Here is a 273127-nt window from a genome sequence, read left to right as displayed (position 1 = left end):
CATAAATAATAAATAGTAATAGAACCATAAATAGTTAAATAGTAAAACAGTAAAATAGTAAAATTCTGTGCTGTAAATGCAATGAGATGCTCGAAGTTGAAAATTAAAAAGTTCAAAGTAGGTTTATTATCAAACTACATGTATGTCACCATACAATAGACAATAGACAATAGGTGCAGGAGTAGGCCATTCGGCCCTTCGAACCAGCACCGCCATTCACCGTGATCATGGCTGATCATCCACAATCGGTATCCAGTTCCTGCCTTATCCCCATAACCTTTGATTCCACTATCTTTAAGAGCTCTATCCATCTCTTTCTTGAAAGCATCCAGAGACTTGGCCTCCACAGCCTTCTGGGGCAGAGCATTCCATATATCCACCACTCTCTGGGTGAAAAAGTTTTTCCTCAACTCCGTTCTAAATGGCTTACCCCTTATTCTTAAACTGTGGCCTCTGGTTCTGGACTCACCCATCAGCGGGAACATGCTTCCTGCCTCCAGCGTGTCCAATCCCTTAATAATCTTATATGTTTCAATACGATCCCCTCTCAGCCTTCAAAATTCCAGAGTCTACAAGCCCAGTCGCTCCAATCTTTCGACATATGACAGTCCCGCCATCCCGGGAATTAACCTCGTGAACCTACGCTGCACTCCCTCAATAGCAAGAATGTCCTTCCTCAAATTTGGAGACCAAAACTGCACACAGTACTCCAGGTGTGGTCTCACCAGGGCCCTGTACAGCTGCAGAAGGACCTCTTTGCTCTTATACTCAATTCCCCTTGTTATGAAGGCCAGCATGCCATTAGCTTTCTTCACTGCCTGCTGTACTTGCATGCTTGCTTTCAGTGACTGATATACAGGAACACCTAGATCTCGTTGTGCTTCCCCTTTTCCTAAGTTAGATAATAATCTGCCTTCCCGTTCTTACCACCAAAGTGGATAACCTCACATTTATCCACATTAAACTGCATCTGCCATGCATCTGCCCACTCACCCAGCCTGTCCAAGTCACCCTGCATTCTCATAACATCCTCCTCACATTTCACACTGCCACACAGCTTTGTGTCAACGGCAAATTTGCTAATGTTACTTTTAATTCCCTCATCTAAATCATTAATATATATTGTAAACAGCTGCGGTCCCAGCACTGAACCCTGCGGTACCCCACTGGTCACCGCCTGCCATTCCGAAAGGGACCCGTTAATCCCTACTCTTTGTTTTCTGTCAGCCAGCCAATTTTTAATCCATGTCAGTACTCTGCCCCCAATACCATGTACCCTGAGATTCATTTTCATGCCGGCTTTTACAATAAATACAAAAAACAGAATAGAATCAATGAAAGACCACATCCAATACTACAGACACACAACCCATGTGCAAAAGACAACAAACTGTGAAAATACAAAAAGAAAGAAAAAAGTAAGTAGTAATAATAATTAATAAATAAATAAGAAATATATATCAAGAACATGAAACTAAGTCCATAGGTTGTGGAAACAGTAGGGAAAGTGAAGTTAGCCCCTCTGGTTCAAGAGCCTGATTGTTGAGGAGTAATAACTGTTCCTGAACCTGGGAGTGTGATTCCTGCAACATCTTTGGAAAGATGGCAGCCCTTGTGTTCCAGTACCATTAGCAAAATGAGTAGCTCATTAAACTATTTCCAAGAGTGAATTCTTCTGTTAAGCTTTTATAGGTTACTTCTTAATGATATTAGTATACAATTAGTATACAAATCTTTGATTTAAAGTTTAAAAAGTCATTTATCCAATAGATAAATCAATCTTTCTTTGAATTATTATTTTGTAAACTGATAATTGAAATAATTCATATGGATTATGTTGAAGAATTCTGTATATTTTGATTTCAATACATCCAAGTATATGTGAATAAATGGAAAGTTCTATTTAAATATTTATCTAGAAGTTTTAATAGGGAGAGAACATAGATTGAATATACCTGGATTTCCAAGGACATTTAATAATTACTACACTAAGAAAAAAATGTATACATACACACATACAGATACATAAATATATACTCTATGTGTGTGTGTGTGTATATGTGTTTATATATACGGTATATATAAAATGTACAGTTAATTGTGATGCATTGGACCCAGTACTTTTTGGCCCAATTAGGTGGCTACCCCAATTAGTTGAATTTTCATGGAATTAGTTAAAAGTATATTAAAAAAAAGAAAAACTACCATTTCACTGAGTAACAAATTATGTATCTAAATGAAATACAGAACAAATGAGTGTCCAGCGGGGACCAAAGGTGATTGAGCCAATACTACTACAGTACTGTAATACTAATAGTTATCGACAGAGTGATTCATCCAGTGTACACTGCTGCATTCTTTTGATTGATTGTAAATGGACAAAATCAGCACAGACACCTAGTGCAAATAATGGACAGTCTTCATACAATGCTTTCAATGATTGCATCCTCCAAATCTTCATTTTCTTGTATCACATTCAAAATGATTGTCACTACTTTCAAATTCTACTTGTTGAAGTAGTGAAATCCTTCATTTTCACTGCTGGCCATTTCCAGCATCACCAAGCCTGAATGCACACCGTATATGAGGCCTCCATCGGTTAGGGACGACCACGAATGTTGCGTCCTAGCTGTCTAGATAGGAAAGTCAGGGCAGTACAATATGGAGAGCAATCTGTTGCCCACGTAGCAAGCTCCCCCTCTCCAGGCATCATGATAAACCCAAAGGAATGGCAGAGACCAATACAGTTTAGCACCAGCAACGTCACAGGAGTTTCTGGTCAGCATTGATCTCAATGTAAGACTGCCTTAGGGACTCCTGCTCTGGATTTTTCGCTCAGGGTTTACTCCGGAAGCTTTCCCTATGAATGTGTGTGTGTATATAAATACACGGAGATACATTCTCCCTGTAACTGAGTGAATTTCCTCCGATTTCCTCTCGCAATCCAAAAATGTACTGGTTAGTAAATTAATTGGTCACATAGGTGAAATCAGGCCGCAAATTTTCATTTGGTTGGTGTACACCTTGGTGTATCTCCAAATAAACAGTTAATTAAAATAAAAAAACTGATGGCCAGGAAGAAAAAGTATCAAGGAGTGCTGATTAAAAGATTGAAAACAAAGAATAGGAATAAATGGGATGTTTCAATAGCACAGACACTTGTGTGATATCACTGTGTCCTTAGTTTATAGTCAAAGTAAATTAATTTTCAAAGTGTGTATATAATATACTACCTACCTTGCGATTCATTTTCTTCCAGGCACTAACAGCAAAATGAAGAAATATGATAGGATTTATGAAAAACCATACATAAGCAAAGAATGACAAACAGCCAATGTTCAAGAAAAAAAGATCAATTGTGCAAATAAAATAAATATTACTGAGAACACGAGTTGTATTGTCCTTGAAAGTGAGTCTGTAGGTTGTGGGATCAGTTCCAAGTGAGGTTCTCCCCACTGGTTCAGGGGGCTGATGGCTGTAGGATAACATCTGTTCCTGAACCTGGTAGCGTGAGACCTAAGGCTTCTGTATCTCCTGCCCGATGATAGTGGCAAAAAGGGAGCCTGGCCTGGATGGTACGGGTCCTTGATGATGGATGCTGCTTCCTTGTGGCAGTGCTCAATGTAAATGATTGGGGAGGCTTCTCCTGTGATGGACTAGCCTGTATCCACCACATTCTGTAGACTTTTCCAATCCTGGGCATTGGTGTTTCCATACCGGGCCATGATGCAACTAGTTAGGACTTGACAAAGTTTTAGGTGATAAGCCAAATCTATGCAAACTTCTTAGAAACTGTTGTGTCATCTTTATAATGGCACTTACATGCTGATCTCAAGAAAGAACCTCTGATATGATAATGCCAAGAAATTTAAAGTTACTGATCCTCTCTACCTCCGATCCTCTAATGAAGGCTGGCTCATTTGAGATTGGCCTTATACTGGCTCATAGGAGATTGCCGATGGAGATCGTAGAGACCTTGTTGCCAATCTGGACTGACTGGGGTCTGCAAGTGAGGAAATCGAGGATCCAATTGCACTAAGAGGTATTGAGACCAAGGTCTTGAAGCTTATTGATTAGTTTTGAGAAGATGATGGTATTGAATGCTGAGCTGTGTCAATAAAGGACATCCTAATATATGTGTCTTTGCTGTCCAGTTGTTCTAGGGCTGAGTGAAGAGGCAGTGAGATGGCATCTGCTGTAAAACTATTGCTCCAGTAGGCAAATTGGAGTGGACCCAAGTCACTTCTCAAGCAGGAGTTGATATGTTTCATCACCAACCTCTCAGAGCACTTCATCATTGTGGATGTAGGTGCTACTGGACAGCAGGCATTGAGGTAGTTTTCCACGTTCTTCTCGGGGATCGGTACAATTGAAGTCTGCTTGAAGCAGGTACGTCAGACTGCCAAACTAAGAGGTTAAAGTTCTCTGTGAACACTCCAGCCAGTTGATCAGCGCAGGTCTTTTGTATTTGGCTGTCTGGGCCAGATGCATTTCGTGGGTTCACCCTCCTGAGACTGATCACACATCGCCCTCAGAGAATGAAATCATAGAATCATCAAGAGCTGAGGAAGTTCATGATGGTTCCTCCTTGTTTTGATGGTCAATGAGCATAAAGGGCCTTGAGCTTATCTGGATGAAAACCCCTGGTGCCGCTTATTTCATCTGATTTTACTTTATAAGAGGTAATAGCATTCAAGCCCTGCCACAACCGTCGACCATACTTCGTTGATTCAAGTTTAGTCCAGGAAAGTCCACCATCAACACTGCCCTCAACTGCATCTCTTCCATTTCACACACGTCTGCCCTCGTCCCATTCTCTGGCCACCCATCAGGGTTAGGGTTCCTCTTGTCCTCACCCACCACCCCACCAGCTTCCGTGTCCAGCACATAATTCTCCATAACTTCCGCCATCTCCAACGGGATCCCTCCGTCCACCCCACTTTCTGCTTTCCGCAGGGATCGCTCCCTACGTGACTTCCTTGTCCATCATCCCTCCCCACTGACCTCCCTCCTGACACTTATCCTTGCAAGTGGAACAAGTGCTACACCTGCCCCTACACCTCCTCCCTCACTACCATTCAGGGCCCCAAACAGTCCTTCTAGGTGAGGCAACACTTCATCTGTGAGTCTGTGGGGGGTCACCTACTGTATCCAGTGCTCCTGGTGTGGCGTCCTGTATATCAGTGAAACCCAGCATAGACTGGGAGACCACTTCGCCAAGCACCTATGCTCTGTCCACCAGAAAAAGTGATGTATCCCAGTGTCCACCCATTTTAATTCCACTTCCCATACCCATTTCAACATGTCAGTCCTAGGCTCCCCTACTGTCGCAATGAGGCCACACTCAGGTTGGAGGAACAACACCTTATATTCCATCTGGGTAGCCTCCAACCTGATGGCATGAACATCAATTTCTTGAACTTCCAGTAATGAACCCCCACCACTTCACTATTCCCCATTCCAATTTCCCTCTCTCACTTTATCTCTTTACCTGCCTAACACATAGCTATGGTGCTCCTCCCCCTTCCCTTTCTTCCACGGCCTTCTGTCCTCTCCTATCAGATTCCCCCTTCTCCAGCCCTTTATCTCTTTCACCAATTGACTTCCCAGGTCTTTACTTCACCCCTCACCCCCCAACCCCCACCTACTACTTTGTATTTCTTCCTCCCCTCCCCCCACCTTCTTACTCTAGCTTCTCATCTTTCTTCTCCAGTCCTGGTGAACAGTCTCAGCCCAAAATCTCGACTGTTCGCTGTTTTCCATAGATGCTGCCTGGCCTGCTGAGCTCCTCCAGCATTTTGTGTGCGTTGCTTGGATTTCCAGCATCTGCAGATTTTCTCTTGTTTGTGTCTAAAATTACCACTTCACCCGTGAGATAACTTTCCAGAGATCATACCTGGACCTCTTGTAATTTTCTTGGCCATCAGATTTGAACGACTCTGATCTGGCCCTCGGCAAATTGCAGATCTCATGGCTCATCCAGAGCTTCTGGTTGGAGAAGACTCCGAATGATTTTGTGGAGACACACTTGTCTGCAACTGTTAATAAAGTCCATGATAATCATGGTGTATTCATTCAGATCCACAGATGAGCCCCTGAACACAGTCCAGTCCACCAACTCCTCAGCCTCCCACTACCACCTCTTCGTTCTCATCTCTGGAGCTTTGCTCTTTCGCCGTTGCCTGTATGCAGGTAGGAGGAGGACGGACAAGTGATCAGATTTACTGAAATATGGTCTGGGCTTGGAACAGTAAGCATTCCTTATCTTAGTTTAACAGTGCAGTTATGAAAGCAATAGAAGTGAGTGCAAAGTATTTGCAAAAAGATGCAGGAAAGTTAAACAAGTGGGCAATAGGATGGAAGAAGAAGTATAATTGATTGATTTTAGGAGGAAGGGGACTGTGATGAGTCCTGTAAACAGTCTGGGAGAAGAAGTTGCGGTGGTGGAGGAGTACAAATACTTGTGTGTTCACCTCAACAACAGACCTGACTGGAAAACCAACACCAGGGCTGTTTACAATAAGGGAAGAGCAGACTCTATTTTCTAAGGAAGCTGAGATCCTTCAATGTGTGCAGCAGGACGTTGGAGATCCTTTACCAGTCTGTTGTAGCGAGTGCTGTCTTCTTTGTGGCTTTATGTTGGGGGAAGAGCATCGGTGCTGGAGATGCTAAAAGACTAAATAAACTCATCAAGAAGGCTGGATCCGTCCTTGGCTACAACCCAGACTCTTGAGTTAGTGATGGAGAGGAGGTCACTGAACAAACTGTTACCCATTATGGACAATCTGGCACATCCTCTCCATGACCTACTGAATAATCAGTGAAGCACCTTTTTGAACAGGTTCATTCAGCTCTGCTGTCACAAAGATTGTTACAGAAAATCTTTCCCACCAAATGCAATAAGCATATATAATAGTTCTTCTTGGTGCAACAGGAGAACACACATCATAGTACAATAGTCTCTGTTTTACTATTTTGTACATTATTATTGCACAGTATTGCACATTGGTAAATTATTATTGTGTATATTATTATTCTGTACTTTATTATTAGTTCGGTCTGCACACTGCTAAGTGTGTTTTTAAAAGTTGCTGCTATAACAAAAGAATTTCCCACTCGGGATCAATAAAGTATTATTATTATATATGTGGAAAAATTGAGGTTATGCACTTTATTAGGAAGAGCAACAAGAGAAGACAGATTGTACATGTTGCAGCTTTTGTTGGAATGGAATAAAAAATCTGCATGTTTCAGAAAATGTATAAAAAGAGAGGAAAATATAAAGAAAATTTAACTCGTACTCATTTGAACTGCTTTACAATGTTAATAATAAAAACAACAATTTTAATCATCATTATATCATCTTTGGAGCCTGGTAATAGTTATAATTTGTAAACACTCTAATTAAGGAAAGTCTGGTTGTGTGGTGCCAGAACAATCTCTCACTCAAAGTTAGCAAAACCAGAGACAAGGTAGCCTCAGTCAGAAAGTCAGGAATGTTTGGATCCACGGAAAAGTGGTTCCTTGTCCTCAGAATTGGCTTGCCCACAGAAGGCAGAGGCTGGTAGTAGATGGACTGTATTCTGCCTGGAGGTTGGTGACCAGTGGTTTTTCATAGAGATCTGTTCTTTGACAGTCATAGAGTCTATTCTCACGTACGGATGCAAGACGTGGACACTCAACAAGACTATGCGCAAGTCTCTAGATGGCTGCTATACACGAATGCTCCGGATGGCTCTTGACATGAGTTGGCAACAGCACATGACGAACCTCGAGCTCTATGACGACCTACCGATGCTCACCACTAAAATCGAGGCGAGAAGACTGCAACCAGCGCCACCCCGAGCTACCTGCCAGCCTAGTCATCATATGGGAGCCCAAGCACGGGAGGATGAACCCTGGGCACCCTCCCAAGACTATGGTCAGCACGCTCCTAGAAGACAGCGGCACGGCTAATGTAGATGAACTGACCACACTGATGAGGGAGAGGGAGAAGTGGAGAGTCCGTCATCGCGCCCGACGCTGGCCCCCTAGGCCTGAGTCAACGTAGTAGTAATGTTCTTGGACTCCCTGCTCTTTGTGATTTTTATAAATGATTTGGATGGGGAAGTAGAAGGCTGAGTTAATAAGTTTTATTAGATGATATGGAGGTTGGCTGATACAAGAGGATATACTTTTAAGGGAATTGAAATAAAGTATGATGGGATGTCAAAGATAGTTTTTTTTTACTCCCCAGTCTCCATTCTAATAACTTTCTACTGGAGCACCATCAAGCGTGTCCTGTCTGGCTGCATTACTGTGTGGTATGAAAGCTACAAGGAATTGGACTGCAAGAGCCTACCAAAGATAGCTAAAAAACAATGAGAAATCACCAGCCTCTTCCTCCCTCCTGTTTGTGACATTGTAGGTAAAGGTTCAGAACCACCCATGCCACAATCTCTTTGACCCGCTACCATCAGGAAGGAGGTACAGAAGGATCAGGACTGGGGCTCAGCAACAGCTCATTCCCTCAGGCTGTGTGACTAATGAATACCCTGTCACAACTGAGAATCTTGTCACTGCAGCAATGAGTGTTTACTGTTTACCTGTGCTGCACACTACATGCATTTTGAATTATAATTTATTAAACTTATTTATGGTAATATTTTGTTTTATGTGCTGTGTGTGACATATGTTTTGTGGGTGCGCCATGGTCCCGAGGAACATTGTGTCGTTGGGTTGTATAGACGCAGTCAGATGACAATAAACTTGAACTTGAACTTTCCATAGAGAGCGGGAAGTGATTAGAGCACATTGTTGGTGTTGATACATTAGCAACATGTAAGAGATCACCGCACACATGAAAGAAAAACGGAGGCTAAGTGAGAGGGTAGGTTAGATTGATCTTGGAGTAGGTTAAAGGGTTAGCACTACTTCATGGGCCAAATGGCCTGTACTGTTCTATATTGCAGTGGCTTCCATGATTATAATGGTGTTATGGAAAAGTGATGTATTCCAACCATGAATTAAAAGGCAGGATAGATGTATTTATAGGAACTTTATTAGTGTGAAGTTCACTATAAGAATAATATTGAGGCAGTTTGCCCTTGTTATTATAATGAAGGAAATCTGATCACAGCTTCTGAGGTGCATATACAGTATAAAACTGAACAGGAAAATATAAAAGTTGTTGCCAAGTATTCCCTGCTCTCCCACAGAATGTTTGTTGCAGCTTTTTCCAATATAAGTAGAAACTTTGTGATTGAGCATTAAGAATAAAAGCACACATTGACATAGCCCCTTACATATGGACTTACTGATGTCTCAAAGCACCTTATAGTCAATAATATCCTTTCAAAGTGTAGTCAAAGTTGGAATGAAGGAAACACAAATAGCTATGCTTTGAATTTCCAGCATCTGCAGAATCTTTTGTGTTTATGATTTGCTATGAGATATGGATTTGATGATAGCCCTATCATATCTCCTGGTAACGTAGATTGGAGAGCAATACCAAATATAGCCTGCCATGCCGTTCTGTAAAACTACATAACCTTTTCTGTCTTCCTGGGATGTTGAGAGATCCTTAGTTTATTTTCTTACTTGAAAGAAGGCATCTTTGACTGTACAGCACTTCTTCAGGACAGCGTAATGTGTCAATCTAGATTTCAGGCCTCTGAAGTGGGACTTCAACATGTAATTGTCCAACTGAGAGAGAAAGGTGCTACAAATCTCTTCAGAAGTGGCAGGTGTGAACTATTCCCTGATAAACGTATCTCTCCCTTCCACTGCGTTTACTCTCTTCTCTATCCCAATTCACTGATTTTCTCTTATTCCCATTACCAATTAAATTCAGTACATGATAAAACACACTAGACAATACCTTTCCCAATCAACTGTATGTTTTTTAATTGTAAGTAGTTCAAAATCACAAAGTTTAATTTTGATTTTTAAAATTTTTTTATTCATAAATTTACAATTTTTAACATATTTGTAATATTTATAAACATGCTAAAATTGTAAGTTAAGAATACTAAAAAAATAACATTTTAATATGTGGAATTGAGTTTAAGAGCCGAGAGGTAATGTTACAGCTATATAGGACCCTGGTCAGGCCCAGTTGGAGTACTGTGCTCAGTTCTGGTCACCTCACGACAGGAATGATGTGGAAACTATAGAAAGGGTGCAGAGGAGATTTACAAGGATGTTGCCTGGATTGGGGAGCATGCCTTATGAGAATAGGTTGAGTGAACTTGGCCATTTCTCCTTGGAGCAACGGAGGATGAGAGACGACCTGATAGAGGTGTATAAAATGATGAGATGAGAGGCATTGATCGTGTGGATAGTCAGATGCTTTTTCCCAGGGCTGAAATGGCTAGCATGAGAGGGCACAGTTTTAAGGTTCTTGGAAGTAGGTACAGAGGAGATGTCAGGGGTAAGTTTTTTTACGCAGAGAGTGATGAGTAAGTGGAATGGGCTGCCAGTGACAGTGGTGGATGCGGACACAACAGGGTCTTTTAAGAGACTCCTGGATAGGTAAATGGAGCTTAGAAAAATAAAGGGCTATGGGTAACCCTGGATAATTTGCAAAGTAAGGACATGTTCGGCATAGTTTTGTGGGCCGAAGGGCCTGTATTGTGCTGTAGGTTTTCTGTGTTCTGTGTTTCTAAAAATTAAACTTTGAGCTTTTGAACTACTTACAATTAAAAAAGGTATAGTCACATGAGAAAGGTAATTTCATTTTATTATTTATTTAAAACAAAAATAATGAGAATATGTAATTTAAATAATTTTATAAAATAAAATGTAACAATAAAATTTATTATTATTTACAAAAAATCACTTAACTCTTTAGTTAAACAACTCATTAATTTACTTACTTTACCTTATTGTCACCAAACAATTGATACTAGCACGTACAATCATCGCAGCGATATTCGATTCTGTGCTTCCCGCTCCCTGGATTGCAAATCGATAGTAAACATTAAAAATTTAAATTATAAATCATAAATACAAAATAGAAAATGGAAAGTAAGGCAGTGCAAAAAAAATCGAGAGGCAGGTCCAGATATTTGGAGGGTACGGCCCAGATCCGGGTCAGGATCCGTTCAGCAGTCTTATCATAGTTGGAAAGAAGCTGTTCCCAAATCTGGCCGTATGAGTCTTCAAGCTCCTGAGCCTTCCCCCCGAGGGAAGAGGGACGAGAAGTGTGTTGGCTGGGTGGGTCGTGTCCTTGATTATCCTGGCAGCACTGCTTCGACAGTGTGCAGTGTAAAGTGAGTCCAAGGACAGAAGATTGGTTTGTGTGATGTGCTAGGCTGTGTTCACGATCTTCTGCAGTTTCCTCCGGTCTTGGACAGGACAACTTCCATACCAGGTTGTGATGCACCCTAGAAGAATGCTTTCTATGGTGCATCTATAAAAATTAGTGAGAGCTTTAGGGGACAGGCCAAATTTCTTTAGTTTTCTCAGGAAGTGAAGGTGCTGGTGGGCCTTCTTGGCAGTGGACTCTGTTTGGTTGGACCAAGTCAGGTCATTTGTGATATTGACCCCGAGGAACTTAAAGCTTTTAACCTGTTCCACTTGTGCACCACCGATGTAAATGGGGTCGTGTAGTCCGCTACTCCTTCTGAAGTCAACAACCAATTCCTTCGTCTTGCTGACATTGAGGGATAGGTCATTGTCTTCGCACCATGCCACCAGGTTCTTAATTTCCTCTCTGTACTCAAACTCATCATTACCCGAGATACAGCCTACAATTGTGGTGTCATCAGCAAACTTATATGTTGAGTTCGATGGAAACTTGGCTACACAATCATGGGTGTACGGTGAGTACAGCAGGGGGCTGAGTACACAGCCTTGTGGGGCACCGGTGTTCAGAGTGATTGTGGAGGAGAGCTTGTCCCCTATTTTTACAGCCTGGGTCCTGTCTGTGAGGAAGTTGAAGATCCAGCTGCAGATCTGAGTGCTAAGGCCCAGGTTCCGGAGCTTAGGAATCAGTTTATTTGGAATGATGGTATTAAAGGCAGAGCTGTAGTCAATGAAAAGGAGCCTTACATATGCGTCTTTGTTCTCCAGGTGTTCTAAGGAGGAATGTAGGGCCAGAGAGATGGCATCTGCTGTTGACCTGTTGCTCCGGTAGGCGAATTGCAAAGCGTCGAGGTTGACCGGTAGGCTGTGGTTGATGTGTGCCATAACCAATCTCTCGAAGCACTTCATAGCAATTGATGTCAGAGCCACAGGTCGATAGTCAATCAGGACTGCCACCTTGCTCTTCTTTGGCACTGGGATTATTGTTGCCTTCTTAAAACACGAGGGTACCTTAGACTGAAGCAAGGAGCAGTTGAAGATGTCAGCAAACACCCCAGCTAGCTTTTACAACTTCCAAAACCTACTACTTGTCTTCAGATATTACACAGCAAGCAGGGGATCAACTTGATGAGTTATTACCTGAGTCCTTGTCTCTGGGTTTTTGTCTGTAGTGTTTGGATTCAGTGCTGCTGGTATTCTCACAAGGTGCCCTTGTGTATATTCCTTCGCATTCCTTATAGACATTGCTAGGTTCTTAGTTGTCAAGTACATGGCCATATCCAACACTGTTCCTTCTAAGCGGCCTGGGAGTGTGACCACGCAATAACTGAAATGGTCCCGTGCACATAGCCTTTGTTGCCGCACAGCTGGAACTTTCTTAATATTTAAACATTTAAAGTACCTGGCAGTTTTCAGGCCATGTAAAAATTTCCTGTTCAAAGCAGTGGTTGGTCCGCGCAGCTACATAAAAATTATTAGAGGGAATGTTGATATTCAGTCCTCATCCAAATTAGCCCCATCAAATTCCTGCTAGTGCCGGTCTGTTGTTACCAAAACTATTGTTCCTTAATTATCAGAGGTTCCGTTTGTGCGTTTGCAACTTATCAGATTGTCCCTTCATAAGATGTCATTTACCCAAGCATCCCCATTTTCTTGTTCTGTTCTGTAGTTGGGCCATACTGGGATAGTTACATTGGGATGTAAAGCTATCTCATCTATGTACTCAATTTAATATTGACTTGGTGTTGGTTACATTATCTTCCTACACTCTGCTTCCCATTCTTGATTCTGAATATCTCTCTTCCTAGTCAGCAGATTGTAATCCGGTGTCCGATGGATACCTGCCATCTCTCTTTAGCCGCTATATTCCCAGCTCTCTCCTTACTACTGCTCCTATGCAGTTTCTCCATCCTCCTCCCCTTTATTTTCCTGTGACCTTTCCCACAGATGCCCTGTCCACTAACTTCCCCTTTCCTTCTTAAGCTTCCATTCCATCATACTTTCTCCCTCATCCTTCGCGTTTCCTGAATCCTGAATCTTTTTCCTAATCTCCATTCCTGACAAGTTTACCATAAAATATGAGTAACTCCGGCCTAGCTACTTGCCCGTTGGTGGTTAGTGGCATCTGCACCAGACTTCAAGGAGAATGGTCCTGGGTTCGAATCCAGCCAGATCTTTTCATGCTTTCCATCCGTGCTGGATTGAGCTTCCAGCTAGCAACTCGGCGTCATTAAAAAAAAGACAAAAGCTAAAGAAACGGTAAGGTTGCCACCCAATGTGCCAAAGGCATGGAGAAGAACAACAAAGCCTTGCTACACTTTGCTTTAAATTCAATTCCTCTCTGTACTAGTTGTGACACTCACAATACATGACCTACCTCCCAACCAGCAGAGTGGATTTTCACTGCCATATTGTATTTCTTAGCACTGCTCTATTTTGCAACTTAATCAGCCTCTAATCATAGTCTACCTTTCTCTTCATTTCCAGCCTCTGGCTTGCTTAATTTTCTCCCCACCACCTAACTACTTTCTTCTTTCTCTACTTTCTAATGTTGCTTTAACTTGCCTCCTTAACTTCAAATCATTTGAAGGCCACTTGTTTTTTTAAATCTCTTTAAACATGTCGTGGAAAATATCTATAGAAAAACGAACAAGATCATGGAACTTAATTACCAAAGAATTAGCATGAGCTAATTTAGCATGGCCTGGCAATGAAGCCTCGATCATTTGTGCTTCTTGTGCCTCAGATAGTGCATGAATTCTCTAACCAATTGCAGAGGTTTGTTATAGGAAAGTATTTTATTTAAATAAGCTTTAATAGGAAATATCTGAAAGAAGAAAACACTTCGAAAGATTTTTCTAATTTCTTTGGGATGTGGATATCACTGGCAAGGCCCATTTTTCTGATACATTTAATTGCACATGAAAGAGTGGTAGTGAGCCAAGTTCCCAAACCACTCCAGAAGCTTTTTCCTGAGTTCCAATCTTTTAATAACAATATGCATAAATAGAAAGGAAATTATTTAAATTCCTTGCTAATAGCCATACTGAATTAAAATATTTACATAATAAAATTTAATATAAGAAAGTTAAATTACTTGTAATTAGGTTTCTTTCCCTACAACAGATCTACCTTGTCACATTTGCACTTACTCTCATAAGTTCCAGCAAAATTTATTTTCTATTTCATAAAGACAGAAAAAGTGTGTAGATGTTGCTGTTAAAATTCTTCAACTTGCTTATTGGCCTGTGTTGAACTATCATCATTGCCTAACTGTTAAAGGTTCAAACGCTTCTCAGCTGATTCAGAAAGCTGGATACATTTCCTTCCTGGTAACCCTCAAAATCAACTGTCATTTAATGCACCATTTTTTTCTCAGAATTCCTCAAAAAGGGATTCCAATTTCCATCTTCTCTTGTAATTTCTTATTGCACATCGTAGGGTATTATCATTAAATTATTAAATCTTTCTTGCGCATCATTTACTAATCCCATCATGAACAATCCCCTTTATTTCGTTCACTGCCACCCCTTTCCCTTCTTTTCCATGTGATCAAAATCTAGTATATTTGCAACTTCCAGCATCGGCAATATTTTGCTTTCAGTTCTGATGGTAGTCCATCAAATGACATTTTAATTCTGTTTCTCTCAACACAGTGCACCCTGTCTTTTGAGTTATTTTACAGCATTAGTGTGTCCCTGCAAAAAACTTGTATTTATCGCCCATTTCCTTGTGTTCATGAGATGAGTGTGACCCATTTTCTTGAACGTCCTTCCATGGGTGGGGAGTCCCAGGATTTAGACGCAGCAGTGATTACAAGATGGTGATACATTCCTACAATGGATGGTATTTTACTTGAAGGGAAACTACATGTGGTGATATTTCCTTGTGCCTGCTCCCTTGTCCTTTGAGATGGTAGATGCAGGTTTGGAAAGGTTTTCAACTCTCCGTTTTATACATTGGATTCTCATTACCATGCACCAGTGAGGGTAAGAAGAGAAAGACTTAGCAGGTGAATGGATGGCTGAAGAATTTGTGCAGGAGGCAAGGTTTCAGATTTTTAGAACATTGGTGAAGAATTGACCTGTTCAAAAAGGATGGGTTACTCCTGAACCCAAGGGGAACTAAATATCCTTGTGCATAACTTTGCCAGGGCTTTTGGGAAGAGGATTAGTTAAGCTAACTTGGCAGGGGATGAGAACCGGAATCATCGGGCTGAAGATGGGGCAGTTGGTATACAAGTAGATGTAGTGTGTAGTGAGAATGTGAGGAAGGACAAGCAGCAGATAGGGCAAAATTGTAGTCAGTGGGATGAGTTGAAGTATAACATGGGGGCAAAATCAAATGGGTGACAATTACTTTGGTAGAAGGAATAAAGGGGTAGACTATTTTCTAAATGGGAGAAAATTCAAAAATCAGAGGGGCAAAGGGATTTGGGAGTCCTTGTGCAAGATCTCCTAAAGGTTATTTTGCAGGTTGAGTCGGTGGTGAGGAAGGCAAATGCAATATTTTTATTCATTTCAAGAGGACTAGAATATGAGAACAAGGATGAAATGCTGAAGTTTTATAAGGTATTGGTCAGGCTGAGTGGAGTATTGTTAGCAGTTTTGGGCCCCTTATCTAAGAAAAGATGTGTTGTCTTTGGAGAGGGTCCAGAGGAGGTTCACAAGAATGATTCCAGGAATGAAAGGGTTAATGTATGAAATTAGAAGAATGTGGGGTATCTCGTTGAAACCTATTGAATACAGAAAGGCCCAGACAGAGTGGCTGTGGAGAGGATGCTTCCTATAATGAGGAAGTCTAGGACCAGAGGGCACAGCCTCGGAATAGAGGGACATCCATTTAGAACAGAGATGAGGAGGAATTTCTTTAGCCGGAAAATAGTGAATTTGTGGAATTCATTGCCACAGACAGCTGTGGGGCCAAGTTATTGAGCATATTTAAGGCTGAGGTTTATATGTCCTTGATTAGTCAGAACGTCATGGATTATGGGGAGAAGGCAGAAGCATGGGGTTGAGAGGGGTAATAAATCAACCATAATGGAATAGCAGAGCAGACCCGATGGGCCGAATGGCCTATTTGTGCTTCTGTGTCTTATGGTCTTATTATATCACATAATAGGATGCAAAATCCTGTCCTTGATAGTTAAGTCTGTTCTAAGTCTTGGCAGATGGAAAGTACATTTACGACTCATTTTAACTGTAAAATCAGATTACCTGTCACTTTCCATGAAAGGCTTATGCATAAGACTCAATTTCTCAATGCTTTGTCCTTCAGGTAAATGTAACTATTTGTGGTTTGCTTATGTGCAAGTATAATTTATGTCCTGGCTAGCAAAAGAAAAATATTTAAATGCAATTCCTCATTGAAACAGCTAATTTGTGTCCAAGGGATCTGAGAAGGAAATCACTGTGCTCCGCTCCTTGCTGTTTGTTTTCCGCTGCCAGTCCTGACTCCAAAGGGAATTTCTGGCCATAAATCTGAAAATTCCTGCTCGCCGTATGGAGCCTGATTCGAGAATAGCAGTGGCAAACAGCCATGTCAAGTATGTAGAAACATACTTCTAGAAGTAATAGGCAAAAGGCAACTCTTTGCTGAGAGCAAAGATAAATTTAGAAAGGACAAACTGTGTAAAGCGATAGTCTGAACACCGGAGTGCATTTTAAGATAATTATTGGCTGTAAAAGTAAAGTAGAGCTCATGCAGTCTGAGCATGCAGCCAAAAGGTAGAGGTAAATCCCTAAAATAATACTTTTCATCTGTAGTCACAAAGGCAACAGACTTTAATAAAAGGGGTAAACTGAAATTCTGGCGAAGGTTTTCATTAATAAAGAGGATACATAGGTGACCCTCCCACCGCCCCACAGGGTGAAGGAGTGGTTGTTGCATTCCTAGAAAATAGTCGGTGTTGCAATTTTCTGTAACACCAAGCCATGTCATCTGTGCATGTGTCAAGAAATGCAAGTTGGGGAAAAAATTATTCATTTATTTATTTTTCCCCACACTAATGCCATGAGAGAGAATTTTATTCCATTTCTCAAATTTTTGGGTCGTGATTTTTGAATTCTCTAATGGTGAATACTTAAGATAATTGCTGTAAGAATAAAGTAGAGTTTATGCAGTATGAGCATGCAGCCAAAAGCTATAGGCAATAACATGGGAGTTACCTGTATTTGATGTCTAGGCAGGCTTAAAGTGGATAAATTCCCTAAGGTGGGTGAGATTTATTGCAGGTTGCTGGAGAACTTAATGGAAGAGATTGCTGTGGCTCTGGCAGAGACTTTTATATCACTAGACACTGGTGAGGTGACTGAAGGGCTACATATGTGGCTCATTTTAGAGAAAGGCAATAGAGAAACACTTGTTAACTATAAATCTGTGAGCCCAATGTCAATGTTAGGGGAGGTACTACAACAAATTCAGAGAGATAGGATTCATGATCATTCGGAAAGGCAAAGACTTCATTAGGGAAAGCCTGCTTTGTCAGGAGAGAATTTGTCTGACCAATTTGATTCAATTCTTTGAAGAGGTGACAAAATATTTCATTGAGAGTAGGGCAGAAGATGTGAGTTATATCAGTTTTAATAATGTCTTTGACATGAACCCAAATGGGAGATTGTTATGGAGAAATGTCATTTGTAGTGACTTGGATGTGGATGCAGAATCATTAAATTCAGGGAGGCCATGAAGTTGTTGATAGTGTTGACAATAGCCTTAGCTGCAAAGAGAAGTCAATGTTTGGTGAAGTAGGCATAAAAATGGCAGATGTTGTTTAATCCGACATGATAGCATAGCACCAGTGACCTGGGTTCAATTCATATGTTCTCACCATGACTATGTGGCTTTCCTCCAGATTCTCTGCTTCCGTCTCCGGAGATAGAGACGAAGGGATCGAGAAAGTCCTTGCTGGGGCCATACAGGGAGGCCTGGAAATGGAGCTGGAAGCCATGTGGCACAAGATGACAACAGAGGCAAGTTCCCAGGAAGGATACATGGCTATGGCAGCAAGTCTGGATAAGTATGTGGTTCAAGAGCTAAAAAGAAGCAGAGAACACAAAGATGGAGCAATGAAACGAGGGGCTCACTGAACGCTCGTCGAAGAGAGGATTTAAACTTCTTCAGGGTAGGCATACCTCAGAGAGACATCTCAATGGGATGGGAAATCATAGACATGAGGTTCTGCAGATGCTTGAAATCCTGAGCAACCTACAGAAAATGCTGCAGAAACTCAGCGAGTCAGACAGCAGCTATGAAGAGGAATTGCTGCTCTCCATAGCTGCTTTCAGGACATTTCAAGACCCTTCACAAATATATAACTTTGTCCATCGTTTAGAACCATTCCTCTGCCATACACTGTGATTATCTGGAACTCTGTCCCTCGTACAATGAGATTTATAGGGAAAACTAACAAAATGAAACACAATTTACTGAACCAGTGTTATTGATAGTATTGCCCAACAATACAACAAACTTGTACAGAGACAATGAAGAACTTGGTGTCCTCGGCTTGTTCATCCCTAAAGATAACGAAGATCTAATGACCAAACTTGCTCAAGTCTCATTCGGCTTTTCCCTTCCATGGGCAGTCCAGATTTGGAGAGCAGCCTGCTGCTCAGCAATGAATCATTGGAAGACCTTCACTTGGTCATATACATACATACTGTATGCGCAGAAATCCCCCTTGAAAGGCTTTTCCCCTTGGAAGTGCAAGAAGAATGCGGACAGCATTTGGATAGCACTAGCTGTCCTTGCAGAACACCAGCTGCAGTAACATCAAAAGGTAATCTTATTTTCAGAATAATTTTTGCTGCAAGGCACATCACTTTGACTTTCCGAGAAATGGAATCAAAGTCCAACTCAATGACATTTAGTACCTCACGTTAGTTGTTAGATTTGGGGCTGAGAGCTAAGTAGCAATAATTATTAGCTGGTGCTTGTTGTAAGAAACTTCAATAGGCACCATTTTTCACATTCTTCATAGTGCAAGCATTGCCAAAAGGGAACAGGATATATTTATAACATTAATCTTCTGTACATCTTGTAACATTTATTGTCAGATGTGAAAAAACAAAATCTCTTACTCTGTTGTCATATTTTAAAAATAACGCAACTTAAAATTTGAAGTCTTTTTTCCAGTCCCAATGAAGGATCTTGGCCCGAAAAGTCAACTGTTTATTCTTTTCCATAGACGCTGCCGGGCCTGCTGAGTTCCTCCAGCATTTTACGTGTGTTACAGTCTCAGACTTAGTTTCCAAAACAACGATTAGTGTTTTAAAAAAATGTGCTCTAATCTAATAACAAAATATTGCATTTTGGATAGATATGGAAAACAAATAAAATTGCAGATGTTGGGATATGAAACAAAAATAGAAACAATGGAAGAACAGCCAAGCAGCATCTGGGAAATGAGAAAAACAGTTTATGTTTCAGGTCAACGTTCTCAGGAATGAGAAAGAGACACCGAAGAAGATGTTAGTGAGCGGCCACCTTGAAACTTTGTAGTCTTTGTAATGAAGAAGCTCCCCTGATAGCTTTAAATTTAAAGCAAAGATAATGCATTTCCAAATCAGGATGCTACGTCACTCAGAGAGAAAGTTTTAAAAGAGCGGTATTCCAAAGCTACAGGTTTGACAGTTGTAGAAGTGAAAGACCATGAGGGGATTTAAGTGAGAACATTTGAAATTTAAATCTGAGGCATTAAACATTTGGGAGCCAATGTGGCATGGTAAGGGTAAAATGGCAGGTCAATGAAATTTGGCACAATTTATGTACAACACCAGAAGTTAATGGAGCATGAAGGGTGGTTGGTCAGGTTGAAACTTGAAGCGGCAAAATCTGTCCTGTTCGTGGCTGTGCATGAGGTAAGGCAGGGGTGGGAGGTGGAGGAAAGCAATATTTCAGAATTGAATGTTGAAAGTTGTTTTGATGGTGAAAATATGGATTTGGATGTTGAACTTGAGGTGAAAACCTGAGCTTAGAATTGAACAGGTCTCTGGGGTGATTCATTTTGTAATATTGGTGTAAAGAAACTGAAGTCCTGGATAAGAAGACAGAGTTTGTGCCAAAAGAAAGAGATGTTGGTCCAAGCACCAGAGTATCCCTTAAAAAATTAAATTGAAAGTTATAGATAATAATAGCTTAAAAGAGGAAACATTAGAAAAGAATGGAAAGATGGACATCAAAATGATAGGAGAAGACAGGAGGAGGAGGGATGGAGCCAAGAGCTGGACAGGTGATTGGCAAAGGGGATATGAGAGCATCATGGGACAGGAGGTCCGGGGAGAAAGACTGGGGGGGGACCCAGAGGATGGGCAAGGGGTATAGTCAGAGGGACAGAGGGAGAAAAGGGAGAGTGAGAGAAAGAATGTGTGTATAAAAATAAATAACGGATGGGGTACGAGGGGGAGGTGGGGCATTAGCGGAAGTTTGAGAAGTCAATGTTCATGCCATCAGGTTGGAGGCTACCCAGACGGAATATAAGGTGTTGTTCCTCCAACCTGAGTGTGGCTTCATCTTTACAGTAGAGGAGGCCGTGGATAGACACGTCAGAATGGGAATGGGACGTGGAATTAAAATGTGTGACCACTGGGAGATCCTGCTTTCTCTGGCGGACAGAGCGTAGGTGTTCAGCAAAACGGTCTCCCAGTCTGCGTCGGGTCTCGCCAATATATAAAAGGCCACATCGGGAGCACCGGACGCAGTATATCACCCCAGCCGACTCACAGGTGAAGTGTCACCTCACCTGGAAGGACTGTCTGGGGCCCTGAATGGTGGTGAGGGAGGAAGTGTAAGGGCATTTGTAGCACTTGTTCTGCTTACAGTGCCAGGAGGGAGATCGGTGGGGAGTTCATTTGTCTTCTCAGTAATCACACGTTAGGGCTTCCTGTCCAATTTCAAAGCTCCTTGCTGCTTCACTTGGCAACTGGTTAAATTGTTTATTCTGCACTTCCTTCTGTAGATCTGGTTTCAGGAGGTCAATGTGAGATCTCTGATTCCTGTTCATGAACAGCATTGCAGGTATTTGATTTGTCATCACATGAACAGAGTTCTGATACACAGAAAAGAAGTTGCCCACCTTGTGCTGTGGAGAAAAGTCCCCCTTGTCCATCGCTTTAATGGACTTTGAAGGTTTGGATAAGCCTTTCAGCTTAGCTATTCATTGCTGGGTGGTGAGGAGCTGACTTGAAATGTCTGATACCACCTTTCTTCGTGAACAGTCGGAATTCTGATGTGTATTATGGTCTGTTTTCACTCACTGTTGTGCTGGTGAGCTGTTTTTGTTGACGATAGACTTCAGGGCAGAGACAGTCTTTGCTGAGGTAGCCGACTTCATTGGTACAAACTTCGGTCACTTTGAATGAGCACCCATAGCAATCAGAAGCATTGGGTTCATGAATGGCCCAGCAAAGTCAATATGAACACTTTGCCATAGTGACGACAGCCACTCCCACAGGTGTAACGGTGCCTGTGCGGGTGCATCTTGAACTTATTGGCATCCTGGCAAAGCTTTTGGCCAAGTCTTCAATCTGTTTATCTATTCCCTTCTCAAACACCTTCTGACTAGCATTTAAGCAGCTGTGCCCGTCTCTGGTTAGTGCTACCATTGAGGTTGCAGTTGCCTGTTGATGCTACACTGTGAGCTTTGATTGAGTGCCAGTCTAGTTGCATTTTTCTCAACTATTCACATTCAAAAAGTACTAGCCCCCCACTTTTCAACACATAAAGCTCTAACTGCTGTGTTTGGCCTCCATATGTTACGTTTACTTCCAGTTTGCCTTTGGGAGACACTTTTTCGTCCGAGTAGGTATTTAGCATCACTGAGGTCTTCTCTAATGGTATCTTAGAAAACAGTCTGCATCTGAAATTATGGACAAAGCTGGCCCTGTGTCCAGCTCCATTTTCAGTTTTACACCAGCCACGTCCATTGTGATCCATATGATGTTGTGATCTGCTTCAGTAATACTATGCAGTTCTAGGCATGACAGCTCACCTTTGTCGGACTCCATGTTGTCTGAATCTGTTTCATATTCAGTCACTTTATGCATTTGCTTGGTTTTGTGTCAGACAAAAAGCACAACTGAGTGAAAAGTTTGTCTGACTTGCACGCTTGCTCTATGTGACCTCATCTGTGACACTCTCTGCAGACTTTTTCTTTGAACCAACAGTCATTTGCATCATAGGCAGATTTGCCAGATCGACAACATTTTTGGCTTTTTGCACCATTCAAGGACATTTTGTGTATCTCACATTCTAGCCTCTTTTTTTGTAGTTCTGCTGCTTCCTTTGCTGCAGTCTCAAACAATATTGCAATGGTCAATGCCCATTCTAAAGCTAGGCATCTTCTGAGTGGTTTGACTACGCATGCCACATACAAGCCCGTCCCTAATGCATCAGAAATTCCACCTCTAAGGTCACAGTACTGGGAAAGTCTGCACAGTTCTGCTTTGTATTCAGAAATTCTTTCATCCTTTGACTGTTTCCTTTTGTAAGATCTAAATCTCTCAACTATTACCAGCAGATTAGGGCTCAAGTGATTTTGTAAAATTATAACAATTTCATTAAACACCTTGTTTGCTGTCTTTGTAGAGGTTACTAAGTCGCGTAAGAGACGCAACCCTATTAAGCTAAGAAGTGTGGGAGTTTTCTTTTGCTCATCCATGTCATTCACCTTACAAAACATTCAAACCCCTCAATATATGACTCTCAGCCTTCATTAGCACGATCAAATTTGTCAACTTTCCTGACTGAAGCCATCGCCATGCTATTTCCACTTTAAATTTGCTCGTTGCACATCTTTCACTGTGTACTATGCTGTACTCACACATCCCTTTGTTAGCGTCCGTGACAGCTTCAGTACTGTTTCACTCTTTCCTCTCGCTGTTTCATGCCGTTAACTGTTGGTGATATTTTCTGACATTCAGGTTCATACTTGTCACCTATTTGTTGTGTCTGTACAACTACATATCAATTAAATAAAAGCATGCACATGGGAGATAGCTTTAACTGGTATATTCATATTGCAACGAGAGAGAGAGAAATCAAAGCACACGCACATACAACTGATCAATACGCATGTGTAGACAACAGATCAATGCGTAGTGCTATGGGGAGTCATCGCTCTAAAAGAAACAGATCCATACATTCCAATCTCCATGTGTATAAGTGCAGCATATGCTATTAGCCTTCAACTTTAATTCAATAGAAGTCTTTGAACTAATGGATTGTGCTTTCAATGAGCCACAGCGCCTGAAGGAGGTTGAAGTTGTTTGCAATCTACATGTATGTGTGTTTGGCTCACATCTATGATGCAGCAAGGAACATGTAAATGAGGAAGAAGCCAAGGGTAAGTATTAGGGAGACCGTGCAGGTAATGTTGCAGAAGGAAAAATAAGCCACTATTGGATTTACTGAGAAGTGTATGTTACCTTCAACTCAAATATCAGGGTTAATGAATAAATAGCTTAAGTTAATTCGTCTATGTGTAGGTTATTGTGTTGACCGGAGACTTTTATTAAAATACATGATATAGGTAAGCAATGGCTATCTTTTAGAAAAAATGCAGGGGCTATAAGAGTTATACATTCCTTCCTGTTGTAAAATTACTAAAGGAAAGTCAATTGATCCAGAGCAAAGTAATATAAAATTACAAACCTGGCAATTGAGAGTGGTTCAGATATAAGTGAAAGAAAGCAAAAAAAAAAGTTTATAAGAACAAGAAAAAGATTTAAGAGTAAACTTGCAAGGAATTTAAAAGAAAGCTATAAATGCTTCTACGCTTCCACTTGTATGTAAAATGAGGAAGTTAAGTGAGGTCATGTATATTTAGAAATGGGAGATTTCACAATGGGAAACAGGGAAATTACGAAACATTTAAACAAATACTTTGATTCACTGAAGAAGATAGAAGTAACTTTCCAGAAATGACAGGGAACCAAGAGTCAATAAAGTTGAGGAAATTACTGTCCCTAAAGAAATACTGCTGGAGGTTATAATGCTTTTGAAAGTCACTAAATCCCCAGAGCCTGATAATTTGCTTCCCAGAGTACTAAGGAATTAACTGCAGAAATACTGAATGTATAGGATAAAAATTTTCAAAATTCTGTAGATTATGAAATATTTTCCACAGATATGTTATGGTAGTAATATTTTGGCAGGAATTGAGAATAGTTTGACAGACAGGAAGAAGATAGTAGGAATATGTATAAATGTGAAGTTATCCACTTTGGCAGGAAAAACAGAAGACCAACATATGTTCGCAAACAACAGGAATTCTGCAGATGCTGGAAATTCAAGCAACACACATCAAAGTTGCTGTTGAACGCAGCAGGCCAGGCAGCATCTGTAGGAAGAGGTACAGTCGACGTTTCAGGCTGCCCTGACGAAGGGTCTCGGCCTGAAACATCGACTGCACCTCTTCCTACAGATGCTGCCTGGCCTGCTGCGTTCACCAGCAACTTTGATGTGTGTTACCAACATATGTTCAGTGGCCACTTTATGAGGTACACCTGTTCATTAGTGCAAATATCTAATCAGCCAATCATGTGGCGACAACTTAGTGATAAAAGCATGCAGCATGGTCAAGAGGTTCAGCTGTTGTTCAGACCAAACATCAGAATGGGGAAGAAATGACTAAGTGACTTTGACTGTGGAATAATTGTTGGTGCCAGATGGAGTGGTGTGAGTATCTCAGAAACTGCTGATCTCCTGGGAGTTTCACACACAACAGTCTCTAGAGTTTATAGAGAATAGTGCGAAAAATTAAAAAACATCCAGTAAGCTGCAGTTCTGGTTGTAAAAACACCTTGTCAATGAGAGAGGTCAAAGGAGAATGGCCAGACTGGTTCAGAAGGCGACAGCAATTTAAAGAACTGCATGTTACAACAGTGGTGTGTAGAAGAGCATCTCTGAATGCACAACACATCAAAGCTTGAAGTGGATGGACTACGGCGGTAGAAGACTATGAACCTACACTTAGAGGCCATTTTATTAGATACAGGAGGTTCCTAATAGAGTAGCTACTGTGGGTACTATGTAAAGATTCAGAGTTGTCCATATGCAAAGACACGTGGGTATTCTTGTACACCAATTACTGGAAGCAAACATGGAGATGCAACAAGCAGTTAAGAAGACAAATAGTATTTCAACTGTAATAGCAAGAAAACCTACGTACGGGTGCAAGGATATCTTGCTATATGTTATACAGGGTATCGAGAGACCACACCCTTTGCCAATTAAAGTGTATACTTGCTATGGAAGTAATCCAATGAAGGTTCATCAGACTAAATTCTGCCATATGTCTAGAGATTAACTCAACTGGGTTTACTTTCACACTTGCAGAAGATTGAGAGAGGATCTGATTCAAAAGTTCAAACCCATGACAGACTGCTTATAGGGTGCCTGAAACAAGGGGTGCAGAGAGCACCAAGCAGATGGGGGGAGCACAGGACTTCGATATCGAGATTGATGAGCAGGCATGATGATAATGAAAAGTGGGATAGTTCAAAGAGCTGAATGGCTTACTCCTGCTCCATTATCTATGTTTCTTCATACATATTTAGAACATGTTGTCCAGGTAGCTCGTGGTTTATAATGTCCCTTTATATCCTCCTCACAATTCACAATTCCATTCAACTAGGTGTTGCTGACGAAGCTGAAAAAAATTACATCCTGTTCTCTCATCCAAATCCAATTTATTATCAATAGCTGAGACCCAAGCACTGATCTCTGGTATTTTACTAGTTACTGCATGTCATCCCAAAAAAATCAATTGGAGTCTACAATTAATTTTAATAGTTTATTTTGAATCATAATCAAAAATATGAATATGTGAAAATGAATGGATGGACGTCTCTATGATTGCTCTAATTATGACAGCTTGCTGCCTGCCTTCTACTTTGGTCTTTAGAGATTACCGTGTCACTGAAACAAATGGAAGCTGACGGAGCTGAAAGTGCTCTCTTAAGCCTGATTTGTACTTCTGCGTCAACGCGTCACCGTAAGTACCGTGTCGCCGCAAACCCTACGCAAAGCCGACGCAGAAACCTACGCCAGAGCCTGCGTTGCCGCGACGTGCACCTCTCCCAAAATGTAACCGCGCGTCACGGCAACGCAGAATACAACAGCTGTGATTGGTCCGCTTGGTAGCATCACATTTCCTCCTACACTGCAATAGCTTCCCATTGGGCGACTGAAGGGCAGGGAAGGAACTCTGGCTGGAATGCTTTCCATAAAGCTTAATAGACCTCCGAAATTATGGAGGACACATTTCGCTTTTACGAAAAAAGACACTCGCGTCTTGTTTACCCCGCGAAAGACTACCATGACCATGAAGCCTTGCACAGGCAGTTGTGTGCGCATGCGTGATGAGCGCGAATTGCAGAGCGACGCACACCCACCAACGCACAAGTATAAATGCTCACAACGCACGTAGGCTACTTGCGTAGGTTACAGCGTCCAGTTAACGCAGAAGTATAAATCAGGTTTTAGTCTTCACCATATTAACCAGCCTTTGGTTGGTTCCCTACATTCGATCACTTGAGCCTCTCTACGGAGAACGTGCTGACCTCAGGACAAGGCCCCATGCAGCAGAAGCAGCACCTTCCACACTCAAATCTCCCATCACCTGTGGGGAGGAATGGCCATGATATCAGAACTAAACTCACTCACAGGAACAGCTGAATACATCCAGGCATTCCTCCTGTCTTAGCTAACTTACCCAAACACTCAATATTTCAGAGATTTAGAAGCTACTAAGTATAGCCATAATATAAAAAGTGATTTAAAAATGTAAACAAGGAACCCTCAGCCTGAAATATCAACTGTTTATTCATTTCCATAGGTGCTACCTGACCTGCTGAGTTCCTCCAGCATTTTGTTTGTGGAGCATTCAAATAGGTTTTTTTTAATCTAAGCCTACCAACAATTACTTTAGCCCAAGAAAGAAGTTGTTAACCAGGTTTGGAGGTTATTCGGGGGATTTTCCAGCAAAAAGACAAGGAATTGCTGCAGCTCCACATTCCTACACTGAACTCTATCATGGCCAAATCATAACTGAGCAATCACAATAAAAGTTGTTGAATGGCTGTCTGGTTGCTCAAAAATTTAACGTTTGTTGAAGAATGATAATTCCAAACTTGTTGGTATTCAAGGAGAGCATTGCAGCAATTTCATGCAAAGCTGCTGGCTTCACCTTGTAGAAATTTGACCAATAATCGGTGGAACATAAAAAAAAGATAAAAGATCAATTCCTGCCACCCACTTATACAATTTGATCTATTATTGATTCTACCTACTGAGAGGTTTGTAAACTTCTTCTTGGATACTCTGATTGAAAATGCATCAAACACTCTTTCATGTATTTCATCCAATTAGTTCCAATATCATTTAATAAGTCACAGAGGATTAGGAAGGGGATATTGCACACACATTCTTATTCACAGTTCCAAGTCTAAGGACACATTGACCTGGCACTAAATGAGTGAAAACCATATTTTCAAAGGGCAGTCTGGAAAGTAAGCCAGGTACAAATGGGACAGGCCTACAAATGCAGAATAATTACCTTCCCACTTATATACTTCACTAGATCTGTTTAACAAAACGTTGCTTGTTGACACAGTACTAACTATTCCAATTTAACAAAAAAAAACTTTCTTCAAACAAAACTCTATAAAGTTGCAGTGCCATTCATATATCAGGAATGTGACAACTTCTGGTACATCAAATTGCAGTTCCATTATTATAGTTCCGTTACTACAATTGTATAAAATAAAGTGCAACAGAAATCATTCCAGTGTAAGTAGATTCTAACTGATATATTACCAACTCCAACAAACCTGTGGAACTGGGGAATAACAGAAGATCCAAGGTGCCATCTGTGCCAGAAAGCAGCCAACCTAGAGCATATTCTTTCCTCGTGCCAGGTTGCCCTTTCCCAGGGTCGGTACAGATGGAGACACGACCAGGTTTTGAGAGCACTCGCCCACACTTTGGAGACAGAGAGGAAAAAGGACCACAAAAAGGACAGCCAACCAAACTTCATCAACTTCATCAGGACCGGGGAACAAGCTGCACAACAAACAAGCGTAGAAACGGTATCCTGAGCGTGGCAAAGGATTGGGAGATGAAGGTCGATCTTGTAAAGAAGCTGGTGTTCCCACCAATAGTAGAGACCACACTTCGACCAGACGTTCTACTATTGTCAGTGAGTGCAAAGAAGCTCGTGGTGATAGAGCTAACAGTACCATGGGAGACCCGATGCCGAGAGGCTCATGAGAGGAAGCTTGCGAGGTACGAAGACCTGGTGGCGGACTGCAGGTGGCAAGGCTGGCAGACGTGGAACTTCCCAGTCGAAGTGGGGGCAAGAGGATTTCCCGGCCATGTCATGCTGGAAGATGATGGCAGCTTTAGGGATACAAGGGAGAACCAGGACAAGAGCCGTTAACACCATGGCCCAGGCAGCAGAGAGAGCCTCCAGTTGGCTTTGGCTGCGAAGGGACAACAGTAGCTGGATGTCTGACCGTCGGGGGTAGAAGACCGATCACCTTCTGCTGTCCCACCATCCCGAGGATGTCCCGGGTTAGGGGATGAAACGTCTGAAGACGGATGGACCCGGCTGATGACTCGACAATCCAGCAGCAGAAACATCACAGCTGTTTAAGGTAATAAAATTTTTTTTTTAATTGTTCATGGTATTTCCATTTCCATCAGTTTAAGAAAAGTGAAGTAATTACAAATATAGAAAATAATATGACAATTATTTTGTCATAGACAGAGTGTAACAGTTATACAGCATGAAAATAGGCCCTGGAGCCAAACTGATTCTTGCTAACTAAGTTTCTATCTTAAACTCGCCTCCTTTGCCTGCCTTTGGCCCATTTCCATCCAAACCTATCCTATCCGTGTATCTATCCTATCCGGATGTCTTTTGACCATTGTAATGTACCCATGTTCACCACTTCCTTTGGCAGCTCATTCCACATTCCTGCTAACCTAGATGGGTATGGCCAGTATGTTCAAGAACATAGCAGACATGCCCAAGCCTAGCTGTGGATGAACCAGGAGATTTGTAATCTCCTGAGGGCTAGATCTGTGGCATTCAAGACCTGTGATCCAGAACCACACAAGCACCACCTACGGCAGGCTATTTTAAGAGCAAAAAACTATTCCAGTTGAGGTTAGAGACTCTGGCAGGGGTTGATGGCCATTACTTCCTACAAAGCAAAACTTAACATCATGAATGGCTGTGATTTTCATTCCCAGATGAGCTCAACGCCTTCTATACAAGGGAGAGTAAACATCTGTGCAAAACCCTGCAGCATCTGGTGACCCTATGATCTCTGTCTCAGAGCCAACATCAGAACACCTTTAAAGTGGTTGAACACTCACAAGGCATCAGGCCCTGATGGTGTAACTTGTAGGGCTCTGAAAACCTGTGCCAACCAGCTGGCGGGAGAGTTCAAAGACATCTTCAATATCTCACTGCTGCAGACGTAGGTTCCCAACTGTTTCAAAAACGAGACAATCACACAAATCCCCGAGAAGAGCAAGGTGAGCTGCCTCAATTACTATCGTCCAGTGACACTCACATCTGCTGTGATGAACTGCTTTGAGAGGTTGGTCATGGCTAGAATCAACTCTGCCCAACTTTGCTTATCACCACAATAGGTCTAGAGCAGATCCAATTTCACTGGCTTGGGTCATCCTGACAATAGCAATGCCTACTTCATGCTGCTGTTTTTTGAGGGAACACACAACGAGAGATCAGCAGTGGAAAGGGTGAGCAGTTTCAAGTTCCTGTGTGTCAACATCTATGAAGATCTATCCTGGGCCCAACATATTGATGAAATTACAAAGAAGCCATCTGTAAATCTTTCCCCTTAAATCAATGCTCTCTGATTTCAGGCTATCCCACTCTAGGAAAAGAGACTGTGGCCATTAACTTTAACTATAGCCTCATAATTTAATATACCTCCATAAAGTCACCCCCCAGCTCCCTACACTGCAGAGAAAAAAGCCACAACCCATTTAATCTCTTCTTATATCTCCTCAGCTCTCTAACATCCTAGTGAATCTCTTCTACAGTCTTTCCAGCTTAATTACATCTTTCCTATAACTGGGGATCAAGAACAGATATTCCAAGTGTGGTCTCGCCAATGTCTTATACAGTTATATGATGACATCCCAACTCTTCTACTCAGTGCCCTGACCAATAAAGGCAAGTGAGTGAAATGACTTCTTAAGCAACCTGTATACCTGTGTTACACGCACAAAATGCAGGAGGAACTCAGCAGGCCAGGCAGCATCCATGGAAAACAGTACAGTTGACATTTCGGCCCGAGACCCTTCGCCAGTCCCGAATGGCCTGCTGAGTTCCTCCAGCATTTTGTGTGTTGTTGCTTGGATTTCCAGCATCTGCAGATTTTCTCTTGTTTGTATACCTGTGTTGCCACTTTCAAGGAAATGCATAGATGTCCTCCTAGGTCTCTCTGTTCTATAGCACTTTCCAGGACTACTACTACTACTACTACTACATCGACTCAGGCCTAGGGGGCCGGCATCGGGCACGATGACGGACTCTCCACTTCTCCCTCTCCCTCATCAGTGTGTTCAGTTCATCTACATTAGCCGTGCCGCTGTCTTCCAGGAGCATGTTGACCATAGTCTTGGGAGGGTGTCCAGGGTTCATCCTCCCGTGCTTGGGCTCCCATATGATGACTAGGCTGGCAGGTCGCTCGGGGTGGCGTAGACAGTGCCCCGCTAGTTGCAGTCTTCTCACCTCGATTTTAGTGGTGAGCATCATAGAGCTCGACGTTCGTCATGTGCTGTTGCCAACTCACGTCAAGAGCCATCCGGAGCATTCATGTATAGCAACCACCTAGAGACTTTCACATAGTCTTGGTGAGTGTCCACGTCTCACATCCGTACGTGAGAATACATAAGGCATTATGATGACAGACAACTCAACTTTGCAGGACCCTGCCACTTATTGTGTAAATCCTGATCTGATTTAGCTTCTTGGAATACAATACTTCACAATTGTTCAAGTTAAATTTTATCTGCTATTTATTGAACAACTTTCTCGGCTGATCTAAACCCTGTTGCAACTTTAGACAACCTTCATCCCTGTGTTCTATCACAAACTTTGTAACCATGACAACTACACCTCATCCAAATTTTTAATATAGATGACAAACAACAGTGGTCCCAGCAGCAATCCCTGCAGCACACAAAGGAAATGACTTAGATTTTGTGGTCACCTGCTCATTGCTGACTTGAAAGCTGCCTCCAGTAACTAAATTAATTCTGCCCATTGATATCCATCATTTCAACATATTCTCAGGGGCCACTTTATTAGGTACACCTGTACACCTGCTCCTTATTGCAAATATCTAATCAGCCAATCATGTAGCAGCAACTCAATGTGTAAAAGCATGCAGACACGGTCAAGAGGTTCAGCTGTTGTTCGGACCTAACATCAGAATGGATAAGAAATGTGATTTAAGGGACTTTGACTGGCAATGAATGTTGGTGCCAGACAGGGTGGTTTGAGTATCTCAGAAACTACTGGTCTCCTGGAATTTTCATGCACAACTGTCTCTAGAGTTTACAGAGAATGATGTGAGAAACAAAAACATTCAGTGAGCAGCAGTTCTGTAGGCAAAAATGCCTTATTAATGCGAGAGGTCAGAGAAAAATGGCCAAGCTGGTTCAAGCTGACAGGTACCTCCTGTACCTGATAAAGTGGCCGCTGAGGGTAGATTTCAAACTGGTGCCATTTATAGGAGAGTGTGCTGTACGTGACCAATATGGCTGAGTTGCCAGTCAGCTTGAGGAATCTAAATGGCAGCAAACAAGGAATGAAATACTTTTTATAGATTAATCTTTGTTACTTTAAGACCTATTAGACTCCTATCATGGACATTAGGGAAAATAATCAACAATTATGAAAGAAGTTGGTCAGCGATAATAAATGATTTAGTTTGCTGTTAAACTTCTTTCAATAATGCTTAATAATTTCAATGACTTTTTTCAGGAGGAAAATTGAAGTTAAAGTTGGAACAATAATTCTGTGCCAATTATACTTGCAAAGCTGGCCAAGGCAGCAATATATCACTGTTACAACTTTTTCACATTTAATGACCCAAAATTCCTGTCTGTCTTATGTATGAATACCGAAAAATTTCAGATCATTGTCCAAGTAGCCAGACATCAATTTATCTTTTAATGCAACACTGGAAATGAAAGGAACAACTATTAAAGTGTCACTATACTTGGAATAACAATTTATTTTGCTTTATACGTTTTTGTTAGTTAAAATAAATACTTGGCCATCAAATCAATGAACCATGGTTTTAAAGATGATTATAGGAAATAGGTCATTTTGTTGAATAAGTTGCTTCTACCATTTATTTAGCAATCTGTAACTCACTATTAAGACCCAATGTTTCCCCTTTTTCCATATCCTTGATGTCACTTCTCAAGAAAGCATTTTTTTTGTCTTTTAAGAAAACCCTCCATTGATTTTGCATCTTTGATCCCAAATGATAACTGAGGAAAACTATACTGGAAAATTTACACTCTAACCACATCTACTTTGAAGCGAAAGACCATGTGGACAGCAAAATATGCTGATTAAGATTAGTATGCTTTGTTCTGCTACTATTCTGGAAAGTCCAAAGATTTTCAGGACCATAACACATATTAAGCTGATGAATCTTAAATTATGAAATATAATTTTAAATTATTAAAATTATATGTTATTAAATTATATAGCTGAATTGAGACAGTTGGATATTTTATGCTTTATGGAATAAAGCTGTCAGAATGAATTTTCCTTGTGCATTATAAACAATAAATATTTAAACACAATCTTTTTTTTCATTTTTGGGATTTGGGCATTGCTGCTTATTGATCATCACTAATTGCTCTCAAGAATGTATTGGTAAAGGTTAGCAGAGAGTTCCATAACCCAGACACAGCCATGATGAAGGAAACTGATGTATTTATAAGTCAGAGTGATGAGTTACTTGGGGAGAACCCTGCAGGTGAAGATGTTCCCATGCACTTACTGCCCTCCTCCTTATTGGTTTGTGGTGAAAAGCCTGAGTGAAAAGCTGTAGTGTATTTTATAGATGAGACACTTTGCAGCAACTGTGTCACCAGTATTATGGGTGGATTTCTTTCTGTAGATAGAATCATAGAAGGAATCTATTCTGCTCATTACATTGTCCAGTTTCTTATATTACAATATTAACGATACATGAAGAGTATTTCACCAATTTCTAATTATCGCATTAATGGATTATTTATGTCTGTTCCTTACTCACAGCAAGTGCTATACAATTATCACCCAGGTGTTTGTTGACCTACATTGTCCCTTGCTAAGTAATTCTTCAATTTTAAATTACTTGATCTTGAAGCACCTATTACCGTTGTCAGTCAGTTTGCCAGACCTATGACACCACAAAATTTTGAAAACTGTCTCCGACACCATAACTGATCTCATCAGCTCTGGAGAACTCCCATCCACTGCCACCCAACTCATAGTTTCCTCACCCCACACTGCTCACTTCTACCTCCTACCCAAGATCCACAAGTCTGACTTTCCAGTGAGGCCTATTCTCTCTGCCTGCTCCTGCCCCACTGAACTTACGTTCTCATACCTCAATTCCATTCTATCGCCCCTGGTTCAGTCCCTTCCCACCTACATCTGCGACACTTCTCATGCTCTCTATCTCCTCAGTAACTTTCAGTTCCCTGGCTCTGACTGCTTCATCTTCACCATGCATATTCAGCGTTTATACATTTCTATCCCCCATCAAGAAGGCCTCAAAGCTCTCCACTTTTTTCTTAACAAAAGAACCAATCCATTCCCCCTTCCACCACCCTCCTCCATCTGGCGGAACTGGTCCTCACCCTCAACGATGTTTCCTTTGGCTCCTTCCACTTTCTCCAGACTTGAAGCATAGCCACAGACACCAACGTGGGCCCCAGCTATGTTAGCTAAGAAAAGCAATCCATGTTTGAAGCCTTCCCTGGTAGTACTCTTCAACTCTTCCTCCACTACATTAACAACTACATTGGTGCTGCTTCATGCACCCGTGTTGAGCTCTTCAATTTCATCAAATTTGCTTCTAACTTCCACCCTGCACTTAAATTCACTTGATTCGTTTCTGACAGCTCCCTCCCCTTCTTGATCTCTTTGTCTCCATCTCTGGAGACAAACCGTCAACTGACATCTTTTCTAAACCTACCGATCCCACAGTTATCTTCACTATACCTCTTCCCATCTGATCTCCTGCAAAACTGCCATTCCCTTTTCTCAGTTCCTTTGCCTCTGCCCTATCTGTTCCCAGGAAACAGCTTTCTTTTCCAGGACATCAGAAATATTCTCCTTCTTCAAAGAACAGGGTTCCCCTTCCTCCACTGTTGATACAGCCCTCACTCGCATCTCCTCCATTTCCTGGACGTCTGTGCTCACCCCATCTTCCCACTGCCTTAGCAGTGATAGAGTTCCTCTTGTCCTTACTGACCACCAGCATCCAACACATCATCTTCCACAACTTCCACCATCTCCAAAGGGATCCTACCACTAAGCATATATTCACTCCCCCCACCCGCTTTCCACAGAAACCCCTCCGTGATTCCCTTGTCCATTCATTCACCCCTCCACGCTAATCTCTCTCACAGCACTCTTCCCTGCAAATGTTTTGAGTGTTACATCTGCCCATTCCCATCCTCCCTCACCTCCATTCAAGGTCCCAAACACTTCAGCTGTGAATCTGCCAGGGTCATCTTTTGAGTCCAGTGCTCTCGATGGGCCTCCTCTATGCTGGTGAGACCCATTGTATATTGGGGGACCAGTTCATTGTGCAGCTCTGCTTCATCTGTTAAAAGTGGAACTTCCCAGTGGCCAAACATTTTAATTCCCATTCCCGTTCCTTTTCTGACATGTTGGTCCATAGACTCCTCTTGCACCAAGATGAGGCCACGCTGGGTGGTGGAGCAACATCATCTGGGAAGCCTCCAACCTGATGACATATTTCAGGATTTCTTCTTCAGGTTAATTTTTTTTGTTTTTTCTTCCTCTTCTTCTATTCCCCACTCTGGCTGTTTACCTCTTTTTACCTGCTTGTCACTTCTGCTTTGGTCCCCTCCTCCTCCCCTTTCTCCTATAGTCCACTCTCCTCACCTTTCAGATTCTTTCTTTCTCCAGCTCTTTGCCTTTCCTACCCACCTAACTTCACCTTCCAGCTAGCTTCCCTCCCCTCCTCCCATTTTTTTATTTATTTCCTGTCCTGAAGCAGGGCCTCAGCCTGAAATGTCTTATTTACTTCCATGGATGCTGCCTGGCCTGCTGAGTTCCTCCAGCATTCTGTGTGTGTTACCCCAAAATATTGGTTGTCTATCATCGTCATACTTACTTAATCCATCGCAGGTACCTTTAGTAACAATTATTTTGTTCTCCTTACACTTATATACAGCACACGATATTAAACAATCTTGAATCTTTGATATTAGTTGTCAAATTATTACATACCAAAACTGCCTCCAAAATTTCTCCATCTCTCCTTTCCCCTTTCAGATATTCCTCAAAACTTACCTTAGTTATACCAAGTGTTTGACCATCTCCGATTCTCTTCTTGGGTTTCCTAGTTATTTTCTTTGATCATATACCTATAAATGCTGTAAAGAGTTCTTTTGCATTAAAAAGCATTAATACAAGTTGCTAGTGGTGCTATTACTTTAGGAAATCTAGAGGCCATGAGGGTTGCCATATAAATGTAAATATTTATCTTTTTTTTCTGACTCTGCGTGAAGTCTAGGAGTGATACTCCACCTGCAGGAGATTCCCTAGTCTTGTGCTGGGTGATCATCTCTTAAAATCAGGACCAACTGCCCCATCAATATCACTGGGGATTCTGATACTGCAAGTAATAAAACTGGGGAATCCTCCCTCTTATTATATCTGTTTGTCATTTAAATGTTCATAATTTTAATAGGATTCATTACTTACACATGTACTAATGGTTTTAAATGCCTTTGATGTAGTCATAAAGAAGGCAAGACAGCGGCTATACTTTATTAGGAGTTTGAAGAGATTTGGCATGTCAACAAATACATTAGAAAGAGGCGATATAGGATCGGAAGGTGCAGAATCTTTATGGGTTGAGCTAAGGAATAGCAGGGGTAAAAGGACCCTGATGGCAGTTATTTATAGGCCTCCAAACAGCTGCAGGGATGTGGACTACAAATTACAACTGGAAATAGAAAAGGCTTGTCAGAAGGGCAGTGTTATGATAATTGTGGGGGATTTTAACATGCGAGTAGATTGGAAAAATCAGGTCAGCACTGGGTCTCAAGAGAGAGAATTTGTAGAATGTCTGCGAGATGGCTTTTTAGAACAGCTTATTGTTGAGCCCACTAGAGGATCAGCTGAACTGGATTGGGTATTGTGTAATGAACCGGAGGTGATTGGAGAGATTGAGGTGAAGGAACCCTTAGGAGGCAGTGATCATAACATGATTGAGTTCACTGTGAAATTAGAAAAAGAGAAGCCGAAATCTGATGTGTCGGTGTTTCAGTGGAGTAAAGGAAACTACAGTGGCATGAGAGAGGAACTGGCCAAAGTTGACTGGAAAGAGACACTGGCGGGAAAGACGGCAGAGCGGCAGTGGCTGGAGCTTATGCAAGAAATGAGGAATGTGCAAGACAGGTATATTCCAAAAAAGAAGAAATTTTCGAGTGGAAAAAGGATGCAACCGTGGTTGACAAGAGAAGTCAAAGCCAAAGTTTAAGCTAAGGAGAGGGCATACAAGGAAGCAAAAATTAGTGGGAAGACAGAGGATTGGGAAGTCTTTAAAACCTTACAAAAGGAAACCAAGGAGGTCATTAAGAGAGAAAAGATTAACTATGAAAGGAAACTAGCAAATAATATCAAAGAGGATACTAAAAGCTTTTTCAAGTATATAAAGAGTAAAAGACAGGTGAGAGTAGATATAGGACCGATAGAAAATGATACTGGAGAAATTGTAATGGGAGATGAGGAGATGGCAGAGGAACTGAACAAGTATTTTGCATCAGTCTTCATTGAGGAAGACAGCAGGATACCGGACACTCAAGGGTGGCAGGGAAGAGAAGTGTGCGCAGTCACAATTATGACAGAGAAAGTAACTCAGGAAGCTGAATAGGCTAAAGGTCGATAAATCTCCTGGACCAGATGGAATGCACCCTCGTGTTCTGAAGGAAGTAGCTGTGGAGATTGCAGAGGCATTAGCGATGATCTTTCAAAAGTCGATAGATTCTGGCATGGTTCCGGAAGACTGGAAGATTGCAAATGTCACTCCGCTATTTAAGAAGAGGGCAAGGAAGCAAAAAGGAAATTATAGACCTGTTAGCTTGACGTCGGTGGTTGGGAAGTTGTTGGAGTGGATTGTCAAGGATAAGGTTACAGAGTACCTGGAGGCATATGACAAGATAGGCAGAACTCAGCATGGATTCCTTAAAGGAAAATCCTGCCTGACAAACCTATTACAATTTTTTGAGGAAATTACCAGTAGGCTAGACAAGGGAGATGCAGTGGATGTTGTATATTTGGATTTTCAGAAGGCCTTTGACAAGGTGCCACACATGAGGCTGCTAACAAAATAAGAACCCATGGAATTAAAGGAAAGTTACATACGTGGATAGAGCATTGACTGATTGGCAGGAAACAGAGAGTGGGAATAAAGGGATCCTATTCTGGTTGGCTGCCGGTTACCAGTGGTGTTCCACAGGGATCAGTGTTGGGGCCGCTTCTTTTTACATTGTACATCAACGATTTGGATTATGGAATAGATGGCTTTGTGGCTAAGTTTGCTGACGATACGAAGATAGGTGGAGGGGCCGGTAGTGCTGAGGAAACGGAGAGTCTGCAGAGAGACTTGGATAGATTGGAAGAATGGGCAGAGAAGTGGCAAATGAAGTACAATGTTGGAAAGTGTATAGTTATGCACTTTGGCAGAAAAAATAAACGGGCAGACTATTCTTTAAATGGGAAAAGAATTCAAAGTTCTGAGATACAACGGGATTTGGGAGTCCTCGTACAGGATTCCCTTAAAGTTAACCTCCAGGTTGAGTCGGTAGTGAAGAAGGTGAATGCAATGTTGGCATTCATTTCTAGAGGAATAGAGTATAGGAGCAGGGATGTGATGTTGAGGCTCTATAAGGCGCTGGTGAGACCTCACTTGGAGTACTGTGGGCAGTTTTGGTCTCCTTATTTAAGAAAGGATGTGCTGACGTTGGAGAGGGTACAGAGAAGACTCACTAGAATGATTCCGGGAATGAGAGGATTAACATATGAGAGACGTTTGTCCGCTCTTGGACTGTATTCCTTGGAGTTTAGAAGAATGAGGGGAGACCTCATAGAAACATTTCAAAAGGCATGGACAGAGTGGATGTGGCAAAGTTGTTTCCCATGATGGGGGAGTCTAGTACGAGAGGGCATGACTTAAGGATTGAAGGGCGCCCTTTCAGAACAGAAATGCGAAAAAAATTTTTTAGTCAGAGGGTGGTGAATCTATGGAATTTGTTGCCACGGGCAGCAGTGGAGGCCAAGTCATTGGGTGTAGTTAAGGCAGAGGTTGATAGGTATCTGAGTATCCAGGGCATCAAAGGTTATGGTGAGAAGGTGGGGCAGTGGGACTAAATAGGATAAAATGGATCAGCTCATGATAAAATGGCGGAGCAGACTCGATGGGCTGAATGGACTACTTCTGCTCCTTTGTCTTATGGTCTTATGGTCTAAATACACTCAAAAACTTCTATAGTTGTACCGTAGAGAGCATTCTGACAGGCTGCATCACTGTCTGGTATGGAGGGGCTACTGCTCAGGACAGAAGCTGCAAAAGACTGTAAATCTAGTCAGCTCCATCTTGGGCACTAGCCTACAAAGTACCCAGGACACCTTTAGGGAGCGGTGTCTCAGAAAGGCAGCATCCATTAGTAAGGACCTCCAACACCCAGGGCATGCCCTTTTCTCACTGTTACCATCAGGTAGGAGGTACAGAAGCCTGAAGGCACACACTCAGCAATTCAGGAACAGCTTCTTCCCCTATGCCGTCCAATTCCTAAATGGACATTGAATCTTTGGACACTACCTCACTTTTTTTTAATATACAGTATTTCTGTTTTTGCACATTTTTAAAAAATCTATTCAATATATGTAATTGATTTACTTGTTTATTTATTATGTTTTATTTTATTTATTATTTTTTTTTTCTCTCTGCTAGATTGTGTATTGCATTGAACTGCTGCTGCTAAGTTAACAAATTTCACGTCACATGCCGGTGATAATAAACCTGATTCTGATTCTGATTCTGAATATCAGAGATACTTAGTGACCCTTAAAGCTCTCAAGGCTTTTACATTTTACTAACTAACATGGTGTTTTGGGAACAAGGCTTCAATGCACTACGGGAGGCCATGACATCACTCAGTTCCTGCTTAGGACCAGAAAGATAGGTTTTCCACATCTAGACCTCCTACTGCAGGTGTAGGTTAACTATAGACAACATTTGAAGGTAGTGGGTCTACACAAGTAATTTCTGACTCAATAAGTAGTGCAGAATGTTTTCATAGTCATAGTCATACTTTATTGATCCCGAGGGAAATTGGTTTTCGTTACAGTTGCACCATAAATAATAAACAGTAATAAACTATAAATAGTTGAATAGTAAAAAGTAAATTTATGCCAGGAAATAAGTCCAGGACCAGCCTATTGGCTCAGGGTGTCTGACCCTCCAAGGGAGGAGTTGTAAGGTTTGATGGCCACAGGCAGGAATGACTTCCTGTGACGCTCTGTGTTGCATCTCGGTGAAATGAGTCTCTGGCTGAATGTACTCCTGTGTCCACCCAGTGCATTATGTAGTGGATGGGAGACATTGTCCAAGATGGCATGCAACTTGGACAGCATCCTCTTTTCAGACACCGCCGTGAGAGAGTCCAGTTCCATCCCCACAACATCACTGGCCTTACGAATGAGTTTGTTGATTCTGTTGGTGTCTGCTACCCTCAGCCTGCTGCTCCAGCACACAACAGCAAACATGATTGCACTGACAACCACAGACTCGTAGAACATCCTCAGTATCGTCCTGCAGGTGTTAAAGGACCTCAGTCTCCGCAGGAAATAGAGACGGCTCTGACCCTTCTTGTAGACAGCCTCAGTGTTCTTTGACCAGTCCAGTTTATTGTCAACTCGTACCCCTAGGTACTTGTAATCCTCCACCATATCCATACTGAACCCCTGGATGGAAACAGGGGTCACCGGTACCTTAGCTCTCCTCAGGTCTACCACCAGCTCCTTAGTCTTTTTCACATTAAGTTGCAGATAATTCTGCTCACACCATGTGACAAAGTTTCCTACCGTAGCCCTGTACTCAGCCTCATCTCCCTTGCTGATGCATCCAACTATGGCAGAGTCATCAGAAAACTTCTGAAGATGACAAGACTCTGTGCAGTAGTTGAAGTCCGAGGTGTAAATGGTGAAGAGAAGGGGAGACAAGACAGTCCCCTGTGGAGCCCCAGTGCTGCTGATCACTCTGTCGGACACACAGTGTTACAAGCACACGTACTGTGGTCTGCCAGTCAGGTAATCAAGAATCCATGATACCAGGGAAGCATCCACCTGCATTGCTGTCAGCTTCTCCCCCAGCAGAGCAGGGTGGATGGTGTTGAACTCACTGGAGAAGTCAAAAAACATGACCCTCACAGTGCTCGCTGGCTTGTCCAGGTGGGTGTAGACACGGTTCAGCAGGAAGACGATGGCATCCTCAACTCCTAGTCGGGGCTGGTAGGGCGAACTGGAGGGGATCTAAGTGTGGCCTGACCATAGGCCGGAGCAGCTCCAGAACAAGTCTCTCCAGGGTCTTCATGATGTGGGAGGTCAATGCCACTAGTCTATAGTCATTGAGGCCGCTGGGGCGCGGCGTCTTCCGCACAGGGACGAGGCAGGACGTCTTCCACAGCACAGGAACCCTCCGGAGACTCAGGCTCAGGTTGAATACATGGCGAAGTACTCCACATAGCTGAGGGGCACAGGCTTTGAGCGCCCTGGTACTGACACCATCCAGTCCTGCAGCCTTGCTTCGGTTGAGACATTTCAGCTGTCTTCTCACCTGTTCAGCTGTGAAGCCCACCGTGGTGGTTTCGTGTGGGGAAGGGGTATAGTCATGAGATCAGGGTGGGGGACTGTGAGGAGGGGTAGGAGGGGAGAGTGGAATATGTGTTGGTTGGAGGCCGACAACAGATGGCTCATGTGGGGATGGGCAGGGGTCACAATGTCAAATCTGTTAAAGGTTAAGTTCGTTGACCCTGTCCACACTGCCTTCAGCTCCACTGTTGCTAGTTTGCCGGAACCCGGTGATGGTCCTCATCCCCCTCCAGACCTCTCTCATGTTGTTCTGCTGGAGTTTCCACTCAAGCTTCCTCCTGTACCTGTCTTTAGCCTCCCTGATCCTGGCTTTCAGGTCCCTCCGTATTGTCCTCAGCTCCTCCCTCTCTCCATCTCTAAACGCCCTCTTTTTAGCATTCAGGATGTCCTTAATGTCCTTTGTCACCCATGACTTGTTATTTGAATAACAAAGGACAGTCCTTGTCGGAACATTGCAGTCCACACAGAAGTTTGTGTAATCAGTGATGCACTCTGTGAGCCCATCAATATCCTCTCCATGTGGCTCACAGAGTGCTTGCCAGTCTGTCACCTCAAAACAACCCTGGAGCGTCCCATAAGCCTCCTCTGACCATTTCCTCACTGTCCTCGAGGTTGCAGGTTTACTCTTCACCAGAGGCACGTAGCAGGGTTTTAGATGCACCAGGTTGTGATCTGACCTTCCCAATGGGGGAGGGGAGAGGAGCTGTATGCATCCTTAACGTTAGTGTACTATTTCCAATGTGCTTAGAAAAAAAACTTCTAAGAAGTTTTCTTACACCAATTGATTGCAATAGTCCAATGAGTTATCTATAAATGAATAAAAACTAGTGGTTATTTAAGGACAGCTAAACCCTATTAAACTTCTTTACGATAACAATTGACATTTCACTTTGAAATTGTTTACACTTCTAAGATGAACAATCAATATTATGTTTGAAGCAAAATTCGTTTTCAAACTGAACATGCAATTTTTGAGTAATGTTTAATGAAGTTGTCGATAATGTTGTTTGAGCAACTGAGCTGCAATTATGTTTACAAGTTAAACATTAAAGAATATTTTGTTCAGTCAAGTCAATAATATGTTCTCTAGGTTAAAGAACTCCAATAATCAAAAATATCTCCTTCATAAGTACTGAATGAGATCTTGTTATAGAATATTCACTTTGTGGTGAATAGCCAATATGATCCTTTACCTTTTTCTTCTGAGAAGCCACACAGATAAATATCTTATCAGGAAAGAAACATTTCCATGTTCATGGTTCCTTTTGCTCCCTCCTAAAACATCCGTACAGTTAGGTTGAAATGTGGTGTCTATCTATTGTTATTTAAATAGGAGCAGTGCCCAAATTATACCGGGCTAGTAGGCTGAGTATTACTTTACTTGATTCTCATCTCTTGAATGCATTTAGTTGATCAAAGTTAGTAAGACAGGCATAAGTAGTAAAGCAATTGATGCGTGAACAACTAAGAAACGCACTCCTAAGTGACCACTCCACAAGGTGCTCCTGTCTAAGCACTGGATACATTACCTAATTGCAGACCTATACAAATACTGTGAGTATTATACACACTGTACTCCACTAGGGAAGGCTTCATCTACTGCAGCACTTCAGAAGGTACCCTTCATAACCACAGGAAATCCCAAGGCAATTGGCTGTGAAGTGCTTTGTGACTTCCTGTGGTCATGAAAGGTGCTATATAATTGCAAGTCTTTCCTCAGTGCTCTGGAAACAACTAAACTACAGCTTTAAAAAATGGAAACAGCCATCTGTCCCTCAGGTTTTCTCTGATATCAATATCACTAGCATGGAATAGTTGGCCAATTTCTATTCTGTATTACTGTCTGAATCCATTCTTCTTTGATCAATCAGGTGAAAAAAACATCTATGTTCTGTATCAAAAAAATATTTCCTCCACTCAATGGCCAACCCCTTGTTCCCTCATCCCTTAATTCTTGACAGAAGGTTTGCAGATGACACCAAAATTAGTAGTAGAGTTACCAAAGATTATAACAAGATACTGATCAGCTAGGAAAATGGGCCAGGAAATGGCGGATGAAATTTAACCTGGGAAAGAGCGAAGTGTTACATTCTGGTAAATTAAACCAAGGCAAGACTTGTAGAGTATACGGCAGGGACCTGGAGAGTATTGTAGAACAGAGAAATATAGGGGTACAAGTATATAGTTCCCTGAAAATGGTTACAGAAACAGACAGGCTGGTGAAGAAGGCATTTGGCACTCTCACCTTCATTGGTCAGAATATTGGGTATAAGAGTTGACGTTACAATTCTACAAGACTTTGATGTGACAATACTTGGGAGTATTGTATGTAGTTCTAGTCACCCAGCTAAGGGAAGGATGTCATGAAACTGGAATAGGTGCAGAGACAAATCACAAGGGTGTTACCAGGGAAGAAAGGCTTGAGATATGAGAAACTGGATAGGCTGAGGGGTGACCTTAAAGATATACAAAATTATAAAGCAAATAGATAATGTGAATGTCACTGTCTTTTTCCCAGGGTAGGAGAGTCCAAAGCTGGAGGACATAGGTTTAAAGTAAGAAGGGGAAGATTTAAAGGGCACCTGTGTGGTGGGCACATGGAATGAGTTGCCAGAGGAAGTTGTAGAGACAAGTGCAGTTGCATTGTTTAAAAGACATTTGGATAGGCAAGTGGATAGTAAAGATTTCATGAGATGTGGTCCAAATGTAGGCAAGTAGGACAGGTAGGTAGGCAACTGGTTTAGAGTTAATGGAGATGTTTGGCCAAAGGACATATTTCCTTGCTATAAGCTGTAAATTCTCCAGCTAGAGGGGCCAGCTCTAGCAGAAGTGGCAGATGGAGATCAACCCAGAAAAGTGTGAAGTGATTCACTTTGGAAGGTCAAACCTGAAGACAAACTACAGAGTTAATTTTTTCCAGGATGGAAATAGCTAATACAAAGGGGCATAACTTTAAGGCATTTGGAGGAAAGTATAGGGGGGATGTCAGGGGTAGGTTTTTCATGCAGAGAGTGGTAGATGTGGTAGAACACACTGCCAGTGGTGGTGGTAGAGACACATACAGCAGGAAGATTTGAGAGCCTCTTGGATGAGCACATGTGTGTAAGAAAAATGGAGGGCCTTTGTGGTCAGGAATAGTTAGATTGATCTTAGGGTAGGTTAAAGGATTGGCACAATATCACTGGGCCAAAAGGCTAGTGCTGTGTTCCATTCTAAACCAACTTTCAGAACATCGTGTTGACATGTGTCCAACAAATGACAATTTTATGGTGGCAATCCAGATTACACATTCAATTACTGTTGTTTGGTTCTATGGTGTAATTGAGAATCAAAATCAGATTTACTGTCACTATCTCATATGACATAAAATGTGTTGTTTAGCTGCAGCAGGACAGTGCAAAGGCATAAAATTACAATGAATCACAAAATGAATAGTGCAGATGAAGTGCAACAATGAGATAATGGCTGGTTCAGAAATCTGATGGCAGAGGGGAAGAAGCTATTTCTGATTCACTGAGTGTGGGTCTTCAGGCTTCTGCACCTCATCGTTGTGGGCATGCCATGTTGGCGCCAGAATGTTTGACAACATTTGCGGGCTGCCCCCAGCACATTCTTAGGTATATTGATTGTTAATGCAAACAGTGCATTTCAGTGTATGTTTCAATGTACAGGTGATAATTAAGTAAATCTTCAATATCCTCCCTTGATGGTAGTAGTGAATAAAGTAGTGCTGTCGTGTCATTTCTTTGTGATTGTATAAATGCATTTGGCCCAGCACAGATCCTCCAAGATGTTGACACCCAGTAACTTAAAGCTGCTTACCCTTTCACCATCCATGAGAGCTGATGTGTGTTTTCCTGACTTTCCCTTCCAGACGTCCACAATCAATTCCTTGGTCTTGCTGTTACTGTGCAAGGTTGATGTTACGACATCACACAATCAGCCAATCTACTTCATTTCTGCACACCTCCTTGTCACCATCTGAAATTTTAACAAACAACAGTAGTATCATCTCAAACATGAGGAAATCTGCAGATGCTGGAATTTCAAGCAACACACACAAAATACTGGTGGAACGCAGCAGGTCAGGCAGCGTCTATAGGAAGGGGTACAGTCGACGTTTCAGGCCGAGACCCTTCGTCAGGAGGACTAACTGAAAGAAGAGATAGTAAGAGATTTGAAAGTGGGAGGGGGAGGGGGGAGATCCGAAATGATAGGAGAAGACAGGAGGGGGAGGGATAGAGCTAAGAGCTGGAAAGTTGATTGGCAAAAGGATACAAGGCTGGAGAAGGGAGAGGATCATGGGACATGAGGCCTAGGGGGAAAGAAAGGGGGAGGGGAGCACCAGAGGAAGATATAGTGAGAGGGACAGAGGGAGAAAAAAGAGAGAGAGCCACACTCAGGTTGGAGGAACAACACCTTATATTCCATCCAGGTAGCCTCCAACCTGACGGCATGAACATTGACTTCTCTAACTTCTGTTAATGCCCCTCCTCCCCTTCTTACCCCATTCCTTATTTATTTATTTATTTTCCCCTTTCTTTCTCTCTCTTTTTTCTCAACCATGAAGGAGACTAGTGTTCAAATTGCAGGGGCCCTGGCAGATATATTTAAAATGTCGATGTCTACAGGTGAGGAGCCGGACGATTGGAGAATGGCTCATGCCGTTCCGTTGTTTAAAAAAGGATCGAAAAGTAATCCGGGAAATTATAGGCCGGTAAATTTGACGTTGGTAGTGGGTAAGTTATTGGAGGGAGTACTAAGAGACAGAATCTACAAGCACTTGGATATACAGGGACTTATTAGGGAGAGTCAACATGGCTTTCTGCGTGGTAGGTCATGTTTGACCAATCTATTGGAGTTTTTCGAGGAGATTACCAGGAAAGTGGATGAAGGGAAGGCAGTGGATGTTGTCTACATGGACTTCAGTAAGGCCTTTGACAAGGTCCCGCATGGGAAGTTAGTTAGGAAAATTCATTCGCTAGGTCTACATGAAGAGGTGGTAAATTGGATTAGACATTGGCTCAGTGGAAGAAGCCAAAGAGTGGTAGTAGAGAATTGCTTCTCCGAGTGGAGGCCTGTGACTAGTGGTGTGCCACAGGGATCAGTGCTGGGTCCATTGTTATTTGTCATCTATATCAATGATCTGGATGATAATGTGGTAAATTGGATCAGCAAATTTGCTGATGATACAAAGATTGGAGGTGTAGTGAACAGTGAGAAAGGTTTTTAAAGTTTGCAGAGGGATTTGGACCAGCTGGAAAAATGGGCTGAAAAATGGCAAATGGAGTTTAATACAGACAAGTGTGAGGTATTGCACTTTGGAAGGACAAACCAAGGTAGAACATAACGGGGTAAATGGTAAGGCACTGAGGAGTGCAGTGGAACAGAGGGATCTGGGAATACAGATACAAAATTCCCTAAAAGTGGCATCACAGGTGGATAGGGACGTAAAGAGAGCTTTTGGTACATTGGCCTTTATTAATCAAAGTATTGAGTATAAGAGTTGGAATGTTATGATGAGGTTGTATAAGGCATTGGTGAGGCCAAATCTTGAGTATTGTGTTCAGTTTTGGTCACCAAATTCAAGGAAGGATAGTCATAAGGTTGAAAGAGTGCAGAGAAGGTTTACAAGGATGTTGCTGGGACTTGAGAAACTCAGTTACAGAGAAAGGTCGAATAGGTTAGGACTTTATTCCCTGGAGCGTAGAAGAATGAGGGGAGATTTGATAGAGGTATATAAAATTATGATAGGTATAGATAGAGTGAATGCAAGCAGGCTTTTTCCACTGAGGCAAGGGGAGAAAAAAACCAGAGGACATGGGTTAAGGGTGAGGGGGGAAAAGTTTAAAGGGAACATTGCGGGGGCTTCTTCACACAGAGAGTGGTGGGAGTGTGGAATGAGCTGCCAGATGAGGTGGTAAATGCGTTTCTTTTTTAACATTTAAGAATAAATTGGACGGATACATGGATGGGAGGTGTATGGAGGGATATGGTCCGTGTGCAGGTCAGTGGGACTAGGCAGAAAATAGTTTGGCACAGCCAAGAAGGGCCAAAAGGCCTGATTCTGTGCTGTACTTTTTCTATGGTTTCTATGGTTTCTATTTTTATGTTTGCACTTTATCCCACTGTAAAGCACTTTGAACTGCATTATCTGTAAGAAAAGTGCTTTTTAAATAAGTTATTACTATTGCTATCCACATGGAGAAGGTGATTTCTTCCTTTGCAGTGGATATTTGAGATTCCATCTCATCTTTGCGTTTAATGTTTATAAAAAATAAATATAGGTATGCCACTTTTAATATCTGCTTATTTTGCATTATAAAGACTGGCTGCTATGTTCCCATTTGTCAGGTTTATTATTTACATTGCACTACAGTTTCTAAAGTCACATTGTATGACTACCATCATGTATTTACTTTGGCCCTGAGGTGCTGCATTAGAATTTTCCTATTGTTGTTATATGAATTATCCATTGTCATATAGAAATTGAAAAATGTGCAAGGAAGTTTGCATTGATTTTTATTTATACTGTTATTCTACAATAGCATATTTTCCAAAGCATAATCTTAAAACTAATTTAGATTACAGATTTTAATCATTTCATGAAGCATTTTAAGCCCTGTTCAAATATGACCCATTGGTAACCCGAATTCTGGAGAAGTGAATTTGATCCTCACCAGCATGAGCATCAAACCAACATTAACCCAATCCATGCCAACAGATCCACACCAACACATCAATACCAATGCACACCCACACTTCCATCTGCTCTCTACTGCCATGACGCAAACCTCAATTCACAGAAAAAAAGTGCTTTCAGTCAAAGAAAATCAAAGACGTAGAGCAGAACAGCGATCTGCACTATTAATTGAATATATTACAAATTAATTGGGGAGTTGAGAATCTGGGAAGAACAGAATTCTACAATAAATTGCTGAGTAGTTGAAATTCAGGCCTCATCAGAATATTTAAGAATTGTGTGGTTTTCAGGAGTTAGAAGGTCAAATAGAGATGGTAGAAAGCAATATTTCCAGTGGCACAACAGATAGTGTATCCAACCCACACTCCACTGGCCTGTATTTGATCCTAAATACGGCACTGTTTGAAATCGATACATTCCACCCCACTCCCATCCCCTTAAATTTCCTAGGTGTTCTTGTTTCCCTCCTTTGTAAATAAATTCAACATTATCAGTTGCCTCAGGTGTGGGTGAGTGGTAGGAGAACTAAATAGCTGATGTGCACGTGAAAGGGCGTGTGTTACAGGGAAATAAGTGGAAGAATGGGATTTGAGAAGAATGATTTCCACATAGATAGGCCAAGTAGCATTCTTCCTTTCATGAGTATGAAATATGAATACAAAACAAGTAACAGGACTCTTGTCCATTGTTTGTGTTTGATGCCAACCTTGGTATTTTCTATTTTCTATGACCACATATTTAAATACTATCACAAAAGACCTTCTTGAGACGGACACTAGAATGCCATATGTTATGAGTTTTTCATTTTACGTGTTCACTTTATTCTTGTATCAAAAGCAGACTCTGTTACCTTCAGAAGAATGATATTAGACCACAGCTTTTTCATTTAAATATATATGTGAGATAATATCTAATGAACCACATTATCAAAATACCAAGTAGACAGTTTAGCAATGAAGGAAATATGGAAAGGACTCCAGGGAAAGTTGGATATGTTAGCAGATAAACTGATGGGGGATTTATTAAAAAGCAAGTGTAAGGTAATACATTTGGGAGGAAAGGGGAGAACAGGGCTGTATACTCAATAGAGAGAAATAGAAGAGATACAGTTAACCCGGATACATTTCCATAGATGCTGCCTCACCTGCTGAGTTCCTCCAACGCTTTGTGTGTGTTCTTCTGGACTTCCAGCATCTGAAGAATCTCTGGAGTATATAATTCCTTGGCTGTAGTAGAAAACCCAAGCTTTGTGTTTATAAATAGAGATAATCAGAACAAGAACTATTGCTATATTAATTGTTAGGTCATACTTAGTGCAGTCTTGGGTAACCATTGAAAGAGGAAGTTGTCACAGTAAAGTTGTACTAGGATGATGCCAAGGAGCTAATTGACTCATGAGAAAACAAAAAATAGAATTTTTAGTAAAGAGCTTAACATGATATTGAGCTTCGATGGAGTGAATAGGAAAAAAGGTACTTCGCCTGGTTTAGGAGATAATGTTTAGCCATCATTTTAAAGTTCCTATTAAGAAATGAACAGAAATGTACGTGAAATGTCATTATGCAGAGCATTAGAACATTACATACTTGGCAGAGGTTGTTGCGTTTTTGAGGATGAGAATTTGAAGCTGAAAAAGATACAGGGCTGTTGGGATTACAGCAAGCAAAGGAATGTGTCTTGATTGTTCTAGGAAGCAGACAAAGTTTGATGGGAAGCTGGTAAACAAAAGGGAAGTAAATAAATAGGTTAGTTCACTAAGATGAGCTGAAGCTCAATGAAGCATGAAGAACAACATGGAACAATTGGCTGAATAGGATGTTTCTACGTTGTGCGTCTGACATAATTCTACCATTGAATGAACTAAGTTATAGCATTTAGATATCTTTGAACAGGCAGCATTTAGCGTCCATCTCTAATTGTCGATGAGAAGGCTGTGATAAGCAATCTTTTTAAATCTGCTACATCCAGGTGGAGAAGATCGAACAACAGTGTTGTTGGATAGGCAGTTACAAGATCTTGAGCAAGAGATGAAGAAGGAACGATCATAAACTATTCTCCAGACTGGGATGGAAGGAAGCTGCAGATGGCAGACTCCCATGTTCCCTGTGCCCTAGTTCTTGCAAGCTGAAGTGATAGGACGTCTGGGGGATAAGAGTTTCTTGAAGAAGTGACTGGACTGCACTGTACTGAAATACAGCTTATTAATAGTAATCATTGAAGTTAGTATGTGCCGTGATTAAATAACGAATGTATATGATGATGGAAAAATATTAATCAGTTTGTCTGCTTTCAATTTCTTGACTGTTGCCAGAATTTCATTTGTCTGTGCAAGAGACTATTCCACTACACTTTTGTTTTGAGTCTTATAAATGATCGGAAGGTTTGTGAGGAGACAGGTATGTGGAGGAATTTAAGGTGGGGGTTATATGGGAGGCAGGGTTTAAGGGTCGGCACAACATTGTGGGCCAAAGGGCCTGTACTGTGCTGTACTATTCTACGTTCTATGAGCCTTGCCATAGTATATTCATGCTCTAAATGTGCTCTTGTTTCTGTGCTGTTTATTTGTCCTCCTCAATTACATTTCTGGTCAATGGGCTCCCTCACTGTATTCATAATGAAAGATTCAGCAATGATAATGTTTTTCAATGTGGGGTTGTAGTTAAACCCTTTAGTGAGCAAAAGACTCAAATCCTGGCACTTCCATAGACAAAAATGATACTTAGAAGCTGGTCTGGCCCTTGTTGAATCATGTCCTAAACTCATTTTCTGTGCAGTTCCTGGCAGCTGAACAACCATGAATGATCACGGCCATCTTTAGCAAGATTATTGATGGAGCTTTTGAAGGACCTTCCAGATGAACACTGACAGTGGTACCCCTGCAGCTCCAACCACCACAATTACTTCCAGTGAACAGTACCACCAATGGATTCCTATTGTCTCCAGATGGCCACTCTTACTTTTCAGACCTGGAATGCAGCTCTTTTGTCCTTGTTGGGACTGAGTACTTATTGATATCATCCAAATTCAGTGGACGTGCAAAATTCAAATTGGTCATGATCATGGTGGGAACTTTCAGGGCAGAATCACCTCAGATCTTCCTTACTTGAAGGTGCAAAGTAGAGCTAATCTCTGAGTGACTTTATGAATGCACCTCAAACTATTTCTGGGTGACCTCAGAAGCCAATGGTAACAGGAAGTTCATAACACTTGAATGAGATTTGTTGATTCTCAATTTAGTTACGTTCAAGCTCTGCCAGAATGGTATGATTCACCTAGGAGAAGCCGGTTTTATTTTTCACCGAGAAAAATATCTAAAAAAGTACTTCGTTCTGAAACAAAACACAAATTGGTAGTTGCCTCATTTCTGAGCCCGAGGTAACATAAGTTCAGAATTACACGTGTTAATGGAAAACATGATAGATAGCCAAGCAAATGCAGTGAACCTGGCAGATCTGGAAACTCAGTGGAAATAAGCACAACATTTTTCAGTTGCCTATGGTCAATTAAATTCCTTGGCTTTGCAGGAAAAACATGGGACTTGCTGGTATGAATTGTGAACTGACAAATAATAGCATTAACTCTGTCAATAAACCAATGTTATAAAATCTCAGTTCTCTGGTCACTTTCCCTGTCAGAGCAAATGATTTACCATCTCTTGAAACTTGTCTGCATTCTGCCTGAAACAGCAAGTGCAGCTCGTCCAAGCCTTCAAAAGGAAATGCAGCCCTGTTTAGCTCCAAAGACTTGATGACACGCTATCCCTATTTGAAGAATTTTCTATTCAACCATTTGCTTCTTTTCTTCCTTTAAGTAAACTCAAAGTAATGGATTCTCCATAGAATTTCTATTTTACTGCTTGTGGTAAGTTATGTCTCATTAAGGCCTATTCTGTGCTGTATCACAAAATAAAATACATAAATAAGATTATTCTAGCTGATATTCTTTCCTAGAGTTTGAGCTGAAGATTTCAGACAAAATAGGCAGATAGATTTCCATAAGATATGGTTCATTCTTATCCCACCATTGCTATTGCATTCCTACAGATGCAAAGTTATTAAGAAGGAGAAGCTAAAGTCAGATGTATCACTATTACAGTGGAGTAAAGAGAATTACAGAGGCGTGATAGAAGAGTTGGCCAGAACTGATTGGAAAAGAACACCAGCAGGGATGAAGGCAGAGCAGCAATGGCTGGAATTTCTGGGAGCAATTTGTAAGTTGCAGGACAGATACATCCCAAAGAAGAAATATTCTAAAGGCAAGATGACACAACCATGGCTGACAAGAGAAGCCAAAGCCAGTATAAAAGCCAAAGAGAGGGCATATCATAGAGCAAAAATTTGTGGGAAGATAGAGGATGGGGAAACTTTTAAAAACCAACAGAAGGCAAAAGTCATAAAGAAGGGAAAGATGAAATATGAAGGTAAGCTGGCCAATAATATTAAAGATGATATTAAAAAATGTATTCAGATACATAAAGTGTAAAAGAGAGGTAAGAGTAGATATTAGACTGCTGGAAAATGATGTTGGAAAGGTAGTAATGGGGGACAAGGAAATGGTGGATGAAGTGAATAAGTTTTTTTGCATCAGTCTTCACTGACACAAGCAATATGGTGGAAGTTCAAGCATGTGAAGAGTAGGAAGCTGCCATTACTAGGGAGAAGGTTCTTGGGAAACTGAAAAGTCTGAAGGTAGGTAAGTCACCTGAACTAGGTGGTATACACCCCAGGGTTCTGAAAGAGGTGGAGGCATTCGTAATGATCTGCAGTAAAGTTAACAAATTTCACAATATATGCCAGTGATATTAAATCTGATTTGGATTCTGATTCCCTAAAGGTTGATTTGCAGGTCGAGTCTGTGGTGAGGAAGGCAAATACAATGTTAGCATTCATTTCAAGAGGATCAGAATATAAAAGCAAGGATGTAATGGTGGAGCTTTATAAAGCCCTGGTGAGGCCTCACTTGGGGTATTGTAAGCAGTTTTGGGCCCCTTTTCTAAGAAAGGATGTGCTGACATTGGAGAGGGTTCAAAGGAGGTTCATGAAAATGATTCTGGATTGAAAAGCTTGTCATATGAAGAGTGTTTGATGGCTCCGGGCCTGTACTCACTGGAATTCAGAAGAATGAGGGTGACCTCATTGAAACCTATCAAATATTAAAATGCCTCAATAGAGTGGATGTGGACGGTATGTTTCCTGTGGCGGGGGAGTCTAAGACCAGAGAACAAAGCCTCAGAACAGAGGGTGTCCTTTTAGAATGGAAATGAGGAGGAATTTCTTTAGCCAGAGTGGTGAATCTGTGGAATTCATTGCCACATGTGGCTGTGGAGGTCAAGTCATTGGGTATATAAAAAAAGCAAGTACACCACTTTGGATACTTTTGTGGGGGCTGCCCTCCCGGGAGAATGCCACGGCAACCGGGTTACAGGCACTGAGCACGGGTCCTTGGTGCAGAGGGGAAAGGGAGAGAAGAAGGGAGTGGTAGTGACAGGGGACTCAAAGGTGAGGGAAACAGACAGCAGATTCTGTGGATGTGAAAGGGACACCCAGATGGTATGTTGCCTCCCAGGTGCCAGGGTCAGGGATGTCTCAGATCACGTCCACAACATTTTGGAGAGGGTGGGAGGGCACCCAGAGGTCTTGGTACATATTGGTACCATTGACACAGGAAGGAAAAGCACTGAGGTCCTGAAAAGAGAATTTAGAGAGCTAGGTAGAAAGCTGAGAAGCAGGACCTCCTGCGTAGTAATTTCTGGATTGCTGCCTGTGCCATGTGCCAGTGAGGGTAGAAACAAGATGATTTGGCAGATAAATGCATGGCTGAGAAGCTGGTGCAGGGGGCGGAGCTTCAGGTTCTTGGATCATTGTGATCTCCTCTGGGGAAGGTATGACCTGTTCAAAACTGACGGGTTATTGCACCTGAACCCGAGGGTGTCCAATGTTCTTGTGGGTGGGTTTTTTAGAGCTGTTCGGGAGGGTTTAAACTAATTTGGCAGGGGCATGGGAACCGGAGTGAAGGGACTCAGGATAGGATGGATGGTAAAAAAGTCAAGATAGCATGCAGTCAGACTGTCAAGGAAGGGCAGGCAGGTGATGCGACTTAGTTGCAGCCAACAGGCTGAGTATCAAATCATTAGGGATGCAAAATCAGAAAGGATAGCAAATAAGGTGCTCAAGGTGTTGTATCTAAATGCGTGTAGTATAAGAAATAAAGTGGATGATCTTGTATTATTACAGATTGCCAGTTATGATGTTGTAGCCATCACTGAATTGTGGCTGAAGGATGGTTGTAGTTGGCAGCTGAATGTCCAAGGTTACACATTGTATCGGAGTGATAGCAAGGTAGGCAGAGGGTGTGATGTGGCTCTACTGGTAAAGAATGGCATCAAATCAGTAGAAAGATGTGACATAGGATCAGAAGATGTTGAATCCTTGTGGGTTGAGTTAAGAAACTGCAAGGGTAAAAGGACGTTGATGGCAGTTATATACAGGCCTCCCAACAGTGGCTGGGAGGTGGGCCACAGATTACAACAGGAAATAGGAAAGGTATAAGGGCAATGTCATGGTAGCCAAGGGAGATTTTGACATGCAGGTCGATTGGGAAAATCAGGTTGGTAATAGATCTCAAGAGAGTGAGTTTGTTGAATGCCTAAGAGATGGCTTTTAGAGCAGTTTGTCGTTGAGCCTACTAGGGGATCAGTTATACTGGATTGGGTGTTATTTAATGAACCGGAAGCAATTATTGAGCTTAAGGTAAAAGAACCATTAGGAACCAGTGATCACAATATCATTGAATTCAACTTAAAATTGGATAGGGAGAAAGTAAAGTCTGCTGTGGCAGTATATCAGTGGAGTAAGGGAAATTACAGTGGGATGGGAGAGGAGATGGCTAAAGTAAATTGGAAGGAGCTGCTGGCAGAGATGTCAGCAGAGCAGCAATGGTACGCATTTCTGGGGAAAATGAGGAAGGTGCAGGACACATGTATTCCAAAAATGAAGAAATACTCAAATGGTAAAATAGTACAACCATGGCTGACAAGAGAAGTTAAAGCTATTGTAAAACCAAAAGAAAGGGCATACAACAAAGCAAAAATTAGTGGGCATATAGAGGATTGGGAAGTTTATAAAAACCTACAGAAAGCAACTAAAAAAATCATTAGAGAAAAGATGTAATATGAAAGCAAGCTAGCAAATAATATCAAAGTGGATAGTAAAAGTTTTTTCGAGTATGTTAAAAATAAAGGAGAAATGAGAGCGGATATAGGACCTCTAAAAAATGAAGCAGGAGAAATAATAACGGGGGACAAGGAGATGGCTGATGAATTAAATGAGTATTTTGCGTCACTCTTCTCTGTGGAAGAAACTAGCAGTATGCCTGATGTTGTAGTGTGTGAAGGAAGAGAAGTGGGTGCAGTTACTGTTACAAGAGAGAAGGTGCTCAAAAAGCTGGAAGACCTAAAGGTACATAAGGCACCCGGACCAAATGAACTGCTCCCTCGGGTTCTAAAAGAGGTAGCGGTTGTGGTGGCATGAGAAATTATCTTTCAAAAATCACTGGACTCTGGCATGGTACCGGAGGACTGGAAAATTGCAAATATCACTCCACTCTTTAAGAAAGGAGGAACGACAGCAGAAAGGAAATTATAGACCAGTTAGCCTGACCTCAGTGGTGGGGAAGATGTTAGAGTCAATTGTTAAGCATGAGGTGATGGAGCGCTTGGTGAGACAGGACAAGATAGTACAAGTCAGCATGGTTTTCTTCAGGGAAAATTCTGCCTGATGAACCCACTGAAATTCTCTGAGGAGATTACAAGTAGGTTAGATAAAGGGGATGTAGTAGATGTTGCATATTTTGACTTTCAGAATGCCTTTGACAAGATGCCATACATGAGGCTGCTTACCAAGAAAAGAGCCCCTAGTATTACAGGGAAGTTACTAACATGGTTAGAGAATTGGCTGATTGGTAGGAGGCAGCGAGTGGGAATAAAAGGATCCTTTTCTTGTTAGCTGCTCAGAATATAATTTATTTTGGTCAAAAAACGGAACATGTCAAGCTCTTTTCTCTTACACCTCCAATTTCAAGCTCTTTTCTCTTTTCTCTTACACCTCCAATTTCAGCTTACGCCGCCCCTCTTTCACGTACAAATACCACTCTCAGTCCATCCAAAGATGTTACGCAATTATAGAGGAGAGATGAGCAAATCAGGATATGATACAATTCTCCACAATCTATCTGAATGATAGCTCTCAAATGTCCCTTTCTTGGGGTTATTCAGAATCTTGGAACTTTGGGGCCAATCTAAATCTAATTTCAATTATTATCATAATTTATGATCCACAAGCAGTTTTTGAAGACTTTTACGTATAATCAAGAGTAAGATAACTATATGAACTAAATGGAGTCACAGCTCATGGGGACTAAGGGGGAAATGGAGTTTGATTCAAATATCAGATCAGCATTGTAGAGCAGGGTCAAGGTTCTCCAGGATCTGCTCCTGCACCTGCAGATGTTATTATCCAAAAGTATCATGAATTTTCCTTAAGTGTCTTATGTACAAATATAATTCTTAATGCTGTATACTGACACACTTCAGTACATGTTAAAATAACACAATTCATAATATTTGTAATTAACAAGAATCTTTAAAGTATTTTGTCCCATTTTCATGGTACATTTTATGTCACGGAATTAATCTGCAAAAAAAGTGAAGCTGAAGAAAGTAGATACATGAAGCACCTTCAATAACTCCAAAAGATTGAGCTTGGGTAAAATACTGAAAGGCTTTTATTCGCTGTACAATACGACCTCCATGGTGAGTGTCTGCCCCCGGACTGAGGGGGAGGGGCAAGGCAAAACACCTTTATACAGGAACTGTGGGAGGAGCCACAGGAGCAGTCAGCAGAGGGGCGTGTCCAGACAGTTAACCCAGTTACAACATATATATGGTTTACCACAATACACTAAAATGGACTTTCTGTAGAGATTGAGATTGTGGAAACAGTCACTTATGGATTTTAAAGCCAGATTTGAAAAGTGAGCAGAGGTTATCAAGACTTACTGTGAAGATTGAGATTGTTTGGGTAATTAGGTATTTTCAAAGGCCAATAAAAAGCAGAGTGGCCATTGTTGGAGTGGGACAGAGTCAGAATGGGGAACTGAGGTCTTGGCTCAAGAGACTTCAGTGATAAAGATTAAGTTGAGTTTCTGTTTCTTTATCATTGCCTAGCTAGAGGAGTGTGAATAGATTCCAGATCAGCAGTGTGCTCCTCATACAGATGTGGGGGATCAGGAAGAAGTCCAGTCTCCGTGATTGTTACATCTGCGAGTGGTGCATCTGAGTGCAACTCCATACAGACCATGCTGGGAGCTGGAACTGGATGACCTTCAGCACATTCGGGAGATTCAAGAATCAACTTTATTCACCATGTACATTTACATGTTTCAGGAAATTGCTGTGGTGTGTTGGCACTACATGCAACAAAAAAATGACAATATTCCACAATTATACAGAATAAAGAATTATATAAAATAGTTTGAGGTCCAGTTATGGAATAAAATGTGCATAAACACATAAATACCAGCATGTATTTACAATGTAAACAGCATTATAAAAAGTGGTTTACAGTGTTTACAGTGCAGTGACTGAGATAATAGATAGAGAGGAATGGGGGTCTAACTAGAATAGTTGATCAAATTAACTGCTTGACGGAAGAAACTTTTAAGATGGCATTAAGTTTTTGTTTTAATAGCCCTATAGTGATTTCCAAAAGAGAAAAGGCAGTTTGCTGGGGGTGAATAATGTCCATGATGATTTTTCCTACCTGCTTCTTTGTCCTGCAACATTCAAGTCCTGCAGGGACGGTAGAATATACCGTAGCCAACGTCCTTTTCTGCTGTCCTGAGAGTTTGCTATAGTTTATTGTGAGAGGGGTTGAACCAAAGCTGACAGCAATGGCTGATGTAAGGATGTGATATGAGAATGAGGAGGTGATATAGGAGCTAGGTAGGAAGCTGAAATTCAGGGCCTCCATGGTAGTAATCTCAGTGCCACACACCAGTGAGAGTAAGAATAGCAGGATATGGCGGTTGAATTTGTGGCTGAAGAATTGGTGCAGGGGACAGGGTTTCTGAATCTGTGGATCACTGGGATCTCTTCTGGGGAAGATGTGTCAAAAGGACTGAGTTATGCCTAAATTTGCGGAGTCCAACATCCTCGTAGGCAGGTTTGCTAGAGCTGTTGGGGAGGGTTTAAACTAGTTTGGCGGGGGGATGGGAACCAGTGCGATAGGTCAGAGGATGGATCAGTTGTTGTAAAGGTAGATGCTGCGTGCAGACACACTGTGAGGAGGGAGTGGATGGGGCATAGATGTAGTCATTTGGATTGGTTGAAATGTATCTACTTCAAAGTGAACAGTATCAGGGTCAAAGGTGATAAATTTAGAGCGTAGATTAGTACATGGACCTACAATGTTACGGTCTTTTCGGAGACATGGCTGTCACAGAGGCAGGAATTTCTACTTGATGTTATGGGTGTTAAATGTTAGGTAGGGTTTGGAGTGTTGGCCTTCATTAGTAAGGGGATTAAGTTCAAGAGCAGTGAGGTAATGTTGCAGCTCTATAAAACTCTGTTCTGACTATATTGGTGTGTTGTGTTCAGTTCTGGTCACCTCATTATAGGATATGGAAGAGGATGCAGAGGAGATTTACCAGGATGCTGCCTGGATTGGAGAGCATGTCTTATGAGCATAATCTCAGTGAGCTAGAGTTATTCGCTTTGGAGTGAAGGAGGTTCAGGGGTGACTTGATAGAGATGTAAAAGATGAAAAGAGGCATAGGTAGAGTGGACAGCCAGAAACCTTTTTCCCAGGGCAGAAATGGCTAATTCGAGGGAACATAATTTTAAGGTAATTGGAGGAAAGTATAGGGGGATATTAGAGGTAATTTCCTTACACAGAGAGTGGCTGGTGCATGGAATGAAGTGTCAGGGGTCCTGGTAAAGACAGATACATTAGGGACATTTAAGAGACTCTAAAATAGACCACTGTATGAAAGAAAATTGGAGGCCTATGGGAGAGTGAACAGTTAGATTGATCTTAGAGCAGGTGAAAAGGTCGACACATCATGGGTCAAAGGGTACAATCCTGTACTGTTCTGAAAAGCTAAGATATTCTGTCTTAAAAGTGATTAGGTATGGTGTAACTGTGATCAAAGTCACCGCAGAGACACTGATGTTGTGGATATGAAAGAATTTATTCATATGACAAGCAGACATTTTCTTGGAGACTCTGTCGGTGGAGTCTCATGAACCCAAAAATACATCACCTTTTTAAGCACTTAAGATCAAAGGTATCAGAAGGTGATTCAATATAATTTCAATAGTTACAATGACATTGTTGACTTCAACACTCTGGATTGACAAATAGTTCCTTTCAGTTACATATTTGCAGTGGAAGCACATTGTAATTGATAAAACACCACTGAAGGTTCAAATGCCTTTGCTAGGGGAAACTAATTAACACAAATATTCTAAAAACCTCTAATGACTGAGAGCCAGATGAAAACCATAATTACCTGGATTCATGCAGGCCAATTAACACAATGCCACAACAACAACCTCTCATTCAATGTCAGCGAGTCCAATGAGATGATTATTGACTTCAGGAGAAAACTGGAGAGTCATGAGCCAGTCAGAGAGGGTCAATTACTTTAAGTTCCTCAGTGGTGACATTTCAGGGGATCTGTCCTGAGCTGAGCATATTTCCTGTCGCAGGAAAGTTGCATCCATTGTCAAAGATGTCCATCATACAGGCCATGTTCTCTTCTCACTATTGCCTTCAGAAAGAAGGTACAGGAGTCTCAGGTCTCATGCCAGCAGGTTCAGGAACAGTTATTAACCCTCAACCATCAGGCTCTTGAATCAGAAGGGACAGCTTCAGTCAACTTCACTCACCCCATCACTGAACTGTTCACAACTGTGCTGCTCCAAAGAGTGCTATATGAGAACATTCCTACCCTCAGCCATTGGGCCCTATAATGAGTCAACCTATAGCCCGGGAAGTGATGACCCATTCCTATTAGACTGTTTGAGGTAACTTATTTTTTATTGTTTCTACTTCTCTTCTAATATTTATACATCTGTGTATTTGTAATGCTATTGTGACACTGTAATTTCCTTTGGGATCAATAAAAGTATCTATCTTCCCACAACCTATGGACTTACTTTCAAAGACTCTTCTTCTCATCTTCTCAATATTTATTGATTAATTGTTTATTATTATTATTATTTCTTTCTTTTCTCTTTTTGTATTTACACAGTTTGTTGGGGTTTTTTTGCAGATTGGTTGTCGTTTGTCCTGTTGGATGTGGTCTTTCATTGATTCTATTGTTTCTTGTATTTACTGTGATTGCCTGCAAGAAAATGAATCTCAGGGTTGTTAATGGTGACATAGATGTACTTTCATAATAAATTTACTTTGAACAATGAACAACCCCATTGTCTTAATGTTCGGCTGATGCTTATGCAAACATCTTATGGTCACCATTTTGAAAACTATATCTTACAGAAAGTATTGTTTATTTGCAAAGGTGTGCTTTTAACTTCAGTTTTACTGCTTGCAATTTACAATTTGCATTAAGAACTAAAGACTGGTTGTTGTTTGAATTAATTTCTACTATATTTGCATATTCCAGAATACTCCCTAACAAGGTATAGCCACACATTTTAATTTTCTTCAGCGAAGAACACGGGGGTAGTCTTCTGATTTTGTAACAGACTTTTTAATTTCAAATGTCATTGAAAGTTCAACCAAGGAGTTAAAGCCATCTTTGCGTGCAAAAGAGATCTGCATCCTATGAATGAAGGTAGCTTTTATCTCCAGGTTCTAAAACAATATGCTTCCTGCTACTCCTGACATTATTTAAAGCTATTTTATATTTTTTTTCTTGGAACACTTAACTTGCCTTAATTGAAGAAGCAAACCATTATACTGTACAAGCAAAAATACAATATGACTATTAAGAGGTCTATTTAAATGAGAGAATCATTACTCACTTGTTCTAAATAAACGCAGTAGGTCTTCAACTTAGACAGTGATGGGAGGCTATAGCATATACTTTTTATGGTGTGCAATTCAAGGTGGGCATAGGTAAATATTTAAAATGTTGAGGGATTCAATGCCGTGGGAAGCTGGCACAGAAGATAGCAGGGAGCCATGATCATATTGACAGAGGGGCAGGCTTGATAGGCCTGTTGGCCTACTCCTATGCCTATGTTCTTGTGTTATGGTTCTGGTGTAAATGTTAGAGGAGGAAAGGAAGTCAAATTAGAACAGAAGATAAGGCAATACTCCAAGTGTGGTTTCACAAGTGCCTTAGAGAGCCTCAACATCACATCCCTGCTCTTATATTCTATACCTCTAGAAATGAATGCCAACATTGCATTCGCCTTCTTCACAACTGATTCAACCTGGAGGTTAACCTTTAGGATTTCTTGCACAAGGACTCCCAAGCCCCTTTGCATCTCTGCATTTTGAATTCTCTCCCCATCTAAATAATAGTCTCGCAAACACGAGGAATTCTGCAGATGCTGGAAATTCAAGCAACACACATCAAAGTTGCTGGTGAATGCAGCAGGCCTGGCCTGCTGCGTTCACCAGCAACTTTGATGTGTGTTGCTTAAATAATAGTCTGCCCATTTATTTCTTCCACCAAAGTGCAAGACTATACACTTTACAACATTGTATTTCATTTGCCACTTTGCCCATTCCCCTAAACTATCTAAGGCTCTCTGTTTCCTCAACACTACCTGCTCCTCCACCTATCTTTGTATCTTTGGCAAATTTAGCCACAAATCCATTAATACCATAGTCCAAATCATTGACATACATCATGAAAAGCAGCGGTCCCAACACTGAACCCTGTGGAACTCCACTGGTAATCGGCAGCCAGCCAGAATAGGATCCCTTTATTCCCACTCTCTGTTTTCTGCCAACCAGCCAATGCTCCACCCATGCTAGTAACTTCCCTGTCATTCCATGGGCTCTTATCTTGCTAAACTACGAAAACACAGATTACATCTTTTATTTCCATTTGTATTTGCATGTAAATTTTTGAAAATAAATATTAGCTGCTCAATGTTTAATGCAATGACTCTAATCTGTTGTTAGCTGTAGCATTATATTGAATTTTAAAATCAATGAAACATTAATCCTTTTTCATAGCAGTCATGTGGTCTGACATGTGTGAAATGAAATCTACATTTCTACTACCGCCACATCATCACAGATCCCTTAGTATGCGAGCAGTATATCCCATTGAGACAACCCAATAACAGAAGCTTGACCAGTTTCCCAAAACCTTTTCAAACATTTTACACCAGCAACATTTAATTTCTACTTACAAGGTGGAACTTGAACAAAATAAAACATTAAGAATATTTAGGAACATGAAAAATGCTCATATCATCATTTAATGGTTAAAATTTGTCAACCTACTTTCTCACTATATGCCTCTTGAGACACGTTTTCCTTTTACATACAGTGGTGGAATGATAAAGACATCATTTCACCAACTTCCAAAGAAGTAGCTGCCGAGATTCCAAAATCCTCTTACAATTTTTAACCCTCCTCATCTGCTCTAGGATTGTCATTAACATAGTAATTCTGTTTGACCTGTATGTACATAGAAGCTGCAGTACATTTTTCTCCAATCTGTTATTCAAAACTATAACTAGTATTCATATTCCAATGAACAAAATAATGACTAAATTCTCATTCCAATTACTTACAGAAATGATTAAACAGATTATTTTAAATCTGAAGCATCAATCTCTCATTCCAGCGTGGAGGAGTTAGTATAGTGAATGAGTGTATCAACATTCTGAAATGCAATTTCCTTTCGTGACAAGTTCCATTGGCCATTCCTCAGATCACCACCAACAGATCCCTTCCCTTCCCTTCCTGTGACACCTTCCCATGCAACCATAAATTATGCCTCTTTGTCTTTTCCCTTACACACTGTTACCACTGTTCAATATGGGCATTCCCAGGTTATGAGTACTATTTATGGATATCTTGTGCACATGGACAGGCTTCATAAATATTAAATTCAAATGAGAACCACTCCTGGGGGGAAAATTGTTTGTTTATAACCTTCCCCACAGTAATTAGACACTATAGTCTCTTAAGAATACAGGCAGATATTTTCATCTTGGAAGGTTACTTAAGTGAGTTGCTTTGGATTTGAGAAGCAATCATTTCTATTGATATTTGTGAAACAATACTGCTAAACAATGTGATATCCACTGATACTTCAATCCCGTCAAAACCAGCCATTGAGCGTATGACATCCTGATTTTGTACCATTGTAATTGGACAGGAAAAGACAAGTAAATGTTAATATTAACTAGCCCTCAACAACACCACCCATTACAATATTGTGGCGGTATCATTACCAGCTCCAGTGATTGTCCATAATTTGGAAAATACACTCAAAATTGGTCAAAATTGACTTATGGATGTCTGTAAAATAGAACCCATTCATAGTCTGATGATGGCCTAAATCTCCTTTCTTGAGGATGGTTAAGATTGCAGCATGTGAGGTTTCCTGGTATATATCCTCATCTTCCAGATATGGGTGATAAGGCTGTGGACTTATGGTCGGAGCTCCTCATTGCAGAGCTTTGGGATTTCCGCAGGAAGACGCTCTGTTTATTGGGCATTATTATTTTTCAAGTGTCAGTCAAGAGTGATGATGAGCCAGACTCAAATAGACTGATGTGAGGTGTCCTCGCATCAAAGACAGAACCATGGATGGGCATGATATTAAAAGTGTTCTTTCCAGACCATATTGACTGTTTTTCTATCCCTGATGAGTTGTCCGTGCTATAGGACTTGCACAAGTCATTAATGTAGTTGCGACTGATGGCGATGCTCCAAGAGCTGGCATAGACTCGGGTTTGTATGGCCTATCTCTACGTCAGATGTGTAAATACTCTTCATAAGTTATCATAAAAATAACCCTACTGAAAAATGCATTTCTGTGCATTGAAATAGATGGGAGTCAGAACACTTTTCCCTTAATGCTCAACCTTTCAGTTCATATGTAGGTTTTACATTACTTTTCCCATAGCCACTCCATTAGCTATCCTGGCACTCTGGTTCCAATCCCCCTGCCACTCTAGTTTAAACCCGTTGAAGCAACACTAGGAAACTTTCCTGCAAGCAAATTGGTCTCTGTCCAGTTTAGGTCCAAACTATCCTGTATGTACAGGTCCCACCTTCCCTGGAAGAGACCCCAATGATTCAAAAGTCTGAAGCCCTCCTTCTTGCGCTATCTCCTTAGCTATGTGTTAAACTGTACAATCTTCCTATTTCTAGCCTTCCCAGTACATGGCATGGGTAGCAATTCTGAGATCACTAGGTCCTGTTCTTTAACTTAGCACCCGACTCCCTGAACTAACTGTACAGGATCTCATCACCCTTTCTGTCTATGTCATTGTTATCAACGTGGCCCACAAGCTCTGACTGCTCACATACTCCTTATGGATTTGGTCCAAGATGCCTCTGGCACCTGGGAGGCGACATTCCATCCAGGAATCTCATTCTTGTCTACAGAACCTCCTGTCTGTTCCCATAACCAATGAATCCCCCATCACTACAGTTCACCTCTTCTCCCCCATTCCTTGTGAGTCACAGAGCCAGACTCAGTGCCTGACAACTGACTGCTGTGGCTTTGCTCTGCTAGATCATCTCCCCCAACAGTATCCAAAACTGTATACTTATTATTGAGGGGAATGGCCACAAGGGTAATCTGCACAGGCTGCCTATCTCATTTCCCTCTCCTGATGGTCACCCAGTTACCTCTGTTATGCATCTTAGGTGTACCTACCTCCCTGCATCTCCCATCTCCTGTTTGATGTGAAGGTCATCCAGATCCAGCTCCATTTCCCTTAAGAGGTCTATAAGAAGCTATAGCTGGACACAATTCTTGCAGGTGCAGTCATCAGGGATACTGGGGGTCTCCCTATCAACCCATCTCCCACAAGAGGATCATTCCACTGTCATTTCCACTGGTCTAAACGTGCAGTAAGAAAGAAAAAATGAAAGAGACACTTAACAGAAATTTACTTCAGCCTCCACTTCTTCACACTGAAGCCTTTGAGTCAAAGCCTCAACACCCTTCTAACCCTCACCCACTCACACTATGGCCACTCGCTTAAACCAAGCTTCTTTTCATTGGCCCTTGCCATGTGCCCATTATCATTGATTGTTCCAGCCACTCTTACCTGTCTTCTTCTTCTTAGAGAATCCTTTGACATTGAGTGTATGTGCTTCCACTTCTGAGTTATGAAATGCTGATTAAGCCAGTATGCCATCTAACGGCTGCCACGCAGTGGGCAGGAAGCGGATGATGAAGTGGGTGGTGCTAAACTTCCATGTGCTCCCAACCAATCAAGTTAAGCTTGTCAATGCCACCTTATATCATCCTGCATTTTGTACAGTCTGAGACCAGAGATCCTCAAAATTCAGTGGGGAAGTCATATTCTTGAAGAAGGCTTTGAAAATATACTTGAAAACTTTCTTCCATTTACACAGTAACATCTCATCATCACAGAACTCAGGAAAATGTGTCTATTTCAAGAGCTTGACATGCAAACAAGATCTGCCTATTGGCACCGACAGCGTAGTTGGGTCCACATTGCTGGGATGCTGGCCTGGGAAAGGACACCAATGTTGGTTCTCTCACCTTGACAATGGATTGTGAGGATTTTGAAGAAACTGCATTGGTGCTGTCTCACTGGTGCTTTGAAATGCCTGGTGTAGGAAGTCCATGTGTTGGAGATGTTCAGGGAGGCATTAATCACTGCCTAGTAGATTGTGTACTGTACCTGCTACTGTGCTTGAGTTCTTAATTTGCCATAACCTTGGTTATAGTTGTATCCATGCATGATGTATGCCCAAACAGCCACATAAATCTTTCTTGGACCTTCTCCATACTGCTCCTTCCTCAAGCAATGTTCTTTCATAACAGTCTTGATTACTTCCAAGCTGCATTCTCCTGATATTGTTCTGAGCCAAGCCTTTTATCTTTTGCTCATCAGCTTGTCTCATGTATTGTTGTTCAGATCTGTATAATAATTTGGGGGAAGAAAATCTCTTCATGCAAATATATTTTGGATTTGATCTATGTCAATTGCAAATTGACTGTTTACAATCTTGTCATGTAAGTGGTACAATTACTAAATTACTGAATGGTTAAATTACTAAACTTGCAGTGGAAGCTCGGACTATTGATTCAGGGACATAGTTTGAATCAATGGTAGCTGGGCAATTTAAATTCAAGTAATCAAGTGAATTAGGATTGAGAGCTAGTGTCTGTAATGGGAACTGTAAAACTACTAGATTTTTCTAAAATTCTGTCTGCTTCGTTAATGTTCTTCAGGTGGGAAAAACTCCCAAACTTACCTGCTCTGGCCTATATCTGACTCCAGACCCAACAAAGTGGTTGCTTAATTTCAGGAACAATTAGGATAAGATGTAAATAAGTGCTGCACTACCAGTCCCACCCATGTCCTCTGAGTGAATAAAGTTCCTCCAGTATCATCTCTTTTGCAAAGTTTGTTTTTACTAATATTAAATAAATCAAGCAGAAAGATGTAACCTTGTTGCCATCTTAATCTATTGTTGGCATAAACCCTTCTCTTTGTTTCCTTTTCAGTCTGAATCCATGGACTCTTAAAATGGACTAAACACTCATAAGTAAAAAAATTACATTGTTTCAAAAATTTGGAAAAGCACAAAAAAAAATCGCCATCATTGTCATGAATTATATGTTTAAATCTCCTCTACCCTTTTTCTTTACTCTTTCTCCTCCTGTTTGCATTCATTAGAGGATTTTTCTTTTCCAAACTCCTCCTGAAAAAAGTCTAAAATAAGAAATTATTGTATATCTCATAATAGGCAGAATCACTGAGGAATAAACAGTCCCATGAAAGACCAAACAAAACCTCCCAAATCGCCCATATGTGATCATTCAATTACTTCATGGATTTACTTTCTTTCATCCTTATTGAAAGTTCGTAACTACTCATATTAAATAAGTCAAGCAGCAGGGTGTAACCATTCTGAATCCATTGATTTATAAAATAGACCACATGCTCTTAAATTTAAAAAATTATATTGTTTCAAAAATTTGGAAAAGCATGAAAAAGCACAACTGGTATTACACAAACAACAGGAACACTGCAGATGCTGGAAATTCAAGCAACACACGTCAAAGTTGCTGGTGAACGCAGCAGACCAGGCAGCATCTCTAGGAAGAGGTACAGTCGACGTTTCAGGCCGAGACCCTTCGTCAGGACTAACTGAAGGAAGAGTTAGTAAGAGATTTGAAAGTGGGAGGGGGAGGGGGAGATCCAAAATGATAGGAGAACACAGGAGGGGGAGGGATGGAGCCAAGAGCGGGACAGGTGATTGGCAAAAGGGATATGAGAGGATCATGGGACAGGAGGTCCGGGAAGAAAGACGGGGGTGGGGGGGAACCCAGAGGATGGGCAAGGGGTATATTCAGAGGGACAGAGAGAGAAAGTTGGTATTATCTCTGATTGCCTGGTATCTTTGGTGTGGTAGAGCTGTACAGCACTGAAAGGGGCCCTCTCAGCCTATCTAGCCCATATTTACACTGACCCCAATGCGTGCATGAGGCCCGTAACCCTTTACTATTTTCCAATCTAAATGTCTTTTACAAATTGTAATTGTATTTGCTTCTACTCCCTCTTCTGCCATGAACCTACCAACCTCTGTGCAAAAAACTTGTGCTTCTGCTTGCCTTTAAATTTCTCCCCCTCACTTTAAAACCCAAGACCTTGAGTTCTAGACTTGCTTGCCATGGGAAAGGCAATCTGAACTCCTCACACTTCTATACACCCCTATAAGGTCAATATATATACCACCTGGAAATTGGATTCCTTATAAGAAGATACCTTATCAATTAGATGTTATTCACACTACTATTAAGACCAGGGAAACAGTGACAAGCTCAGACAAAGACAACATGAATTTATGAAAGGGAAGTCATGCTTGAAAAATCTACTGTAATTTTTTGAGGATCTAACTAGTAGAGTTGATGAAGGAGAACAAGTAAATGTGGTGCATTTGGACTTTCAAAAAACTTTCAATGCTATCCCATATAAGAGATTAATGTGCAAAATTAAAGAATGAGACTGAGCTCGGGTACTAATATTGACAGAGTCTGGTTGGCAGACAGGAAACGGAGCATAATGTTAAACTGGCCTTTTAAAAAGTAACAGGTAGTGACTAATGGGGTCTTGAATGCTTCAATGCTGACACTACCACTAGTGTGGCAGTTAACACAATAGATTCACAGTGCCAGCCATCGGGGCTTGATTCCTGCTGCTGTCTGTTAGGAGTTTGCATGTTCTCCATGTGAATGTTGGAGTGGCATGAACATTGACTTCTCTAACTTCCGCTAATGCCCCACATCCCCCTCGTACCCCATCCGTTATTTATTTATATACACACACTCTTTCTCTCTCTCTCCTTTTTCTCCCTCTGTCCCTCTGACTATACCCCTTGCCCATCCTCTGGGTTCCCCCCCCTTTTCCTTCTCCCTGGGCCTCCTGTCCCGGGATCCTCTCATACCCCTTTTGCCAATCACCTGTCCAGCTCTTGGCTCCATCCCTCCCCCTCCTGTCTTCTCCTATCATTTTGGATCTCCCCCTCCCCCTCCCACTTTCAAATCTCTTCCTAGCTCTTCCTTCAGTTAGTCCTGACGAAGGGTCTCGGCCTGAAACGTCGACTGTACCTCTTCCGAGAGATGCTTCCTGGCCTGCTGTGTTCACCAGCAAATTTGATGTGTGTTACAAGACATATGGTGAGGTTAAGGATCTATCTTAAAGTACAAAGGGTCCATTAATAATCTAAGAACAGCAGGACATCCTTTGCCCTGGTGATACATGTTTCAGGCTTTTTATTTTCTGACCGAATGGAAGGGGAGAAAAGAATGTATTAGATTATGCAGTCTTTTATTATGTTGGCTGAATTACCGAGGCCATACAGGAGTGAGAAGAGGTGACATTTCTACATGCTGGAAGTGGTAATCCTATACAATTCTCCTGTGGAACCTGTTGAAGCCAAATCTTTAAAATATCCAATATACTGCAATTACAATCCAGAGAGTTCTGTGAGAAATATAGAGGGTGCAGAGAGTACTTAAGGAAGAAATTAGGAGGGCAAAAAGAGGCAATGAAACATGCTAGATGGTTAAGATTAAGGAGAATCCTGAATCATTTTGTAAGTATTTTAGGCGTAAGAGTGTATTCTATGTGTAGAGCCAGGGGATGTGGGTGAGGTCCTAAATGAACTATTCTTACCTGTATTTATGAAAAAGGACATGCACTCAGTGGCCACTTTATTAGGTACACCTGTACACTTGCTTGTTAGTGCAAAATATCTAATCAGCTAATCATGTGGCAGCAACTCAATGCATATAGGCAGACAGACATGGTCAAGAGCTTTAGTTGTTGTTCAAATCAAACACCAGGTTAGGGAAGAAATGTGATCTAAGTGACTTTCACCGTGGAATGATTGTTGGTGCCAGGCAAAGTGTGAGTATCTCAGAAACTGCTGATCCCCTGGGATTTTCACTCACAATAGTCTCTAGGTTTTACAGAGAATGGTGCTGGGGGAATAAATCCAGTGAGCTGCAGTTCTGTAAGCAAAATTGCCTTGTTATTGAGAGAGGCCAGAGGAGAATGGCCAGACTGGTTCAAGCTGACAGGAAGGTGACCTTGTGTTACAACAGTGGTGTGCAGAAGAACATCTCATCGAACCTTGAAGTGGATGTCGGTGCTGTCTTTTATTGAATCTATAACGTTTATTTGATTTATTGAGTATGCCAACAAGAAAATGAATCTCAGGGTTATATATGATACATACAGTATATACTTCGATAATAAATTTACTTTGAACTTTGAGCAGCAGCAGAAGGTGACAAACATATACACAGTGGTACCTAATAAAGTGCCCAATGAGTATAAAGCATACTGAGTTAAGGAAACGTTGAAGAATGTGAATGTGCTAGAGATAGTGCAGAAGAGATTCATCAGGATGTTGCATGGATTGAAGGACTTTTATTATTGGGAGAGATTAGATAATCTCAGTTTGTTTTCCCTGGAACAAAGAAAACAAGTGTGACTTGATAGCCGTTTGTAAATTTATAATAAATGTGCTGTAATTAGGGTAAAGAGACAACACCTTTTTCCATTGTTAGGACCATCAAAAACAGGAAGCGATAGTTTGTAAGGAGTTTTAAAGTGATCTGAGAGGGATGTTTTGAATGCACTGTCGAATGGTTGATATCTGGAACCTGCTGACGGAGGACGTGGTGAAGTAAGATATAATCACAATGATTAAGAGGCATTTAAACAGACACTAAATGAGACAGGGCATAAAGGATATGGTCCCAGTGCAGGCAAATGGGATTTATGCATGGGCACATACAAAATACTTTGCAGATGCTGGGGTCAAAGCAACACGCACAACACGCTGGAGGAACTCAGGATGAAGGGTCTCGGCCTGAAACGTTGACTGTTCATTTCCACGGATTCTGCCTGACCTGCTGAGTTCCTCCAGCGTGTTGTGCGTAGATGCAAGGGCAAGAAGGCCAGTTTGCACATGATGGACCAAAGACCCTGTTTCTCCGCTGTTCCCAAAATATTTTCTGTTTATTCCTCTCCAGAGATACTGCCCAACCTGATGAGTTTTGTGTATGTTGCTCTGGAGTCATTTATAGTTTTGTTGAATTTTTATTTATAGATGCAGTGTGATAACTGGCACTTCTGACTCAATGAGCCAAGCCGCCAAATTACACCAACATGACCAATTAACCTACTAACCTGTATGTCTTGGAATATGGATGGAAACTGGGGCACCCGGAGGAAACCCATGCGACCGTGGGGATAACTTACAAACTCCTTACGAACAATGGTGGAATTCAGCCTGAGTGACTGGCACTGTAATAGCGTTACACTAACCAACCAGGGCCAGTTCTTGGGGCAAAGAGGAGACAGTGGCAACAGACCACTAAATTGTGATGATCAACTATGGTCATTCTGAATTACAGTGCTGACTCAAATGCAGCCTGGTATGGAAACACCATTGCCCTCGAATGGAAAATCCTACAAATAGTATTAGATACGGCCTATCCCATCGTGGATAAAGTCCCCACACCACCAATGAGCACATCTACACAGGGCATCATCGCAGAGAAGCAGCATCCATCACCAGGGACCGCCTCCACCGAGCTCATGCTCACTGCTACCATCGGGAATGTGGTACAGGTGTCTCAGGATTCACGCCACCAGGTTCAGGGGCACTTATTACCCCTCAAGCATCAGACTCTTGAACTAGTGGGGATAACTTCACTCAACTTCACTTGCCCCATCACTGAACCATTCCCACAACCTGCAGACTCACTTTCAATAACTTATTAATATGTTTATTTTTTCTCAGCTCACCTGGTAAAATCTGAGGTACGGGCATAGCTAAGCACATTCACTTCTCAATAGCTAGAAACTTTCAGACTATTCTAGTGGTATTTAGTTTTGTGGCTTTCTGGAGATTTACATATATATTGCGGTGTAGGCCTAATTTTTTTAATGCTGTTGTGTAGTGCCTTTGGGATGATACCAGTTGTAAATATTACTATCGGGACAATGTATACCCTGTTCATGTTCCATAGTCTTTCAATTTCCTCTTTTAATTCAGCATATTTCTAATGTTTTTTGCTTAATGATTTCTACATGTCATGTGTGTTTAAAAGGCTATAATTATTAACTAAGTTGATCTTGCTTGTTTATCCTGTAATATTATATCCAGATGGTTATTATTGATTGTCCTATCTGTATTAATAGATGGGTCATAATATAAGTTGTAGGACTCTCACTCTAAAACTGGATCAGGTTTGTATTTAGAGTAAGGTATGGTGTCTTGTACGATTTTGTATTTTAAGACAAGATTTTGGTGAATGATGTTTGCCACTTGATTGTAAGTAATCATATTGAGTTAAACTGCTGCAGGATCCTGTAGCACGTTGGACTGTTATGCTTTCTCCGTGCATTGTCTGGATTTATTATCTTGAAATTTGTTGGTCTTATACTACGTATTTTGATAATTTTTTTTGTTAATCATCTGGTCCTGTATTACCAAAAGGAACCCCTCTGTTTCTGGGAATAAGTCTCCAACCTTGAGCCCGGCATTCAATGCTTCTTTGTCAACATTTGCTCAGGTCGTGGTGATATCTTTCATGGAGGGTCATGCTTTTCCATTGGTTAGCTTTTTCTTCCATAACAATAATTTCACTATTTTTCTGGGTTGTGCTTTCATTTAAATTTAGTGGTGTGTACTTCTTATCAGAATTGCATATGCTCATGTGGATTGCTGGTCCTGTTTTCATTGATGAAAATATATCCTTAGTTTGTCTGACAGTTGTGTAAATTTTTAGTATCTGTTATTCCTCTTCCTCTTTCTGTGCTAGGTAGTGTTAACCTAAATGTGTTTACATGTGCATAGTGTTTTGCAAAATTCGTCATTTCAGTTTTTATTTTTCTTTGTAAATTTTCTGGATTGGTTTCAGACCAACGTATTATGCCAAAAGAATGGGTTTAATATGGGTATAGCAAAAGTGTTTGTTATATTTGTTATACTTTTACTATTGAGCTCTGTTTGACAGATTTTTGTAAGCCTTGAAGTAAATTCTGTTAAAAGTTTTCCCTTTATCACACCACGATTTATTTTCTTTCCTTGTTGATATCGCAGATACTTATATACTTCATATTCATCCGTTGGTTGTATTGTATCCTGCTGCTCTGTTTTATATTCTACTGGCTCCATTCCACCTTTCTTTGTATTTGATGCTCTGCACTTATCTAGTCCAGAGTTCATGTTTACATCTTTATCAGTAGTTCTACTATTTGAATTAATTTCTTTAGCTTTTCTGATAAAGGGGCGTATAATTTCAAATCGCCCATGTGTCAAGATATAATTCTTTTGATTGTTTCTGATTTGATACCCTATTTTTGACTGATACAGTAAATTAGAGAGTGGGTTTAAAGCTAGATAAAACCGTAATGGGCCTAGAGAGTCACCCTGAAAAATGCTTCAGTTCATTTTGACATGCTTTTCCACCAGACTTGATTTAGAATTCTGGAATCTATTTCAGTTGTTCTTTACATCTTTTCATACCCTTACAACATCCTTTCTGCTCTTCTGTAAGTGTATTGTGGTTACGTAAGTGAGTGGTGATTAGTGGTGATATGCATGAAGTTACAATTTTATATGTAGTTTGTAAACAAACTTTATATATAGTTTTAAAAATGCAAACAACAGGAATACTGCAGATGCTGGAAATTCAAGCAACACACACCAAAGTTGCTGGTGAATGCAGCAGGTCAGGCGGCATCTCTAGGAAGAGGTACAGTCTCGGCCTGAAACGTCGACTGTACCTCTTCCTAGAGATGCTGCCTGGCCTGCTGCGTTCACCAGCAACTTTGATGTGTGTTGTTTATATATAGTTTACTATTATTGTTGTATTTTTTAACTTTTCTCAGATCAAGCATCATTATCATTATTATTGTTGTTAATTTCTCCTTTATATTTGCATAGTTTGTTGTCTTATGCACATTGTCTGTCCTGTTGGTGCGGTCTTTCATTGATTCTATTATGGATCTTGGATTTACTGAGTATGCCCACAAGAAAATGAATCTCAGGGTTGTATATAGTGACAGATATGTCCTTAATAATAAATTTACTTTGAACTTTAAAATACTTGTATTTTATACTTATGACATTTATTTTATCCAAACTGCAATTTTAATCCTTCCATATTATGGGAGAAATTGTTAAGTTAGGGCTTCACAAGATATGGAGCAAAAACGACAAACGGAATTGCACTACTAATCAGTCGTGAAGCAAGTTCAAGAATGCAAATGACCTGCTACCCATCACTTACTGGTTGAAATCATCAGGGTATCTTGCTTTATTTTCTACTTCTAGGAAAGGCAGACTAGGCTGGAAAGGCTAAGCAGTCTACACCCCCTCATTTCATCACATACTGTATGTAATCCCAAGCATTGTACAGGAGAATCATACCAAGGACCGCATCAGATCGTGCATAGTTCTTCCTCAGCTTCCTTACCCTCAATGCTAGATATACGTTTATAATTTTTCTTTGCATTCTGCATTACAAAATAGCTCAGATTTCCCATTCAATTGAGGGTTTGGTACTTTCCCTGACTTTAATGAAATCTAACCACAGACAGCATGATCCTCTGTAATGGTGAACTTGGGGCAGTTCTAGCAGATCTCTGGTGTCCTGCATCGGTCATGAAAACTGTCTAGGCAACCAGTAAGATTGAAGATTCCGCCCTGAAGGCAAAGGAGGAAGTAGAAAGAGCCTTTGCCTTAATAAATTAATATTAATAAGAATAAAGACTGCAATTTAAACATTGCACTAATGTAGGAACTAAAATATCATGACTTGCAAATAATTGTATTGTTTAAGGCAACAAAATACTGGAGGAATTTATTAGTCCTTACTGAAGGTTGAGATCTTTCATCAAAACTGGAAAGAAGTTGGGGACAAAGCCAGTACAAAGAGGTGGAGAGAATGGGTGGAGCAAAAGCTGGTGGGTGATAGGTGCATCTAGGTAATTGGAGGAGCTCAGCAGGCCAGGCAGCACCTATGGAAAAGAGTAAACAATTGATGTTTTGGGCTGAGACCCAGCATCAGTGCTGAAAAAAATGAGGTCAGGATAAGAAGGTGGAGAAGGGAAAAAAGATTATTCTGATGTTTGGTCTGAACAACAACTGAACGTTTTGACTAGGTCTGCATGTGTTTATGCACTGAGTTGCTGCCACATGATTTGCTGATTGGATAGTGACCATTGAGTGTTTTAAAGACTTGACTAAGTGCCTTTTGCTGTGAATCTCCAACTAAGGAACAAAATCTCAAGATAAAAGGAAACAAAAACTCAAGATGTCAGAAATCTAAATTTAAAAAATGGAAAATTCTGGGAACACTCAGCAGGTCAGGATGCACCTGTGAATAGAGAAACAGGGTTAACATTTCAGACCAAAGTCAAAAGTTTTGATAGAGAGTCTTGGAACAGAAACATTTATTCTGCATTTCTTTCCACAGATGCAAACTGGTCTTGTATCACTTTTTTAAAATTCTAATTGTATCTTGTAAAAGCTGTGTTTATCTTTAATTTTATTTTCCTGGTAAATGTTGCTTATTTGATGGCTACGTACATATGGTATTACTGCAAGGTTTTCATTACACTTGAATGTATTTGTGCATATGGGAATAAACTCGACTTTGACGTTGACTTACTTAGAATTTCCAGCATTTTCTGTTTTTATTCAGTCTCGAGATAAAGGTATTGATGTTTAGAACTAGAAAGGGGAGAAGTTTCTTCGCTCAAATGAGATTATCAGCCGTTAAATATGTTCAAAGTGAGATGAGTAAGTTTCATCAATGTTACTGGCAGCAAGGAATTATATTCCGATATCCCCAATTGACTGCAAATGATAGCAGATTTTATTTTTTTTAGTTCACGAAATAACGAAACATTTAATTTCATCTGGAAGCATTTAATAGTAAATGCTTCTAAAATATAGTATGTTCGTTTGAAAACTCCTAACATCCTAGTAATAATGTACACAGAAGTTAAGTTCCCACAGTATTTACTTTGCTGTTTCTTTACAATTATAACGACGTTTATTTCTGCCTGCCTGCACACGGTAACTAAAGAAACTTTCGGATTTTTGGCGTACCAAGACATGTCCAAATGTTTAAAGACACCAAGCGGTCAATAGCTCCCCCTAAAGGTAACTGTGTTCTGCGTCCTCCTGTACAAGTGCACAACGACGCCAAAAATCCAAGTGATTCAAATTTTCTTTTATTTTTAAGTTTCAAAATAGAGTAAACATTTCCAGCAAGTAGTAATTCCAAAAGGATGCCATGGTGCTTGCACACGCTAGCGATCAACAACACTTTATATGCATACTTGCGGGACAGCAGACTACTGTATTCACATCTAGTTCGCGCGAGTTATTCAATACTATAAACAGCTGAGTGTAATTGCAAATTTTCTCTCGAACACCGCTGTGCAAAGATTGTAAGATTATGAGAAAAAAAATCACTGCAATTAAATTATGATGGATACACGGACAATACATTTTAATTAGCTAACGTCGATGGCTTAGAAAAGTTAACATTAAACGGACACTAATTCATCTTTTATACTACATACTTCAATATAGGCACTTGACTTCCAGCTTCAGCGTATTCGCATTAAGCCACGTGCACTTTATGCTTGCACTGTATATTCTTAAAAAATTATGCGAGAATGTAATTGTCCTTTGTACGATCGCTGTATACAGGCTTCGGTGAAAAGATCAAACTTTGGAAACAGACAAATGCTTTTTTATTATTTTTGCTCTCCGCCTGTGTAACAGTTTGAGAGCTCGAGTATCAATTTACTGGGTTGAACTCTTTCTAGGTTACAGAGTTAAACTTGCTTGCCTTTCACGTTCGCTTACTTTATCCTTCGATTAAATGATATAACATGATACTTTCATATTACAAAGACCAACTGCTATGTCGTCAGATCACGGTTCTGGAAGCTACCGCTACCTCCTGACCTTCTACTCTCCCTCTTTCCGTCTCCTCGCACTCACCCCGCCCCCTTCCATTCTCATTTACGAGGTGTTCCGTAGGTGCCGAGCAATCCCGAGGGGCGGGTCTAAATGGAGGCGGGGGCTGTCTTCATTCAAATCGGGTGTTTTAAAAAGCGGGTGAGCGGTGGCTGTTCAGTCACGGCAGTCGGCAAATATTGAGGGGAAAACAAGGACCAAAGTCAAACCATGAATGTCCTGAAAGAGGGGTTGGCTGCGTTGATCCTGTTGCCCCGGTTTTTAGTAACCGTCCTTATTCTGTTGCTCCTTGATATCTTGTGCATCCGTAAATGGATGCTGTCCAGGAAACAGAGCGAAGGAAATGCTGACGATCCTCCAATTTGCGTCTCGGACACAAACCGAATGTTTACTTTCGAATCTCTCAAAGCGATCTGGCACGGCCAGAAACTAGACTTCTTCAAATTGGCCCACGTGGGTTCGCCGGCTCCAAACCCCGAGGTGGTGGAACTTCAAGAACACAGGAGGGTCCGACTACTCGATTTCAACCAAGATGCGAGGCCCTTGGTTCTCAACTTTGGGAGCTGCACTTGACCCCCATTCATGGCGCGCCTCAAGGCGTTCCGGCGGGTCGCCACTCAGTATGCAGACATTGCAGACTTTCTACTGGTCTACATTGAGGAAGCCCACCCTTCAGATGGCTGGATAAGTACCGATGCTCCTTACGATATCCCAAAGCACCGTTGCCTGGAAGACCGTCTGAAAGCGGCCAATCTGATGAAGGAAGCGAACCCTGGTTGCTTTGTTGTGGCGGACGGCATGAGCAATTCTTCCAGCGCAGCCTACGGCGCTTATTTTGAAAGGCTCTATGTCCTCCTCAATCAGAAAGTGGTGTATCAAGGAGGGAGGGGGCCAGAGGGTTATAAGATCTCAGAACTCAGATTGTGGCTCGACCAGTACAGAAATCAGAGTGATAATTCCAGCACTGCCGCAGTTGAAGTATAAAAGAAATAAATGCACTGAACTCTTACAAAGGTTTAATATATTTCATTCTGCATACTGGTGGTTTTTTTTTTGCTGAACGAATTCGTGAAATCCACGGTGACTTGTAATGTATGGTTAATGTGGCTTTATTCTCCGATAATATTTAATGTATACAGTATCTGTAAATATACTTAAACTATATAGTTTTTGTACAGTTTCATTTTACTTGAAAAGCGAGTTAAATAATAATTGGAATTCGTAGATATTCTTGGCACTTTTTTGTGAAAGCCGGTTTTGAAATGGCATTTTGCTTGGAAACCGCGCCTGATGTGACAAGTGCTCGGGATACCGTGCTCAAAGTTTGAGAGACCGCTACTGTAATGAGGCTGTTGACAGAGATGTTTCGAAATCATTCGTGGTATTTTTTTTGAGAAAAGGTCTTGTTTCGCATGTTTTAGAACAAACGTTTATTACAATTTATAATAAAGAATTCAAAAATCGAAAAATAAACTATTTAATTACACGTGCTATCTTTACAATTAACTGAAGTAGACTGCAGCTGCTTGTTTAGATATTAACTAGCGACAAGTGTATGAGCTTTGCAAAGCAGACTTGACATTGGTCTACAAATTTCAGTTTTCGGAAGCTTGAGGCGGCTTTCTTTACCCCTGGTACAAAATACACAACTGGGTGCTAAAACTCCAAATGAACAATCACGCTTGCTAATTCGGAATAAGGTGAATCCTTTTCAGACCCGCTCAAACGCTCAGTACAGGTGAGGCGTTGGCGTGCATTTATAACGATCGAGACCGTCTTTAGAGCTCCGCGCCAAACGGTTGCGTTATGATAATTATCCTATCGGCAAAGGAATCCCTTGCTTAGATTTGGAATTCCATTATCCACCTAGAACTCCATTAGCGAATTGATTCCAATGGGGGGGGGGAGTAAAACAGTTAACTGTACCTAGTTAACAATGACTAGCGGGAGACACAGGCGTTTGGCGGTGAGCACCATTCACAGGTGCCAGCGTCGGGCATGGACAGTCTTCTCAAGAATTGCTAAGAATGTCCTTGGCCACAACTATAAAATGGATTAGCACACGAGAATTTTTCGTTCTGGAAAGAGAGAGGGAATATGAAGTGATGCACAATGTTCATGGCCGTGTACTTCGGTAGAAGAAATGAAGGGGATGACTTTTTTTTTAAATGGAGAGAAAATACAAAAAAAACGCTCGGGCGCAGAGAGACTTGGGAGTCCTTGTGAAGGATTCCCTAAAGGTTAATTTGCAGGTTGAGTCCAGTGAGGAAGGTAAATGCAATGTTAGCATTTATTTCAAGAGGACTAGAATATAAAAGCAAGGATGTCATGTGAAACTTTATAAAGCACTGGTGAGGCCTCACTTGCAGTATTGGGAGAAGGTTTGGGCTCCATATCTTAGAAAGGATGTGCTGAAACTGGAGAGTGTTCAAAGGGGGTTCACACAAATGATGCCAGGATTGAATGGCTTGTCATATGAAGGGTGTGTGATGGCTCTAGGCCTGTATTCACTAGAATTCTGAAGAATAAGGGGCAACCTGATTAAAACCTTGATGAGGTGGTGGAAGGCCTTGAAAGAATATGTGTGCAGAGGCTGTTTTCCTGTGGTGGGAGAGTCTAAGACCAGAGGACACAGCCTCAGAACAGAGGGACATCCTTTTAGAATGGAGATGAGGATGAATTTCTTTAGCCAGAGAGTGGTGAATCTGTGGAATTCTCTGCCAAGGGCAGCTGTGGAAGCCATCTTTATGTATATTTAAGGCAGAGGTTGATAGATTCTTGATTGGTCAGGGCATGAAGGGATGGGAACAGGAAGAAGGCAGGAGACTGGGGCTGAAAGGAAAAATGAATTAGACATGATGAAATGGTGGAGAAGACTCGATAGGCCAAATGGCCTAATTCTGCTCCTATATCTTAAGGTGTTATGGTCTATCAGTTAACATGATGCTACATAATGTTCTTATACCATTTTGTAATCTCAACAAATTTCATGTCATATAAGGCAGTGATAATCAACCTGATTCTGATTAACCCCATGTGACTGCAAGTCATTTTTCTTTTCATCTTAAGCTGTCCCTTGGGGTTAATAGTTCATATTCACTCTGCCTTCTCAACTGTTTGTTGATCTGCTGTGATTTATGAAGAGGGTGAATCTCTGGAATACTTCACCCTGGATGTTGTGGAGATGAGCTCATGTAAAGTGGAGGCAGGTAATTTAAAGAAGGGTTGGGGGCAATGGGGATCAGTCACAGAGTTGTAGTTAGGGTGGGTTAGATAAACTATGATCAGATTAAAAGGCAGGTAAGGCTTGAGGGATCAAATAGCCTATTCCTGCTCCTATTTCCTTATGTAATGTGGTGGCTATTGAAACCAAACTTTCATGAGCAGATTCTTCCAGAAATGGGGCAGGTCGTGGTCAATGGATGGCTGGGTAGTTTGAGGTGCCAAAGATGCCTTTGCCTCCCGATCGTCATTGTTACTATGCGTCTGTTGCGTCTTTGGCATTTGTAGGGTCTCTGGGTACTCCCAATGCCCGACCTTGAACTCATCAGCTTCCCAAATGCTTCTTCCTCAACCGGAATCCCTGGGGATGCAGATATCCCCATGGGTTAGTGGGATTTTGCATTTGAAAAGGCTTTGAGCACATTATACATCTTTTCCTCTGTGTGCTTGATAATTGTCTTGTACCACAGAGCTCAGAAGTCCTTTGTCAGGCACATGAATGATATACCTTGCGCAGTGTGGCCAATTAAGATCTCATTATTGGCAAAAGCGCACCAATTTTGGATTGCTTAACCTTCCAGTGAATTTGAAGGATTTCTTTTTTCAAGGGCTGCATTGATATTTTTCAAGTGCTTTGAGATGCCTCAGAAGCAAACAGAAGGGCAGGGATCACTGTTACCCAGTAGTCTATGAGTTACGCATCAGGCTGGGAGTCTTGATCTGCAAGTACCTATTCCTCCAAACATTAAAGAGTGTATCAGCGTATTGAAGCTGGTATAGTATGGATAGTAGTCAGCAACCTACACAAAATGCAGGAGGAACTCGGCAATTCAGGCAGCATCTATGGAGGGGAATAAACGGTCAATGTTTTGGCTTGGATTGGAAAGGAAAGGGCAGATGTCAGAATAAGAAGACGGGATGGGAAGGAGTGCAAGCTGGCAGGTCATAGATGAGACCAGGTGAGGAGTGGGGGCGGGGGAATGAAGTAAGAAACTGGGAGGTAATAGGTGGAAATAGTAGGGGCCTGAAGGAGAAGGAATCTGATAAGAGAGGACAGTGGAAAAAAGGAAATGAGGAGGATACCATAGAACCATAGAAACTACAGCACAGAAACAGGCCTTTTGGCTCTTCTTGGCTGTGCCGAACCATTTTCTGCCTAGTCCCACTGACCTGCACACGGACCATATCCATGTACCTCCCATCCATGTATCTGTCCAATTTATTCTTAAATGTTAAAAAAGAACCCGCATTTACCACCTCGTCTAGCAGCTCATTCCATACTCCCACCACTCTCTGTGTGAAGAAGCCCCCACTAATGTTCCCTTTAAACTTTTCACCCCTCACCCCTAACTCATGTCCTCTGGTTTTTTCCTCCCCTTGCCTCAGTGGAAAAAGCCTGCTTGCATTCACTCTATCTATACCCATCATAATTTTATATACCTCTATCAAATCTCCCCTCATTCTTCTACGCTCCAGGGAATAAAGTCCTAACCTATTCAACCTTTCTCTGTAACTGAGTTTCTCAAGTCCCGGCAACATCCTTGTAAACCTTCTCTGCACTCTTTCAGCCTTATTTATATCCTTCCTGTAATTTGGTGACCAAAACTGAACACAATACTCCAGATTCAGCCTCACCAATGCCTTATACAGCCTCATCATAACATTCCAGCTCTTATACTCAATACTTTGATTAATAAAGGCCAATGTACCAAAAGCTCTCTTTACGACCCTACCTACCTGTGACGCCACTTTTAGGGAATTTTGTATCTGTATTCCCAGATCCCTCTGTTCCACTGCACTCCTCAGTGCCTTACCATTAACCCTGTACCATAGGGAGATGAAGGCCAGGTGAAAAGGGAAGGGTTAAGAATGAACAGGAATAGGGAATGGAAAAAGAGAGGAGCGGGAGAGGGGAGAAGTAGCCAGGTTTATAAAATTGATGTTCATGCCATCAGATTGGAGGCCACCCAGATGGAATATGAGGTGTTGCTCCATCAATCTGAGTGTGCATTAGTGTTTTTGGGAAATAGTTGATGTTTTCCAGGGTCTCTCTGTGAGTATTTATTACAGGAAGGTAATGTGGTGCAGAAGGAACATCGAAAGAGATCTTCCAATGCCCATCGTTTCATATGCTCCATTCTTCTAACTATAAGGAATAAAGGACAAACCATTTAGTCTCTCTCTATGGAACACTTTCATCCCAGGAGTTAGCCTTGTGAATTTTCCTTGAACTTCATCCAATGTTACTCTTTTTTTTTAAGTTAAGGGCATCAAAACTATAACACTGCTGTGGATAGTCCCAAGCCTGGCTGTGAAAGGAGGAGGGATGGGCATGGGGCTAGTAACCCCATCCTGTATAAACAGAGTGCTACAGAAATGCCAAAAAAGCTCAATCACCTCATGCCTGGGAGAGAAAGGATTTTTGAAGATGATCTACACCTGGGACAGCTTGAAAGGCTGGCCCAGGACAGAGGACCCTGGCAAGCTGCTCTCGGTGGCCGATGCCACAGTAGGGGTGACAGCCTTAAGAAGATGAAGAAGCATCAAAACTGTATGAGGCCTCATCAACACCTTGTACCATTGCACCAAAGCCTCCACATTTTTAAATTCCCACCCCTTTGGAATGAAAGTCAAATTGCCATTTGACTACTTAATTCCTTGTTGGATATGCCTGATATCCAAACAAAACATTTCTTCCTTATTTTTATATTACATACAAGCTTTCTATCAAAGTTTATTTTTTTCCTTTGCATGACTTTTTTGTCTTCTGCTGCTGGAACCTAAAAGCTTCCCAGACCTCTGGCCTAACACTTGCTTTTTGCACACTTTCATTTACAATTTATCAATATTCTTTACCTCTTTTCAATTATGCTTCTTTCCCATTGAATCCCTCTTTGATTGGGCTAAGCTCTTGCCGAGCTTTGTACATCAGTTGTTTGGGTATACACCACTGTTCCTCTATTGATCTGTCTCTTGTTTTCCAGTGTACCTCATACAGGTCCTCCCTCCCTCATCCTATTATCATTTACTTTATTTAAATTAAAGACACTGGTCATAGACCTATCATAAAGATGCTCAAACTGCATTTGGAATTCTACAGTAACATGATCACTATCCCTTAGAGGAACTTTACTACAAGATTCCTTATTAATTCTTTCTTGTTGCATAAAACCATAAATGATTTCTTCTCATCTTTATTCAAAACAAAGGAAGAGTAAGATAGAGAATTCAGGGTGAGATTGGTGGATATCCTGGAGGAGATCAGTATTAAGGATGAGGAGCAACATACATCAAAGTTGCTGGTGAACGCAGCAGGCCAAGCAGCATCTATAGGAAGAGGCGCAGTCGACGTTTCAGGCCGAGACCTTTCGTCAGGACTAACTGAAGGAAGAGTGAGTAAGGGATTTGAAAGCTGGAGGGGGAGATGCAAAATGATAGGAGAAGACAGGAGGGGGAGGGATAGAGCCGAGAGCTGGACAGGTGATAGGCAAAAGGGGATACGAGAGGATCATGGGACAGGAGGTCCGGGAAGAAAGACAAGGGGGGGGGTGACCCAGAGGATGGGCAAGAGGTATATTCAGAGGGACAGAGGGAGAAAAAGGAGAGTGAGAGAAAGAATGTGCGCATAAAAATGAGTAACAGATGGGGTACGAGGGGGAGGTGGGGCCTTAGCAGAAGTTAGAGAAGTCGATGTTCATGCCATCAGGTTGGAGGCTACCCAGACGGAATATAAGGTGTTGTTCCTCCAACCTGAGTGTGGCTTCATCTTTACAGTAGAGGAGGCCGTGGATAGACATGTCAGAATGGGAATGGGATGTGGAATTAAAATGTGTGGCCACTGGGAGATCCTGCTTTCTCTGGCAGACAGAGCGTAGATGTTCAGCAAAGCGGTCTCCCAGTCTGCGTCGGGTCTCACCAATATATAGAAGGCCACATCGAGAGCACCGGACGCAGTATATCAGGATGAAGAGATCAGGTGTCAAAGTTCAAAGTAAGTTTACTATCAAAATATGTATGTTACTACATACTACCTTGAAATTCATTTTCTAGCAAGGAAAAATGAAATACAATAGAATTTTACAAAAAACTATACATAAACAAAGACTTACAATCTCAGGATTGCTACCTGTGCCACGTGCCAGTGAGGGTAAGAATAGGATGCTCTGGTGGATGAACATGTGGCTGAAGAACTGGCGTAGGGGACAGGGTTTCAGATTTCAGGATCATTGGGACCTCTTCTGGGGCAGGTGGGACCTGTACAAGAGAGACGGGTTACACCTGAACTACAAGGGGACCAATATCCTTGCAGGGAGGTTTGTTAGTGCTATTGGGGAGGGTTTAAACTAGATTTGCAGGGGGATGGGAACCAGAGTGCCAGAGCAGATAGTGGAGCGGGAGTGAAAATAAATGATGTTAAAAGTTCATGCAAAGTCACAAATAGAAGGGTTGTGTGTGGTGGTAATAATCTTCTGAGGTGTGTCTATTTCAATGCAAGGAGTATTGTGGGGAAGGCAGACAAGCTGAGGGCGTGGATTGACACATGGAATTACGACATTATAGCCATTAGTGAAACTTGGCAACAGGAGGGGCAGGACTGGCAGCTTAATGTTCCAGGATTCTAATGTTTCAGACGTGATAGAGGCAGAGGAATGAAGGGTGGGGGGGGGGGGGCGGGTGGCATTGCTAGTCAGGGAAAATGTCACAGCAGTGCTCAGGCAGGACAGATGAGAGGGCTTGTCTACCAAGGCCATATGGGTGGAGCTGAGAAACAGGAAAGGTATGACCACATTAATGGGGTTGTATTATAGACCACCCAATAGTCAGTGAGAATTGGAGGAGCAAATCTGCAGAGAGATAGCAGACAACTGCAAGAAACATAAAGTTGTGATAGTAGGGGATTTTAATTTTCCACATATTGATTGGGACTCACATACTGTTAAAGGTCTAGATGGGTTAGAGTTTGTAAAATGCGTTCAGGAAAGTTTTATAAATCAATATATAGAGGTACCAACTACAGAGGATACAATATTAGATCTCCTACTAGGAAACGAGTTAGGACAGGTGACGGAAGTGTGCGTGGGGGAACACTTTGGTTCCAGTGATCATAACACCATTAGTTTCAACTTGATCATGGATAAAGATAGGTCTGGTCCTTGGGTTGAGGTTCTAAACTGGAAAAAGGGCAAATTTGAAGAAATGAGGAAGGATCTAAAAAGTATGGATTGGGACAGGTTGTTCTCTGGCAAGGATGTGATTGGTAAGTGGAAGGCCTTCAAAGGAGAAATTTTGAGAGTGCAGAGTTTGTATGTTCCTGTCAGGATTAAAAGCAAAGTGAATAAGAATAAGGAACCTTGGTTCTCAAGGGATATTGGAACTCTGATAAAGAAGAAGAGCGAGATGTATGACATGTATGGGAAACAGGGAGCAAATAAAGTGCTTGAGGAGTATAAAAAGTACAAAAAAAAACTTAAGAAAGAAATCAGGAGGGCTAAAAGGAGACATGAGGTTGCTTTGGCAGTCAAGGTGAAGGATAATCCAAAGAGCTTCTACAGGTGTATTAAGAGTGAACGGATAGGTAGGGATAAAATTGGTCCTCTCGAAGATCAGAGTGGTCGGCTATGTATGGAACCAAAAGAAATGGGGAAGATCTTAAATGGATTTTTTGTGTCAGTATTTACTAAGGAAACTGGCATGGAGTCTATGGAAATAAGACAAACAAGTAGTACAGATTGAAGAGGAGGAGGTGCTTGCGATCTTGAGGCAAATTAGAGTAGATAAATCCCCAGGACCTGACAGGGTATTCCCTCAGACCTTGAAGGAGACTAGTGTTGAAATTGCAGGGGCCCTGGCAGATATATTTAAAATGTCGGTATCTACAGGTGAGGTGCCGGAGGATTGGAGGATAGCTCATGTTGTTCCGTTGTTTGAAAAAGGCTCTGAAAGTAATCTGGGAAATTATAGGCCGGTAAATTTGATGTCAGTAGTAGGTAAATTATTGGAAGGAGTACTAAGAGATAGGATCTACAAGTATTCGGATAGACAGGGACTTATTAGGGAGAGTCAACATGGCTTTTTGTGTGGTAGGTCATGTTTAACCAATCTATTAGAGTTTTTCGAGGAGGTTACCAGGAAAGTAGATGAAGGGAAGGCAGTGGATGTTGTCTACATGGACTTCAGTAAGGCCTTTGACAAGGTCCCGCATGGGAGGTTAGTTCGGAAGATTCAGTCGCTAGGTATGCATGGAGAGGTGGTAAACTGGATCAGACATTAGCTCAATGGAAGTAGCCAAAGAATGGTAGTAGAGGATTGCTTCTCAGAGTGGAGGCCTGTGACTAGTGGTGTGCCACAGGGATCAGTGCTGGTTCCATTGTTATTTGTCACCTACGTTGGTATATCAATCATCTGGATGATAATGTGGTAAATTGGATCAGCAAATTTGCTGTTGATACAAAGATTGGAGGTGTAGTGGACAGTGAGGAAGGTTTTCAAAGCTTGCAGAGGGATTTGGACCAGCTGGAAAAATGGGCTGAAAAATGGCAGATGGAGTTTAATACAGACAAGTGTGATGTTTTGCACTTTGGAAGGACAAACCAAGGTAGAACATACAAGGTAAATGGTTAGGCACTGAGGAGTGCAGTGGAACAGAGGGATCTGGGAAAACAGATACAAAATTCCCTAAAAGTGGCGTCACAGGTAGATAGGGTTGTAAAGAAAGCTTTTGGTACATTGGCCTTTATAAATCAAAGTATTGAGTATAAGAGTTGGAATGTTATGGTGAGGTTGTATAAGGTATTGGTGAGGCTGAATTTGGAGTATTGTGTGCACTTTTGGTCACCAAATTACAGGAAGGATATTAATAAGGTTGAAAGAGTGCAGAGAAGGTTTACAAGGATGTTGCTGGGACTTGAGAAACTGAGTTACAGAGGAAGGTTGAATAGGTTAGGACTTTATTCCCTGGAGAATGAGGGGAGATTTGATAGAGATATATAAAATTATGATGGGTGTAGATAGAGTGAATGCAAGCAGGCTTTTTCCACTGAGGCTTGGGGAGAAATAATACAGAGGACATGGGTTAAGGGTGAGGGGTAAAAAGTTTAAAGGGAACATTGGGGGGGGTTTCACACAGAGAGTGGTGAGTGTGGATCGAGCTGCCAGATGAAGTGGTAAATGTGGGCTCACTTTTAACATTTAAGAAAAACTTGGACAGGTACATGAATGAGAGGTGTATGGAGGGATATGGTCCAGGTGCAGGTCAGTGGGACTAGGCAGAAAAATGATTCGGCAAAGTTAAGAAGAGCTAAAAGGCCTGTTTCTGTGCTGTAAATGTTCTATGGTTCTACAAACAGCCAATGTGCAAAAGAAGACAAACTGCAAATAAAAATAATACTGAGAATATGAATTATATGAACAACACACACAAAATGCTGGAGGAACTCACCAGGTCAGGCAGCATGTATAGAAATGAATAAACAGTTGACGTTTCGTGCTGAGAAACTTCGTTAGGACTGGAAGGGAAGGAGAAAGATGCTAGAATATAAAGTCTCCTTATGGAGACTTCTGCATCTTAGTTAACAACAGTTGAAGTGTCGTATGCCTGGACAATAGCTAACATGGTTCCCTTATTTAGGAAAGGAAGCAGATATAAGCCACAGAACAGTGAAGCTTACAGCAATTGAGCAGCACAGTGGCTAGTGTAATGCTTTTCAGCGCCAGCAATCGGGTTTAATTCCCACTACTGTTTGTAAGGACTTAGTACATTCTTCCCTTGACAGTATGAGTTTCCTCAGGTGCTCCACATTCATTCCACAGTCCAAAGAAATATTGGTTAGTAAGTTGTGGACATGCTATGTTGGCACTGGAAGAATAGCAACACTTGTGGTCTTTTCCCAGCACATCCTCAGACTGTATTGGCTGTTCATGGAAACAAGCTATGTTAGTGCATGTTTGAATATTTCGATGTACGTGTGACAAATAAAGCTGATCTAATCAATGGTAGGGAAATTACTGAACGTAATTGAAAAGGATAAGACCTATGTACATTTGGAAAGGGGGGCTGATCAGGACTGGCGAGGATTGGCTTTATGTGGGGAAATCCTGCCTCACTATTTTGAATGAGGAGTTAAAACATAGAAACATAGAAAGCCTACAGCACAAAATAGACCCTTCAACTCATAAAGCTTTGCTGAACACATCCTCACCTTAGAACTACCTAGGCTTACTCATAGCCCTCTATTTTTCTAAGCTCCATGTACCCATCCAGGAGTCTCTTAAAAGACCCTGTCATTTCCGCCTCCACCACTGCCACCAGCAGCCCATTCCACACACTCACCACTCTGTTTTCAAAAAAAAAACTTACCCCTAACATCTCCTCTGTACCTACTTCCAAACACCTTAAAACTGTGCCCTCTCGCACTAGCCATTTCAGCCCTGGGAAAAAGCCTCTAACTATCCACACAATCGATGGCTCTCATTATCTTGTACACGTCTATCAGGTCACCTCTCATCCTCCATCGCTCCAAGAAGAAAAGGCTTAACCTATTCTCATAAGGCATGCTCCCTAATCCAGGCGGTATCCTTGTAAATCTCCTCTGCACTCTTTCTATGGTTTCCACTTTAACTAAGAAGATTGGTGAAGGCAGGTCAGAAGTAAGGTATTTAACAATGTCTTGCATGTGAGACTAGTCCTGAAGGTTAAGGCGAGATGATTAATTGCATCGAAAATAGGCCTAGTATGGAAGGCAAAAGGTAGTGGTGTAACTATTGACTGCCCAACCGCTCTAAGGCTGTCTGTCCTGTGGACTACTGAGGGATTATTGCTTTGTTCCCTATTATTTTGATATACATTAATGACTCAGATGTGAATGTAGGAGTTATAATTAGTAGACTTGAAGATGGCATGAAGGTGGTGATGTGCATAAGAAGGAATGTTGCCTAAGACTACAGCAGAATATAGAACAATCGGAAAATTGGGTAGAGTAATGACAGATGGAATTTAAACATAAGAAATTCTGCAAGTGCTAGAAATCTAAAGCAACATACACAGATTCAGCAGATCAGTAGCATCCATGGAAATGAAGAGACAGTCAACGTATCGGGCCAACATCCTTCTTCAGGACTGGAAAGGAAGTGGGAGGATGCTAGAATAAAAAGGTGTGGCTGGGGGAGTGGGAGGAGGATAGCTAGAAGGTGATAGGTGAAGCCAGGTGAGTGGGAAAGATAAAGGGCTGGAGAGGAAGGAATCTGACAGGAGAGAGTGGATCACGGGAGAAAGGGAAGGAGGAGGGGCACCAGGAGGGAGGTGATAGGCTGGTGAGAAGAAGTAAGTAGCCAGAGTTGGGGGGGGGGGGGAGAAAAAAGAAGAGAGAAGGGAAAGGGAAAGAAAATGTTACTGGAAGGAGAAATCAATATTCATGCCATCAGGTTGGAAACTACCCAGGCAGAATATGAGGTGTTGCTTCTCCACCCTAAGAGCTGCCTCATTGTGACACAAGATGAGGCCATGGATTGACATGTCAGAATGGAATAATGTGATCGAGCTAAGTTAAGAAATGGATCAGAAATAGGAAAAAAAAGGTAATATTTAGGATAAGCTTACTTGATAGAAAGTCCAGACAGATGAGCCAGTTAATTTTTTTTGTGTTTTCTTTTCAATGTGGGAAGGCAGAACCTGTCAACACAATTACTTACCTGAGGCTATGGGTTTCTGTGAATCCTCCCACAAGTTAATGCATTATAATTAATTTAATTTGTGAATGTTTTTGACTTGTTTGTCCTAGGTTCTGGTAAGTCCAAATGGTGTCAGTATTCAGTGTTGAGGATTTAAAGTGAGGAATTTTTTGAATTTGCCATGGTACAACTGGAATGTGCAACCCAGGGAAAATAGTTCCAAGCTGTAATCATCTTCCTTAACATACAGTTAGAACAGATCTAGTGTTTTCTTGGCGTACGCTGATGACTAGCTTCGTGTGTGGCTGCATCAGGTTGTGTGTGGAACCCAGATATGTGGGCACCAAGTACCACTATGTGCCCAGATTCTACCTGTCGCCCTGGCTGCGAAGGATGGGTCTGGCCCCACTCCCATGCAACGCCCCAGTCAGCTGGTCATTGCCGCCATACCTGTCCTTTGTAGAAAAGTTCTTCCAGGACAATGCTTTTGACCACAGGGCCATCAGGCAGTGGTCGGCACGTACTGTCCTGTAGGCACTGCAGGAGAAGGACGTGATGGACACAGTGGGGTGGTTCCCTGAGCAGACCGTCCAGTTCATCTGGCAAAATGCCTCATTGCCAGACCTCACCAACAGGCACCAGGACCCCACCTGGCTGGCGGTGAGAGGGGTCCTCCCAGTCAGATCCCTCCTGTACGCCTGGAACGTCGTCTCCACACCCCACTGTCCGCGGGAGGACTGCAGTGAGGAGGAGTCTGTGACCCACCTCTTTGCACACGGTGAGTTCGCAGAGAAGGTGTGGAGGAGGATGGACGGGCTAGTGTCACGTTTTATCCCCAGCAGTTGCGTAACAGAGGACTCTCTGATCTATGGGCTGTTCCCAGGGACGCACACGGAGACTAACATCCAGTGCTGCTGGCAGATCACCAACTCAGTGAAAGACACTCTTTGGTCAGCCCGAAACTTGATGGACTGCCAGCACATGGAGGTGTCCGTGGGAGAATGCTGCCGACTGGCACATTCTCGGCTGCAGGAGTACCTGCTGAGGGACGCACTGAAACTTGGTGCAGCCACCGCAAGGGTCCGGTGGGAAAGGACCACAGTTTAGGGTTCTTCTCACACAGGAGTGGGAGGGGTCGGGTGGCAGGGCGTATACCCCTCAACAATGGTGTGGAAAGGTGAAACAACAGAGCGCCATGTGGTGGCTAAAAGTGTGGAAATGAATAAACCATAATGGAAATATCTGTAAAGGATCGACAGTCATTGAATGGTTTATTGTACATAATTTTATTTTTGAATAAAGTATATTTTGTTTAAAAAAATATGACAAATAAACTTTTCTCAGGCTTCTCAGCTGGAATCCCCAGAAAAGCTTATTCATTGTTTGAACCAATATACCTTTTTCTTGATTTTGCCCATCTGTCAGGTGTAAGCGAGAATAACTTGTCTTAAAATTCAATGTACACAGACTTTTATGTATTCATACCAACATTGTAATCATTGCATTGTTAGATTATACATATAACTGAGTACTATGCCAGCTTGGTAAGTTTAGCATGGGGACACAAAGCAAGCTTTAATGATATTGAGCATCATTAATGATGTGGAGTAGAGGTCGAGCACCACAATCCACTTCAATCCACCACAAGCGGAACTTCCTGGTGGCCCAACATTTTAATTCCCATCCATGGCCTCCACTTGTGCCATGATAGGGCCACCCTCAGGTCTCTTATTTTCTGAATAGAACAAGCTAGATTTTGCTACCCTCAAATAGATTATACTCATGAAATGAATCATGTTACAACCAAATTGCCGCTAAAATTATCAAACGCAAACAACAGGAATTCTGCAGATTCTGGAAATTCAAGCAACACACACAAAAGTTGCTGGTGAACGCAGCAGGCCAGGCAGCATCTCTATGAAGAGGTGCAGTCGACGCTTCAGGCCGTCGTTTCCTGACAAAGGGTCTCGGCCTGAAACGTCGACTGCACCTCTTCCTAGAGATGCTGCCTGGCCTGCTGCGTTCACCAGCAACTTTTATGTGTGTTGCTAAAATTATCACCTTATTTCAATTCATGGTGCTGTTAAGTAGTTGCAATCTATAAGCAGTGTGACTATCAGTCAGGATCACATTTCGGACAACTAACTGCAACACCAATACCTGAACTCATTTCTTGAGAAGGAGAAAATGGACTTTAGTAGACTGAATATGCTACTGAGTTCAAACAAGAAAACAGTGTTCTCTTAGTAGGAGAGAATATTGACTTCTGCTGCTGTCGTTCACTTTGATCCCGAGCTTAACAACAAAGTTAGAGTATGGGATATACTGGGCTGTGAGACTGCAGTGGAACACAGCTCTAATGCTGATGATTATTCATGGTGGCCTCACGGTTGTCTATTTAGAGCTCCCAGACTGTTGTAAATCTGTCCTATTTAGCTAAATGGTAGTGAAGACAAATTGATAATGTGTCCTCCTAGTGAAGCCGGATGTTCAAGGACTATGCAAAGATCATTCTTACCATAATCATCATTGACAGACATCCGCAGCAGGTGAATTGATGAAGGTGAGGTACCTACATGCCAGTGATACTGCTGCAAGCAACTTTTTCAGTGCACAGTACCTCACTGGAGTTGTGCACATGCCAATAAACACAACTCGTCTTGAATGAGGGAATTATCTCTTGCTAATGCCCAATGACCAAATCTAGATGCTAAGGCATAGAAATAGAAACATGGTATTTTATAACATTTCTGACACAGAAGGCCACTCAGTGTATCACACTGGTATAAATTAAAGAGCAACTCCCTAACCTAATCCCACTTTCACCATTTGGTAGGACACAGCACTTCCAATCACTGTGTCAATGCTATGAGGCCTTCTGCCACAATCTTTTATGGAATGAGCTCCAGATTTGTCCCACTATCTGGGTGAAAAAAAGCTTCTTCATCTCCCCTCCAATCCTATCAATTACTTTTAACATTTTTCCCTCCAGTTTTTACTTTGGCTCTTCTGTTAAGGAAAACAAGGTCTTCATTTTACTTTATTTAGGCCTTCATTATTTTAAATTTCTCAATTAAGTCTCCCTTCATCCTCCTCTGTTCCAAAATAAAAAATCTTAACTTATTCTATATTTTCTCATAGCCCTTCATTTTCCAATCGTGGCAGTATCTTCATAGATTTTCTCTGAAGGAGGAAGGAGCACCAGTAGGAGGTGATGAGCAGGCAAGGAGATGAGGTGAGAGAGGGAAAAAGGGATGGGAAATGGAGAAGGGGGTGGTTCTTTCTTTCATGGCCTTCTGTCTCTTTCACCAATCAACTTCCCAGCTCTTTACTTCATCCCCTCCCCCCCCCCCAGGTTTCACCTATCACCTGTGGTTCTCTCTCCCCTTCCCCCACCTTTTAAATCTACTCCTCAGCTTTTTTTCTCCAGTCCTGCCAAAGGGCTTCAGCCTGAACTGTCGACTGTACTTTTTTCCATAGATGCTGCCTGGCCTGCTGAGTTCCTCCAGCATTTTGTGCATGTTGCTCGGATTTCCAGCATCTGGAGATTTTCTCTTGTTTCTGCTATCTTTAAGGTTACTGCCAAATACACAAGTATCATCACCATCATCAGGTGCCATGCCCAGTTTAAGCTTTGACCGCCATGGCCCACACACTCCTGTTTCGGGTCAAGTGGATCAATTCATTGGTATTCATTTCCAGTTCTCTGGCTGCTGTCTCCATCATCATTTGTCTTTGTCTTCCTCTTGCTTTCTTCCCTTCAATCTTTCCCATAATTACCGTGCATTCTACCTCCTCTTTCCTAATCACATGTCCAACTAAGTTACATTGCCTTTTCATGATCTCATACATTATTTCTCTTTTTGTGTTTGCTCTGTTCATGACATCCTCATTAGATGTTCATTTTATCCATGATATTCTTTGCATCCTCCTCAAAAACCACATCTCCGCTGCTACAATTCGTTTCCTCATGTTACTAGATATTGTCCAACATTCTGAACCATATAACATAACTGGATAAATGTAACACAAGTATATGTTGTACAAATACAATGAAAAACATACTTTCAGCAGCATCGCAGATGCATGGCATCATATAAACCATACTCACAAGAAACATATAAGGAATATAAGTGTAAATGAATCATTATTTACAATAATACACAGCTTTTACAAGAACATTAAACAAAAAAAAACCCAAGTCCAATTTGGTGCAAAGTGATCAAAGTGGTCATAGTATTTCTCAACTGCAGTGACATTGTTGGTTCAGGAACTGAATGGTTCATAGGAAGTAGCTGTTCTTGATTCTGGTGTTTTTGGACTTCATGAGTCTCTACCTCCTACCTGATGGTACCTATGAGAAGATGGTATGCCCTGGATGGTGACAATCTTTGATGATTGATGGTGCCTTCTTGAGGTACCACTTCCTGTAGATACTACCAGTAGAGGGAAGGGATGTGCCCATGATATATTGGGCAGAGTTCACTACTCTCTGCAACTTCTTGGGTTGCTGTGCATTTGAATTGTTGTACTAGACCACAATGCAACTAATCAGGATTCTTCTAAAGGTACGTATGTGGAAGGTTGTTGTACTGTTCAATAAAATGTTTCAACAAACTGTCTGATATTGTGCTTCTTTACAGATAATAAAGAGAAAAAAAATACTGGGTGACAGGGTGCAGTTTAGTCAGGCAGCCAAATTCAAGGTCAGAGATTCAAAATAATGTACCAAGTTTATTCTGTTAAGCAACTCGTACAAAATGCTTGAAGAACTCACCAAGTCAGGCAGCACTAGTGAAGGTCGAAACTAAATTAACATTTTAGGTCACCGACCTTTCAGCAGATGGTTATCAACCTAAGATACTAACCGTGATTTTTGCCCCACGGCTGCTGTTCAGTATTTCCAGCATCCTCTGCTTGTATTTCCGATTTTCAGCATCTGTGGCTCCTGTTTTCACTTTTTGCCCTAATTAGTTTTCAAGTATCTAGACAATAACTCCTAATGTGGCACCATAGCGTAGTGGTTAGCGCAATCATTTAATGATGCCAGCAGTCACTATTCAGGGTTTGATTTCCACTGCTGTCTGTATGGAATTTGTGTGTTCTCCCTTGATTGCATGGGTTTCCTCTGGGTGCTCTAGTTGTTGGCACCAGACATGTGGTGAAACTCGTAGCTCAATCTTTGTACTGAGTTGGCCATTGACGTGAAGCAATGCAATTCACCATATGTTTTGATGTTTCAATGTACAGTTGACAAATAAAGTTAATCTTTTCTTTAGAATATCATTGATTAGTTCAGTAAGGATGTGGGTTATCCATGGATAGAAATACCATCAGAGCAGCTTCTGCTGCTATAAGTCAATGTAAAATGATATAATCTGAGTTTTATTAAATATAAATACAATTAAACATACATTTTACTTCATTGTGTCACTATTGTATTTACAGGAGAAACTTTCCACAGAGTATAGGTATAATGTAGATTATAACAAGGAAGAGAAGACTGATGGTCTGGTCACTTCAGCCATTTTCACACAGCTGTGGGCGTCTAACTACAGATGGGAGTGCAAGAGGTCAGAGAAGTGATTGCCTGTTCAAGCTCTAAATCAGTATAATACTGTTGGGCATTAAAAAATTTTATGTGAATAGAGCAGAAGAGAAAGGACCACGTAATTGCTTTTCTCAGTTCTCAGCCAAGTAAATTACGAAGATAATGTGACATTTATGAGTCCTAATACTGTCTACCACTTTTATATAAAACTATTCACTGACAGTAATGATTTTCAGGATCTTAAAAGCAGCTATGAATAATAGTTCCACCTACTGCTGGTACATCAGACTCATAATAACTGACTCATTCGTTTTTCCATTTGTATTTAATTATTCTTCCTTCCCTTACAGATTTCTTCTTTACCATCAAGAGGTACACTGGAAATTTGATCTTAATGCTGCTTTTAACTTATGGGTACATAATTACTAAACTTCGAAATAATCAGAATAACTAAGAATAGTGCTCAAAGCTGTTCATATATGGGAGAGCAAAGAAAGTGATAAAGGAGGAGAGGAAGAGAGAAGGGAGAGAAAGAATAAAGGAGTGTTAAAAATAGCAGAAAATGGTGATACAAAGGAGACATCAAGAGGCAAAGAAGGGATAAATAGAAGGGAAACAGCTGAAGGAGAAAATAGAGAAGGGTATTAGGGAGGACGATGGGTGAAGGGAATTAAAGTTTGATGCTTTCACTAGATGCGCAGCGAAGAGGGAGAAAGTGTTCAAATAGAGATTCTAAATTCCAATCAACTTCACAAGGCATATTCCTGATTGAGGGGAATTCCAATTCTTGATAATGTTTGATTCTATAAAGTGAGATTGCATCCAAATCCTGGGCAAGCATCTAAGTAAGTTTTAGTAGTAGGGGAAGAGAGGCACCTTTCTATATTTCAGCTTATTGGAAGCAATTGTTGAATTTGATTTTAGAGAATTCTTGTCACAAATCTGCTCTCAAAAGATCATGTGGAGTGAGGGACAAAGGCAAGTAAAAGCACGTTACTTACATTGCTTTTAGGGTGAATCCACATCCTGTATTTGATGAATTTGACATTCTGAACCGGAGATGTGATGTAACAAAAGTAAAATGAAAACAACTACTTAAAGTTAAACCAACTTAAAGCAGTGGGAAGACATTCAAAGAATTAGTAATGGTTCATAAATATGTTCCCCTTATGAAAATATAGGAACTATCAAATCTTGAGCTGCCTGGATAGTCAGGAACAGATAGTTGGATAAAACAAGAGTGAGTTAAGCTTTCTGCAAAAGCTCAATATTACAAAACTCTGGAGAAATATAAAAAGTGCAAACATGAAATAAAACAGGAAATTGCAAGAGATGAGAGAAAACATGAGAAGATTTTGTGTAACGGGTAGGAAAGCCCAAATGTGCTTTATAAGTATATAAAGACCAAGAAATTAAACGCTTTTCAGAGCCTGTAGAAAATACAAAGGTAGCCTCCCTGAAAATAATGGTAGCACAGTAACAGAGAGGTTAGCATAATGCTGTTACAGCTCCAGTGAGCCAGGTTCAATTCCTGCCACCATCTGTAAGGAGTTTGTTCTGCCTGTGACCACTTGGGTTTCCTCCAGGTGCTCTGATTTCCTCCCACATTCCAAAGCCGTACAGATCAGTAGGTGTAAATGGGCAGTGAGGGCTCATTGGGCAGGAAGGACCTGTTACCATGCTGTATCTTGAAATAAAAATTAGCTATGAGACTGATAGTGAGGAACATAGCTGTAACAGTGGAGAATGATAGATTTATGTTAAAAATCTATTTATCCCAGAGATGGAAACTGCATACGTTTCAAACCACCTCATTATAATAAGAACGTAGGAAAGGCTTAGAAGACACTTGCATGCATGTTGCCAAGACTGGTGAATGTTACTTATGAGAAATTAAGCTCAGAGTATTTCCTTTGGATCAAATTGCCGAATGTAGGTTAAAATGAGATGTACAAAATTATGTATCTTGCTTGAAGGAATGGGAAGAACCCATTCCTTTTAGCTGAGAGGTCATTAATTGAGGTGAAAATTTTAATATAATTGATGGAAGGATTAAGGGAGATGTGTATACTATTTTTTCATTCAGATGACTGAAGAGATATGTAAATAACTGGCTGAAAGGAAAGTAGATATACAAATTTAAGAAATAAATGAACATGCACTTGAAGTATTGTAACTTAAATTCTACCAGTCAAGAGGAGGTAGGTGAGATTGGATCTGACAGCAGTTCAGTCTGTACTGATAAGTCTCTATGACTCTCTGATGATTCAAGCTCATTAGTGCAAGACAGCAGTATTCCTTGTAGAAAAGGTTTGAAGAGTTCTCTTGCATATATATATTTCCAGGATATAAGAAAACTTGGTATTCCTGTAGGGTCAAAAAGTTCTCTCCCCATCATGTTCTATTTTGTTCGTAATGCATTAGTCAGTACACTCTTGAAATAAATTTACTTGCTCCTTCAACATTCTAATTGTGCAGTCTTTCTCTTCCCTCCATCTCCTGTGTCATCCATAACTTTATTATTTGTAGTTTACTTCTTCCTGTGACTTCAGAACAGTAGATTGCACCAAGTCCTTAATTCTTTCCTCTTCTTTTGATATTCAGGACTTCCAATCTCGCTTCACTTAATAACTTCTTTCTTTCATTTTACTTTTTATTTTAGTGCAAGATCATCTCTGTGCATTGCTTCTGCATCTGTTCATTTAATTTTAAAAATCTTTTTCTCATCAAGGTTAACATTCTATATACTAGTTAACCTCTGACCTGTATTTTTTATATATCTTGTAAACTGAGTATGGTAATTGACCTTCTAAGTATAGCCATATTTATATATGGTAGAATAATATAGTATACACCTATTAGCTAAATAATGCAATAATAAATTTAATGTAATCACTAGATTTAATTAATCAGAAAAAGATTAGGTTTAGTATACCAATGATGAAAACAGGTGTTTGACAACAGTGGTCAGTCAATGCAATACATAATCTACCCACTATATGGCAGTGCTTGTGCAGAAAAACTTATGCCGAACCTATTTACATACAAGAGAACTTCAGTTTAACTCATTTAACTTTATCTGTCTTTTGAATACCTTACTGAGAACTTACAGCTTTTTCCATGTATCCATGTTTTCTAGACTCCATGTTAAAAAAAAGTAAAGTACTACTTCTGGGAAGAAAATTGGTCTGGTGAATTGTCCATTGATCTCTTAAACAGATAAATAATGATGGATTTTCTTTTTGCAGTCTATAATCATAGAACCTTAAAACACAGTAAAAGACTGTATACATTTCTTTTGGCCATACTTTTTATCCCAAGTCATTTAGCCTCATCAACTGTGCTAATATTCATTCTTTTAACACTAATTTCTTAGGAAGACTAATTTTTTTTAATGCTCACCCTCTACAATGACTAACAGAACAGTCAACCCATAATTTTCTAATGCTTTTTTTTTCATGGCAGACAAGATACCTCATCACAAATGAGGATTACAACATCCATCCAATAAATGTTATTTCATCAACAGTTTGTGGCAGATAACCTCTCAACCTGTCTAACCTCTCTAATTCCTTCATAATCATCTTTAAGTGTGTGCCCTCTCATTACTTTCTGATCAGCCAATAAAAAACGACTTACCTAAGTAACCCTTGATAATCCAAAAGACCTTTATTAGGTCACTGCTCAATCATTTGAGTGCCAGGGTAACATTACCACTAAGCTAAATCTAATCTTCATATAGTACTCCATCCCATAGACTTGATCCTATTTTACATCTGTTCTCTCTTCGGTCCCTATACCAACCCTACATCCATCAAATTTCTCTTGTTTATGTGACCCAGGTCTAAATACATTTACTAACCTACCCGCTGGCACACATATTAAATGTTACCTTCCCTTATTCCATTATGCCAGCTCCCTTGCAGCGTCGTTACAGCTGCCCTCATCCAGGCAAGTAGAGAGTATTCCATCATGTTCTTGACTTGTACCTTATTGGTATAAAAACCTTGGAGTGTCAGAAGGTAAATTAAATAAAATTTTAAAAACCTATTTTTTTTACAAGATAACTCGAGACACCACCTTTCAGCATTTATGTTGTAACCAGAGGTGCAGCAAATGAAAAGCAAAAAAAAAAGCAGATACTAGAGATCAGAAATCATAACATATTAACTTTTATTTTCATTCCAAAAATGCTGCTTGACCTGCAATGTTTCCAGCATTTTCTGTTTTGTTTTAAATGCAGCAGAACCTTTTGTTGGCAAAATGCATTTGAAGATTAGAAAATATTTATAAAGTTGTCTGTAACTTTTTTTTATAAATTGTTTTTTTCAGCACGTTGTCAATCATTTTGATCAGTGCATTGGCACATATTAAAGGGATGCAATTTCAGAAGATACTGTCACCAGCTGAGGGTATTGGTGCTGACTGATGTTGTTAACAAAGCTATTATAGTGAGGGTAACAACTGCTGAAAATTATTGTAAAAACTGCATCAAGCCAGGCAGATCAAGGATGAAAGCAGTTCACAATTCTGCCTAGGGGCCAGAAAGCCCTCTGTATCCAACATAAAGTACTTTGGCTGGCAATCGTTGTCAACATATGGGAACCTTGCACCAAAGTCTCCTGAAATCCAGCCAGTATCTCCTTATGTGGGTTGTTGTCAAATTTTACTTAACAAAGCTCCTTGCAAATGTATGCAGTCCCTATACAAACGCATATTGCTTTATTTTCAAATACCCAATTACTAAACATTGTACTTTTGCCAAACAGCAAAATATAAATGACTTTAAACGCAAACAACATGACTTCTGTTTTATAAAGGTCCTCATCGGCACCAATGATGAATAGACATACAGAGGAGGTTGAGAGGCTTATCAAATGGTGTGAGAACAACAATCTGAGTCTCAGCATGGACAAAAGAGCTGATTGTAGACCAGGAAGGTACAGGTTGACCACTCTCCATAGTACTCTATGGCTTTGCCATGGAGACAGTGAAGAGCACAAAGTTCCTTGGTGAGCACATTACAGATGATCTAACCTGGACCCACAACCACTCCTCATTAGTCAAGAAGGCACAGCAGCATCTGCACTTTCTGATGAGATTGAAATATGCTAGGCTCCCCAGCCCCACTCTAACAACTTTCTACAAGAACACCTCTGAGACCGTCCTGTCTGTCCATATCATTGTGTGGTATGGAAGCTGTAAAGCATCAGACCAAAACAACTTACAGAGGATAGTAAAATCCGGCCACAGGATGAGAACATAAGAAATAAGAGCAAGAGTAGGCCATCTGGCATATCGAGCCTGCTTCTCCATTCAATAAGATCATGGCTGATCTGGCCATGGACTCATATCCACCTACCTTTTCCTCATAACCCTTAATTCCCCTACTATGCAAAAATCTATCCAACCTTGTCTTAAATATATTTACTGAGGTAGCCTCCACTGCTTCATTGGGCAGAGAATTACACAGATTCACCACTCTCTGGGAAAAGCAGTTCCTTCTCATCAACATCCTAAATCTGCTCCCCCAAATCTTAAGGCTATGTCCCCTAGTTCTAGTCTCACCTACCAGTGGAAACAACTTTCCCACCTCTATCTTATATTTCCCTTTCATAATTTTATATGTTTCTATAAGATCTCCTCTCATTCTTCTGGATCACCAGGGTCTCCCCCCCCCCACCCCTTTTTGTGACATTTACCAGGAGCGTTGTATATGAAGGACCTGAAGCACAGTCGAGGATCCCTACCACCCATCCTACAATTTCTTTGACCCACGACTGTCAACCAGGAGGTACAGGAGCATGAAGGCTAGAACTGCCAGACCGGGTGACAGTTTCTTCCCCAAGGCTAGGAGACTAATGAGTGTCCTGCCACCACCAAGGTCTCATCACTCGGCCAGCAAGTTGTTTACTCTACTTTTAACCTGTGCTACGCGCTTCACATGCTCTCTGAATAATATTTTATTAACTTATTCGTGGTAATATTTTGTTTTATATGCTGTGTATGATATATGTCTTGTGGGTACACCATGGTTCAGAAGAAAGTTGTTTCATTTGGTTATGTATTGTCAGATGATAATAAGCTTGGACTTAACTTGATATTTTAGGAATACAAGAACATTACGAAACAGAAGCAGGAATTGGCTACATAGCTTCTTAATCCTGACTAGCAGTCAATTTGGGCAGAGCCGCGGTACATCAAAGCATACGTGGTCTCTGGACCTCTTCTCTGTCCAATGCTATGACCCTCCCAAAAACATAATCCTTCAAATAATGACTCAATCCAATGTGTACCCATGATCACCTGGTATACCCAGAATTACAAAAAGCAACTGAGCCTAACTATCTCCATTAACAAACCAACCTTGATTGGAGGAGGGGAAGAATGGAAAATTGTAGATGCATTTTAAGGGCATAGCATTTCAGCTAACAGACTGACTTTAGACCATAAGACCATAAGATATAGGAGCAGAATTAGGTCATTTAGCCCATCGAGTCTGCTCCGCTATTTCATCATGGCTGATCCATTTTTCCTCTCCAATCCATTTTTCCAGCCCCAATATCCTGCCTTCCCCAATATCTTTTCATGCCCTGACTCATCAAGAATCTATCAACTTTTGCTTTGAATATACATAAAGACTTGACTTCCACAGCTGCCTGTGGCAATGAATTCTGCAGACTCACCACTCTCTGGCTAAAGAAATTCCTCCTTATTTCCATTCTAAAAGGATGTCCCTCTATTCTGAGTCTGTGTCCACTGCTCTTAGACTCTCCCACTATAGGAAACATCCTCTCCACATCCACTCTGTCAAGGCCTTTCACCATTCAATAGGTTTCAACGAGGTCACCTCTCATTCTTCTAAATTCTCGTGAAAACAGGCCCAGAGCCATCAAACACTCTTACATGACAAGCCATTCAATCCTGGAATCATTTTTGTGAACCCCCTTTGAACCTTCTCCAGTTTCAGCACATTCTTTCTAAGATAAGGGGCCCAGACCTGCCCACAATACTCCAAGTGAGGCCTCACCAGTGTTTTATAAAGTCTCAACATTACATCCTTGCTTTTATATTCTATGCTTCTTGAAATGAATGCTAACATCACATTTGCCTTTCTCACCGCAGATTCAGCCTGCAAATTAATCTTTAGGGAATCCTGCATGAAGACTCCCAAGTCTCTTCGTACCTCAGTTTTTCGTATTTTCTTGCCATTTGGAAAATAGCCTACCCTTTCATTTCTTCTACCAAAGTACATGACCATACACTTCCTAACACTGTATTCCATCTGACATTGAAGAATTAATGTGCACGCTTCTAGTCACTTCCTCAATGAGATGGCTTTATATGTTTTGTCCTCTTAATCACCCTCCTTGCTCAACTTTCCCATCAACACTTCCTCATGACCTAATTTTTCTGTATGCACAATACCAAAGCAGAACAATTCCTACTCTTACCTCCTTATGAAAGAGGCAAGCAGGAGCATTTATTGATACCCCTTGCCCATCCTCTGAGCTTCCCCCCCTCCCCCTTTTCTTTCTCCCTCGGCCTCCTGTCCCATGATCCTCTCATATCCCTTTTGCCAATCAACTGTCCGGCTCTTGGCTCCATCCCTCCCCCTCCTGTCTTCTCCTATCATTTCAGATCTCCCCCTCCCCCTCCCACTTTCAAATCCCTTACTAACTCTTCCTTCAGTTAGTCCTGACGAAGGGTCTCAGTCCAAAACGTCGACTGTACCTCTTCCTAGAGATGCTGCCTGGCCTGCTGCGTTCACCAGCAACTTCTATGTGTGTTGCTTGAATTTCCAACATCTGCAGATTTCCTCGTGTTAGCATTTATTGATTGTATTTTTCTTTAGAGATTTTCTCCTATGAGAAATATCCTTTACCCTGCAACAATTACAGCATCAGGCCACCTTTAACTGGCCACTTCGTGCAACACACTGGTTTACTTGAGCATCCAAATGGCTTGACTCCTAAGATGTCAACAATACTAGATTATTATTTAAGTGGACTTTTATCCCGGGTAGCTCTTTGGAAATGTATCCTGAGTGAAATTTCTTCTCTTTTTTGAACCCACCTCCATACTGGAAGCCATTCTGCACAATCTTTAGACTGTTCATTCAAGTCTTTCAGACAGGGAGGCTTAAACCTTCTTATCTTCTGGTCTACATAAATGTGATTTTGGCTTTCTGATGAAGGATCATAGACCCAAAATGTTAACCATTTCTCTTTCCACAAATAATGTCTGACCTGTGGAGTGTTTCCAATATTTTATGCTTTTAGTACAGATTTGATCAACACGAGTAGCACGCACAAAAGTGCTGGAGAAGCTCAGCAGGTAAGACAGCATCCATGGAAAGGAATAAGCAGTCAACTTTTCAGGCCGAGACCTTTCATCAGGACTGAAAATGAAGGGGGAAGAAACCAGACTAAGGAGGGAGGAATAGGAGTATAAGCCAGAAAGTGATAAGTGAAGCCAGGTAGTTGGGGAAGGGGATGGTGAGAAGCTGGGAATCGATAGGTGGAAAAGGTAAAAGGGCTGAAGAAGAAGCAATCTGATAGAAGAGGAGAATGGACCATGGGAGAAGGGGAAGAAGGAGGGGCACCACGGGTAGGTGATAGGCAGGTGAGAGAAGAGGTAAGAAGAAGGCCAGAATGGGAGTATGAAGAACAGGGAAGGGTGAAGGGGGAAATTACCAGAAGTTAGACAAATTAATGTTCCAACATGTTGGAAGCTACTCAGAAGGTGCTTCTCCTCCAACATAAGAGTGGCCTCATCATGGCAGTACAGGAGACCATGGACCAATATGGAATGGGGAGTAGAATTAAAATGATTGACCACTAGAAAATCCTGCTTGTTGAGGATGGAGCAAAGGTGCTCAACAAAGCTGTCCTCCAATCTACATCAGGCCTCACAATGTAGAGGAGACTGCATTGGGAGCACTGGATACAGTGGATGCCCCCCAAATTATTTGCAAGTGTTCAAATGATTAATCAGCATAAGTCTTTTTGGTTTTCACTAAGTGACTCTTTAACATCCAATCTAAACCAATTAGAAAATTCCTTTTTCCCCCACATGTTTTCAGTTTTGACCAAGTACTTACCAACTGCTTCCTCTGATTGTCATTCATAAAAATCTCATCTCTCATTAAGCAGGATTAGAATGTACCTTCGTCTGAAATCACATATATAGCTCACAGCACCAGTGAACTCACTAATGCCTCAGCTGGTTCCTCATCTTCCTCTCCTTCCACTGGGCCATATTTCTCTGTGGGACATCGTTCTCACACAAGAACATTTCTAATCATCCCACACACGGGGCAAGTAGCTGATCCCACTCATATCTTACAAGTCCACTGACTTATTGTAAAGTCATAGTCATACTTTATTGATCCCGGGGGAAATTGGTTTTTGTTACAGTTGCACCATAAATAATTAAATAGTAATAAAACCATAAATAGTTAAATAGTAATATGTAAATTACGCCAGTAGATAAGTCCAGGACCAGCCTATTGGCTCAGAGTGTCTGACCCTCCAAGGGAGGAGTTGTAAAGTTTGATGGCCACAGGCAAGCATGACTTCCTATGACGCTCTGTGTTGCATCTCGGTGGAATGAGTCTCTGGCTGAATGTACTCCTGTGCCCAACCAGTACATTATGTAGTGGATGGGAGACATTGTCCAAGATGGCATGCAACTTGGACAGCATCCTCTTTTCAGACACCACCGTGAGAGAGTCCAGTTCCATCCCCACAATATCACTGGCCTTATGAATGAGTTTGTTGATTCTGTTGGTGTCTACTACCCTCAGCCTGCTGCCCCAGCACACAACAGCAAACATGATCGCACTGGCCACTACAGACTATCCTCAGCATCGTCCGGCAGATGTTAAAGGACCTCAGTCTCCTCAGGAAATAGAGACAGCTCTGACTCTTCTTGTAGACAGCCTCAGTGATCTTTGACCAGTCCAGTTTATTGTCAATTCGTATTCCCAGGTATTTGTAATCCTCCACCATGTCCACACTGACCCCCTGGATGGAAACAGGGGTCACCAGTACCTTAGCTCTCCTCAGGTCTACCACCAGCTCCTTAGTCTTTTTCACATTAAGCTGCAGATAATTCTGCTCACACCATGTGACAAAATTTCCTACGGTAGCCCTGTACTCAGCCTCATTCATCTCCCTTGCTGATGCATCCAACTATGGCAGAGTCATCAGAAAACTTCTGAAGATGACAAGGAAAAATATTTTTAAATTCCTTATGAGTTCTTTCCTGGTTCAGCTCAGAGTATTTGCATTTGTATTGGCAAACAAAAGAGAGGACACTTATGTTCAAGTCTGCCAGAAAACACTTTATTAGAACTAGAACAAATGCAATATGGAAGTAAAAACAAATCTCTCCAGCAGTAAGTAATAGCAGTACATAAATCAAAATAATATTTATCATCCTCTAAATGAGCTGATCTGGAATGCTCCCACGCAGCCTCTCCTCTCTCTTTAAGTCTAAATCCAACTGGACATTGTCTGACTCTCTCGACGTTCTGTTCCTCAGCAGTAATCACCAGCCATGACCTAGCTTAGGACAAAACTCTCTCCTCTTACACCAAAAAAAAAGAGAGCGCGCCCTTTTTTATACCCTTCAAAATCCTTTATACTGATAGTTTTCCGTGCATTTGGTACCTGCACCTGCACAATGATGTCCCCTTCCCATGAAAAACATGTTTTTCACATCTTCCACTGTTATGGCTATAGACTTGTATTCCCTTAACTTTCTCAAAACATTGCTGTGGACTGGTTCTCCTGTACTTTCTTTACAATCCCTCTCCAAGCCAACAACACTTTGTCTTATAGACCTCCATTGTATTTTAGCATATACCAAGGAGGAATCAGATTTAACTTTTGCCTTAGGCTTATCCATCATGATCACTGCCTGCCATTTTAACTGGTCTACTACAGAGCCCCATTTTCTTCACTTTGAACCACTGTGTTGCATCTCCCTCAAGCAGTGGCATCTTAAACACCAGGACTATGTTCTCCAGGGTCCTTAGTGATGCTGCTTACTGAAGCAAATATCCTTCACCAAAAGCAACAAATTCTCAACTAATGATATTGAAAATCTTATCACGATACATAATTCTTTATGATTGTCAGAGGTAGTTAAAACTGTACAAATAGGTATTAAGAATTTTGAAAATAAACACACTTTAAATGATAGCAAAAATAATTAAAAACAAGCCTTCTCTTCACAGTAAGCGCTCTCCTAGCCGTTCACTCAAAAATGAATAGTTCAGCCACTTCACATTAAGCTGAGGGCCCGAATACAAAATGCAGAAGCACGTCAATACTTAGCTATAAGAGTTCAGCAGCAGAGCGAAAGATCGGTGCGCTGGAATCTATCTTCAAGCTCGACTCCGACTTCCGCTTTTCAATGCGCCCGCGTAAAAGTCTGCGACTAGCTGAGTAGAGAGAAGTTGAAAACAAAATGAATAGGATACGCCTCATGGACACATTTAACTTCCAACAGTTACGCAAGACTAGTAGCCCGACAATCAACCTAAAAGGAAATGTCTGTATTAGCGCGATGCCTTGGTGTTCAATTACAGAAGTCGTTCAGTCATATCGGTTAATTGGACAGTTGGTGCCGAAAGCTGACGCAAACAAAGAAGCATAACACGAGGACACGAGAAAATCTGCAGATGCTGGAAATTTATGAGGCATGCCCGGCTAGCCAAACTGTGTTAATGGAGAGCCAATATCACAAATTGGTGTGGGAGAAATTACTAATTCTGATTCAGATAGGGAAAGTGAGTTACCTGGGGGGGAAACTGAAGATGCAGGAAATATCAAATAAATAGCCTAATAAATCTATCTGAACACGTTTTAATTTACAGAATTTTAAAATGAGTCTGGAAGACCACACTGGACGGCGAGGCTTCTCCTGTAACCCGTTTGATTGAAGGACAACTTATTCCAGTTCTGATGAAGGGTTCCAGATTTGAAACGTCAAATGTTTCGTCTTCCACAGTTGCCACTTAACGTACTGAGTACTGTATTTCCCAGATATTTATCATTATCCCCGGAAATCTGTTACTCTATCGGAGACATTCCTTTTGTTCTATTCCTTCCTTCCCCATCTTCTCTGCAACTTCTAACAAATATTTTTCCTTTCACTCTTTCCCAGTTCTGATAAAGTTTTCGACCAGAAACTGAATTTTCTACAGATGTTGCCAGCATTTTCTGCTTTTAATTACAGATTTTAATTTATGTCCTTTTTAAATCTGCAGAAATCTTTCTCGTTAAAGTTTCAATCATGTGCAGGTTTTCACAGCTACTGTCCATAAATCAACACGCGGGCCATTCAAGTGCGAAAATAAAGGCCCTAAATGTAAGTCCTTTGGGGCGCACACTGCATACTCCTCTTCAGATACTTGTTCGGCAAACAATGAAATGAGCGGGGTGAACAGAATGAGTGTGAGTGTGTGTGTGAAAGAGAGAGAGAAGAAAGGAGAGAATGGGAGAGAAAGAAAATGGTGTTTCGACCCAAAACGTCAACAATTCCTCCTCACCTCTCCACACACACAGATGCTGCTCAGTCCTGTTCGATCCGCGGAAAGAATCACAAACAGGAGAAAATCTGTAGATGCTGGAAACACGAGCAACACACACAAAATGCTGGAGGAACTCAGCAGGCCGGGCAGCATCTAGGAAAAGAGGACAGTCGACGTTTCGGCAGAACTCAAAAACGTTTCGGACCGAGACCCTTCGGCAGGACTTAGTCGACGTTTCTAGCCGAGACCCTTCGTCGAAGTCGAAGGGTCTCGGCCCGAAACGTTGACTGTATTCTTTTCCTGGATGCTGCCTGGCCTGCTGAGTTCCTCCAGCATTTTGTGTGTGTTCCTCGGAAAGAATATTTGTTGTAATCAGAAGAGATTCTGTAGAAACACACAGAAAATGCTGGAGGAGCTCAGCAGGCCAGGCAGCGTCCATGGAAAAGAGTTAAAACAGGCTGAGACTCCTCATCGGGACTGAAGAGATTCCGGAGATATTGGTTCCAGATGCCAGCATCTGGTGTCTCTGGACGTTTGTTCATTTATTTTGTCTTCTAAAACGCACAGTTTTTCAGTAATCTCAGCAACTTGATGCTACGCCCAAAAGAAAGTAGTCTACTTACAAGCGGAATCAAAATGACTCGAAGTGCCCGCGCTCCGATCTGTTGTTGCGTGCCGGGCGCTCGGTCACGTGTGGCCGAGCAGCCAGTGGGAGGACAGCATGAGCAGGCGGCCCTGGCTGGCACCGTGCGAGCGGCTGCGAGCAGGAAACGGTGGCTCGCGATCGAGCGCAAGCTGGCGGCGGTCCGAGTCGGGCCGGGCTCGAAATGCCGAATAAAAACAAGAAAGAGAAGGTGAGGAGCACCGCAGGCCCAATGGGCATCACTTGGGGGCATAATGGAGTGCGTCTCCCCTGTCGCTCGGACCGGACGGGGGGAAGGAGTTGGGACGGGCGGGTTGGAGTGGCGGTTGCACCCCCTCCTCTTCCCACAGCCCAACCGGGAGGGGAGGGAGGCGAGGGGCCGATGGGCCTCGGCCCGTTCCGTTGCGTTGCCCACGGTTGGACGTTGGCCAGGCTGTCGCCGGAGTGGCTGCAGCATGTTTGATGAGATTTGTCCGCGGCCGTTGCAGGAGGGAGGGGACATAGCAGTGCCGGTCACCGCAGAGATACGGCCGATAGCCAGGGAGTGACTCTGCTCGGCCTTCTGATTCCGCGGCTCCCCGGACTGATTGATTTCCGCATCTTTCACTTAGGAGTCATCTAAAAGTGGAAAAAGTGGGAAAAGCGGCGCAAAGGACGGACAGGAAAATGCCGAATACGAGGTAAAGATTGAATGCTAGGAGACGGCGGCCCTCGCGCCTTTGGAGCGGTTAGCACGGGCTGGTGTGGATGTGGCCAGCAGTGTTTCAGGGGAGTGCAGCCTTGCACGTCTGCGTTGCTAGAGAACGCTTGCGAGTTCCTTGTTACTGCAGCCCCAAACTTTGTCGCCCTGTTCATAGATTTACAGTTTCATTTGGCGCAGGAACGAGTTACAGAATAATTTTTGAAACCGTATTGTGAATGTTGATAGAGTATTTCTTTATCAATTTTGGTTTTCCGTCGTAATCACCTGGAATCTGACACGCTAAAGGAAGCCATTCGACAGAGTGATCTACGCCGGTTAGATTACTCCACACAAGCTCCCCTTAGTGCATCTCTGCGCCAAAATTAATCGTTTGTCAAGGGTGATCTATGTCAGTGAGAAACCAAATGACCATTGGTCTGATCTCTACATGTAATCTTTCCTAATTCCATCAGTGTTATTTATCTCGCTCAATGTGGCTCGCTGTTAGGCTTAAGAAACTCCTAAATGATTTGATGTCGATGGACAGGCAAATGTGGTTTTCTTCTCTCCTCCCCCCCCCAATAAAACTTGTAATTCTAAAAAATAGTGGAGTTCCTTAAGATATTGATACTTGTTCCATACTTCATCAGTCAATATTTCACTGAAGTTTCCTGCTTTAACTACGTTATTCTTTTTGTGACTCTACTCTGATGAACTCTTTCAACTATGTCTACCACATTGAAATAATTATTGGTGATCAAGTCCAAAATATTTCAATATAACAGCAATGAGAGCAGTACTCTTCTTGGAATAGATAGATAGATATACCTTATTAATCCCAAGGGAAATTTGGTTTCATTACAGCCACACCAACCAAGAGTAGAGCATAAATATAGCAATACAAAAAAACCCCAACAATCAAACAACAAAATGCAAAACTACGCCAGATGGAAAAAAAGTCCAGGACCAGTCCATTGGCTCAAGCGTCCACGGGAGGAGCTGCACATTCGATGGCCACAGACAGGAACGACCTTCCGGGCCGCCAAGTGTTGTATCACGGTGGGATGTGGCCGAAGTCCAACAGTAAAAAGTTCAATATCCAGTCTGCAAACACGTTCCTCGATCGTAATATACCCCGGATTGCACCATCCGTTGTTAGCCAGATCAGTAAGCACCCCACTCCTTCACGCCGCTTACCGCTCTCGGTGCACTGCCGGTCAGGCGGAACGGTATTACCCACCGAACTCCTCTTCTCCAGAAGTCTCTGTTGTCTCGACCCGGTCCTGTTTCCTCGGCTTTGTGATCTCCCTCTGCATCCTCTGTGTGTTTTCCTCCGGATTTCAGCAGGGGTGTCTGCCGCTCTGTTCGCTAAGCCGACCGGAATTTGCTGGTCCGTGGAATACACAATGTGACCTTGCTTCTGTCCCGCGTGTTGGGATGTAACCATTTCCAGCGCTAAAGAAAACCCAAATAAAACTCTCTCTACCAACATATTAGAGAGGGTGCAGCTTGGACGTGTAACTGTGAGGAAAAAAATACAAAAAATAACGTAAATTAAAAAGTAAGAAGAAGGAAGTAAAAGAATAGATCGGAACAGCTGTACCAGGCTGCATGCACGACCGGTGCGTGCGCACATGGGGTGAGTGGTGAAGGAAACTCTTGAGGGCATCCTGGATTTCACTAATTTGGCTTTGTTTTCTCATGTTTCTGAAAAGTAACTTTTACTGTGTAAAAACACATTGGAACCAATACAGAAAGATTTCTCTTTTCCATCCAGGTTTTAAGTTGTGCTTTATATTACACTATTGAATGCATGATGCCGTTGAACTACCTTGGCTTGCTGTATTTTCCAAAAACCAATGATCTTATCTTGTCCATGCCTATTGTGTTGGCACGTGGAAGGACACCATCTTGATCAGTTGAGAATCGAAGCCTGGTCTATTTGATCTCTCCCCAAATGATAGCCATGGTCTTAAGTCAATGATGGATAAAATTCTGTCTTGTTTGATTCTAGTACTAATAGTATTTTGAAGGAAAATGTCTTGCATTTGTTTTCAATTATGTCTCATTTTGTGTTTGTCATTTGCATCAAACCGTTCCTGGCTTTTGATTACTCAATTAGTATTTATATCATTGTATCAGTTTATTTCTTAGAACTCTGTGATTGAATTATATCTGGATGTTTTGTCTGCCTTACCCAAACAAGGGAAAAACAGATCAAATTAATTCTAAACTCTGATGATCAAATCCAAATAGATTGTCCTTTTCCTTCTCAAAAGCAAGCAGTAACCAGTTTAACATGGGCAACTGAAGATGCTATGGCAGATTGCTTTTGTGCCATTTGTAGACCAAGAAACAGTGGTGGAGGAGGAATGAGTATTTAAAGTGAAGAACAGGATGCAGATGACTGAGATGGCACAAATTGGAGGTGCCCCAGAATGTTCTAGGCAAGTGTGGCAGTGGCTTTAGTAAATGGTGTAGCTGGTGTGATATGAATATTACTTGTGCTAGAATTCTGTCTTAAGTCTTGTATGTGGTTCATTCTACTTAGTCTGAGTTGCAGCTATAAACTGTCTCATTATTAGAGGGCGGAAAATGAACTGTCATCAGCCAATATCAAAACACAAAATAATCTGCAGATGCTGGGATCAAAGCAACACTCACAACACGCTGGAGGAACTCAGCAGGTCTGCAGCATCCGCGGAAAAGATTGGTCGACGTTTCGGGCCGGAACCCTTCGTCAGGACTGTAGAGGGAAGGGGCAGAGGGCCTACAAAGAAGGTGGAGGGCCTCTGCCCCTTCCTTGTACAGTCATGACGAAGGGTTCAGGCCTGAAACGTCGACCGATCTTTTCCATGGATGCTGCCCGACCTGCTGAGTTCCTCCAGCGTGTTGTGAGATCAGCCAATATCCCCAGCTGTGTTTTTTTTGACGGAGGTAATTTATTAATAAAGTAATTGGAGATGAACTTGGACTCTGCCCAGGTGAATTCTTTTAGCCATGTCTTCTGTTATTTGGAAGATTTGAAATATCTCAATATGATTAGATGAAAGCAATACTGTTCTTAGAATGTAATGGGGTAGGCAGTGAAGGAAAATGCTCAATTTGTTTGTTTCAATCATTTCAATGTTGTCAAGTTTTTAGATATATATGACATATTTTAAAGCACATTAGTCTGCTTAACCAAGAAAGGTTGCCCTTTCAAAGTTTGGACTCTCAGTCTTGTTGAATTTGGCAGTACATAGAACATAGAATAGTACAGCATATTACAGGCCCTTTGGCCCACAATGTTGTGCCGACGCTCAAACCCTGCCTCCCATATAACCCCCTACCTTAAATTCCTCCATATACCTGTTTAGTAGTCTCTTAAACTTCACGAGTATATCTGCATCCACCACTGACTCAGGCAGTGCATTCCACGCACCAACCACTCTGAGTAAAAAAACCTTCCTCTAATATCCCCCTTGAACTTCCCACCCCTTATCTTAAAGCCGTGTCCTCTTATATTGAGCAGTGGTGCCCTGGGGAAGAGGCGCTGGCTATCCACTCTATCTATTCCTCTTAATATCTTGTACACCTCTATCATGTCTCCTCTCATCTTCCTTCTCTCCAAAGCCCTAGCTCCCTTAATCTCTGATCATAATCCATACTCTCTAAACCAGGCAGCATCCTGGAAAATCTCCTCTGTACCCTTTCCAATGCTTCCACATGCTTCCTATAGTGAGGTGACCAGAACTGGACACAGTACTCCAAGAGTGGCCTAACCAGAGTTTTATAGAGCTGCATCATTACCTCGCGACTCTTAAACTCTACCCTTCGACTTATGAAAGCTAACACCCCATAAGCTTTCTTAACTACCCTATCCACCTGTGAGGCAACTTTCAGGGATCTGTGGACATGTACCCCCAGATCCGTCTGCTCCTCCACACTACCAAGTATCCTGCCATTTACTTTGTACTCTGCCTTGAAGTTTGTCCTTCCAACGTGTACCACCTCACATTTCCTTTTTTAAGTACAAATTTAAAATGCTTAGTTTTGAAGTGCAAAGTGAGACTGTTCAAAGTTATATGGATAACAATGATAGAGAGGTAAACAGTTTCCAAAACATTAGATGTCAGTGGCAACGCCCTTCATCTAACTTGGATGACCATTGGTTTATGTTTCATTCTAGGACCCGAGTATAAGGTCTTATCGGAAATAAAACAGAATACTTGAATTATAAGGCAGGTCATGGAGCATCAATGGATGGGAAAATAGAACTGAAGTTTCATTCCAATGCCATTTCATTAGAACAATGGGGAAGGTTAGGAGTAAAACTAGTTATAAGATGCTTGGGTTTGGTACTGAACTAATATGAATTTGTCAGGTAAGATTAATTTCAATTGAAAATATTAAACAAGACCTTTCCAAAGTTCAAAGTAAATTTATTATCAAAGTACATATATACAACACTGAGATTTATTTTCTTGTGGGCATACTCAATAAATCTATAGAATAATAACCGTAACAGAATCAGTAAAAGACTGACAGAATGCCCAGGTTGGGAAGAGTGCAAATACAAAAAAAAAAGAAGGAAGTACTAATAAGCGATAAAGAGAGGAAGAGACCTTGAAAATGAGTCCATTGGTTGTGGGAACATTTCAGTGATGGGGCAAGTGAAGTTATCCTCTTTGGTTGAAGAGCCAGATGGTTCCTGTTCCTGAACCTGGTGTTGTGAGTCCTGAGACTCCTGTATCTTCTATCTGATGGCAGTAGTGAGAAGAAAGCTTGTTCCGGGTGTTGAGGATTCCTGATGATGGATGCTTTCCTGCGACAGCTCAATGGTTGGGAGGACTTTGCCTGTGATGGACTGGGCATATCCACTACTTTTTGTAGGATTTTCCATTCATTGGTATTTCCACACCAGGCTGTGATGCAGCCAATCAGTATACTCTCCAGCACACAGCTATAGACATATGTCGAAGTTTTAAATGTCATGCCGAATCTCTGCAAACTCCTAAGGAAGTAGAGGCACTACCATGCCTTCTTTGAAACTCTACTTGCATCCTGGGCCCAGGGCAGGTCCTCTGAAGTAATAACACGGAGGAATTTAAAGTTGTTTACCCTCTTCACCTCTGGTCCTTTGATGAGGTCTGGCTCATGAACTTCTGGTTTCCTTCCCCTGAAGTCAATAACAAGCTCCTTGGTCTTGCTGGCACTGAGTAAGAGATTGTTATGGCACTACTTGGACAAATTTTCAGTCTCCCTCTTGTATGCTGATTTGTCACTACCCTAAGTATCTGCAAGCTTGAATATGGCATTGGAGCTGTACTTAGCCACACAATTATAAGCATAAAACGAGTAGAGCAGGGAAGTAAGCACACAGCTTTGTGGACCTTATGGCATTATTTCAAGGAAGCATGTTCTTGATGTATCCTAGCAAATACTAGCATCACATTATCTGGAAAATTTCATTTTTTCTGTGCAAATTGCTGGTGTGTTTATTCTGTCATCAAGGTAATAAAGTTACTTCTGAAGTGCAAACAATTTTATTGGAATACGAGGAAACAACAACATGGATTTTTTTATACAACTTTGTTAGTGATAAAGAGCTAAACTGCTTTCTAATAGTTTTATATTTTCTGTTCAGTATTATCACAGACAATGAATTGCATTAGCAACATAGAGTAACTGCTAAGTACTGTAGAACCACTTTGAGAACCAACTTGAGAACCGCTTTGCTCATTGGAGATAAACTCTTTAGTTATCTGAAGTGTAGCTGATGCATTTAAACCAGACATCTGACCTGGTATACATCTTATTTCTCATGTACACAATAGTTCAATCTGTGTTTTGTATAGTATCGTTTCTGCAGCAAAAGAAAACCATTGAGACAATTAGCTTGGAGATAATTATAGGGAAAGATAGGATTGGGATTAAGATTCTAGATTGGAGAGAGGTCAATTTTGATGGCATCAGAGATCAAGTAGGTGTGGATTGAGGTAGGTTGTTTTCTGGCAAAGGGATGGTCTTCAAAAGTAAAATACAGTATGCAGGGTACGGAAAATGTAGAATAAAATGCAAGGCTAGCAGGGTTTCGGGGAACCTTGATTTTAAGGGGACTTTGAGGTCTCAGTTAAGTCCTCAGAAGGAGGTGTATTTCAAGTACATATAGACAGTTAGGATCAAATGAGGTTCACTAGATTCAGAGGACTGGAAAATATAAATACAACTTCACTCTTTTAGAAGGGAAGGAGGCAGAGAAAATGAAATTATAGGCCTGTTAGTCTGACTTCAGTAGCTGGGAAGATGTTGGAGTCTATTATTAAAGATTTCAAGGTACTTAGAGACCCATGATAAAATAGGCCAAGTCAACATGGTTTCCTTAAGGGGAAATCTTGCCCAACAAATCTGTTGAAATTCTTTGAGGAAATAACAAGCAGCTTAGGCAAAGGAGAGTCAGTGGATGTTGTTTACTTGGAATTTCAAATGGCCTTTAACAAGGTGCTGCACATTAGGCTACTTAACAAGAGTTCATGGTATTATAGGAAAGACACTGGCATAGTAGAAGATTGACTGAATGGCAGGAGGCAAAGAGTGAGAATAAAGGAGGGTTTTTTCTGCTTGGATGCTAGTGACTAGTGATGTTCTGCAGGGGTTGGTGATGGGACCACATATTTTCACCATGTCAGTGAGTTGGATGTTGGAATTGATGGCTTTGTGGCCAAGTTTGCAGACAAAATGAAAATAGGTGGAAGAACCAGGGATTGTGCGGAACTTAGATTGGAAGGAATGGCAAAGAAGTGTCAGATGGACGATAGTGTAGGAAAGTGTAACGACAGGAATAAAGGCATAGACCATTTTTGAAACGGAGAGAAAATTCAAAATTCAGAGGTGCAAAGACACTTGGGAGTCCATTTACAGGATTCTCTGAAGGTTAACATACAGGTTAGATCAGTGGTAAGGAAGGCAAATGCAATGTTATCATGCATTTTGAGAGGACTAGAATATTTGAGTAAGGATGTAATGCTGAGACTTTATAAGGCATTGGTCAAATGACAGTTGGAGTATTGTGAGCAGTTTTGGGCCTCTTGTCTAAGAAAAAAATGTGCTGGCATTGGAGAGGGTCCAAAGGTTGTTCACGAGAATAATCCCAGAACGAAAGGGTTAATATATGAGGAGTTTGGCTCTGGACCTGTACTTGCCAGAGTTCAGAAGAACGACGAGGAATCTCATTGAAACCTATCGGATATTGAAAGGCCTAGATAGAGTGCATGTGGAGAACATGTTTCCTATAGTGGGGGGAGTCTAGTACCAGAGGGCATAGCCTCAAAATAGAGTGATGTCCATTTAAAACAGAGATGAGAGATTTATTTAGTCAGAGGATGGTGAATCTGTGCAATTTATTGCCACAGACGTCCATGGAGGCCAAGTCCTTGGATATGTTTAAAGCAGAGGTTGATAGTTCCTGATTAGTCAGGGTGTTGAAGGTTATAGGGAGAAGGCAGGAGAATGGGATTGAAAGGGGTAATAAATCAGCCATGATGGAAAGGTGAAGCAGATTTGATGGGCTGAATGGCCTAATTTTGCTCCTTGGTCTATAGTCTTACAAGGAATGCAAGAGACTGCTTAAGAGAAAAATCAGCAAGACTAAAAGGGGACATGAGGTTGCTTTGGCAGATAAGGTGAGAGAGAATCTCAAAGGCAAAAGAGTAGTTAGGTCATGGACCATATCCAGATTACAGAAGAGGAGGTGCTTGCTGTCTTGGGACAAATTAGGGTGGATGAATCCCCAGGGCCTAACAGGTATCTCTTCGTGCCGTGTGGGAGGCTAATGCAGAAATTGTAAGAGCTCTGAGCAGTGCATTTAGGAAGTCTTTAGCATGGGTAATGTGCTGGAGAATTGGCGGATTGCTAATGTTGTTCTGTTGTTTAAGAAAGGCTGTAAGAAAAAGCCAGGAAGTTACAGACCAGTGAGCTTGAGCCCAGCAGAGGGCAAGTTATTGGAAGGTGTTCTAAGGGACTGGATTCATAAGTATTTGGACGGACAGGGACTGATTAGAGATAGTCAACATAGTGCGTGATAGGTCAAGTCTAACTAATCCAGGAAAATTGATTAAAGAAGTAGATCACAAACAGGAGAAAATCTGCAGATGCTGGAAATTCAGAGCATCACACAAGATGCTGGAGGAACTCAGTAAGCCAGGCAGCATCTATGGAAAAGAGTAAATGGTCAACATTTTGGGCCGAGATCCTTCATCAAGAAGTGGATGTTGTCTTCATGGCCTTCAGCAAAGCCTTTGGCATGGTTCCACATGGGAGGTCGGTCAAGAAAGTTTATTTGCTTGGCATTCAGGATGAGATAGTAAATTGGATTAGCTTTGTCTTTGCGGAATAAGCAAGAGAGTGGAAATAGGTGGTTGCTTCTGACTAGAGGCCAGTGAATAGTGCTGTGCCACAGGGGACCAGTGCTGCATCCTTTTGCTGTCATCATCTCTATCAGTGATTGGATGATAATGTAAATCGGATCAGCAAAATTTGAGGATGCCACCAAGATCGGGGCATAGTGGACAGCGAGGAAAGTAACAAAGCTTGCAGGTGGAATTTTATGCAGACAAGTGTGAGGTTTGGCACTTTGGGAGGACAAACCAATGTAGGATTTACACAGGGCATTGAGGAGTGCGGTAGAGCAGAGGGATCTGCGAACACATGCATAATTCCTTGAAAGTGGCATCACAGGTAGATAAGGTCATAAAGAGAGATTTTGGCACATTGGCCTTCATAAATCAAGTTGTGATGTTATGTTGAAGATGTATAAGACGTTGGTGAGGCCTAATTTTGAGTATTGTGTGCAGTTCTGGTCACTTGTCTTCTGGAAAGATAACAATAAGATTGAAAGAGTACAGAGAAAATTAACAAAGATGTTTCCTGGACTTGAGGACCTGAGCTATGCAGCTTAGCACTTTATTCCCTGAAGCATCGGGGAATATGGGGAGATTTGATAGTGACAGACAAATAGTGAGCATTATAGATAGAGTAAATGCAAGCAGGCTTTTACCTACTGAGGTCGGGTGAGACTAGAACTAGAGGTCATGGGTTCAGGGTGAAATGTTTAAGGAGAAATTGAGGAGGATCTTTTTCACTCAGTCTGGAATGAGCTGCTAGCATAAATGATACATAATAGACAATAGGTGCAGGAGTAGGCCATTCAGCCCTTCGAGCCAGCACCACCATTCACTGTGATCATGGCTGATCATCCACAATCAGTGCCCTTTTCCGGCCATCTCCCCATATCCCTTCACTCCGCCATCTTTAAGGGCTCTATCTAACTCTTTCTTGAAGGAATCCAGAGAATTGGCCTCCACTACCTTCTGAGACAGAGCATTCCACAGAACCACAACCCTCTGTGTGAAAAAGTTTTTCCTCAACTCCGTTCTAAATTGTCTACTCCTTATTCTTAAACTGTGGCCTCTGGTTCTAGACTCCCCTAACATCAGGAACATGTTTCCTGCCTCTAACGTGTCCAGTCCCTTAATAATCTTATATGTTTCAATCAGATCCCCTCTCAGCCTTCTAAATTCCAGTGTATACAACCCTATTCACTCCAATCTTTCAACATACGACAGTCCTGCCATCCTGGGAATTAATCTCGCGAACCTACACTGCACTCCCTCAATAGCTAGAATGTCCTTCCTCAGATTTGGAGACCAAAACTGCACACAATACTCCAGGTGTGGTCTCACTAGGGCCCTGTACAACTGCAGAAGGACCTCTTTGCCCCCCTACTCAACTCCCCATGTTATGAAGGCCAATATGCCATTAGCTTTCTTCACTGCCTGCTGTACCTGCATGCTTACTTACAGTGACTGAGGCACAGTTGGAAATTGGTAAGTATGATGTTGTGAGAATAACAGAGACATGGCTTCAAGTGGACAGGGCCTGGGAAATAAATATTCAAGGGTATACATCCTATCGAAAGGATAGACTGATGGGCAGAGGGGATGGGGTAGCTCTATTGGTGAGGAATGATATTCAGTCCCTTGTGAGGGGGGACATAGAATCAGTAGACGTAGAGTCAGTATGGATAGAACTGGGAAATTCTAAGGGTAGAAAGACCCTAATGAGAGTTATCTACAGGCCCCCAAACAGTAGTCTGGATGTAGGGTGTAAGTTGAATCAAGAGTTAAAATTGGCATGTCGCAAAGGTAATGCTGCACTTGTTATGGGGGACTTCAGCATGCTGGTAGACTGGAGGAATCAGGTTGGTACTGGACCCCAAGAAAGGGAGATTGTGGAGTCCCTCCGAGATGGATTCTTAGAACAGCTTGTACTGGAGCCTACCAGAGAGAACACTATTCTAGATTTAGTGTTGTGCAATGAACCGGATTTGACCAGTGACCTTGAGGTAAAGGAGCCATTAGGAGGTAGTGACCATAATATGATAAGTTTTAATCTACAATTTGAGCGGGAGAAGGGAAACTCGGAAGTGTCAGTATTACAGTTGAACAAAGGGAACTATGGTGCTATGAGGAAGGAGTTGGCCAAAGTTCAATGGAACAATAACCTAGCGGGGACGACAGTGGAACAGCAATGGCAAGTGTTTCTGGGAATAATGCGGAAGGTGCAGGATCAGTTCATTCCAAAGAGGAAGAAAGATCCTAAGGGGAGTAAGGGGAGGCCGTGGCTGACAAGGGAAGTAATGGACAGTATGAAAATAAAAGAGAAGAAGTATAACATAGCAAAGACGAGTGGGAAGCCAGAGGATTGGGAAACTTTTAAAAAGCAACAGAAGGTAACTAAAAAGGTAATATGCAGAGAGAAAATGAGGTACGAAGGTAAACTAGCCAAGAATATAAAGGAGGATAGTAAAAGCTTCTTTAGGTATCTGAAAAGGAAAAAAATCATTAGGACCAAAATTGGGCCCTTGAAGACAGAAGCGGGTGAATTCATTATGGGGAACAAGGAAATGGCAGATGAGTTGAACAGGTACTTTGGATCTGTCTTCACTAGGGAAGACACAAACAATCTCCCAGATGTAATAGTGGCCAAAGGACATAGGGTAATGGATGAATTGAAGGAAATTTATATTAGGCAGGAAATAGTGTTGGGTAGGCTGTTGGGTCTGAAGGCTGATAAGTCCCCGGGACCTGATGGTCTGCATCCCAGGGTACTTAAGGAGGTGGCTTTAGAAATTGTGGATGCATTGGTAATCATTTTCCAATGTTCTATAGATTCAGGATCAGTTCCTGTGGATTGGAGGGTGGCTAACATTGTCCCTCTCTTCAAGAAGGGAGGAAGAGAGAAAACAGGGAATTATAGACCGGTTAGCCTGACGTCGGTGGTGGGAAAGATGCTGGAGTCAATTATAAAAGATGAAATTACGGCACATCTGGATAGCAGTAACAGGATTGGTCCAAGTCAGCATGGATTTACGAAGGGGAAATGGTGCTTGACTAATCTTCTGGAATTTTTTGAGGATGTAACTATGAAAATGGACAAGGGAGAGCCAGTGGATGTAGTGTACCTGGACTTTCAGAAAGCCTTTGATAAAGTCCCACATAGGAGATTAGTAGGCAAAATTAGGGCATATGGTATTGGAGGCAGAGTACTGACATGGATTGAAAATTGGCTGGCTGACAGAAAACAAAGAGTAGCGATTAACGGGTCCCTTTCGGAATGGCAGGCGGTGACCAGTGGGGTACCGCAGGGTTCAGTGCTGGGACCGCAGCTGTTTACAATATATATTAATGATTTAGATGAGGGAATTAAAAGTAACATTAGCAAATTTGCCGATGACACAAAGCTGGGTGGCAGTGTGAAATGTGAGGAGGATGTTATGAGAATGCAGGATGACTTGGACAGGCTGGGTGCGTGGGCAAATGCATGGCAGATGCAGTTTAATGTGGATAAATGTGAGGTTATCCACTTTGGTGGTAAGAACGGGAAGGCAGATTATTATCTAACTTAGGAAAAGGGGAAGCACAACGAGATCTAGGTGTTCCTGTACATCAGTCATTGAAAGCAAGCATGCAAGTACAGCAGGCAGTGAAGAAGGCTAATGGCATGCTGGCCTTCATAACAAGGGGAATTGAGTATAAGAGCAAAGAGGTCCTTCTGCAGTTGTACAGGGCCCTGGTGAGACCACACCTGGAGTACTGTGTGCAGTTTTGGTCTCCAAATTTGAGGAAGGACATTCTTGCTATTGAGGGAGTGCAGCGTAGGTTCACAAGGTTAATTCCCGGGATGGCGGGACTGTCATATGTCGAAAGATTGGAGCGACTGGGCTTGTAGACTCTGGAATTTAGAAGGCTGAGAGGGGATCGTATTGAAACATATAAGATTATTAAGGGATTGGACACGCTGGAGGCAGGAAGCATGTTCCCGCTGATGGGTGAGTCCAGAACCAGAGCCCACAGTTTAAAAATTAGGGGTAAGCCATTTAGAATGGAGTTGAGGAAAAGCTTTTTCACCCAGAGAGTGGTGGATATATGGAATGCTCTGCCCCAGAACACTATGGAGGCCAAGTCTCTGGATGCTTTCAAAAAAGAGATGGATAGAGCTCTTAAAGGTAGCGGAATCAAAGGTTATGGGGATAAGGCAGGAGCTGGATACTGATTGTGGATGATCAGTCATGATCACAGTGAATGGCAGTGCTGGCTCGAAGGGCCGAATGGCCTACTCCTGCACCTATTGTCTGATGAACAAGGACACCTAGATCTCGTACTTCCTCTTTTCCTAACTTGACACCATTCAGATAGTAATCTGCCTTCCTATTCTTGCCACCAAAGTGGGTAACCTCACATTTATCCACATTAAACTGTATCTGCCATGCATCTGCCCACTCACCCAAACTGTCCAAGTCACCCTGCATTTTCATAACATCCTCCTCACATTTCACACTGCCACCCAGCTTTGTGTCATCTGCAAATTTGCTAATGTTGTCTTTAATCCCTTCATCTAAACCATTAATGTATATTATAAGTAGCTGCGGTCCCAGCACTGAGCTTTGCGGTACCCCACTAGTCACTGTCTGCCATTCTGAAAAGGACCCATTAATCCCTACTCTTTGTTTCCTGTCTGCCAACCAATTTTCTATCCATGTCAGTACCCTACCCCCAGTACCATTTGCTCTAATTTTGCCCACTAACCTCCTATGGGGGACCTTATCAAAGGCTTTCTGAAAGTCCAGGTACACTACATCCACTGGCTTTCCCATGTCCATTTTCATAGTTATATTCTCAAAAAATGCCAGAAAATTAGTCAAGCATGATTTCCCCTTCGTAAATCCATGCTGACTCGGACCTATCCTGCCACTGCTATCCAAATATGCTGCTATTTCATCTTTTATAATTGATTCCAGCATCTTCCCCACCACTGATGTCAGACTATATGGTCTACAATTGCCTGTTTTCTCTCTCCCTCCTTTCTTAAAAAGTGGGATAACATCAGCTACCCTCCAATCCGCAGGAACTGATCCTGAATCTATAGAACATTGGAAAATGTAGGTTTGATTTCAACACTTAAGAGAAGTTTGGATAACTACATGAATATAAAGGTCAATGGCCAAGGTGCAGATCAATGGGACGAGGCAGAATAATAGTTCAGCACAGATTAGATGGGCTGCAGTACTCAGACTCTTATGTTCTTATCCACGGGTGATGTGCGGATGTTAAAGTTAAAGGCCAGTGAGCTCAATATCAGTCATGGGTAAAATATTTGATGGTATTTTAAGCGTCAGGTTATCTAAGTGTTTGGATAGACAGCAAAGAAGGCTATCAAGACTTGACGTGTAATCTGCATCAGCTGAAAAATGGCACAAAGTTTGAAGTTTTCCACTCTGGCAGGCCAAACCAGGATAAGACTTGTACTGAGGTGTGGAGTAGAACAAAGGGATCTAGGAATACAGATTCATAAATCCTTGAAGGTAGGTAGGGTCATACAGAAAGCTTTTGGTACATTGTTCTTCATAAATTTGAGCATTGAGTATAGGAGTTGGGATGTTATGTTGAAGTTGCACAATGTTGGGACTAAATTTGGTGTATTGTTTACAGTTCTGGCCACCTATCTGCAGGCAAGATATCAATAAGCTTGAAAAGAGTGCAGAGAAAATTTACAAGGATGTTGCCAGGACTTGACCTGAGTTATAGGAAAGGTTGAATACATTAGGACTTTATTCCCTGAAACAGGAAAATGAGGGGAGATCTTACAGGGATATACACATGAGAAGTATAAATAGGGTACATACATACAGGCTTTTTCCCCTGAGGTTGGGGGAGACTAGAACTAGAGGTCATGAGTCTAGGGTGAAAGGTGAAATATTTAAGGGAATCCTGAGAGAGACTGCTTCATTCAGAGAGTGGTGTAAGAGTGTATAATGAGTTGCCAGCAGAAGTGGTGGATATATGTTGAATTGCAACTTTAAAGAGAAATGGAAGAGGTATGGAGGACTATGATGTGGGTGTGGGTAGATTGGACTAGGCAGAAAAATGGAGTACCTACTGGGTGCACGTAGGGCCTGTTTCTGTGCTGTAGTGTCTTAAGGAACTATCATGAAGCTCAAGGCAAAGTGGTTGATCCTACTGTTAGAACCCTTATCCCAACTTAGCTGCTTGTAATGGTTCTTTCAATTTAGAAAATGATTAAAGTAATTGTTGATTAATAATCTTACTTGGAATATTTTTCTTTTCATTAAGTTTTTTTTTCCAATTTCTATGATAGCATTTGAAAAAACTACACATTTTCAAATGCAGAATATTCTGAAATTCAAATTGCTTTTCTGCATCCTTCCTCAGTTTTAGTTATTGTATTACTTTTCAGAGCAGTGCTTACCAAACTTTTTTTGGGTTACCGCCTATAGACCACATCCCCTCTTCTTCCTTTCTGGCCCTTACATAAAAACTATAAATAATTTTGGTTTACAATGCACAGTGAAAGAAAATAGGAATTGCAAATTCAAAGCAGAGACAAAAGTTATTCCAGTCTGTTTAATAAATCTGCAGATAATATTTAATTACAGTAAAAATAATTTTCATCAACAATTGCATTAGTTGTCCAACTATTCACTACTTCATTGCTTTTTCACCTTTTAATGAGATGGCTGGGCTTGGTGCAGTGTTATCAGCTTCTCAGCATCAAACTGAATGTCACTCAGAATGTGTCTCAGATCCCCACATTCAATAACTTAGTCTGTTTCATTGCTCTGAAAGAAGTTGGGCAACTGCACTGACACCATACTGTAAATATGATGTTGGAAAGAGAATAAAGAACATCTTGATCCTTTTACGGTGCAGGATAGTGTTCAGTGATTTCTTTCTGCAACCAAAAGTGTTTTATGGTTTTTATGAACCTTGGCTTCAGCGCTAAGTCACTTTGTGGTGAGATCAGTTCTTCCTCCATCCTTACTGTTACTTAAGGAATAGATTTTGTTACCCAATCTGGAATTTGGATTGAGAGAAGATTTTGAAATCTCTCTGACTTGTCTTTATGCAGCTCACCCAGATGGGCACAGTACACTTGAAGATCATCATCTGGTATTCTTCCTTTGTCTTCCATTTCAGAGGGGCTCAGAAACTGGAAAAGGTCACATTGGCCAACATTGCACTTAAATAGAGTTAACTTGGACAGATGTGTGGACACGACTGATTTGATTTTAATAAGATTCACACAATTTCCTTGCAATTGAAGATTGATTTCATTAAACTTTGTGAATAATTCTGACAAATGTCATACATAATATTCTTGTTGATTACTGAACAAAGCATTTGAAGTTTTTAAATAATTTTATCAGTTTTAAAACGTGCAGAAAAGGATCTGTTTCTTTTTGAGAGCCATTTGACTGGTGTGTAACAGTAAGTGTTCAATCTGTTCATTATTCTCAATACAAGGTTCTCACAATAGTTGAGAATTGAGAGCATGGGACGATCTTATTTACCGTTGTCATTACAATGGTTTGTGGATTTTAGGATTTTTATGACATGTCTGTGAATTACAGAGCAGAATATCCTTCTCTTTGAAAAATTACTCAACAACCTGAAATATTGATTCCCCCTTCATATGTTTCTTGTCCCCTTGCAAATAACAACTCTTAAACCATACTTCCACTTTTATGAAACAAACATATTCAAGAAGCAAATATTCATTGCCTGGCAAATTTGACTTGTCTAACTGCAGAGCAAATTCTGTTGTCCTCAGTATGTGGCACAATGTGCCTTCCATGTTCTCAGATATTTCATTTATTTGCCTTTGAACAGAGCAGTTGCTGAGTAGAATCACTTTAATTGATCTGGTGACCTATGCAAAACCTTACTCAGAACCTCCCTTACTAATCAGTCCTTCACTCATTGTATGGGGCTTTATGGATTTAGCAATACAATTTGTTCTGTTGCTGCCATTTTCTTTATGGATTAACGACAACTATCATTCACCTATTGTTTAAACCCAACCCCAAGCACTGCGATCAATAAAGGGGAAAGTTATGACATCATAATAGCTCATAATATAATACCATACCCTGAACCACAGAAACTGCATCACTGCATGATGAGTATGGGAATCATACTAACACTGTACTACAGTAGTGAATGGCAATAATGCATAGGCAGAGGCAAGAAATAACAATTTCTTTAGTCCAGATTTCTCATGCTATGCCAAATACAGAAATGTCACATTGCTTCTCAACAACTGTAATTTGCTTTGAGCAAAGTCTAAGAGAATGATGGGTTATCAAGAGATGAGGTGATTACATAATCAATTATGAGGCACTGAGGATCAAATGCCTATAATAAGTAATTAATTTCTTAAATTAAGCGTGTAATCCTTCAGATTCTACCACTGCCCCCAGCGGGGTGATGTTGCCCACTTTGGCAACCGCTGCTCTAGAAGAACAGATTTCAGTAGGGGCGAAGAACCAAGGAAATAAGAGTATAGAACCTATGATTTTTTTATTGTTTTGAGTTGTACAATTTTAAAGCTATCAGAATTGAATGGAAGGCTTTTTTAACCCAGGTTCCTGTTGAAGCAGAGAATATAAATGGGGAATGTGTTGGATATTTTGTCTTGGCTCTAAGTGCATACAATTCAATTGAAACTGCCATGTTATTTAACGCAAGTCACTCTTGGCGATTATTGACATGCATACAGGCTAAGGAACTTTGCGGAATTGATGCTCAAACTATGGTTGCCCAATGCATTTACTGGTTCTTCAGGTGCCTTTTTAAGGATTAATAATGGAAATGGTATTTTGACATATGGGTCTTGGTTACTTATAGACAATGCCTAATGAGGTAGTCACTTTATCTTACTGGTCTTAAATGATTTTTTTTTTAAGTTTTGAACATTTAATTACACATTTATCAGGAGTGTATTTATGTTGTCGATGCTAATGTTACATCAGTTACAGATGGTGTACATGACATCATCTTGATACTGAATACTTCTCTCAAATTGAAATCAATCTAAATTTGAAAGAAAACTATTTTGTTTGTGAATACTTTTGGTACATTTTATAACAGAGATTATGCTGGAAGCACATAATGAAATAGGCCAAAGTCAGCATTGTTTCCTCAAGGGAAGATCTAACCTGACAAATCTGTTGGAATTCTTTTAGGAAATAACAAGCAGGACAGGCAAAGGAGAGTCTTTGACTGTTGTTTACTTGAATTTTCAGAAGCCCTTTGACAAGGTGCTGCACATGATGCTGCTAAATAAGATAGGATCCCATGCTGTTACAGGAAAAATATTAGGATGGATAGAAGGCTGGCTGGCTGACTGACAAAGTAAAAGAACGGGAATAAAAGGGCGTTCTTTGGTTGGCTGCTGTTGACTAGTGGTGTTCCCTAGAGTTCAGTGTTGGGTTTGTTACTTTTCATTTTGTATGTTAAGGATCTGGATGATGGTATTAATGGCTTTGAGGCCAGGTTTACTAATAATACAAAGATAGATGGAAGGGGCAGGGACTGCTAAAGAAGCGGGGGGTCTGCAGGACTTGGACAGGTTGGGAGAACGGGCAAAGGAGTGACAGATGGAATACAGCATGGTGCAGTCATGCACTTTGGTTGAAGGAATAAAGGTGATGACTATTTTCTAAATGGAGAAAGAGTTCAAAAATCAGAGATGTAAAGGGACTTGGGAGTCCTTATGTAGGATTCCCTAAAGGTTAACCTACAGGTTGAGTGGATGGTAAGGAAGGCAAATGGAATGCTAGCATCCATTTTGAGAGGACTAGAATATAAAAGTAAAGATGTAATGCTAAAGCATAATAAGGCATTAGTCAGATGGCATTTGGAGTATTGTAATCAGTTTTGGGGCCCCTTATCCAAGGAAAGATATGTTGGCATTGGAGAGGGCCAAGAATGATCTTGGGGATGAAAGTGTTAATGTATGAGGGACATTTGATGGCTCTCACCTATACTCGCTAGAGTTTAGAAGGATGAGGAGGGATCTCATTGAACACTAGTGAATATTGAAAGGCCTGAATAAAGTGGACATGGAGAGGATGTTTCCAGTAGTGGGAGAGTTTAGGATCAGAGGGCACAGGTTCAATAAAGGGATGCCCTTTAGAACAGAGCTTAGGAAGATTTTTTTTTAGCTAGAGGTGCTGAATTTATGGAATTCATTGACAATTGGGTATATTTAAAGAAGAGGTTTATAGGTTCCTAATTAGTAAGTGTGTCAAAGGTAACGAGAGAAGTTAAGAGAATGGGGTTGAGAGGAAAAATAAATTAGCCATGATCTAATGGCAGAGCAGATTGAATAGATCAAATTCCACTCCTATGTCTTATGTCTTATCTGACCTGTCACCCGCACAGATGTATGGTCCAAATGCAAAGGATTTCAGAGCCATCATTGCCCTTAAATCACATCTCAGTGGCAACTTTGCCTCTGGTGCTGTAATGCATATTGTACGGTTTTGATAAGAGGCAAAGTAGCAGAAGGAATGTTCTGTTCAAAGTTGAGGATTTTTGGATTGTTCATTAATATTTCGGATAGATTTTAAATGATCCTCAATTTTTTTTAGTTTAAATTTGCATTAAGATGTTCTGAATTTAAAAAATTAACATAAAATAACTTAAATGTAGACCAATAATCTCCATTGAAATAAAACAGTTCTTTATCCCTGTGATGTCCTGTAATTAGAGGGGTGATTCTTTCACGAGTTGTATTCCTCCCAACTAGAGTTCACTGACAGAATATTGTGATAGATCAGGGGTAGGCAATCTTAAGCACAAATGATTTTCTAGCGTGCATTATTCATTAACTTGAGGCAAAGCATAACTAGATGTATTTAAATGGATAATTCCCATATTTTAAGATTTTTTATGGCATTTATCTGGCTCATTAATACACTATCTGGCCCACAGAGGCAAAAGGGTTGCCGAACCCTGCGATAGATACACAGGAGCTGTCACAAAGTAAGGCTAGCACTTTCAGCAGACCATTGCAAATCCAGTATCTTATATAAATTTTAAATGACTGAATGCCCTAGGTCCTAAAGGCTATAGTCAGGAAGGTCAATTACATTCTGCTTTCAATATGGACACTAACACCACTCACTGTTCATAGAAGAAAACCCTTAACTCCAGGTGGAGTCATCGGGACACTGTCATGACTGCGTTTTTTTTTAGCAGGCCTTATTTTTACGAGGCCGAGTTACTAGCTCGACGCTCAACCCAGCACGGATGGAAAGCGTGCAAGGGAGCCAGCTGGATTCGAACTTGGGAGCCTTCGCTCTAAAGTCCAGCACTGATGCCACTGCGCCACCAGCCAGCTACTCACTGTTCATATTCTGCAATAATTTTTTGAAGGTTGTGAGGAGACATTTTAAAGTCCATTTGTCCCTTTTGTTGGATTGAATTCCAAATTCATATTCCTATACATAAAGTCTATATATAAATTTTACCATGTGAGATATAACACTAATCCGATATTTTGAATGAGTTCAACTATTGCTTCTGCTAATCTAATTTTTTTGATTTGGAGGGTAATGCTATTTTGTAGGTAGGACAATACAGCTCTGGAACAGGCCCTTTGACCCACAAATGTCTCTGCCAAACATGATGCCTCACTAAACTAATTCCTCTGCCAACACATGATCCATTTAATTCCATTCCCTGCAAGTTTGAGTGCCCACTGAAAAGCTTATTAAATGTCACTGTCCTATCTGCTTCCATTGCTACCCCTGCCAACGTCTTCCAGGCTCTCTGAATTTACAAAAATCGCACTTGCTACGATTAAGCTCCCATCTGTCATTTCTCTGCCCGTATCTGTAACTAATCTATATCCTGCTTACACTTTGATGACATTTTTCACTGTTTACCAATTTGTGATGACTGGAAATTTACTAGCTAAACACATCTACATTTGTGTTTGAGTTATGTATTTCACAACTAAAGGTCCCTACTGCAGAGCCCCACTGATCACAGATTTCCACCTAGAATAATACACTTACATACACCACTACCCTTTTTCTTCTATGGGTAAACCAATTACAAATCCAAACCACCAAATCGGCTTCAATCCCATGCATTTTAAAGTTCTGGATTAACTCACAATGAGGCATTACTATTACTCATTTAAGTGAGTAATGCCTCACTTAAAGTCCATTTGGGCATTGTTTTGCTCACTGAAACATCTAGGGAGTTTTTTTTTCCATGCAGAATCTCGCTTGTGCAATGTAAGCACTTCTTTTCATTATAAGCTTACTTCCTGTGTCAAAATTTTGTGTCAGTATGTCACCATTTCATGTTGAGAGATCTTTTCACTTGTAGCTTTTTCTCAATCGTGTATATTATCTTGTAAACAGCTTGTACATTATGCTTTTTAAATATTGTTTTGGTTTAAGGAATGTAGTAGCATATTTAAACATTGTCTCTCTGCTGTTGGTGGATTTTGCTAATGACCAAATTATTTGATTGTGGAATAAATATCCTCTCATACAAAGTATTCACTTGTTTTTACATTAGCAATAGTTTTTCAAAGTTCAGAGTAAATTTATTATCAAAGCAAACACGAGGAAATCTGCAGATGCTGGAATTTCAAGCAACACACATAAAAGTTGCTGGTGAACGCAGCAGCAACTTTTATGTGTGTTTATTATCAAAGGACATGTATGTTGAAAATAGAAGCAGCAAATACCATAAGGTATACAATATTTGTAAAATATATAGGCATTCAGTGTTTATAACATTGTTATCATACTGGAAATGCCTTGAAGCTTTCAATAGTGCTGTAGTAAGTTTGTTTTGCATCTACTTTGGAGACAGATAATGAAGTACCTAAACTGAAAGACACTTGCACTGATAAACCTTCTGATAGCATAGCATTTTGAATTCTTTACTGCAGCATCAGCCTAGTCATTGTGCTGAATTGAAGGTGTAATGTCTTGGACGACAGGTGGTCCCATGTGAGCCAGATATATCGCAATAATGGCAAAAAAATTTAATTTTTTTGTAGTAGTTTCCTGTATCTGTTTGTAGTTTTTTTTTGTCCCACTGGTGCTAATTTGTCTTTATCTAATTGTACTTCGTTCAGTCAATGTGGAAATCCTAATTTTCATCTTTTACTGCTATTTTAAATATACAGTGGATTTTGGTTCATTGGAACCACTACATTTTGGCCCAATTAAGCGGCTTCCCCAATTAGCCGAAACTTAGCAGTTAAAAGAGTATAAAAAAGACAAGCTACCATTTTACTGATTAACAATTATGTATTTAAATGAAATAGAGAATGAATTAGAAGGCTACCAATACTACTACAGTACAATAAAACTATTAGTTCCTAATAGCTGTTGATGGAGGAATTCTTCCAATGTATGCTGCCATGTTCTTTTGACAGACTCTTAAATGAACAAAATCAGTGCAGATACCTGGTGCAGGTAATGGATTTCGTACAACGCTTTCAACAATTGCATCTTCCGAATCTTCATTTTTAATACGTATAACATTCAAGATGATTGACCTATTCAAATTCTTCATGGTTCCTAACTTGTTGAAGTAATGAAATAGTTTAATTTTTACTCCCAACTGTTTCTAGCATCTTCATGGAATGCTTGAAACTGCAGTGAGCAAAACACTTCTTAATTGTCTTACTGCTCATTTCTTGTCAAATATATTATTATTGCTTTTGAACATAAACACACACAACTGATGCCATTTAAAAAACTGCGCTAAGCATGGTGTAGTGTCTAACGGCCGCACAACAGTTCAATAGTTCCAATTAATATCAAAGAATGTATACAATATATAACCTGAAATTCTTGTTCTTCGCAGACATCCACAAAAACAGGAGAGTACCCCAAAGAATGAGCGACAGTAAAATGTTAGAACCCCAAAGTCCTCCTGCTCACCCCTCCCACACACAAGCAGCAGCAAAGCAACACTACTTATTTCAGCAAACTGCATGCAACTGAAGTGAAGGGAATCCTGGCTATTTTCTCAATTTGTTTTTGTTCTTTAAGAGTTGTCCCAAGTAAACCAATGGCCCAATTAACTGGAATCCACTGTATTACAAAGCCAAAAATAACCTACCTTTTTATTTGTTAATTGGATCTGGGGCTATCATTTGTTTCCACAATCTTCCATTGCTTTCTTTCCCTAATTGCACATTTGAGGTTGCTTCAATTGAGCCATTAGCTCTACTCTGCATGATAGAAATGTAGCTGCCTGGACACCTGACTTAACCTACATGTTCCTCTCTATTTTATTTAAAGAGTGTTCAATCAACTACTGAAATTTGAAGTTAAAAAGTTCTTTACAAGCATGCCCCATCTGATAAAATTAATGTTAAATGACCGGTTTTGAACTCTTGTTTTTGATTTTTCCCTCTAATTTGCCTTTCATGTAATAATAGAGGAGGCATAAGAAATATGTAGAAAATGTTTTGCTTTTCATTGCGGTAAAATGCTGTAATGATTATTGCTGTAACTTGCCAAACTCTTGCAACCTCATAAAGCTTCTGCATTTTCCGAACCGTGATGTAACTTATACGAATAAATACTGTTTTCAGGGAGATAACAAACTCCATTTCCTTTGACACACAAAACTAGATTCAAGTATTCTAGGTTAAATACACATAAAACTAAAAAGAATTGTGAATTATCAAAGCGTGAGAATATTATATGTTGAACATAATTGAAAAATCCATGAATTAAATTACTGTTTTATTTTGCATTGAAAGTTTTAACAAATTCCATTGAAATGTTATATCTCTTTTCCCTACTCCCTTTTGGTTATTTTACAAATTGGAACTATGTAGTGATGTAATTTCTCCTACTGACACCAAATCCCAAACATGATTTCATTTTCACATTTTTCGTATTAGGTTTTAGTATAAGTTTTCCAATGAGTTTAAAAGGGGCTGGGAGTAGAACCCAATGAATTTCAGACTGCCCTTTTGATGTTCTCAAGTCCAGCTGCCCATCTCACTTGCAGGTTGGATTGATGATTAGCACTGTGGACTAATGAGTGAGCTAGATGCTAAACCATCAGAATTTTCCCACAATCAGATGCTGGGTTATCAGAATTTTACTGTGTTCCCACACTTCCACGCAGAAGACAGCTATTTGGTCCAATACTGTTATATATTCCTTGTCAAAGGAATGCTATCTGGTGATAACTGAAAAGGCACAAAGGTTCTGAGTCTAACAAATATATTGATGTAGTCTTGGAAATAAAACTTTACAAGAAAGTTGAAGGTGAACTAAATAATGTTTATAAACCCCTAGATGGCTGAGTTTTCATCAACTGTTTAATCCCCTTCCCAGTTCCTGTTTCTAACACTCTAACTACATCTTTAATCCTAATTATTCAAAGATGACGTTAAAAAAAAACAAATCACCTGCTGATCTTGGAAGGAATACATAGATTAAATGTAAATTAGCATTAAATAGATTCACTAATGCTACTTGTCATTTTCCATACTGAAACAACTTTTTTCTAAGTCCCTTCGAAGCAGGTTGAATTAAAAATGAGAATAGAGAAATAGCTGAGAAATTAAATGGATTTTCTATCTGCCTCTATATCAGAGAACTGTCAGTTGTGCAAGAAAGTATCAGTCTTTCTTTGAAATAACTCTACAATCTGATTGGTTGGACCTTTTACGTTTTTATTTCTAAAAGATTGTCAAGTCAAATTTAGTCAGAAGACTGTGGAAAGAACACGTTTGTGTAATGCTGTTCTGGATCCTGAGGTTTCCAAAATGCTATGAAATTTATTTATTGCTGTTAAACAAGAAAAAGGGCAGCTAATCTGTACATTGTAATGTCTGGCAATGTGATATGTATAGTGAAATCCATGGGGGAATAAATATTTGATTAAAAATTCTCAGCGATTAATCAATGCCATGAAATCATTGATCAGAAAAAGCACCATTGATGACCTTCAAGACTGCACAGGAGAGTCAGCATGGATTGAATTTGCAAGTGGCAAAGTAACAATGCAACTATTGACACTTTTTGGAGATTAATAGATTGTTAAGGCATTTAATATGTACCAGAAATATTTAAATTCTGATTATTAATTACTTGTAACACACACCCAGAAGAATTTTAATACACATAAACATTATTTTGTTGGTATTCTTTCTTCAAAATTCAATATTTCATTCTTGTCTCCAATTCTTACTAATTAGACAAATCTGAATGGACTGAATAATGTTAGATTTACTGAAAGGTGGTTGGAGATGGCAAAGTAAGTTTGCTAAAATAAGTTTTAGTTGAAATTAGGAAAGACATTTTTTAGGAAAGAGAAAAAACTCCGAGGACAATATGGAAAATAAATGTCAAAAATTATCATAATCCAAGGCTGACTGGAGTACTAGGTTCTGTTAATATTCTAAAAATCTAACCACTGGTTAGTGAATTGAAAAATGTTTAAGGAAAGTGAATGCAAGTAGATCTACAATCAATAACAGCAGCATCTCGTGATTCAGCTATATGAAAGAAACTTCATTTCCAGCATTGATTCATCTGGGAGCAAGAGAAGGAATTTCAATGAAGTTACAAAACATAAAAGTAACTGCAACTCCAGATCATTAATCATTTACACAGATCAATTTTAATTTCTATAGTGATTGCAGGCATTTTAATGAAAATAGTAACATTCAAAATGTTGGAGGAACTCAGCAGGCCAGGCAGCATTTATGAAAAAGAGTATAGTCGACATTTCGGGCTGAGATCCTTCATCAGGACTGGAGAAGAAAAGATGAGTCAGAGTTAGAAGGTGGGGGTGGGTGAGAGGAGGAAGAAACAAGGTGATAGGTGAAACTGGGAAGGGGGGGTGAAGTAAAGTGCTGGGAAGTTGATTGGCAAAAGAGATACAGGCCTGAAGAAGGGGGAATCTGATAGGAAAGGACAGAAGGCCATGGAGGAAAGAAAAGGGGTAGCGCACCAGAGAGAGGTGATGGACAGGTAAGAAGATAAGGTGAGTGGGGGGGGGAGGGAATGGGGAATAGTGACGTGGGGTGCATTACTGGAAGTTCGAGAGTCAATGTAATACCATCAGATTGGAAGCTGCCCAGATGGAATAAAAGGTTTGCTCCTCCACCTGAGTGTGGCCTCATTGCAACGGTAGAGGAGACCATGGAGTAACATGTCAAAATGGGAAGTGAAATTAAAGTAGGTGGCCGCTGGGAACAAGCAAGTGGAACAAGTGCTACACCTGCCCCTTCATCTCCTCCCTCACTAGCATTCAGGGCCCCAAACAGTCCTTCCATGTGAGATGACACTTCAGCTCTGAGTCTGTTGGGGTCATCTACTGTATACAATGCTCCCGGTGTGGCCTCTTATATATCACTGTGACCCGACATAGGTTCAGAGACCCCTACACTCTGTCTTCTGCCAGAAAAGAAGGATCTCCCAGTGGCCACCCATTTTAATTCCACTTCCCATTCCCATTCAGACATGTTAGTCCATGGCCTCCTTTACTGTCACGACGAGGCCACACTCAGATTGGAGGAGCAACACCTTGTATTCCATCTGGGTAGCCTCCAACCTGATGGCATGAACATCGATTTCTTGAACTTCCAGTAATGCCCCCTCTCCCCTCCAACCATTTCATTCCCTTTTCTGTCTCTCATCTTATCTCCTTGCCTGCCCAACACCTCCCTCCTGCTGCTCTTCCCCCTTTTCTTTCTTCCATGGATTTCTGTCCTCTCCTATCAGATTCCCCCTTCTCCAGCCCTGTATCTCTTTCATCAATCAACTTCCCAGCTCTTTACCTCACACCTCCTCCCTCTCCCCCTCCCCGTTTTACCTGTCACCTTGTTTCTTCCTCCCCTCCCCCCACCTTCCAACTCTGACCCCTCGTCTTTTTTTTTCTCCAGTCCTGTTGAGGGGTCTCGGCCCGAAACGTTGACCATACTCTTTTCCATAGATGTTGCCCAGCTTGCTGAGTTCCTCCGGCATTGTATGTATGTTGTTTGGATTTCCAGCATCTGCACATTTTCACATGTTTTATTTATGAAAATAGTGCTACCTTCATGAGCTTAAATTTGTCCAAATAAGTTAGCAGTTGCAAAAAAAGTTTATTTGACTTGCATTGACACCAGAGTACTTGGGTGTTCATTTAAACTGTTATGTACAAAGGTTCATTTCTTTATTCTGAAAAGTAATTCTTACCTAATTATGAAGGGCCATATTCTAAAGCTTTGTAAGACTATTTGAAAAAGCTTTCACTAAACAAAGTATGGTGGTAGTTATTCTGAAATCTGAATAAATGATCTGTGGATGTGAGCAAATTCTATCATAGAAGATGAGGAATTTAATTACAGTAATTAGGAATACAAGACCATAATACTGCCAAGGTGTCATAAAAATCAAAATATTGAAAATGCTCAGCATTTATAAGAAAGGCAAACTGATGATTTTGCAGTTACTTGATCTTCCAAGACAAGTAGGAAAAAAAATCTTTTTGATAATTGATAAAAATCTTTCTGGTATGTTAATAACCTCCAGGGAAGACAATCTGCTTTCCTTGCTTGTTTCGGATCATAGATGATTCCAAGCATTTAGCAAATACATCAGCCATGAAACTTATGACTTGGCAAGATCTTGTATGAGCAAATCGAGTTGACATGAAGGCAAGGATTGAATGATTTTGACAGCAAGGCAGCAATTTACAAATTATCATCAAACGGTCTCAAAATAAAAAGTCAATGTGAATTGGGTCAGAATCTCATTTGCTGGAGTTGTCTGCTGTAAAGATGGCACTGGTTATTGGTCAATTTTTTTCTGCTTATATCTTTGTTGAAGGGATATCTCAGCAGAGTCCTAGGATGCGCCATCTTCAGCTGCTCCATTTATGACTGATGATGTCAGAAGTGTTTTTGTTTGTTGAGGCTTGACAGATTGGAAAATTAAAAAGTGACCAAAGTGCATAATGTTCCACGTTCTCACACTGAACTTGATTTAGCAATTAGACCACATGCTAGCATTTGTACTTGTATGTCTTAAGACCTTGTATTTGATGGACATTGCATTTCTACATTGTGCTTCTGTCTTTTGAAGATATTTAGCAAACAATTCTTGATGGAAGCAACCTATCAATCCGAGCGACATTGAAAACATTTCCAGCAGTTAAACCTGATTCAAATTATTTTAATCTGAAATGTTGGCTACCCTCTCACCAAAGATGCTGACGACAACTAGATAACTAATTTCAGTTTTGAAGTTCTTGAAGATGATATTTGAAAGTCTTCGTATAGTAACAGATGATTTAGATTTAAACTTAAGTTATAGCTTCTCAAAAGCCAAATAGAACTGTAATGTAATAAAATAATTAAGTGCTGGAAATACAGGTTGGGCAGCATCCATGGAAAGAGAAACACGCATCGAAGTTGCTGGTGAACGCAGCAGGCCAGGCAGCGTCTCTAGGAAGAGGTACAGTCGACCTTTCAGGCCAAGACCCTTCGTCCTGACGAAAGGTCGACTGTACCTCTTCCTAGAGACGCTGCCTGGCCTGCTGCGTTCACCAGCAACTTTGATGTGTGTTGCTTGAATTTCCAGCATCTGCAGAATTCCTGTTGTTTGCATGGAAAGAGAAACCATGTTTTGGATTTTTTTTCAAGATTTCCATGTGGCTTTTTTTCTGTTTTTCTTTATTACCATCATCTTTCAATCGCTGAATGAATTAGGCTGCAAAGTATCTTGGCGTTGAGCCATCAAGCAGTTGTACAATTTGAAAATTTCTACTGATTCTTTTTTTTTGTTTTGCAGAGCTCAAACAAGAGATCCAACAACAGTACTCCTCCAACAACACAGTTGACAAAAATAAAGCTTCCTGGTTCCACAGCAGTGGTGAAGAAAGAAAAGCGACAAAGTTCTTCTAGGTTCAATATCAGTAACAACAGGGAACTACAAAAACTACCACCTTTAAAAGGTAATACTTACTCAGTTTTGTGTGTGTGTGTGTATATGTGTGTGTGAATATATATGTTATAGATAGAACATATGGAATAGTACAGCACAGTGTACAGGCCCTTCGGCCCACAATTTTGTGCCGACCCTCAAACCCTGCCTCCCATATAAGCCGCCTTAATTTCCTCCATATACCTGTCTAGTGGTCTCTTAAACTTCACTAGTGTATCTGCCTCCACTGACTCAGGCAGTGCATTCCACGCACCAACCACTCTCTGAGTAAAAAACCTTCCTCTAATATCCCCCTTGAACTTCCCACCCCTTACCTTAAAGCCATGTCCTCTTGTATTGAGCAGTGGTGCCCTGGGGAAGAGGCACTGGCTATCCACTCTATCTATTCCTCTTATTGTCTTGTACACCTCTATCATGTCTCCTCTCATCCTCCTCCTCTCCAAAGAGTAAAGTCCTAGCTCCCTTAATCTCTGATCATAATGCATACTCTCTAAACCAGGCAGTATCCTGGTAAATCTCCTCTGTACCCTTTCCAGTGCTTCCACATCCTTCCTATAGTGAGGTGACCAGAACTGGACACAGTACTCCAAGTGTGGCCTAACCAGAGTTTTATAGAACTGCATCATTACTTGGCTACTCTTAAACTCTATCCCTCGACTTATGAAAGCTAACACCCCATAAACTTTCTTAACTACCTGTGAGGCAACTTTCAGGGATCTGTGGACATGCACCCCCCAGATCCCTCTGCTCCTCCACACTACCAAGTATCCTGCTATTTACTTTGTACTCTGCCTTGGAGTTTGTCCTTCCAAAGTGTACCACCTCACACTTCTCCGGGTTGAACTCCATCTGCCACTTCTCAGCCCACTTCTGCATCCTATCAATGTCTCTCTGCAATCTTCGACAATCCTCTACACTATCTACAACACCACCAACCTTTGTGTCGTCTGCAAACTTGCCAACCCACCCTTCTACCCCCACATCCAGGTCGTTAATAAAAATCACGAAAAGTCGAGGTCCCAGAACAGATTCTTGTGGGACACCACTAGTCACAATCCTCCAATCTGAATGTACTCCCTCCACCACGACCCTCTGCTTTCTGCAGGCAAGCCAATTCTAAATCCACCTGGCCAAACTTCCCTGGATCCCATGCCTTCTGACTTTCTGAATAAGCCTACCGTGTGGAACCTTGTCAAATGCCTTACTAAAATCCATATAGATCACATCCACCGCACTACCCTCATCTATATGCCTGGTCACCTCCTCAAAGGTTCCATCTATCAGGCTTGTTAGACACAATCTGCCCTTCACAAAGCCATGCTGACTCTCCCTGATCAGACCATGATTCTCTAAATGCCCAGAGATCCTATCTCTAAGAATCTTTTCCAGCAGCTTTCCCACCACAGACATAAAACTCACTGGTCTATAATTACCCAGACTACCCCTACTACCTTTTTTGAACAAGGAGACAACATTCACCTCCCTCCAATCCTCCTGTACCATTCCCGTGGACAATGAAGACATAAAGATCCTAGCCAGAGGCTCAGCAATCTCTTCCTTCACCTCGTGGAGCAGACTGGGGAATATTCTGTCAGGCCCCGGGGACTTACCCGTCCTAATATATTTTAACAACTCCAACACCTCCTCTCCCTTAATATCAACATGCTCCAGAACATCAACCTCACTCATATTGTCCTCACCATCATCAAGTTCCTTCTCATTGGTGAATACCGAAGAGAAGTATTCATTGAGGACCTTGCTTACTTCCACAGCCTCCAGGCACATCTTCCCACCTTTATCTCTAATCGGTCCTACCTTCATTCCTGTCATCCTTTTTTTTCTTCACATAATTGAAGAATGCCTTGGGGTTTTCCTTTACTCTACTCGCCAAGGTTTTCACATGCCCCCTTCTTGCTCTTCTCAGCCCCTTCTTAAGCTCCTTTCTTGCTTCCCTATTTTCCTCAACAGACCCATCTGATCCTTGCTTCCTAAACTTCATGTATGCTGCTGCCTTCCACCTGACTAGATTCTCCACCTCACTTGTCACCCATGGTTCCTTCACCCTACCATTCTTTATCTTCCTCACTGGGACAAATTTATCCCGAACATCCTGCAAGAGATCTCTAAACGTCGACCACATGTCCATAGTACATTTCCCTGCAAAAACATCATCCTAATTCACACTCGCAAGTTCTAGCCTTATAGCCTCATAAGTTGCCCTTCCCCAATTAAAAATTTTCCTGTCCTCTCTGATTCTATCCTTTTCCATGATAATGCTAAAGGCCAGGGATCGGTGGTAACTGTCCCCCCAGATGCTCACCCACTGAGAGATCTGTGACCTGACCCAGTTCATTACCTAGTACTAGATCTAGTATGGCATTCCCCCTGGTCGGCCTGTCCACATACTGTGACAGGAATCCGTCCTGGACACACTTAACAAACTCTGCCCCATCTAAACCCTTGGAACTAATCAGGTGCCAATCAATATTAGGGAAGTTAAAGTTAAAAATGTATTTAACTGTTATGGCAACTCTATTTAAATTGGTGAATCCATTGTAACCTATGTGTTTGAAAGTTTTAAAATAAAACTTACTGTTCAAAATTTAAAGTATTACTAATGCTAAACATCTGAACTGAACACAGTAAATGTGGCAGCTTCAGGTCATGTAAATCTATGGAGAGGAGAATAGAGTTAATGTTTTATATTGTATATCTTTTAATCAACATTTTTCTGATGAAATAAAAATGTCATCAACCTGAAATATTAGTATTCCTCTCACCATAAATGCTGTCTAACTTGCGGATAGTTTCAGAATTTTTATTTTATTTTGGCTCTTGAATGTGATGTGTTCTTGTTGCCACTTTCCATGTGACTTCTGCTTTGCATGTCTTTTCTGCCTTAGTGTTCTCAATTTGGACAAACAAAACTCTAAAAGCTTTATCTCAACTGGCACGTCAGTACATTACTGAGAGAGTGCAACATTGTCTTGAGGTGTTATCTTTCAATTGAAGCTTAAACTGAATTTCATCTGGCCCCAGTGATACATATAAAAGATTCCATGCACTATTCAAAGAGGAGCAGGGAAGTATTGGTGTCATGAACAACATTTTTTGTTCAACTAATACCTGGAACAAATGCTCTGAGCATTTATTTCCTTGCTGTCTAGATGTGGCATACAAATTGGCTTTTATTATAATGCCTGTATAACTAAGGTTATGATGCTTTATAAATGCAAGTTACTTTTCTCATGACTTTTTATTTTTAGTTGGAAGGGGTGGATGGGTTGGTGGTGCATTGTGTAGTAAAAACCCATCATCCTTTTTTTTTGCGCTAGAAACTGAGAATATCTATGCGACAACTAATCTAGGTCCAAATCATGAATGTCTGACTTTGTTTTGTTAATGATCTAGAAGATAATTATGACTGTCATTGTCCAATTGGATTGGAATCAATAAAAGAAGAACCTGAAGTTGAATGCTGATAAAGTTAGTGCTGACATTGGCTAACGATGTGGCTTGCTCCGCTACTTAGGCTAGGTTTGATCAACATACCCACAACCAGCATTCTCTAGAATAGTTTTACAAAACCAGGTTTCCATTACCAATTGGAGAACAACAATTGTTTTTAATTTATTACTTATTTAAGCTCTTCCAACAACGTACTTAACTTGATGCTGATGTGTGTGGCTCAAGTGCAGTTGGTGGACCTTGTGACTAGGATAGGTTTGAACTAAAGCCAGGGCTTGAGAACAGGAGATGCTGAAAAGAATCAGGATCAATTGTAGGTCTCAGTGTAGTTAGTCTTTCAGGGAAAAGAACCAGTAGTTAAGGTTGATGCAGTAAACGTGTGTATTTAACCACTTGTTTCCTACCATGTGCTGCTCCAGCTCATTTTACTTTCCTGTCTTTCTTGCTATATTCTTATCAATCCAATTTCATATTTTTATCCATAAGTTTTATATATCTAATAGAGCCCAGTATGTGACCTGCATGTTTATAATCAAGCATTAGTTTTTTTTCTAATGCAAAGTGCCTTGACTTAAAAGTGTTCGTTATAAATTTCAAGGATTTGACATCCTGTATTTTTTTTAAATGATTAGGAAAAATTTAAGGATTAGGCAGCTTCAGGAGCTAAAGAAACTCTTATTTTTATAACCAGAATTTTTTCTGCCACTTTTTGTGTGAATTGTTTTGAGTTTAGAAATTAGCTTTTTTTTCCTCCCCTTTTTTTAAACCAATTTGTGACCTGATGTTTTCTTTTCATACTTCGCATTTTTAGCTAAATCTATATGAGTTTTGACACTTACCTCATTTATCTGGCATTCATTTGTTGCACCTTGGCACCATTTCTTGTGTACTGATCAGTTATCATGATTGGATTATTTTATTGTCTTCAAGATCCAGGGTCACAGAAGCTAATTGTTAATGACATTGCTATCAATGTCAGAATAGAGAAAAAGACCAACCTTCAAAATCCATGCTTTACCTAATTTTTTTGTGGGTAAGTAGGTTGAAAGAACAGATTGTTTTTATATATCCACTAAGATGTACTCCTGGTTTTGTGTAACAGAATAAGAGAATTTGAAGAGTACTTGGTTGCAGAGACAGTAATTTGAATCAAATCTTCATTTAACTTGGTTTTGCACTTGCTTAAAATTTAGTGCACAAACAACTGATTACTATGGTGTACTGCTTTTGTGGTGACTTCAACTACCCCAATATTGATTGGGACCTCCTTTGTGGAAGATGTTTAGACGAGGCAGAATTTGTTAGGTCCATCTAGCAAGATTTCTTAAATGATTGTGTAGATAGCCCTTCCTCCGGATGAACTATATTATACCCTGGTATTGAGAAGTACACCTGACCAGATGACTGACTTTTCAGTGGGAGAACATTTAGAAAACAGTGATCACAACTTATTGGGTTTTAAGATAGCTATTGAATAAGGATAGGTATGGGCCTTACTGCATGTTATTAAATCATTATTAAGTTGGGGCTGGACAAATTGAGAGTTTATGCAACAACTAGGGAGAGTTAATTGGGAACAGCAATGTCTGGGCAAGTCCACATCTGACGTGGAGGGTGTTTAAAGATCAAATGCATTGAATAGAAGGTAGTATGTCCTAGTTAGAAGGAGGGCAGGATGGCAAGGGAAGAGAATGTTGGATTACAAGAGGTAATGAATTCAGTCAAGACAGAAAAGGAAGCACGTGAAAAGTTTAGGAAGCTAAAATTAAATCAAATCTTTGAAGCTAAAGAGGATTTGGAGAGGCGGGGGGTGTCATGAAAAGTGGTTGGTTGTTGAATCGCAAGGCATTCTACATATAAGAGCAACAGGAAAATGAGGGAAAGGGTAGGATCACTAAAGGATAAGAAGAAACATGTGCTTGGAGGCAGAGAATGTGATTAAGGCCCTAAATGAGTACTTTGTTTTGGTATTTACCAAGAAGAAAGACGTGGAGGATAGTGAGATCAGTGTGTAGTATGTTAATATGCTGATCTTATCACTCTATGCTAAGGCAGTTTGAGATAAAGAAAAGGGTAGTCTTGCCTCTCTTGAAGGTAGATGAGTCACCAGGGCCTGCTAGGATACTCCACTGTTTATTGAGAAAGGCAAGAAATTAGATTGTTGGAGCCTTGACCAAGATCTTTGTTCCTCTCTAGCCTTCAGTGAGGTCCCAGCTGACTGGCGAGTAGCTAATATTGTTCTGTTGTTTAAGAAGGAAAATGGGTATAATCCTGGAAAATATAGACTTGAATCTCATGCTCTGATAAGGAAGTTATTGAAGGGGACTCTTAAGGATAGGGTTTATGATCATTTGGAAAACCATGGTCTAATTAGAGATGGTCAGCAAGGCTTTGTGTAGGGCAAGTTGTGCCTTACTAACTTGATAGAGTTTTTTGAGGAGGTAACAAAAGTGGTTTACGGTTGAGCTGTGGATGTTGTCTATATGAATTACAGTAACATGTTTGACAAGATCCCTCATGTTAAGCTCATTCTGAAGATTAAAATGCATGGGATCCATAGTGACTTGGCTATATGATTTTAAAATTGGTTTGCCCACAGAAGACAAGGTAGTGATTGATGTGACTTTGGCTGGACAACTATGTCCAGTGGAGTTATCTAGATATCTGTATAGTGTTGTCTGCATTTGGTGAGATGTATAAAATATTTTGAATGAAAATATACGTGGGTGGGTTAGTAAGTTTCCAGATGGCACAGAGATTAGTGGTGTTATGGATAGAATGGAAAAAAGCCAAAGTTTACAGCAGGGTATAGTTCAGTTCCAGATATGAGAGGAGAAATGGCAGATGGAGTTTGAGCCGAAATGTGAAGTTGCACTTCAGGAGATCAGATGTAAAACAGTTACAGTGATGTACCGATGGATCTTAGGTTCCAAGTCCATAGCTCCCTGAAACTGGCTGCATGGGTTAATGGGGTGGTAAGAAGGCGTATGGCATGCTTATTTTTATTAGTTCAGGCACCGAGTTCAAGAAGTTGTATCATAGATTTATAAAACTGGTTAAGCTATATCTGGAGAATTGCATTCAATTGTGGATTGCCCCCCTTACGGGAAGGTGTAGAGGTTTGGAGAGGCTGCAGAAGAATTTTACCAGGATGCTCCTTAGAGGGCATGTGATCTAAGAAGGGGTTGGACAAACTTTGTGGCTTTCTCTAGAATGCAAAGACTAAAGGGAGATGAGGGAGGGTTAGATTATGGGAGGCATAGATAGGGTCAGGGTCAAAATGTCTAATGTAAGAGGCATACATTTAAGGTGAGGGGGGATATGTTCAAAGGGGATGTGTGGGGCAATTTTTTTGAGTGATGGGTGCCTGGAATATGCTGCCAGGGGTGTTAGTGGAGGCAAATACAGTAATACGTTTAAAAAGTTCTTGGACATATGCATTTTGCGCACCACAGTCCTGAGGAGAAACCAGATTGAGTAGAGGGTGAGAGAGTTTAAAAGAACCAAGTGGGGCAGTCGGCACATTTTGCGTGCCAAAGTCCCCTGAGAAGACATTGGATTGCACATAATTAGGCATTTGCCAAATATATAATAAAAGATTAGGTTTAAGCAGAGCAGCTGTTGTGTGAGTAGGGAGTCAAGGCTTCACCAAGGAGAGGCATAGGCCCGAGGTAGATTTTTTTCCTTTTTTCCCCTCCTTTTTCTTATTGCATATTTAGAACAGTGGGGATGACACAGGATACTGGAATGCTCCTCTTGTAGGATGTGGGAAGGTAGAGAGACCTCCAGTGCCTGATAACTGCACCTGCAAGAAGTGCATCCAGCTGCAGCTTCTAACAGACTTTGTTAAAGAGTTGGAGCTGGATCTGGATGAACCCCTGATCTTTCAGAAGGCTGAGGGGATGTACACAGGGATTTAATTACACCTAAGGTGCAGGACACAGATAAACTGGGTGACTATCAGGAAAGGGAATGCAGAGTATCCCTGTGCCAAACCCGTCAACATGCTTTTTTTTTCGGGGCTGGGGGGGACGTTTGGCCTAGCAAAGGAAAGACACAGTGATCAGGTCTGGCATTCAGTCTGGCTCTATGGCTCAGAAGGGAAAGAGGGAGAAGAGGCGAGCTGTAATGGTAGAGGATTTGTTGATTAGGGGAACAGAAAGGAGGTTCTGTGGACAAGAACGAGATTCCCAGATGGTTTGCTGCCTCCCAGATGCTGGGGTCAGGTGCATCTCAGATCGAGTTCACAGCATTCTTAAGTGGCAGGTGAGCAGCCAGAGGTTGTGGTCCATGTCGCTACCAATGACATGGGTAGGATGCGTGACGAGGTCCTGCACAGTTCGTTCAGGGAGTTAGTTAGGTGCTAAGTTAAAGGACAGGACCTCCAGGGTTGTGATCTCAAGATTATGGTCTGTGCCATATGTCAGTGAGGCCAGAAATAGAAAGATCATACAGTTTAACACATGGCTAAGGAGTTGGTGCAGGAGGCAGGGCTTCAGAGTTTTGGATCATTGGGTTCTCTTCCAGGGGAAAGGTGGGACCTGTACAGAAGTGACGGTTTGCACCTGAACTGGAGGGGTCTAATACATGAGGGTGTTAAAACTAGAGTTGCAGGGGCATGGGAACCAGAGTGCCAGAGCAGATGGTGGAGTGGTTGTGGAGAAAGATGCTGTTAAGTCTGCATATAAAGTCAGCAATTGAAAGGTCAAGAATGGTGAGACTAATGTTCTGAGCAATGCAAGGCATAGTGTAGGAAAGGTGGATGAGCTTGGGGCGTGGATCAGCACGTGGAATTATAACATTGTAGCCATTAGTGAGACTTGGTTGCTGGAGAGGCAGGACTGGCAATTCAATATTCTGGGATTCCATAATTTTAGATGTAATAGAGAGGGAGAGATTAAAGGGTGACATTACTAGTCAGGGAAAATGTCATGGCAGAACTCAATCGGGACAGACTGGAGAGCTCATCTAATGAGGCTTTATGGGTAAAACTGAGGAATAAGAAAGGTTGGCCAAGTGGTTAAGGCATTCGACTAACAATCTGAAGGTCGTGAGTTTGAGCCCCAGCCGAGGCAGCGTGTTGTGTCCTTGAGCAAGGCGCTTAATCACACAGTGCTCTGCGACGACACTGGTGCCAAGCTGTATGGGTCCTAATGCCTTTATTTTATTTATAAGAAAGGTATGACCACCTTACTGGGATTATATTATAGACAACCCAACACTGCACAGGATTTAGAGGATCAAATTTGTTGAGAGATCGCAGACTGTTGCGAGAAACACAAGATTGTAATGGGTGATTTTAACTTTCAGCATATTGACTGGAACTCCCATACTGTAAAACGGCTAACTGGGAAAGGGTTTATTAAACGTGTTCAGGAAAGCTTCCTTAATCAGTACATAGAAGACCCAAATAGAGTGCGATACTAGATCTCCTATTAGGGAATTGAGACTAGGCAGGTGACGGAAGTTTGTGTAGGGGAACACCTTGCATCTAGTGATCATAATGCCATTAGTTTCAAGGTAATTATGGAAGAGGCAAACAACAGGAATTCTGCAGATGCTGGAAACTCAAGCAACACACATAAAAGTTGCTGGTGAACGCAGCAGGCCAGGCAGCATCTCTAGGAAGAGGTGCAGTCGACGTTTCAGGCCGAGACCCTTCGTCGGGACTAACTGAAGGAAGAGTGAGTAAGGGATTTGAAAGTTGGAGGGGGAGATCCAAAATGATAGAAGACAGGAGGGGGAGGGATGGAGCCAAGAGCTGGACAGGTGATAGGCAAAAGGGATATGAGAGGATCATGGGACAGGAGGTCTGGGAAGAAAGACGGTGGGGGGGGGGGGGACCCAGAGGATGGACAAGGGGTATATTCAGAGGGACAGAGGGAGAAAAAGGAGAGTGAGAGAAAGAATGTGTGTATAAAAATAAGTAACAGATGGGGTACGAGGGGGAGGTGGGGCATTAGCGGAAGTTAGAGAAGTCGATGTTCATGCCATCAGGTTGGAGGCTACCCAGGTGGAATATAAGGTGTTGTTCCTCCAACCTGAGTGTGGCTTCATCTTTACAGTAGAGAAGGCTGTGGATAGACATGTCAGAATGGGAATGGGATGTGGAATTAAAATGTGTGGCCACTTCGTTAGTCCTGACGAAGGGTCTCGGCCTGAAACGTCGACTGCATCTCTTCCTACAGATGCTGCTTGGCCTGCTGCGTTCACCAGCAACTTTGATGTGTGTTGCCACTGGGAGATCCTGCTTTCTCTCCCAGTCTGCGTCGGGTCTCACCAATATATAAAAGGCCACACCGGGAGCACCGGACGCAGTATATCACCCCAGCCGACTCACAGGTGAAGTATTGCCTCACCTGGAAGGACTGTTTGGGGCCCTGAATGGTGGTAAGGGAGGAAGTGTAAGGGCATGTGTAGCACTTGTTCCACTTACACGGATAAGTGCCAGGAGGGAGATCAGTGGGGAGGGATGGGGGGAAGAATGGACAAGGGAGTTGCGTAGGGAGCGATCCCTGCGGAATGCAGGGGGAGGGGAGGGGAAGATGTGCTTAGTGGTGGGATCCCGTTGGAGGTGGAGGAAGTTACGGAGAATAATATGTTGGACCCGGAGGCTGCGGGGGTGGTAGGTGAGGACCAGGGGAACCCTATTCCTAGTGGGGTGGCAGGAGGATGGAGTGAGAGCAGATGTACGTGAAATGGGGGAGATGCGTTTAAGAGCAGAGTTGATAGTGGAGGAAGGGAAGCCCCTTTCTTTAAAAAAAGAAGATATCTCCCTCGTCCTAGAATGAAAAGCCTCATCCTGAGAGCAGATGTGGCGCAGACTGAGGAATTGCGAGAAGGGGATGGCGTTTTTGCAAGAGACAGGGTGAGAAGAGGAATAGTCCAGATAGCTGTGAGAGTCAGTAGGCTTATAGTAGACATCAGTGGATAAGCTGTCTCCAGAGACAGAGACAGAAAGATCTAGAAAGGGGAGGGATGTGTCGGAAATGGACCAGGTAAACTTAAGGGCAGGGTGAAAGTTGGAGGCAAAGTTAATAAAGTCAACGAGCTCTGCATGCGTGCAGGAAGCAGCGCCAATGCAGTCGTCGATGTAGCGAAGGAAAAGTGGGGGACAGATACCAGAATAGGCACGGAACATAGATTGTTCCACAAAGCCAACAAAAAGGCAGGCATAGCTAGGACCCATACGGGTGCCCATAGCTACACCTTTAGTTTGGAGGAAGTGGGAGGAGCCAAAGGAGAAATTATTAAGAGTAAGGATTAATTCCGCTAGACGGAGCAGAGTGGTGATAGAGGGGAACTGATTAGGTCTGGAATCCAAAAAGAAGCGTAGAGCTTTGAGACCTTCCTGATGGGGGATGGAAGTATATAGGGACTGGACATCCATGGTGAAAATAAAGTGGTGGGGGCCAGGGAACATAAAATCATCAAACAGTTATGGAAAAGGATAGGTCTAGTCCATGGGTTGAGATTCTAAATTGGAGAAGGGCCAATTTTGACGATATCAGAAAAGATCTGGCAAGTGTGGATTGGGACAGGTTGTTTTCTGGCAAAGGTGTACTTGGTAAGTGGGAGATCTTCAAGAAGTGAAATTTTGATAGTACACACTTTGTATGTTCCTGTCAGAATAAAATGCAAGGATAACAGGTTTAGGGAGCCTTGGGTTTTGTGCGATATTGAGGGCCTGTTTAAGAAAAAAGAGAGCTAATTTTGTTCCATTGTTTAAGAAAAGTTTTAAGAACAAGCCAGGAAATTCTCAGCTGGCGAGCCTAACATCAGTAGTTGGAAAGTTATTAGGTATTCTAAAGGACTGGATATATGAGTATTTGGATAGACAAGGACTGGTTAGGGATAATCAACATGACTTTATGCATGTTAAGTCATGTCTCTGTAATCAATCAGAGTTTTTCAAGGAAGTAACCGGGGAAGTTTATGATAGCAAGGCAGTGGATATTGAATACATGTACTTTAGCAAGGGCTTTGACAAGCTCTCACCTGTGAGGTCAGTCAAGAAGATTCAGTTGCTTGGCATGCAAGAAGAGGTAGTAAATTGGATTATACATTGGATTTGCAGAAGAAACCAGAAAGTGGTTGCAGATAGTTGCCTCTCTGACTAGAGAGTGCTTAAGGAAGTAGCCCAAGAAATAGTGGATGCATTAGTGATAATTTTTAAAAACTCTTTAGATTCTGGATTAGTTCCTGAGGATTGGAGGGTGGCTAATGTAACCCCACTTTTTAAAAAAGGAGGGAGAGAGAAACTGGGGAATTATAGACCGGTAAGCCTGACATCGGTGGTGGGGAAAATGCTGGAGTCAGTTATCAAAGATGTGATAACAGCACATTTGGAAAGCGGTGAAATCATCGGACCAAGTCAGCATGGATTTGTGAAAGGAAAATCATGTCTGACGAATCTCATAGAATTTTTTGAGGATGTAACTAGTAGAGTGGATAGGGGAGAACCAGTGGATGTGGTATATTTGGATTTTCAAAATGCTTTTTACAAGGTCCCACACAGGAGATTAGTGTGCAAACTCAAAGCACACGGTATTGGGGGTATGGTATTGATGTGGATAGAGAATTGGTTGGCAGACAGGAAGCAAAGAGTGGGAATAAACGGGACCTTTTCAGAATGGCGGGCAGTGACGAATGGGGTACCGCAAGGCTCAGTGCTGGGACCCCAGTTGTTTACAATATATATTAATGACTTGGACAAGGGAATTAAATGCAGCATCTCCAAGTTTGAAGATGACACGGAGCACGGCAGTGTTAGCTGTGAGGAGGATGCTAAGAGGATGCAGGGTGACTTGAGTAGGTTAGGTGAGTGGGCAAATTCATGGCAGATGCAATTTAATGTGGATAAAATTAATCGACGGGAGGAGAGAGAAGCAGCACGCCACGCGTGTGCAGCCCTCCGGTGAAAAATGATATCGTATCTGTTAAATGGGGGCCATGGACAATTCTGATTTGATGGAGATGGACATGAAAGCACAGAGGAACATCTGGAAAAATTTCTGAAATGCTCGTTTGCTGCTGTCGTTACTGCGCGGTCAGGAATCTTTCGGAGGTTAGGCCTCAAAATCCCCGGCTTTGCCTGCTGTTGGCGACCGAGATGAAGGTCAAATCATTCGGATAGAGATGGCGCTCAGTACTCGGTGTCGGAGAGCTGATCAGAACTTGAAGTTTTCGGATGGCTCAGAGTCGGACTGTGGTCGGGCATGGCTGGGAGAGTTTTTCTTACTTCTCCCGTCTGCGTGAGATGTGGGACATTTGAGAGACTTTGAACTTTTACTGTGCTCATGGACTTCTTCATCAAGTTATGGTATTGTTGCACTGTTGTAACTATATGTTATAATTATGTGGTTTTGTTAGTTTTTTGCAGTCTTGGTTTGTCCTGTGTTTTGTGATATCACACCGGAGGAAATATTGTATCATTTCTTAATGCATGCATTACTAAATGACAATAAAAGAGGACTGTGTGTCTTCATAATCTAAAACATGAGGTTATCCACTTTGGTGGCAAGAACAGGAGAACAGATTATTATCTGAATGGTGGCCGATTAGGAAAAGGGGAGGTGCAATGAGACCTGGGTGTCATTGTACACCAGTCATTGAAAGTGGGCATGCAGGTACAGCAGGCGGTGAAAAAGGCGAATGGTCTGCTGGCATTCATAGCAAGAGGATTCGAGTACAGGAGCAGGGAGGTACTACTGCAGTTGTACAAGGCCTTGGTGAGACCACACCTGGAGTATTGTGTGCAGTTTTGGTCCCCTAATCTGAGGAAAGACATTCTTGCCAAAGAGGGAGTACAAAGAGGGTTCACCAGATTGATTCCTGGGATAGCAGGATTTTCATATGATGAAAGACTGGATCGGCTAGGCTTATACTCTCTGGAATTTAGAAGATTGGGGGGGGGGATCTGATTGAAACGTATAAAATTCGAGAGGGATTGGACGGGCTAGATGCAGGAAGATTGTTCCCGATGTTGGGGAAGTCCAGAGGGGTCACAGTTTGAGGATAAAGGGGAAGCCTTCTAAAACCGAGATGAGGACAAACTCCTTCACACAGAGAGTGGTGAATCTGTGGAATTCTCTGCCACAGGAAACAGTTGAGGCCAGTTCATTGGCTATATTTAGGAGGGAGTTAGATATGGCCCTTGTGGCTAAAGGGATCAGGGGGTATGGAGAGAAGACAGGTACAGGGTTCTGAGTTGGATGATCAGCCATGATCATACTGAATGTCGGTGCAGGCTCGAAGGGCTGAATGGCCTACTCCTGCACCTATTTTCTATGTTTCTAGATGCCTGTTACTAGTGGAGTCCCACAGGGATCATTGCTGGGTCAGTTGTTTGTCATCTACGTCAATGTTCTGGATGACATTGTGGTAAACTGGATCAGCAAATTTGCAGATGACACCAAGAATGGGTGAGAAGTGGACCGTGGGGAAGGCTATCAAAGCTTTCAGTAGGATCTGGACCAGCTGGAAAAATGGGTTGGGGGTAAAAAAAATGATGGAGTTTAATGAAAGTGGTGTCATAGGTAGATAGGGTCTTAAAGAAAGCTTTTGGCACATTGGCTTCCTAAATCAATATATTGAGTACAGGAGTTGAGATGTTATATTGAAATTGAAGATTATGTTGGTGAGGCCTAACTTGGAGTATTGTGTCCAGTTTTTGTCACCTACCTACAGGATAAATGTAAATAAGATTGAAAGAATGCAGAGAAAATTGACAAGGTGGCTGCCAGGGCTTAAGAACCTGAGTTACAGGGAAAGGTTGAATAGGTTAGGACTTTATTCCCTGAGATGTAGGAGATTTGATAGAGCTATACAAAATTGAGTGGTATAGATGGGTAAATGCAAGCAGGCTTTTTCCACTGAGGTTGGGTGTGACTCGAACTAGAGGTCGTGCGTTAAGGGTAAAAGGTGAAACATTCAAGGGGAACATGAGGGGAAATCTTCACTCAGGGTGGTGAGAGTAGAACAAGCTGTCAGCACAAGTTATGGATGCGTGATCGATTTCTTCACAGAAATTTGGATAGGTACATGGATGGGAGGGATATGGAGGGCTATGGTTGGTGCAGGTCGATGAGACTAGTCAGATTAATGGTTAGGCATGGACTAGATGGGCCAAAGGGCTTGTTTCTATACAGTATTCTATGACTATGCACATGCAGAGAATGGAGGGATATGGCTATTGTAGGCAAAAGAGATTATTTATTTCGCAATACAATACTGTAACAGGCCTTTCTATCCCAATAAGCCTTTACCACTCAATTATACCCATGTGACCAATTAATACTAACCCATACATTTTTGGAATGTGAGAGGAAACCGGAGCACCTGGAGGAAACCCACCCAGTCATGGGAAGAATGTAGAAATAATGTGATAATGGTTAAAGCTCTAAATGTTTCACCGGTGCTATTTAGGGAAATAAGCTACACTGATATATGAATAATTTAAAATAATTCTAAATAACACCTTGCCATATTCTAAGAACAAATAACAAAACTGTTTCTTAAACTGAGCCATGCCCTTGGAGGTCGAGTGTTTAGGAACTGTACGTGTGTCTTCCTTCCTATCCCATATGGAGAACAGGTCTAGCAAATGTTTTGCAATTTTGTTTACTTGGAATATATCCAAATAATCACGTATGTCATTTAAGCTATTGTTTTATTAAATATACCTTGCTTTATATTCTGCCTCAAGAATATTGATAAAGTAAAATTTGGCAAGAGATTGTGGACATTGGTTATTTAAATGAGTGTTGAGAATAACTCCAGTTGAACAAATGTATTTTTACTTTTATTTAACAAGACACAAACTTAGTAAGCCAGCAAGAGTCTGGTTACCTGTACATAGAGCATTCCTGTTATTGCTGTCATTGTGGGGTTGAAGTGAGAGTGACGACCCTTGACATAATAGCAGTATTTAATCCACTGTGGAATTAATGGGAATCTGAAGGGAAAAAACATGTTTTGGTTAGAATCCTAACTAACATCGGATGGTAATGTTGGTGGTTGAAGGTCAATCATCTCAGCCACAGGACACCCCTGCAGGAGTTTCTCAGTGTAGTGTCCTATGCCCAACCATCTTCAGCTACTTTGTTAAGGGCCCTGCTTTAGTTGAAAGATCTGAAGTAGGTCTATGCTTTGATTTCACAATGTTCAGCACCATTCTCACTTCGTCAAAAGCAGCCCACATCCATATGCAGCAAGAGCTGGATAATATCCAGGCATGGGCTGAAAAGTGACAAGTAATATTCATGCCACAGAAATTCCAGGCAATGATAATATTCAATAGGGGAAAATCCAGCTTCACCCTGACATTCAATAGTGTTACCATTACTGAGTCCCCACCACCATCAATATCCTGGGGGTTGGCATTGACTTGAAATTAGTGTAGCCGTATGCACAATGTGGTTACAATAGCAGTTTCAGAGACTAGGAATTCTGCAGCAAGTAGCCAATGTCTATCTGTCTTTCTATTTGGCTAGATAGCTTAAAGTATCATGCTTTTTGGTATTAAAAGATTCAAAACAGAATTTCAGATCACCAAAGATAAATAGAACACTCTATTCTGTTACTTTCTCCAAATGAATTGAATAGTACTCAGCATGAGTAGCTTTATGGTGCAAGAATTTAGCTGCAGGCTACCAATTCAGAAAACTAGACAAACAGTGCAGAGATCAGTGTTCAAAAACCACCTTGGCAGCTGTTGAAAACCAATGTGGCAGCTGTGAGGTTTTAGATTTGTTTAAGTATCTGGAATTTGGAGGAATAAAACTAATCTTGATATTAATGAGTTTGGAAAAACTAGTGGCTTGTTATTAAAAGTCTATTTGGTTCACCAGTTTTGTTTTTGGGGGGAGGGAGGATGGATATTTCAAGATTGTTTATTGCCATTCTTGAGTACACAGTATACTGGAGAATTAAATGATTGTTACTCCAGATCCATTGCAGCATTAAAAACACAAATATGATTTTTTTATTACTTATAAAACACAACGTACAAGTAAAGTGGCAGTGCATTTGGAGGGGGGTGGCTGAAGGAGATGTGGAGAGGAGTGGATGATGTGGATGTAGTGGTAGTGGGTTGGGTAAATGGGTGGAGGTGTTGATGAGTGACTGCTTGGGGAAGTAATTGTCTTTGAGTGCAGTGGTCCTAGCATGGATGCTGTTTAGCCTCTTCCCTGATGAGAGTGGGACAAACAATCCATAAGGAGGATAGGTGGAATCCTTCACAATGTGACTTGCCTTTTTCTGTATATATGTCCTTGATGGTTTGTAGGATGGTGCCAGTGGTGCATTGGACAGTTTTAACTTACTGTTGTTCCTGTCCCCTAAAGTGCGGTTTCCATACCACACAGTCACACTACATATAAGGATGCTCTTGACTGAGCATCCGTAGAAGGTCGTAAGTATTGATGTGCATAGTTCAACTCTGTTCAGCTTTCTTGACGGTCGAAGTTGTGTTCTGGAACCATGAGGGTTTTTATAAGATGTGCACTCCTATGAGTTGGAAACTGTTCAGTTTCCACAGCTGTGCCGTCGATGTGGTGTGAGTTTTCCTGGTCGATAACTATCTCCTCAGTCTTGATGTTGAGGAAGAGGTTATTTGCTTGGCACCAGACCATGAGCTCTTCCACCTCCTCTCTGTAGGCCACCTCATTGTTGTTGGTTATGAGCCCCCCCCCGCCCCCAACTGTTCCCACTGTTGGTGCCTAAATTAGAAGAGATATACAACAGACTAGTCAAATAACAGTCTGATATAGTCCTACTTACAAAATCACACCTTGCAAACAAGGTGGTAAGCAACTCCTCCCTAATGCCTGGGTACAACTTGTCTCACCTGCAGGACAGACCCAGCATGGAAGAAATGTAGGACGGAGTAGCTTTTGAAATTCTCAACATCTACTCCAGAGCCCAGGAACTCTAATGGCATCAGATCTGATCTGAGCAAAGAAATTTCATCATAATTACAATATCTGTCAGATGATGAATTAATGTTCCTCCATATTGAAGAATGAATGTAACAGGGCACTGAATGTACTTGTGGGGGTAAACTTTCATGTCTACCACCAAAAATGTCTTGGTAGCACCACAGACCAGGTTGCCTAAGTCTTGAAAGGTAAAATGGTCAGACTTGGTGAGATAATCCTGTTGACCTTGTCTTTGTAAATTTATATTTTGTGTGGCATATGTATCAGTCAAGTGCAGTACTGAACACAGAACATTACAGCACAGTAGGCCCTTTAGCCAATGATGCTGTGCTGACTTTTTTCTATTGGGAAGAGAGAGGACACACTGAGGACATTATGTTGTGTGGTGCTACGAGCTTAATAAATGGCATGGTCTCAAAACAGATGGGCATTGTTGAATCTGTAACCTCTTGCCTCAACATATATCATAAAGCCTCAATGACAGCTTCTACATAATTATTAGATCTCACAATCTATCTCGTTATGATCTTGCACCTTATTGTTTACCTACACCACACTTTCTCTGTAATTGTTATACTTTATTCTGCATTATTATTGTTTTACCTCATTCTACTTCAATGGATGATGCAATGACTTTATCTGTATCTCGGCACCTGTGACAATAATAAACCAATTCACATTCCAGTTCCAGCTCTGTAATTACTGTTAGGCCAGGCTATCAATGTTGATTCAACGAGTGCAAAATGGTGCAGCACAGGGCACACCGAAAAGTAATGATGTACTACCCGAATGAAACTAGACTGCAGGGCTCACAGACGCAGGACCACAAAGCCTTATCACAACCTTTGTGTAAACATGGACAAAGTGAAATACCACAGATGAGGTGAGAGGACTGCCATTGACATCAAGGCATCATTTGACAAGTGCAGCAACAATGAACCCTGAGTGTCATAAGGGAAACTCCATGAAATATTTCATTACTCTTCACAGAGGAAGCTAGTTGTGATAGTTGAAGATCAGTCATCCCAGCCCCAGACCATCATTACAGGAGTTCCTTGGGGCAGTGTCCTAGGTCCAACCATTTTCATTGCAAGTAACATTTGCACGTCAAAATGCTATCTCCATCATGAGGGAGTCCAACCATCTCAATGACACTTCAATAACAATCAATGGCATTATTATCACTGAGTTATCTTCTATTAGTATCCTGGGAGTCTGTAATGATAAGAAACTCAACTGCTCTACCCTCAAGCATCATAATTACATGAGCAGGTCAAAGACTGCTTATTCTGTAGTACATAACTCACGACAGTCCTATTGCCTACAAGACAAAAATCCTGGGTGTGATGGAATTCTTTCTACTTGCCTGGATGAGTTCACCACCCCAAAGCAAAGCATTCCATTTGATTGATGTCCTACAGTAAGTAAGTGCAAAAGTCTTGGACACATGTATATAGTTAGTGCGCCTAAGAGTTTTGCACAGAACTGCAGTAATTTTATGTACTCCATTGTGTTGCTGCCACAAAAAAAAGCTAAAAACTAATTACTCACATAAATCTGAGTGATAAATCTGGTTCTGATATGGGTCTCTTTTGTGCACAGAGTCAGAAGGGGGCAGGCGGAGGGGAATCATGTTTGGGAAAAGAGAAATGGAGAGGGGAGAGAGCGGGAAGCATCAGAAAGACATTCTGTAATGATCAATGAACCAATTATTTGGAATCATATGATATTACCTGGTGTTTCAGGGCTGGGTGTGTCTGCATCCACGCCACCCTGGCCCCTGGCACTCCTCTGCCACTTATCCCAAATCTTTTCTGCAATGCTGCACCCTTGCCATTCCCAACATCCTTTGCTCCCAGCACATATACAAACTTGCTTTCCACTACACATTGACAAATGCAGTACTGTGCAAAAGTTTTGGGTATCCTAGCTATATAGATCTGTGCCTAAGACTTTTGCACAGTACTGTACTAATCACCCTAACATTCATTCCTTTGACCACCAGAACACGATGGCTTTATCTGCAAAGCCTACTGCAGTTACCTCCCAAACCTACAACTTTTTAACTACTAAGAAAAAAAAAGGGCAGCAGGGTCAAGAGATCACTACCACCTACAGCTTTGCATCCAAGGTTTACATTATCCTGACTTAGAAAGATGTTACCAGTTCTTCACATGCAAAGAACACTCACAAGAAGTCATATGATATTGACCAGGTTTTTGTTTTGGATGAGTGCCAGTACCTTAGAACGTTTTAGGCATGAAGGAGTTTGGAGAGAGCTAGGAAAAGGGTATACGGAAATTTGGAAACAGGCATGAGAATTTAAAAATAGATTTGTTGTTTAAGTATAAATCTAGGAAAGGCTAGAAGGCAGGGATGTAATGAATCATGGAGATATAATGTGATAATGAGATAAAATATCTTTACAACATCTTGAAAGTTGTAAAGACAGTGCTGATCAAAAGCTTTGTTAGGGTTGGAATTAGGGAGGGCTTTAAAGGAACGCCAAAGATGATAAATGAAAATGCCAAAGTTTGTCAAAACTTGTGACATTTATGCCCTCTTTTATTTTTGACCATGTAAGCCATGTTATTGGGATTTGCTGTAGAATTACAAAAAAAAGTAGAATGATCTTTTCAGCCAATTGTTAAAAATATTTGAAATTTGCAATCCTAAAGCTGAGTTTGTAAATTGATCCTTAGTTTTAAGTTAAAGCATAATACAAACTAGTTTTTTTCATACTTCTATAGAAGTAATAACTAATTAATAACATCTTCTATAATATTAGTTCCATTATTATGAAAGTGGTTTTCTCTTTTTGTCTTTCTCACTCTCACCCTCATTCATGCACTATTATTTCTATTCTAGATTATTTACAGTATTTTGTAAGTGACATTTGTGATGTCTGACTTGATGAATAAATTAAACCTTTTATTCTCAGTAATTAAAAACAAAACAAAAATATATTAAACCAAAGTTTTTGAAAAACCATAACAGATTCAGATCTTGAATTTAGGCCAGCATCTTTTTTTTTGTAATAAACATCATAATGACGAAATCTTGCTCACCGAAGGATTAGGGTAATTTGGAATAGGGCAAATGTCCGGTGTTTCTAATGAAGGGAGTCATTAATGTGAAATTGATTTGCTTTTAATTAGAGATGGGGGAGGGAATTAAAGCAAAAATTCGAAAAGGCTTACAGAAGTTTTTAAAGCTATTGCAAACTTTATTTTAAACCTGGAGAACGAATAGAATTGAACAGTAATCTGATCAATTTACAGTCTTAATACAGGGCCAATCAGAAATGCTTTTCTATTTGCAGTTTGCTTGTCATTTTATGTAGTCATTATTACCCAATCAGCTTTCTGCTAGGTGCTGACATCACTAACTAGCCTCTTCCCTTCGTTGGGTAGCTTCATTTTCTAAGTGTATTGTGCTAAAATGGAGGCTGGTTTCTAGCCCTAAGAGACAGCTTGTTCTGCTGGCATAGGCTAGATGTTGACATGTAACAGAGCTGGTAGCAGGATGGTGGTAGATGCAGCTGGATCCAATGGGCCTTTCCAGCCCACGGGCCTTCTACACTTTCGAGGTGGGTTGAAATGTGTGTGCAGCAGTGGAATCCTGCGCTTGCTTATCTGTTTGTGCAAAGCTTTTGTGAGGTGAGATTTGAAATTTAAAGAAGCGCTGTCTTATAGGTTTATTAAAACTACTACTCCGTAAGCATTTTGTTGCTTTAAAATAAACGAACAAATCTTTTTTTTGAAAAAAAAATCTGCAAATGTAGGATTGGTAAAACTGCTGCGGTCCATTGGAGCATTTCATACCTAGCTGGAATCTGAGTTTGCTGCTTCCCACTGTCGCTGTCACGGTTCTGGTCCCATCCCCCAGCAACGCACGCTGATGTCAAAGGAAGTGAGGTCATCGGCTTTCAAGATAAATTGAGATGGGGGCTGGGAGGTTGCTTTTCAATAACTTGTGGCTCCTTGTGTATTTCACATATTGCATTTTCGGTTAAATCCACCTCGGTTTCTTTTCCCAAAAAAAACTCTACCTAGTTCTGTGAATGTTAAGAGAATCGACGAGTACTAACTTGATTTGCACCGTGATAGCTATTCTGCTTTTTTTTTAAACTTTAGAAATGTTGTCTCTGTAATAATTAACAAATATTTTAAAGCTTCTCTTAGTATTTGCACTCCTTAACAAAGTTGATTCCTAATTTTTGATTCCATTTTAATTGAAAGTACACTTCAAAACGTTTTCATTTATAGTTATAAGTACTGTGATGTTTTTAAATTGGGTCTATAATCTTCATCGTGAGGAGGTGACACCTACATCGAATTTGGGCGGGAAATGTATTAAAATCTTTCTATAGAGACTTATTACTAAACACAATTTCTTCTGCTTGCTGTCCTGAAGTATTAGATTTAATTAACTCAACCCTGCAAAGACTTCTAAGGGAAAAGTTAAGATTTGTAACCTTCAACTTTTAATTTGTCCTTTAGAAGTTCTTACTGTGGAAAGGAACATTAGAACCTATAGTTTTTTCAGACAAATATTTTGTGTTTGATAATACTGATGGATTTTTGCGGAATGATTTGTATACTACTAAGCCAAAATTCAGATATCTAGGTTTATACAGCTGGTACACAAGTTTTATTTCGTCATTCAAGGGGTGCTAAGGGATAACCTAATCTGTGTTTGGAATTTGTAGTGGTTTTAATTCAAAATTAACACATAGCTTTACAGTATTTCCTCAGCCAAGAATATTCTGAATTCAAGCGCAAATCTGGAAATTATGTTTAGGGTGTAACCCTACAAGTCTTAGAGCAAGAGGCTGCTCTGGTACAGCATGGTATCCCAAGTTATTTTTTTCCCTTGAATATAGACTAATTGTGCAGATGATGGAGTAATTTGTAATTCGTGACTACTGTAAGTTTGCTGTGTTGTAGAGACAATGAAAGTGTTGTTGTAAGTTGCGTAAGTGCAGTAAAAAATATACTTGCAGCAGCATCCCAAGCGCATAGCAGCATATAAGCAGCATTCACAAGAAAAACAAATTATCCACATTTTTACAAGAAAGAGCAAAATTGGAACAAACAAAATTAACTCCATTGTATGCATATGGTCATAGTGTTGGTAAACTGCAGTGGTTAGGGTTTTGTCAGTGGCTCAGCCAAATGGTTGAAGGGAAGTAGCTGTTCTTGAACCTGATGAGGTGGGACTTCAGGCTTCTGGACCTCTTGTTCAATAGTAGCTGCGAAAAGCTTTGTTACAATTTCAGAACATTTACAGTTAATAAAAAGGAGCAGAAATTATGACCAAAATCCAAGAAATGCTCAGCAAGTTAGTTTTCATCTGTTGTGAGAGAGAAGCAGTTAATTTATCAAGCTGACATTTCATCAAACTCTGAAAAATATAGACATATCTGCTCCATATTTTTGGCAACTTAAAGATAAAGATTGTTTTTAAAAAAAGCTCGTCAATTGCTACAATGTTTTCATCTGATAACTGCTGAAGCAGGGGAGAAATATAACTTGCTCAATATTTCAAAGTATCATTGGTACAAATGAACACAATTTTGATGCTGTTTTTGTTTCTCAATTTAATTCATTGGGACATTAGTTTTCAATGAATTAAATACAGAATTATGAATATTTTAAATTTTCTTCAATCCTAACATTACCTAGATTTTAGTGTTTTGTTTCTCTTTATGGGGATGTTTGGAAGCACACTTCATATAAATAAAAAGCTCTTAATATAAACAAGAAGCCTAAAGATATTTGTATAAAGGTAGAAGTGCAAGCAACTTTTGTTAGTGTTAAGCAAGTTATACCAAAGACAACACTTTACTATAGAACTAAAAAGCTAGTTCATTCTGAGTCAGCTTTCCAACCTTAACCAGATTGAAACTAGAATGTACTGTTTATTTAGTCATTGATCTGTTACTATATAATGCCATTACATGAAATGTATATTGCAGTGCATTTGTTCCATTCTATCCATTTGACATTCATGCTCTACTTTCTTCTACTATCATACCCTTACCAGTTTTCTTCCTTGCATGTATGTTTATCCAGTTTTATATGTATCCACACTCTTCACAACAACCTGTTCTTAGTTTCTTAAAGTACCAAGCTCATTTTATTGAGGTTTCTTCTAAATTGCCTACATATTTTCTAGTCCTTCCTCAAAAGTGGAAATGACAATTTGCCTCAGTCAAATGTATAGCAAATTTAATCAGATCTTTAAAATTATATTACCAAAATAACATGTAATTAGGGAAAAAAGACAGGAAAGGGGATGAATAGGACAAAGTGAGTTGCTTTGTCAAGGTGAGGCATGTGTAAAATTGTTAAAACTTGATCTGTACAGAATATTCCTTAAAGATCATCCAGACTGAAAACTCAGCAGAACTAGGAAAGGTGAGTAAACAAGTGGAGGCATAGCGACTGCGATTCTGGAGTCTTAGTTCCAGAGAGACGGGGTGACAAAGGGAATATCTCATAAGGTGAGGCTACCATTGTCCAGGTGATCACATTATTTAGAGGCGGTATGGTTGGTAGATTCGTGAAAGCAAATAGAGAAAGGAAAATAAGGAAAAGGACATAAAAGCAATATAATAGAGCCCAGAGTTATTACAGAGAACTGAAATCAAAAAGATGATACTAAAGTACCCAACAATTTAGTCAGTGTTGGTGAAGAGAAAAGCAGAATTAATATTAGTGCGCACTTCCGATAGAAATAGTTTTTTTTTCTGCTTGATATTGTTGAATTCTAAATTTAACTCCAAAGACTAGAATGCCCAGATGGAGAATAAAATGCAGTTCTTCACTGGAACCCTGCAGGAGGCGTCAGACAGATTGGAGTGGGAGTGAGGTAGAGAATTTGAGTAATGGGCAAAATGAAATGCTATTCAGTTGTTATCCAATGAAAACTGTGATTTGCCTAACAATGATATTTATTATTTAGGGAAATACAGGGAAATTTTTTTTGCAATATTTTAAAATAATCCAATGAAAGATTTAAAATTTTAACTCGACTGTGTAAGCACTATTTTGGTTTATTTTCTGGTTTTACCTCAGAATAAATTTAAAATTGGAAAGTCTTTCTCTGCTTAGGCTTGCAAAAAGTATATATGACATGATATGAGTTAGCTATGTTGTCTTGTGCAATTAGCTAAGTTAGAGCAAAAAAACTGGAGGGAATCAATGAGTAGGCTTTATTTGTGGAGGGAGATGGAAAGTCAGCATTTTTAATCAAGACCTTTCATCTGGACTGAAAGTAGTGTAGAGGTAGCCAATATTGAGGTGAGGGGAAAGGGTAAAGCAAGAGCTGGTGAAAGAGGTGGATCCAAGTGAAGTGGGTAGAAAGGCCGGTAGAGGAATAGGAATACCAACAGGTTAGGATATAATAGGTGGAGGCAGATGATGAAAAGTGGTAATAAGACCATAAGATATAGGAGCAGAAGTACCCTATTCGGCTCATCGAGTCTGTTCTGCCATTCAGTCATAGGCTGATCCAATTCTTCCAGTCATCCCAACTCCTCTGCCTTCTCCGCGTACCCTTTGATGCCCTGGTTAATCAAGAACCTATCTATCTCTGCCTTAAATGCACCCAATGACTTGGCCTCCACAGCACTCGTGGCAACTAATTCCACAGATTTACCACCCTCTGACTAAAGTAACTTCTCCGCATTTCTGTTCTAAATGGACGCTCTTCAATCCTGAAGTCATGCCCTCCTGTCCCAGACTCCCCTACCATAGAAAATAACTTTGCCATATCTAATCTGTTCAGGCCTTTTAACATTCGGAATGTCTCAATGAGATTCTTTCTCCTCCCCCCCCCCCCCCCCCCAAATTCTCCTGAACTCCAGGGAATACAGCCCAAGAGCTGCTAGATGTTTCTCATACGGTAATTCCTGGAATCATTCTCGTGAATCTTCTCTGAACCCTCTCCAATGTCGGTATATCCTTTATAAAATAAGGAGCCCAAAACTGCACGCAATATTCCAAGTGTGGTCTTACGAGTGCCTTATAGAGCCTCAACATTGCATTTGCCTTCACCACTGGCTCAACCTGGAGGTTAACCTTTAGGATATCATGCGCAAGGACTCCCAAGTCCCTTTGCATCTCTGCATTTTGAATTCTCTCTCCATCTAAATAATAGTCTGTCCATTTATTTCTTCCGCCAAAGTGCATGACCATACACTTTCCAACATTGTATTTCATTTGCCACTTCTTTGCCCATTCCCCTAAACTGTCTCAGTCTCTCTGCAGACTCACTGTTTCGTCAGCACTACCCGCTCCTCTACCTGTCTTTGTATCTTTGGCAAATTTAGCCACAAATCCATTAATCTCATAGTCCAAATCATTGATATACATCGTAAAAAGCAGTGGTCCCAACACTGACCCCTGTGGAACTCCACTGGTAACCGGCAGCCAACCAGAACAGGATCCTGTTGTGTACATGGCCTGTTTACACAACTATGTTATTAATAAAAACGCTGGAGACGGGAACTAAGTTTCATGATTCTTTACTGGTAGAGTCCGAACTTGACATATACATACAGATCAATATGTGCCTAATAGCGCATGCAACGGCGTGTTACTACAACATAAAGTAGTTCCTTATTATAATGTAGGGTATACGGTACACTCCTCCCATTTTGTTTTAATAGTGTTATCAACTTTTTTTTTTAACTGGGGCACTATGCTAAACAAATATGCTTACCCTTAACATACAAACGCCTACCATTTGTTTACAAATTATAACAAAGTAACTTAATAATATCAAATTAAATATTTTTTAAAAAAACAAGCCTTGGTTTTCTTTTTTTAACTTTTGGTCTAAGACCCATTTAGAGCTCAAGTCTCTGGGGAGGTTTTCTCTGCCTCTCCAGGTAATGTCTGTCCTGAAATGTTTGCTTTGGGGAATGAGTCTCCACAGATACATCAGGTGGGTCATCAGCACTGATGACAGGCTTATCTGTTGATGAGGCTGATGTGGTTACATCAGGAGTATTTGCTTTTATGTCAGGGGAGTCCAGGCAAGGCGTTGTTGTGTTTTTTCACCTGAGCATCCAGGATTTGGACCACATGACGTCTCCATACGTTCTCTCCCACCTCCGCTGTATACATCAGTGGCCCGTCTATGGTGGAAATTGTACCCAGCTGCTACTCTTCAGTCCAGTAATCACGTGCAAGAACTGTCTGTTCTCCACATGCCGTACGTTTGGTTTGAGAAGATCTATGCGGGACCTCAGGTTCCTGTTCAGAAACATCATCTCTGGAGTCTGATTAGTGGTTGCATGAACTGCATTATGATAGGCAAGGAGGAAGTTGTCTATCTTGTATTGCAGTGGTCGATTTTCGCTGTCCATGCCTTGATGGCTTTCTTGACTGTCTGCACAAATCTTTCTGCAAAGCCACTTGTGGATGGATGGTAAGGGACAGATGTAAAGTGCTTGATTCCATTATTCTTCACAAAACTTTGGAATTCTTCAGAGACAACTTGTCGTCCATTGTCTGTGCAGATTTGTTCTGGTGTGCCATTCCTGGCGAACGTGGCCCTCAGAACTCTAATGGTCTTTTCCGATGTCTTTTCCATTTTGATGACCTCTGGCCATTTGGAGCATGCATTGATGGCGATTAAAAAGATAGTCCATGAATGGTCCAGCAAAGTCGATGTGCACTCGTTGCCATGGTGATGAGGGCCACTGCCATGGATGGAGAGGGGCTTGTGGCGTATTCTGGATCTTTTTGACACCCAGAGCAGTTCTTGATCAAGTCCTCAATCGGTTTATTGATTCCTGGCCACCACACATAGGCACAGGCAAGACTTTTCATCTTCACGATACTCAGGTGCCCCTTGTGCAGTTCCTCCAGCACTCTGGTGCATAGCTTTGGAGGAATTACAACTCGTGAACCACATATTAGTGTTCCCTGACACTGACAACTGATCCTTCCTCACTGAGAAGGCTGGAAACAGTGTGTTAGCATGCGCTGGCCATCCCTTTACCGTGGTGTCATACACTTTTGGCAACGTAGGTTCATTGCATGTTTCTCTTTCAATGAGACTGTTTGCCACTGGTAATTGTTCAACTATTGTATGAAAGATCTCTGCTGAATCCATTTGTGTAGTTATCTCTGAAGTCAGCAGTGGTAAACGTGACAAACCATCTGCGTTGCCATGTTGCTTGGTCCCCTTGTGTTCAATGTCATACATGTGACCTCCTAAGAACAGAAGCCATCGCTGCAGCCTTTGTGCTGTCATCGCTGGAACACCTTTTCTTGGATTGAAGATTGACACAAGAGACTGATGGTCAGTCAACAGGGTAAACTTTTGACCATACAGGTAGTGACTAAATCTCTTGACTCCCCACACGAGGCTTAGGGCGTCTGTCAGTCTGTGCATAGTTGCGTTCAGCTGAAGTTAGCATTCTTGAAGCAAAGGCTATTGGTCTTTCTGAGCCATCTGGAAACTTGTGCAATAACACAGCTCCTATCCCATGGGGTGAGGCACTACAAGCCAGTTGGATTGGTAAGGAGGGGTCAAAGTGCGCAAGCACCCCTTCCGAAGTTATGAGTCTTTTAGTTTCTTGAAATGCTTTCTCACAGCTTTTAGTCCACTTCCATTGTGTCCCTGTCTGTAATAGTGCATTTAGTGGGTGTAGGACTGTGGATAGGTTAGGCAAGAACTTGTGGTAACAGTTCACTAGTCCAAGATATGCTCTCAGCTGAGATATATTTTCAGGTGGTGGTACCTTAAGCACTGCTTCTATCTTGTCTTGGGACGTGTGTAAGCCATCCTTGTTGATCACATGCCCACAGTATGAGATGCCCTTTTTGAAAAACTCACATTTCTGTCGATTAGCTCTGAGCCCATATTCTCGTAACCTGGTGAGCACTTGTTTTAGGTTAGAAAGATGTTCGTCATCATCCTTGCCGGTGACAATGATGTCATCCAGGTAACCCTGAGTCCCTGGAATCCCCTGCAGGACCTGACCCATTGCCCTTTGCCAGATTGCAGGAGCTGTTGCTAGCCCAAACACCAACCTGTTGTACTGGTAAAGTCCTTTGTGTGTATTTATTGTCAGGTATTTCTTTATCATCGATTTCCGTTTGGAAATGAGCCTGGGCCAAATCAATTTTTGTGAAATATTCTCCTCCTGACAGGGAAGCAAGAATGTCCTCAATACGAGGTAAAGGATACTGTACTGTGCGGAGAACTGGGTTAACAATCACTTTAAAGTCTCCACGTATGCACACCTTGCTTGGTTTTCCTGGTTTTGTGCTGGAGGTTTTCTTCATCACTGGAACAATAAACGTGGCCCATTCACTCCAATCCACCTTTGACAGGACCCCAGATTTTTCAGCTCGGCCTCTATTGTAGGACCGATTGCTTATGGCACTGGTCTGGCTTTGTGAAATTTTGGACATGCATTTTCCTCAATCTTTGCCTTCATGCCCTGAAGTGTCCCTATTCCTTTCATGAACACTTCCTCAGAGTCTGCAAGTATTTGTGACAGTCTCTCAGATGTAGCCTTGCTGCCCTCCTTTGCTGACACAACTAGTGCCTTGATGGTGTACCGATCCAACTGGATTTTCCTGAGCCTTTCACGTCCCAGCAACGATGGTACTCCATTTTTCAGTACATAGAGGTTCAGCTGCTGTGTTTTGTCTTTGTAGGCCACTGTCACTTTAATTTTACCTTTGGGACGCACTCTTTGTCCTGTGTAAGTCTTTAGCAGTAATTTATTTCGTTTCAGAGGTATGTGAGAAAACAGTCATTTGTAGTTATGCACAGAGATCACTATTAAAGCTGAGCCTGTGTCCAACTCCATTTTCACTCTCACGCCTGCCACTTGTGGAGTGATCCATATTACTCTTCGATCATCTGTCTCTTTCATGCTGTGAAGTTGCAGACAAGACAATTCACTTTTGTCTGAGTCATTTTCATCAGGACTGCTTTCATTCATTTTGTGTACATTGTTGTATTTTCCTTTCTGGGGTTTCTTATTTCTCTGTATTTTGTCCTTTTTCTGCTGTTTACTAGCTTTGCATCCTCTGCCAATGTGGCCCTGTTTGCCACAGTTTCTGCATTCTTTGTCTTTAAACCAACAGTCGTCAGGGTCATGTGATATGTTCCCACAACGGTAACATTTCTTTCCTTCATTTCTGTTCAGTGACATTTTATTTGTAGCATATTCCAGAGATTTTTTTGTTGTATCTCTGAAGCACCCCGTGCTGCTGTTTCCAATGATATTGCAATGTTTAGCGCCTTCTTTTACACTTCTTTTAAGGTCTTTTTTTACACACAGGAGCTTCTGTGTGGTTTCGCAGTGCATGCCACACACTAACCTGTACCTCAATGCCTCCGATAGACCAGTTCCAAATTGACAATTTTCTAATCATTTGAGCAATTCAGCACAATATTCAGAAATGCTTTCATTTTTGCTCTGATTCCGTATGTGATATTTAAATCTTTCAGCAATGACCAGTGGTTTGAGGTTTAAATGCTGTTGGAGAGTGTCTACTACTTGGTTAAATGTTTTGTCACCTGGCTTTTCAGGGGTTAACAAGCTCTGTAGCAGCCCGTATGTTTTTGCTCCCATAACATTGAGTAAGACACTGGCTTTCTTTTCATCATTAACACCGTTAGCATCACAATATAATTCCAACTCTTTTAATGTAAATTACCCAGTTTTCAATGCTACAGTCAAATGCTGTAATGGTTCCAATCATCACCATCTTTGTTATGTTAATTTAGTCCAATTTTTCCTTGTTTTCTTTTTAGCTAGCTCCTTGTAGTCACTGCACGTTCCACTTGACTCACATGTTCTTTTTGCTAGCACCACGAGCGTATTCCATCTAGATGTGTGTTGCTCTTTTTCATTCCCCTTCTCTCGCTTCTCCAGGTGTCATTATCAACTAAAAACACGGCATTCCGATAAGATGTAGGTTCATAATTCTCGTCGCCAATTTGTTGTGTATATGGCCTTTTTACACAACTATGTTATTAATAAAAAGGCTAGAGACGGGAACTAAGTTTCATGGTTCTTTACTGGTAGAGTCCGAACTTAACATACGCATACAGATCAATACGCGCCTAATAGCACATGCAACGACATGTTACTACAACATAAAGTAGTCCCTTATTATAATGTAGGCTTTACGGTACAGATCCCTTTATTCCCACACTCTGTTTTCTGCTGATCAGCCAATGCTCCACCCATGCTAGTATCTTGCCTGTAATTCCATGGGCTGTTACCTTGCTAAGCAGCCTCTTGTGCGGTACCTTATCAAAGGATTTCTGAAAATCCAAGTACACCACATCCACTGCATCTCCTTTGTCTACCCTGCTTGTAATTTCCTCAAAAAATTGCAGTAGGTTAGTCAGGCAGGATTTTCCTTTCGGGAAACCCTACTGGCTTTGGCCTGTCTTGTCATGTGCTTCCATGTACTCCGTAATCTCTTCCCTAACTATCAATTCCAACAACTTTCCAACCACTGATGTCAGACTAACAGGTCTATAGTTTCCTTTGTTGCCTTCCACCCTTCTTAAGTAGTGGAGTAACATTTGCAATTTTCCAGTCATCTAGTTCATGCTAGGATTTATCGATTCTTGAAAGATCATCATTAATGCCTTCACAATCTCTCCAGCTACTTCCTTCAGAACCCAAGGGTTAATACCATCAGGTCCAGCAGATTCATCCACCCTCAGACCATTAAGCTTCCTGAGCACCTTCTCAGTTGTAATTTTCACTGCACATACCTCACTTCCCTGGCACTCTTGAATGTCCGGTATACTGCAGATGTCTTCCACTGACTGTGAAGACTGATACAAAATACGCATTCAGTTCATCTGCCATCTCTGCATCTCTAATTACAATATCTCCGTCATTTTCTATTGGTCCTATATCTACCCTCAACTCTTTTACCCTTTATATACTTAAAAAAAAGCTTTTAATATCTTCTTTGATGTTAGTCGCCAGCTTCCTTTCATAATCCATCTTTTCCTTCCTCATGAGAAAATGGGGTGGGCAGAGCAGGACTGCCGGGGGTGGAGCCAAATGAGTGGTGGAGGGAAACAAGGACAATGGAGTGAGTGTACGAGGAATTGCGTAGATCAGGAGGAGAGAGAAAAGGCAGAAGGAGCAGGTTACCTGAAAATGGAGAACATGTTTCATGCTGTCAGGTTGTAGACTTCCTAGGCAGAATATGAGGTACTCCTTTACTGTGCATTTAGTCTCACCTTGGCAGTGTAGGAGGCTGAGGACAGACAGATCAATGTGGAATCAGTATTAAAATAGCTGGTGGCAGAAGTTCTAAATAGCCATGGTGGATGAAGCAAAGGTGCTCAGCTAAGTGGTGAGCTTGTCTGCCTTTGGTTACAACTTTGTAATGCAGTACTCTTTATATATGAATTAATGCAATAACCAATTACACAAAGTTTCATATTTAACAAATCATATGAGTCTCCCCTGGATCTTGATTTTTAAACTTGGTAAAAACAATGGCATTTGCCTTTTCCTCGTCGGTGGATAATGGGAAGTTGGTGACTGTATTGAGGAGAAAAGAGTATCTTTAGTTTCTGAGGCTGTAGCAATTTATTTGAGCTGAGCATTATGGCAACTTCACTTATTTCTTTCTAAATTTGCTTAGTTTGACACCAACATAAAGAAGTCAGAATATTAGCATGGAAGCAGGTCCTTGTGGTTCAACTTGTTCATGCTGTTTGTGTTGCCCAGTGAACTAGTCCCCTCTGCCCACGTTTTGCCCACAGCACTGTAAACCACTCCCATTCATGTATTTATATAGATGGCTTTTAAATGTTGCCAATGTTCCTGCCTCAACCACTACTTCTGATATCACTGCCCTATTCTCATTCATCTGGAGATTCTTGGAAGTGATATATTCTTTTATTATTGGGTAACATTTAATGATGTTTTGGAATATGCTTTACTTGTCCTTTTTAATGCTTATTAACTATAATGTATTTGAATGTGTTGGTATTTTCCTGCTTCTGAAGCATGTGGTTTGTGGCTTTTCTATTCAAGCGTCATAGAGTACTACAGTACAGGCCCTTTGCCCCCTCTGGTCGATGCCAACCTGATCTTTTATTTGGTCACATCTACTTGCACTGGACCATCTCTCTCCAATTCATTCCCATCCATATACCTATCCAATCTCCTCTTAAATGTTACAATTTAACCTGCATCTACCGCAGCTCGTTCCACACGCGCACCATCTTCTGATTGAAGGTTCCCTCCAAGATTCCTTTAAATGTTTCACCTTTCACTCCAAATTTGTGACCTCTAGTTCTAGTCTCACCCAACCGAAAGAGAAAAAGCCTGCATACATTTACCCTGTCTATACCCCTCATAATTTTGTATACCTCTATAAGATGTCCCTTTGTTTTCCTATGCTCCAGGGAATAAAGTCCTAATTTATTCAACCTTCCCTGATAATTCAGGTCTTCAATCCCAGCAACATCATTGTAAATTTTCTCTGCACTCTTTCAAGCTTATTAGCTGGCCACTATTGCATACAATATTTTAAATTCATCCTCACCAAAAACTTGTAAAGTTTCAACATAATATCCCAACTCCTGCACTCTGTGCCCTGATTTATGAAGACCAATGTGCTAAAAGCTCTCTTTGCGACCATATCTATTCGTGATACCAGTTTCAAGGAGGTATGAATCTGTATTCCCAGGCCCCTTTTGCCCTACTAGATTAATATATGCTTTACGGTATTGAGTGTTTTCAGGTAAGGTGCAAACACATTGTCAAAGGCCACGCTGGGGTTGGAGGAACAATGCTTTATATTCTGTTTGGGTAGCCTCCAACCTGATAGCATGAACATCGATTTCTCAAACTTTCAGTAATGCCTTACCATTCCCCATCCCCTTGTCCCTCTCTCATGTTACCTCCTTGCCCACCCATCACCTTCCTCAGGAGATCCTCGCCCTCCCCTGCCTTTTTCCTTCCATGGCCTTCTGTCTCTTTCACCAATCAACTTCCTAGCTCTTTGCTTCATCCCTCCCTCTCCAAGTTTCACCTATCACCTGATGTTTCTCTCTCCCCTCCCCCCACCTTTCAGATCTACTCCTAGCTTTCTTTTCTCATTTCGGGCCAAAACATCGACTGTAATTTTTTCCATAGATGCTGCCTGGCCTGCTGAGTTCCTCCAGCATTTTGAATGTGCTGCTCATATTTCCAGCATCTGTAGATTTTCTCTTGTTTGTGATTGGAAATGGATCATTATTCTTTTGATGTATCAGAATTTTATGCCCATCTCCTTAAACTGCTACAGGAGTTTTCTCAGGTATGACCCTAATTTTTCAGCCACGTCATTACAAATATTTTAATGTGGTTGTAGTATTTCGAAAGGTGGGGGAATTAAAGGCTGTGATGAAATAGCACAGAGAAAGGATTGAGGTGTGGGATAGATTAACCAAAATTGAATAGCAGGGGCCAAGTGAAGTATCCTTGATCCTATTTTATTGTGCTTTCATTAATTCTGTCTTACTTTGAATTCATCTTTGGCCTCCTGTGCTTTCCTGTTGCAGTCATCTGCAGTCCACATTGAGATTTGTATATTGAGCTTTTCTGGATTTTTTTATTCCAGATTTCCAGAATTCCAAATTCTTTTGATAATTGTTCAAAATTTTGTTTATTTGTTTTGATAAAAATCTATTGGCCTAAAATGATATGGTTTGTCTCCACATATATTGCTTGGTTTGCTGAGTACTTCAAGCATTTTAAGATCTTATTTCCTGCTCCTGTAGTTAATCACCCTTGCATAAAGGAGGTTGCTTTTTTTAAAAAAATCACTTACGGAATGTCGCCAGCTAAGCCAGTATTTATTGTCCATCCTGGTTGCCCTTAAGAAGGTGCTGATGAGCTACCTTTGTGAATCGCTGCTGTCCCTGAGGTGTAGGTACACCCATAGTGCTGTTAGGGAAGGAATTCCATGAATTTGACTCGGCGACAGTGAAGGAACAGCGATAAGTTTCCAAGTCGGGATGGTGAGTGACTTGGAGGAGGATTACCAAATGGTGGTGGTCCTAGGAATCTGCTCTTCTAGTCTTTCAAGATGGTAGTGGTTGTGGGTCTGAAAAGTGCTGCTCATTTGTACCCATTTCCTTGTACCTGTATTCTAATCTTTAAGATTCTTGTATGAGGACAGAGATTTTTATTATATTGGGCATGAATGTTTAGTAATCTTGCATTCTTAAATAATCTTGCTTTTCTGATATTACCAAGGCGAGTTAATGGTTTATTTCAGGCACTTGTTGATGACTTAAGCTGCATTTACTAGACATGTACAATGTTGCCAAGGTAATATAATCAATCATTTTCTTCCCTCTATGATAGAAAGAGTCACCAACAGAAGTACACTCACCAACAACTTAGCCACTGCTTGAATTATGTTCCACCAAAACATAACTTTTGTGTTGATGCACGGTTTAGAAGTATAAACCTCTGACAGAAATTCAATATTGCTGCAGTATATGTTGGGGGAATCAAGTATTCGTTCATTTTTGGAATAAAGTTCTCACTGGTAAGCATACTAAGGTCTTCACTGGTGTTCTTCCATCACCTATTTATTTTGAAGATGGCAGTGAACTAGTGTAGTCCTTCTGGTGAAGGTACTTCTACACTGATGTTGGTAGGGAATAGGTAGCTTTGTAGCATTACCCCATGATGAAATAACTTTGGCCTGTTTAAATCCAGTCCCAAGATCACTTATGGTTTTGTTGTTGTGATTGCTAGATGACTTCAAAAGATTGAGATGACCAGACTTAACTGAATTTAAATACTGGAGCTATTTGTTGGGGTTAGAACGTGGGTAGTGGTTACCTATGAGATTATTTAATTTATATGCCATCACCTCCACAACAAAAGGTGCAAAGTTAATTGTAAGCACGCGATTCTGCAGTTGCAGGAAATCCAGAGCAACACATGGGTGCTGCCTGACAAGCTGAGTTCTTCCGGCATTTTGAGTCGGGTGCTAAGTTAATTTTCCCTTCCTAGTTTATGTCCAAGGTTCCAACCTTGCCATTACATAAGTAAACATGTAAATATTTTTAAAACAGATCATCAATATTGATGGTACCAGTTTTATAGTTAAAATGGTGCCGTGTAAGTTTTGTATCTTCAAGCAAGGATGTTGAAATACAATGCACAATGTAAAATATAAAACTGAGAAAACTTATGGATTTCCTGCCCAAAAAACCGAAATGGATCTTTTCCATGAACCATTTTGGAAAAAGATTTATAAAGCCACAATCCAATTAAGCAAACTGATCTTCCTGGTCTATTCTCCACATAAAAGATGAAAGCAGAAACAGTTATTTCTGTTACATGCTACGGTCCAAATGAGGCAGTCTGACAAAACCTGGCCTTTCGAGTTTGCTTTTCATGAAATTTGATTTTTTTTTTCTTTGTAGATGGTGTTTGTATTGCTTTGCAGTTTCTAAATGGTAATTTTTAAACAAATAATTGCATTAGTTATCATAATTTAGGTTATTCTAATTCTGTACTCAGTCATTTGTTTCCAGTTCTATTAACTATTAAATTTATCATTTTTTAAATGTTTGTTATTTCTGCACATCTTTTTGCAATTAGTACACTCTCACAGTTTCCTTGTGTTCTCCACTATACTGGCAGAAAATTGGATGTATTTTAAACTTTGCAAAGGGCTTGTTACAACTGACTGACAATGATAATGTTAATAATTTAGTGTTCTAATTTGCTTTTTTTCCCCAAAGTAAAGCAACTTTAATTTTTGGTTCAAAGCTCTGTTGTAAGTGAGATGTAAGATTGCATTCAGGAGAATTCCAAAACTGTAAACTAATTGGGAAAGTATTCAGTGACTTGTGATTGAGGAAAAAGTGTTCATACTTGCACAAATTGATAATTCCTAGCACATGCTATCCTGAGAAACTGGATAATATTCCCTGTGTTTTGCTACCAAAATGATTAATACAGAATGGTCGTGTGCCAATAGATGCCTCGTAATGGTTTTGTAGTGATAAAACAGCATGTATTTACTTTGCCTTATTTCCTAGGGTTGATTTTTTAAAAATTGGATTAGGAAAGAAACCTCTGTTCAAAAGAAACTTGAAGAAACATTGAAGATTCCTTTTTGTCAAAGCTCATTGTCTACATTAAATTTATTCCAAATTATGCTAGAACCATTTTGAAGAAACAAGTGTCTTTGACGCAAGTTTGAAAAAGGGGCCCAAGGTCTTGCTATGAATGTTTTCTCAAGTGAGAAAAGTATTTTTCGAAATATTCACACCCAGAGGTATTGCCTTCAAATTATTTCTGACAATTTTCTTGAGTTTCCCATGAACGTTCAATTTTGAATGAAACTAGGATAATCTATGTAGCTCATGGCTTCCCAATTATTTTCCGGTTTTATTTAGGGATTATTTCATAATTCCTATGCAATTATTTTTTTGTGAACATTGGGACCGCATGTTATCAGCAGCATTTTTGGAAAAGCAAGCTTGAGTTCTATAATACCAACTGAATCAATATATGACAGGCTTTTTAAAATATTGCACTTGCAAATTTTGTCCATTAATATTTCTACAGCATATCATTGAATAGAGCAATAAATGAATTTTTAAATTACTTGAATTGCAATTTGCGTCAGCATTCTTGTTGCCATGACAGAAATCAGAATAATTTTCCTTAGAATGACAGAAAACATTGAAATTATATGGTTGCTTAGTATTTACAATCCCTTCACTGTATGATACATAAAGTACACAGGAGATTTACAGGGGTATATTTTGTATGTGTAGTTAACCTTTTAATTTCTCATATATGCATATTAACTATGTAGCGAGGCTTTTCATTTCACAATTTAGGCTGACCTAAGGCTGTTTTTTTTTGCAACTAGTCTGTCTCCTTTTGTAATGGACGAAGCTTCATAAGGACAGAAGAATAATACATTATGTATTATGCTCCTCTCCTTTAAAAGCGTCTTATCTTGTACATCTTTATGACTTAGGAGAGGTATCTATTTACTCCTTGGTGTCTGTATTGGATTTCAGCACAATCCCATTCCGCACTGCTTATTTCCCGCCAATTATTTACACTATATCCATTTTATCAGCTAGGTTGCCTTTGATGTGAGGGGTAACTGCAGCATCATGAAGAAATCCATGTGGTGCTCCTGGGGATCTGCCTTGTGGCCTCAAATTATCAGCAGTCAAATGAAGTTACTGAAGTAGTAGTGAATTGTAAGCAAGAGGTGGAATATGTTGTAAATGAAAGTTCTGTGAGCAAAGGAATTTAATGTGAGGATACAGGGTCATTCACTACTATTTAAAATCCAAATATTTTAGTTGGGAAACCCAACAAATGTAGATAAACATGACTTGGATAACCATTAGAAACAACATTAAATAGAATCTTTGACTATATCTCTAGATGTTTGAATACCAACATGAGAAAAAAAGATCCTTCTGCTTTGTAAAGCCTTTGAGAACAGCTTTATATTGCGTACCATTCAGGAAAAATACATTCTCCTTTGGGGTAGAGTGCTGCTTCACTAAATTAATACAAATTAAAATCATATTTTTTGTCTTTATTTCCTCAAGTTTAGAAGATTTATTTAAGTAGTATATTTAAAACTTGAGGTAGAGAGAAATTTTGGGTAATATCAGAAGGCATGCAATGTCAAATTAATAAGTTGATTTTTGTCATCCAAGTATATAGTACAAACTTGGACAAATGTACAAATGAACTCTGATAGGCAGAATTTGTTCAAAACTTGCCAATTTTGTGTTAAAAGACTTGAGTCTTGAAGGAGGAATTGACTACTCATGTTTGACCATCACATTATGTTACAGATTAAATTGTTTCCTTATTTTAATCTGTTGGGTTAATTTATAGAAGACTGCAATTTTTGTCTTATAGGGATTTCCTGTTATATTTTTATTGATAGCAGCAAGATTCCTTTACAAGTCCTAACTGGGAATAATAAATTGAAAGTAAATTTGCTCCTGAACTTCGACAAAATTTCTGCCTGGTACTTGTAAGAGAAGGAAAGGGTTTCTTTGCGATTGTTTCTCAAGTAGGTTGGTTTCCATTTTTATCATCTTGAACAGTCCTGAAGAATTGAGGATCATATGCTATTGCCTCGTTTCTGAGGCTTTTAAAGGATCCACAGATTCTGCCAGAGCTGGGACAGCAGGAACTTGGCAAAGTCAGAAAAGTGTTTTGAACAGAGTTCCCAGGCAGATGCTCATAGTAACCAGCAAATCCATACTGAGGAAGTCATGGTAAGGCATTTGTAGTCAACCGAGACATTTGAAGTGAGACTGCTTATTACAGATGAGATAGGTGAGGTGACTGTGGCAGTGTGCAATCAAGCCAAACAACTGGAGCCTCTATCGTGAGACTTTTCCAGAAAAGTCTTCCTAAAACATAGTGCCCCTTTACACTGTAGGGCAGCAGTCCCCAACCACCGGGCCGCAAAGCATGTGCTACTGGGCCGCGAGGAAATGATATGATTTGGGGATATGAGTCAGCTGCGCCTTTCCTCATCTCCTGTCACGCACTGGTGAAGTTGAACGGACGCGAGGTGATTACCTGCGCGAGCTCATTACGCACGCGTCATCCATGTCAGCGCGGGAAGGAGATCAACTCCTCGAGCTTGCAAATGACGACGGGCTGAAAAGTATGTTTGACATAACATCTCTGCTGGCATTCTGGATCAAAGACAAGGCTAAATATCTTGAGATAGCCACTAAAGCACTGAAAACACTGCTTCCATTTCCAACATATCTCTGCAATGAATGCAACGAAAACCAAATTGCGAATAGACTAGACATAAGGAACCCCCTTAGAGTATCGCTGTCTCCCGTCACCCCTCGATGGGACCGTCTTGTTGCAGGAAAGCAAGCCCAGGGCTCCCACTGATTCAGCAATATTGGTGTGTTGCAATGATTTTATATGTTCATACAGGGAAAATATGTGCTGTGTGTTTAATATCCAAACGTTACTTAAAATGTTATGATGCTATTGACTTATAACTGACTTATATAACCATATAACAATTACAGCATGGAACCAGGCGATCTTGGCCCTTCTAGTCCGTGCCGAACGCTACTCTCACCTCGTCCCACCGACCTGCACTCAGCCCATAACCCTCCATTCCTTTCCTGTCCATATACCTATCCAATTTAACTTTAAATGACAACATCAAACCTGCCTCTACCACTTCTACTGAAGTTCATTCAACACTTACTTCAAGCTCCCTTGATAATTGACTTATTGCTGTATTCATGCGAGGAAAATATGCACTGTGTGTTTAATATTAAATTTGTTAGATAAAGCCTTTTAGAAATGAAATTGAGTGTATTAGCCACTTATCACCTATATTCCGGTCGTGATTAACACCACCCCCCCTCCCCACCCGAACAGAATCGGCAAAAGCGATTTGTAGGGAAAAATTGGCACGTTCATGCATGCGCACTGGTGCCCGCGCAAGGCTTCATGGTCATTGTAGTTTTCTCGGGGTAAACAATGTATTTGACTGCTACTCTTGTCCATTGGCAACCCTACCCCCCCCCCCCCCACGGTCGGCCAGTCCGCAAGAATATTGTTAATATTAAACCGGTCCGCAGTGCAAAAAAGGTTGGGGACCACTGCTGTAGGGGATACTGGAGACAGACCAGATAAGGATAATGGAAGGATGTGAAACAAACCCAGCAACTATTGTGTCTACTAACTTTCCTCTATGGTGAATGGTGATTGATCTTGTGAGGAAGGAATTCAAACATAATCAATTTACAGTGATCAGTATCCTTAACTGTATGAAAATAGCAGTTTTCTAGCCTGGCTTTCGAACAGTGTGGGTGACAGGCTCCAGTGCTGTTCTTGTGCACAAGTAAAATAGCAAGAGTGCTGTTGTGTTATTTTATTTTATTATCAGCACTGACAGTGCCATCAGTCTCCTAAGCATTCCTTCCTATGTACAGGCTGTGTGTAAATTGGGTATTTGTAAGCTTGGGGGAATCTGTAGCTTATTGCTTCTGTATGCTCCTGATTTAAAAAGAGTGAGTCCTCAGTGGTTTCTTGAATATTTTTTGTTTATTTCAAAGTGAATTTATTAAAGTACATATACATCATCGTATATTGCCCTGAAAATTCTTTTTGATTAGTCATGGTGTTGCCATGGATTGGGGAAGAGTTTATATTTCTCTGTGACATATTTAGAACAGCTAAAGTGTTTCCTTGGCCCTTGGAGTTATTTTTTGTTTTGACAAATCTCCAGGGTAGGTGGCCTGTTTAAGTTCATTACCATAAAACATAGGAGCAGAATTAGGTTATTCAGCCCATTGAGTCCACTCCGCCATTTCATCATGGTTGATTCCAGATCCCACTTAACCCATACACCTGCCCTCGCGCCATATCCCTTGATGCTCCTACCAAACAGGAATCTATCAACGTCCGCTTTAAGTATACTCAGGAACTTGGCCTCTGCTGCAGTCTGTGGCAGAGCATTCCACAGATTCACCACTATTAGCTAAAAAATTTCCTCCTCCTGTTCTAAAAGGCCACCTCTCAATTTTGAGGCTGTTCCCTGTAGTTCTGGATACCCCCACCAGTAAAAGCATCTGCTGCACATCCACCTTACTCTAGTCCTTTTAACATTCAGTAGGTTTCAGTGAGATCCCCACACATTCTTCTACATTCCAGTGAGTACAGGCTCAAAGCTGCCAAACGCTCCTCATATGTTAACCCCTTCATTGCCAGAATCATACTTATGAACCTCCTCTGGACTCTGTCCAATGACAGTACATCCTTTCTGAGATAAGGGGCCCAAAATTGTTGGCAATACTGTGTGGCTTGACTACTATATCGTAAAGCTTCAGCATTATCTCCTTGTTTTAATATTCTGTTTCCCTTGAAATAAATGCCAATATCACATTTGCTGCCTTTACCATAGACTCAACCTGTGAATTTGCCTTCTGGCAGACTTGCAGAAGAACTCCAAAGTACCTTTTGCACCTCTGTTTGAGTTTTCTCCCCATTTAGATAATAGTCCACACTATTGTTCCTTTTACCAAAGTGCATTATCGTACATTTGCCATCATGAGAATGATGTGGAGTATGTTTGATTTGAAATGTTACCCAGAAAAATGAAACTGAAGTCCTTTTTGGACATTATGCTATTGAATTTGCTGAGTCAGGACTGCTGGTACCTCTCCACTGCTTTCAGTTACTGCTGTTGATAGTCCAGGTAGTCCAAGTATAGAGGAGGGTGGGGATTACTGGTGTCTGATGGACCTTTGATCTCAACACTTCAGGTAGCCAAAGATGGTGCTAATGCAGTAGTGATGAATTTTGTTATCAACATTTGCCTTCAATTGATGAGTAGCTTCTGAGATTTGAAAAGTAACCCACATTTTCCATAGATTGGCCATTCACCCTAAAAAGTGCAGTGTTGAAGGTTGGTATAGCTATAGTTCCCCTTGTATGATTATTTAGTGCAGAGTTCCTTCCCTCATGTTTGACTAAGCTAACAATGACTCATTCTCTGCACAAGTGAAAGTGAAAAATGACCACTGAAAGGGATAACCTTCTAGAATGGGGGTGACTCATCTTTTAGATTAGGTTAATTCTAATGGAAAGCTTGTTGGAGCTGAAGTGCGATATTATACTGAGGGTAAAATGGGGAAATTTTGAGTGATGATATGACTTTAATCTTGATTTGTACTGGGGTTTGATCTCTGCTTGTTGGAATAACTTGTAACAGACATCCCACCTCTCCCGGAAGTTCCGGGAGTCTCCCGCATATGCCCACAAATTATATACAATATCACGGAAATCAATTTTTTTGAGAGCGAGAAAGAGAGAGGAAGCAAGCGAGAGAGAGAGAAAGCAAGCGGGAGAGCAAGCGAAAGTGATCGAGAGAGAAAGCAAGCAAGAGCGATCGAGAGAGAATGCAAGCGAGAACGCGAGAGAGAGAATGCAAGCGAGAGCGTGAGAGAGAATGCAAGCGAGAGCGCGAGAGAGCAATCGAAAAAGCAAGCAAGAGAGCGAGCGAGAGAGAAAGTGAGCGAGAGAGAAAGCGAGAGCGCGAGAGAGAGCAAGAGCGCGCCATGGCAGAGTGTTCCAAAATAAAAAGAAAATATAAAACGTACGTCACCTGAGACTACACTGAAGTGTACCCCTGCCTAATAGGGGTCAAAATAATGACAGCGTTGCTCGCTGCACTGTTTGCAACAGTGACTTTTCTATTGCCCATGGTGGGTTAAGACTGTAAAAGACATGTTGAGGTGAGTTTAACAGGTGTCATTCATTCATTAGCATAGCTAATGTTATTTAAACTAGCTGGCTAGCTGCTAAGGAGCTACTCTATTGCAGACATCCCACCTCTCCCAGGAAGTTTCCCGCAAATTGATGGTGCTACCTGCCTGAAATCAGTTTTTGCAGGGTGTGATGTCTGTTGAGATGTTGTTGAAGACTGGAAACCTAAGGTTAAATTTCAGGAGGATTCTGCTTAGATCCCCTCAGACTTTTGAAAAGCGAACATTCTCTGGTTGCTCTGCACTTGCATTTTTTTTGCAGTAGTTGTGTGGTGACATGCATATTCATTATACCTTTCTAATGCACCCTTTTAGTTTTTAAGTGAAAACTTATTTACATTTAAGTGCTTCATATGTTAGCTACAATGCATTCAACAGTTATTGCTTTGAAGAGATTGAGGTCAAGGAAAAAAACTTGTTCATTGTTATTTGCATTCTTTAAAGTAACATGTTTTTATAATTTTCTTTAAATATAGATGTCCCTGCAGCTGAACAAGAAAAGCTTTTTATTCAAAAACTGCGACAGTGCTGTGTCCTTTTTGACTTTATTGCTGATCCACTTAGTGACTTAAAATGGAAGGAGGTGAAAAGGGCTGCTTTAAGTGAGATGGTCGAATATATCACACACAACCGCAATGTTATCACAGAACCCATATATCCCGAAGTAGTCCATGTGGTAAGTAATCCAGCAAAATTTATTAAGTAGTTTTTGAAACCTGTGTTATTGACAAGAACATTAGTGGCTGCATGTTGTCATTTTTATCCTTACGAAAGAATTTATTTTGTTTCATTGGGCTGGTTAAAACTAGTTGAACCTTGTTCTATCAGCCAATTTGATATTTGTTGAAAAGTATCCCAAACACATTAGAAGCAGCACACAAGTTAATAATGTATTGGACCAGTTCTGCAAATGTGAGAGGGTTTTAATTGAGAGTTGTTGCATTGCTAGTTTCTAGAAATCTACAAAGATGTTTTTATCACCCATTTATAACAGATTAATTTGTAATTATCTTTATTTAACATTTACTATAAATGATCCTCTTAAATCATGCTAATGTGGCAAGTACTAAAATAATCAAGAATATAATTAGTTTGAGAGATTTTGGCAACAGTGCAATATATTTAGTGTGCACTCTTGCAGAGGAAATGTGATTTTAGAAAAATCTCTAAATGTGTATCAGGTCAATGAGAGCCTGAACAGTGATAAGTGGCATGTTATATTTATGGGGGGGGCAGAGAATAATGGAATGTTGAAAATCTCGGGGAGAAAGTTAATAGATTTACTTGAGATACAGCTTCGAATAAGGTTCATTGTCTGCAGATTTTAAAAGCGTGATATTTTCACCCTGTAATGATCCCCAACACCACCACTAAGTTGACGACAGCATTGGTGCTGCTTCATGTACCTGTGCTGAGCTTGTCAATTTCATTAACTTTGCCTCCAACTTTCACCTGTCCTTTAAATTCACTTGGTCCATTTCTGACACCTCCCATCCCCTTTCTTGATCTTTCTGTTTCCATCTTTGGAGATAAACTGTTGACCAGCATCTTCTATAAACCTACAGATTCTCACAGCTATCTTAACTTTACCTCTTTCCACCCTGTCTCCTGTAAAAATGCAATTCCCCTTTTTCAATTCCTTTGTCTCCACCATCTTGTTCCCAGGATGAAGCTTTCTTTTCCAGGACATCAGAGATGTTGTCCTTCTAAGACCAGGGTTTCCCTTCCACCATCATTGTTGCTATCCTCACCCGTATCTGTTCCATTTCCTGAACATCCATCCTTATTCCATCTTCCTGCTCCCTTAACAGAAATAGTTGTTCTTGTAACATACATCAAAGTTGCTGGTGAACGCAGCAGGCCAAGCAGCATCTATAGGAAGGGGCGCAGTCGACGTTTCCTATAGATGCTGCTTGGCCTGCTGCGTTCACCAGCAACTTTGATGTATGTTGCTTGAATTTCCAGCATCTGCAGAATTCCTGTTGTTTAGTTGTTCTTGTCCTTGCCTACTAACCTTTGAGCCTCTGCATCCAACACATTATTCTCCACAGTTCTGCCATCTCCAAAGGGATCCTACTACCAAGCATATCTTTACCTGTCCCCATCTCTCTGCTTTCTGCAGGGATCATTCCCTCCATAAGTCCCTTGTCTATTCGTCCCTCCCCACTAATCTCCCTCCGAGCACTTAATCCCTGCAAGCAGCCAAAATGCTATACCTGCCCATTGGCTTCATCTCTCACCCCTGTTCAGGGCCGCAAACAGTCCTTCCAGATGAGGCAGCACCTCACCTGTGAATCTGCTGGGGTCATCTATTGCGTCCAGTGCTCCCAATGTAATTTGGGGGACCGCTTCATTGAGCACCTCCGCTCCATCTGCCAAAAATGGAATTTCCCAGTGGTCAAACATTTTAATTCAGATTCCAGTTCCCGTTCTGATGTGCCAGTCCATAGCCTCCCTAGTGCCCCTCGTCTTTCCCTTTCTCCTATGGTCCACTGTCTTCTCCTAACAGATTCCTTCCTCTCCAGCCCTTTACCCTTCCTACCTACCTGGCTTCACCTATCACTGTTCTGAGGCTGTGTCCTCTGATCCAAGATTCACCCACAATAGGGAAATATTCTCTCCACATCCTCTCTATCTAGGCCTTTTAACATTTGATAGGTTTCACTGAGATCCCCTTTCATTCTTCTAAACTCAAGTAAATATGGACACTGACTGAGCTATTAACCCGTTCATTCCCAGAATAATTCTCATGAACCTCCCTTATGCTGGCATTGGAGAGGGTACATCTTTCCTCAGATAAAGGGGTCCACAGCTACTGACAGTACTCCAAGTGGGGTATGACTGATGCCTTATGAAGCCTTAGCATTACATTATTGCTTTTATATTTCTAGTCCTCCCAAAATGAATGCTAGCATTGCATTTGCCTTTCTTACCACCAACTCAGCTTGCAAATCATCCTTCACAGAATCCTGCATGAGGACTCCCAAGTCCCTTTGTACCTCAATTTTGAATTTTCTCCCAAATTAGAAAATGGTCTACACTTTTATTCTTTCTACCACAGTGCATGGCCATACACTGTATTTCACCTGACGCTTTTTTGCTATTCTACCAACCTCCATCCTTCAGAATCCCTGCTTTCTGAACACTGCCTGACCCTTCACTTGTTTCCACATCGTCCGCAAACTTGGTCACAAGGTCATCACAATGGCATATAACATGAGAAGAAGCAGTCTCAAAATAGACCCCTGTGGAACACCATTAGTCACCAGCGGCCCACCAGAAAAGCCCCCCATTATTCCACCTCTTTGCCTCCTGCCAGTCAGCCAATCTTCTATCTATGCTAGTATATTTCCTGTAATACCGTGGGATCTTATCGTGTGGCACCTTGAAAGGCCTCTGAAAATTCCCATGAACAACACCCACTGACTCTCCTTTGCCTATCCTGCTTGTTATTTCCTCAAGGAATTCCAGTGGATTTGTTAGGCTAGATTCTCCTTGAAACTATGATGATTTTGTCATATTTTACATGTGCCTCCCAAGATTCTGAAACCTCATCCTTAATAAGGGACTCCCAACATCTCCCAAACCACTGAAGTCAGGCTGACTGGCCTATAATTTCCTTTCTTCTGTCTTCCTTCGTTAAAGAGTGGAGTGAAATTTATATTTTTCCAGTCCTTTGGAACCAAGCACTACCCTACTTCTGTCCCCTCCAACACCTCAGGACATATTCAAAACCCGGACTCCAGCAACGACCATGGACACATTCGAAGTGATTACGCAACCACCAACTGCAACTCCAGCCTTGAACACCAGGCCGGGTCTTGATGTGCTGCTGTTGTGACTCCCGTCTCCCCTTCCCCCACCACCACTCCGCAGCCCCGTCTTCCTCAGATCCCACCGTCAGCTCCTGGGCCCTCAGAGGCTCCATCTTTCTCTCACCCCAACCCTCCCCTCTCCACTGACACCCCCAGCCTCCCCCCTCCCCCCTCTGATCCCAGCTCTCATCCGTGCCGGGTCTTTACCATCCCCTCCGACCTTCAACTGTCGGAGGCAGAACGCTCTGTTCTCAGTAAGGGCCTCACGTTTGTCCCCCTTCGCCCACACCACAGCGAGTTCCGTGTTCGCCACGATGCGGAACTTTTCTTCCGCCGTCTCCGTCTCCGAGCCTACTTCTTCGGCAAGGACCCTTCCACCCCCACCGATGACCCCTTCTCCCGTCTTCGACCCTCCTCTTCTTCATGGACACCCCGCTCTGGTCTTCTGCCTGCTCTGGATCTCTTTATTGCCAACTGCCGACTGGACATCAACCGTCTCGACTTCACCGCACCTTGTCCCCATTCCAACCTCACTCCTTCGGAACGCTCTGCTCTCCACTCCCTCCGCACTAATCCTAACATTATTATTAAACCCACTGATAAAGGGGGTGCTGTTGTAGTCTGGCGTACTGACCTCTACCTTGCCGAGGCACAGCGACAACTCGCGGATACCTCCTCTTATTTACCCCTCGATCGTGACCCCACTAAGGAGCACCAGGCCATTGTCTCCCACACTATCAACGACTTTATCCGCTCAGGGGATCTCCCATCCACTGCTACCAACCTTATAGTTCCCACACCCCGCACTTCCCGTTTCTACCTCCTACCCAAGATCCACAAACCTGCCTGTCCTGGCAGACCTATTGTCTCAGCTTGCTCCTGCCCCACCGAACTCGTTTCTGCATACCTCGACACTGTTTTATCACCCCTTGTTCAATCCCTTCCGACCTATGTCCGTGACACTTCTCACGCTCTTAAACTTTTCGATGATTTTAAGTTCCCTGGCCCCCACCGCTTTATTTTCACCATGGATGTCCAGTCCTTATATACTTCCATCCCCCATCAGGAAGGTCTCAAAGCTCTACGCTTCTTTTTGGATTCCAGACCTAATCAGTTCCCCTCTACCACCACTCTGCTCCATCTAGCGGAATTAGTCCTTACTCTTAATAATTTCTCCTTTTGCTCCTCCCATTTCCTCCAAACTAAAGGTGTAGCTATGGGCACCCGTATGGGTCCCAGCTATGCCTGCCTTTTTGTTGGGTTTGTGGAACAATCTATGTTCCGTGCCTATTCTGGTATCTGTCCCCCACTTTTCCTTCACTACATCGACGACTGCATTGGCGCTGCTTCCTGCACGCATGCAGAACTCGTTGACTTTATTAACTTTGCCTCCAACTTTCACCCTGCCCTCAAGTTTACCTGGTCCATTTCCGACACCTCCCTCCCCTTTCTAGATCTTTCTGTCTCTGTCTCTGGAGACAGCTTATCCACTGATGTCTACTATAAGCCTACTGACTCTCACAGCTATCTGGACTATTCCTCTACTCACCCTGTCTCTTGCAGAAACGCCATCCCCTTCTCGCAATTCCTCCGTCTCCGCCGCATCTGCTGTCAGGATGAGGCTTTTCATTCTAGGACGAGGGAGATGTCTTCATTTTTTAAAGAAAGGGGCTTCCCTTCCTCCACTATCAACTCTGCTCTTAAACGCATCTCCCCCATTTCACGTACATCTGCTCTCACTCCATCCTCCCACCACCCCACGAGGAATAGGGTTCCCCTGGTCCTCACCTACCACCCCACCAGCCTCCGGGTCCAACATATTATTCTCCGTAACTTCCGCCACCTCCAACGGGATCCCACCACTAAGCACATCTTTCCCTCCCCCCCTCTCTCTGCATTCCGCAGGGATCGCTCCCTACACAACTCCCTTGTCCATTCGTCCCCCCCATCCCTCCCCACTGATCTCCCTCCTGGCACTTATCCGTGTAAGCGGAACAAGTGCTACACATGCCCTTACACTTCCTCCCTTACCACCATTCAGGGCCCCAAACAGTCCTTCCAGGTGAGGCATCACTTCACCTGTGAGTCGACTGGGGTGATATACTGCGTCCGGTGCTCCCGATGTGGCCTTTTATATATTGGTGAGACCCGACGCAGACTGGGAGACCGCTTTGCTGAACATCTACGCTCTGTCCGCCAGAGAAAGCAGGATCTCCCAGTGGCCACACATTTTAATTCCACATCCCATTCCCATTCTGACATGTCTATCCACGGCCTCCTCTACTGTAAAGATGAAGCCACACTCAGGTTGGAGGAACAACACCTTATATTCCGTATGGGTAGCCTCCAACCTGATGGCATGAACATTGACTTCTCTAACTTCCGCTAGGCCCCACCTCCCCCTCGTACCCCATCTGTTACTCATTTTTATGCACACATTCTTTCTCTCACTCTCCTTTTTCTCCCTCTGTCCCTCTGAATATACCTCTTGCCCATCCTCTGGGTCACCCCCCCCCCTTCTTCCCGGACCTCCTGTCCCATGATCCTCTCGTATCCCCTTTTGCCTATCACCTGTCCAGCTCTCGGCTCTATCCCTCCCCCTCCTGTCTTCTCCTATCATTTTGCATCTCCCCCTCCCCCTCCAGCTTTCAAATCCCTTACTCACTCTTCCTTCAGTTAGTCCTGACGAAGGGTCTCGGCCTGAAACGTCGACTGCGCCTCTTCCTATAGATGCTGCTTGGCCTGCTGCGTTCACCAGCAACTTTGATGTGTGTTGCTTGAATTTCCAGCATCTGCAGAATTCCTGTTGTTTTCTGTCCCCTCAGATAGATTGTACCCATGTCAATACTATGGGTGTAATCTATTTCAGGGAGCAGAAATATAAAATTGGTGACCATTCAAATAGTTTTGAAACATACTCCAAAAGTACCAAAAATGGGTAGTAAAAATGAAAATAATTACTGAGTCTTTCTTATCACCCTTGCAGGTAATGCTGCTGTTTATTGAAGTAATCACTTAGTCTACATTTGGACTTCCTAATATAGAGCAGATTGCTTTGAAGATTGAGCATGTTATACTCGATTGGAGAAAGTCCATGTGAATTGCTGTTTTGTATGTCAGGAGTGTTTTTCTGGCATGAAAGGGTGTAAGGGTGTAGGTATGATAGGAAACAACAGGAACGAGGTGTTCCATTTCCTGCTAAAGCCATGTGTAAAAGTACTAGCCAAAGGATTTGTAACACCTGGGTTGTGAAAGAATGAAACCGGCGTTTGCTTGCTTAAAATAAGAAACTAATGTAGTATATTCCTGATCATAGAATCCTTTAATAAATAGTGGAAAAAGTGAAATATGACTGGTAAATGATGGAAGGTAATTAGGACTTCATATTCAACCCCATAAGAAATGGAATAGTTACAAAATGCTTAGGAACTAAAATGCATTTTGTTTTTAACAAGCAGGTAATAAAACAAGTAACACATTATACAAAATGATTGAGGGACTACATGAAAATGCATCCAATGTTAAATCAAGTATATGGGATTTTGGTTCAATTGGAAAGAAACTTAAATGCATTAGCCATCTAGGTTTCTTTTTAATTTGTAAAAATGCCTTTTTGACGTTATACTCTTTCATCTCAATCTTCAAAGAATGCATACATACTACTGATACTAGAATTATTGTGTTCATTTGGCAGTAGTTAGTCACATTATTAAAATTTGCTTCATAGTTTTGTTTACCATAACTTACCCACAATTTTTAGTTTTAAGACAAACTTACTTAAACCAGACTATTCTGTTTAACATTTTGTTCATTGTGTTTATGCAAAGAATGAGGTCTCTTGACTCAGATTGGTATAAATTGTTTTTGTATTGCTGATCCAGTAGATTATGTTGTAAACTTTTATTATGTTGGATATATTGCCACATCAAACAATTCACTGCTCTTAACTGAACAAAAGTTTTTTGACTGTTTAAAAATTACCATGCTTCTGAAAAATAAATTTTGGTCTTGTCTTGAGGTGTTGTTATAATTTCAGTGGGAGTTCCTCCTGGTTGCTTGTGATAACTTTGGGAGAAGCTCATGGGTTAGAGCACATCTCCAGAAGTTCCTAACAATCTACCAGTAAAATTGTAATTGATATGCCAACTACATCTGTGGTAATCAAGCCACCTTCAGAATTTCTGGAATATTTCAGTAAAGTTGCTTATCATTGATAGTAGTACATCCAAGCAAAGAGATTAAGCCTATGCTATCACTGCATCCTCCATAATTTAGTTTACTGACTGAAGATTATAAAGGATGTTGATGAACCCCAAGAGAGATGAGCCAAGATGAGATCAGATCATGTGTACTCGGACAATCCTGAGCAACTGATTTCATTTGTAAAGATGCTCTTCACCTGTGTGATGGAATAAAGTTTTTCATGATCCCCCGCCCTACTCCTCAGGCTACAACCCACATGATTATTAAGCTATTGTCAGTTATAAGAAATAACATTTAAAAATATGTCATAACTGATTTTTTTAAAAAAACCTCCTGAGGGAAGGGGTTAGAAGGGAAATAAACTAGTGAATTGTTAAATGTGATCACATTGTTGTCTCCTTTCACATAAAATTCCTGTCAGTTTTGACTCTAGAAACATAGAAATCTACAGCACATTACAGGTCCTTCAGCCCATATTGTTATGCCGACCATGTACCCTACTCTAGAAACTGCCTAGAATCTCCCTACTGTATAGCCCTCTTTTTTTTCTGTAGTCTCTTGTACTCCTACATATTGCCAAGTCTGAGTTAATTGTGAGATTTTAGTTAGAATAATGATTATTTCCTCCCTTCCCCCCAACCCCAGCATTGACAGAATGGGCTGAATTGATGTCACCTGTGTTGTAAGTTTTCTATGATGTAAAATTTTGGCTCCAATCTCAAGGCAAAGGCAGATTTTAATTTAACAATTCAGTTTTGTCAGCATTTGTCATAATACATAAGAAAGAAATGCAAGTATAATCTACCTCATTTGTTGTTCTCCTGTCCAGCCTTCAACAGCGGCTTCAGTTTGAATTGAGTAATAAAGAGACTGAGCAAAGAGGTTTTTGTTTGAGTGGTGGTTATTTTGGCATTACAAAGAAAAAAAATAATGTGCTGTAAATTAAAATGGTATAATTCATTTTGATCCACTTTTAATCACATTTTGTTGACGAAAATTTAGCTGATTTTCATAAATGTAATGATGTCCGTGAACATGTATCTCCTGAAAGTTGGGTATTAGTGGTCCAAGTTTAAAAAATGTGCTGCAGTGCATTTATTCAAACAATTACCAAAAGATGTTGTGTGTCATGTCTTTGTGGGTGATCATGGTCTTCCTATGACCATGATTGTTAGCAAATTTTTCCTACAGAAGTGGTTTGCCATTCCCTCTGGGCAGTGTCTTTACAAGACAGTTGACCCCAGCTATTATCAATGTTCTTCAGAGATTAGTGTCAGTGGTCACATAACTAGGACTTGTGATGTACACATGTAACTATCCACCACCTACTCCCATGGATTCGTGTGACCCTCATCAGTGAGGGGTGCTGAGCAGGTGCTACACCTTGTTCAAGGATGACCTACAGGCTAGCGGAGGGAGGGAGTACCTTGCACCTCCTTTGGTAGAGACGTATTTTCACCCTGCCACCTTAAAAGATCGTTACAAATTTGTTGGTTTATTTGGAATACAGTAATTTTTCAAAAATTTACAGATGTCAAACTTGAGGGTATGTTGGAGAGCAAGGATGATCCAATTCATTAACAGGGCAGAAAAGTGGTTGGTTAATGCAGTAAAAAAGTGGTAGGAAGATTCAGTGTAAAATTAATGATGTACAGGTACATGGGTATTTGTATGCATAGACCTTTAAAGATGGCATGATATAGTTAGCAAAACATATGCAGAATTTCAGGCTTCATAAATACAGGTGTTATATGCAAAAGCAGAGAAATTATGCTAACTCTTTATCAGACCATGTCTAGAGTATTGCTTCTAGTTCCGGTCTGGTCCTTGAGATGATTCAGGAGAAATTTAATGGCTGTCCTGGCAGGTTTAGATAAGGTGCACAAAGAACTGTTATCATTAATGACCCGTATAAGAATAAGACGCCATAGAAATATAGGGGTGGGATATGGCATATGTGGAAGACCTTTAATACTCCACAATGAATTGAAAGACCTGGTTCATGTGTGAAAGTGGAAATGATCAAGGATTTCAAAAGAATATTGCACAGATATTTGAGGGAAATATTTGTAAGGTTACAGGAATAAAGCAGAGTAATGTAATTGGTATGAACTTCATGAGTTGCTATGACTAGGACAATGCTCTTTGTTAGATAGCCATTTGTAATGTTGCAAGCATATTTTAAATTTAAGGGGATGTGCACAGACAAACTGTATTTCTAAACAAAGCAATATTTTACACACTTTTACAGTGAATGTGTGTACATCTAACCTCTCAACAACTTTTCAGTTTGCAGTGAACATGTTTCGGACATTACCACCTTCATCAAACCCCACAGGTGCAGAGTTTGATCCTGAAGAGGATGAACCAACATTGGAGGCTGCGTGGCCTCATCTACAGGTACCGTATAGAATTGATATTCAACTATTCAAAGTTTATGATCTTTGACATCCATGGGTAGTCCTGTGTTTATTATTTTTCCTTGTATTTTCTATTTTTCTCTATATCATATTTTCCATCTGGTGTTTCCAATACATGAAGGGTACGAAAAGCTGTAGTCTGTTAGACCTGCTGAGATATAATTCACTTGTTACCTTCAAGTAGTTTTTTCTTTAAAAGTTAGATGTGTTTCCTGTTCATTTGGTCCTCTGAACATGACAGTATTATGTTCCTGATGCAGGAAATGATGAAACTGCACTGACATTTTGAAAACAATTCACTATTTGTTTTCTTGTCAGTCTTAAATTGCTGACCATGTATTAAGAATTTTATATGCCAGCATACTAAAAATCTATAGCAACATTTGATGGTTTTAACCACTTGAAAATTTTATTTTGATTATCTTCCAACCAAAGTAAAGAACCTCGTACTTCATTTAATATGCTATTTGATTCTTTCTCACCCACTCAGTTAACCACAGTATGTTTTGCAAACTCTTTAACAATTAAATTGGTCAGAAATTTGCTACAAGAGGGAGATGATGATCATTACTTTTCAATCTGATTAATACTGCTTCATAAGCTTTGCAAAACTCATAAACCTCTCATGACATTGCATCTGTTTATTAATTGAATTATAAAGGATATGAGTAGTTTAAAGTATGTAGTCTTCAGATTATTAATAATATAAAAATTTAATTTTTTAGATTTTTCTCTTCCTTTGTCCCATATGACTGCACTGAATTCAAATTTACCCTGTTTTTCAGTGTTCTCTCAATTCTTAATCCCATTCTTTTAAAAAGAAAGAACTGATTTCCCTAATTTGCCAGAATCCCAAATGCATTGTTGTGGTAAGAATAATGCTATCATCTTCAAATTAGCACACTTAACTGTCTATATCCCTTCTGCAAGTTCATTGTGCCTTCCTTGCAACTTGTTATCATTACCAGATTTGGCCATAATACTATTTGCTGCTTTGTACATATCTTTAACGTGTGTTAGAAATGGTTGAGGCCTAACTGGTTGAATAGATGAGGGAAAAGCCAGTGTAGTCTATTTAAATTTTCAGAATGCCTATGTTGTCCCATGTGAGTCCGAAAATTTTAAAGCACAAGGGATTGATATGATAGACTGGCATTGATTGAAAGTTGGTTGGCAGGAAACATGTTACTGCTTTGAGATCCAAACCTGCAGTGTTGCAAATAGGAAAATTGAGACAACTATAAATGTAAAAGTGAGAAAGATCAGTAGACAAGATAGGTGGAGGAAAGACTGGAAATGGGAAAGGTCTGATGAACTACACTGTAAGAACCCTGATAGGTAAGGCATAGAAATCTGGGGCATGGATTGATACATAAAGCTGTGATGTTATAGCTATAACAGAAACATAGTTCAGAAAGGGGCTGGACTGGCAGCTCAGTGTTCCAAAATATAAATGTTGCAGGTGTAATAGAGGCAGGGGAGAGGGGAGGCAGAGTTCCATTTTTGATTAAGGAAAACATTACAGTGGTCCTAGGATATTTTTGGGATCATCCAATGAGGCTGTATGAGTCAAATGTAAAAATAAACAGGAGATGATCACTTAAGGATCATAGCATCACCACCCTGCAATAGTCCATGGAAATTAAATCAAATCAAGTTTGCCATTCAATCCATACATGGATACAGCAGAATGATACAACATTTCTCTGGGGCCAAAGGGCAAAAACATACACAAGTGTTCAAAATAACGGGAAAGGGAAAAAAAGAAGAATATAGGTCATGTAAGGAAACACATTTTTAGTCAAGACCCTGAGCAATATTCAGATTACTGCCTGTGCCACGTGACAGTGAGTGCAGGAATAGAATGAGGTGGAGGATAAATGTGTGGGTGAGAGATTGGAGCAGGGGGCAGGGATTCAGATTTCTGGATCATTGGGACCTCTTTTGGGGCAGGTGTGACAAGTACAAAAAGGACGGGTTGCACTTGAATCCCAGGGGACCAATATCATTACGGGGAGGTTTGCTAAGGCTACTGGGGAGAGCTTAAACTAGAATTGTTGGGTGGGAACCGAACTGAAGAGACTGGGGAAGAAGCAGTTGGCTCACAAATAGAGAAAGCTTGGAAACGGTGCGTGAGGGCAGATAGGCAGGTGATAGAGAAAGGATGCGCTCAGACTGACAATTTGAGTTGTGTCTATTTTAACGCAAGAAGTATTGTGAACAAAGCGGATGAGCTTAGAGAGTGGATCAATACTTGGAGCTATGATGTGGCCATTACAGAGACTTGGATGGCTCAGGGACAGGAATGGTTACTTCAAGTGCCAGGTTTTAGATGTTTCAGAAAGGATAGGGAGGGAGGCAAAAAAGGTGGGGGCGTGGCACTGTTGATCAGAGATAGTGTCACGGTTGCAGAAAAGTTGGACGTCATGGATTGTCTACGGAGTCTCTGTGGGTGGAGGTTAGGAACAGGAAGGGGTCAATAACTCTACTGGGTGTTTTTTATAGGCCGCCCAATAGTAACAGGGATATCAAGGAGCAGATAAGGAAACAGATCCTGGATAGGTGTAATAATAACAGTTGTCGTGGTGGGAGTTTTTAATTTCCCAAATATCAATTGGCATCTCCCTAGAGCGAGGGGCTTAGATGGGGTGGAGTTTGTTAGGTGTGTTAAGGAAGATTGCTTGACACAATATGTAGATAAGCCCACAAGAGAAGAGGCTGTACTTGATTTGGTATTGGCAAATGAACCTGGTCAGGTGTCATATCTCTCAGTGGGAGAGCATTTTGGGGATAGAATTATGATCACTATCTCCTTTACAATAGCATTGGAGAGAGATAGGAACAGACAAGTTAGAAAAGCGTTTAATTGGAGTAAGGGGAATTATGAGGCTATCAGACAGGAATGTGGAAACTTAAATTGGGAACAGATGTTCTCAGGGAAAGGTACAGAAGGAATGTTGCAAATGTTCAGGGGATATTTGTGTGGAATTCTGCATAGGTATGTTCCAGTGAGACAGGGAAGTTATGGTAGGGTACAGGAACCGTGGTGTACACAGGCTGTAGTAAATCTAGTCAAGAAGAAAAGAAAAACTTGCGAAAGGTTCAGAGAGCTAGGTAATGTTAGAGATCTAGAAGATTACAAGGCTAACAGGAAGGAGCTTAAGAAGGAAATTAGGAGAGCCAGAAGGTCATGAGAAGGCCTTGGCAGGCAGGATTAAGGAAAACCCCGAGGCATTCTACAAGTATGTGAAGAGCAAGAGGATGAGACGTGAAAGAATAGGACCTATCAAGTGTGACAGTCGGAAGGTGTGTATGGAACCGGAGGAAATAGCAGAGTTACTTAATGAATACTTTACTTCAGTATTCATTAAGAAAAGGATCTTGGTGATTGTGGTAATGACTTGCAGCGGACTGAAAAGCTTGAGCATGTAGATGTTAAGAAAGAGGATGTGCTGGAGCTTTTGGAAAGCATCAAGTTGGATAAGTCGCCGGGACCGGATGAGATGTACCCCAGGCGACTGTGGGAGGCAAGGGAGGAGATTGCTGAGCCTCTGGCAATGATCATCAATGGGGACGGGAGAGGTTCCAGAGGATTGGAGGGTTGTAGATGTTGTTCCCTTAATCAAGAAAGGGAGTAGAGGTAGCCCAGGAAATTATAGACCAGTGAGTCTTACTTCAGTGGTTGTTAAGTTGATGGAGAAGATCCTGAGAGGCAGGATTTATGAACATTTGGAATAGTCAGCATAGCTTTGTCATGATGAGACTCTTGGCAGTGTGGAGGATCAGAGGGATCTTGGGATCCGAGTCCATAGGATGCTCAAAACAGCTGCACAGGTTGACTCTGTGGTTAAGAAGGCATACGGTGCATTGGCCTTCATCAATTGTGGAATTGAATTTAGGAACCGAGAGGTAATGTTGTAGCTATATAGGACCCTGGTCAGACCCCAACTTGGAGTACTGTACTTAGTTCTGGTCACCTCACTACAGGAAGGATGTGGAAACTGTAGGAAGAGTGCAGAGGAGATTTACAACGATGTTGCCTAGATTGGCGAGCGTGCGTTATGAAGGCGGGTTGAGTGAACTCGGCCTTTTCTCCTTGGAGCGACGGAGGATGAGAGGTGACCTGATAGAGGTGTATAAGATGATGAGGGGCATTGATCGTGTGGATTGTCAGAGGCTTTTTTCCAGGGCTGAAATGGCTGCCACAAGAGGGCACAGGTTTAAGGTGCTTGGGAGCAGGTACAGAGGAGATGTCAGGGGTAAGTTTTTTTTTAATGCAGAGAATGGTGAATGCGTGTGGTGGAGGCAGATATGATAGGGTCTTTTAAGAGACTTTTGGATAGGTACAAGGAGCTTAGAAAAATAGAGGGCTATGGGTAACCCTAATTTCTAAGGTAATTTCGGCCCAACTTTGTGAGCCAATGGGCCTGTATTATGCTGTAGGCTTTCTATGTTCTATGTTTTCTATGATATCTTGCAAATTGGTTCCCAGCAGTCCAACCTGTAATTCCACTGATCCAACACTGGATGGCAGCACCAAACAGTGAGGCCACCACCACCCCCCCCCGCCCCCACACTGAGCCCAGACACCACACTACAACACAAGCCTGAGGATTGAGGCCTAGTCCTCACTATAACCGAGGCAACACTGCTGCCTCACTGCCTGTCTCCCCTCTGAACAAGGGAAACAGGCTTGCAGCAATTAATGTTCCAACAGGGTGTTGCGATCGCAAAAGAAACATCCAAGACCGTCATTCTCAGTTTCACTACTCGCCGCCTTTGCATCAACACGAAGGCATCAACTCCAGTGCCTCCTAGTAGCAGGCAGCAGCACAATCTCCACCCAGGTCAGCTCTTCTGTACACAATCCATCTCCTCCTGCAGCCCTGTTTGAATCTCCCGGGCTCAGCAGCCTGGCTCAAATCTCTCAGTTCAGTGGGCTGACTCGCTTTCTCTGAACTGCCAACTGGCTACTCTGAGCAATGAATAGCTAGCTGATGCAGTGGACTTGCTTTACATGCAGTTATTGGAGTCAAGAATAGTCTTATTCTGTATAGAAACACCATTTAACAAAGAAAAAACACCTTTGGTTCACTCCGAGAGGCTGCTGCGTGTATACCTGCCACCGTTTTTCTGGAAGATACCTGACAGATATGTTGACAGACATCTGTAAGAATAATAGGATTGTAATGGTAGGTTATACCAATTTCCCTAAGACAATATTTTAAATGTGCCATGGGAAGTTTTCTCAAACAGCATGTTTATGGATCTAATAAAGAGCAACACCTGATCATCTGCTGGAAAATGAGGCTGGATGACTGACACAGGAGCTCTTTGGGGCCTGTGTGTGTAAAATTATATTAAATCTAAAATACTTATGAAAAAAGGAAGAAGTAATCCACAAATTAAAATCCTTAATTTGGAACAAAGCAAATGAGTCATGATTCCTTGGTCCAGGTACAAATCACCAAATAGGACTTACTGGTGGCTTTCAAGCATGTCAAGGTAGATAAATCAATAACCTAACTAAGTGCATCGCGCACACAATGCTGGAGGAACTCAGCAGGCCAGGCAGCATTTTCTGAGCGTTGCTTGGATTTCAAGCATCTGCAGATTTTCTCTTGTTTGCTAACTAAGTGCATCATTATTGAAAGCTAGGGAGGAAATTGTGGATCCCACACAGAAATATTCGCATCAACTTTAGTCACGTGGGAGTCCTGAGAGAATAGAGAGTGACTAATGATGTGCGTTTATTTAAGAAAGGCTGCAAGGACAAACCAGTGAACCACAGACCAGTGATGTTAACATCAGTGGTGGGAAAGTTACTGGAGGGGAGTCTGAGGGATAAGGTCTACTTGGAAAGGTAAAGACTAGTTGGGGTTGTCATCATGGCTTTGTGCTTGGGAACTAGTCTCACAAATTTGAGGTGTTTTTTTTTGAAGATGAAGCAAAGAATATTGAGGGCAGAGCAGTAGACGTTATCTACATGGATTTTTAGCAAGGCCTTTGATAAAATCTTGCATGGTAGGCTAGTGTGGAAGGTTAGATCACATGAGCTAGCCAATTGTATAGAAAATTGGCTTGGTGGAAGGAGACAGGGTGGCAGTCGGAGGTATATGACCATAGGGATTGGGTGCTGGACCATTGTTGTTTATATCTGTATTAACAATTTGGGTGATAACATGTTGGTAAGTTTGTGGATGGCACCAAAATTGGTGGTGTAGTAAATGGTGAAGAAGATGAGTTTAAAATTTACAGAAGGTGGGCCAAGGAAGAGCTCAGAGGTGAAATGTCATATTTTGCCAGGACTTGTACAATAAATGGGGGGGTTTTGAGGAAGATTGTTGAACAGACATACCTAAGAGTATAGGTACAAATTTTCCTGTAGGTGATGACATAAGCAGTCAAGATAGTGGATAAGACTTTTGGCAGACTTGCATTCTTGGTCACATCATTAAGTACAGGAGATAGGGTGTTATGTTGCAACTGCACAAGTCGTGCTGAGGCCACATTTAGAAATTGTGTGTAGTTCTTGTCGCGCAGCTATAGTTGGGTTGTCATTAAGATGGAAAGGGTGCAGCCAAGCTTCACAAAGATGTTACTGAGATTGGAGGGTTTGAGTTATAAGGTCAGGCTGGGATATTTTACCTGAAATGTGGGAGACTGAGGGGTGACCTTGTAGAACTTTATAAGATCACGAGTGAATGGATAGATGAGGTGAATACACAAAGTCTTTCTCCAGAGGTAGAAATGTATAAAAATGGAAGATATAGATTTAAAATGGGAGTGAGGAAATGTGGGGAAATATTTAAATAGGACCTGAAGGTAAGCTTTTCTGCACATAATTGTGATTACATGGAACAAGCTTCCAGCGGTAGAGCAGTGACAATGTTTGAAAGGTATTTCATCAGGAATATGGGCAGGAAAAGGGTCAAACACAGGCAAATGAAACCAGGTTGGATAGGCATCTTGGTTAGCATGAATGCATTGGTCTGAAAGATCCTTTTCCATGTTGTAATTCCACCTCTGCAATAACTTAGTTATTTTTGGATATCATGCATCGACTGATGTGGTACCATAAGGAGCAGTGCTTGCCTCCGTGTATTCAGAATGAGGTTCACTGTCCCTGATGTATATTGTGAAATTTATTTTGTAGCAGCAATATGATGTAAGATTTTTTTTTTAAAAATAGTATAAGTTACAATATTTTTAAAAATTGCAAAAGTGCAATTAATGTGCAAGGTTATGTTTGTGGACCATTCAAGGAATGGTCAACTGTCTACTTCCCAAGTTCCTCTAGCAATTATTCATTTATTCCCTATCCCAGCATCTTCAAGCTTTTGTGTCTCAGGGCACATTGCCTCTTGTTTTGGTCTCCTTAATTGATGGATATTATTTAAGATGGTGGATAATTTTCTAGAAACAAAACGTGTCAAGGGATATGAAGATGATCAGGCATGATTGTATCAAATGGCAGAGTAAGTTTGAAAGCAAATTGGTCCTGTGTTAGTGCCAAAGCTGTGAAATGTTATCTCTTGTAGTAATCACCCTTATCCCACCATCCTTTGTGCAACGACCTGTCGAATGCTATTTGGAAACCCAAATACATCACACCAGGGGTCCCCAACCTTTTTTGCACTGCGGACCGGTTTAATATTGACAATATTCTTGCGGACCGGGGGTGAGGGATGGGTAGGGTTGCCAACGGACAAGAGTAGCAGTCGAATACGTTGTGTTTACCCCGAGAAAGACTACCATGACCATGAAGCCTTGCGCGAACACCTGTGTGTGCATGTGTGTAGGTGTGCACGTGTAGAAAATTTTTTTTTTTCCTACAGATCGTTTTTGGCAATTCTGTTCAGGCACATATTTTCCCCATATGAACATATAAAATCATTGCAACACACCAATATCGCTGAATCAGTGGGAGCCCTGGGCTTGTTTCCCTGCAACGAGACGGTGCCATCGAGGAGTGATGGGAGACAGCGATACTCAAAGGGGGTTCCTTATGTCCAATCTATTCCGCAATTTAGTATTCATTGCAGAAAACGCCGCTTCGCAGAAATATGTCGGAAATGGAAGCAACGTTTTCAGTGCTTTTGTGGCTGTCACAGTATATTCAGCCTTGACTTTGATCCAGAATGCCGGCAGAGATGTTATGTCAAACATACTTTTCTGCCCACCGTCATTTGCAAGCTCAAGGAGTTGATCTCCTTCCCGTGCTGACATGGATGACGCGTGGGTAATGACCTCGCGTGCGTTCAAGCTCAACAGTGGGCGTGACGGAATGAGGAAAGGTGCAGCTGACTCATATTGCCAAATCATATCATTTCCTCGCGGACGGTAGCACATGCTTTGCGGCCCGGTACCGGTCCACGGCCTAGTGGTTGGGGACCGCTGCGTTACACCAGTAAATCCTGTTTAATACATCCTAAAGATACTTGCAAATCTTTTGAACAAAATTTCCCTTCAAAAAGCCCCATTGTCTCTCTTTGATTTACAATTTTCTAAAATTCCTTCTGTTATTTCTGCATGCTAACATATCACCTTCCTACTGGTCCTCAGTGTATACAGCCATTTAACTATAATCGTTGCAAATTAGAATTAGTTCTTTGGAATGAATCTTCTTGTAAGTGAAATTTGACAATTAATAATGTAGTAAATTTAAACACGATTCTTTTCAGACAGTAGAAAATCTCAAAATTCAGTTCTAACCTAAATAATTTAGTTGTTTCTTATTATTGGTCATACATTGGACATTTAGTTGTTATTCACTCAAATTCAACATAGAACTACTCCATTAATTTATTTTGACTGTAAATCTAATTGGAACAGCTTGCTTTCATACTAAAGGTTAGTATGCAGCTGTAAACAATTAAGCAAAAGTATTTTGGTCAACAGGCAGACCATAGTCTGAGGATCTTTTGAGGTGTAGACAAGAAGCCAGTCTGATCTCGTACTAGTTAACTTCTTAGCACTAGAAAAATTATTTTCCTGTATTTCAAAAATGGCTTTTAAACCTTCAGCACCATAAACCTAATCCTCTATTGATCAACAGCTGAAGGCAAAAAAAAGGGAGGGAGTAAAGTTGGTGGACAAGTTGCCATAAGATACTTCGGTTAATTAACAGTTACCATTTCACTTGGAAATGATGCATAACACAGGTCCACTACAAAAATAATTATACACAAATTAATCATGTTAGTTTTACATTTGGTGGCCTCTTTATTAGGTACACCTGTTCATTAATGCAGGTTGTAATCAGCCAATCGTGGCAGCAACTCGATGCATAAAAGTGTGCAGACATGGTCAAGAGGTTCAATTGTTGTTCAGACCAAACATCAGAATGGGTAAGAAATGTGATCTAAGTGATTTTGATAGTGGAATGATTATTAGTACTAGGCAGAGTGGTTTGAGTATCTCAGAAACTGCTTATCTCCTGGGATTTTTACACATGGTAATCTCTAGAGTTTACAGAGAATGGTGCGAAAAACAAAAACAAAATCCAATAAGTGGCAGTTCTGTGGATGCCCTGTAAATTCTAAAGGAGAATGGCCAGACTTGTTCAAACTGACAGAAAGATGACAGTAACTCAAATGGACTTGGAAGAGTGAGAGGTTTGCGTAGTTTCAGTGTTGGTGATTTGAATGAAGAGGGAAGATGCGGTGTAAACAGCTCAGGCCCTGGCAATGGACAACAGTAGGGTGGAAGAGTCAGCCGCTGCTTTGGTCAGGAAATATCTGAGCCACAAGGTACACAGAATGGTGTAGAGAGAGAAAACAGAGCTGAAAGGGAGAGTGAGCAAGGAAAAGAAGAGGAAAATCCTGGCCGGGGTGGGGGGGGGGTCAGAGAAAGTGAGGAATGAGGGAGAGGCAGGGGGTTGGAGGAATTTGAAGAAGCCAAATGGGGTAGAATGTGGGGAAGAGTGAGAAGATGGAAGATATGAGGGCACAGCCCTGGGGAGGGTGGGGGTTGGAGAGAGGGGTACTGTGCTGTGTCAGGAAAAGGAGGGAGGGGACATGCCAAGGAATAAGGAAGCTAGAGAGGGCTGGGGGAAGGGGAATTGGAAGGGGTGGCTGTGAGGGAGAGGAGAGTCAGAGAACATGGGTGAGGTGGTTGGAGGATTTTGGAGGCTGGGTGGGTGGTTGGGGATTGGGTGTTCAAGGGTGGTGAAGGGGTACAATGGAGTGCGGGGTGTGGGTAGAGGGAGTTTAAGGGGCTCTTGGGCAATGGGGAGTAAAGGGCATTCCAGATGGAGTGGGGTGGGTTAGGGGAGTAGGTGAGGGGATAGGAAGTTCTGAAAGGGAGGTTTCTGGGAGTGGTAAGTAGATACAGGGGAAGGAGGTTCTGGGAAAGTTGGGCAGTTGAAGGAGACAGGATTCTGGGAGGGGTGGAAAGGAGAGAATGGGTGGTAGTGTTGAAGTTGTCCAGGTAGGCGTGTGGGGAGGGAGTTGCTGGGGCTCAGTTAGAGATTAGGGGTAGTGGACTGCCCAAGGAGCTGGTGGGAGGGGCTCTGATGGACAGAATGGGAAGGCAGTGTCATGGTTAAGAGGGGGCCAAGTACAAGTCTGGGATGGTTAGGTTGCCAGGGGTCAGGGTTTGTAATACAATGGGTTTTGGTTGCAGGATTGAGATAGGAACAAATTGACAGTGATAAGGATGAGTTAAGGATAGAGTAATTGCAGAGAATCAGTGTGTGCACAGAATGAAAGAACATTTCAAATGTCAATAGAGTAGAAGCTCTTGGTTGTTCTTGCATACAAATCATCGAATATTAATGTGTAGATACTGCAAGTAAGAAAAACAAATGGTCCCTCTGAGAAAATTTAAATATTAGCATAAAGTTGTTTTAGTGCTATTGTGCCCTAGTTGGGGTGCACTTGGAAAATTATGTTCTGGTCTGCTCTTCCTAAATAAAAGAAACATAATGATGCTTCTCCTGTTTAATTTAGAGGACAGGGAACTATCCTAATGAGAAATTAAGTAACTTGGCCCAGTACACTCTCAAATATAGAGAAATGAGACCTAATCTCACTGAGGCATGAAAATTTGCTGATGTCTGACCGTACAGTTGGTTATTCTGGTTGGGGTGTTTCATACAGAAGGCAGGAGAATGGAGTTGAGAGGAATAATAAATCAGGCATGATGAAATGGCAGAGCAGACTCGATGGGCCAAATGGCCTATTTCAGCTCCTGTGTCTTAGGGTCTTACAACCATATGTTACAACAGTGGTGTGCAGAAGTGCATGTCTGAGCGCACAACAAGCTGAACCTAGAGGAGGATGGCCTACAGCAGCAGAAGACCACAAACATTCTCAGTGGACTCTGATTGTATATATAGAATATAATGCAGTATAATGTGATCTTTGTCATCTATTAATACCAATATTATTAATAATTTTCTTTTCAGTTGGTGTATGAATTTTTCTTGAGGTTTCTGGAGTCTGCTGATTTTCAACCAAATATAGCAAAGAAGTACATTGACCAGAAATTTGTAATGCAGGTAAGAGAAATAATGCACCAAGCTTATTTTATTTTTTTTATTTGTCCTGAATGGCTTTCTAGTTGGCATCTCTTAATTTTTGTGGTATTAAAGTTTTGCTAAACAAATTGGATCATCATGATCAGCATTATTTTCCATAATTTTTAGTGCTAATTCATGGTGGTTATCAGAACAAGATAAAATAATTTTTATGTATCAGCTCTACGGGGCTGTAGTATGAACTTGTATCAAACCTGTTAATGGGGTCTATAGATGCAAGGTGTGAATGATCCCTGTAGCAATGCCTTAAGTGTGTTGTCAGGTCACATTGCCAATAAGCAAATTTAACAAGTTGACAGCAAATGTTAGGATATGATATATTGACTAGAATTTTCTCATTTTTTAAATTTTAAGTTTGAAGCTATAAAAAGGACTTGTAATGTTTGCCTACAGCACTACATTTTAAAAAAAATAGTTCATTTATTTAGGTTCTTTGAGAACACTTATTAACAGATTCCAGAATAGATGCACGTTTGTTTTTCTGTATTATGCTTTAAGAGCCTTCAAGCAGTTTGGGCATCACAAATGAAGTAATGATTATTATATTAGAAAATGAGCTGGTGGTTTTGAAAATAGCAGATTTGAGTCTCATTCTTTCCTTTTCCATAATTATTTGTATACCCCACAATTCTTTAAAACCCACCTATAACAAATGATTATGATATGATTATTTTTACTGCCTAATGAAGCAGCAAATGGCATTTTACAGCCTGAGAGCAAGGAGATGTGACATTGCAAGAGCATGTGAAATCGGATGATGTGTTTTGAAATCCTTGCAGATCTGGTGTGCACACCAGTTGGCATTGGCCTCACTCTGCTTATGTTTTTGTGTCATTTGTGAGTGAGCACTGGATATTTAGTGATAACAGTAAATAAATGTAATTCAGTGACTTAGTGAATATTTTTCATTTGTCTTTTTAAATTTTAATTACCTTGGAAAAGGTTTTCTTAAATGCTTCGTTTATTTCCGTCTGTGTCTGTTATACTTTTATTAGTAAAACAATGAATACACATAAATCAGTAACAGGACTCATCCTTTTTCCTTAAAATCTATAATTATTGTTACTAATTCATTAATGAAGTCTGCTCAATATCAATGTAGCACTCGAGAAAATGACTTAGAATTTTATTGCCAATTTAGCTGAAAAAGGTTTACTACCTCTGTATGTAGCATCTACTAGCTCAGTTTGAGTAAAGGCATGGTCTCAGAACATTTATTTAGAAGCATATTGCAATAAATCTTGTGTAAAATATTACGAGATACTTGATAAGAATGGCTTGGAGAGGTCTTAATGAACTCCTGTAATCTTTTATTCTGCCTTGCTAGTCTATTCAACATTGGAAAATATTTTTTGATCAACTACTTATTAAGGAAGTTAAAGTGCTTCCATGTGCCCAGAGATCCAAATCCTCTAAGCCCACTCTAGGTTAAATGGGCAATGGTCTTACTGAATTCTAAGAATGCTTTTTTAAACTTAATTAAAGGACATCAGAGATACTGTTTACTTTTGCCAAACAGATTGCTCTACAATAGAAATTCTCACTCTTATCTAGCCAGGAAGGTGCTCAATAAGGTTTAATACATCTTCCCCTATTTCAACAGCTATTAGAACTGTTTGACAGTGAAGATCCACGTGAAAGAGATTTTTTGAAAACAACCCTTCATCGCATCTATGGAAAATTCTTGGGCCTGCGGGCTTATATCCGAAAACAAATCAATAATATATTTTATAGGTACGTGTGTTTAAAAAGTAATTATCAATTTGGATGTTTTTAATTGATGTGGAATCTAGTGTGTTGTAATAGAGATGGTGGTGTCATCACCCAGACCTGTCAAATAAATGGGCGCAGGTTTTGATAGTGCTGTTGTTGGTGGGTGCATCCAAAGTCTTCCAGTTGTATAAAAGGCACTTCAGAATTGCAAAGAAGTGCTTGAGTTTCTCAAAGCACACCTTCAACAGTACTATACAGGACATGCCTGTTCCGCATTCATGCACCCTAAGTATTTTTCCACCATGTTGTCGTCAAGGTAAAATATTCCCAGCATTTGCACACCAAGATTTCAGCAGCCATTCCCAAGCACAGGTCAGTGAAGTAATTCTCAGCTTGCACACCAGCTATTGAATTATTAGTGAAGTAAGTTTAACCATTGTAAGCACGCTGTACTTTTATTCTGATTAAGCGCCTGCAGAGACTATTCAATTCTCTTATCATTGAGGCAAAACATGTAGATGTTCAATGCAAAACAAGTGAGAAATTACTTTGAAAAGGGCAATTAGAAGAGAAAAAAGAAACAAATTCAATCAGTTTGCGATTTACTATTTCATTTTAAAATTTTAACAGCTTGCTTTTAAGATAATCACGTTGACAATTTGGGTCTGCGTTCTACCACGGACATTTCCTCTGTTTTCTCCACCCCACTTCTGCATCACCTGTTCTTCACTTCTCCAGTTCTGTTGAAGAGTACTTGATCTGAAGTGTTAGCTCTTTCCCGATGGATGTTGCTTGATCTGCAAACATATTGTGATTGTCTGCTATTATTGAACAATAACTATTTATAGTTTGGTGACTTACCTTGTCATAACAACAACCTCTCACTCAACCAAGGAAATAAATATAGACTTCAGGTTAAGAAAACCAGAGGTCCATAATGCAGTCTCATTGTAGAATCAGAGATGGAGAGTGTAGGCAACATTAAATTCCTAGAGGTGCTATTATTTCAGAGGATTTGTATTGGGCCCAGCACACGTGCAATTATGAAGAAAGCATGGCAGCACCTCCACTTCCTTAGGAGTTGGCGGACATCTAAAAGTTTGACAAACTAGTACAGATATGTAGTGGAGAGTACATTAACTGGCTGCATCACAGTCTGGTATGAAAACACCCAATACATATGAATGGAAAATTCAATTAAAAAAAATAGTGGATACAGCTCAGTCCATCATGGGTAAAGCTCTTCCAAGCATTGAGAGTTATTTTTCTGAAATTTAAGGTGTATTAATGGATTGGATTGTGCTTAACAAGCTCTCTTGTCATTCTGTATGGTAACCTCATTGCCACACTTACCTCCTGCAGTCACCTGCTGTCTTCTGCAAAGCGTAGTGAGCAACTAGGCTGCAAACAATGGAAAGTTTGGCCCAGCCCACAGACAGTTTTGATGATCTTTTGACATTTTATAATCTCATGACCTTTTCATTGCTTCGAAATGTCTCACTATTAAGTGAGACATGAAGATTTTTAAATTAATTTGTAAACGAACCCATTTATTGATTGAAAGTAACAACAATAAGATATTTAACACAAAACCCTGTTATATAAGGAAAACAAATCTATCATGAGGGAAAAAGTAAGTTCTAAATGAAAGTAAGCAATCCATGCAAATGCATGGGTGGGGTTAAGCTGAGGGGCACGTTTGGAGTGTATCTAGCCTCTTGCATCAGCAAATAATGAAGCCCTTGCCCTGGACCCATGGTATGTCTACAGAAGAGTCAGGTGCTTGTGCATTATGCTACCTTCCTAATTTGGTATCAAGCACCCTGGAACTAGTGCGCAAAGCTGTGCGTTCCAGTCCATACGCTTTGTTTTGTACCATATTAGATTTACCTCAATCTCTGGGTTGGAAATGAAGTTCTATGAGCACAAGCACTCAGTAACCATGCTTGCATAATTCAGCATTATTCTGCTTTTGGATTTAGTTGATTAATGCTGTAAGTAACCATAAATCTATTTATAATCACTTCTTTATCCTAGGTTTATTTATGAAACAGAACACCACAATGGTATCGCGGAACTGTTGGAGATTTTGGGAAGGTGAGTGGTTGCTATTTTTGTAAGTGCTTTGGAGATCTAAGATTTTTGTTGTTGGGATGGCCATGAATTTCACATTTTGAAATAGTAATATTTTGGAACTGCAATATTATCACCATTGCACTGTGGAACAGTGCATGGTTTAGCCATTCTGATCTGAGCAGATTTTTAAATAGGTCTGTGGTATATGTAGAGGAAGTGTAACTAGGTTGCAGGTACTGTTTCAGTTCCATGTGGTAACTCATTTGATGCGTCTTGTGATGTGTCTTATTACTCCAGTGGGTGTTTGCACTTACAAAAATCATGTTCTACATTCTGTGCTAGTACAGATAAGATCTTAAAATAATATGAACAAAATTGATTAAAAGCTCCAAGTAATTATATTTAATCCAGAATTATCCAGGATCTGTGAGGCTCATCGTTTTCTCAGAAAACTCTCAATCTTGTGTTCTGAGTGATTTTAGATCGTGCAAGTTTTTAAACCTGTAAAGTCCTCCATTTCAAGTGGAAGATGAATCTTTCAAGGTTCATAGGGTATTTCAAAACCAAATTTCCTAACATTTCAACAATGCTTTTCTTAAATGTGTATGTGTACTTTCGTTAGGAAATAATAGGGTGTAACTGGGGTTCATTTTTTTTTGGCGGGGGGTGTGAATTGGTCTTTTGCCTTTATGGTTTTTCTTACTGTTTAGAAAAATTAATTAATTTCAGACCCTTTTTTTTAAAAGAGAAATCTTAAAAGTTTTGCTTAAGGGCATTAGATACGTTCAGATTTTTTGAGCAATGTTACTTAAGGTGTTGCATTCTTCATAATCTGTCAATTGTTATAATAATTCATTCTGCTCCAATCATATAATATGTATTTAAAACTAATCTTCAGGTATTTTAGAGCTTCCATTAAGTCTTTATTTCTTGTCATGCATGCAAGGAATTGCGTATCATTTTCAAAATACTGTTAAATGTACCTGCAGCTGTGGAAAGTATATGGCAAAGTCTTGCTGAAAGGGCTCATTGCAAAACATTTCACCAATAGGACCAGTTAGTCCTGACGAAGGGTCTCGGCCTGAAACGTCGACTGCGCCTCTTCCTGTAGATGCTGCTTGGCCTGCTGCGTTCACCAGCAACTTTGATATATGTTGCTTGAATTTCCAGCATCTGCAGAATTCCTGTTGTTTATGTGTGTTGCTTGAATTTCCAGCATCTGCAGAATTCCTGTTGTTTGTCACCAGTAGGTTCACCTGCTTTGTTCAGAATCATCCACATTTGCACCATTGCCCAAACAAATGCAGTAACGACATTGCACTCTCCCTCATGGTTTCTTTTTGTAGCCTGTCCTGCTTCAGATGCTAAGGCTGAATCTTAATTCTGTGTTATGTTGTTTGGGTGCTTTGAAATTTGATAGGTAATTTTGCCAACAAGTAATCTTTGAAATTTATAAGTTTGGCCATGTTTACGGAGGATACAAAGATCGGAGGAGGGGCAGATAGTTTTGAGGAAGCAAGGAGGCTGCATAAGGGCTCAGACAGATTAGGAGAATGGCCAAAGAAGTGGCAGATGGAATATCGTCTTGGGAAGTATACGGTCATGCACTTTGGTAGAAGGAGTAAAAGCATTGACTTTTCTGAACGGGAAGAGAATTCAAAAATCTGAGGTGCAAAGGGACTTGGGAGTCTACATGCAGGATTCCCTAAAGATTAATGTGCAGGTTGAGTCAGTGGGGAGGAAGGCAAATGGAATGTTAGCACTCATTTCGAGAGGACTAAAATATAAAAGCAAGGATGTAATGCTGAGGCTTTATAAGGCACTTCAGAGGCCTCACTTGGGGTATTGTGAGCAGTTTTGGGCCCCGTCTCTAAGAAAGGATGAGAAAAGTTCACGAAAATGATTATGGAAATGAAAGAACATTTAAGGAGCGTTTGATGACTGGGCCTGTACTCACTGGAGTTTAGAAAAGTGAGGGGGATCTCATTGAAACCTATTGAATATTTAAAAAGCCTATATAGAGTGGTCCTACACTCTCCCACTGTAGGAAATATTCTGTTCATGTTCAGAGAGTACAGTCTTAGAATAAAAAGATGTCCCTTCAAATAGCATTCAGGGGAATTGTCTTAGCCAGGGGTGGTGAATCTGTGGAATTCATTGTGACAGATGTCTGTGTAGGCTAAGTCGGGTATATTTAAAGCAGAGGTTCTTGATTAGTAAGAGTGTTAGAAGTTACAGGGCGAATGCAGAAGAATAAGGTTGAGAGGGATAATGAATTAGTCACAAGGGAACGGCAGAGCAGACCCGATGGGCTGTATTGTCTAATTCTTGTAGTGATAAGTAGAATGGATGAGGAGGAACTAGTGACTGTGGTTAGTTTCTGGAAAGCTTTTAATAAGGTCACACCCAAAAAAAATTATTTAACAAGGTTGGAGCACATGGAATTGATGGTACTCAACTGACGATGGGATTGGTAATTGTATAGAAAGCAATGAATGTTGGCCAGCTTGTAGGTCCCATGGGAATTGGTGTTTGAGGCCCCAGCTATTCACAATCTCAGTGATTTGACTGTCATATTTCCAAGTTTGTTGATAGTAAACTAGGTGAGACTGTAAGTGGAAAAGATTCTTCAAAGTAATATAGGAAACCTGATTGGTGGGCAAGAACAAGACAGATAGAATATAATCTGAAAAAATGCAAGATCTTCCACTTTGATATACGTAATCAATGCAGAACATTTGTTAAATGGCAAGAGACTGACAGCAACAATTACACACAGGTGCCTTGGAAGTGCTGTGAATATTCAGGGCTGGCAGGTTTAATTTACAAGAAGAGATTAAGCAGGCTAGGAGGATATGAGGGGATCTCTTAAACTAGCATATTTCTTAAGTGGTTCTGTAGGCTAAATGGAGGGAGGATGTTTCTCCTGACTGAGAAGCCCACAGTCGTGGGGTACTGTTTGAGTATTAGCGCCAGTTCAGACTTGGATGAGGAAAATGATGTCACTCAGAGGGTGGCTAACTTTGTAATTCTTTACTCTGCTCGGCTGTAAAAATTCAGTCATCGTGTTCATTCCAAAGATCCAGTATGAATCATGATAGTGCTGTAAAAGGTAGAAGATCAGCCATGATCTTGATGAATTATAGAGTGACTTAGAAAGAAAGAGGAGTAGGCCATCTAGCCATCTGTCTTGTATTATGTTTTCTCTGCTTCTGAAAAATACCTTTCTTTGTTTGAAGACACTGCATTTTTCATGCATGTGAATTCTAAATAAGTGCTAGCAGATACAGTGTTCTAACTAGTGACAATAAACCAGCACCTTAAATAAAATACTTGGTGCTCCTTCATTATTGAAACTGTCATGGTTGGCTATTAAGAGAAGATTATTTCATGTAATAGTTATGAAGAGTTTTCAGTTAGTAAATAAAGTAATTATTTTTATCTACAGGAAAAGATTACTTGTATGCACTAATGTAGATATGTGAATATCAGGTAATTGCTGCCATCTGCTGTTCTTGCATACCTAAGCTGGTGCACTTCTGAAAGTAATGTAATTAGCAAAACAGCATTTTGAAATGATTTGAAGTGAAAGGCCATATATAAATGCAGTCATGTGAACAGATTAATATTAAATAATATTTTTGCATTGAGGATTAATTCTTTCATAACAAGTATCAACAACACCATATTGTAGAGGTGGTAACTAATATCTATTGTTGCATATAGGAATTTCCTGAACTTTACCAAATGTTACTTAGTAGTTTGCCAATTGCTATAACACAATTCTGACAGCTGGCTACTAGATTTTAACTGTACTGAGTTGAGGTCTGAAGAATTCGTAAGATGCACCGGCGAGCAACGCGGCCAATGGCAATGTCCTGCAGACAATTCATGAAACTACTACTGTTACTACTGCTTTCAAATATTCTATTACTGAGTAGCATGTGATTAGAACCTGTGTTATACATTTTGATTATGTGTTTTTGAGCCAATTGAACGATCTTCCGCTTTGCTGTCTCCAAGGGAGTTCAGTGAGGTTTGAAGTGGAGTTTGCAGCCTGGAGTCAGGGCATGAAGCCATGATCAACTCCATTGCTTCTGTCCGGTTTAGACATTGAGCAAGATTGAAATCAATGAGGATAAGAGCAGAGGACAGGCGGGTGTTCAGCGCCATCAGCAGTCTTCCTCTCCCTCATTAGCTGCAGTCAGAGGAAAGTGTAGAGTCTTGGGATCCATGTTCCAAGGATTGATCAGAGAGGCTGCGGACCTGTTTTGGAGGGCTTTGAGGTTTATGTTGCATGTGTTTCTGGATTTTGGTTACTCTACGTTTGCTGTTTCTGAGCAGTTTGAACAGGGTGATCAGTGCAGACTCAGGAGCTTCGGCAAAGAATAGCCCTGTGGTCTGCAGTGGGCTAGCGGCATGACGCTGAACTGAACTAAACTTAAACCTTGCAACATGGATCCCAGTGGTGTGAGTCCTAACACTTCTATATCACCTTATTGATGGCAGCAGTGAGAAGAGAGCATGACCTGGGTGGTGGAGGTCCCCGATAATGGATGCTGCTTACCTGTGACAGTACTTGGTGGGAGAGCTTTACCTGTGATGGACTAGACCGTATTCACTACTACTTGTAGCATTTTCCATTAAAGAGCTTTTGTGTTTCCATACTAGGTTGTGATGCAGCCAGTCAATATACTCTCCACCACAGAACTACAAAAGTTTGTCAAAATTTTAGATGTCATGCTGAATCTTAACAGACTCCTAAAGAAGTAGAGGCGTTGCGGTACTTTCTTCGTAATTGCGCTTATATGCTGAGCCGGTACAAGTCCTTTTGAAATGATGACACCGAGGAACTTAAAGTTGCTAACCCTCTCTGCCTCTGATCTCCCAGTGAGAACTGGCTCATGGGCTTGTGGATTCCTCCTCCTGAAGTCAGTAACCAGCTGCTTGGTCTTGCTGACATTGAGTAAAAGGTTGTTGTTGTGGCACCACTCAACTATTAAATAATCTAATATTCTCTACTTGAGCAACGTCACCAGAAAAATAAGTGATTTTGTAGCTTTCTGAACATTCATATCCTACAGGAAAGATCTCACTCTAGATTTTTTTTTGGGGGGGGAGCAGTTAGATGTTTCAAGCACAAGTGCTTTCCCATTGTTATCAGTCTAGAAACCAGACTTATAATTTTGTTGTGATATTAAAAGGAGAAATATAATCTGAAGCTAACAACAGTCTTTACTCCGGGAAAGGGGAACTAAAAATTGAGCATATTTGCACATGACACCCAAGGCCATCAAAGTTTGCAGCATGATCTTTACTAGCTGGGAAAATAGATTGAAAAATGGCAGGTGAAATTTAACACAGGCAAGTGTAAGGTGTTGCACTTTAAATGGACAAACCAGGGTATCACATATACAGTGAATGGTAACGCTGTGCGGTGGAATAAAGAGACCTGGGAAAACAGGTTTATAATTTCTAGAAAGTGGCATCATGGGTAAATAGTGTAAATTTTATCAATTTATATTTTACTACACTGAGGTAGTGAAATTATTTTACAGTCCTTTCAAACTCCTAGCTCCTATCTTCCCTTCTCTACTAAAATATATTCTTAGTGCAAATTATGTTTGTCATATAAATCTGGCAGAAGAATTAAATGCATGAGTACTTTTATTCATGCTGTCTGATTTTTATTAGAAACAAGTTCAAAAATCTTAAGTTCATGACTCCTGCTGAAGGGTTTCGGCCTGAAACATTACTTACTTTTTTCCATAGATGCTGTCTGACCTGCTGAGTTCCTCCAGCATTCTGTGTGTGTTGCTCAGATTTCCAACATCTGCAGATTTTCTCTTGTTTCAGTTCATGATAGCTTCTTGAGCCATCTCACTTAAAAGAGCATGCTGGACCAAGTAGTTGTTTTATTTTGTTGATGTATGAAGTAACTACCTGCACAGCCCTTTATCCTTACTGAGTTCTGTGCCTTTTCTGTTCATTTGTAAAACAATTAGAATTGTCTGGAATGGTGAGCATTATCTTTGCCCCAAACAACAGTAGTAGGTGAAAATATAAACAGCTGAACTGGTTTTGTAGCTGTGCTTGAATTTCAGTACTGATGGGACTTGCATTTTGTGTCCAACTTTTTCTCCATTTTCATTGGAACAGCCTAATTATTACTTGATTTTGAGAAATTCCACAGGCAATCTAGTAATAAGCAGCTCTTTTTGTTTCAACTAGTCAAAGTCAAGTTGTTCAATTAATTGATTTTTTTTCTTTTTCTTTTCAGTATAATTAATGGATTTGCTTTGCCATTAAAAGAAGAGCATAAAGTTTTCCTTCTGAAAGTATTGCTACCACTTCACAAAGTAAAATCTCTTAGTGTCTATCATCCACAGGTAATTTGAAATTTAGATAATTACTCAAATATAGATGTTTTAAAATATGAGGCAGTAATATATTAAGTCATTAATTCCACATTGGATTAACACACAAACAAATCAGTTTATTTATTCTGGCAAGTTATATAGTGCAATATGTTGTGTAATGTTGCATTAACCTGTTTTTCTATGAAAGTATGAGAAAGAACCTGTTAATATTGATTCCTAAATGCAACCATGACACAATTTTTTTAATCTTACTCTTCATGATAGCTCAGTGTGCATGCAACTGACTATTGAACCTACCATTTGTGATATTTTTTATAGCTTTTTTTATTTTGTTATATTTTGTTTATGTAATGCATGAGGATTTTAGACAGTACTATTCTACGCGATAGTGTAGCAATTTGCGCAATGCCATTACAGCGGCAGCAACCCAGGGTCAATTCTGCCGCTGTCTTTCAAGTTTATAATTTGATTAATTGTTTCTTTCACAACCTTTAACCAAATTTCAGAAAAAAATTCTTTATTTGAGTTTGTACACTCTCCCTGTGACCACATGGGTTTGCTCCAGTTTTCTCCTGAATTCCAGATACCTGCAGATTCGTAGGTTACTTGGTCACACCTAGGATAATTCATCATCCCTTATCAATTAGCTGTTAGTTTGCTACTAGTAGTTTGCTATCAGTGGGCACGTGGCCAAGTGGTTAAGTCATTGGACTAGCTACCTGAAGGTCGTGAGTTCAAGCCCCAGCTGAGGGAACATGTTGTGTCCCTGAGCAAGGCACTTAATGATACATTGCTCTGCGATTACACTGACGCCAAGCTGTATGGGTCCTAATGCCCTTCCCTTGGACAACATTGGTGAGGAGTGTTGTGGAGAGGAGACTTGCAGCATGGGCAACTGCTGGTCTTCCATACAACCTTGCCCAGGTCTGTGCCCTTGAGAGTGAAGACTTCCCAGGCGCAGATCCATGGTCTCGCAAGACTAATGGACTAGTTAGCTAACAAGTTTGAAAATCTTTACAACTGAAAGATATGAAAAAAGAAAAATTGTTCACAACAAATGAAAGGATTTTTTTCTGAAATTTGGTTAAATGCTATGAAAGAAACTTAACTTGCTGAAGTGTTCCATGAACCAAATTATAACTATTATTAACTAATAAAAATTATATCATTTAAAAAATACCACCACTTATAAAATGGTCATTGTAAATTGTCTCACAATTAGGTTGGGGTTAAATCGGAGTTGTTGGAGGTTGCTGGGCAGTGTGGCTTGAAGGGCCTATTCTGTGCTGTATCTCCAAGTAAAATAAAGTATTAATAATGAAACTAGTGCTTTACACACAATCCTTTAGAGATTTACTGAATTTTATGGTGCTAATGCAGCTCTTTATGTGCCTCAAACTAACAAAAATTGACACTCATTTCAAATTTAATGAGGCCAAGTTTTAAAGGTAATGGATCTTCATTTATTTGGTCATTACAAAAGTTTATCATGAATTGCACAAGCTCTCAATTGGCTATACTACAATAATAAAGATTCCATTTATTCCTAAAGGAAAAAATAAATCTAGAAGAAATAATCTGCCTAGGTCACCTTTGTGTCCTCTTGGTTTCAGTTGCAGAATAGTTTGCTCTCACTTTTAGTTTGTAAATAGTTTGTTTTGTGCCCTGCTTGTGAAAGGGAAGAATTCAGTACAGTCGGCCCTCCTTATCCGTGAGGGATTGGTTCCGGGACCCCTCACGGATACCAAAAAACGCGGATGCTCAAGTCCCTCTTTCAACCTGTCTCAATGCGGTGGATCTTAGGACCCTGCGGAACCTCGGACCTTATTTAACCTGTCGCAGTGCGGTGGACATTAGAACCTGGCGGGGGAGCTCTGAATCCGCAGTGTTTCCGTTCACGAAAATAATCGCGATCACTATTGAAAATAAAGTAATCGGAAAGAGGTGAAACGCCATCGGTCACTGGAAAGCGTTAGGCTACGGTTGGTCAACAATCGGGACAGTTTTAAACGATAAAGTGAGAAAGGCCCTGTCCCAATGAAAACTACAATTATTACTAAGCAACGCAGTGGTTTAATTATTGGGTTTTGGGTTTTTGATCCTCCACGTCAACCCGGCACGGATGGAGCGCGCTCAGGAGCGGTCTGTCACTGGATCGAACTCGGGAACTTCCATTCCCGAGCCCGGTGCTGAAACATACATTTCTTAAGTGTGTTATATGCATAGAAAGGTAAAATATATACTAAGACAAACATTTAACTAACTGACGCTAAGTAATACCAGATGTACCTATTCCGACTTACTTAGTAAGAGAACTTCCGTTTTTTTTCAATCCTAATCCACGATAACCTACGCACATCCTTCTGTATACTTTATATCATCTCTAGATTACTTATAATACCTAATACAATGTAAATACTATGTAAAATAGTTGTTATACTGCATTGTTTAGGGAATAATGACAAGAAAAAAAAGTCTGTATATGCTCGAACAAAAAGTGCTGGAAGAGCACTTCCGGGTTTTCTCGATTCGCAGTTGGTTGAATTCGTGTATGCGGAACTCGCGGATAAGGAGGGCTGACTGTAGCTCTGCTTTTCGCTGCACACTGTTACTCTAAATTACCTCGTCAAAAGTTTTACCACTATATTGTGTTATGTAACCGGCAACAATGAATATTAATCGAGACAGGTTTTATAAAAACAACCAAATATTTATTAAACACGTATAAATGATAATGGGGAAAAAAAAGGGAAAACTTTAACCGGAGGTTAACAGGTACACAGCCGTTCACCAACTTCACTCGGCTCTGGTTCTTAAAGCGTTAAATGCGAAAACAGTTCTTAAAGCGATACAGTCAGATATAGTTCTTAAAGCGATAACTTTGAAAGTCCAACAGTTTTACACATTCAATTGGGAGAGACTTCTCTGGAGAAGGATTTCTTCACAGTTGCACCTTTACTGCTGGTTCTGTCTACAGGATTCATGATGCCAAAAATAAACAGTTTAAATCGACTGACTTTAACTTCCTTTAGCGAGAGAGAGCACCTTTTTGCATGAACTCATTGCCCTTTTGCAAGAGTTATGTCAATGCAGGTTCTCTCCAACGAGGACTCAATAAGGTTGATTCTTTATTAAACTGCCAAACGATGCCGACTTTTCTCGATCCTTCACTTCGATAAATTCTTCACTCTCCCTTCAAAACTGTCAGAATTGAGTAAATTGACACTTCCAGCCACAAATTCCCAGTCCAATAATACAATATCTTGTAAGAAAACGCACCTTCCGTTCACAAAAACAAACACGCAACAGAAACGGAGGCACAACAAGTTCTACCTGGAAATCTACAAACTCAAAAACTAACTGCGTCACCTGGGTCAACCCTTATATAGTCACGGGGCACATGTCATCACGTGACCTCACATCGGTGGGAAAATCACATCAGGTGACCTCCAAAAGACCATTACATCATTCTCACAAAAAAAAACAGATCTCCTTGAGCATGTAACAATTGCACTGACAATACCTAATTCCACTCAGTAATCGAGACTGTGTAAGTTTCCTGCAATGGTTTGGCACTGATGGCAATTTTTTTTTACCTTGTCATTTGAAGACCTTGAGTTGTCAGCAAAATTCAACAACTTCTTTTATTTTCTGTGTTGTATATCCGCACAGCCATATAGTAAAACTTAAGCAATTTTGATTAGTTCCTCCTTTGGCAAAGATCATGGGAATTTCCATAGTTGATATCTATGATTTGCCATTAAATTTGGATGTGTAAAGATACTCTTAAACAACATTGCATTTGAATAAGAGTTTTTTATGCAAAGTGAGGGAGCCTACTACACAAGCATTTAAGTTGTAAAGAGAAATATGTACATTGCTTTAACTTGGTTTTACTCTTTATTTAGTTGGCGTACTGTGTGGTGCAATTCCTAGAAAAAGACAGCACCCTTACGGAACCTGTGAGTTGACATTAATTATATGATCTCTGTTTATTTTACGTTTAGATGTTATAATAATTTTAGGGGAGGTGTAACTAATATTCCTTTTTGAAAGTGTCTTGTGGTTTTGTTTCAAGGTTTTGAATTCTCTTTTTGACTTCTTGAAAATATTCCAGTTAGACGTTCAAAAAGACAATATAAAGTATCTAAATTTAAAGTTAGATGTGAAAACTGTAAAGTGGTGTCTGCAAAAGAGCATTAGTTGACCGAGTGAAGAAAAGGAGGCAGGTGGAGAACAAAATAAGTGATTCATTATTTCAGAATGGTGAAAGATTCATAAATATTTGTGTTCATTTAGTTAAATATGTAGGCTCAGGTGGAGTAAAATCTTGCAGGTACATGAAGCAATTAAGGATATTTGAATTTTGCATATTGTTAGGAGAACTCAAATGGAAATGTTAAAGTCTTGCCACTGTTGTGCAGGGCATTACTGAGATGATAGTTGATGTACTACGTACAGTCTGTGTTGCAATAGGATGTATAGAATTTACAAGATTGATTCTTGGTAAGAGAACATGTTGACCTGTGAATGCTGATTGGAAGTTTGATCTATACCAACAAGAGGTTGGGTATCTCATGGAAACAAAAGTCTCTGAAAGGGATTGATAGAGGACAGAATACAGGCATTTCCTTGAGTGGAAGGATCTAGAAACTGAAGTTGGCTTTTTAAGAACACAATAAAATTACATTCTATGTGGTTGTAAATCTTTAGAATTCTCTACCTCAGGACTAAGGATGCAAGTCAATGATTGGAATCAGAGTTGACATGTTTTTTTTATAAGTACATTAGAGGATAGGTTGATGGTTTTGAAATTGATCTGAAGTACAGAATCAACTGTGATTATATAAAATGGTGGAGTAGGCTTAAATGGATGAGGCCAGCTTTTTTTTGTACTCTCTCATCTTTCAAGAGTTTATTTTTAGCAAATAAGAACATAAGAAATAGGATCAGAAATAAGTTATGCTGACTCTGCTGTTCATTAGATTGTGGCTGGTGTATCCATTGATTCCCTTATGCTCATAAGATCTTCTGATGACAGTTTTCTATGAACATAGTAACAGCATCCATGGTCAGCTGGGGTAGAAAGTTAGAAAGTTCACCACAAGTAATAACACATTCTCCTCATCTCAGTACTAAACTATGTACTACTTATCAGTTTTGCTTTGATTGTCTCCAAGACACAACAAAATACTTTTATTTGCATGCCATATAGAGAGATCATGCCAAGTATAATTGTGTTGGTAACACAAAGAAGACAATGCAAAATGCTTGTGTATAAAAGCACCTTGGTCTCTTTAAACATTATCACTATCCAACCTCTTACTATTTAACAAATATTCTGCTTTTCTGTCCACCGATGTAGTTGACCTGGTACTTTCCATAAGAGCAGAATCAGCCATTTGGCCCATCAAGTCTGCTCTGCCATTTTATCACGGCTGATCCATTTTTCTTAGCCCCAGTCTCCTGCCTTCTCCCCATATCCTTTTGTGCCCTGACTAATCAGGCATCTATCAACTTCTGTCTTAAGTATACCCAATGTCATGGCCTCCACAACCACCTGTGACAACAAATTCCACCGACTCCCCGCTCTGGCTAAAAAAAAATTCTCCTCATCTCCATTCTAAAAAGATGCCCCTCTATCTTGAGGCTGTGTCCTCTGGTCTTAAACTCCCCCACCTCACATCCATTCTATTGAGGCCCTTCGCCATTCGATAGGTTTCAATGAGGTCACCCCTCATTCTTCTGAATTCCAGTGAGTGCAGCCCAAAGCCATCAAACGCTCCTCATATGGCAAGCCTTTCAATACCAGAATCATTTTCATGAACCTACTTTGAACCCTCTCTCAAAAAATGTACATCCAGCCTCAACATTACATCCTTGCTTTTATAATTTTCCAATTATATTCCTACTGCTGGCGGCGGCAGTGGAGGTGGAAACGATGGGGTCTTTTAAGAGACTCCTGGATGGGTACATGGAGCTTAGAAAAATAGAGGGCTATGGGTAAGCCTAGGCAGTTCTAAGGTAAGGACATGTTCGGCACAGCTTTGTGGGCTGAAGAGCCTGTATTGTGCTGTAGGTTTTCTATGTTTCCATGCTCTGTTCTTGACCAGTTGACAAATATTCTGTCCACCAGAGTGATTGACCTGGCAATTGTATTGTATATGGCAATTCAATTGTATTCCTTCTGCTCTGTTCTTGACCAGTTCAGCTTATTATCGCATTGAAGCCTCTTTACGTTCTTTTTATTAGACTCAATCCGCCTAATTTAGTATTGTCAAACTGGAAACATGACATTTGTCCCCTCAGTAAATAATGTTAATTGGGAATATCCAGGGCTCAAGCAGCAGTCTCCTTGGTACCTCACCTATGCAGCCAACATGAGAATGATGTATTTAATCCCAATCTTCGCTTCCTCTTCAGAGCCAATTCTTAACCATGGCTTAAATTTTGTTAACCAACATCCTTATGCAGGACCTTCTCAAAGTTTCTTCTGTTCCCTTATACTCTATTCCTCCAACTTTTTAAGCTGTTTTTCTTTTTCTTTTTTTTTACATACCTATAAAAGCTCACACAATGTATTTCAATTAGGAATATTGAACTTCTTGAGATACAATGCATAATAAATTTTAGGTTTTTTTTGGTAATAGGCAATTGGAAATATATCTAATAGTGGAAAATTTAAAGATTAAAATTTTCAAATGCAATAGCTGTTGAACTTAAAATGCAAACATCTTAATGAATTAATCTAAAAAATTTGCATGAGCCGTCATTTTAACTGTAGTAAGAAGTTTTCAATATTAATAAACTTAATTTGTAAGCAGTTTCACAAACTAGTACTTACCATTTTTATTCAATTGTGATACTATTTTGCTGTTACTTTGTTCAAGCATATGAATGTGTTTTAGAGTTTTCAAAGTTTTGAGCTCCAGTACTGCTTTGACTTTTATAGGTGGTTATGGCATTGCTCAAGTATTGGCCAAAGACGCATAGTCCAAAAGAAGTGATGTTTCTAAACGAACTGGAAGAGATTTTGGATGTCATTGAACCTTCAGAATTTGTAAAGGTCATGGAACCCCTGTTTCGACAGCTGGCAAAATGTGTTTCCAGTCCTCATTTTCAAGTGAGCATTAGGTTACATAGAAATTTGAGATACTACTTTAATTTGTGTCTTTATTTTTGGTTTCAAACCAAAATTGTCATTCCATAAAGGGTCTGCTTCTGTGAAATGACAAAAGTTGCATCTGAAAATTATAGTGTACATAATTCTTTCTGTTTTTGTTCTACATTGTAGGTGGCAGAACGAGCCCTTTATTATTGGAATAATGAGTACATCATGAGCCTTATCAGTGACAACGCGGCCAAGATCTTACCCATTATGTTCCCATCCTTGTATCGTAATTCAAAGACTCATTGGAACAAGTAAGAGGACCACTGTTTTGTGTTATCTTTGGCTTTTCAGGAGCTCAGTAAAAAAAATTTAAAACAATTTCTAGGTAATAGTTGCTCTAATAAAAGCATGAATGTTGAAAAGGGTTGTTTCTCTGATTGCCAAACTTAGCTGTATAAATCTTCACATGAAATAAAAACAAACATTTCATTTACACAATGTAAAATGGAATATACTTGAAATATCCAACTTTTTTTTTGAACCATGAAGTATGTTTGATGCCAATATGTATAAACGGTTTTCATTGAGATGTGATCTGGGATATTCGGCCACTTGAATCCGTTCAGCCATTTGATAAGGTTATAATCTACACCCTATTCCATTCATCATCTTTGTTTTACATCACCAATGCCCTTAATCACAAAGTCTGACTCACCAGCCATAGCCTTTTGAGAGTAAGGGGGTTCTGTTTTTTTTTTGCTGCTTTGAAGAAATGACCAGAATAATAATTTTAGGATTCTGCCCTCTTATTTATTTTTCCTATTAAAAGAAATTGTTTCTCTGTGAACCTAGACAAATAAGTTTTAAACTATGCTGCCTCTGTGTAGAACCCTCACAATTTACCATTTGTACTCCTGAATTAGTTGGTAAATTCTCTAGTCTTGTGTTTAGTACTTTACAACACCACTTTGAAACACCAGAGGATCTGTTATGAAAGTTAATTTGTTCATTTACCTATGGCTGAAATGTACTTTCCTTAAATGTAGGTCACCTGTCAAAAGACAGCATAGCATAATTTATGTACATATTGCTAAATGTATTTTAATTTGTTTCCTGGGTTTACTAGGAATGTAATTAGAAAGCTTGATTGCATTATGAAAGTTCCTGTAGTCAATAACTGTATATTTATATGTTTAATGTTGAACTTGTATCACAAGCATGGACTCGTTCATTTATTACTCTGACTGGCTGATATCTTAATGGGTAATTTTCACCTTGTGCAAAACAACAAACTGTTTCAGTTATCAATTGGTCTTTTAAACAAAAGTAGTAGCTAGGTAGGAGGTAAAGTGAGTAATTGATCTGATTCCAGACAACTGAGTGGTTTAAATTTACATTTTTTGTTTTTAAATGGGGTGTAGTTTAGGAAGCGTTTACATTAAAATGTAAATCATTTCTTTGGGAAGAAAGCACAAGTTTAAATTTAATAGATGTGCAGATTAGATTACAGTGGATTCCAGTTAATTGGGACACATTGGGACCCATTTTGACCCAATTAAGCGACTGCCCCAATTAGCTGATGTTTCATGGAAATGGTCAAAAAGGTATAAAAAAGGGAAAACTGCTGTTTCACTGAGTAACAAATTATGTATTCAAATTAAATACAAAACAAATTGGAACATTACCATTATTACTACAGTACTATAAAACTGTAATAGTTATTGACAGAGTGTATAATGCCATGTTCTTTTGATTTTAAAGGAGCAAAATTAGCAGACACCTAGTGCAGATAATGGACTGCCTCATGCAATGCTATTGACGATTACACATTCTAAATCTTCATTTTCATCGTAACATTTAAGGTTATCAATACCTTCGTAGTTCCTAACTTATTGAAGTAGTGAAATTGATTCATTTTCACTCACGGGTGTTTCAGGCATCTCCAAGCCTAAATGCTTGAAACCACAGTAAGCAAAACAGTTCTGAATTATCCTACTAATTAATTCCCGCTAACTATCAGTGACAAAAATCACTACATTTTGAATACAAATACATGCAACTGATGCTATTTAAAAACTGTTTGCCTTAAGCTCAATGTAGTGTCTAATGGACACACTAGAGCATATGACTGATGCAATTTAGAAACTGTTTGGCGATAGTGCCCTACCACAATTAAGTGGTAATTAGTGTCCCAAATAAATAAAGTGAAACCCAGTTATTTTCTTTATTTTTTGTTCTTTAAGAGTTGTCACAAATAAGTGGCTGCCCCAATTAATCGATGGCCCAATTAACTGGAATCTATTGTATTACAGTCCAATGTAACCAGACCTGCCTTAATTTAATGTTTTGTGTATATATAGGACTATACATGGATTAATATACAATGCTTTGAAACTCTTTATGGAAATGAATCAGAAACTTTTTGATGACTGCACTCAACAGTTCAAAGCAGAAAGGCAAAAGTAAGTTCGTTTGCATCTGTCTAGGTATAACCAGCTTTATTCTCTCATAAAATTGTAAATATTGTATATTTGACGTCATACTTGCATGTGAAAGGGCCCAAATATTACATTTTTTAATGGAGCAACAAAGGTTAATGGAACAAGTAAGGAGTGTCCAATCAGTTATCTAATAATTTTAAAAAATCTAATCTGATGGTTTGCCACTTGTACTAGACAAATAGTTCATATTCCACCATGGGAAGTTGTAAAATTCAATTATTAAATAAATTGGAACTGGCAGCAATAATTAAGACTCAACCAATTCACTTTGTTAGTTTGGTATGGATAGCTTAATGCTGCTACTCGTTGTACGTGGGCCTTGCAATTATGATGGCTCAGCAGAAATTAGAATATTGAGTCAAGGAGCACTACAGCATAGAAACAGGCCCTTTTGCCCATCCAGTCCAATGTGAACTATTATTATGCCTACTCCCATTGACCCACACCTGGAACTTAGCCCTCCATACATGCCCCATCTATGTACTTCTCCAAATTTCTTTCAAATGTTAAAAGCATGCCTGCATTCACTACTACTGCTGATAGCTCATTCCACACTTGCACTGCCCACTGAGTGGAAAGGTCCCCTTTCACTATTTTATCTTTTACCCTTAACCTGTGACTGCCAGTTCTAGTGTCACCCAACCTCAATGGAAAAAGCTTGTTTGCATTAACCCTATCTGTACCCCTCATAATTTTGTATACCTCTATCAAATCTCCCCTCATTCTCCTATGCTCCAGGAACTAAAGTCCTAACCTATTCTACTTGTATACTTCTGTAACTCTATATTCTACTTCTATAACTCAGGTCCTCAAGTATCAGTAACATCCTTGTAAATTTTCAAAGGTTCAAAGGTACAATTTAATGTCAGAGAATGTATACAATATACATCCTGAAATGCTTTTTCTTCGCAACCATCCACAAAAACGAGCCCCAAAGAATGAATGACAGTTAAATCTTAGAACCCCAAAGATCCACCCCCCCCCGCTCTCCCCTCCCGTGTGTAGGTGGCAGCGAGCAGCAATCCCCTCCTTCAGCGGGCAAAAAAAAGCATTGGCACCACCACCGAGCACTCAAGCGTGAGCAAAGCAATAGCAAAGACACAGACTTGCAGTACCCCAAAGAAATCGAGTTTCACCTGGTATTGGACATACCACAGGTTCTCTCTCCCTAATAAGGGAGAAAGAGATTTTCCTAGCGGGCGGGGAGACATAACAAACAATTCGCTGTATTCTTTCAATCTTGTTGATATTTTTCCTGTAGATAGGTGACCAGAACGGCACATAAAACTCCAAATTTTGGTCTCACCAATATACAACTTCAACAACATCCCAACTCCTGTACTCAGTACTCTGGCCCATGACGTCATTACTCTTCTGCCTCCATTCTATAGTCCCTGTCCTTGTCTCCTAAGTAAAAATGGGTGCAAAAAAAAATCATTTAAGATCTCCTCCATCTCTTTTGGCTCCAGGCAGAGATGACCATGGTGATCGTCAGGTGGACCAACTTTTGCTCTTACTATACCTCTGGAAAGCATTTCAATTCTCTTTCACCTTGTCTGCCAGAGCAACCTTGTATTCTCTTTTAGCCCTCTTGATTTCTCTCTTTGTGTTCTCTCTTACTCAAGTGCCTCATTTGATTCTAACTTCCTATACCTGGTATGCACATCCTTTTTCTTTACTAGGGCCTCAATATTTTTCGATAAGCAAGCTTTCCTAAATCTGTTAGCCTTGCCTTTTATTCTAGCATAGTGGTCACCAACCTTTTTAAGCCCAAGATCCCCTACCTCGCCTTTTCTTTGGGCTAATTGTATTTGAATTACACAAAATACTTTTGTCAAACTTTCAAATTAATTCAAACAAGAATTCAAACACTGTAACTAGCATATCTTTCTTTAAGAATATTACAATACTTCACACCTTTAATTCTAAGTTTCATTATTTAATTTTATTTCAACACGAAAAATAAATGAATAAAAATTGACTGTTGCACTCAGTGTGATGACTGGGGCTGAATACTTGTTGCTGGTTCCCTGAAATTTGGCTCAACTACAGACAGCCAGTCTGAGACAGTCTGTGAGGTGTCTGTCAGTAAGACAGCTCCTGTACTTAGATTTAATAATTTTTCATCTGTGAAAATGCAATTTCACATAGATAAGTTGATCCAAAGTAGGCACTGACTTTTAGTGCTATAAAACCAACGTGCACACTGAGCATTGCTGGGGCTCCATCAGTAGTAATTGCCACCAGTTGATGAATGGGGTTGTCATTTTCACAGACATAATTTTTAAACTCATTGTAAATATCCTCACCTCTCGTTCTCTCCTTTAATTGCAAAAGAGTAAGGAAGTCCTCCTTTGTTGTAAAATCCTGGAAAGCCATTCTGACAAATACAACAAGCTGAGCTGTTTGCATTACATCCAGGGATTCATCAAATTGTAGTGAAAAATATCCACGTCCTCTGACAGTGACTCTACCCTCCTTGTCACTGTTGCAGGGCCAAGCGGTATATTATGTATTGCGATTGTGATGTCGCTTTTGTTTTTAAAGTCATTAAAAACAGTCTCTGCGGTAATGGCCATTGCTTCCTTGAATAAATCGCTATCTATAAAAGGCTTCTTGTGTTCAGCCAAAAGGTGACTTACACGAAATGATGCCTCAATAGCAGCATGTTTTGTGAAAAACGATTGCTGGGCCTTCAACCCCGATTTCAGCTGAACTTTTCAGGCACAAATTGCACTCTTTGTGGGGTAGGTGTCTTTAAATTTCTGGTGGTTGGTGTTGTGGTGCCGCTCCAGATTCCCTCTTTTAGACAGTGCTTGTGTTTGGTTGCACAACATACGCACACACTTGTCTTTCACCAAGGTAAATAGAAATTCCTCTTCCCATTCTTGATGGAATTTGTACGTTTTCTCCTTCTTTCATGGAGCCTCCGCCATGCTATCAGGATATTACGAGTGAGTGCCGTATATTGACGTTTGTGACAATCTGTACTCTTACCCAGTGGTTCCCAACGCAATTGCCAATCGCCTCTGATCTGGGCCGACATTTACGTGCCGGGTGGCACCTAATTAATTAGCTTGTTTATTTTGGCTTTCTTCTTAAAAATGTGCTGGGTGCATTCTGACTACCGCTGTACCGCTGCATTCTTCGTGGCCCGGTGGTTGGGAACCACTGCGTACCTAATTTAATTGGTCACGTTGATGCAGCACGAGCTACGCGGAAAACGCAGTTCATGGCGGGGGTGCTGCACACATGGCACTGGGCAGGAAGAACGGAACTAAAACCCCTCAACCCGGAAACAATCTCTCTTTACAAACAGCTTTGTAGCAAAAGTATTGCTATATTACCATTATCCTAATTAGTATTACTGATTTTTATAATGCTCACATTACAACAGTATTTGTGCATTTATTTTTGATTTTTTTTGGGATCTACTGGGAAAGTCTCAAAGGTCGACCGATCGCGATCGACGGGTTGGCGACCCCTATTCTAGCAGGAACATTATCTCTATACTCTCAACATTTGACTTTTCGAATCCTCCCACTTACCAAACACCTCTTTGCTGGAAGGCAGCCTATCCCAAGGTACACCTGCCTGAACCCTTCTGATGCCATCAAAATTGGCCGGCCTTCAGTTTAGAATACCTATCCTATTCCTCTCCGTAATTATCTCAAAGCATGATGCAGACTGTTCCCCTACACACACTTCTGTCACCTGCCGTATCTGACTCCCCCAACAGGAGATCCAGTACTGCACTCACTCTAGTTGGGAACTCTACATATTGATTAAGGAAACTCTCCTGAACATATTGACAAACTGTATCCCATTAAAGTATGGGCAGCTGGGGGAGGGGGCAGAGTGAAATAGGGATAACGGAAAGGAGGGGGAGATCACATTCCCATTTGGATATGCCCATACATGGCCTCCTCTACTGCCATGATGAGGCTAAACTCTGGTTGGAGGAGCAACACCTCATATACCGTCCAGGTAGTCTCCAGCCCCTTGGTATGAACATAGGATTCTCCAACTTCCAGTAATTCCCTCCCCCTCCCTTCCCCTATCCCTATTTCACTCTGCCCCCTCCCACAGCTGCCTATCACCTCCCTCATGGTTCCGCCTCCTACTACCCATTGTGTTTTCCCCTATTCCTTCTTGACCTTTCCTGCCTATCCCCTCCCCCACCTCTTGATCTTTCCCCTTACCGGTTTTTCACCTGGAACCTACCAGCCTTCTTCCCACCTTCCCCCCACCTTCTTTATAGGGCCTCTGCCCCTTCCCTCTTCAGTCCTGACAAAGGGTTCCGGCCCGAAATGTTGACTGATCATTTCCACAGATGCTGCCCGACCTGCTGAGTTCCTCCAGCATGTTGTGAGTGTTGCCCCAGCATCTGCAGAGTATTTTGTGTTTACTTCTATCCAGTAGGTCTCACATCAGGCATAGAAACAGAATGAGCAGGCATAGATAAACTTGATCGGGTGGTGCACCATCTCTCATAAGGTGAAGGCAGCATGGCGTGAAGGTCTGCAGGGCTGTGGCTGGTGTGCATTTTGTATAACACAGTAGCTGCAGCAACCTGTCGTCTGTGGTGTAAGCTACTGATGGCTAGCTTCTCACAAGCTGTGGCTTCATCTACACCTGTAATCCTGAGAGCCTTTCTTGGAACATTAGCCCACTATGCTCATCAGCCAGTCGATTTCTATCTTTGTAGGTTTAACATCGACTTTCCCCACAGCTACTCTTCTTAATGTTAATGGTGCAATGAAGGGTAAACAAAGGCATGAAGTTACAGACCATAGTAAAATGCAACTGCAGCTATAGGTGGCTGTGAATCTAATGGGTCTCTAGTTTTTGAGCTGCACATCAGTTCTGAAATTACTGAACTGAATCCTGAGATCTGAAGAAGCATCTTGGTCCAAAACATGGACTTATTATTAATTTCCATAAATGCTGCCTGACCTCCTGAGTTCTTCCAGCATTTCATGTGTGGTTGATCCTCCAATGTTGTTACCAGCACCTCCATGGATAGGTGCATTTGGAATTGGTAGTTCGGTGAGGACAACAACAAGCAGGTTTATCCCTGCTAAGTTTCACAACCCATCTCTCTCGTATCAGTAGTTACATCTTGCATCAGTAGTGGTGCTAGATATGGTGATGGACGTTGAAGTCTTCCAATTAGAGTACATTCTGCCTTGTTACATTAAGTAGCCTTACTACTTTCAGTGCTTCTTCCAACATTGAACTGAGGTAAATAGTAGGTGTTGATCAACAAAAGATTTCCTTGCCCTTGGAGTCTGAATTTGTAGACAAGGAATGAAGGCCATTACTTCCCTACTGTATAGCCCTGTGATAATCAAGTCTGGGAGCATGCTTTTTATTTTTTCCTTTTCAATCTTTCTCTTCTCCCCTTGTATTTCTTTAGCTGACTTGCTTTGACTAATTTTCAAGGAAAGAAATTGCAAATGCTGGATATCTGAAATAGAAAATGTGCAAATGTTCTACAAATCAGTTAGTATCTGTAAAGAGTATAAATAAACATTACAATTGATTACCTATCTTCTGAATTTGATTTCATGTTTAAGTCATTGCTTTTACTTTGTAATAACTCACCTGGGTTTTCACAAAGCTGGTTAATATTTTTTACCCAGAAACCATCATTACATTGCTTTGAGCTTAACTTTCCTCAACAATGGAAAATTTATTTTCCTTTGACTATCTTCATTATTTTGAAATCTGTCTAATTAACATTAAATGTTTGCTGTAATCATTGGTAAGTTCTGGATAGCATGTGTGTTGATTATTGAAAAGCATACATCAAGTTGTCCATCAAAAGGCTAATGAAAAGAATTCAAGCATATTGTAGAAGAACTGCCGCAACTTTTCTAAGCAAGGTGTACTCTGGAATGCAAACCTGAAAAGGCAGTAGAAATAGATCTGGTGATTTTTGGGAGTACTGTGTAATTACTTTCAGGGTAAACAAATGATCCAGCTTTGTGAAAGGCTAAGTAGATTATTACTAGCTCAAGCACAGTGTACAGACTACTCCTTAAGGAATATCATTTTGGTTCTATGCAAGAATTATCAGCTAGTTAACGGGAAATACAACATACCTCAAATCAAATTAGTATTTGCGAAGTATATGTGCAGGAATAGAATTTTTAGTTTGTAGTTAACAGTAAATAGTTTGCCAGTAGCAAAAAATGGACTTGAGATACTTTGAGGAGATAGATTAATTGAACGTAGGTGAAATTAATTGTGATTTGTGCGGTAATATCTTTTATGGGAGGGTGAAAGAACAGGATACTAAGGGGTGTAGGTGAAAAGTGAAACTTAGGGATTTGGATTTCTGAAAGCAACTGTAGGTAAATTGCTTAAGTTGTAACTAGATTGTGAGATTAGTATTAGGAAAAATTGGTATATTGCAGACAAGACGGGCAAAATTTCAAAAGTAAAATTTGTTTGTTTTGATGTGGTAATTGGTAAACTCCAATAACCGTATTTATTTCTGAAGTGGAGCACATTTTATTCCTTGCACAGCACCTTTTTATACAACTCAAGGGATATAATGGATTTACTTCATGAGCCCTCCTGTAGAAGCAGGTGAGTCTGGGATGGTAAATGGCAAGCCCTGCTGTTGGCCTGCAATAAGGGGAGGGGTGTTGAGGTCAGAATCTGGGAGCAACCAACATAGAGGTCAGAGATTTTGAAAGTGGACAAGAGGGAGGATAGAAAGCTGGTAGCAATCATAAGAAAGGGCAAAAGACCCAGGGATGATGCCTTCAATTTCCTCATTAAAATAGTTTGGTCACAGTCCTATAAATGATAAAAGTTGAGTGAAGGTGGGATTTAATAAAGTAATAGCCCAAGTAGAAGAGGTAATAATAATGGCAAATTTGTAGAAAATGTCATTAGAAAAGGGATTTCAGACTACCAGACCAGAAAATCCCCTCAGATACCGTAATGAGCTGTTCCTTCAACTAAACATATTTTGTGCTATAGTTCTGCATGCACATACCGCATGATGAACTTGGCTGATCGAAGTCTAAATTCAGACCATGGGTGGAAAGTGAACAGTCAGCGGTGTAACTGAGATCTAAGTAAAATAATCAGTAAATGCAAAACCTGTAAGAGATAAATATGCACTGAGGATGCTTTCAGTTTTACTTTATGAGCAAGCTAAAAATAATTGAATTCCCAGTAGTTATATCTCAACTATCAGAAAATACCCAAAATTTGGGGCAAAAAGTAAAATAAGTGTGCGGCAAAGCTGTGTTAGTCTAAGAGTGGTAAGGATTCCTTGCTTATGTGAGTTTGGAGGCAATTAGTACCTTCAGAATGGACTTGGAAAGAATTTGCAGGACTGTGGGATGTACTAATGAGAGCAGGACTGGCAAAAGTGCTTAAATAAGATTTGATGACTTGATGTGGACAACGTCCTGAGCTATAATAATCCTAAAGTTCTAAGCTTTAGACCAAAGAGTGAATTAACAGTAAGTCTGAAGATCTAGGCTGGTAAGCAACAAAGGCTTGTGTTTGAGAAAGAGGCTGGAGGTCCAGAGGGGAAAAAAGGCACATGCAAAAGTTTTGTTCACGAACTATAAGTATCTCTGGTTGATCCTTTGAAACTATAAACACCTAGCTCAGATTCGGAGATAGAGCTTGATACTTATTGAAAGTACGAAGTGGGTAAAAAGATGCATTTGTGTATATTCTTCACAGTAATATATAATAAAGGATCAATAGTTAGGAGAGGAAACTAAGGATATTGGATCTATTTAGGCTCTGAGCAGGCAAAGAGAAAACTGAAAACAATTTTGATAGTAGATACATGCCCAGTACCTTTCTGAGGATCAATCTTGGCATTTTATTATAAATTGGATAATTAACAGAAAGACGAACCAATTAAGATTACTTTGATAATGAGTATAAACATCATGATATGGTTGTCACAAATTGTAAATTTCTGTGGTTTTGTTGCTTTCATGCATGTTAATAGTTCTGCACGGGTGAACAATGTCACTGAAATTGTTTTAGTAGTTTGATCTTGTTCCAGCTGTGAAAGTCTTCAATTTTTTGGTTGCCCTTTAATTCTTTCAATTTTTTGTGATGTTTAGGGAGAAAGCAAAATTGAAAGAACGTGAAGAGGCTTGGCTCAAAATAGAAAATCTAGCTAAAGCAAATCCACAGGTATGCTTATTGTTGGTATAAATGTTGGCTATGGACAGTATAATACATGCTGCAATAAAAATATAGTAACTTCATATTTTCTAGTAGAGAACAACTTTGTTTGCATAGGCTAATTAAACTGTAAGGGTTAACTGTACATGTTTCAAAATAACGAATTTGAAAATGGAATTAAATGTTCTAATTCATTTTGCACATTTAAATATTTCAGTTTGTTTGTAAACTTGTATTGCTGGCTGATTTGCACAAAGTTTTAAAAGGAATTATTTGTCATATTTCACGCTTGTAATATACCTATTAACTACCATACCAGCTCTTCATATTGATTAGTTAGAATTGCATTTGTTGATTTCTGACATTTGCTTTTGTTCAGTGTTTAGCCATTGAAAATTGTTAGTGTAATATATTGGTGACATTGGGAGAAAGGTGTTCTCTCAACTAGCAGTGCAGTCATTATTAATGTTGTTCAATTCTTCTATTTGTTAGAATTTCTTGTGTTCATAATTATTCATTTAGGGACACAAAGAAAACTATTTTCTATTGGAAAATGTATTTCAAGTGTCCTGTCTATATATAGTGTCCGAAGTGACAGTGTTCTACTTTTACCATATTAAAAACTTGATAAATTTAATTTTAAAAACAGCAAGCAAGTTGTTTAAATTGCATTTCTGCATCAAGGGAAATGTTGATTTGCAAAAGTGTGATAATATTGACCTTGAATGAATATCAGAATATATAGTTTTTAAAGTCTGTCAGTCTACAATTGGACAAACGAAGGTAACTTAATGTGCATTTTTCCTCCCACACTCAGTTCTTTAATTTCATGTTTGTGGTAGGAATTATAGCCCTCTTCAAGGCCAACTTTTACTCGTTCCCTGTTAACTGTGTTCTGTCTAATTTTCTTCATAATTTTTCAAAGATGGGTGTTTTGGGAAGTATGCGGAAGGCCACTGGAAAGACTCATTCTGAGCCAGTGATACTGATCCATAAATAATGGCTTTTAGTAGCTATAGATCCATCTTTGTTACTTTATCGCATCTCCCATAGTTAGATTATTTACCTGATATAGTGTTAGTTTGCTGTGTCACTGGTTTTTCCTCTCCATAATGTAACAGAATACTGGTTTTCTAACTCCTTGTCGTTATAGTTATCCTTCTCTGATTCCTATCCTACCTTGATGCACTAATTTGTCCCACTCTCTCTTCTTCCTTGATCTAACTAGTGAAGTTGAATCTACTTGTACAATATCACAGGACATCCACTAATAAATTTATAACTTATCAAGTGACTGGGTGGCACAGTAGTTCCCTTGTTGTAATTGAGTAATACAGCCATTGTTAAATTGTGTTATTTTTCAAAGAAGCCCAAGTTGACCAGCCATGGCCAATCTCAAAGCTTGGGTTCACGGGGCAAGGGGTTGGTGAGGAAGCTGCTAAAATGATATTAAATCACTTTTTCTGGTTAAATAGAAAAGTGGTATGAACTTGGAAAGATTCCTCTGGTATTGAGATTGAATTCAAATGTTTGGAAGAAGTGGAGGAAAATGTATTGTGTTCTTTTCCTATGCTTTGCCTGACCTGAGGTCATTTTCCATAAATATTGACATATTTCCAAGACAAAACTGCTTTATTTTTAACCAAACTTCATAAGTGACTTCCTTTCATCAGACACTGGGTTCCTTTCGAAACTGGCCATCCTGGGAACTGTCCATGTGCCCAGTCTCCAAAAACCAGGTAGGCAATTGTGTCGAAATGCACAAACACTTAAACTTTTTGAAATTTCATGTTATATTTAATTAATACCCCCATTGTATAAATTAAATGCCTAATTGTGGAATAGATAGACCTCTCCTAATATAATTTGGCACCTTTGCTCATGGCATATATAACATGCTAAGTGCATTTTTTGTTGAGCTCAAAGCAAAATGCTATTTTTAAGCGATTGCCTCTTGAATCTCATATAGTCCAAAAGTTAATTTGCAGAAAAGGCAAGTTGTTATGATTTTGTTCCAATATCATAAACTTTTTCCTCTAGAATATGTTGTAATTATCAGATTTCAAAATCTTCTGATTGAACACCTTTAATTCGGTAATATTTGAAACATATGCCAGTGATATTAAACTTGATTCTGATTCTAATTGAATGTCTTTGTCCTTAGCATTTCAGCTACATTTTGAAAAACTTTTGTAACCACCATTGATTGATCATAATCAAAGACTGGTAAATTTTACACTTGCCTATTATCCAACATTCTGAGGCTAAAGTACAGTAGTGTTAAATTTCCACTAAAAACAGTAAATGCTGGGGTGACTCAGCAGATTAGGAAGTGTCTGGAGGAGAGAAACTTGAGTTTAACCTTACAGTTGATGACTGGCAATTCTGATACAAACTGGAAAAGTTGGTTATCAGTATTAAGCCCTAAGGGTTGTAATGTATCTAATCAGGAGATGTGATGCGCTTTTTTTTCTTGATCTTTCTTTTGGGTTTGTTGCAACAATGCAAGAAACAAAAGGCACGGGTTTGACTGGAATGGAGAATTAAGGTGATAGAGTCACCCTTGCAAAAAGCCTCCACTCAGTTCACGATCTGTATTTGGTTTCTCCAATGTTGAGACCACTTTATGAGTAAAGAATGTGAGTGCTACATTGGAAGAATACTAGTGAATTTCTGTTGTGCCTTAAATTAATGTGTGGGTTCCTGAATCATGGAAGTGAAGAAAAACAAGGCATGTATGGATTCTCCTTGGTTTCTTGGAAGAGTGATACTAGAAGGGGGGTGAGTGTTGTTTAGGATGAAAGAATGAGCCAGGGTTTTGGAGAGGGAACAGTCCATTTGGAATATTGAAGGAAAAGAGGAGGGCTAGCCTTGCCTTGATGGTGACAGAAAATATGAGCTGGAGAAGCCATATTCATGCACTGATCATGTCTGTCATTCAATATGATCTCTGCAGGCCTAATTTCTTCTGTACCTATTCTCTGAACTTTGAAATCTAGCTTCCACAACACTTTTGAAGTAGAGAATGCTACAAATTCGACACCCTCAAAGAGAAGATTCCAGTCCACCACAGTCAAATGACCTCTCCCTAATCTTGTTTCTATACCCCTTCCAATTTAGATTCTTCCATTGGTGGAAACATCTCAAGATCTACCCTGTTATTTGCCATCAGGATTTTGTTCAATAAGATAACTATTTTTCTAAATTGCAAACTGTGGATGTAATTTTTTCTTTCTTTCTTTTTAAATCTTTTTATTGAGTAAGTATACAAAAAAGGTAAGCCATATAAACATTAATACAATGTTAAAGTATAATAAAATTCCAAAAGATAACAATACCAAAAAGAAAATACTACAAACAATGTAATTTAAGCATAAGAAACCAAGATAACATAATAGTATACTAGATTTTATATATATCAATGGAAAAAAAGAAAAAAAAACCCCAAAAAAAAAAACCCACCGTGCAACTAACTAAAAGCAAAGCAAAGCAATGGGCTAACTTGAAACCAAACAGAGTTAAACTTAAAATCACGTCCTCAATCCCGACCTCCATTAAAACAGTGAAGAGAAAACAAGAAGGGTAAATATTACATTAAATGAAAATATCGAATAAAAGGTCCCCAAATCTGTTCAAATTTAAATGAAGAATCATAAAGGTTACTTCTAATTTTCTCCAGATTCAAACATAAAATCGTCTGAGAAAACCAAAAAAAGGTAGTTGGAGCATTAAGCTCTTTCCAATGTTGTAAAATACATCTTTTCGCCATTAAAGTAAGAAATGCAATCATTCTACGGGCTGAAGGGGAAAGATTACTAGAAATTTTAGGTAGTCCAAAGATAGCAGTAATAGGGTGAGGAGAGATATCTATATTTAATACCTTAGAAATAATATTGAAAATATCTCTCCAAAAAGTTTCCAAAGTAGGGCAAGACCAAAACATATGAGTTAAAGAGGCTATCTGCCCCGAACATCTATCACAGAAAGGATTAATATGCGAGTAAAAACGCGCTAACTTATCTTTGGACATATGTGCTCTATGAACCACTTTAAATTGAATTAGGGAATGTTTAGCACAAATAGAGGAAGTATTAACTAATTGTAAAATCTGCCCCCAATCATCCACAGAAATGGTAAGCCCCAATTCCTGTTCCCAATCTACCCTAATCTTATCAAATGGAGCTTTCCTAAGTTTCATAATAATATTATAAATCATAGCCGATGCACCTTTCTGACATGGATTAAGGTTAATTATCGAATCTAAAATATATATAGGAGGAAGCATTGGAAAGGAAGTAAGTATAGTACTTAGGAAATTTCTAACTTGTAAATATCTAAAAAAATGTATTCTTGATAAGTTATATTTATTAGATAATTGTTCAAAAGACATAAGGGAACCATCTAAAAATAAATCCAAAAACCGTAAAATACCCTTAGTCTTCCAAGTTTGAAAAGCGCGATCCGTAAAAGAGGGAGGAAAAAATATGTTACCTAAAATAGGAATCGCTAACCCGAATTGATTAAGATCAAAAAATTTTCTGAATTGAAACCAAATGCGCAAAGCATATTTAACTATCGGGTTAGAGACCTGCTTAAGACGTTTCGAATCAAAAGGAAGAGAGGAACCTAAAATAGAACCAAGTGTATAACCCTGAACAGATTGTAATTCCAATGCTACCCATTTAGGAATAAATAGTATGTCCCGGTCAAGTAACCAAAATTTCATATGTCGAATATTAATAGCCCAATAATAAAATCTAAAGTTAGGTAATGCTAAACCTCCATCTCTCTTAGCTTTCTGTAAATGTATTTTACCCAGTCTCGGATTCTTGTTCTGCCAAATAAATGAAGAAATTTTAGAGTCAACTTTATCAAAAAAAGATTTAGGAACGAAAATTGGTAATGCCTGAAACACATATAAAAATTTTGGCAAAAAAAACATCTTAACTGCATTAATACGACCAATCAAAGTTAAATATAAGGGAAACCATTTAGATGAAAGTTGAGTAATATGGTCTATTAATGGTAAAAAGTTAGTCTTAAATAAATCTTTATGTTTACAAGTAATTTTAATCCCAAGATATGAAAAGTAATTATTAATCAATTTAAATGGAAATTTATAATATAAGGGAAGATGTTTATTAATCGGAAAAAGTTCACTCTTACTAAGATTTAATTTATAACCTGAGAAAAGACCAAATTGTGCTAATAACTCTAAAACAGCAGGAATGGATCTCTCAGGATTAGAAATATATAAAAGTAAATCATCAGCATAGAGTGATAATTTATGGGACTTTAATCCCCGAGTTATCCCAGTAATATTTAAAGATTCTCGAATAGCAATTGCAAGAGGTTCTAATGCAATATCAAATAATAGGGGACTAAGAGGACAGCCTTGTCGAGTACCACGAAAGAGAGGAAAAAAAGGTGAGTTTAAGGAGTTAGTACGAACCGAGGCTACAGGGGAGTAATATAACAGTTTAATCCAGGATATAAATTTCAAGCTAAAATTAAACATTTCAAGCACCTTAAATAAATAAGGCCATTCTACTCTATCAAAAGCTTTCTCGGCATCTAAAGAAATAACACACTCAGGAACATTTTGTGAGGGAGTATAAACGATATTTAACAATGTACGAATATTATAAAAAGAGTAACGACCTTTAATAAAACCCGTTTGGTCTTCCGAAATAATAGAAGGAAGTACTTTTTCTAGTCTATTTGCTAATAACTTAGAAAAAACTTTAGAATCAACATTTAATAAAGATATTGGTCTATAAGATGCACATTGAGCAGGGTCTTTATCCTTCTTTAGTATTAAAGAAATTGATGCTCTATTAAAAGATTCCGGAAGTTTACCAAGTTTCAAAGAAGCCTCAAAAACCTTATAGAGCCAAGGAATCAATAAAGAAGCAAAACATTTATAAAATTCAACGGTAAACCCATCAGGGCCAGGAGCTTTCCCCAGATTCATAGAAAAAATAACATTCTTAATCTCATCCATTGTAATGGAAGTATCTAATAAAGAAGACATATCCTGTGAAATCAGAGGGAAGTCTAACTTATCTAAAAAATCATTCATATATTTAGAATCTCGAGGAGACTCTGATTGGTATAAAGAAGAATAAAAATCACAAAAGGTTTGATTAATCCCCACATGATCCAATATCAATCGATCATTTTGGTTATAAATCTGATTGATTTGAGATTTAACATAATTAGATTTCAATTGATTAGCCAGCAGCTTGCCAATTTTATCACTGTGAACATAAAAATCACTTCTTGTTTTCTTTAATTGGTTTACAATCGAGGACGAGAGTAGTAAACTGTGTTCCATTTGAAGTTCAGTTCTTTGTTTGTATAGCTCCTCAGAAGGAGCCATAACATATTTCTTATCAATTTCTTTAATCTTGTCCACAATTACCATCTCCTCCTGCTTCTGTTTCTTCCTCAAAGCAACGGAATACGAAATAATCTGACCCCGAATATAGGCTTTAAAAGTGTCCCAAAGAGTGTTAACCGAAATATCTTCTGTATGGTTAATTGTAAAAAAAAGCTCAATCTGTTCATTCATAAAATTAACAAAGTCCGAGTCCTGAAGCAACAGCGAATTAAAACGCCATTGTCTATTGTTTGGTATATTGGCCATAATTTTAATAGAAAGCTTAAGTGGAGCATGATCCGAAATGGTTATAGAATCATAATCACATTTAATCACTGAAGGAATGAGACGAGAATCAATGAAAAAATAATCAATTCTTGAATAGGAATGATGAACATGTGAAAAGAAGGAAAAATCTTTTTCCTGAGGATGCAGAAAACGCCAAATGTCCGTCGACCCAGAATCAGAAAGGAAAAAATTAATCAAATTTGCAGATTTATTAGGTAAAGTCCGTAAAGGAGCCGAACGGTCCAAAGCTGGAGATAAACAGGTATTAAGATCTCCGCCCCAAATCAATGAAAACTCGTTCAAATTCGGAAACTGATCAAACAATGATTTATAAAATTCCGGACAATCCATATTAGGAGCATAAACATTAACCAAAACTACTTTTTTATTAAATAATAAACCACTAACCAATAAAAATCTACCATTCGGATCAGAGATAATATCCTGTTGTATAAAAGTAACTGAGGAGTCTATAAAAATAGAGACGCCTCGAATCTTAGCATTGGAGTTCGAATGAAATTGTTGTCCCTTCCAAAATTTGAAAAAACGTAGTCTGTCCCCCCTCCGTACATGGGTCTCTTGTAAAAATAAAATTTGTGCTTTAAGTCTCCGGAACACTTTAAAAACTTTTTTCCTTTTAATAGGATGATTAAGACCATTAGTATTCCAGGAGACAAAATTAATAATAGACTCCATAAATCCTAAAGTCAACCCATAACAAGGAGGATTGACAATAGGCGCGACCCACAGACCCGGAGAGGAAACAGAACATACAAAAGATACCGGGGAAAAGGACGTAACCAATACTTCAATAATGTATATAGCCCAAAGAGAAACAAACTAAAACGTGAAGCCCCTCCCACCGCCCCCCACCCCAGGACCCCAAGGCGAAATCTAAAGCAGACCCGCCAGAAAGAAGCAAGCGCTAAAACTACCCCCATGACTTCCGGTATACGCTCCCTAAAAAAAAGGTATAAATATGAAAAGGATCAGCTAATTGTAAAACAGTAAAAAAAATAAGTAAAAAAAAGTTAGCTCAATTAAAATACACACAGAACAGAACAAAAGCCGGAAAGTATATATTAAAAAAAACCACAATAAACCTCAAACTCATGAATAGACACAGCAACAAAAAAAATAGGATTATTAACATAAAATGATTATAAAAAGCAAAACAGAATAAAATTTAAAAAAAACTACAAAATTTAAGGCCGCACAGGAAATACGTAAGATGACAAAAGGGAAGTAACCACCCAGAATCCCCTGGGAAAAGAAAGAAATGACGCAGTTAAAAAGAAAGTTTAGCAGCCATATTAAGAAATCGAAAGTAAACTTTTCTGCCCAAATAGGGCACAGAAAAGTTAAAACCAACCAATTCACAGCCTCCGATCAACGGAGAAAATTAAAAAAAGGCAATTAAGATGTTGAAGATGAAAGTTGATCCAGATAACTCTGGGCATCCGATGGAGAATCAAAAAAATGAAGAGCTCCATCTAACATGCGAATCCTTAGACGTGCAGGGTACAGCAGCGCTGGTCTTAAATCCATCTTATAGAATTCCGACATCACGGATCTGTAACGGACCCGTTGGTCCCAGATTGGTTTACTGAAATCTTCCACGAATCGGAACTTAAGATCCGAAAAATCAATGAAACCTTTAGATCGAGCGAATCGAAACAGTCTCTCCTTATCTTGAAAGTAATGAAAACGTAAGATAACATGCCTAGGTCTATCTGACCTAGACGAGTATGATGGGATTCTGTGAACACGATCCAGTAGCGGTGGTTGGTCAGGAAATACAGTAGGGAATGCATCTTTTAAAAGTTGGGAGAAATATTTCATAGGGTTGTTAGCTTCCACGGCTTCCCTGACACCAATCATTCGTAAATTCTGCCGTCGCATTCTAGATTCCAAGTCAGAGTTTTTAAAAGTCAAAAAGTCAAGTTTCTTCTTCATTACATTAATTGTTTCTTCGACTTTCCCCATCTTAAGCTCACTTTGTTGCGCGGATTTTTGAAGACCAGATATAGCCGACTGATGTTCCGCAATACATGTTTGCATCTTATCAATTAAATCGGCAATTTTCTGGAACTTAGTTGAGATTTCCATATGAATCAGGTCTTTAACAGAGCCCATAATTTCTGTACGAATCATCTCCCTAACAGAGGTTAAAATTTCCCTCTGAATTAACTCCGATATAGCTTCCAAAGTCACCGGTGATTCAGTCGGAGGGAGATCCGTAGCTTTCGGTTTAACCGGAGGTTTACCATCCTTGCCGTCTTTCCCGTTCTTAGACATAGCCGATCTCAGTATCATCCAATTGTCAGAGAATTCAGTTTAATTCAAAGTATTGTAAAAATTGATGCCTTAATAGTTAATTAAAGTATAGCTGACCATAGAGAGAAAAAACTCAGAGGTAATGGAGCGAGTCAAGAACGTGACTTCACTCCATGAGCGCTACCGGAAGTCTCTGTAATTTTTTCAACTACCTTCTGATGCCAGGAATTGGCTCAGTGAATCTTTTTTGACTGCCTCTGTTGCTAATGTATCTTTTAAATAACTGAACCAAAACTACATGGTATTCCAAATGTTGCCCCTCTAATACAATTATAACAATCGTGGCAGAAATACTGTTTTATTTACTTTTGTTGGCCTCTCTGAAAACCGTGAGTTTGCAGAACTCGTATTTCATTACCTTTAACCTTTTCATGATTTCCCTTTCTTCCCTCATCTTGGGAGCAGGTTAAACACCAATACCATTCCAAGTCCACAAACCTTTACAAATATTTTGATAGCACTTCCATCCTCCTTCAAGGTGGAACCACATTCCATTCTCCAAGTTTATCCAGGTCCACGGTTCAGGTTAAAATACTTTTCACATCAGATGAATCCTCCAGGATGTCTGACCTTTTCCTTTAAAGTCATCCATTTTCCTGAACATGTGCTCTTTTTTCCCAAGTGAGATAGGATGATTTTGTTCACACCTTTTATGCTGTCAGCCTCCATATTGATTGGATCATCCTGAGTAATTTCCACTGCCTTAAATGTTGCTGCCACTACTAGATGCATCTCCCCTCCCTTTCAGCACTTCAGAGGGAAAATTCCTTAAATTCATGACTCAGTCTTTCATCTACTCAAACACCCAGACTTCTTCTCAAACACTTACTCCTACAACCACAAGAGATGTTCTTTTTCCATCTTGCCATTTCTTCCAATTGAAACAGTGATTCACTGCTCCTGCAATCTGTGCTCACAGTATAGACAATATGGTTGTTACATGGAGAGACCAAATAGAAATTGGGTGATCACTTTGCTGAGCACCTCTGTTCAGACTGCAGGAATGACCTGGAGTTTCCAATTCTGTCGTTTTAATTTTCCAGTGCACTCACACTCTAACCTCCCTCTGTCATTGAACATTGTTCCAGCAAAACCCAAATTGGGCTCAAGGAACAGCACCCCATATTTTGTCAAGGCACATTATAACCCACAGCAGTTGACAATGAATTCAATAATTTCTGATAATGAGCTTTTCTAGTTTGTATCAGAAGTAGCCAGTGCTGATGCGTCATCCATCTGTAACATCAAATCAAGTTTTATTTCCACAGATGCTGCTTGACTTGTTAGGTGCTTCTACTCTTCTCTTTCACAATTGCAATGACTGTTTTATATCTCTGTTTAACCTTTATTTTCTTTTCCTCTGTGATATCATTTGTCTCGTATTTATGCCTCCTTTAGAAAGGTCATCGGCTTTTAACGAGCTTTGACCACTCTCTCACAGCCAGCAGCCCTTTTTGTGTCATTCAGTCTCTTGGACTCCATCCTGTCAGACTTTGTTCTCTCCACCCCTCCCTCTTCTGCAACATAAAATGTACTTGTTTTCTCATGTTTCCTTGTTCTGATGAAAAATCATCAACTTGAAATTAAATTTTTCTTTACAGATTCTGTTTAACCTGATGAGTATTCCCAGCACTTGTTCATTTTATTTCAGATTTCCACTTAATAAATTTGTACTTTGTGTATTTGCATCTGTTCATTCAAAATCACATTATAATTTAAAACTACTTCTATTTTTAGCACTATTATTATTTCAAACAATAGGAATAGGGTGTATTCCTTATCAATGGGAATAATCTTCCTGACCATCTTGTCATCTTTAACTGCCAAGTAGCAGTTAATCTGATAAGGTAAATTACATTTTGATCTCATAGTCCCAGTCCTAATTGGAGGGATATTTTGTAATAAGTTACCATATTTATTGAATATGGAAACACAAAGGAATTTTCATTATTTTGTACCTACAGCGGCATTGAGACATCCTAAAATATCTCTCAATTGATGAAAGACTTTTTGAGGTGCATTGGCTATTGTAATGTACTCTTTAATCTTCTAATATCTATAATTTCTGTGCTTTGAGATTATTGTGGTACTTTCATAGGCTAATCCAATTGGAAATTTAAAGTTTTGAAGTACTGACCAGAGCTAAACTTGTCAACTTGACAACAATTATCAATCCAGATTAGAATGTTTTATCATGCATCTTGTTGGCTGTATATAATTACTCAATTACCTTTGACCTAATGTGCCATCCTCCAGAAATATTTTGTTTCAAATAGTAAAAGGTAAATGCTGATTCTAGCAAAAAAGGTTATCTTTTTAAATTAATTTTATAGACTTTATTCCATAATTGTTAGAAAGCAATTTTCATAGATGATAATCAGTGCACACTAAAAATTTGTTTATATTTGCTTTTAAGTATTTCAGTCATTACCAATTGGAAATTAATGCATTGTTTTGGATATTTATTGCCATAGATTGTCAAATTAAACTAAGATGTGTTCCTAGTGCATGTGCAGAAACTAACTACTCAATTTCTGGCAAGGGAGTTGGATTTGCATCTTGCAATCATTACACTTGTACTGTTCTACAGAATTGACATTTTGCACAAGAAATGTATTTGCTTAGGTAGTCCTTTTAGTACAGTATCCTCAACAAGGAATATGGATTTTTGATATTAACCGGGCACATGGATTTCCATGGTCAATCAGGTGAAAATTTGTTGACAAATTTATTTAACACCAAAGCATGTATAGGAAGCAAAAAGAAATGAAGGAAAGATTTGCATTGTTTCCTTCAACTTTGCCACATTAGTAATGAAGGAATCCTAGAAGATTTTAAGGGCAGAGAAGTAAACCTAAAAGTCAAAAGTGATTTATTATCTAAAGTATATACAGTAGATGTCACCATGTACTACCTTGAGATTCATTTTCTTGTTGGCATTTACAAGAAAATAAATTAATATAATAGAATTTATGAAAAGCTATACATATACAGACTGACAAGCAACCAATATGCAAAAGAAAACAAATTGTGGAAATTTTAAAAAAATACAGAGAATGTGAGTTGTAGAGTCCTTGAGTCAGGTTGTAAAATCAGTTCAACGTTGTGAGTGAAGTTATTCAGTCCGGTTCAGGAACTTGATGGTTGTAGGGTGATAACTGTTCCTTCACCTGGTAGTGCAAGATCTAAATAAAGCTCCTCCTACCCATTGGTAGTAGTGAGAAGAGAGAGAGATTATGGACTCATGGTGGAGGTCATTGATGATGGATGTTGCTTCCTTGTGGCAGCGTTCAAGTAAACGTGCTCAGTGGTGGTAAGGGCTTTACCAGTGATGGACCTGGGCTGCATCCACCACTCTTTGTAGACTTTTCTGTTCCTGGGCATTGGTGTCCCGATCAGGCTGATGTAACCAGTTAGAATGCTCTTGAATATACAGTTTTTTCATTTTTAAATGACATGCCGAATCTACACAACCTTCTCAGAAAGTAGAGGCGATGTCATGCCTTCTTTATGGTGGTACTTGCATGCTGGTCCCAGGACAGTCTGATATGATAAGGCCAAAGAATGTGATTACTGACCCTATCCATTGTTCATGAACCTCTGGTTTCTTCCTCCTGTAGTTGATAATTAGCTCTTCTGGCTTTGTTGAGTGAGAGGTGGTTGTGCCACCATACAACTAGATTAGGAGATCGCTTCCTGAAACACCTGCACTCTGTTTGCTTTAAAGAAAAAAAAAGATTTCCCAGTGGCCTCTCATTTCAATTCTACTTCCCGTTCCCATTCCAACATGTCAGTCCATGTCCCCCTCTGCTGTGGCGATGAGGCCACCCTCATGTTAGAGGAGCAGCAGCTTGTATTCCATCTGGATAGCCTCCAACCTGATGGCATAAACGTCAATTTCTCAAACTTCCAGTAATTGCCCCCTCACCATTCCCCATTCCTGGTTCTCCCTCTTTTACCTTATCTCCTTACCTGCCCATCACTTCCCTCTGGTGTCCTTTCCCCTCCTTCTTCCATGGCGTTCTGTCCTCTTATCAGATTCCTCCTTCTCCAGCCCTTTATCTCTTTCATCAATCAACTTCCCAGCACCCCTCCCTCTCTCGCGGTTTAATGTCACCTACCACCTTGTACTACTTTCTCTCCACCCCCACCATCACCTTCTTACTCTGACCTCTCATCTTTTTTTCCTAGTCCTGAGGAGGGGCCTTGGCCCAAAACATTGATCGTTTACTTTCTTCCATAGATACTACCTGCCCTACTGAATTCCTTCTGCATTTTGTGTGTTGATTTGTAGATTTTCTCATGTTTGTGAACCAGATTCTCAATCTCCATCCTATGTGCATATTTGTCACTGCCTTTAACTGATGAACAACAGTGGAGTCATCATCAAACTTAATTATGACATTGGAGCTGTATTTAGCCACACAGTAAATAGGTATGAAGTGAGTAGAGCAGGGGGCTAAGGAGGGGATGTTGTTGCCATTCCAAACTGACTGTGGTCTGCAAGTGAGGAAATCGAGTTGCGGACTGAGGTATCATGGCCCCAGTCTTGGAGTTTCAAGGGATGACAGTGTTAACACTGAGCAGAACTGTAATCAATGAAGAACATTCTGACATATGCAGCTTCATTGCCCATTTGTACACAGATGAGGGAAGGACCAATTAAATAGTACCTACTTTTGACCTGTTGTGATGGTAGGCAAATTGGAGTGAATCCAGGTCACTCCTTATGCAGGAATTGATGAGCTTTGTAACCAGCCTCTCAAAACACTTCATCACATTCGATGTAAGTGCTATTGGGTGATAGTCAGTGAGGCAGGTTACCACACTCTTCTTGGGCACTGGTATGATTGCTACCTGCTTGAAGCTAGTGGGTACCTTGCACTGCCTAAGTGAGAGGTTGAAGATGTTTGTAAGTTCTCCGCCAGTTGATTAGCACAGATATTTGGCCAGGTACTCACTCATTCTGGTCTTGGTGCTTTCTATGGATTGCTCTTTCTTAAGGATGCTTTCACATCAGCCCCAGAGACTGATATCACAGGATTGTTGGGCTGTGTGGGTTCATGAAGATGCCTCCATGTTCTGTCAGTCAAAGCAAATATAAAAGGCATTGAGCTTGTCTGGGAAACCTTGTTGTCACTTACATTGCTTGGTTTTTCTTTATAAGAGGTGATGGCATTCAAGCCCTGCCACAGTTGTTGAGCATCCTTCTGTGATTCAAATTTAGTCATGAATTGCATATGAAATGGCTTTACAGAGGTCATATGTGGAAGGTCAAAAGGAAAATTAAGCAAACAGTGTTTGAAAATATATTGCCAAAGAAAATCAAAGTATGTTTTGGAAGCACATTCAGAACAAGGGAATGGCCAAGGAATGTATGAAGGACCAGACAAGTAAGCTGCTGTAGAAGCAGAGGCTCTGGGTAAAGCTTTAATGAACACTGCTAAATATGAAGTCAGGGAGGGTGTGTGTGAAATTTTGAGTGGAATTAACATATCAAGAGGAAAATGTTAAGAGGTTTGACATATTTGAATGCTGATAAGTCACCAGACTAAAATGACATGTATCTCTCACTATAAGAGAAAGCAACGTGGGAAATGTAAAGGCTCTGACCTTAATTTTTCAATAATCCCTTGCTAATGGTAGTGCTAGGGAATTAGAGAACTGCTAAAATTGTACTATGGACGCATACACGAACAGGTGGGGAACAGAAAGATACGGACCACAAGCAGGCCAATGGGATTAGTTATATTGGCGTTGTAGTCGGCAAAGGGCTCTTTCCTGTGCTTTATGTTCTATAAAGGAGTGAATGTGGTTTCATGCTTGCAGAAAGTTTTTATTGTCAGAGCCTTATGGCAGTAATTAAAACTTGTACTTACACTAGAATAGACCAGACATAATATTCTCAGGTGGCACAGTAACATAGCAGTTGCCGTAATGCTTATACAGTGCCAGTGACACTGGTTCAATCCCAGTGCAGTCTGTAAGGAATTTCTACGTTCTCACTGTGACTGACTGGACTTTCTCTGGGTGCTCCAATTTCCTCCCATGTTCATAAGATGTATTGTTTAGTGGATTGGTCACGTGGCTATAATGGGCAGCACGGCTCATTGGTCCAGAGGAACTTGTTACCATGCTGTATCTCTAAACTTTATTTTTAAAATAGTTTAGGTGTATCCATTGTGCAAGTATGGTTAGATCATAGTTCCATGTTTTTCAATTCAATATTGACAGAGTGCAACTTCTGAAGGAGCTTCCATATTTTTGCACTAAATGAATGACTGATGGAGTTTGCTGTTTGTTTTGATTTTACTAATGGTACCAACATCCCCATGATTTGTGAAAATTCTGGGCCATTGGAATTACCAGTGTGAAAGGAGGAAAACTAAATGCATTAGAATTTTTCTGCTCATATTTAGACTGGAATAAAAGCTGGATCCTTTTCCGCTGCTCCTTATCTATGGTATATCTACTTGGAATATTCAGACCAGCAACAGAGCCTATCATATCAATTAAATTTTATTACCTCGATGAATTGAAAATTATTCCAAAGTACATCACTGAACTGGTGTACTTTTGAGTAAATCTCAGCACAATATATTTTAAAGGAACTCTTATTGTCACTTCATCTAATAGTTTGTCAAAGAGAATCCAACTGCTAAGTTTAAACATGTACAAATAGTATATAAAACAAACTTCTACCTAAATATGACTTATGGCTATGATAAGCATGCTATTACAGCTCGGGGCATTTCAGAGTATGTTTAATTAATTCCAGCATTATCTGAAAGGAGTTTATACGTTCTCCCTGTGAACCACATGGATTTCCTTTGGGTACTTCAGTTTCTTCCCACAATTAACAATTAATAGATTAATTGGTCATTGTAAATTGCCCTGTGATTAGGCTAGTGTTAAATAGGTAGATTGCTGCGTAGTGCGGAAGGGTCTGTTCCGCACTGTATTTCCAAATAAAAATAAATTCAAATGAATTGGGAAAGTTGATTTTACCAAGACGGGAGCACAACCAGTACAGCAGAGAAAGCAGGATCTCCCAGTGGCCACACATTTTAATTCCACATCCCATTCCCATTCTGACATGTCTATCCACGGCCTCCTCTACTGTAAAGATGAAGCCACACTCAGGTTGGAGGAACAACACCTTATATTCCGTCTGGGTAGCCTCCAACCTGATGGCATGAACATCGACTTCTCTAACTTCCGCTAGGCCCCACCTCCCCCTCGTACCCCATCTGTTACTCATTTTTATGCACACATTCTTTCTCTCACTCTCCTTTTTCTCCCTCTGTCCCTCTGAATATACCTCTTGCCCATCCTCCGGGTCACCCCCCCCCTTTCTTCCCGGACCTCCTGTCCCATGATCCTCTCGTATCCCCTTTTGCCTATCACCTGTCCAGCTCTCGGCTCTATCCCTCCCCCTCCTGTCTTCTCCTATCATTTTGCATCTCCCCCTCCCCCTCCAGCTTTCAAATCCCTTACTCACTCTTCCTTCAGTTAGTCCTGACGAAGGGTCTCGGCCTGAAACGTCGACTGCGCCTCTTCCTATAGATGCTGCTTGGCCTGCTGCGTTCACCAGCAACTTTGATGTGTGTTGCTTGAATTTCCAGCATCTGCAGAATTCCTGTTGTTTGCAGCAATTATTAAGTCTTCCACTTTGCATTTCTTACTACCCATTTATCAGGTGCAATTCCTCACCCAAATCAAATTTCTACACTTGCCTTGTTTTGATTACTTATGTTGTCATATGATTTTTTCAGGGACATGCGTACTCAAAAGGATTGACTTGAGTATGCTATTTGACTGGGCATAACTGGCAATTGTTCTCAAATCTGACAAATGCGTTTTCTGAAGGATATTCATTGGTGTTCAGATTGGAATGTCAAATTGATTTTTGGAAATCCACAATATGTCAGGTCACAATATTTAGTGCTACTTCCACATTCTGAGTGAAATTGGATAATATAGCACTTACTAAGTTACTAATCTGTGTCCCTCCATCTATGGTTACTAACCATTCTGAAATAGTCTCATAGGTAAGATAGCCAACATACTGTGTGGGTATGTCATTTAGATTAATTTTATCTTTCTGACTAGATTACCTCATTAAGACCTGGACTCAATTCAGGGGTCAGGCACATAGTTTGCAATACCTGGTGGGTAAATGTAACTTAGATCCACTGCTGTGCATGAAGACTGGTTTATATAATAGGAAACATGTAAATAGGTTTTCAGTGACTGGAATTTAGAGGTTTATAGGCCAATTGCAGACAAAAGGGATTTGCTCTGTTAGGCACCTTGATCAGCATGGATGAGTTATGCCAAAGGGCCTTTTTCTGTACTATGTAACTCTGTTTGCTCTGAATTAATTTAAGAAGTGCAACATTGTGGTTTATAATCAGCAAAACCTTGTTGCACATCCCCAACAGCTCAGATGCTCCCATATCTCTGCTCTTCTTTCCATGTACGCTTGCTCCAATTAACTGTTTGTTGCATAGTATCTAGAGGCCTAGTAAATTTCATTTCCACTTTTTAATCTCTAATTTTTGGTACTCCAATTTTTTTCTTTTAGGAATCATTAATTTAGTAGGGATACAGAAGTTGAGCAATGGAAGTTTTTAATGATCACAGCTTATATTGCCCAATGATACATGAAAGTCAGATGTAAAATTCAAATGAAAATAATAAAGGAAAATCTGCTTCAAAGTGTAATGCCCTTTTATGTAAATCTAATCATTTTACTCAAATTGGAATTGAGCCCATTGAGTGTTCTAGTTACGTAAGAGATGTCATTTAGCAGAGCTTGCTTTATCACCTAAATCATGCTTTTTCAGGCTGACCAGGATTGATAGAATTACCATAGAAGATTGTGGTTGGTACTCTGAAAGGAATATTCTTCCTCTACTCTGGGCAACTATATATTAACATCAAACTTGGAATTATTTTTGATGAACTTCTGCATCAACTTTTGGTCATTGTCAATAAATAAGTGCACTTTTTGCTCCATTATTTTGAGTTATTTTTTCCTGGCTGTGCAGACCTGTACATAAATCTTAAGCACACTTTTTTTTACTTTTAATTTTGTTTTAGATGTTTATCTTTTGTCTTCTACATTAGTGTGTCAGTAGTAAAGAGCAAATTTTAGATTTCTAAACATTTGTTTTCTAAAAAATTAAATGCTACATGGAATGTTTTGTATTTCACTAAAGAAACTAACATGTGAAATAATAGACCACCTGTAGGTATTGTAGTCCAATGCATGTTTAAACAAAGATAACAAACAGTGTGCTAATGATCATGAACGTTCATGATTGTTCAGTACATTGAATGAACTGAATTGATTAACCGAAACATAAAATAGTGTGGGAGGAATCAAACTGGGTGAAGTACAACCAAGCTAAAAGGTGAGGGTGTGACAGGTTAACCTTCTAATCATCAATTCTCACATTATGGCAAGAGTGAACATGGCAGCAAGACACACGGTAGTCATCCTGCATTGGCAAGGTCTCTCCCAAGCAGAAATTTCACGGCAGATAGGAGTCCTGAAGAAGGGTTTTGACCCGAAACATTGACTGTTTATTAATTTCCATAGTTGCTGCCATACCTGAGTCCCTCCGGCATTTTGTATGTGGTGCTTTGGAATTCCAGCATCCGCAGACTTTCTAATGTCTAGGAGTTTCAAGATATGCTGTCCAAGTTCTTCTGTAGAGGCGCAAAGAAACTGGCAAGGCTGGGGACCAGAAACAAAGTAGTTATCCTCAGAAACTGAGTGCAGTTGACTAGAGATATATCAAACTGACATCCCTTCTTAATTGGAAGAAGTCCAGCCCTGCTGTTGGCTCTGAACTCACGAAAACCACTGGAATTCAAGTACATCCCTCTACAGTCCGGTGAAGTCTTGTCACAAGTGGTCTTCATAGAAGAGTTCCTCTGAAGTGGAAATAAAGCTAAGAGACTCACCTAGGCACAGAAACTCAAGGGCTAGTGACCTGAACAATGGCAGCAAGTGCTACAGGGATGAGTGTCTACAGCCAACAGTGAAGCACAATGGAGGTTCTCTGCAGGTTTGGGGCTGCATTTCTACAAATGGAAATGGTGATCAAGTTAGAATTAAATGGAATCCTCAATGCTGAAAAGTAGAAGCAGCTTCTCATCCATCAGGGAGGCATCTGATTAGTCCTAACTTCATTCAGCAGCAGGACCATGACCCCAAACACATGGCCATGGTCATAAAGAACTATCTTCAGCGAAAAAAGGAACAAGGAGTTTTGCAACAGATGGTATGGTCTCCACAGAGTCCTGATCTCAACATCATCAAGGCTGTCTGGGATTACTTGGAGAAACAGAAGCAACTGAGAAAGCAGAAATCTACAGAAGAACTGTGGCAAGTTCTCCAAGATGCTTGGAACAAACTACCATGGATGAGTGTCACAGCTAACGGTTCTTTTAAAACTGCACAACAATGTACATAAAAGAATTGATACAGTTTTAAAAGCAAAGAGTGGTCACGCCAAGTTTTGTTTTTTTTTATTGTTTACTACTCTTTATAGTAATTTCTTTTGATATTTAGAAACATTTAATTTCATTATTTTTGAAAGCACCTTCACTTTACAGAATTTTCTTTACATGCATCTCAGACTTCTGCACAGTACTGAATAATTTTACCAATTTAGAGTTTAAATGCTGTGATTCATAGACTCTTGGGGGAGTGGGGTTGGGTGGGCCAAGTGCAGGTAATTTGCATTGCATCCAAATCTCATTTAATTCACCCTCGCTCCACTTCTTGTGTTTAAGTAGCTCTCCTATCAATATATTAGCTTCTTACTTGGAGTTAACTTCAATGAAATATCTCTAGTCCAAATATTATTATTCAGATAAGAATATGGATGAATTTTTTGATGTTGGTCATCACATCTGAGCTTGGTCTTATCCTTGCCATGCAACCACATGTACAAATTAAGATATGGCAGATATATTTTGAAAGTGGAAATATTGACAAATTGCCCCTCTTCTGCAGTGGCAGAAATTGGCCATTCTAAGTTTTCAAACAGTTTTATTCAGTTCAGTCTTGTTCTTGAGTCAATCCAAAAGGCCCGAGTGTAATTTTTGTTTTTGTTTACCTTTCTTATTGCCCTCCCAAAACTTGTATTCCATTCCCGCACAAACTTTTACATGCTAGTAATGGATGCTTGTATTAACTTATAGAGCTATCTTGTTTTTTGCATGTATTATTTAAGTAAAACTTGAACTTGTATGCAAGTGAAGCTTAAATCTTATCTTGCAGTATCAGCTTTTACTCGATCCTAGTGGAGTGAATAATCCAATTGCAATGGAAACAGATGGTCCTTTGATAGAAGATATCCATATGATCCGAAAGGCAGTAGAAGATCAAGCAACACAGGTATAAAATAGCCAATGTTAGTTATACAAATTGCGTACTCCGCAAAATGTGGTAGATTATTCTTTTTGTCAAAGCAGTTTGGTGCATATGATTTCGTCATTGGTGTTATTAATAAATTTAATTTCTTGTGCTTTTTAATTATGTGGTATTTTGTTTAGTAATTTCTTAGTGCTTTGCCAGTGTAAATGGAGCTTGGTTTCTTTATAATAAAGACCATAAGATAGAAGAGCAGAACTAGGCCATTTGGGCCATCAATCCTGCTCTGCCAATACATCATGGCTGATCCAATTTTCCCCTCAGCCCCAATCATTGACCACTGCCCATATCCCTTCATGCCCTGACCAATCAAGAATCTTATCAACCTCTGTCATAAATATACATAAAGGCTTGGCCTCCACTGCTACCTGTGGCAATCAGTTCCACAAATTCACCACTCAGTGGCTAAAGAAATTCCTCCTCATTTGTATTCTAAAAAGGATGCCACTCTATTCTGAGGCTGTGTCCTCTGTTCTTAGGTGCTCCCACTATAGGAAGCATCCTCTCCACATCCATTCTATTAAGGCCTTTCATCATTCCATAGGTTTCAATGAGGTCACCTCTCATTCTTCTGAGTTCCAGTAAATACAGGCCCAGAGCCATTAAATGTTCTTCATATGACAAGATACTTAATCCTGGAATCATTTTCGTGAACCTCCTTTGAACCCTGTCCAGTGTCAGCACATCCTTTCTAACATAAGGGGCCCAAACCTGCTTTAAATGCTCCAAGTGAAGCCTCACCAGTGCCTTATAAAGTCTCAACATTACATTCTTTCTTTTATGTTCTAGTCCTCTTGAAATGAATGCTAACATCGCATTTGACTTCCTCACCACAGACTCAACCTGCAAATTAACCCTTAGGGAATCCAGCACAAGAACTCCCCTTTGCCTCCCAGTTTTTTTTGTATTTTTCTCCATTTAGAAAATAATCAACCCTTTATTTCTTCTAACAAAGTACATGACCATACACTTCCCAACACTGTATTCCATCTGCCATTTGTTTACCCATTCTCCTAACCTGTCTGAGTCCTTCTGTAGCCTCCCTACTTCCTCAAAACTACCTGCTCCTTCACCTATCTTAATTCATTCTGTAAACTTTACAACAAAGCCATTAATTTCGTCATCCAAATCATTGACCTATAGCGTAAAAAGAATCAGCCCCAACACAGACCCCTGTGAAACACCACTAATCACTGGCAGCCAACCAGAAAAAGCTCCCTTTAATTCCACTCTTTGCCTCCTGCCAATCAGCTACTGCTTTATTTTTTGCCTTCCAAATTTCTTCCAGAAATTCCAGCCATTGCTGCTCTGCCGACATTTCTGCCAGTTTTCTTTTCCAATCATTTCTGGCCAACTTTTCTCTTATGCCTCTGTAATTGCTTTTACTCCACTGTAATGCTGATACATCTGACTTTAGCTTCTCCTTATCAAAATTCAGGGTGAAATCTTACTATGATCACTTACCCCCAAGGATTCTTTTATCTTAAGTTCTCTAATCAATTCCAGTTCATTGTACAATACCTAATCTAGAATGGCTGATTCTCTAGATAGATATTTTATTGATCTCAAAGGAAATTACAGTGTCACAGTAGCATTACAAGTGCACAGATATACAAATATTAGAAGAAAAGTGAGAAAAGAATAAAAATATGTACAAGATTTACAAGTCAAAGGTTACAAGATCACTTCCCCAGCTATAGATTGACCCATTATAGAACCTAATGGCCAAGAGTAACAATGACCTCATTGGCATTCTTCTGAGCAACACAGTTGTCTTAGTCTATTACTGAAAATAAAACATAGAACATAGAACAGTACAACACAGTACAGGCCCTTAGGCTGACAATGTTACGCGGACCCTTAAACCCTGCCTCCCATATAACTCCCCACCTTAAATTCCTCCATATACCTGTCTAGTGGTCTCTTAAATTTCACTAGTGTATCTGCCTCCACCACTGACTCAGGCAGTGCAGTCCACGCACCAACCACTCTCTGAGTAAAAAAACCTTCCTCTAATATCCCCCTTGAACTTCCCACCCCTTACCTTAAAGCCATGTCCTCTTGTATTGAGCATTGGTGCCCTGGGGAAGAGGCACTGACTGTCCACTCTGTCTATTTCTCTTAATATCTTGTATACCTCTATTATGTCTCTTCTCCAGAGAGTAAAGCCCTAGCTCCCTTAATCTCTGATCATAATGCATACTCTCTAAACCAGGCAGCATCCTGGTAAATCTCCTCTGTACCCTTTCCAATGCTTCCACATCCTTCCAATAGTGAGGCGGCCAGAACTGGACACAGTACTCCAAGTGTGGCCTAACCAGAGTTTTATAGAGCTGCATCATTACCCTGCGATGCTTAAACTCTATCCCTCGACTTATGAAAGCTAACACTCAACCCATCCTATTACAGCAATTTTTGGATTGCCAATGGTAGAACATAGATCTTTGTCTTCTTCAGCCTGTCGGATGATAGCATTTGTTACTTTAATGGGGAGAAGATCTATTTTGTTGAACTGGAAGGAAATCAATCCTCCAACTACATTCCAATGGTTTTCTCAAACTATATTAAGTTTAAATTTTGAAAAAATTAGAAGTGATATTTTTGACCCTTCGGTTAAATTTGAAGAAACTTGGAAACCTTTTATGCAACATTTTCATATGTTGTAATCTGACCTTTCTGAATCTTTTTTTAAACTTAAATTACATGATTAGAGGAGCGGAGTTAATGACATTACTGAATGTGTCTGATACAAGATATTGGTCTAGCCCTGTTTTGTTCTCTTTTTTTGGGTTTTTTCCCTCTTTTGGGGATTTTTTTTGTTTATATATTTTTTCTTTTTTTTTAAAATGACTAATTTCATCCAAACTAATTTCCAAATGACTTCCAAACTAATTTCAAGTTTGGAAGTCTTTTATACCTATGTTACTTAAAATCCATTTCGTATATGCTGATTAAGATTATTCCAATCTCTTTGTACCAACTTTGTTATTGAGTTTATAATTTTGAAAATTAATAAAAAGATTTAAAAAGAAAGCTAACACTCCATAAGCTTTCTTAACTACCCTATCTACCTGCGAGGCAACTTTCAGGGATCTGTGGACATTTACCCCCAGATCCCTCTGTTCCTCCACACTACCAAGTATCCTGCCATTTACTTTGTACTCTGCCTTGGAGTTTGTCCTTCCAAAGTGTACCACCTCACACTTCTCGGGTTTGAACTCCATAGATGCCACTTCTCAGCCTACTTCTGCATCCTATCAATGTCTCTCTGCAATCTTTGACAATCCTCTACACTATCCACAACACCACCAACCTTTGTGTCGTTTGCAAACTTGCCAACCCACCCTTCTACCCCCACATCCAGGTCATTAATAAAAATCACGAAAAGTAGAGGTCCCAGAACCAGTCCTTGTGGGACAGCACTAGTCACAACCCTCCAATCTGAATGTAGTCCCTCCACCACGACCCTCTGCTTTCTGCAGGCAAGCCAATTCTGAATCCACCTGGTCAAACTTACCTGAATCCCATGCCTTCTGACTTTCTGAATAAGCCTACCATGTGGAACCTTGTCAAAAGCCTTACTAAAATCCATGTAGATCACATACACTGCACTACCCTCATCTATATGCCTGGTCACCACCTCAAAGAACTCTATCAGGCTTGTTAGACGTGATCTACCCTTCACAAAGCCATGCTGACTGTCCCTCAGGTTGGAGGAACAACACCTTATATTCTGTCTGGGTAGCCTCCAACCTGATGGCATGAACATCGACTTCTCTAACTTCTGCTAATGCTCCACCTCCCCCTCGTACCCCATCTGTTATTTATTTTTATACACACATTCTTTCTCTCACTCACCTTTTTCTCCCTCTGTCCCTCTGACTATACCCCTTGCCCATCCTCTGGGTTCCCCCCTGCCTTTGTCTTTCTCCCCGGACATCCTGTCCCATGATCCTCTCATATCCCCTTTGCCAATCACCTGTCCAGCTCTTGGCTACATCCCTCCCCCTCCTGTCTTCTCCTATCATTTTGGATCTCCCTCTCCCCCTCCTACTTTCAAATCTCTTACTAGCTCTTCTTCAGTTAGTCCTGACGAAGGGTCTCGGCCTGAAACGTCGACTGTACCTCTTCCCAGAGATGCTGCCTGGCCTGCTGCGTTCACCAGCAACCTTGAGGTGTGTTGCTTGAATTTCCAGCATCTGCAGAATTCCTGTTGTTTGTCCCTGATCAGACCATGATTCTCTAAATGCCCATAGATCCTATCTCTAAGAATCTTTTCCAACAGCTTTCCCACCACAGATGTGAGGCTCACTGTTCTATAATTACCTGGACTATCCCTACTACCTTTTTTGAACAAGAGGACAGCATTCGCCTCCCTCCAATCCTCGGGTACCATTCCTATGGACGACGAGGACATAAAGATCCTAGCCAGAGGCTCAGCAATCTCTTCCCTCGCCTCGTGGAGCAGCCTGGGGAATATTCTGTCAGGCCCCGGGGACTTATCGATTCTAATGTATTTTAATAACTCTAACACCTCCTGTCCCTTGATATCAACATGCTCCAGAACATCAACCTCACTCATGTTGTCCTCACCATCATCAAGTTCCCTCTCATTGGTGAATACTGAAGGGAAGTATTCATTGAGGACCTTGCTCACTTCCACAGCGTCCGGGCACATCTTCCCACCTTTATCTCTAATCAGCCGTATCTTCACTCCTGTCATCCTTTTGTTCTTCACATAATTGAAGAATGCCTTGGGGTTTCCTTTACCCTATTTGCCAAGGCCTACTCGTGCTCCCTTCTTGCTCTCCTCAGCCCCTTCTTAAGCTCCTTTCTTGCTACCCTATATTCCTCAATAGACCCATCTGATCCTTGCTTCCTAAACTTAATGTATGCTGCTGCCTTCCACCTGACTAGATTCTCCACCTCACTTGTCACCCATGGTTCCTTCACCTTACCATTCTTTATCTTCCTCACCAAGACAAATTTATCCCTAACGTCCTGCAAGAGATCCCTAAACATCGACCACATGTCCATAGTACATTTCACTGCAAAAACATCATCCCAATTCACACCGCAAGTTCTAGCCTTATACAGGTTTCTCCCGCTATCTGAATGTGGAGCGTTCCTATGAAACCATTCGTAAGCTGAAATGGCGTAAAGCGAAGAAGCAGTTACCATTAATTTATATGGGAAAATTTTTTGAGGCTTCCCAGACCCAAAAAATAACCTACCAAATCATACCAAATAGCACATAAAACCTAAAATAACATTAACATATAGTAAAAGCAGGAATGATATGATAAATACACACCCTATATATATGAAGTAGAAATAATGTATGTACAGTGTAGTTTCACTTAACAAAATAGGAAGTTTGAGCCAAAATCAATTTGTCAAATGAAATCGGCACGTACACGCATGTGCATGTCACGCATTCGCACATACATGCACCTCACGCATGCACACGTACACGCATTCACACCTGCCCGTGCAAGGCTTCATGGCCATGGTAGTCTTTCTCAGGATAAACACAAGTTTAAAGCGAGCGTCTTTTTTCGTAAAAGCAAAATGTAAAGAGAACATTCGGAAAGTGGGGGACACCTGTAGCCTCATAATTTGCCCTTCCCCAATTAAAAATTTTCCTGTCCCCTCTGATTCTATCCTTTTCCATGATAATGTTAAAGGCCAAGGAGCGGTGGTCACTGTCCCCCACATGTTCACCCACTGAGAGATCTGTGACCTGACCCAGTTCGTTACCTAATACTAGATATAGTATGGCATTCCCCCTAGTCGGCCTGTCAACATACTGGGACAAGAATCCATCCTGGACACACTTAAACTCTGCCTCATCTAAACCACTGGAACTAATCAGGTGCCAATCAATATTAGGGAAGTTAAAGTCACCCATGATAACAACCCTGTTATTTTTGCACCTTTCCAAAATCTGCTTCCCAATCTGCTCTTCAGTATCTCTGCTGCTACCAGGGGGCCTATAGAATACCCCCAATAGAGTAACTGCTCCCTACCTGTGCCTTCCAATCTGCGCCTTGTAAGGCATGGATATGCCCAACGCAGGCCTCTCATGGTCTGAGTCAACGTTCCCCTCCTTTCCTGTTCCTGACTTCTACCCATACTGACTCAGAAGAGGATCCTGCTACATTACCCACCCTTTCTGTAACTGTAATAGTATCCCTGACCAGTAATGCCACCCCTCCTCCCCTCTTCCCCCCCCCCCCACCTCTCTATCCCTTTTAAAGCAGTGAAATTCAGGAATATTGAGAATCCATTGCTGCCATGCTGCCAGCCAAGTCTCTGTAATGGCCACTACATCATAATTCCATGTATGTATCCAAGCTCTCAGTTCATCACCTTTGTCCCTGATGCTTCTTGCATTGAAGTACACACACTTTAACCCTTCTACCTTACTACCTTTACACCCTTTATTCTGCTTCTCTTTCCTCAAAGCCTCTTTATATATTAGAAATGGCTTTACTCCACGCACTATACTTGCAGTTCTCGCATGACCTTTATCCTCCTCCACCTCACTATCTGCTCTAACACTCTGGTTCCCCTCCCCCTGCAAATCTAGTTTAAACCCCCCAGAGCAGCACTAGCAAACCTTCCCACAGGGATGTTAGTCCCCCTTCTTTTCAGCTAAGGTGGCATGCAGGGGGTGAGAAACATTGTCCAGAATTGCCAGGATTTTTCAGAGGGTCCTTTTTTCTACCACAGCTTGCACCATTTGAGAAAGCCCTCCTTTTCCTCCTCCCGTCCTCCATTCCTCCCTTGCGTCCTCCATTCCTCCCTTGCGTCCTCCATTCCTCCCTTGCGTCCTCCATTCCTCCCTTGCGTCCTCCATTCCTCCCTTGCGTCCTCCCATCCTCCCTTTATACACCCAACTACTGCTGAGTCATCAGAGAATTTCTGCAGATGACATGATTTAGTGTTGTATCTAAAGTCCAGGGTATACAGGGTAAACAGGAAGGGAGCCAATACAGCCCCGTGTGGGGCCCCTGTTGCTGCTTGTAGCCATGTCTGACTCACAGCTCTGAAGCTGCACAAACTGGTCTGCCAGTCGCGTAGTCCATGTTATCCATGATACAATGGAAGTGTCAGCTTGCATTGAACAGAGCTTTTCCTCCCCAGCAATGAGGGCTGTATGGTATTGAAGGAACTAGAAAATTCAGAAAACATGATCCTCTCAGTGCTGCCCTACTCATCCAAAGGCTCTGTTCAGCAAGTCGATGACGGCATCATTAACTCCAATGTGCTCCTCCTGGCAGGCAAACTGCAGGGGGGCCGAGGGCTGATCAGACCAGGGTTCGGAAATGAGCCGGGACCAGCCTCTCTGGGGTTTTAATGATGTGCTGAGGTCAGGGTCACTGGATGGCAGTTATTTAAGACTTTTGGTCGGCCCTTTTTGGGTACTTGGGAAAAGTGTTTTCCACACACTGAAGATGTGCTGGAGAAATCCACACAGCTGCTCAGCACGTTCCTTCAGGACTTTGGGGTTCACATCATCTGGTCCCAATGCTTTGCCATGTCTGACTTTCCCTAGAGCCCTTCTCACCTGCTCAGTAGTGAAGGTGAGTTCATGACTGGGGAGTTGGTGGAAGGTGGAGATTGGGGGAGGTGAAGATCAGGGCAATTGTTGGTGTGTGGATAGGTTGGTATGTGCAAGGGAAGGAAGGGATGTAGATGGTGGTAGCCTGTGTTGTTCATCCACATGTTGAACTGGAGGGGGGAGGAGTGAACCAGATTATGATCTGATCTTCCAAGTGGGGGAAGAGCTGTGGAGCTGTATACATCTTTAATATTTGCATACAAGAGGTCCAGTATTTCATTTTCTCTTAAATGGCACTTGACAAATTGATAGAAGGTGGATAGGGTTGTCAAGAGAAACATGGTTGAAGTCTCTCAATACTGCAATGGATTCTCGTGATGGTTGCGTTGGAAAGGCGGAATGTACACAACAAGCAATATGGCTTAGTTGAACTCACACAGTATGGGTGCAAACCCACAGAAAGCAGTTCGATATCTGGACTGCAGATTCATTCTTTCACAGAAATGTAACCGGTTTACACCATCTGTTGTTCACAAGCACAGCAAACCCACCTCCCTTCCTCTTACCGCACTGTAGATTAACTCTGTCTGCTCGTAGCGTTTAAAAACCCATTCACAGTGACATTGGAATCTGGGGTTAGCTCATGTAGCTATGTCTCAGTGAAACACAATGCTGCGTTCCCGTTATTTGTTCTGTGTCCTCATTAAGTATTGCTAGTTCCTCATTTTAGTTGCCAGCGATCTTACGTTCCCCATAATGATGGACGGGAGATATAGTTTGTATATCTGTCTCTTGTTGTGCGGTTTTTTACCCAATCTGTAGCCTTGTTATCTCCATCTCAGCTTGTCCAGAGTATGGAGCTTCTGCTGGGCAAATAAAGGCTGCTTATTGGCTGCTAGTAGCTGCTCCCTCGTATATACATTATTGCTTCCACTCCTGTATTCACAGCACTCAATGAAATAAAGTATTCTGAGTTTGAAGGTTGATGAAAATGTCCTTAAACCGATTAAACTTCATGGGTATTTCGCAGTGTTGCTAGCCAATACGAAAACAAACAAAAGAAACACTAAATAACGTAAAAACACATGGAGCTACTGTAACGAGCTGCAGCCTCACAAGTTGCACAACGGATGTGAGCTCAACCATGAGCTGCTCTAAAAGGCCATCTTGTAGGCACTCTAGAAATTCTCCTCGTGGAATCCAGCCTGATGTTCCCAATCTACTGCATATTGAAATCCTCCATGACTATTGTAGCATTGCCCTTTTGGCATGCATTTTCTATCTCCCATTATAATCTGTAGACCACATCCTTACTACTGTTTGGGGGTTTGTATACAACTCCCATCAGGGTCATTTTATCCTTGCAGTTCCTTAGCTCTATCCACAATGATTCAACACCTTCCAACCCCGTGTCACCTCTTTCTAATGATTTGATGTAATTTTAAGAACAGAGCAATGCCACCCCCTCTGCCTTCCTGCCTGCCTTTTCGATACAATGTGTATCCTTGGACATTAAGCTACCCACTATAATCTTCTTTCAGCCATGATTCACTGATACCTACAACATCAAAGATGCCAATCTGCATCTGTGCTACAAGTTCATCTACTTTATTCCTTATACTGTGCATGTTCAACTACCTATCATCTTCAGTCCTACATTCAGCCTTGTCAATTTTGGCCGCCTTTTACGTTGCAACTCACCCTGTTGACTGCAATTTTGCCCTATCAACAGCTTCTCCTCACTACAAATTGCCTGTTTGTAAACCAGCTTTCTCATCTTCAGCATTATCATCTGCCTTTCTTATGATACATCTTGCATTGAAATACTCGTTGCTCAGGATACACCAAAGCCTTTGGACAGAAGGAACCAATTCGTCATAGATAACATCCTCCTCACCATTGAGCACATCTACTCGGAATACTGTCACAGAAAAGCGGCATCCATCATCAGGGGTCCCCTACCAACAATGTCATGCCGTCTTCTCACTGCTGCCATTTGGAAGAAGGTACAGGAGCCTCAGGACTTGCACCACCAAGTACAGGAACAGTTATTACACCTCAACCATCAGGGTCTTGAACTAGTGGAGATAATTTCACTTGCCCCATCCCTGAACTGTTCCTTCAATCTATGGACTCACTTTCAAGGACACTTCATCTCATGTTCTCGATATTTATTGCTTTACTTATTATTAATTCTTTTTCCTTTTGTATTTGCACAGTTTGTTTTTTGTACATGGTTGGTTGTCTATCCTGTTGGGTGTGCTCTTTATTGATTCTATTATGGTTCCCAGATTTCTGAGTATGCCTATGAGAAAATGAATCTGAGGGTTGTATATGGTGTCATATATATATTTTGATAATTTACTTTAAACTTTGAATATTGAAATGCACTAACCTGAAATGGATAGTTAGCTGCACTGATAATTGGTACCCAAAAGCTGTCCTGCTATGTGTAGTGGACCACAAACTTCAACTATAATTCAAAGTTCAAAGTAAATTTACTAACAAAGTACTTAAATAGTATGTCACCATATACAACCGTGAGATTCTTTTTCTTCACATTAAATCAAAGAAACACAATAGAATCAATGAAAGGCAGTAACCAACAGGACAGATAAACAACCAATGTGCAAAGGATAATAAACTGTAAATACAAAAAAATACAGTAAACAAGCAAACAAAATATTGAGAATATGAAATGAGTTCTTGAGAGTCCGTAGGTTGTGGGAACGGTTCAATGATGGGGTGAGTGAAGTTAAATGCAGTTATCTATTCTGATTCAAGAGCCTGATGGATGAGGGATAACCTGAACCTGGTGGTATGGTCCTGAGGCTCCTGTAACACCTTCCTGGTGGCAGCAGCGAGAAGAAAGTGTGGCCTGGGTGGTGGGTGCTGTTTTCCTGCGACCGTGCTATGTACAGATATGCACAATAGTGGGGAGGCCTTTACCTGTGATGGACTGTACCAAATCTACTTTTTGAAGGATTTTCCGTTCAATGGCATTGGTGTTGCTATAGCACGCCATGATGCAACCAGTTATAACTCTACATCAGTGGTCCCCAACCACCGGGTCGCAGAGCATGTGCTACTGGGCCGCGAGGAAACTATATGAGTCAGCTGCACCTTTCCTCATTCCGTCACGCCCACTGTTGAACTTGAACGCACGCGAAGTCATTACCCACGTGAGGACATCAGTCGGTCATTAACCTAACTACTTGATGAGTAAAGAACAAACGTCACTTGAGAGTTTCTTTGTAAGAGATGGTAAGGGACATAAAAGACCTAACGATGGTGATAACGCAGAGACAGCTGAGGCCGAGACTGCAAAAAAAAAGAAAGCTTCCTTCAACAAAAATACGACGAGTTGTACATAAAATATGGCTTTATTGTGACCGGTGACTCGCACACTTCAAACCCCCTGTGTGTGATATGTGGAGACAAGCTGTCTAATGAGGCAATGAAGCCCTCAAAACTGCTTCGACACCTTGAGTCCAAGCACTTGCACTTAAAGACAAACCCGCTGAGTTTTTTGAGTGGAAAAAAACGTGAGCAAGTGCTGAGAGCCACCACCTCCACAAATGCTGCTGCTCTGAGAGCATCTACTTAGTGGCTAGCCATATTGCTAAGGCTAAGAAGCTTTTCACTGTTGGTGAAGAATTGATTCTGCCTGCTGCCAAGGACAATGTGCTGTGAACTGTTGGGAGAAGCTGCAGCTAACAAGATGGTACAGGTTTCTCTTTCAGCTACCAAAGTTTCAAGGAGAATCGATGACATAGTGGAGGACATCGAAGCACAGTTGTTGGAATGGCTTAATGAGTCTGGTTTCACTATCCAAGTCAAAGAGGTTGCTCCTGAATGCCAGTCCCCACACGGTGTCACACACAGGGAAATGCTGGCTAGCCGAAAAATGTCACCTGCTCTTAACAGCGTATTGAGTGACATTGTTGAAGTTATCAATCACATCAAAGCAAAAGCCCTTAACTCGTGTCTGTTTGAGCAGCATTGCGAGGAATGGATGCAGAGCACAAACGCCTTCTCGTACACACTGAAGTCAGGTGGCTATCAAGGGGGAGAGCCCTGGCCAGGGATTTTTGAGTTAAGAGAACAGCTACAGTGATTTCTTTCAGGAAAAAAGTCACCACTGGCAGCACACTTCAGTAACGAGGAGTGGATAGCAAAATTCGCTTATCTGTGTGATATCCTCAACCTGCTCAATGATCTCGATTTGTCACTTCAGGGGAGAATGACAACTGTCTTCAAGTTGGCAGATAAAGTGTCTGCTTTCACAGCCAAACTGGAACTGTGGGGATGGCGAGTGGACAGGGGCATATTTGACATGTTCCCAACATTAGCTGGGAATTTGGGAGAGACTGAGGTTCACAGCTGGTGCGTGAACACCTATCTTCACTGTCTACAGAATTTGAGCGTTACTTCCTAACCGCAAATGACCCAAGACGTGCAAAGGAATGGGTCCGTGACCCATTTGTGAATGTCCCCAGTGAATCATCCATGTCAGCGCGGGAAAAAGATCAACTCCTCGAGCTTGCAAATGACGGTGGGCTGAAAAGTATTTTTGACATAACATCTCTGCCGGCATTCTGGATCAAAGTCAAGGCTGAATACCTTGAGATAGCCACAAAAGCACTGAAAACGATGCTTCCACTTCCAACATCATATCTCTGTGAAGTGGAGTTTTCTGCAATGAATGCAATGAAAACTAAATTGCGGAATAGACTGGACATAAGGAACCACCTCATGACTTAAATTGACTTATCACTATATTCATGTGAGGAAAATATGCGGTGTTTAATATTAAATTCATTAGATAAACCCTTTTAGAAACAAAATTGAGTGTATTAGCCACTGATAAGTGACTTATCACCTATATTCCGGTCGCGATTAACAACCCCCACCCCGGTCAGCTGGTCCACAAGAATATTGTCAATATTAAACCGGTCCGCGGTGCAAAAAAGGTTGGGGACCCCTGATCTACATCACACATCTATAGAAGTTTGTCAAAGTTCTAGATATCACACTGAATCTTCACAGACTTCTAAGGAAGCAGAGGTGCTGTTGTGCTTTCTTCATCATTGCACTCGCATACTGGGCCCAGGACAGATCCTCAGAAATGATAACACTGAGAAATTTGAAGCTGTTGTCCCTCTCCACCTCTGATTTCCCCCAGTGAGGACTGGCTCGTGGACCTCTGGTTTCCTCATCCTGAAGTCTATAATCAGCTCTTTGGTCTTGCCGATGTTGAGGGAGATGTTGTTATCAGTTCAAACTGACTAGGGTGCAACTGGATCCTCAGTATCCTCACTTGCAGACAGGGAGATATTGAAGCCGAGGTCTTGAAATTTATTGATTAGTTTTTAGGGGATGATGATGTTGGATGCTGAGCATCCTGATGTATGCACTTCTGCCGTCCAGTGAGTGAAGAGCATCTGCTGTGGGCTTCTTGTGCCGGTAGCAAATTGAAGCAGATTCAAGTCGCTTATCAGGCGGGAGTTTGATATGTTTTATCGCCGACTTCTCAAAGCACTTCATCACAATGGATGTAAATGCTACTGGACGATGGTCATTGAGGCAATTTATCACGTTCTTCTTAGGCAACTTCAGATTGCTGAAGCAAGAGGTTCAAGATATTGGTGAACACTCCAGCCATGTGATCAGGTCTTTAGTACTCAGCCAGTTACCCCATTTGGGCCAGGTGCTTTCCATGGGTTCACCCTCCTGAAAGATGATCGCACCTCAGCTTCTGAGACTGAAATCACAAGATCATTGGGGGCTGTGGGAGTTTGTGAAGGTTCCTGTATTTTTTTTTTAAATGATTAAAGTGAGCATGGAGCTCATCTGAGAGCGAAACTGTGTTGTCACCTATGTTGCTTGGTTTCGCTTTGTTGGAGGTGATGGCATTTGAGCCCTGTCACAACTGTCGAGCGTAGCCCAGTGACTCAAATTTGGTCTGGAATTGCTACTTTGCAAGTGAGATGGCTTTCTGGACGACTTGAATCGTTCTTGGTCGCCAGATCTGAATGTCACTGATCTGGCCCTCAGCAGACTGCAGATTTCATGGTTCATCCAGGGCTTCTGGCTGGAAAAGACGGAATAATTTTGTGGGGACATACTCATCCACAACTGTTTTAATAAAGTAATAAAACTTCAGGTGGCATATCCCAAGGTCTGCCTCTGCAACACTGACATTTTCACATCTCAATGCTTATTAAGTTGCTTTTAAGTTTATTTATTTATCTAGCTATACAGTGTGGAGTAGGTCCTTCAGGCCCTTCGAGACACACTGCCCCAGCAACCATCGCAAAGCCAATTAACCCTAACCTAATCACAGCACAATTTATAATGACCATTAACCGTTACCCAATATGTCTTTGTACTATGGAAGGAAACTGGATCACCCAGGAGAAACCTCACGCGTTCCACTCCAAGAACATACAGACTGCTTACAGACGACACCGATATTGAATTCCGTATTCCAGAATGCCCTGAGCTGTAATAGTGTTGTGTGGACCATTACGCCACCATGGCACCCAAGTCTCTGGTCAACCAAGATCAGATGGGTGTTAATTTTTTTTATAATTGATTAAAACTAACTTTTTAAATTAAAAACTGAAAGAGAAATAAAGGAAGTGAAATAAATCACCTGTACTACTTACTCGAGGTCATTGAGGTTGTATTATTTGTGCTAGCCATGAACATGGATGCAAAGTGTATTTGGTTTCCCTAATTGTAGTTGGGATCTAACCCCTCACTCATCTGGTTTTCACATCTCAATGTCCAGCTACAAATTATAGTTCAATTCCCTGTACAACTACTAGCCAAGGGCAATAATTTTCCTGTCCAGTCCTCATACAAATAATCATCCAGTTCACTGCTTGGGAAATTCACAACTCATTGATATATATTATGGTTTTTTTTTAAAGCAATATTATGACTTAGTAAGTGACTCATTTCTGATTCCACATGTACATGGACTTCATGCAAAATGATCAAACTGCAGGACTGTCAGCCTTAATGTATTTCAATGTTCCTCTTGGCCATTCCTGCTCTTGAAATTAATGGAGAACTAGTCCCTGTTCCAAAGTTCATGAGGGTGTTGAATAAAATGCTGAAACTTAAAACCAACAACTTATTGCAGGGATTGGCATCAGTACTTTAACAGGGTGATTTATTGAAATGGAAAGCCAAATTAAATGTCTATGGCTAATAGCCTAATAAAGAAACAGATTTTTATTGATATTAGTCTCTGCTACTTTGACATTTTAAATGAATGTTACAAAAAAATTTAGATTTCAACTGCAGTGTTTTCTCTGTTCAAAAATTTTAAAAAAGTGATTGCGAATGAAAAAACATTATTATTATTTTATTTGCATTTTAAACCTAAGTGTCAATCTTGCTACTGACATTCACTTTTTTTTTACAGGCACAGAAGGAGCTTCGAAAGGATCGTCCACTTGTACGTCGCAAGTCTGAACTGCCTCAGGATATCTATACCGTGAAGGCCTTGGAGTCTCATCGCCGGGCTGAAGAGATAATATCTGCTCATGATGGGCATTAGGTCACTTCAGAAAAATACTGTTTTTAAAAAATGTTATTCTCTGAAATCTGTCTATTGTAGAGGCTATTATGCTTTGTGCCATACCAATCAGCTATACATCAAGTCATTGCTTTCTTGAATTTGGTTTTTAGGCAATAACTTTACCATTATGAAGTCAAGCCTTGGTAGTTCAAACAATGGTAAATAGGGTATAGTGTTTTCTACAAAAGGTGGAATTAAATCTTTGAGTTGCAATGTCCACAGAACAGAATTTTAAAAATTGTTTGTATTTTTTAATTTAAAGTCTTTAAAAATAAATGGGATATAGAGTCTAAACTTATTCCTGAGAAGTCACAGACTGAATTTTTAGTACAAAAAGTCGCACGTTTCCATTATGACAACATTTAACCTTATTTACTACACCCAATTATAATGTAAACTTTATTGTCAGTTTGAATTAGTTGATATGACTATTTTAAAGAACGAACCTTCTGTTTTAATTAAGTTTTATTAATGTACTGCATGAAAAGAATCTTTAGTTTTGAGTAACATTGAATGATATGGCCATGATTCATTTTCTCCACTCAGTTGTGACATGTGATTTTTAAAATGCTGCAAGATTTTAACTGTCAATTAATTCAATTTTAAATCTGATTTAGTCCCTCACTGATATCTAAAATAATATAATTAATTCCTGCTGAGTTGGTTCGGGTTTAATTTTTTTGCTCAAGTATTTTGACATCTCCTATTTTAAAAGTCTGTCAGAACTCTTATTTCTCCATGTATATTATGCAAAATAAAAGTTAGAAGTTCTGATGGATCTCCAACAGTACTAAATCATCTGTGGCAAGTACTCTCAGGGTTTGCTGTTATCTTAATCCATTCCTTTGTCCTGTTAATGTTTTCAAATGTAGTTTTACTAGTTCTCTAATCCAAATTGTCAGTTTGTTAGTATACTCTAAATTGTTCTGTGTCAAAGTAAAAATTTTAAGATGCCTTGTGGAAAACAGACCTGGAAAAATGTCAGTCTTCTAACTTCAAGTGCACTAGATTTTGGAAATAAAAGAAATGTCTCACACTGTTCTAATTTAATGTGCACTAGACTTTACAAATCCTGTTAGAACAAGATATGCTGGGTATGTGAAACAGGTATTGCATATCTGTTATATGCTGTGTGAAGTAACTGATCATGATCCGGTAATCAGGAGCTAGTCAGAGGAAAACCAAAAATAAGTGTTTGTGCATATTCTCCAAGTAATAAGTGTTTGGTCAGTCTTGTACAACTTAGCACAAATTTTGCAAGTGAATCAGATCTTTGTGACAGCAGATTTGTAATGCGAATGGTAAGAATATTTGCAAACACCACACAGTTAAAAATTTTGTCACATGTTCCCATTTGTTTACATTGTTTTTAAGATTATTTCTGAGCCTAGCTTGATGAAACAAGTATACAATTGAAGGGATATTCAGGGCTATAAAGACAAGTTAAATTTGAAGTTTTCCCGACTTTTTATTGTGTGAGATAAATCTTCAAATTTCAAAAAGCACTTCCTGTTTAACTTGAAAAGTGAATGTTTTTTTAAATCTTATTTAAGCATGTAGATGTTAAGTGTACATTCACCAATAGTTGAAATCTCTCCCCAGTACTTTTTTCTTTTATAATATAGTATCTTGCAAACTGCTGCAGTGCTATATTTATTTCCATTGTTTGAACTTCCGTCTAACTTTGACTAGTAGTTTCTCATATTCATTGGTTTCGGGTGTTCAATATGTTTGTGTGAGATGTTGCAGAAGGATTGTAATTTTATTTTGGCCACTAGAGTGTATATTGTTTGTATACAGTTTGAGATATGATCCTGTCTTTAGCAGTTTTAATTTTAAATATCTATTGCTAAAGATTGACACTCACCAAATTGCAAGTCAATTTTGAATTGCATTTATTATGTTAGTGTGATTGGTAACATTTTTACCTTAATCAAGAATTTGCATTGTATTAAAGAGGCTAGTCCTCATTTCCCAGTTGGCAAGGGATGATGACTGCACAAGTTTTGAGCTGTTAACAAAATAGTGGTACCTTCACTATGCGAAATATAAAGATTTCTTGATTCATGATAAGTTGGAATATCTTTTTAAATTTAACATAAAATTAAAAAGATATTTTGGTAAAGAGAATTGGGGGAGGGTTAAATGTCAATCTGCAGACCAACCAGCACAGATTGATACCCCACAACTAGCATGAACAGTATTATGTTAACAAAATTTATAAATATTTAAAGTTAAAGTAATTCCAAAGCTTGTTCTGGTGACTGTTTTTCTTTAAATGCATATTAATAATTGGCATATTTTAAGTTTCTTTGTTTGTTTAAAACCCTAAAGCCCTGTACAAGAGGAATGTCTAGTAACATGACAAGTGACCTTTAGTGTGATACCTATATAAATGGCTTCATTTTAATATTGTACATATGTTGTACTTTGTTTTAAGTAGTGTAATATCTTAAAGTAGATTTCATATTTTGTACAAAATGGTCCTATGTACAGAATAAAAAGTTCCTAACAACCACGAAAGTTGATAAGTGGCAAAGATGTTTTTCTTGTAGAAAATAGTTGCAATGATGGCATTAAAACAATGAAATGTCCAATATTTAAGCTTATTCAAAGTTGGTATGTTTTTTGTGGATTAAACATTTCACTGTGCACTTTTATCCAGACTGAACTTATTAAAAAAAATGTACAACTTTGTAGTGAGAATAAAAATACAACAATAATTTTGCATTTTCAGTCTGTGAAATATAGTGAAGAAATGTTCAGTCAATTGGCTTTATTACTACTACGTTATGCGCCGCAAACATTCCAGTATCTGTTTGCAAAGCAATTTTCTTCAAACCTTACACAAAACTAATTTATCTTCCCACCACAATATTTTGTCCTTGATTTTCACCAAGTAGAATGTAACCTCTATCTTCCTTTAGTCACTTTGGACATTGTTTTATTGCTGTTTAAAACTTCAAACCTCAAGTTGGCCTACCAGTTCATACTCACAAGAAATTCTGCAGATGCTAGAAATCCAAAGCTGAACACAAATGTTGGAGAAGCTCAGCATGTCAGGTAGTGCCTGTGAAAATGAACAAACTGGCGATGTTTTGGGCAGAGACCCACCTTCAGTACTGGAGAGGAAGGGGAGGAGATACCAGAATAAAAAGGTGGAGGGAGGGGAAGGAGGATAGCTAAGTGATGGGTGAAGCCAGATGAGTGAGAAAGGTAAAGGGCTGGAGAAGAAGGGATTTGAAAGAGAGGAGGGTGGGCCACCAACAGAAGGTAATAGGTAAGAGGCCAGGGTGGGACATAGAAGAAGAGGGGATGGGGAGGTAAAAGCTTTCCTTTTTTACCTTACTGGAAGAAGAAATCAATATTCATGCCATCAGGTTGGAGGCTACCTATATGGAATAAAAGGTGTTGCTCCTCCATCCTGAGGGTAACCTCATCATGACACACGAGGAGGCCATGGACCAACACGTCAGATTGGGAATGAGAATTGGAATAAAAATGTTTTGCTGCCAGGAAGTTTTGCTTTAAGCAAATGGAGTGGAGGTGCTCAACAAAGTGGTCACCCAATTTATAATGGTATTGATGAACTGGTCCACATAATTCCTGATTTCATCCTGACCAAGCTGTAATGTACTTCTATAATGCGAAGTCCAAAACAATACTATTGAGTGGGTTACAAATGACTTTTCTGCTCTAGTTTTCAATTTTCAATTTTAAACCCCAAATGGATATATTTAATGCTTAACTACTTCTGTAGGTATAACTGCACAACCAAGTAAATTTTGTCCCTCTATTGCATTAAAATATTTTTAAAAATATAGCCGCCTTTTTTCCCCAAACTTAATTATTGCACAATTGCAAATTCATGCTTCTATGATCTTCTGCATTATGATTCACTGCTGCTTTTGGCAAACACTTTTATGTATAAGTTGCTGGTGAACGCAGCAGGCCAGGCAGCATCTCTAGGAAGAGGTACAGTTGATGTTTTGGGCCGAGACCCTTCGTCAGGATGAAGGGTCCTGACGAAGGGTCTCGGCCCAAAACATCAACTGTACCTCTTCCTAGAGATGCTGCCTGGCCTGCTGCGTTCACCAGCAACTTTGATGTGTGTTGCTTGAATTTCCAGCATCTGCAGATTTCCTCATGTTTGCGACTTTGATGTCCATCCTATCAGTAAACTGATGTCAGAACTCGTTACCCTAATCTCCAGTCTGGGAAAATATCTATTTAACAAGGTGATTTATTGTCTAACTTTCAAGAAAAAGCCTACAACTAGAAAATGTTAGATTCTTGTTTATTTAGAATTACATGGCTAGATTTGGGGAAGACCAATAAAGACTACATTAAATTTGAATGTCTTGCAATCCCACACCTCCCCAAATGACATATCTACATTGATTTGTTTCTGTTTCTTTGTTGAACTATTGCAGTCAATGATTTTGTCAACCATCACCAAACATCCATCACTATTTTGTTTATTATAAATTATTTGCTTCCCTCCAACAATTGTTCAACCTGATAAGGCCTCCAAGTTTTCATATTCAAGTCAAAACCTACTTTCATACAAGCTTAAAGAAGATCCAAACAAAGTGGTGGAGTAAGTAGATGGAGGTTGGGTGAAATTTGTTGTAGAGAAATGTGGATTATTACATTTGTCTTAGGAATGAAAAGGAACAATATAAACTAGAAGAACATTTGCAATAGGGATATAAGAATATAAATCTGGATGTACATATGCATACTATGTTGAAAATGCTCAGTGGTTTAAGAAAATGATCGCATTCCTGCCTTCATAACCATAGGACAGGAGCAAGAATGGTGATGGACCATCATAAAATGCTAGTCAGGCACAGATAGTGGCTTTTGACCAGTTCTGGCTGCTACACCCCAGGAAGGATGCTGAAGGTTACAGAAGGAATTTACTAAAGTAATTCCAGGGATGAGGGAATCTCATTTGGATGGATAGAGTGGAAATCAGAGTCTCAAGCATGAAAGCACTTGACCTGATATCCATGCCAATGAAGAGGCCTATCTGCACTAATCCTACTTTCCATTAATTGCCCTCTATCTCTCAATTCTTTTCCTATCCAAATGCTTTTCATATGTTGTGATTCTGCCTGCCTGTCACTTGCCCCTGCAGCTTGTTTCAAATACTCACTCCCTCTATTTCTGAATTGATTATATAAAAAAAAGTGCATGAGATTTAAAATGTGGCATGAAACTTAACTTTTGGTTATTCAAGGGAGAAGAGTGTGTGTGAAAATGAGAGAAAAAAGATTTTCAGTGTTTATTAAATTTCTCTATATGTCACAGAATTCCAGATACAGTACTGTAATATAACACTACCACTCAAGTAGTAGCTTGCCCTGCAGAAGAGAAGGCAAACAGTTTAACAAGAAAGATCAAAGATAAAAAGTCTGCCTGCCTGCAAGTATCTTGTCAGAATGCATTAATTGGAGAATGGTCTAAATAAGTGGAAAAGAATTTGATTCTTGAATTCATCTGGCAGTGAATTTGATACATTGTACGTTACTAGATTGTGTAGAGTGGAGTTACGTATGTGCTCCAAATGAAAATTCATCAGAAATGTGGCAGGCTACTGCAGTAAGAGTTTATGAATACAATTCTGACTGGTTCAGCATGCAGAATTGCCAGCTGTTAAGTAAGTACCTTGACTAAAGATGTAATAAGCTTCATTAGTAAGAGGATTTGCTCAGTGTTAAAAGAAACTCTTCAAGGGATGCTTCCTTTTAGGACACTAGGCCTTGATAGCTGGGAAAGATCAGAAAAGGACCATTTAAGTTTGTGTGACTTTAAGTGAACCACACAGTTTGAAGCTATTAAAGTAACAGGAGCTATAAATGCACCAGGGAATCTTATGCCCCAAACTCCGAATGCATTGAGTTTTTATTTGTTTGTTAACAAAGATAACAGCAGGTGATTAAATATATTCTTGGTAGTTATAATTGAATCATTTACTTAAATATTTTGGATGTGGACAGATGGTCCCAAAGGGTTATACATTTGCAAAAGGAGCACATCTTAACTGACTGGATCACCTCTAAATTTTCAAATACTTTTGTGGATGTAAAGTAGTTCACATTGATATTTAAAACCTGGTGAAAATAAAACAAAAAAATCCAGATAGACAGGAGCACAGTAGAAGGACAGGAAAAACCATTGGTTTAAACTGCATTTACTTCATTGCAAGAGGCTTAACAGGTAAAGATGATGAACTCAAGGCTTGGATTGACTCTGGAACCTGGGATATCACAGAAACATGGCTGAGAGAAGGGCAGGTCTTGTTTCGGGGTACAGATACTGCAGACTTGACAGAGGTGAAGGTGAGAGAGAGGGGCAGTTGCCTTGATAAAAGCGAATATAACATTGGTCATTAGGATATTTTGGGAGAATCAACCAAAGAGGTGTCATATGGGTAAAAATAAAGAAACAAGGAAGGGATGGTCACTCTGATTATATTCTGGGCTTCCCTCAACCGTGGGAATTAGAGGACCAGATAAGTACAGATTGCAGGTAATTGTAAACATAGTGACAAAGTAATAGTTGGAGATTTTAAATTCCCTAATATTGACTGGGCCAGCCATAGCGTTAAAGTCTTGGATGGGTGTAATTTGTGAAATGTGACCAAGAGGGCTTAATTTATTAATATACAGAAGGATCTACGAAAGTGGGCACAACTGTAGACCTCCTGGAAAATAAGGTAGGGCAAGTGGCAGAAGAGTGTGTCGATACTATTAGTTTTAAGATTGGAGATTAGTATCTTGAACTGGGTATAGCAAATTTTGGAGCATTTAGTGGGATTTTGCAGTGGTTGATTGGACAAGATTGTGAGCAAAGAAGGGAGCATCTGCCTTTAAGTATGATTTAGGATTTTAGGGCCTGCATGTTCCTGTTAGGATAAGGGGCATGGCTGTAAGGTTTTGAAAACTCTTGTTATTGAGGCTCTGATTAAGAAAAAGAGGGAGGCATAAACTACACATAATCAATTGGGAATCTTGATTACAAGTGTAGGACCGCCTTAAGAAAGAGATTAGGGGGCAAAAAGAGGATACAAGAAGGATTTGACAGGCAAGGTGAGGCAAAATCCTAAGATACTAAGAGTAAAGGGGGGGCACTAGGGAGTGAGTAAAATAATAAAGGCTACAGAAATGGGGGAAATGATTGTTGATATCTTGGACCACATAGCTTGAGCGCATAGCCGTAATGAATGCTGCTTTCTGGTATAGGAGTTCTTAAAATGCT

General features: G+C 40.5%; 2 protein-coding genes across 6 annotated transcripts; both read left to right on the top strand.

Annotated features, from left to right (window-relative positions):
• Window positions 1–76737: 76737 nt before the first annotated feature.
• dio3a (iodothyronine deiodinase 3a) lies at window positions 76738–78390 on the top strand. The gene has a single exon (XM_063064004.1). The coding sequence runs from the start codon at window positions 77120–77122 to the stop codon at window positions 77891–77893; it is 774 nt and encodes a 257-aa protein (XP_062920074.1). The 5' UTR covers window positions 76738–77119; the 3' UTR covers window positions 77894–78390.
• A 30222-nt stretch (window positions 78391–108612) lies between these two features.
• On the top strand, window positions 108613–268570 carry ppp2r5ca (protein phosphatase 2, regulatory subunit B', gamma a). Of its 5 annotated transcripts, XM_063047303.1 has the most exons (17): window positions 108613–108746; window positions 109147–109215; window positions 137404–137566; window positions 180782–180981; window positions 190613–190723; window positions 202154–202246; window positions 203889–204019; window positions 206036–206095; window positions 212355–212463; window positions 216363–216416; window positions 219407–219577; window positions 219749–219876; window positions 221926–222027; window positions 230178–230250; window positions 231915–231980; window positions 250548–250664; window positions 265706–268570. In XM_063047303.1, exons 1-17 carry the CDS (start codon window positions 108720–108722, stop codon window positions 265838–265840), a joined length of 1809 nt encoding a protein of 602 aa, XP_062903373.1. In that variant the 5' UTR covers window positions 108613–108719; the 3' UTR covers window positions 265841–268570. The 5 variants fall into 5 exon arrangements, with proteins under 5 accessions (XP_062903373.1, XP_062903380.1, XP_062903386.1 ...); XM_063047310.1 differs by lacking the exon at window positions 231915–231980; XM_063047316.1 differs by lacking the exon at window positions 109147–109215 and having other exon boundaries at window positions 108645–108746.
• The last annotated feature ends 4557 nt before the right edge of the window (window positions 268571–273127 follow it).

The sequence above is a fragment of the Mobula hypostoma genome, chromosome 1, assembly GCF_963921235.1.
Source record: "Mobula hypostoma chromosome 1, sMobHyp1.1, whole genome shotgun sequence".
Taxonomy (NCBI): Eukaryota; Metazoa; Chordata; class Chondrichthyes; order Myliobatiformes; family Myliobatidae; genus Mobula; species Mobula hypostoma.
Note: the sequence above shows the minus strand (reverse complement) of the source record. Positions and strands in the feature narration are given on the sequence as shown.

Excerpts from the sequence above, each read along its gene's own strand:
- ppp2r5ca (XM_063047303.1), top strand. The coding sequence starts at position 108,720 with ATGCCGAATAAAAACAAGAAAGAGAAG. Across the intron at positions 190,724-202,153 it reads CTGCGTGGCCTCATCTACAG|TTGGTGTATGAATTTTTCTT; the intron begins GTACCGTATAGA and ends TTTTCTTTTCAG. Across the intron at positions 230,251-231,914 it reads TAGCTAAAGCAAATCCACAG|ACACTGGGTTCCTTTCGAAA; the intron begins GTATGCTTATTG and ends TCCTTTCATCAG.